The sequence below is a fragment of the Macaca fascicularis genome, chromosome 1, assembly GCF_037993035.2.
Source record: "Macaca fascicularis isolate 582-1 chromosome 1, T2T-MFA8v1.1".
In the NCBI taxonomy this organism is placed as follows: domain Eukaryota; kingdom Metazoa; phylum Chordata; class Mammalia; order Primates; family Cercopithecidae; genus Macaca; species Macaca fascicularis.
Window position 1 is genome coordinate 111,675,393 of NC_088375.1, and position 288,358 is coordinate 111,963,750.

The 288,358-nt window shown below is 44.9% G+C and overlaps 3 long non-coding RNA genes, 14 other non-coding genes and 5 pseudogenes across 17 annotated transcripts; 14 read left to right on the top strand and 8 right to left on the bottom strand.

The window, feature by feature from the left end:
- The first annotated feature begins 393 nt into the window (after positions 1-393).
- On the top strand, positions 394-465 carry TRNAE-CUC (transfer RNA glutamic acid (anticodon CUC)). Its single transcript has one exon. It is a non-coding gene; the product is annotated as a tRNA-Glu (tRNA).
- A 5,781-nt stretch (positions 466-6,246) lies between these two features.
- Positions 6,247-6,318, top strand: TRNAH-GUG (transfer RNA histidin (anticodon GUG)). Its single transcript has one exon. It is a non-coding gene; the product is annotated as a tRNA-His (tRNA).
- Positions 6,319-16,728: 10,410 nt separating this feature from the next.
- TRNAE-UUC (transfer RNA glutamic acid (anticodon UUC)) lies at positions 16,729-16,800 on the top strand. Its single transcript has one exon. It is a non-coding gene; the product is annotated as a tRNA-Glu (tRNA).
- A 23,208-nt stretch (positions 16,801-40,008) lies between these two features.
- Positions 40,009-42,554, bottom strand: LOC102117527 (protein FAM91A1-like; annotated as a pseudogene).
- Positions 42,555-51,986: 9,432 nt separating this feature from the next.
- Positions 51,987-190,147, bottom strand: LOC102146482 (NBPF family member NBPF6-like protein; annotated as a pseudogene).
- On the top strand, positions 76,094-76,167 carry TRNAN-GUU (transfer RNA asparagine (anticodon GUU)). The gene has a single exon. It is a non-coding gene; the product is annotated as a tRNA-Asn (tRNA).
- On the top strand, positions 82,031-82,194 carry LOC135969027 (U1 spliceosomal RNA). Its single transcript, XR_010584081.1, has one exon. It is a non-coding gene; the product is annotated as a U1 spliceosomal RNA (small nuclear RNA).
- On the top strand, positions 82,031-83,408 carry LOC135971423 (uncharacterized). The gene is made up of 2 exons (XR_010587606.1): positions 82,031-82,346; positions 82,975-83,408. It is a non-coding gene; the product is annotated as an uncharacterized lncRNA (long non-coding RNA).
- On the top strand, positions 95,378-95,541 carry LOC123570625 (U1 spliceosomal RNA). Its single transcript, XR_006694906.2, has one exon. It is a non-coding gene; the product is annotated as a U1 spliceosomal RNA (small nuclear RNA).
- Positions 101,326-103,532, bottom strand: LOC141407256 (uncharacterized). Its single transcript, XR_012415519.1, has 2 exons — positions 103,168-103,532; positions 101,326-103,001 (listed from the first exon to the last, which is right to left on the bottom strand). It is a non-coding gene; the product is annotated as an uncharacterized lncRNA (long non-coding RNA).
- TRNAQ-CUG (transfer RNA glutamine (anticodon CUG)) lies at positions 103,620-103,691 on the bottom strand. The gene has a single exon. It is a non-coding gene; the product is annotated as a tRNA-Gln (tRNA).
- On the top strand, positions 123,225-123,296 carry TRNAE-UUC (transfer RNA glutamic acid (anticodon UUC)). Its single transcript has one exon. It is a non-coding gene; the product is annotated as a tRNA-Glu (tRNA).
- On the top strand, positions 129,478-129,549 carry TRNAH-GUG (transfer RNA histidin (anticodon GUG)). Its single transcript has one exon. It is a non-coding gene; the product is annotated as a tRNA-His (tRNA).
- Positions 190,148-202,456: 12,309 nt separating the features above from the next.
- TRNAN-GUU (transfer RNA asparagine (anticodon GUU)) lies at positions 202,457-202,530 on the top strand. Its single transcript has one exon. It is a non-coding gene; the product is annotated as a tRNA-Asn (tRNA).
- A 7,375-nt stretch (positions 202,531-209,905) lies between these two features.
- On the bottom strand, positions 209,906-215,038 carry LOC141407255 (uncharacterized). The gene is made up of 2 exons (XR_012415516.1): positions 214,838-215,038; positions 209,906-210,250 (listed from the first exon to the last, which is right to left on the bottom strand). It is a non-coding gene; the product is annotated as an uncharacterized lncRNA (long non-coding RNA).
- On the bottom strand, positions 212,164-212,237 carry TRNAN-GUU (transfer RNA asparagine (anticodon GUU)). Its single transcript has one exon. It is a non-coding gene; the product is annotated as a tRNA-Asn (tRNA).
- Positions 214,631-214,794, bottom strand: LOC123570607 (U1 spliceosomal RNA). Its single transcript, XR_006694874.1, has one exon. It is a non-coding gene; the product is annotated as a U1 spliceosomal RNA (small nuclear RNA).
- A 2,071-nt stretch (positions 215,039-217,109) lies between the features above and the next one.
- On the bottom strand, positions 217,110-217,273 carry LOC123570622 (U1 spliceosomal RNA). The gene has a single exon (XR_006694904.2). It is a non-coding gene; the product is annotated as a U1 spliceosomal RNA (small nuclear RNA).
- A 12,692-nt stretch (positions 217,274-229,965) lies between these two features.
- On the top strand, positions 229,966-230,481 carry LOC102119522 (NADH dehydrogenase [ubiquinone] 1 alpha subcomplex subunit 11 pseudogene; annotated as a pseudogene).
- A 698-nt stretch (positions 230,482-231,179) lies between these two features.
- On the top strand, positions 231,180-231,304 carry LOC123570631 (U1 spliceosomal RNA; annotated as a pseudogene).
- Positions 231,305-251,779: 20,475 nt separating this feature from the next.
- LOC123570608 (U1 spliceosomal RNA) lies at positions 251,780-251,943 on the top strand. Its single transcript, XR_006694875.2, has one exon. It is a non-coding gene; the product is annotated as a U1 spliceosomal RNA (small nuclear RNA).
- A 28,302-nt stretch (positions 251,944-280,245) lies between these two features.
- On the top strand, positions 280,246-285,676 carry LOC102147220 (transcriptional coactivator YAP1 pseudogene; annotated as a pseudogene).
- Positions 285,677-288,358: the final 2,682 nt, after the last annotated feature.

Consider the following 288,358-nt stretch of genomic DNA (forward strand, 5'->3'; position numbering starts at 1 on the left):
GGTAGAGCCCCTTGAGCCAGTTCAGAGATCAGGAACCAGAAGGACTCCGCGCATCACCCGCTGAGAGCCAAGCCCGCACTTGGGTGGCAAGGAAACTGAGGCTCAGAAAGACAGCAAGTGCTTGGCTCTGCCTCACACCGTGCTACAGCTAGGCTAGAATGGAACACCGCTCAGTTTCCTTGTGGCCTGGCCTCAATACAGCCCAACGCAGCGGCCAGGCTGTCAGAGGTGGGAGGTATTGAGCAGCTGGGCAGTGACTGCTTGGGGACCTGCGGGCCTGCAGCCCCCTTGGGTCACAAAGAGCTGCTTTCAGTTGGGCTTTCCTCCTCTTAGAAAGTTAATCCTCACCTTCTCTTGTTTCCTCTGACAAGGAGAGTGTTGTGTCTGTTCTTTTCCCTGGTGGTCTAGTGGCTAGGATTTGGCGCTCTCACCGCTGGGGCCTGGGTTCAATTCCCAGTCAGGGAACATGTTTTGCAACATCCCCAAATTGTGTGTGAAGATTTGATAGAGAAACCCACAGGTGATGATTAAAATGCAGAAATATGTTCCCAGCAGCAATATTTGTAATAATAAATGTTCGTCACTTAGGAAATGTTATATGTTGTAATCCCTCCATACCATAAAAAGATATGCAATTATTTCAAAGATGGATGTAGATAATGATAATAGCCACCATGAGGCCACCGATGATAATGATAGTAATAATGGCTGATGCTCTTGGAGTATTTACTATGCATTTGGGCAGGGGTTCAATGTTTTACTGCCGTGTCTTATTTAAACTTGGAACAACCCATTCGGAAACACATTCCTATTGGGCCCATTTTACAATGTGGAAATGGAGGCATAGAAAACCTGAGTGACTTCAGAGTCACACCGCCATGGAATGAGGCTATCTGCTCGCGTCTACGGCTTCATGGAGAGAAGAGTCCAAGGTTCTCTTGTTCTTCTGCTAGGGATTGTCATCTTCTCAGAGATGTGCAGCCTGAAGAATCAGCTAAGGCAGGTGTGAGGAGGAGGGAGGGAGAGGAAGGAGGTGTGTATTGGGCTTGGTATAGGCAGTTTCTGGAGCTCCAGAACTGAGCTTTTGCCTAAGATGCACCTTTTGTAAATAGCATTTATTTTCCCAACAAACCCTTAAGCCTTCAGGTAGGATTTTCATCATCTAACTTGAAGCAGATGGGCAACAAAGACCCCATATATCTGGACGTGGAAGAATGAAGGTCCGAAAAGAACAATGACAAGGTTAACTACGTCTCTGTGTGGAACAGGATGAGTCTTTAGTTTATTTGCCGATGACTGCCCTGATTGCTCCACAAAGAGACATGTGGTGCCTGGAAATCTGAGGACATTTGCCTCAGACACCTGTCTATTATTAAATGCCCCCATCCCCAGGCTGCGTATCCTCACTTCTTTGTGCCATTGCACAGGTTTTAGATGCCTGAGGGCGTGGTGACAAAGAGGGCAGAAGTCGTGTGTTTGGGTACATTTCCGAGTTGACACCAGGTCGTGTGAGTGGAGGCAAGATGCAGGAATGCCGGATCCACGACATTCTCCCCGGCCCACACTGCCTCTTGCGCTTCCCCCTATCAGAAGCGACCCCACTGCACCTGACCACTGTAGCCTACTGGTCTGAAGTCAGCCACTTCCTCATCCTTCACTATGCTTTATTTGTCATGCTCACCGCTTGCATTCCCTGTGCCCAAAAGGAGAAATGCTTGTGGGGAGGACACCAGCCAGTTGTGTTCCCACTGCCCGGTCCCTTCTTGATGCCTCCAGATGTGGGCTCGGTGGGGCAGGACTTGCTCACCATGCAGCTACTCACCTAGAGCAAGGCTTCACACCTCGTGAGCACCCAATGCTCGGTGAATGAAGGCGTTCCAATGCAGGTTTCTGAGCGACATCAAGAATTCTACTGGACTTCCCACTTTTAGTCCTTTGAATAATTCGGGTAATGGGAAGATAGAAAAAGCTTTTCAAACCTGGGTGTTCTTTGTAAGGTTTATTCCAAGTCTAGAGGCACCTTCTGGAATAAGCTCCCCTCTCTGTAAGGGGACACTCCCCCAGCCTGTGGGACTCTGTAGGCAGAGAGGAAGGTAAACCCTGAACATTGAAGAGGAGGAGAAGGAAGTGGGTAATACTGGCGGCAGCCTGGAGTATGAGAGACAGACAGACAGACACAGGCGCACAGACACAGATGGAGAGGTTGGAAAGGCAGGACCGGGTCAAGGAGGAGTCAGGAAGCAAAAGGACCTATACGTCCAAGAGCCAGATTTAGGGTGTAAATGTCAGAGTTCAGTTTTGCTGAAGAGAGTCAACAAAAGAAACAAGGCAAAGGGAGCCAATAACTCTAAGGATCCAGGTCTGCATAAGAACCATGGTCAGGTGCAGGATCCTATGGCTCCAGAGATTTGTCTCCAGTGAGATGAGTTTTACAGAAAAACAAAACAAAACAAAACAAACACCACCAAGGAAGGAATAACACAGAGGTAGTTATTAATGTGCTAATTCACCTTTGTCTAGGAGGGAGAACAGTCTGTAGATCGTTTGCATTCAACAAAAGCAGAATGCAATTCATAAAGAAAAGAGAAGAGGAACAAATGTCTAGAAGGAGCCATTCTTTCCTCTCCTATTTGATAAGCCTCTTGACAGGAAGCAGTTCAGGGTCCCTCCAGCCAGTTTTCTCTGGACTCAGTTAGGTAGATCATCAGAGAAAACAATTACAATTATTGGAAGACTTTCTAAACATCTTGGAGGTTTAGCTGTGGAACATGTGCCAGAGATTATCTCTGGGCAGTCAGTGTCCACCATGTCTTTCTGCTGCGTCTACTGCTTAGGTAAGTCAGGTGGACACCACCCCCTCACTGGTACATCAGACTGATGTATAGAAACTTTGCTGTGCTGGCAAGAGCACGAAGGAAAAGGCTCTCTCACTGAGTTGGAAAAATATATTGGAAGATAAATTGGCACACCTCCTGTTGAAGTCAAACTAAGAACACGTAAAGAGATGCCTTCGGCTCCTGGCAATGTTGGAGTAACAGATGCCCAATTTACTCTCCTGCCTGAAATCTGCCCACTGCTCCTCTCTGCAAACAAACAGGTGCCTGTAATCCCAGCAGTTTGGGAGGCCGAGGTGGGCTGATCCCTTGAGTGCAGGAGTTTCAGACCAGACTGGGCAACATGACGAAACCTCATCTCTACCAAAAAAATTCAAATAATTATCCAGGCATGGTGGTGTGTGCCTGTAGTCCCAGCTACTCAGGAGGTTGCAGTGGGGGGATCGTTTGAGCCTGGGAGGCAGAGGTTGCAGTGAGCCAAGATTACACCACTTAAGTCCAGCTTGGGCTACAGGGTGAGACCCTGTCTCATGAAAGCAAGGAGGGAAGGAAGGAAGGAAGGAAGGGAGGAAGAGAGGGAGGGAGGGAGGGTGGGGGAGGGAGGGAGGGAGGGGCCGGATGCGGTGGCTCATGACTGTAATCCCAGCAATTTGGGAGTCTGAGTCAGGTGGATCACAAAGTCAGGAGATGAAGACGATCCTGGCTAACACCGTGAAACCCCCGTCTCTACTCAAAATACAAAAAATTAGCTGGGTGTGGTAGCACATGCCTGCAGGTCCAGCTACTTGTGAGGCTGAAGCAGGAGAATCACTTGAACCTGGGAGGCGGAGGTTGCAGTGAGCCGATATCACGCCACAACCACAATATTAGAGATGATAAATTTGCTGGATGGGATTAACAGCAGATCAGACGTTGCAGAAGAAATGATCAGGGAACATAGGACCATGAATAATTGGAAATATGCAAAATGAAACTCACAGACAAAAGAGAATTTTTTTAAATGAAATGATTATCAGTGAACTGTAGGGCAGACTTAACAGGTCTAAATTATGAGCCACCGCCCTCCCTCCCTCCCTCCCTCCTTCCTTCCTTCCTTCCTTTCTTCCTTCCTTCCATGAGAGACAGGGTCTCACCCTATAGCCCAAGTTGGACTTCAGTGGTGTAATCTTGGCTCACTGCAACCTGAGCCAGGAGTCCCTGAGAAGGAGCAGGGAGGAAAGGAAACATTTATTTTCTTTCTTTGTTATTTTTATTAGGGATGGGGTCTCAGTACATTGCCCAGGCTGGTCTTGAATTTCAGGCCTCACTCAACACTTCCTGACTTGGCCTCCAGAAGGTGTGAGCCACTGTGCCCGGCCAATGTCTGAAGAAACAATAGCTGAAAACTTCTCAATCATAACAAAAATTACAAATCCAGTGACCCAAGGAGCTGAGGAAACCGAAGCACAAGAAACATGAAGAAAACCACTCCCGGATCCATCAAAATAACATTGCTCAAATCCGGCCAGAAGAAAAAGACATTGTACATACACAGGAACAAAGATGAGGATTGTGTCAGTTTCCTTTCTGCTCCTGCCGGCCTCTACCAGGAGCAGCAATGCACGCGAGCAGAGAAGCAACATCTTTAAGGTACTGAGGGCAGGGGAAGTTAGCCTAGAATACTATGCCAGAAAAAATAAATTCTCAAAACTGGAAGTGAAATAAGGACATTTAGAGATGTACAAAAGCTGACCAAATTCACTACCAGCCCGCCCACACTACAAGAAACGTCAAAGGAGTCCTCCAGGCAGAAGGAATCCAATACCAAATGAAAATCCAGATCTACACGAGGAAATGAAGAACACCAGAAATGGGTAACTGTCCTAGGTATTTTTTTTCATTTTGTAAATTTCTTTTGTAAAAATTTGACCATTTAAACAAAAGCACTAACAATGGGCTGTGGGGTTTATAATATGCATAAAAGCAAAGTGCATGTCAGTAGTAGCGTCAAGGCCAGAATGTGCGGTTTAATATCACTTGAAGGTTGACTGTGATCAGTTAAAAAGGTTTGCTCTAAGCCCTAAGGCAATTACTAAAATAACAAAAGAAAGAGTTATAGCTAATAAGCCAACAGAGGAGAGAGAATGGAATGATATAAAAACCGTGTGAACACTATGATAGAGTAATTGCTCTTCCTATATCTTCACCTCTATCTATAGAAATACTTACACCAGTGGCTGAAAATGCCGGTACAAGAATGACTAGAGCATTATATGTAATAGTAAAATCACAGAACCAATTTAACCTCAAAAGCGTATGGAAAGGGCTAAATGGATGACAGTTATGGAAAGCATATGGAAAGGGCTAAATGGATGGGGGAGAGGGAGAGAGATAGAGAGAGAGAGAGAGAAGAGAGAAGAGAGCAAGCGAGAGAGAGAGAGAGAGAGAGAGAGAGAGAGAGAGAAGAGAGAAGAGAGCAAGCGAGAGAGAGAGATCCCAGAATCCTAGCGGACCTTGATTTACGTCCTCATGTACGCGAGACACGGAGGAGAGGAGGGTAAAGTTGGTCTCGCTCTGCCTTTCCATGAGAGCACGTGCTGGACAGAAGAAAGTTGCCAGCGGTTTAAGCATTTTTAAAATGCAAGAAATGTTCCATACAACGGGCTCGAACCACCCACCTCCAGACTTGGAAGCAAATACACTACCCGACTGCGACACAGGAACAGTCAACTGTCGCTCTCGTATCACCACGCAGAGCAAGCGCCCATCCAACGTTAGGTGGAGCCATCGCCTTTTGTAGTACAATTGTGCAGCTCCAAAGCCTCGCAAAACCGGAGAGGCGCATCTTGCCGGCTACGGTTGAAACCTGTGCATTGGGTGATTCTGAAGCTGGAAGGGCAGCGGAATGGCCTTCGCCCCGTCCTGCCCCTTGCAGGCGTCAGACCCGGCATCCCAGCAAACGCCCGGCTCGGCGACTCCCTGGGCCTGAGCGCGTCGGTCCCAAGGGAAGCAAGCAGAACGCCCCGTGGGCTCCAGTGATGGCTCTTCCCTTTCTTGGCTCCGCCTTCACCTCTCTACACTGCTTGCGCTCCCCTCTCTCACCTCGGCTTCCGTCGGTGGGGCGGGAGAGAGGAAGGGTGAAAAGTAGAAATACGGAGAAGCGGGAGAGAAGCAGAGGAGGTGCGGACGAGAACAGAGAGAGCCCCCGAAAGAGGCTGGTGCAGGGAGGCCCAGGCTGGAGTGAAGGAGATGAGAATTGTTCTCATCACGTATGAGAATTGGGAGGAAGGGAGGGAAAAGCAGAGCTGGCAAGAAAGAAAGAAAAGCGCGAGCCCCCTGTGGCTGTCTGGGAAGAAATCCGCCTAATAATCGAAATCTATTGACCTCAAAATTACTAAAGCAAGTTCAGACATCGCCGGTTGGCCTGTGGCTCGCCGTGATCGTATAGTGGTTAGTACTCTGCGTTGTGGCCGCAGCAACCTCGGTTCGAATCCGAGTCACGGCAGCGTCGTTTGTCCAGGCCGTCAGTTGTACCTTTTTGCTCCCCGGAGCAACCAGGTGCGTCAGGGGAAGGAAAAGAGATCTCACAGCTCACTAACCTGGCGAGGAATCCAAGGGAAGCCCTGGACGTGCTCTGTCCTGTTTCTGAGACTCACACAGCAAATAACCCAGTCAGTCCTGTTGGTGGCTTACACGGAGGCAATGGTGTGCTCAGAACCATTTTTCTGGTCACTAGGGGCAGGTCAGGGGAAGGAGAAGAGACCTCACAGCTCACTAACCTGGGGAGGAGTCCAAGGGAAACCCTGGACATGCACCCTCCTGTCTCTGAGCCTCACAGAGCAAATAACCCAGTCAGCCGTGTTGGTCATGGCTTACACGAAGGCAATGGTGTGATCAGAACCTGTTTTCCAGTCACAGGGGCTGTTACACATGAAACAACAACAAGCTTTTTAATGACTTTAAACTCGAAACTGTTTGTTGTGGCCTACAGTGGCTTGTCTCCGAGCCTGTGGCCAAGTTTGTATGCCAACAGGAAAGTGTGGGGAAAGACAATCTCTTGCAGGGGTCTTTCTACCTCCACTCTGCTGGGTAGAAATGGGCCTTGGGCCTGGAGCACTTCCTTCCCAAGAGACAAGGAGTCCTCACAGCCTGTGCTGGACTCACCTCCTTGTGTGGGAGTATATTTCCCCAGATCTGACTTAGTGTGTACCCCTTTGTTCCACTTAAACATGTGCATCAACTGGCACCTGGCCAGCTGCTGTATCTGCCCCCCTCTGAGGGCAGGGGGCGAGGCCCTTTCTGCTTCTCAAGAGGCTGTGTGTGCAGGCCAAACGGAGGAACCTGCTGGCCATGGGGGACCAACGCCCACAACTGAAGCGGAGCCCATACCTGCTCTGTCTCCTCTCTGTGTGAATAATGTGTTGTTTTTCCGTCAAGTGCTTGACTGCGTTGCGTTTTCCTTGGCGACTCTGATACAAGAGGCTGTGGCCAGAAGTGTTTAAATTCATTTAAACCTAATATCCACCCTTTGAGATGGGTTCTCTTATCATCCTCATTTAATAGGTAAGGACTAAGGCTCAGAAAGGTTAAGAAGATTGCATGGGTAGTAAGCATCAGAGCTAGGCAGTCTGATTCCGGTATTACTACTAAACTATACCTTATATACTATTACTTTACTAATATATCCCTGAGACCTGTTATCTGCCAGATACTGGGACATCATCCTATGCCCTCCTGGTTGCCTACCTGTCTTTTCCGCAGACCTATATCTGCCATTTAAATCAGTGTCCTTGTGAATACCCAGACATGTTCTTTCTTCCAACTTCCTCAGCTACCCTACACCAAGCACGAACTTACACATTTTCAATCCAGAAAGTGCCCAAACAGTGTCCTCCTTACCCAGGCCATGAGGCTGATCTCAGCTCCTCAGCCAGCTTCCCTTCTAGTCCATTTATTGGGAGCTGGGCCTCCAGCTAGGATACTCTCTGGATGAGACTCTCCAGGTCCTTTTTGGCTGGAGCCCTGGAAAGTAGAAAATCGCAGTGCCATCAGACAGCCACCCCTCATCCTCATCAGGAACACTGTGAGGTGAAGACCCCTCCAGGGTGCCAACAGCTCTCAGCTTCCGGGGTCTTTCCAGACTGACAAATAATCACTTGTAACCGAGAGGAGGGACCAGACCTGGCTCTTGAGGTTTTGAGTGACCTTGTTGGCATTCTGCAGCTGGGCCTTCAGATCTTTGATGTCCTTTCCTAGGAGTGAGATGTTTTCTGACTTTCCATATACCCAGAACTCCTCCTGCTTCCCTAGCTGGTTCTCCAAGGGCTTCCTCTTGGAGGAACCAGCCAGCGTTGAGCCCCGGCGCACCTGCTCAGAGCACAGCCCCTCCATCAGGACCATCTCCTTGAGGCTGTTGTGCTCCTCACACTCTGAAAAAGGACAAAGATGTCTTCCTGAATAACAGTTGGATGTGCTGTTGTGGTCACTGCCTTTGAGAGGAGGCAGGTTTGGTCATGAGTACAATAATTACTAGGGAAAAAGTTGAAGAAGTACTTTATTCAACCCCAACACTGTACTAGGCATTCAAATACAATATTTCTTATCCTCCTTATACCTGCAAGTTAGGTATCATCACTTTCTATTTTACTGACTGGGGAAACCAAAACTTAAAGAGAGGTGGTAAACTAGCTTGTTCCAGATCACTCAAACTAGCACATGGCAGAACCAGAATTCAAATCCTCCAATGTCCTGTGTTCGTTCCACAAACACTGATGTTTCTTAAGACATTAACATGGCCTTATCTATTTAGGATGGCCACAAGAATGTAGGACAAGCTATTCCTGCATGCTGAAAGTTAAATGCTCTCTAAATTTTCCTATAATTTAAAAGTTTATTGGGTTACAACTGTGTGAAAAATAGGTATAAGAAAATAAGACTTTGAATAAATATATCAGCATGTTAACGTCAGTGTATTAAGGCAGTGGTAGTCAGAATGAAAACTAAACCATGGCATTTTACCAGATGTCAGGCACTGTTCTAAAGCATTTTATAAGAATTTACTCATTTAATTGACATTGGTACCTGATGGGGTAGGCAGTTCCTTTGTTACTATTTTAACATATGAAGAAACTGGGACACAGGAAAGTTTACAAATTGGGATTTGAACCAACCAGTCTGGCCCCAGGATCTTTTCTCTTAACTGCCACACTACACTGCCTCAAGAATAAGAGAGATTGTGTTTTTCTTCTCTTCTGGTTTTCAATGTGGTGGGTGGGCCTATAGTTGTAGCCCTTTTATAATGCAAAACAAAATTATTTTTAACTTAGGGTTTGCATGTTTCCAAAACCTCATCTGGTGTCTAAGCAGGCCTTGGTATTTCTATAATAATCAGTTGTATAGAACTTTTTATTATTATTATTATTATTATTATTATTATTATTATTATCAGCATGCCAAAAACTAATTGTAGAAATTCAAACTTATACTCAGCCTCATTTTGGGTAAGAGTTCTCCTATTAACCTCCTGTCCTCCTCTTCCCCACTACTTGTCAGATGTGGAACTGGCCAACAGCACCCAAATGTGACAGCTGACTCCAAGGAGGGAAAGTGAGCCCCACACCCTGTGCTCTTACTGGGACTGGTGGTTTCCTCCTGTTCAGCCTCATTCTTGCTTCGGCCACAAGTCCCATAGCCCAGGTCCAGGAGGTCCACCTGGACCTGCTTGCTGAACTGCTTCACCAAGGACTCACCTGCTTGGGAAGAGACAGCAGGTGTTACAGAATGTCTGAATTTCCCACATATGCCCTCAGCCTCAATGGCACATACCCTAACCTTTTGGGGCAGGGAGGTCAGATCCACAGTGGGAGAGAAGCTTCTTTCAACTGGTGGGAGAAGAGACCACCAGCTCCAGGAAGCAGAATTTCTTTCCACAGGAGGAGCCTGCATTTGCCATTGATATACTCCCCTTCAGATAACCTAGGTGTTAGTTGGGACCAGATATCCTTAAGTCAGGGATTGTATACTATCATCTCTAGCAGCCCCATTGAAGCTGGCAAGTGCTTTATCCACAGGGGTTCAATAAATGTGGAATGGAGCTGAACTAATTTAGAGTCCCAAGACACCTAGACCTGTACTGTCCAATAAGAGAGTTAGTAGCCACATATGGCCACTTTATACTAAATTAACTAAAATTAAATAAAACCAAATGTTCAAGTTGCACTAGCCACACTTCATGTGCTCAATAACCACGTTATGTCGGTATAGAACACACAGAAGTTATAAGACATACAGGCTACTTACGTTACTAGTAAGTCACAGTTACTTACTAAGTATAACTCTGTATTTCTCCAGCTCATTAGCCTGAGCAAAGACAGTGGCTTCTGATAGCAGCAGCTTCTCCTGGAGATCTTGATAGCGTTGTTTGCATTGTGACAGCTGGGAGCGCAGGTGCTGGGTGGACCCTAGTAGGCTAAACGCTGACTGAGGCCCAGGGTCACGAGGCTGGGACTGGTTATCCAACTGTGAAAGGGTCCAATACAGGGATCAGGACAGTCTGAGGTCACCCCCATGCAGTGATGACCACCGCCCCTTCTGAACCCTTTGGACTTTACTCAAGTCTGTCACAGCACTTCTCATGCCATTTGGCAGTGACTTGCTTTCCAGATGGAGCTCCTGGAGCACTGTGATAACGTTTTCCTCATATCTATATCTATAGCACATAGCACAGCACCCATCAAGTCTCCAGAGGAGCTCTCAGGAAATATTTTCTCAGTGATCCAAAAGAGAAGGGGTGTAACCCTCCACTCATCTCCCCTCGCATTCTGTCCCATTGATTCTCTCAGAATCCCTGTATTCTCCATTTTACTGAATCTTTGGCATGCTTACTTCCCTAAAGAGGATCCCAATAACCCATCTGAGGCCCAGGAACAGACACCTGTGATGGGCTGTGACAAAAAAATGGCAGTGATAAGGAAGGGATGTCATTACATACTCCTTGTCTGGGCTGTCTCCTAACTGATGCATCCCTGTGTTACAGCAGTTACCACATCCTGTTAAAATTACCTGTTTGTGTGCCATCTTTCCTTACCACATTAAGTATCTCAAGGGCAGCCATTGGTTATATTGCCCCATGCCAATGCCTAGTGTGTTATCTGAAAAATTAAGTACTCAAGAAATATTTATATTGTAAAAACCTTTCTAAAGGCTGAATGTAGGCAGAATATTATTACTATTGCCTGTGGTACGCAGAGACCCTTCTCTTGGTACCTCCTGATTCACATGGGAGAATGTTTTAAGGTAAACACTGTCATCTCGAGCACTTCGCCAATTGTTTTTCATTCCATCTAAGCCCCACACTTACTTGGTGGGTATCCACTGTGAAGGTAGCCCCAAGGTCAAGTCTCTGGGGTCTGGGGCAAGTCCTCACATTCACATTCCCCTCCTCTTGGTGTTGGTGCTTCCCAGGAGAACCAACCAGTTCTGTGTTTATTCTGTCCATGGTGCTGGTCAGATGCACAAGGAGCTCTGGAGTAAGTTTACTATTCCCTTCCTAGCTACTCAGCACAAGTTGTTCTTTGAGGAGGTTGATGATATTGTGGGCATTCTTCAGCTTTCCTTGGAGCTTTCTGAACTCAGCCCGAAGGCTACTCTCACTCAGACCCTCCTTGGTTATCACAGTCTCAACCATCACCTCGCCCTTCTCCTTGTCTTCCTTGACCTCCCATCCATCAGACATTGCTTCTTCCTTCTGCTCTTTCAGCCCTGCATTCTCAAGGCAAAGGCTCAGCATGGTGTGAGGCTTTGGCAAAGGCTGCAGGAAACACACATAATTGAAGGCTAGGTCTGGACCTGACAGCAGTTCCTATTAGTACCTCTTACCCACATCTCAGCCCACAATAAACTCAGACATACCCCAGAGCATGAAGCAACCTGAGACCTATAACAGCTCCCTAATTTTATATACAAGAAAGTCAAGGCTCAGGAAGAGTAAGAGATTTGCCCAAACTTCCACAGCTTCTTGGTGGTAGCACCATCACTAGAAACCTTGGACTCAAGGCATGCAGGCTAGTTTTCTTTACTTGTGCCATGCAGCCGCATATGTTCTAATTTTTAGTAGCCTCTGGAATAAAAAAGAGTACTTACCACTGTTAAAAAAATAAGACCTTTTCTGTAACAAATTTATTGTTATAAATTCTGCAGTTCTATTATTTATCATCAGTCAGTTTCAAACCATTGGGACTTAGGAATACAGAATAAATAAATAACACTAATCAGAACTATTATTACAATGAAAATGTACTTAGATAATTGTTTGCTTTATATCTGGCTCACATGATAGAGATAACCTTCTTGAGAGCAGGACTGTGTCTGTCCTATTCATTCCATATCCCAAGTGCCTACAAAAGTGCCTGCCACATAAATCATTTGTATTTGTTGAAGAAATAAAGTGGACCAAACAGCTAATTTTCACCAAGACATTTCAGATAAATTCTTTCCACAACAACAGACTCATACCAGGATTGAGTGGAAGGAAACATGGCTGTAACAAGTTTATTCACTTAACTTCTTTGAGCTTCAGTTTCCTTTTACATAAAATAAGGATGATAACACTTATGTAGTGGAGTTAGCAGATGCTTAAATGAAATTGCATATACGGTATGGCTGGCTCAGGGTCTAACAGGGAAGTCATTCAATCCCTGCTGTACTAGCTGCAGACCTGAGAAATACCAACAGCAGAATCCCATAAGGTGCTTGTTAAAAAAGCTGTAGAGCTAAGGCCTATGAATCCACATTTCAAGTTCCACAGGTGATTTTTTTTTTTTTTTTTTTTTTGTAGTTTTAGTAGAGACGGGTTTCACCCATCTACTGAGTAAGGATGGTCTCAATCTTCTGACCTTGTGATCTGCTCGCCTCATCCTCCCAAAGTGCTGGGATTACAGGCGTGAGCCACTGCGCCTGGCTGGGAGTCCAGTTTTTGGTCTGCTTATGTTAATGGACACAAGATCTGATAGATGAAAAGTGTGATAATAAAGTGGCAGTAAGCTTGTGGAGTATCCAATAAACTGAAATACTATTTTTTGAATTGAACTGAAATTTTTGTGTTGTGAAAACGAGAGAGTTTATCCAAAGAAAGATCTGGCTTGGCAAATAGGATGGATGGTGGTCCTCACCGGTTAGATGAGGTCATGACCATGGGATCTCCATGATGAGATCAGTGTCATTATAGAAAATGGAATAAAGACCAAAGTGCTCTCTCTCTCTCTCTCTCCACCATGCGAGGACAGAAGGAGAAGGTAGTAGTCTGCAAGCCTAAGTGTGCTAGGCAGGAGTAGAAACAGGTTTTAGTGATCGTTGAAACACCCAGGACAGTGCACTACTCTTTGGGAGATGCTGTGCTTGGGTCTGATCATTGGGTTTTGAGATAGAGGGTGGTACATGATGCTGACAGGGAACTCACTGGTGTGTTGAGTTTTAGCATCTGTGACTCTGAGATGCATATGAGGTCTTTATAAATTTAGAAAGTGAGAGTAGAAAGTACAGGTTTGTATTTTAGAAGGAGATTTGGGAATACATGTAGCTCTGGTTGATACAGATAATATGTTAAGGTTTGTTGGCCAGAGCTGATGTGTGTCTTGGGTGTTGGGCAAAGAACAGAGAACAGCCAAAGCTCTTTGAGGTCAAGGTGAAGGGTGATTTCCTTGTTGGACTCAAGTTTATGACTCAGCCTGGACCTAGCTTGGCTTCTCAGCTAGAGAAGAAGCATGATTCCATGTCACACACAGCTCCTGTCTTTGAAAAAGTCATAATGACTCCCAGACCCAACATGTGGGACAAACCCTGGATTTTTCTCTTCAGTTTAATCTCTCCAGGGAAAATTGAGGAAAGAAATCTCTCTACTATTTGAACTTCATCAAAAGACTAATATGTTAATATTTTGACCGTCAATATTTCCTTAATCTAGTCTACTTCTTAAATAGCTAATACATCAAAGCATGTTAACTTAGGAAATTGGAATCTCCCTAACAATATTGACTGCAAGCATTATTAATCTTTTTATATCACATTTCCTTCAAGTGCTTTATACATCTTCAAGCAGACAAATAATAGTATTATAATGATTATACGACCGATCATTACTCTTTTGCCAAAAAAAAAAAAAACAGCAACAAAAGACTAACTCAGTATACCAACCTTTGTTTCTTCATTATCTCTACCTTGATTCTGTCCTTTCATTTCCTCTTTCTTCTAATTCTACTTCTGCTTCTTTTTTCCTCCCTGGATTTGAACTTTACTTACCTAAGCTATCAGTTAGGTTACCTTCTCAGACACTAAGGCAGCAGTTTGAGGTTGAGAATTGAAGATTTAGGATTAGAGAAAAGAAACATGAATGAATTTCTGATGTTTTATTATAGGGGTTTGTAATGCAGGTAGAAAGACCTTTTTCAGAGTTAAGAGTTTGATCCGACAAATGAGCTATTTTGATATTTATAACTTTGTCTAGTAAAAGTTTCCTATAAAAACATTTGGTTTGGATGTCTTTGTTAGCTTTTAGTCAACACTTGAAAAAGCCACTTGCAAGTTTCTAAGTCTTTCTGGATACTCTTTTCAGTTATCCTCCGGGCAGTTGGTAGGGAGAGGCATTGGTAGTTCAGTGGTAGACTTCCTGCCTCCCATGTGGGAGACCTGGGTTCATAATCCTGGACAATGCAATAGGTGTTTTTAACTTCACTGTGACTTTTTACCCATCTTCCCAGAAAAATTATACTGCATAACCTAATAGTGCATTTAGGGGCTTGGCCACCACAAGGTAAAATGACGACAACACTCACCAAAGTAGTGGCAAAGACATTCAGGAGACTAACCCAGGACCCATGCAGCTGAGCTGTTGGACTCAACAAACCACTTAGCAAAGTGGCAAGCACGGAGTGTTTCTTGTGAGTCACTGCAGTTTTCATATTGGTACCTGTTACTTTCATCTATTCTCTGGGCAGATCCCTGCAAACCCAAAGAACCATCAGGTTTCTGATTCGCGTGCTGGACCTTGGCCTTACCGCTGAGCCACTATGGAGAGGATCGAGAAATGAAACTCCAGGAAGGAGAGAAGCTGCGGGCGGGCAGTCACCTCAGAGGTCCAAGAGGCCTCAGTGGCCCAAAGAAAGGTGTGTGGGGAGCAGCGGAGACTGGTCCTTGCACAGAGGTAGCCAGTGGACCCTCGGGGCTCTACCCCAGACACCGTGAACTGAATTTGCTAACATCGTCAGCCACCTTGGCCTCCACGTGTTTTGTGGGCCCATTGATGTTCTGCGAGGGATTCCGTGTGTCTGGCAATGTGTGTCAACACGTGTTTGCCTGAAATTTGGCCGGGCACAGTGGCTCACGCCTGTAATCCCAGCAGTTTGTAAGGCCTAGGCGGAAGGATCACTTGAGTTCAAGAGTTCAAGACCAGCCTGGCTAATATGGTGAAATCCCGTCTCTACAAAAAATACAAAAATTAGCTGCATGTGTTGGCATGCACCTGCTATTCCAGCTACTTGGAAGGCTGAGGCAGGAGAATCGCTTGAACCGGGGAGGCAGAGGTTGCAGTGAGCCAAGATCGCGCTACTGCACTCCAGCCTGAGCGACAGAGCGAGACTCCGTCAAAACAAACAAACAAACAAACCAAAAAAACACGGAGCGGAAGAAGGCAGAGGTGCTGATGGGACAACCAGAGCTCCCAGGAGGCTTGCTGTAGAGGCAGTGGCCAGATCCTGAGAAATGAGATTTTTTAAAATTATGTAGCAGAATGGGGAGAGAGAAACGGAGAAGCACATGAAAGAGAGAAAAGCACGATAATTTGCAGACATCAAAGAATAAAGCATAGGAAATAGTATGAGTGTTTTTACATTTAAAAAATATAAGAAGTACAATGGTTGTCAGCAGGCCTTGTGGTCGTGTAGTGGTTAATACTTGTAGTTGTGGTTCCCACAACCTGGGTTCTAATCTGAGTCACAGCAGTGTTTTCTATCCTGTGATTGTGGCTAATAGACCTGTCCTTTCCTTCGCCTTTAATCCTAGCAGCCTCCAGAGAGCAGAGTAAACTGCTGGCCTGGAAGGGCGCCAGCTTCTGAAGTTTAGCCCACAGTGCATAAACTAGGGGGTGGCCTGGCCAAAAAGAAAGCTTGGACATGCCCTTTGTCTCACAATTGAGCAGAAAAAATTCTCATAGGTGAAGATGCCGCCTCTTAAGGGTCTTTTGTCTGTAGCTTTCACTGATGAAATAATGCGATTATAGTCTTTTCTGGTAGAGAAAACGGCTGTATCAGTGGAATTTTTTTAAAACACAAAATGAGAATGGGCATTTAATGAGTTTACAATAAAATCTAAACTATTTGTCATGGTCTACACCAGCTTGCCTCCATTCCCCATCAGCTGATTTTTATGAGAACAGTAAATTATTTCTATCATTATGATTTTTGAGATGTAGTCTTGTTCTATCACCCAGGTTTGAGTGCCATGGCTCAATCTCGGCTCTCTGCAACCTCCGTCTCCCAGGTTCAAGCAATGAGAACAGTAAATAAACTACAGTTCACATAAAGTGCACAAATCTTTAGTGCAATTCGTTTAATTTTGATAAATGTAATCACCACCCAGCTCAAGTTATAGAAAATTGCCATCATTTGAGAAAGGCCTGTTAGAGCCCCTTTTCAGGCAATTCCCACCCTGCGTCCTCTTAATCACTATTCTGATGTCTATTCCCATAGGTTACAATCGCCTGTTCTTAAAGTTCAAATGAGTGAATGTACATACCTTTTGTAGAAAGGTCTTGTGAGATGACTCCAGGAGCAAAGAGCGACCCTCACAAGGCCCAAGTCCTCCCAGAGCACAGGGAAATTCTATCCTCAGACCGAAGAAGGGAGAGAAAGCACATTTTCATGTCTCCCTGGTGGTCTAGTGGCTAGGATTCGGCGCTTTCACCGCCGCGGCCCGGGTTCGATTCCCGGTCAGGGAACTGTTTTGCACTGGCAGCCCTCCCGCAGGAATCTCTTTACTAGGCTGTCAGCCGGCCTGCTCCAAGGGCCAGATGCAGAATAGTCTCCGCAGCGAGGGGCAATCCCGGGCGAAGGGGGGCAGGTCCTGGTGTACCACCTCTCACGTTTATCTCCTTGTCTGTCATCCGCAGAAGCGGCTTTAGGAGAGCGACTGAGCGTCTCGCTCGGGTGTACACAGCCGTGCAGAGGTGCCAGCCCCCGTGGAGCTGCACCCAATAAGCCCATCCTCTTTGCCGTCGCTGTCCCGGAGGCGCCTATCGGGCTGAGCTGCAAATAACTAAGAGAGAGGCCAAACCAAGTCATGGCGTTTGTGCGTGCCCTGGACATGGGCACCGGCCAGTCAGCGCAGCCTCCTCACCTCCCTTAGCAGCTAAAGTGCTCGTTAGGCCGTCGGAAGAGGTGACTGGAGGCGATGCCCGCGAAGTTGGGAGTTGGGTGAGCGGCAGGTGAGGTCCTCGAGGGCGGTCCCGTTTGCTGTTTGAGCGGCAGAGGGAGGCCGCGTTCGCTGAGCCAACGAAGACAGCAGGTGGAGTAGGCACAAATGGAAAACTGTTGCCGGTGCCCTAAGCGGAATGCAGGTGTAAAAATCAGCACTAGGACGTCGAAGCGATGGTACCATAGTCAAATCCCACAGTGTCTACACTCTACCAAGCACTTACGCACGCTCCCCATTTTCCATTCAGTACTCCCAAGAGGGGTTCAGAAGAACCCCGCGTCCACCTTAAGCTCAGGGGAGAGCGGGAGCCAGGGAGGTGAAGTGCACAGACTGGGGCAGAGGCGTCGGGCAGAACCGCGGGGATGAGAGGGCGCGGTGGTTGCGGGGCGGGAGCCGCTGCTGAAAGGCGGCCTGGGTTGTGGTGTGGGGTGACTGTCGGTGGAATCTTTGGCGGAGAGTGGTTTGGAAGAATGGCGAGGGGCGGCAGTGGGGAGGGTGACCCTGAGCGTTCGGCCAGGGCGAGGAGGCTGTGCTGTCCCTGCAGGGCATGCGCTCAATCCCACTTACCTGGCAGGGTAGAGACCGCGGTCACCAAGGGGGTTCTCCCAGAATGAAGGTTCTTCATCGCACTCTGGAGTTGTTGATCCCTGTGATTTCCTCAATGTGGGAAACTGTTTGTACTAGAAGAGGGCTGCGCTCTTTACTTAACATAATGGAGTTCAAGACTGACATCGCCTCACGCCCACCCAAAAACATTTACATGGCTTCCTCACGCCCACCCGAAAACATTTACGTGGCTTCCTTGTCACTTTTTTTTCTGTCCTAAAGTCGCCTTATCCTCACACCCCCTCATTTTTTTCTTCCGTACTCAAGAGTGTCTCTCTCTCTCATTAAAAGCTCCACCAAATATTTGAAGTATCTCAACCAGAAAGACTCCAATAAATACATTATTTCATTCGTGGAAGCTACAGACCAGCTAGGTTGAGAGTTGCTTGATATTTTCTGCTAAACGGTGAGACATAGAGAACTTGGAAGATTTCTCTTTGGGCCGTTGTTTGTGTACTATTATTGGGTTTCCTTCTTTTCCCCAGACAGTATGGCGCTGTGGGGCCAGCGGTAAACCCTGCTTTCTGGCTTTCTGGCTGCAGATAAAGGCCGCAGCTGGTGCAGCAATTAAAGCAAACCAAAAGACACGTGGGTTCGCCCCAGTGGGTCCAAGATAGAGTCTGACTGTACCAGGATTCGGATTAGAACAGAGGTTGCTGCAGGCACAAGGCAGGGTAATAACCACTATAGAATCCCAATGCGCCCCACACCTCCTGCCCGTCGTTTTCCTTCCCCACCCCTCTTTTATTTATTTGTGTATTTTTTTGAGAGACAGAATTTTGCTTTGTCGCCCAGGCTGGAGGGCACTGGCGCGATCTCGGCTCACTGCTACCTCCGCCTCTCAGGTTCAAGCGATTCTCCCGCCTCAGCCTCCCGAGTAGCTGGGACTACAAGCGTGCGCACCACTCCCAGCTAACTTTTGTATTTTTAGTAGAGACGGACTTTCACCATGTTGGCCCGGCTGGTCTCAAACTCCTGACTTCAAGTGAGTGATCCGCCCACCTCGGCCTCCCAAAGTGTTGGGATTACAGGCTTGAGCCACCGCTCCCTGTCCCCCGATTTTTTTTTTTTTTTAATGTAAAAACATTTATGCGATTTTTACTTCTTTATTCCTGGGCAGCTACAGGTTCTTGTGATTTTCTCTCACGTCTTCTCCTCTCCATTCTGATACATCTCCCATCTTCTCTGCATCCAGCCGGCGCCCTCTGCACGGGCAGCCTGGGCTGTCCCATTGTCTCGTCCTGGTCTCCCCTGCTTCTCCCTCCTCCTTTTCACGTTTTCCTTTTTGACTCGCCTGCCTCTTTCCAGCTCCCGCCCCACGCACTCCGTCTACTGAAGCCGAGTTGAGTGAGGGGAGAAGCGGAGCAAAGGATTGCCTGAAGGCGGCGCAAAAAACCAGAAAGAGCTACCAGGAGAGCCGTCGGGTCGGTCAGCTTTCCTTGGGCCTTACTAGGCTCAGGTTGGGGTCGCAGATCCAGGCATTTCCAGAGGCCCTGGCTTCTGAAGCAGGAGAGGGTCAACGCAGGGTGAAGGCCATTCGACCGCCCTCTGGTTTCAGAGTCACGCAATGCACACGTTTCCAACGTGCAGCAACACGATTAGTCGACTGGGCCTCAGCCTCTCCGGTTTTCCGAAGCTTTGTAGTCTGCACACTTTTCCTGCAGAAAGCGAATGGCAACCCCTAGAGTTTAGTGATTGCTTAATTTATGTTGAGACGAAGACAACCAAGCGAGATTGTCTCTGTGGTGCAATCGGTTAGCGCATTCGACTGTTAACCGGGAAGTTGGTGGTTCGAGCTCACCCAGGGATGTGCTTTTAAATGTTGGTAGTTGTGGTTAGGCGCGGTGGCTTCCGCAGATTAATCCCAACACTTTCAGAAGCCTACGTAGGGGAAGCTTCACCTGAGGTCAGAAGTTCAAGACCAGTGAGAATCTCCTCTCATTTAAAAGATGAAAAAAGAAAAAAGTTGCAGGCCTATGACCGTATTTGAAAGTGAGAGACTGTTCCCTTGTGTCTTGTGCATCCCATGAGGACACAAAGCAGAAGGTCCCCCTCCAAGCCTCCTGGAAAAAAAGATCCCTCCAGAACAAACTAGGTTGTATGTATGGGAACCTGAAAGTATATGAAGAAAGAAACTTCAAAAATTCTGCCTTGCTTTCCACAAAAATTAACCCATCATAGTCTGCCTTCAAGTGGTGTCGTACCTCTTCACATTACTCCTCTCTGCATTTATGCTATTGTCATGCATTTTACTTTACACGTGTTATAAACCTTACAATCCATCTTTATTACTTTTGTTTAAAGAGTCTGATGTGTTTTCATTTGTTTGTTTTTGTTGTTTTTAAGACTAGTCTCGCTCTATCAGACAGGCTGGAGTGCAGTGGCACAATCTTGGCACACTGCAACCTCTGCTTCCTGGGTTCAAGCAATTCTTCCGACTCAGTCTCCTAAGTAGCAGAGATTACAGGCGTGAGCCACCACACCCGACTAATTTTTGTATTTTTAGTAGAGAGGGGGGTTCACCATATTGGCCAAGCTGGTCTCAAACTCCTGACCTCAAGTGATCCGCCTGCCTCCGCCTCCCGAAGTGCTGGGATTACAGGCATGAGCCACCATGCCTGGCTAAAAGTCAGATGTTAAAATTATGTTATTTGCCTACGTAGATGTCATTTCTAGTGGTGTTTCTTTTTTTTCTTTTCCATCCTGATTTTCATCCGATGTCAGTTTCATTCTGCCTGGAGGACTCATTTAACTTTTTGTTTTCTTTTATTTCTTTTTGTAGTGTAGGCTCATGGTAGTGAATTTTCAGCTTTTGTAGAATTTCACATTGACTTTTTCCCCTCAGTGCTTTTAAGATGTTGTTCCACTGCTTTCTCACTTGAATCCTAGCCACTAGGCCACCAGGGAAGTGCCAGCAAGCGTTTTTCATTCCTGTTGCCTTCCGAAGGTTTCTCCAAAACGTGAACCTGCCCGCAGTGCTCACGAAGGCTGCCAAATGCACAAGTCAAAACTGATCTAGACGCTCTGAAGTCCGCTGTGCTCCCTGAGGAGTGCGGAGCCACTAGAATCGCAAGCAGCTTCAGACAGGAGCCAATGAGGCCATTAAAACCCTCAACAGAGGCATCTGTGAGTTCACTGTGGTGGCTGCAGACACCACGTTGCTAGAGAACATTCTGCACCTCCCACTGCTGTGTGAAGACGAGAATGTGCTGGGTCTGCCTGGAATGTTTGTGCACTCCAGGCAGGCCCTGGGGCGGGCCTGTGGGGTCTCCAGTCCTGTCATCACCTGTTCTGTCACCATCAAAGAAGGCTGATTCAGTCCATTCAGCACTCCATTGAAAGGCTCCTAGTCTAAACCTGTGGCGTCTAAACCTGTGGCCTCTGCTGCACAATCTCTGCTGACTCCTCCCCCTGAGGTTATTTTCAGCTGCTTTCTATTGTTATAAAATATTATAGTACTAAGTCTGGTTTCTGGGGTTTTGTACAGTTTTTGTTCTGTTTTACAGGGTTGTTTTCCCACTTCTCCCTGCCCACCCTCTCTCTGCCATCCTTCTCCTCTTATCCTCTCCATTGAAAAATGAAGAAATGTTCAGAACAGAGAAGTACAGTGGTGGCACCATCAAAGGCAAGAAGGGCCAGGAGACCCTGATGGGAGCAGGGATACGGACCTGGTTCTAGCTTCCAGTCACTAACTTTCGACTGTGTGCAGGGTACAGTGGAAGTAAACACCACCCACTATATACCCCTGTGCCTGGCATACAGAATCATTCATACATGTTAAAATGATCGAGGGGTTTCCTTTGCTTCTAGGGGACTATGGATCATATTGGGAGGAAGCATGTCTTCTGTGAGGTTGTTTCATTTATGTCCAAGTGTCATTTACTAATGTCGCCCTGTTGTTTGCTTTTGTAAGATGTTGTATGTTCTTCCTCCACCTGACAATTGTGCCCCTGATGGCGGCCGGGCAGCAGCATACCAAACAGATGTGATGCAAGATTTCAGAGGCGGGTGAGTGAGACATGGGTCAGTGGACTCAGGTCTTGAAAGAGTCCGGAGTGGCAAGGGCAAAGAACATGAACTGGTGCTGGAATGAAGGATTTTGGGAAGATTGTGGAGACCTGGCTGGTAGCTACAGCAGAGATGATGGAATCCAAGGAAACATATTCTCTCTGGTGAATTGAGATTTCTTCAGTAGTCCCAGCTCTGATAGCCCTTACCCCTGTTTCCTGCCACAGTGTGGGTCATGTGTATTCTTTATCACATGAAGGGAGTGCTGATTCATGTGTCATTTATTTTGTGAGCATCCTAATAAATATATTCATATTCCAATTTAATGAAAAAAACTGATCTAGAGATGCCCCATTTCGAGGTGACAGCATGGCTGTGGAGAGATGGCCACAGGAGCCAGCACAGTGGACCAGGTTGCTGGGAGAAGGCAAAAGAGGAGGCACCCAAGCTGGGAAGGGGCTAAGCGCTCAGCCCCTGGGACCACCAACAGCAGGCCTGAGAGACATGCAGGAAACCAGACAGCCTGGATGAAATTTCTTTCAAGTATGGCCCGTGGTCCCTGACAGAACACCATAGGTTTCCCCTAAAACCTTTCGTATCTGCACTGTTTCCATCTTAGTTGGAACTCTTTGTTCTCATCCTTGCAATACACAGAGAAAAAAAAATCATAGACTTTGTTTGTTTTAAGATAGGGTCTTGCTCTGTCACCCAGGCTGGAGTACATAGCGTGATCATGGCTCACTGCTGCCTCAAACACCCGGGCTCAAGTAATTCTCCCACCTCAGCCTCTGGACTGGCTAGGACCACAGGGGCACCACCACAGAGACAGGGTTTTACCATTTTGCCCAGAATGGCCTCAAACTCCTGAGCTCAAGGGATCAGCCTGCCTAGGCTTCCCAAAGTGCTGGGACTACAGCATAAGCCACCTTGCCCAGCCAACCAGAGTTCTTTTTGATTCCGATATTTTGCTCAGACTCCACATCAAGGTAGGAATTCGTGTTTTCAAGTAGAGATGTTGCTCTACACAATCCTCTCCTTTCTGATCACTGAATTAGAGCAAATGACTGTCCTGAAGAAGGTACCCTTGGGAGAGTGGGTTGGCCTGTCTTTCCACCCTTTCTTGGCTCTGCCCTCACCTTCAAGCCTCTTTCTGGCCTCTGCTCAAGGTCCAGAGACATGCTAAGACCTCTCTGTGTGGCTCCTCTGGAAGAGTCAGGAACCCCACACTTCCTGTTCAGTCCGCAGAGAAGCTTCAAGCCGCACGCTTTTGGGTATGACAGGATCCCACAAGGCACAGATACTCAGTGGCCCACGAAGTGAGTTTGTGGGTCTCCAGATACCTGCAGCCCTTTCTGCTCCTGTAGGGTAAAGGGCAATTGCCCTTTTTTTTCTGTCCAGGAAGGACCCCAAAGTGTTCTGAGTCAGAAAGACGGTGAATCCTCTCTTCCGGGTCAGTGGAGAGGGAGAGAAAGAGATTTCAGAGGGAAGAAAGCAGAAAAAGATGCCACAAAATTGCCTAATCAAAAGTTCCCATGATGCCTGCCTCATCTGGAACTGGGCTCCCAGTCTCTAGAGAGGGAGACACAGTCCAGTCCAGTCCCAGTCTCCAGTCTGAACCAAAGCAGAACAAAGCTGGACACTGCAGCCTGGCATCCAGCGAACATTCAGTCACTTTCCCCAGCGTGGGAGCATCCGAACTTCGGATGTGATGTGAAGGAAACATGGTAACCGCTGCAGTAAGAAAAGCAACTGCTGGAGAAAGTGGCACTTTCTTCCCCAAATTTGTTTCTACACTCATGTCTAAAGAACACCTTAGAAACAACATTAACATCTTTCAGCAAAAGGAAATTCTGCCTGTTGACCTTTTGCTGTGAAACAAACTTGAAAACTTCACAGACACTGCCTTTCTCTGAAAACTGCCCTTACCTCTTTGTTACAATTCACTTCAAGACCTGTTGAGCAGGAACATTAAAAAGGCAAATAAAATGTTTCAAGTGTTATGAAAGAATGCAATAAAACTGCCCTTAAAAAAAAAAATCTCAGGATGGAGGTGGAGATCCTGTGATCATGAAATCTGAATAGGCTGCTCCTATGTCCTTCACTGGTGATGGCTCTGAAACCCTTGTGTTCTATAAAACTCGTGGCCTGCTCTTCAAACCAATTCAATGCAGGCCAAGAAGCACAGTTTGGCTTGGGCTGGATGTTCTATATTTTCAAACAGTCAAATGCCTTGAGACACAGGCTTTGCTACAGTACCTGCTAAAACTTAAACGTGTGAATAAATATAGCTTAAATGGAGTCATATAGACTAAGCGAGAGTGGCAGTGAAGGATGCCTTTTGGAAGATTCAAGGTGTTGAGGCCAAAGGGCTGGAAAGGAAAGAACGTGTGGGTCAGGCCCCTCGGCCTGGGGGAAGGGCAGGCAGGGAGGGTCCTATGGTTCCTGGCAGGACCTGAAGCATAATCTCCTGAGCCAAGAGCCCTGATGACCAGCACCAGGGAAAAGGCCCCCGAGGCGCAGTCAGCAGCCCTGCAGGGGCGGGTCCACACTCCTGTGTGGCACGGAGCATTCAGGGCTCCAACACTCAAAACCCACCAGCTCCTGAAGCTTCTGGGAGCCAGAGATTGTCAGCTGGGAAATTTCCCAAACACGGGCACTCAGTTCCTGGAAACCCTGCATGAGATGCGGCATGCCGAAGCCAGATTGGGGGTCCCTAGGGTCTTGGCTTCGGGGCTAGGCACGGAACTATAAATGAAGGTTCAGCCTGTCTGCCTGAGGGATTGTGTTTCCTGGTGTCTTTTTCATTCAAATTTTGAAAAGCAGTTGAATTTTTTATATTGGAAACTCTAGTAGTTGAAAACAGCAAATGGTAACATTTTCAGGAATGTGTCTTGTGCCAGGAGCTGGGAGGGGTTTGTGTAGTGGAGTGATGACATGTTCGCCTCACATGTGAAAGGTCCCCGGTTTGAAATCGGGGGGCAACACCCTTGCTTTCCTGAAGGTTGGAAATACGTAGGTGATTCTAAAGAAATATGAAAGGAATGTCATTGCTAATCAACAAACCTGCTCACAGCGAACCTCATTCCTTGTCCTGCTAGTCAGAGTGGTGAGGAGGGAAGAGCACATTTGCCACCCGGCAGTCATTTCAGCAAGGGAGGTTGAGGGCGACACAACAATGTGAAGTTTTAGATCAGGAAATCTCACAAAGTTCTCTTTATTCTCTTCCAATGCCGGAATTTCTCCATGGGCTGACAATGTGATTACATCTCTGAAAGCTCAGGAGTTATTTCCTGGGGGTCCTGCTTGGCTGCCCTCCATCTCGGAGCACAGATGTGGAACAGGTTGATTTGTCTGAGAAAACCAATCAGAAGCTGCATCTGGATCTCAAGCCAAGGATATGGAGTCAATATTCCATATTCACACCAAATAAGAACAGATAGATAGATAGATAGATAGATAGATAGATAGATAGATAGATAGATAATGTTTTTTCTTTTGTTCTTGTTGTTGTTTTTTGTTGTTGTTGGGTTTTTTTTTTTTTTTTTTTTTTGAGATGGAATCTCGCTGTTGCCCAAGCTACAGTGCAGTGGCGTCATCTCGACTCACTGCATCCTCCACCTCCCCGGTTGAAGTGATTCTCCTGCCTCAGCCTCCCAAGTAGCTGGGATTACAGGTGTGCACAATACACTCAGCTAATTTTTGTATTTTTACGAGAGACGGGGGTTTCACCATGTTGATCAGTTTGGTCTTGAACTCCATACCTCCGGTGATCCACCCACTTCAGCCTCACAAACACTGGGATTACAAACGTGAGCCACTGTGCCCCACAAAAGTAATATTTTTAGACTGGGCTCTGCAGCTCACACCTGTAATCACAGCATTTTGGGAGATGGAGGTGAGCGGATTGTCTGAGGTCAAGAGTTTGACACCACCCTGGACAACATAGTGAAACGCCATCTTTACTAAAACTACAAAAATTAGCCTGGCCTGGTGGCATGTGCCTGTAATCCCAGCTACTCCAGAGGCTGAGGCAGGAGAATCGCTTAAACCCAGGAGGGAGAGGTTGCAGTGAACAAACGTTCCAGGCAGACCCAGCACATTCTTGTCTTCACACAGCAGTGGGAGGTGCAGAATGTTCTCTAGCAGCGTGGTGTCTGCAGCCACCACAGTGAACTCACAGATGCCTCTGTTGAGGGTTTTGATGGCCTCATTGGCTCCTGTCTGAAGCTGCTTGCGGTTCCAGTGGCTCCGCACTCCTCAGGGAGCACAGCAGACTTCAGAGCCTCTAGATCAGTTTTGACTTGTGCATCTGCCAGGCTTCGTGAGCATTGCAGGCAGGTTCACCTTTTGGAGAAACTTTGGAAGGCAAGAGGAATGAAAAATGCTTGCTGGCACTTTCCTGGTGATCTAGTGGCTAGGATTCAGCTTAGCGCCGCAGCCCAGGTTCGATTCCCAGTCAGGGAATATGTGTTTTGTAAGGTCTCCAAAAGCAGGCGGTCTTCCCCCTTCTTACTGGAACTTGCAATGTGCCCCAAGGCCCAGATGCAGAAGAGTTTCTGTAGTCTTGGGTTACAGAAAACTCTGGTGAAGAAGGGGAGTTAATGGCGACCCTCTGCCTGTTTCTCATGCTCCCAACCGAAAACCTTGTTACCTACTCATTTCTCCCTTGGGCACCCTAGCACTCCTGTTCTTTTCATATCTCCATTGCTCACACATCAGTACTGACGTCAGAGGTCGACTAAGCAGCTTGCTGAAGGTTATACAGCCATGCATTGATCCATATCTGGGTGGGGCTCCTGCCTTATTTGCTGAGCTACCATTACTGACAGAATGAGTTCTGCGTCTGGCAATGGCTGCTTGCTGCTTTCAGAGTAACTCTCCCACAGATAACGACTATAAATTAGAAGTATATATTATATATATATATTTGAAAGTGCTGAAAGACTGAACAAAAGCAGGCAGACATGTGGAAGAACGGCATGTAGTGAGTTTCCCATTTTGCAAACTTTCGGCAGAGAGCTGTTAACCGAAAAACCACACAATTTGTGAGGTTACAGAGGAGAATTTATTTCTTATAAAGAGTTACAGCGTGTAAGGTGGTCCTCCTGACAGGCTGGGAAACGCAGGAAGCCCAGAAGCAGGCACTTTGAGGGAGGGAGGGGCAAGACAGGAATTTAAGTTGAATGGGTTGGCCTAACATACATATTCAACAAATTATATGAGGATTCATGAATATTTATGAAGGGGTTCCTAATGCATGCTTATTGAACAAACATTCAGGTGACATACAACCTTGTTCACCTTGTTATGGATACTTAGCATTTTAATGCATTACAGTTAGGCCCTATACACAAAGGTCTTTTCAGGACACAAAGGCACTCAAAGGCAGAGATACTGTAAAACTGACAGAACCAGTCCATGGTTGCTGATCTTCTCATCAGAAGAAAGTTACTGAAATCAGTTTCTTGTCAGTCAAGGCTGTAGTTATGGCTTGTGGAACAGCGGGGTTCAGTATCTGGTGAGGGGTGAGCAGCAAGTGCTTCAACACTCCCTATTTTCAAGGCCAGTGCTTGTTTAGCTGCTAGAAAAAAAACCTTGTGGCAGTTAGAACATAGTTTATTCTTTGCATGTAGGGGGTGTGTGAGTTAACCCTTGCCTGGCATGGTGTCTTATTTATCATTTGGTGTCTTATTGCCATAAAGAGTCTGTTCTGTCAGCGTTATGATCTCTGTGATAACATTAATATCGGTCAGTTTTGTCTAAACTGCAAAAGGCTGGGAATATAATGAGGCTTGTCTGGCCTCCTGTTCCTTCTTGGCCTGGGACTCAGTTTTTAAGGTTTTCCTAGGGTCCCGTTGGCCAACAGGGGGTCCATTTAGTCAGTTGGGGGACTTAGGGTTTTATTTTTAGTTTATAGAACAAACTTTGCTCCACCTTACTTGGGTTAGCTAAATTACAATACAAAACCTAGGTTAAAGGAACAGAGGAGAAAGTTTAGACAACCACAGCAGTTGGAACATCAAGGGGTTAGGTGGAGTCTCAGAAAAGAAACAGCACAGTAGGGTGACTACAGCTAACAACAGTATATTGTACATTTCAAAGGAGCTGAGAAGAGAGAATTTGAAATGTTTCCAACACAGAGAAATGATAAAATGTTTGAGATGATGGATATCCTGAACATCCTGATTTGATCATTACACATTTTAGGCATGTATCAAAATATTGTATGTACTCCCATAAATACGTATAAATTATTTTGTATTAATTAGAATATAAAAAATAGTAATAATAAGCAAAGAGGGCAGGAGAGAACTTTTGGAGGTGGCAAATCTTTTTTTTTTTTTTAGATGGAGTCCCCCTTTGTTGCCCAGCTTGGAGTGCAGTGGTGCAATCTCAGCTCACTGCAACCTCTGTCTCCCAGGTTCAAGTGATTCTCATGTCTCAGTCTCCAGAGTAGTTGAAATTACTGGTGCGTGCCACCGTGCTGACCAATTTTTGTATTTTTGGTAGAGATGGTGTTTCACCATGTTGGGCAGGCTGGTATCAAACTCCTGACCTCAAGTGATCCACCAGCCTTGGCCTCCCAAAGTGCTGGGATTATAGGTGTGAGCGACCGCACCCAGCTGAATAGTTTTATTGTATACATTGTGGTGGTGATTTAATGGGTCTTTAATTATTTTTCAAACTCAGCAAGTTGTGCTTATTACATATGTACAGCTTTTAGTATATCAAGCATACATCAATAAATTGTTTCAAGAAAAAAGTAAAGGGCCAGGCATGGTGGCTCACGCCTGTAATCCCAGCACTCTGGCAGGCCGAAGTGGGCAGATCACAAGGTCATGAGATCAAAACCATCCTGACTAACACAGTGAAACCCAGTCTCTACTAAAAATACAAAAAATTTGCCAGGCGTGGTGGCAGGTGCATGCAGTCCCAGCTACCGGGAAGCTGAGGCAGGAGAATTGCTTGATCCGGGAGGCAGAGGTTGCAGTGAGCCAAGATCGTGCCACTGCACTCCAGCCTGGGTGAGAGAGCAAGACTCCTGTAGAAAGAAAGAAAGAAGGAAGAAAGGAAGGAAGGCAACATTTTTTCCAAAAATGTTTAGTTTGATCAGAATGCAGGATATTGAGCAAGATAACTAGCATATCCACCTCAAAAACTTAGCAACAAGAACAAAGAAATGGAGGGACAGTTCTAGGTAACTAAAGTGCAATTGAGGAACTTTACTTGGAACCTGGGGAAGCAACATTAGTACCACAAGTCAATTCTCTCTCTCTCTCTTAAGTAAATTTATACACACATACATATATATATTACACATGTATATAATATATATAATACACACACACACACACACACACACACACACACACACACACACACAGTTTACGCAAAGAAGAATTCCTGAATCAGAAAGCTCCAGAACCAGAATAGGTTCAGAGAGGCTCCAGTGCTACCATGTGGTGGAAGATTTACGGATAGAAAAGGGAAAGTGACTTACAGAAAACAGAAGTGAGGTACAAAAATAATCGGATTGGTTACAGCTCTGAGTTTGTCTTATTTGAACCCACTTTGAACAGTTGGCCATCTTTAATTGACTAAAACTCAGTCATTGGCACAAGAGTAGGTTACAGGTTGTTTATACATCCAGTTAGGTTACAGTTCACTACATATGGAGAAACCTTTAAAATATGGATACAGGCATCTTCCTGCTAACGATATGTAACATATTTATGTATATACATATCATTAAATTAAGACACTTATGCATATGTAATGTGCATGTGTGTTATGTAAATACAACATACACACATGCACACACTATGCATAAATATCTATATACATGCACACATATGTGTATAGATATGACATTTTCTAAACAATTAGAAAATTTTTATCTGGACTATATATTAGAATACTATTGAATTAATGTTAATATCCTTAGGTTTGATAATTGAATTGTATTATAATTATATAGGATAACATCCTTAATCTCATGAAATAGATGCTGAACTATTTAGGGATGAAGTGGAGTTTTTTTGGTCTGCATTTACTATGAAATATGAATGTGTGTGTAGGTGTGTGTAGACAGAGCAAAAAGGTAAAGGAATGTTAATTGTTGAACTTGGGTGAACAGTGCACAGGTGTTCTTATTTTTTTCCAATTTTTCTGTAGGTTTGAAATCTTTCAAGGTAAATAATTGTGGAGGAAAATGTAAAACATGGGAGACTGTGAAGAGCTCGCTGAGTTCTAGGCTAAACTTTGGCTCTCTGTGAGTCTTTGCGTTGCAGGAGGGAGTGGCAGATCTCAGTACCTCTCACTGCTAGAAGAAAGTGTAGGTTACCAGTCTGGTGTACAAACCTATCTAAAGGATCCCCTCCTGTTACCCAGGATATGGGTGAAATGTCTTCTTAGTCTTTCTTATATGAATCAGCCTTCTAGCCTGGAAGTCTAGTAGTTAAGATTGAGGCTAATTTGTATGTTTCAAAGCTTCTGAAGAAGATGTCCCACTTTTACAATGGATTGCAAAAGACAAGTCAATGTGTATGAAGAGTTTATTTTCAGAAAAGGAAATCCAAAGGAGAGTAAGTTATATGAAACCTAACAGTCCCATTGGGGTATATTGTTTTTACCTGTTGGTCATTCAGAAATCTCAAGGGTGGGAATTTGGCATGTACAGGAAGATTTTTCCAGATCATGAGTAAACAGCAAACTTTCAAGATCATTCTTTGGCAGAGATTCTGCTGAGGTAGGAAAGTGGCAGGATTATTTTCCGGTTGTGGCCCAGTTGATCAGAGCAGGATCTCGTCCAAACAGGGTGCAGTGAAGAAGCTGACCAAAACCAGCAGATGGAGACAAAAGCTACCTCCAGTTGCCCTCACTGCTCATTAGCATAAAGACAATCCCACCAGTGCCATGACAGTTTATAAATGCCATGTCAACATGCCATGGCAATGGCCAGGAAGTTACCTTATATGGTTCTGGAAACTACTCATCCCTTTTCCAGAAAGTTCTGAATAACCCACGTCCTAATTAGCATCTAATTAAAAGTGGGTATAAATACAGCTAGCTAGCAACCCACATACTGCCCATGGGTTAGCCCTGCTCCACAAGAAGCAGTACCAGTTTAACAAAAGTTGCTTTCTTTCACCACTTGGTTGCCCTTGAATTCTCACCTGGGCAAAGCCAAGAATTCTCCTGGGCTAAGCCCCAATTTTGGGATTGTCCTGTCTTGCATCATCTGGTGACCACCAAGACAAGACAAGATGGGATGGGACATGACACGATACAGGACAGGACAGAGTCAATAACTGTTCAAAGCAGGACACTTGGTTGTGAAAAGCCCCTTAGTGTGTTGACCCTGAGATGCCAGAGTCATATTGTTCGGTGGCCCCCAATTTGGCCTTTGGGGTTCACCATTGGCTACCCCCTGGAGCTTCAGCATTTGGTGTGGGGACCCTCATTGGCTGATACTTGGGTACTCTGGGTTTTTGGCATTTTGTTGTGGGTGAGAGTTCCACTGTCACTGTTGGCCTCCCCCTGGATGCTCTGGGGTTTTCGGCATTGACATTCCCTATAGGATTGTGGATTAGAGCCCCTCCCCTGGGGAAGTGTTGATGTCATCTTCTCTGCCCTTAAATTAAAAGATTACAGTTTTCCATAACAGCCAGTTGTGAGCCCCTTCCTATGTGACGTTGCTCAAGCCCATATTGAACTCTTGGTCACAGGGACCAGGGGTTCCTGGACCCCTGACCCAAGTGACAACTACCCATAGTGGCAGACAAGCAGCAGCCACTCAAACATTTTGTCCAAATATTTTTCCTCAGTGTCTGTGACTGCTGGATAGATTCTCTGGCAGCTCAGCAGACAACATTGTTCATGCCTTCCCTTCCTCCCTTTCATGATCGCCTTGTTTCTTTTAATCCCTCTTTCCCCAACCTAAAACGTTTTCTTCATTCTCTGTGGAATTCAGACCCGTCATTTTACTGCCCATTCCTATTTCATAATCTACTTTCATAATGCTTTGCTACCTGTACTTACATCTTCTCTGCAGGAGGTGGGAATTTGAAAGGAAAAGTAACTGAGGTTTTGCTAGATTTAGAAAAACTTCTGGGTGTAGTAGAGATCCTTGTTAGACATGAGGACAACAGCGAGCATCCCAAAGGACTCCCCACTAGCGTGTCTTTAAGGCAATTGGAGCAAATTCAAATCAGATGACTCAAAGAAAAAGAAGCAGATTTTCCTGGGAGAACAAGAAATTTGGCCTGAAACTGGTTCTTTACATTATAATACTATTTTACAATTGGACTTATTCAGTAAAAAGGATGGAAAGTGGGGAGAAGTTCCTTATGTACAGGCTTTTATGGCCCCCTACCAGGATTCTGACTTCAGAGCCAACTTCAGGATGTGTCTGGCTCATGTTACTTCCATTCACCAAGAAACTGCAGGGATATCCTCGATGCTCCTTCCTAGCGGCTCCCCCTGGAAGGCCAGTTCTGAGAGGGATGCTGCCAGTTCTCCAGTGTGGGGTTCCACCCCAGTGTCCTCAGGAACCCCTCCCTTTTATTCAGCTAGCTCCATCCTATATCCCCCACTGCCCAAGGAAGTAAGCCCGACCAGTACCACCAGGAGTGGAGCTCTATATCAGTGCCTGAATAGAATCTGTGTCCATTGCGGGAGGTAGCTAGCAGAGCTAGGGGAACAATCAGAATATATGTGCCATTTCCTATGTCCGAATTGGCTTTATTCAAGGAGAAATTTGGCTGGTTTTTGAAGGATCCAAGGAAGTTTATAGAGGAGTTTGTTAGGTTGATCGTGTCCTTTGATTTAACTTGGCACAACTTGCAAATATTATTTTCCACTTGTTGTACTATAGAGGAGAAGCGAGGATTCTAGGTACTGGCCTGTGAATATGCAGATAGAGCAGCTGCTCATATCCAGGGCCATGTCATTTATGTAGGGGGAGATGCAGGTCCACGTAGAGACCCTCAGTGGGATTACCAGAAGGGTTCCCAAGAACTTGAATATAGAAATCACACGCTAACTTGTTTAATAGAAAGTATGAAAGGTGTATGATTGAGCCAGTTAATTATGACAAGGATAGAGAAGTAACTCAGTGGATGGATGAAAATCCCATTCTGTTTTAGGGCTGCTTGGTTGAGGCACTCAGGAAATATACTAATGTAGATCCAGACACCTCAGAAGGGCCGGCTGTTCTGGGCATGCATTTTAGTACTCAATCTACCCTTGACATTAGGAGGAAGTTACAAAAGGCAGGAATGGGACCCCAAACTCCATGAGCCAACTCTTAAACATGGCCTTTGGAGTTTACAACAATAGAGACAGGGCAAAGGAAGAGGAGAAAACCAAGAGAAATAGGCAAAAAGTGCAATTGTTAGCAGCTGCTTTCAGCCTCCTACTGCTTTTGAACTGCCCATCCTGAGAAAGTATTGTAAGAGTGGCTTTGGGATGCCCAGACAAAAGCCAGCTTGCCAGCCCCTGGGCCAGAATCAGTGTACCTTCTGGAAGCAAGAGGGCCACTGGAGGAAAGACTGCCTCAGGCTCTAAAGGGAGTCTGAGTTCCCACGACCCCTAATGGGTAAGAAAACAGAGGACTGACAGGGTCCAGGGTTCCCTGCAGCTTCCACCAGACACCTTACCATCTCTACAGAAGACCGTCAGGTAACTCTTGACATGGCGGGTAAAAATATTGAGTTATTGGATATGGGAGCCACCTTCTCAGTTCTGATCTAGTCCTTGGGGCTGCTGTCTTCACACTCCTGTACTGTAGTGAGGATCGATGTCTAGCTAAAAGCTAGGAGATTCACCCATTCCTTTAGTTCCACTGTGGGGAACCATATGTTTTCCCACAGATTTTTGCTTATTCTTGAGTGCCTTATTCCTTTACTAGGAAGAGACTTACTTTCCCAATAACAGGCTGCAGTTCAATTTGGAGCACCTGAAGAGAAGGCCACAGGCTGGGAAGGGACACTTCTCCTAGCTCTAAGTTCATGTCTCAACACAGATAAAGTAAAGACGTTCCTTGCACCACATATTACTCCGTAAGTAGACCCGTCTGCTTGTGACATGGGAGGTCCTGGAAGAACTGTAAGTGTACTCCCAGTCCAGGATATTTTGAAATCCAATGTTAATTATCTATGGGAAAAACAATATCCTTTTAGGTGTGGTGGCTCATGCCTGTAATCTCAGCACTTTGGGAGGCAAAGGTGGGCATATCACTTGAAGCCAGGAGTTTGAGACCAGCCTGGCCAAGAAGGCAAAACCCCACCTCTACTAAAAACACAAAAATTAGCTAGGTGTGGTGGCACACATCTGTAATCCCGACTACTCAGAAGGCTGTGGCAGGAGAATTGCTTGAACCAGGAAGGCAGAGGTTGCAGTGAGCCTCGCGTCACTGCACTCCAGCCTGGATGACAGAGCAAGTCTCTGTCTCAAAAAAAAAAAAAAAAAAAAAAAAAAAAAATCCTTTTAGACTTTAGGCTCTGAGGGACATCCATTCCCTGATAATGAAGTATGGATTATTATAATCCTGTTATTCCCAATGTTACACCCCCATTTTCCCTGTTAATAAGCCAAATGGGGAATATAGATTTGTTCAGGATCTTAGGGCAGTTAATGAGGCAGTAGTTCCAGTCACCCAATAGTTCCTAATCCTTACCCAATAATAACTCAAGTCCCTGAAGATGCTCATTGGTTCATAGTATTCAATTTAAAAGATGTTTTCTTTTACATACCTTTACACCTAGACACCAAATTCATTACTGCATTTAAATGGACTAATCCAGACACTCATGCTATATCTCAGCTTACCTGGACTGTCCTGTCCCCAAGGTTTTAGGACAGTCCCCATCTGTTTGCAAAGAGGTAAGGGAACTGCAGTTAATGAATGGATCCCTCTTACCATATGTGTATGACCTATTAATTTCCAGCCCTACTCGGGGAGGACTCTGATAAAACTAAAATTCAAGTCTTTAATTTTGAAACAAAACAAGGGTATCAGGTGTCCCCCAAAGACCCAAATTTCTGTCCAAAGGGTCACATATTTGGGACACATGCTCACTCCTGGGACCAGGATCTTGGCCCAGGGATGAAAAGAGATCATCCTGGCACTCCAGGTCCCTCAAATTAAGAATCCTTTTTGAGAACAGCTGGATTCTGCTGGGTTTGGATTCCCAGGTTTGGGCTCATAGCAAAACCACTCTATGAACCTCCAAAAGGGAGTGGTCACAAGCCTTTGAAGTGGAGTGGAACCTGTCAACAGGCATTCTTAGCCTTAAAAGGAAAGCCAGGGACAGCCCCTGCTTCAGGACTCTCAAACTTAGAAAAACCTTTCACCCTCTATGTGGATGAATAACAAGTTACAGCTTTGGATGCCCTAACTCAAAGGCTCAGGAATTACCTTGGACCAGTGGCTTATTTCTCTAAACAGCTAGACCAGGTGGCAGCTGGGCAACCAGGAAGCTGGAGATCTGTGGCTACCATCACTCTATTGGTAGAAGAAGCCAGTAAGTTTACCTTGGGACAACAATTAGATGCTATACCAACCCCCGCCTCACACCACCCCATGAAGTACAGTACAGAGGGTCCTAGAGGCCAAAGTACACCATGGCTACCAGGGGGCCAGTTACTTAAATATCAGGCCCTTCTGCTTGACACCCCTGATGTTACCCTTAAAGTATGCTGATTTTTAAACCCTGCTACTCTGTTGCTGGACCTCATGTCCCAAGAAACAGATCCTCAACTCATCGACACCTGTGTGGAAACCATGGAAGAGATCTACTCTAGAAGGCCCAACCTTGAAGACAAGCCCTTGTCTAACCCCAATGTTGAGAGGTTTAGAGATGGAAACAGCTTTATTCATGAAGAAGTAAGATAGGAAGATTAGCCAACAAGAAGTCATTGAGGCCAAGTGTTTACCTTCTCAGACTTCTGCTCAAAAAGCAGAATTAGCTGCTCTAATTAGGGCCTTCCAACTATGAAAAGACTTAAGGCTTGTCGCGGTGGCTCATGCCTGTAATCCCAGCACTTTGGCAGGCCGAGATGGGTGGATCACCTGAGGTTGGGAGTTCGAGAACAGCCTGGCCAACATGGCGAAACCCCATCTCTACTAAAAATACAAAAATTATCCAGGTGAGGTGGTGGGTGCCTGTGATCCCAGCTACATGGGAGGCTGGGGCATGAGAATCACTTGAACCTGAGAGGCAGAGTTTGCAGTGAGCCGAGATCATGCCACTGCACTCCAGCCTGGCGACAGAGCAAGACTCCATTTCAAAAAAAGGGGGGGGGGAAACAAAAACCTCAAGAATCAAAGTGTTTACTGACTCTAAATATGGGTTCCTGGTGCTTCATGCTCTTGCAGCCATAGGGAAGGAAAGGGGACTATCAAGAGCCAAGGGATCCCCCATACAACTTTACTCAGATCTTGGAACTTTTAGATGCCGTCCAACTCCCAAAGAACAAGTATTCACAGCAGGGGACACCAGAAGGGAGACACTTTTATGATTAGAGGAAAGTCCCTGGTGGAAAGAGCAGCTAAGGCCACAGCTAAGGAAACCCTGGTATTTCAGGCTGCTGCGCTACTACCAGGTACTCCATCCATGTCAGTGGCACCATACTATACCCCTAAGGACATTAAAGGAACTGAGTAAAAGGCTTCCAGTGAGACCTCTCTGGATGGCTGCTAGAAAATAACAAACTCTATTCCTGAGGCTGACAAATGGGACATAATTAAACATTTTCATGATTCCTCACATTTGGGACTGGATTTTCCATTCAAATTAGTTTCCTAAATATTCTTGGGGAAGGGACTGTTCCAAACTATAAAAAGGGTTACCACTCAGGAATCCACCCCATACCCTGATTCCTGCTTAAACCTGTACAACACCAAGGAACATACCATGGTGAAGACTGGCAGACAGATTTAACCCAGATGCCACCTTACAGGGGACGACAATATTTGCTAGTATTTATAGACACTTTCACCAGGTGGATAGAAGCTTTCCCCACAAGGACAGGAAAAGTACTGGAAGTGTCTAAATCCTTACTTAAAGAAATCATCCCAAGATTTGGATTACCAAAAGGTTTGCAAGGTGATAACTGACCTCCCTTCCCAGCTAAGGTGACCCAGTGAGGTAATGCCTCAGCCTTAGGCATTACCTATCTTCACTCCTCTTGGAGATCTCAATCTTCAGATAACATAGAAAGCCAATCATGACGTTAGCAAAACTCTTTCAGGGGACCTCAGAGGCCTGAGTTTTTCCCCTACTCATAGCCGTTTTGCATATGAGGATGGTTCCAAAGGGAACTTTAAAGCTTAGTCCACTTGAAATGACTTATGGAAGCCCCTGCTTTTTTTAACTTGATCAACACCACAGTTTATTTGTAAACATGTTGTATGTGTCAATAATCAAACTGACAACACTTTATAGATTTCATTGTATAATATTAACATCCTAACAGAAAATGATCCACTGTACTCATTTACAGTTTGGTATTTTAAAATCGTTAAATACAAATTGTATTGGAAACACTGAACACGAAAAAGAAACATGAATGGCAGAGACAACTGAAAACATCAAGTAAAATTAACCAATATTCCGCTTCCCCCCCAAAAATATAAAATCATCTGATTACATAATTTAAAAAAGTAGTAAGGGAAATCAGATGATCATACTTTGTAATGATATAAAGTTGCGTTTCTTCAAACCCATTTTAGACATGAAATTGTACCATATAAAATTCTATGTCTTTTTTGATATTTGTTCTTTTTTTCCTCTTGGTTTCTAAAAAATGTTTGCCAGTGTTTAAATTACACTAAGGAAGTGGGGAAAGAAAGGAAGGAATGTGGTAAAATGCCAAACGAAATTAACTATTTGGAAAATAATTGGATATAAATTTTTCATGAATTTTCTTTGGCAAATAACAAAAGCTGCATTTTAAATTTACCTTTTTGTTGAAATGGATCAATACTTGTAAGATTTAAGAGATTACATGACTTGATGTATAAGTAAAATGAAGCCAAATTCACAAAGCAAAGCACAAACATCAGCTTTTCACATTTTGCTAAAACCTTTAAAAATGCACTCTCCCTCCTTAAGAGTACAAGAGGTCTTCCGCTTGCAATCAGATGGTTACTCTCGCCTCATTCAACACAAGAAACCAGAGGGGACCCCATGCTTTTCAGTACTTTCCCTAAAATTCATGATCACTATTAGGTTCTGTTTCTTCATCCTCTATCTCTCAAAAGAAATATAGCAGCAAATCACTCCCATATTTTAAGCTTTAAATTCACCAACAACTGGGCTCACTGCCAACAACTACAAATGTTCAATTCTTTATTAGTGTACATGTCGTTACAGTTGGTTTAGATGGTTAATACAGGAATAAATAAAATAACTACAGTTCATTCAAACAAAGGAAATTAAAATGAGATTAAAGAGCCCTGATCAAAAAAAAATTACAACTTTCACTGAAAACTGTAAAAGTTACATACATACATACTTAATGGCACTAGGAATATACAATATCAATTATTAGAAAAATAAGTGAGTGACTCACAGTCATAAGAAATTATTTAATATTAGTATTTTTTCTTTTAGAGACAAACATAACATACACATGGTTTTTACCTTCTGTAAGACAAAGTGGAAAACTAACTGTTACTGCATTTACCTGAAACACGGCACTGACTGTGCCACAGATAACATGGTCCAAAATATTCAGCTGTACAGATGTACAATACAGCCATGGTATTGGATGTATGGTTAAGTTTTAGGAAAGGCATATATTTCCAGAAGTATGTTAAATACACTAATATCTATCAATAACAAAAGTTATCAGCAAAAACGCTTAGGTTATAACATTCCCAAACTTTCTACCATTTTAAGTGTTTTAGATATATGTTGTCTGACCAGTTCATTTGGTTACAGTTTTAAGCTAGTAAACCATTACCCTATAAGAGGAGCTAAACTAACCTACAGCACTGCACAAACTTCCCAAGGAAGGTAACTTGAAAAGTCTAAAAAGTGATTCCAATTATTCTAATTAACACTTGAGATGCTAAAAGAATCAATGACTCAAGAAACACTTTGAAGTAATTCCATTTTTCTTTATCATTTTCTAAAAAAGTGTTCACATAAATTTAAGATCCAGATTGCTTAAGAGTAGGTCTTCAAAGTAAGTTTATCACTAAAGCATTCTGATCCAAAGACATAGTCTTAATGCTTCTAATATGTAATTCTAACCTAAAATCACAATCCTTGGTTTGAAAACTTTAAAGCTAAGAAACAAGAAAATAAATCAGGGTGAAAATGTGCAGCAGCTATAGCTATAAGAGTGGAAAAGAAATTCTATTTTTTCCGTAAAGACTCTATGAAAATATAAAGCCCAAAGTCAGTGACAACAGAAGTCCACATATAAATGGTGTTTAAAAATAGAAAGTTTTCTAAAGCTTCTCATGAGATGTCAGTGAATAGTCATAATCTGAGTTAAGACCTTATACATCAAGGTTAAGTTATACATACCTATGCTGATTTACATACCTTCTACAATGTCCAACTGACATAGATAATTTAGACACCCATAGGAATTCATAATGTCCTATCATATCATCTCTCAATACTGGATGTTTATAGTTTTATAGTTTTACTAGTTTAAGTACCAAGAAGCCCTTTTAGAGGAAGAGTTCCATCTCTTCCCTTGATCCCCCAAAGTATAGGTAACAAAATATAAAATTAAACAAGATTTATGTTTGATGAACTAACGTATAAAATTATCATTGGAATTTTCATAGTGATTGCTTATAAACATAACAGTCACCATAGAGCCTATAAAGTACATACTTAGTTTTATAAAAGAAATGTGGATCGTCTCAAGGTAAAAAATACAGTGCTGGCTGCTAAAAAGACACTTTGTTGCAATAAGATGTGCAATAATGAGCAAAACTTCAGAAAACATGAATATGTTCCCCAAACTTTTAATATTAGTTAAGCAAGAATTGTTCTGCAGCAGCAGGATGCTTTTTAGTGGCTGACACTATAAAGCTAACGTTAAGAAAGAAAAAAGGCAGAAAGAGTGAGCAATAAATGGTGTAATCAAGTTATTGCAAATGGAGATTAGCAATAAGAAGTGAGGAAGGTGACTGTCCACTCCCTTCTGATAAGACACCATCTTTAAATATGAAGTTTTTTGCAGGAAGTGGAACACCCATGTCAGCATATGATGACTGTGAAAGCAAACTTGAAAATCTGGGCTCTGCGTGAATATCCAATGTTGAAGCACCTTCCTGGAAAGAGTGAACAAAGTTAAGGACTGCAGAGAGAGTTTTCTACTGGAATCTAAGAGGTTTTGAAGGCTCTGTTTTCTGCAAAGGCCATGTGTATCAATTTTCCTACAAATTTTCTGGTTTAATTCGGAACTGAACAGTAGAATTCCAAAGCACAGCTTAGGAGGAACCCAATCTGCTTCTGTTGTGGCACCAGAGGTTTGCTTTGTTGCTGAATCTATAGTTGCTTCCTCAGTGACCATTTCAAATGACTCTGTACTCCCATTTACATCTGAGCCAGAAGCCAAATCAGGTTCTCCTCTCTCATCAGAAGCATCACTGAGTTTTCCATTTGCAAGTTGGCTGGAAGCATTCAACATGGCGACATATCCATAGAGATGCTCTGTTCCTTAGTATCTGCAATGCTTTATGTACACCCATAATGACCTGAGTGAACTCTCCTTGTAGTTCTGTTTCATCAAATGGAAATGGAACATGGACTGTTTCCCCTATCCCATGCAGACCATGTCCCTGAATTAAAACTGCAGAATGTGTTAAAGCATCATTCAACATCTTGAGCACATTTGAGGTAGGAACTACTTCAGGATCATGATCCCAAGATGTTATTGGCAATTGATCGTACCTCTGAAATATATCTGGCAGTTTTCGAAGTCTTGTACCTTTGGACAATAAAACGGATGGTGGTCCTTGTCCAGCGATATGATAAATATACAGTTTAAACCAGACAGAGGTGACTTCTGGGATAGCTGGTCCAATATGCTGAGGGGTGCAGCTGCTGACAGGCCAGGTTTCATTGGTGAGGGGAGCCATGGAAACAAGCAGTGTGTAATTTTTGTTTACAACTCTGCTTCAAGTTGCAGGGTCCAGATCAAGAAGGCTTTCACAGCGTAAGAGATCCAGAGGAAAACCATAATTGGATTGGTCTGGCTGTGCAGTTTGCGCAACTAGATTTTTGTTATGATGCAGAAACAGTATTGTGTTTCTCAGAGTAAGTGCATGATCAAAATATCTCTGTGCTTCTCCTTCACCAGTGCTCTGAACTGGTGAAAGATTTCCCATCATTAAGAAGGCGGTAAGAGTGGAGTCAAACAAGAATGCGATGCGCTTCGTGTGTCCCGTAGACAGACTCAGGCTGTTTACACTGGTTGTGTCAGCTGGATCTTCTTGACTATTTGTATCAGTGTCAGTTGCTGATGAAGCTTCTTGTAATAGGACTCCTACCTTCCCCTCCATCCCATGACAAGAGCATCTTCTGTGGATCTAAGGTACCCTTTAATCTGTTTATGGATGGAACATTTTTCCATGATGAATGAAGTTGATCCAAATTTATTACTTGGCCCTTCTTATGGGCAAAGCCCAATCGGCAATACACTGAAACAGCATTCTTAACCAGGCATAAGTCAATCTCAAGGACATTTGCAAGCTCTGCAGCATTTGTGTGCTCATCTATTGAAACAAGTATCTTATAGAGTAGAGTTTCAAAATGATCACCTTGCACTTGATTCATTACAAAACCTTCAAGAGGTGGAACTGCTGTATAACTGTCATCAGATATTGGTACCTCGAGATAAATACTTTGTTATACAAACTATGTACTACATTGTAATCTAGTGATCCAGAGAGTTGAGGGCCTGAATCGGTGATGTTATCAATAGCACATTTCTCAGGCAAAGTGCGTATCTTGATGTCATCTTCTGTGATATATCCAGCCTGCACCACCCACCACACCTCTATGGTAATTTCCACTGGCTTTATTGGTAGAAGATCACGGGCTGTTTTCTTTCTGAAGAATTGTTTTGATGATCTACACTGATTCATATGATCAATATACAGGTTTCTTCCTATACCAAGAAACCTTAGACAGTCAGCAGCAGTAAAATTGGGCAATGAATCATAAGTTTTCTCACTGTTCATAACATCCTCCGTAATCCCAGTATAATATGAAAATGATGTTATCCTCAAGCCCTTCACCATAATATCCGATAGATGGTAAGGGTACAGCATGAGATGATCTCAGCTGTTCTTTAGCAGTTCCTCATAGTATCTGCGTTCATCTTTCTTGACATGTTTAACTAAGTTATTTCTGTATCGCAACTGATTGCAGTTACCGTACAGAACAACCTGCTTTTCATATTCTCTCTGTGAATTTCCAACGACGACTGGGATTTTCTTCCTCCTCTGCCACCCTGAACAGCAAGACCAATACTTCCTGTATTTCCTCCTCCTCAGCCTACTTGATGTGAAAACAAGGATGAAGACCTCCATGATGAGCCATGTCCACTTAATGACTGTCTCACGTTGGCCGGCAACTTGTTCCAGGAGTAGTTGTGCCAGATGTGGAACTCCACGTCTATGTTCATGATGCCGCGGCCAGGGCCAGCGGCGGGCGCCACGACCGCGACCCACACTAAGCCTCCCGCCTGCCCGCCCATAGTCTGTCGGCAGAGTGCCGCGGGAGGCCCGGCACCTTACACTGCAGAAGGCAGGGGCTGCCCTATGGCCTGGGCTCCCGACAGTTCAGCGCCCGGCCCGGCCAACCGAGCTCAAGAGCAGCAGCAATGGGAGGCTGGATCGCTTGAGCAGCTTGGAAGACCCTTTTGAATGTTAGACCTTCTGTTTGATGAAGAGACACATAGATTATCAACTTAGGCCAGGTTCAAAAGGCTCTTCAACCATATGGAAAGGAAACGCAACCTCCTCCCACAAGGAAAAGGTTTAACTCCCCCATTCAACTAGGAGACTTAATCTTACTAAAAACTTAGAAAGAAGGATTCCCCAAGAATCAATTACAACCAAAATGGAAAGAGCCCCTATCAGGCATTATTAAGCACCCCTACTGCTGTTAAACTTCAAAGTTAATTTATTTTCATTTTTATTTTGTAGATGAAGGCTTGCTCTGTCGCCCAGGCTGGAGTACAATGGCTCGATCTCGGCTCACTGCAACCTCCACTTTCTGGGTTCAAGCAGTGCTCCTGCCTCAGCCTCCTGAGTAGCTGGGATTACAGGCACGTGCCACCATGCTGGGCTAATGTGTTGGTTTTGTTTGTTTGTTTGTTTGTTTGTTTTTTGTATTTTTCGTAGAGATGAGGTTTCACCATGTTGGCCAGGCTGGTCTCGAACTCCTGACCTTGTGAAATGCCCGCCCCAGCCTCCCAAAGTGCTGGGACTACCGGCATGAGCCACCGTGCCCAGCCTCAGACATTCTTGAGTCCTCACAGATGAAAGATGAACGCAGACTCTATGAGGAACTGCTAAAGTACAGCCGAGATCATCTCATGCTGTACCCCATCATCTATCGGATATTACGGTGAAGGGCTTGAGGATAACACCATTTTCATATTATACTGGGATTATGGAGGACATTATGACCAGTGAGAAAAGTTATGATTCATTGCCCAGTTTTACTGCTGCTGACTGTCTAAGGCTTCTTGGCATAGGAAGAAACCAAGATTATTACTAATCTTTGGTCCTTGCTTGTTTAACCTCCTTGTAAAGTTTGTGTCTTCTAGATTACAATAATTCCATGTAAAGATGATGCTGGCACAAGGCTTTCAACCCATCCCCTCTTCTGACGCAGAAAATAAAGACATCCTGCCTTTGGGCCTTTTAGAACAGGTATCCAGAGAGTTTACTTCTCCACTGCTAGGCAGGGTTTATGCCCATAACATCAGCAGGAAGCAGTTACAGAAGATGAATCTCCACCCTTCTGCAAACCCCTTAAGATTAAGGAGGAGTATAGAATCTCTGATGGGGAAATGAGGTGGGAGACCAGTAGGACTTATTTTCCAGTCACAACCCCATTGAGCAGAGCAGGATCTGGTCAAAACAGGGCGCAGTGAAGAAGCCTCTGGAACCAGCAGATGATGATGAAAGTGACCTCTAGTTGCCCTCACTGCTTATGAGCATAAAGACACTACCACTGGGACATGGCCAGTTTACAAATGTCATGGCAACACACCTTGGCAATGACCTGAAAGTTACTTTATATGGTTCTGGAAACTCCCTGCCCCTTTTCCAGAAAGTTCTGAATAATCTACCTCTTAATTGGCATGTAATTAAAAGTGGGTCTAAATACAACTAACTAGCAGCCCACAGGCACCAACTCTGGGCACACCGCCTGTGGATTAGCCCTGCTCTGCAAGAAGCAGCACCAGTTCAATAAAAGTTGCTTTCTCTCACCAGCAGCTTGCCCTTGAATTCTTTCCTTGGCAAAGCCAAGGAAACTACAGTCTGGGAGAAATTTCCCAGGCTACAAACCAGTTTTGGGGCTCGCCTGCCCTGCGTCACTGTCATTGTTTCCTTGGGTTTCCCAGGAATGTACATGTGTGACACTGCTGCCCTGCTTATAGATCTGTTTTCTTGCAAGGAAACAGGAATATCTTGCCTGCGGCTTCCAGAGTTGGAGATACATGTAGTTTCATTACTGAGTGCTAACATTTACTTTTGGAATCAAGTGATGCATTCAGACTGGTTGCTATCATTTTGTGGTATACATGTAGTGAACACATTCATGATTGAGTTTCCTGCTTTTAGCTGGAGCAAGAAAGTTTTATAATTGTGATTTGTACAAAAAAATCATAGGCAAGAGAATGTGTGTAAAATAAACTTTGTTGTCAGAGGTTTCTAAACACTCATCCTTCAAGGAAAACGGACATACGCTGAAGAGCTGATAAACAGTCTACAGCAGTGTTATTCTAACTTAATCTTGATTCCAAGTCCTTGCCATTTTCCTCCAGCTGCTGTTGACTCCAGTTATATATAGGTTGGGGAAAAGGGGATTATCTATGAATCTAGGCATCACTGTCTCTTGGGCAGTTATCGCATTTGCAGGCTGAAGAGATGAGATTTCTACAATCAAACTATCCATTTGGAGTACAAATCTGGAGTGGCTGTAAAATTTGGTTCTCAGAGATGGAGCTTTCAGATTTGGACTTTCAGTTGTTCTGTTGTTTCAGTTTCTCTCATCAACTGGGGAACTGTTTGTGACTAAGCTTTGTTAAAAGTAGAGAAGAACTTTTCATAGTTCCAAAATTGGTTGTTACCTGAGACAAACAAAAATGCAAACACACACACAACGAAACAATAATCTTTGGTGAGGACTTGCTGATACCTAACTGAGGCTGGAGTGAGAGCTAAGTGGTGATACAGGCCAGGTGCAAACTGAGTGCAGCTAAGTGGATAATCTCTGGTAGTGATGATAATCTCTGGCCTAGAAGAAGATAGTAATAATAGATTGAAAAGGAAGTCTCCTGAGATGAACTAGCTGGTGTAGGACACAGGAACTCAGCCACTTTATGATTCTAAAAGCCTTGCTCAAAGCCACTGCAGATGAGTTAGCTAGGTCTCTGCCACCTCCTCAGCATCAATTGACTCTCCATAATACTCCAGTGGAGAGAAATAAAGCTCTTTCCCACCTCCAGGAAGGGATTTGCTTAGCCTCAAATGTGCACATTCAGAAATAGCTTGTCATAAGAAAGAGAGGACAGTTTGCAGAGAAATAACCCTCGTAAGTCCACATCCTATTCCTTTTAATTAAGAGAGTGGTGCCAAGGGAAGAGCCCTAGAACATCAAAGCCAACAGGGTGCTCAGATACCACCCAAGTACAGTTCCATCTTTGGCCATAAGGAGACAATGGTGTCAAGAGGCTCAGGCCATATGATCTGTAGGTGAAAAACCTGGGATGAGAATCGAGGCCTCAAACCTTTTCCACGACATCACAGAGTTCAGGAGCAGTTAGAGGGAAGGATTCAATCTGGAGAACACTAACAGGCTCTAGAGATTATTGGGTCATGGTGGCTGGGACAGAAATAAGGATTCACAGAAAGATGTTTATAGTAAATGTTCTTTTACAGTAAATGTTCTTTTGGGATTTTGCTTGATAAAAAGGCTGAAAAAAAGTGAACAATTTTTTCTTTTTTTCTTTCTTTTTCTTTTTTCATTTCTTTTCTTTCTTTCTTTTGTTTTTTGTTTGTTTGTTTGTTTTTCTTTTTTTAGACAGTTTCGCTCTTGTTGCCCAGGCTGGAGTGCAATGGTGCAATCTTGGCTCACCACAACCTCCACCCCTGGGGTTCAAGCAATTCTCCTGCCTCAGCCTCCCAAGTAGCTGTGATTACAGGCATGCACCACCACATCCAGCCAATTTTTTTTTTTTTTTTTGGATTTTTATTAGAGATGGGGTTCCTCCGTGTTGGTCAGGCTGGTCTCAAATTCCCGAACTCAGGTGATCCTCTCAAAGTGCTGGGATTACAGGCACGAGCCACCACACCTGGCCAAAAGTAAAAATTTTCTAATTGCAGTTCATAACCACTTATGGGTTGTGAAATCAATATAGTGGACTGCGTACTACTACAGGCTTTATTTAAATACTAGATAGGGTGGATTACACATAGCAAAAGATTTTTTTTTTAAATGATTACAAAGAATTGGATATTTCTCACTGCACCTTGTGGTCAGAAAAGTTTGAGAAACTGCTCTACATAGGTAAATTATAGGTTCAATCTATCCATCTACCTCTTTTTCTCTCCTCTTTTTTCCATGCTATGCAAACAAGACCACGGAGAGAGGAAGGCAAATTCTATCAACGGGTAGTGTTAAGCTTTTTCTATGAGGTAGCTGCACATTTGGGACACCTTTTTGCTGGTGACTTGAGATTCTAGTAGATAGATGGTCCTATTCATCTCTAGCCACATGTTAAAATTACTTGGGAGCTTTTTAAGACTACTAGTGGCTTCCATCCACCTGGAAGCATTTAAATCAGAATGTCTATGTGTAGAGTCCAGGCACTTGGGTTAGTTAAAAGCTCACCAGGCTTTATAATATGACAGAATGGTTTAAAGCTACTGAGTAGACCCACCTATTTCCCACCATTGTCTTTGTTTCTCTTTCACCATAGGCTTCTTTCCCACGAGAAAGTAAAGATTTCAGTCTCTCTTTTCACAGTCTCAAGTAAATCACTATCTTTCTCAACTGGACTGCCAAGGCTAAGATTTCTTTCCATTTATCTATCTGGATTTTTACAAAGCTGGCCTCTGGATTCCCTTTTCTCAAAGCTAATTCACCAGAAAGACACCGTTCAAGTCAAGGAACTGGGCTTTCATACACCTGCACCTGTCAATCATGGGTAAATACTTTGCAGGCGGGGTTGCTGGGTGCTGTGGGATTGACATAAACTCCCAGGTATTGCCAGCTCTGAGCCTCAAGCAAGTTTGTGACTAAGTGACCCCAGTAGTCTGAGGACAGTCCTAACTTAGAAGGGTCTTTGGAAGCAAAAGCAAACATAGGCATGAGAGGGTAAAAAAAATCTCATGTGATCTTGGCTTATACCTAATAGAACTTGTGCAAGAATGCATATTAAGGTGGGTATTGTACACAGCAGAGCTTAGTAAATACCAAGTGTGGAGTTTAAGGGATAGGCTGAAGAGATTTTGCAGGTTTGTAAACATGTTTGCAAGTTTGAACATACTTTTGTTTGCGTTTGTTTTTTCTCCTTAGTGGTAAAAGCTAGGCACAATAAGGTAGCTAGGATATTATGATTTGAATTAATAAATTTGTATTTTGTCAAGGACCAAAATGAATTATGATGATTTCAATTTTTTAGTACTTTATTTTCATCAGTTTGAAAATTAGAACTTTTGGTCCTTTTTTGGCTTATGGCACCTTTTTGGTTTTCACACTTTCTCAAAGACCAGTAACTTAGAATCTAAATTATGATTGCTTATTGTTTCAGTACTCTAGGGGAAAGTTGATTTAATCTTGACAAAATGTATTCAATTAAAATAATTGTTCTCTTAAATTTTTTTTCTTTCTTTCTTTCTTTCTTTTTTTTTTTTTTTTTTGAGATGGAAGCTTGCTCTGTCACCCAGGCTAGAGTGCAGTGATGCAATCTTGGCTCACTGCAACCTCCGCCTCCCGGGTTCAAATGATTCTCCTGCCTCAGCCTCCTGAGTAGTCGGGACTACAGGTGCGTGCCACCACACCCAGCTAATTTTTGTATTGTAGTAGAGATGGGGTTTCACCATGTTGTTCTCTTAAATCTTTTCACCTTTTATGTTTGTCCTTCTCTTCTCCGATTTGCAATAATGGAGTGTGGCTTGCACCGAAATACTATATTTCTTAGAGCTACTTATTCCTGGAGCCTGGCAGTCTGGGGGCCTGGAGGGGGTGCATCTAGAAAGCAGCCCTCTCTAACTTAAGAGTAACTGTGAGAATTGTGGGTTATAAGGCTTTGAGCAGCTCTGGCCGCACCGTCCTCTTTTGTTTCTACAGTGGGGTGTGACAAGAGAAGGGACCCATCTGAGAGTGACTTCATATTGTGACCTTTTACCACTTACCTCTGGAAATTTGATTCAGGCAAGCCGGGGGAGTCGCCAGTATTCTTCTCTGAGAACTCTGTTTTCATTATACAGCTGGACAACGGAATCTATGATCTGCCTGTAGAGGTTGGAGGTGCATCTTGTTCCAGGAAATAATTACAATTTAGGCAAGTCATACACGTTTGCTTAAGAGAATTCTTTCTGCACATTTCATGTTCTTCCTCTCTATCTTAGCCTAGGGAGAAAACCGTGGGGACTCAAGGCTGGAACTTTAGTGTGATGGGACAGAAGCTTAATCATGATTCTCAACCAATGCCAGCACGTCACATGTATTATCACGTCCAATGGCTGCAATATGAAGGAGGCTTTCCTGAAATAGTTGCTGCTTTGGTATGGGAAGGGACCTGGTTACTGTTCTTCTGGCCCAGCATGATGTTGTGAAATGATGGCCTCTGTGTGAGAGCAATCGAAGAGGAGGGGGTTGGAGAGAACCACCTTGGGGTGGTAGAATGAAGAGTAACCAAGACATAAGGGAAGCTGATGAGGATGGTAGCAGAGGAGACTCTCATTCTGCTACATGAGGTGCTCAGAAACCTGGGTTCTAGTGAATGCCAATCACATAAGAAGCAGAGAGACAGCAGGCGGTGTACAGAAGCAGAGAGAAGACAGCAGACAACCTGGGAATCACAAGAATGATTTTAGAGGTAGACACCTCTAAGATGGAGGCAATTCTTTAAGCCTATTTATTCACCTATAAATAGGAATGATAGTAGCTGCCCTACCTCTCTAGCTGGGACATTTGTAATGAATAAGTGAAGTAAAGTATGTCAAAGTGCTTGAAATCTACAAAACTCTGCCCCAGTCACATGCCTTTAGAACAATACATATTGCCAGAAGCAGATCACTTGGGCCTCTCCTACCATTTTCTTCATCAAAGCTGCTGAGATGACGTTCCAGCTTTTCTCGCAGGCAGTTGTTGATGAAAAAGGTTTCCTTCAGGTGCTGCCGCTGGCTCTAGATCTCATCTTCTGCAGCCGTTCCACCAGGACATGGAATGAGATGGGAAATGAAGAATGCCGATCACTGAAGGGGTAGTCAGGGGCCTCTCATCAAGATCCCTGCCCTTCACCATGCTTTTGCCAACTTCATCTTCTCATCAGGGAACATAAGGCAACTTTCTTTAATAGCTTTTAAGGTTTCAAACAAAGCATGGCCAAGTGCTAAGCAGACTCCACAGGGATGCCTCCCACATGGAGACACAGGAAGTATAAGGCAGGTTGACAGGAGGTGGGAAAACACTGAAGGTCTCTGAGTAGGGCTTTTCTAGCACTAGGAAAGGTGTGACCACCTCCTTGAGATGACTTATAGGTACTAGGGAACATCTTCCTCTCTACAAAATATCTCTCCTGAATGTCTTTTGTTGTTGTTGTTGTTGTTGTTTGACAGAGTCTCTTTCTGTCACCCAGGCTGGAGTGCAGAGGCACCATCTTGGCTCACTGCAACCTCTGTCTCCCAGTTTCAAAGGTTTCTCATGCCTCAGCCTCCCAAGTGGCTGAGACTACAGGCATGCACCACTATGCTTGGCTATTTTGCATTTTTAGTAGAGACGGGGTTTCAGCATGTTGGCCGGACTGGTCTCAAACTCCTGACCTCAAGTGATCCACCCACCTAGGCCTCCCAAAGTGCGGGGTTTATAGGTGTGAACCACCATGCCCGACCCTGAACATCTTTAACAGATGGCAAAGACCTTCCTCTGCACCTTATTGTGAAATTGTAAAGAGAAATAAGGATGCCTTTGTCAGAGGATGGTATGAGTAATAAAAGCCACATACTTATACCCATCCCTGACAAAATGACAAGCCTAATGTGGTTTACATTACTATGAAAGCTCAATGAGTGAATTATTATAATCTCTTTCTATTTGTGTAAAAGAGTATATAAAGCACATAGTCCCCTAACAATCCAAACTTTTGCCCCCAAAGTAAAGTCACACGGCCGGGCGCGGTGGCTCACGCCTGTAATCCCAGCACTTTGGGAGGCCGAGGCGGGCGGATCACAAGGTCAGGAGATCGAGACCATCCTGGCTAACACTGTGAAACCCCGTCTCTACTAAAAATGCAAAAAATTAGCCGGGCGAGGCGGCGGGCGCCTGTAGTCCCAGCTACTCGGGAGGCTGAGGCAGGAGAATGGCGTAAACCCGGGAGGCGGAGCTTGCAGTGAGCCGAGATCGCGCCACTGCACTCCAGCCTGGGCGACTAAGCGAGACTCTGTCTTAAAAAAATAAATAAATAAATAAATAAATAAATAAAGTCACACATTCAAGTAAGGGAGAGGAGACATAGGTCAAGGTTTTAATCTATACACACAGCAGTGAGGCTACCAACTCAAAGGGCTCTTACATACCTAGAGAAGCTCCAATGGCTAGCGTGGAGTTATTCTGGGAAGAGGGCATGCTGGTGGCATTGCCATTAGATTCAGCCTTTTCTCCAGCAGATAGCCTCGTTGTTTATTTAGATTGAATTACAACATTGAGACTAAACTAAAAGAGATCGTAAAAATACCTTGGTGCTGCACAAAGATTGAGAATCCGGGCTATTCACCAAAGGGTTGCCAAGATCAAAGTCTTGTCTTTATGGAAGTCCCCTGATATTCTAGTAGTCAGATGGAACCTTATGGGAAAGCAAGCACCTGAGGGGAGATGGAGACTGGAGCTTGAAATTATAATTGCACCTCCAAACTTTTGGACAAGCCTGCCAACATTCTTGGGATGGCTAGAACAGCTTGGGAAAACTCTTCAGGAACTATAATCATCAAGAATATTTCAGGAAGGCTGGGCGCGGTGGCTCACATCTGTAATCCCAGCACTTTGGGAGGCAGGGGTGGCTGAATTGCTTGCGCTCAGGAGTTTGAGGCCAGCCTGGGCCACAAGGCAAGACCCTGTCTCTACCAAAAAGGCAAAAATATAGCCGGGAGTAGTGGCATCAGCTGTGGTCTCAGCTACTCAGGAGGCTGAGGTGGGAGGGTCATTTGACCCCAGGTTGTAGGTTGTGGTGAGCAAGATCATGCCACTGCAATCCAGCGTGGGTGACAGAGCAAGAGACCCTGTCTCAAAATATATATATATATATATATTTCAGGAAAGATAAGATGTCCCACTTTAAAGAAGGAGATCTGTTAAACGGATTTGTACATGTGCTGCAGTAGTGGCAGAGAGTCTGCCATGATCTCTTCACTCTCTCCATTCTGGCCTGCTTTGAGTATACCAGCTTGCAGATGCCAGTCGGGGCCAGAGGGACTGAGGTGAGAATAGGAACACAGCAAATTACCTAACTCATCAGTGACCTGTAATTGAGACTTGACCCCAGAGCTGTGTTCAGCCTAATCACTTTTTTAGTGAATTAGTGGATCTTTAGGGCCTGCCTGCAGAGAATAACATCTCTCAGTTTAGACAGAGCTGTTGAGCATGTAGAATGTAGGAGCTACGGAGAGATTGATGGAGCTTTATTTTTCTTATCAAAGGAGCACTCACTGGCTAAATCCAGAGCAGAGGAGTCTTCTTGTACATCAGAGAGGAAGGCATTGCTGCTGGGAAGCTGGTGGGAGCCATGGTGGCTGGAATAAGTCAAATACTGTTCATCTAGTGAGTCCTCCAGGACTTCATCCACTGCTTCCTCGTAGACCTTCCTCCTGAGCCTGGTGGAGTAGGCAAGACAAGGGATTCAACCAAGGCAGCCTGGAACCACAGCTTCATAGCTAGTTCTGATCTGAAGCTCATGGAAGAGGCACCAAAACCAAAGGGACCATCATATCAAAGAGGAAGTATACAATCCACTTTTGACTGGGAGTATAGTGGGCCAAGAGTTAGTATAGAAGTGAAAACAGCAAGTGATCAGTGCATTGACCTCATAACACACAGATAAGGCAGCAGACTCAACAACCACTCTAAAATACACTCAGGGCACACAGGACACAGAGACCCACACTATTGGCGTCAAAATGCTGTGTTCAAATTTTATTTCATATGATGTGGAGTGGTCCATTGAATACCAGCTCTTGAGACAACATAACATCCCAGGGCTTTTGCAGATTTTAGACTCCTAGCTCTAAATACTTGCTATGGTTTCAGTTTATCTTTCAACGTAATTTTCTGGCTACAAAATATCTGCCAAGATAATTCAGGACAATCGTGCAGAAACCAGATAGGCATCTCCCTTTGGTTTGTAACCATATAGGTTTTAAAGATACAGAAACCAGGGATCTCTGGTTAGTTTACTTTTCGGTAAGACTGACTAGTTAACTAAGTGTGAGAAATTACTAGGAAATAGGAACCAATACAAGAACTGCAAAGAGAACAGAGAACCATTTTTAAAAGGACACATTGTATAATCAGTCAACAAAAAAGGAACAATCAGCAGTTTCTGCTTTTTCCAGATCTGGGACCTTTAACCTCTTGAGCCCTTGCTTCTGGAATCCTCTAGATTTGAGCCCTTGCTTCTGGAATCCTCTCTAGATTTGGTCAGTCCATTATCAGCCCCTTCATCATTCAGAGTTACCTGGGAGCCAGTAGCTTTTGCCTGTCTTCATTTTTCTTACCATTGTGATTTTCTGCAAAACAAAATAAGAAAGAGCTGGTCAGAAATTAAGCAGGTCCCATTTCACACATTGCACACATGGGGCCTATATGATCAGGGACATAACACTTTACATGTGTGTTCAGAATGCTCTGTGAGAATTATTGCAGGAGGCCTCAGGTTGTGTCTTTAGAGAAGTGGCCTGGCGGGCTTGCCTGAGCCCACTGGACAGGGTGTTCCTGATGTGGTGAATCATCACCATGACATCAGCTGCCTGAAGCAGAGCAAAATGTTTAAAATGTCTTTTGTTCCCCAGCTCAAAGAATACTTGCCTGGCTGCCCTTTGGACTTCTCCAGCTATAACCTTCCTTCCTACCACAGGCTGGTTGCCAGACCATGACTGTTCCCATTGCTACTCACACACAGAACCTGCTCCAGTCTCTGAGAGGACACATAGCCCTGTCCTACCCCTACTGCAAAACCAGAGGACTGCCCAGGTGCCTTCAAGTCTGTCCCTGTTGTGCTTCCTCAGATGCTCTTGGGAGTAATTCTCTCTTTTTTTTTTTTCTTCTCAGTTTGTTAGTGAGAATTGAGGGTGATTCTATGAAAAATATTCCAGTGTAAATCAACTTTTCTAACACCAGCTTCTGCTATATTCAGTGCCTAAACTTACCCCAAAAGATTTGGACAGTTTATTGGGACCTGAAAATAAATAAATAACTATATAACCCTGAAAGAGAAATACACTCGTGAACATTAAGACACTACTTCAACCGATCTGTACAGCAGCTGTGGAATTATGATTTGACCCACTTTACAAATGAGGAAACAGAAATTCAAGAAGGATCAATCACTTGCACAAAGTTAGTAAATACAGCGCTGAGGCTAGAGCCTAGGTAATTCTGATTCTTAGTCCACGGATCTTCCCATTCTAACAGGCTGCCTTCTGTCATGCTGTTCTTTCTGACCACAAAGATTGAACGGAGACTTCAGCTTCTGGCCAAGTTGGAGTAATAGGGACCAGATTTGTCCTCCACCTTAAACAACTAAGAAACTGGAAAAGGTATTTTAAACTCTAGCTTCAACATTGGATATAGTGCAGTACAGGACAGTGATCCCTGAGAGAGAGAAAATAAAAGAGGTGAGCCCTATGACTGCTCCAGTTTCCTGCCTGAGATTGTCAAGTGCAGAGCAGGGAGGGAGGACCCAGGCAGAGCCTGGTAGTAAGCTTGAAGAAGTCAGGGTGGGTAGACATCACAGGACAGACTAGAGAATAGATTGCTGCACAGACAGAATGCCTTGGATAGCTGTCTTCAGTCTTCAGCTAAGTACTCATTAGTACATGTATTTGAGGAAATTATGCAAAGCAGGGGAAAGAACTTCCCAAAAGGATTAATCTGTGTAGCTCACACAGAGCTTGCAACACTTGATGTTTCCATCAGCTACAGTGAAAATCCCTTTTAGTAGAGGGAGCATTGGTTAGAACAGGAGTTCCCAACCCCCAGCACTGGTTCATGGCCTGTTAGGAATGGGGCCGCACAGCAGGAGGTGAGCAGCCAGCCAGAAAGCATTGTGGCCTGAGTTCTACCTCCTGTCAGATCAGCGCTGGCATTAGATTAGCATTGGAGCACAAGCCCTATTGTGAACTGTACGTGCCAGGGATCTAGGCTGCACGCTCCTTATGAGACTCTAGTGCCTGATGATCTGAGGTGGAACAGTTTCCTACTGAAACCACCCAACTCCCAACCTCTACCATCCCACCCCCACCTTGTCTGTGGAAAAATTGTCTTTCATACAACCAGTCCCTGGTGCCAAATCTGTGGGAGATCACTGGCTTAGAACCTTCAAAAGAGTGTTGACCCCCAATGTGAACTGTGGAATTTGTTTGATAATGACATGTCAATGTAAGTTCATCAACTGTAACAAATGTACCATTCTGGAGAGAGATGTTGATAGTCTAGGAGGCTATGCATGTGTGCAGGCAGGGGGTATATGGGAACTTTTTGTACTTCCTGCTCAATTTTGCTGTGAATCTGAAACTATTCTAAAAAATAAGGTCTATTTTCTTAAAAGTCATATTGCCTCCATAGCGGGAAAAAGAATAGCCATTGACCAAAAGCTGCTCTTATCCTGCCTAAAAAAATTTAAAACGCAGCTTGAAAAGATGCAAATTGTTTTTTTTTGTTTTTGTTTTTGTTTTTTTTTGAGACGGAGTCTCGCTCTGTCGCCCAAGCTGGAGTGCAGTGGCGCGATCCTGGCTCACTGCAAGCTCCGCCTCCTGGGTTCACGCCATTCTCCTGCCTCAGCCTCCCGAGTAGCTGGAACTACAGGCGCCCGCCACCGCGCCCGGCTCATTTTTTGTATTTTTTTTAGTAGAGACGGGGTTTCACCATGGTCTCGATCTCCTGACCTTGTGATCCGCCCGCCTCGGCCTCCCAAAGTGCTGGGATTACAGGCGTGAGCCACCGCGCCCGGCCATGCAAATTGTTTTTAAGGAACTTTATTGTATACCAAAACAAAGCTAAAAGAACACAAAATGCAAGAAAATCCAGCACTCAATAAGTTACAATTCGCAATGTCTAACACCAAATCAAATAATGTTAGGAATGCAGAGAGACAGAAAACCATAACCCATGATAAGAAGGGGAAAAAAAAATCAGTCTACTTAAACTGACTTAGAAAGGACACATCAGGTGAGAATTAAAAGACAATAGAAAGGACACAGATGACAGAATCTGTAGACAAGGACATTGAAACAAATATAACTATATTCCTTGTATTAAAGAAGCTAGGCCAGTGTGGCAGCTCATACTTGTGGTACTTTGCAAGGCCAAGGTGGGTGGTTCACCTGAGGTCAGGAGTTCAAGACCAGCCTGGCCAATGTGGTGAAACCCCGTCTCCCTGAAAAATATGAAAATTAGCTGGGTGTGGAGACACATGCCTGTAATCCCTGCTACTCGGGAGGCTGAGGCACCAGAATCACTTGAACCCAGGAGGCGAAGGTTGCAGTGAGTTGAAATCTCACCACTGCACTTCAGCCTGGGCAACAGAGTGAGACTTTATCCCAAAAAATAGAATAAAATAAAATAAAAAAGCTGGGGGAAAATATGACATGATGAGGAGTTACATAGAAGACCTTAAAAAAGACATAAATTAAATTTACATGAAAAATACAGTCTGAGATGAAAATACACTGGATAGGATTAACAGCAGATTACATGCTGCTAAAGAAAGATTAATCAATTCCAAGACATGGGAATAGAAAGAAACAAAGAGAGGGAAAAAAAAAGATACAACAAAAATGAACAGACCATTAGTCAGCTGTGGTAAAATTTCAAAGCAGCTAATACAAATATAACTGGAGTCTTTGAAGGAGAGGCTAGAGAGAAAGAATAGAATATACATTATATATATTTGATATATGTATGCCAAATATAATATATTGTATATGCCATATATAAGATGTATATATGTCACTATTATTCAAATTTGATGAGAACTATAAACATGCAGATGCAAGAAACTAAATAAAGTAAAACAATATGTAAAAAATAAAACTATACAAGGTCTTATCTTAAACTGCTTCAAACCAATGATAAATAGAAAATCTCAAAAGCAGGGGGTGGAGCAAGATGGCCGAATAGGAACCGCTCCAGTCTCCAGCTCCCAGCGCGAGTGACACAGAAGACAGGTGATTTCTGCATTTTTAACTGAGGTACTGGGTTCATCTCACTAGGGAGTGCCAGACAATCGGTGCTGGTCAGCAGTTGCAGCCCGACCAGCCAGAGCTGAAGCAGGGCGAGGCATCGCCTCACCTGGGAAGTGCAAGGGGGAAGGGAATTCCTTTTTCTAGCCAGGGGAACTGAGACACACAACACATGGAAAATCAGGTAACTCCCACCCCAATACTGCACTTTAAGCAAATGGGCACACCAGGAAATCATATCCCACACCTGGCCGGGAGGGTCCCACGCCCACGGAGCCTTCCTCATTGCTAGCACAGCAGTCTGCGATCTAAGGGCAAGGCAGCAGTGAGGCTGGGGGAGGGGTGCCTGCCATTGCTGAGGCTTAAGTAGGTAAACAAAGCCCTGGGAAGATCGAACTGGGTGGAGCTCACAGCAGCTCAAGGAGGCCTGCCAGTCTCTGTAGACTCGACCTCTGGGGACAGGGCACAGCTAAACAACAACAACAACAACAACAAAAGCAGCAGAAACCTCTGCAGACGCAAACGACTCTGTCTGACAGCTTTGAAGAGCAATGGATCTCCCAACACGGAGGTTGAGATCTGAGAACGGACAGACTGCCTGCTCAAGTGGGTCCCTGACCCCTGAGTAGCCTAACTGGGAGACATCCTCCACTAGGGGCAGACCGACACCCCACACCTCACACGGTGGAGTACACCCCTGAGAGCAAGCTTCCAAAGCAAGAATCAGACAGGTACACTCGCTGTTCAGCAGTATTCTATCTTCTGCAGCCTCTGCTGCTGACACTCAGGCGAACAGGGTCTGGAGTGGACCTCAAGCAATCTCCAATAGACCTACAGCTGAGGGTCCTGACTGTTAGAAGGAAAACTAACAAACAGGAAGGACACCCACACCAAAACCCCATCAGTACGTCACCATCATCAACGACCAGAGGCAGATAAAACCACAAAGATGGGGAAAAAGCAGGGCAGAAAAGCTGGAAATTCAAAAAATAAGAGCACATCTCCCTCCTCCAAAGGAACACAGCTCATCGCCAGCAATGGATCAAAGCTGGATGGAGAATGACTTTGACGAGATGAGAGAAGAAGGCTTCAGACCATCAAACTTCTCAGAGCTAAAGCAGGAATTACGTACCCAGCGCAAAGAAACTAAAAATCTTGAAAAAAGAGTGGAAGAATTGATAACCAGAATAATTAATGCAGAGAAGGCCATAAACGAACGGACAGAGATGAAAACCATGACACGAGAAATACGTGACAAATGCACAAGCTTCAGTAACCGACTCGATCAACTGGAAGAAAGAGTATCAGTGATTGAGGATCAAATGAATGAAATGAAGTGAGAAGAGAAGTCTAAAGGAAAAAGAAGAAAAAGAAATGAACAAAGCCTGCAAGAAGTATGGGATTATGTAAAAAGACCAAATCTACATCTGATTGGGGTGCCGGAAAGTGAGGGGGAAAATGGAACCAAGTTGGAAAACATGCTTCAGGATATCATCCAGGAGAACTTCCCCAACCTAGTAGGGAGGGCCAACATTCAAATTCAGGAAATACAGAGAACGCCACAAAGATACTTCTCTAGAAGAGCAACTCCAAGACACATAATTGCCAGATTCACCAAAGTTGAAATGAAGGAAAAAATCTTAAGGGCAGCCAGAGAGAAAGGTCGGGTTACCCACAAAGGGAAGCCCACCACCAGACTAATAGCAGATCTCTCGGCAGAAACTCTAGAAGCCAGAAGAGAGTGGGGGCCAATATTCAACATTCTTAAAGAAAGAATTTTAAACCCAGAATTTCATATCCAGCCAAACTAAGTTTCATAAGTGAAGGAGAAATAAAATCCTTTACAGATAAGCAAATGCTTAGAGATTTTGTCACCACCAGGCTGCCTTACAAGAGACCCTGAAGGAAGCACTAAACATGGAAAGGAACAACCGGTACCAGCCACTGCAAAAACATGCCAAAATGTAAAGACCATCGAGGCTAGGAAGAAACTGCATCAACTAACGAGCAAAATAACCAGTTAATATCATAATGGCAGGATCAAGTTCACACATAACAATATTAACCTTAAATGTAAATGGACTAAATGCTCCAATTAAAAGACACAGACTGGCAAACTGGATAAAAAGTCAAGACCCATCAGTCTGCTGTATTCAGGAGAACCATCTCACATGCAGAGACATACACAAGCTCAAAATAAAGGGATGGAGGAAGATCTACCAAGCAAATGGAGAACAAAAAAAAGCAGGGGTTGCAATACTAGTCTCTGATAAAACAGACTTTAAACCATCAAAGATCAAAAGAGACAAAGAAGGCCATTACATAATGGTAAAGGGATCAATTCAACAGGAAGAGCTAACTATCCTAAATATATATGCACCCAATACAGGAGCACCCGATTCATAAAGCAAGTCCTTAGAGACTTACAAAGAGACTTAGACTCCCATACAATAATAATGGGAGACTTCAACACCCCACTGTCAACATTAGACAGATCAATGAGACAGAAAGTTAACAAGGATATCTAGGAATTGAACTCATCTCTGCAGCAAGCAGACCTAATAGACATCTACAGAACTCTCCACCCCAAATCAACAGAATATACATTCTTCTCAGCACCACATCACACTTATTCCAAAATTGACCACATAATTGGAAGTAAAGCACTCCTCAGCAAATGTACAAGAACAGAAATTATAACAAACTGTCTCTCAGACCACAGTGCAATCAAACTAGAACTCAGGACTAAGAAACTCAATCAAAACCACTCAACTACATGGAAACTGAATAACCTGCTCCTGAATGACTACTGGGTACATAACGAAATGAAGGCAGAAATAAAGATGTTCTTTGAAACCAATGAGAACAAAGATACAACATACCAGAATCTCTGGGACACATTTAAAGCAGTGTGTAGGGAGAAATTTATGGCACTAAATGCCCACAAGAGAAAGCTGGAAAGATCTAAAATTGACACTCTAACATCACAATTAAAAGAACTAGAGAAGCAAGAGCAAACACATTCAAAAGCTAGCAGAAGGCAAGAAATAACTAAGATCAGAGCAGAACTGAAGGAGATAGAGACACAAAAAACCCTCCAAAAAATCAATGAATCCAGGAGTTGGTTTTTTGAAAAGATCAACAAAATTGATAGACCGCTAGCAAGACTAATAAAGAAGAAAAGAGAGAAGAATCAAATAGACGCAATAAAAAATGATAAAGGGGATATCACCACCGACCCCACAGAAATACAAACTACCATCAGAGAATACTATAAACACCTCTATGCAAATAAACTAAAAAATCTAGAAGAAATGGATAATTTCCTGGACACTTACACTCTCCCAAGACTAAACCAGGAAGAAGTTGAATCCCTGAATAGACCAATAGCAGGCTCTGAAATTGAGGCAATAATTAACAGCCTACCAACCAAAAAAAGTCCAGGACCAGATGGATTCACAGCTGAATTCTACCAGAGGTACAAGGAGGAGCTGGTACCATTCCTTCTGAAACTATTCCAATCAATAGATAAAGAGGGAATCCTCCCTAACTCATTTTATGAGGCCAACATCATCCTGATACCAAAGCCTGGCAGAGACACAACAAAAAAAGAGAATTTTAGACCGATATCCCTGATGAACATCGACGCAAAAATCCTCAATAAAATACTGGCAAACCAGATCCAGCAGCACATCAAAAAGCTTATCCACCATGATCAAGTTGGCTTCATCCCTGGGATGCAAGGCTGGTTCAACATTCGCAAATCAATAAACGTAATCCAGAATATAAACAGAACCAAAGACAAAAACCACATGATTATCTCAATAGATGCAGAAAAGGCCTTTGACAAAATTCAACAGCCCTTCATGCTAAAAACTCTCAATAAATTCGGTATTGATGGAATGTATCTCAAAATAATAAGAGCTATTTATGACAAACCCACAGCCAATATCATACTGAATGGGCAAAAACTGGAAACATTCCCTTTGAAAACTGGCACAAGACAGGGATGCCCTCTCTCACCACTCCTATTCAACATAGTGTTGGAAGTTCTGGCTAGGGCAATCAAGCAAGAGAAAGAAATCAAGGGTATTCAGTTAGGAAAAGAAGAAGTCAAATTGTCCCTGTTTGCAGATGACATGATTATATATTTAGAAAACCCCATTGTCTCAGCCCAAAATCTCCTTAAGCTGATAAGCAACTTCAGCAAACTCTCAGGATACAAAATTAATGTGCAAAAATCACAAGCATTCTTATACACCAGTAACAGACAAACAGAGAGCCAAATCATGAATGAACTTCCATTCACAATTGCTTCAAAGAGAATAAAATACCTAGGAATCCAACTTACAAGGGATGTAAAGGACCTCTTCAAGGAGAACTACAAACCACTGCTCAGTGAAATAAAAGAGGACACAAATAAATGGAAGAACATACCATGCTCATGGATAGGAAGAATCAATATCGTGAAAATGGTCATACTGCCCAAGGTTATTTATAGATTCAATGCCATCCCCATCAAGCTACCAATGAGTTTCTTCACAGAATTGGAAAAAACTGCTTTAAAGTTCATATGGAACCAAAAAAGAGCCCGCATTGCCAAGACAATCCTAAGTCAAAAGAACAAAGCTGGAGGCATCACGATACCTGACTTCAAACTATACTACAAGGCTACAGTAACCAAAACAGCATGGCACTGGTACCAAAACAGAGATATAGACCAATGGAACAGAACAGAGTCCTCAGAAATAATACCACACATCTACAGCCATCTGATCTTTGATAAACCTGAGAAAAACAGGAAATGGGGAAAGGATTCCCTATTTAATAAATGGTACTGGGAAAATTGGCTAGCCATAAGTAGAAAGCTGAAACTGGATCCTTTCCTTACTCCTTATACGAAAATTAATTCAAGATGGATTAGAGACTTAAATGTTAGACCTAATACCATAAAAACCCTAGAAGAAAACCTAGGTAATACCATTCAGGACATAGGCATGGGCAAGGACTTCATGTCTAAAACACCAAAAGCAACAGCAACAAAGGCCAAAATTGACAAATGGGATCTAATTAAACTAAAAAGCTTCTGCACAGCAAAAGACACTACCATCAGAGTGAACAGGCAACCTACAGAATGGGAGAAAATTTTTGCAATCTACTTATCAGACAAAGGGCTAATATCCAGAACCTACAAAGAACTCAAACAAATTTACAAGAAAAAACAAACAACCCCATCAAAAAGTGGGCAAAGGACATGAACAGACATTTCTCAAAAGAAGACATTCATACAGCCAACAGACACATGAAAAAATGCTCATCATCACTGGCCATCAGAGAAATGCAAATCAAAACCACAATGAGATACCATCTCACACCAGTTAGAATGGCAATCATTAAAAAGTCAGGAAACAACAGGTGCTGGAGAGGATGTGGAGAAATAGGAACACTTTTACACTGTTGGTGGGATTGTAAACTAGTTCAACCATTATTGGTGGGATTGTAAACTAGTTCAACCATTATGGAAAACAGTATGGCGATTCCTCAAGGATCTAGAACTAGAAGTACCATATGACCCAGCCATCCCATTACTGGGTATATACCCAAAGGATTATAAATCATGCTGCTATAAAGATACATGCACACGTATGTTTATTGCGGCACTATTCACAATAGCAAAGACTTGGAATCAACCCAAATGTCCATCAGTGACAGACTGGATTAAGAAAATGTGGCACATATACACCATGGAATACTATGCAGCCATAAAAAAGGATGAGTTTGTGTCCTTTGTAGGGACATGGATGCAGCTGGAAACCATCATTCTCACCAAACTATCGCAAGAACAGAAAAGCAAACACCGCATGTTCTCACTCATAGGTGGGAACTGAACAATGAGATCACTTGGACTCGGGAAGGGGAACATCACACACCGGGGCCTATCATGGGGAGTGGGGAGTGGGGAGGGATTGCATTGGGAGTTATACCTGATGTAAATGACGAGTTGATGGGTGCTGACGAGTTGATGGGTGCAGCACAGCAACATGGCACAAGTATACATATGTAACAAACCTGCACGTTATGCACATGTACCCAGAACTTGAAGTATAATAATAATAATTAAAAAAAGATGAGTTAAAAAAAAAAAAAGAAAATCTCAAAAGCAGCCAGAGGAAAAATGACATATTATGTACAGAGGAAGAAAAATAAGAATTATGGCAGACTTCTTGTTGGAAACAAAGTAAGCCAGAAGACAGTGGAATATCACTTTTCAAACACTTTTTAAAAACAAAAACTGTCAACTAGAATCCTACAGCCGGTGAAAATATCTTCCAGAAATGAAGGTGAGTTCTTATACTTATCAAGATGAAATAATCCACTATACTCTATCTCTCTTACTCAGGCCAGGCACAGTGGCTCACATCTGTAATCCCAGCACTTTGGGAGGCTAAAGCAGGTGGATCACTTGAGCAGTTCATGACCAGCCTGGGCAGATAATAAATTCATTGCAATAATAAATTCATTATTATTGCAAATGCATAGAAAACATCAAGGAATCCATATTTCCCCAAGTTCTATCGTTGTCTTAAGGACTGTCATGAAGTCATTTTCTTCTTAATGAAAAATTTAACACTTTTTGATAGTCTTGACATTCTGCTTTGGTTCTCCAGTTTTCCACATCATTTATATTATAAGAAAAAAAATCCTGAATATTCTGCTCAGTGTGTGAATAATTGATTTATATGGATTTAGAGGCCAGGTGCAGTGGTTCACACCTGTAATCCCACCACTTTGGGAGACCGAGATGGTTGGATCCCTTGAGCTCAGGAGTTTGAGACCAACCTGGGCAGCAGGGCGAACCCTGTCTCTACAAAAAATTTTTAAAAATTAGCCACGCATAGGGATGGGTGTGGTGGCTCATGCCTGTACTCCCAGCACTTTGGGAGGCCGAGGCGGGCGGATTATGAGGTCAGGAGATCGAGACCATCCTGCATGACACGGTGAAACCTCGTCTTTACTAAAAATCAAAAAAAGTAGCCGAGTGTGGTGGTAGGTGCCTGTAGTCCCAGCTACTTGGGAGGCTGAGGCAGGAGAACGGCGTGAACCCGGGAGGCAGAGCTTGCAGTGAGCAGAGATAGTGCTACTGAACTCTATCCTGGGCAACAGAGCGAGACTCTGCGTCAAAGAAAAAAAAAAAGTTAGCCGGGCATATGTTGCATGTCTGTAGTCCCAGCTATTCAGGAGACTGGTATGGGAGGATCACTTGGGTCCAGGTGTTTTTTGCTGCAATGAACCAAGATCATGCCACTGCGCTCCATTCTGGATGACAAAGTGAGACCTTGTCTCAAAAAATAAAAGCAAAATAAATAATAAAAGGGTTTTGGTCAATGTCTTAATATACTTCTTGCTGCACACCAATGTTATACTGGCATCTTTTCCCTCACTGGGGAAGCATTTTTTTGTTTGTTTGTTTTTGATTTTAATGGACAGGGTCCAGCTCTGCTGCTCAACCTGGAGTGCAATGGCGTGATCACAGCTCACTGCAACCTCAAACTCCCAGGCTCAAGGGATCCTCCTGCCTCAGCCTCCTGAATAACTGGGACTACAGGCACATGTCACCACCCTCAGCTATTTTGTGTGTGTGTGTGTGTGTATGTGTGTGTATGGGGTCTCACTATGTTGCCCAGGCTGGTCTCAAACTCCTGGGCCCAAGTTATTCTCACACCTTGGCCTCCCAAAGTATTGGAATTACGGGCATAAGCCACCACACTTGGCCCATGTTGGCTTTTCACTTAACTTGAGGACAAGTTTGATATTCATAACTCCTTACCCCACTCTCCTCTTCTATGTGTGGGTTGCTTTGTGTTATAATCTCTATATACATATTTTGTGCTTGACACTTATGATTTTCATTCTAACTTCACAGGCTTCCTTTCCAATTTATCACAATCACTGAAATAATTTATGTATATCTCTTTAAATACATGTAGTGGCCACCTAATTTAGAATGACTTATAAACTGTAACTATATGTTTGAAGCAGTTTTTATGGAACACTAATGATTTGCATTGAGCCAAAGTCATTGGCCTGAGGATATAGTCTCAGACAGATCATGGTAAAAATCAAGGTCATGAGTCTGTGGTGGTTGGTGGTGATCAACAGCATTCCTGTGCAATGAGGTTTAGAGGGATAAAACTGAGGTTTTAAAGACAGGCATAGACAGAAGAGAAGTGATCCCCTGATGTACCTCTTCACTTCCTATGTATCAATTCCTCCCTGGTTTTGTGAGACTGAGATAGGGAGACTCTTATGGAATATCTGTCCTTTCCCTTCAGCTGCCTGAATTTCCTGGGCTATTGGCCTACACATGTGTAACTATGGTCACCTCCACATTCATGACAAACGGAAGGAAGCAGGACCAACAAACTGCATACCCTACATGCTAACCTGAAACTATAGTGTGTGATAGTATTAATTTATAAGATATATCAGAAGCTATATGATTTCAATCCTTTTAAATTTATTAAGATTTATGTCAAGGGCTAGCATATGGTCTATTCATTAGAATGTCCCATGTGTACTTGAGAGGAATTATATTCTGTTTTTGTTGAGTGGAGTATTCTATAGATGTCTGGTAGGTTACGTTGTTTAAATCTTTTATTTCTTTATTGGTCTTCTGCGTAGTTGCTCTATCCATTATTGAAAGTTGTGGTATTAAAGTCTCCATCTACTATTGTTAAATTGTCTATTTCTCTCTTCAATACTGTCAGTTTTTGCTTCCTGTGTTTTGAGGTTCTGTTAGATGCATGTGTATTTATAACTGTACTCTCTTCCTGATGGATTAACCCTTTTATCATCACACAATATTCCTCATTGTCTTTGGTAACATTTTTTGCCTTACAATCTCTTGTTTATTTTGTCTGGTATTAGGATACTTGTTACTGAAACACCAGAAGTTTGATTTAAGTCTTGCTGCTCGCTGCAGAGAAAGCCAATCACTGAGCCAACTAGTATTGCCAGGGAAGAAGGCTTTCATCAGGTATTGCAACTTAGGAGATGGGAGATCAGTCTCAAATCCATCTTCCTGATCAATGAAAATTCAGGGTTTAGATAGCAGGGAAGAAATGGAACTACATGTAGGAAAACAGGAATTACGGAGAGGTAAGAAAGAGGAATTGGTCAACAGGAAGCATGTGGTCACTTAGGCAATTATGATGGAATAAGGGGTCTGACATCTCATTGTCCAGATGTGGTACTCTGGTAAATTTCAGTTCTTTGATACTATCTGGAAGGCCAGATGGTTGGTTTCCTGAGAAAAGAACTCAGATAATACAAATGTAACTTTCTCAAATTTCAAGACTGAAAGGGTCAATTTCTATGTTTATTCAAAAGAAACCGTAAACATCAGTTCTATGGGACAATTGGGTTGGTTTAAAACTCATTTCAGCTTTCTTATAGTTGCTAATTACATAATTATGTTACACTGGCAAAGGGATTTTGCAGATACAATTAAATTAACCTTAAAATGGTGAGATTATAAAGGTTGACTAATGTAATGACATGGACCTTTAAAGTCTGGGTCTAGAGGTCAGAGGTCTGTGAACTAGGAAGTCAGAGAGATCCAAAACATGTTAGTGATTCAATGAGGAAGAGACCCTTCATTGCTGGCTTTGGAGATGGTGAGAGTCACAAATAAAGTCCTCAGTCCAACAACTTCATAATTAGTGCTAACTGCAAATATGAGCTAACAATATTTTTAAATGCATTTACAATATGTGGTGAACAGATTCACATTGTCTCTGACTACCCTTCTCTTTCGCTTTGTCCCTGCATGCTACTATGTCTGTCTAGATGGGGGGACACAAACACCAGGGCTTTGTGCAGCCTTCTGTCCTCTGCTGGAATGCTATTGCTCACTAGAGTCAGCTAGCACTGCTGAAGGTGGCTGAGTACAGGCAACTGATGGTGTTAGAAGCCATAGGTGCTTGATTAATCTAGGCTCTAACTTTCACCCATCTCAAAGTCCTAAAAGTTCTCCTTATAGCTTCCTATCAGATTTATACAGATTATTACCCACAAACCTTGCTCTTCCTTGGACCCCTAAGGCCAGGACTTCTAATATCTTCATCACTTTTGAGGTATCTAGTAACTCTTCTTTCTGGAGTTTCAGTTACTTCATCACCACTGCCAAGTGAAAAGTTACCAGATGACCAGCCCAAAGCCTCATATGCAAATCAGGGCTAAACACTGGCTGGATGATATTTTGTCTAGATCAGCCATGGGTGTTGTCAAATGTGACAAGAATATTATTTCTAAAAGTTCCACACTACAGAAACACACTAGAACTTACTTCCCAAGTTAAAAGACAACCTGGAGGAGTGGTTGTTACATCTCAGGCCAAGTATTATTCTTTCCAGGATTACAATTTGGCTCCCAAAGTTGCCAAGCTATTGCTTAGACAAATTATTTAACTTCTGTTATACCAAAATTATTCCCAGGTCCCTACAATTTTCACCTGGCTGCCATACCTCTATGAAGACTAGAATTACCTATGAGTAAGAGTCCAAAATAAGCTTTCTAAATCAATTCAGACCTGTCTTACATACTTTTTGGTTTACAATTGATAACCATGAAGGAATTATGAGTGGAAGTGCCCTGACCTTTGACAAATCTCCTATCGGTGCTTGGTACCAGCTTGAGCTATCTTTATTGCTCAAACCAATAGGACAATTTGCTGAGGCCTCAGAGATCCACCCCCTACAGAGAATCCCTGATTTCCCAAAATTTGGTTGATATCTAAGGTGTTTTTTTGTTGTTGTTGTTTGTTTTTTTGTTTTTGTTTTTTGTTTGTTTGTTTTTTGCCATACAACTCATTTTCTGGAGTTTTACTTGCTTCCAACAATGAAGACAAGTTGTTCTGCTTCCATGATGATGGAGAGCAGGCAATTACTTTCTGGAGTTTCAGTTCACTTCTAACAGGAAAGGAGAGTTTGATTTTTTCCTGCTTCTAGGATGGTACAGAGCAGCCTTCAGCCTGGGCCCCATTCCTAGGTAAGTAACTGAATCTGTGTTTTGTCTTGGGAATTCTCCTAAATGACTAAAGTTAAGATTAACAAGCAACTGGTCATAATTTCTTCTTACCATTACAGTGCTCAGCAATCATATAAGTTGTGTGATCATTACTTTTCTTAACTGTTTTTTTTTTGTTTGTCTCTGTTTTTGTTGTTGTTTACCTTTTCCCCATTGGGTTTGACCAGTTCTATCTGACTTGATCAAATCGAAAGGAAAGTTCCAAATTATGGGGAAAAGCCCTCTGAATTGGATAAATCCCTAGAGAAAAGAAATAAATAAATAAATAAACAGATAAATAAATTTAAAAAGAGGGAGAGTCGGGTGGGGAGGGGGAAAAGCAGCCATCAAGTAAATAAGTTTTGACTACCTGAGGGGCTTTATTTATATAACAAGGCCACCTTTGCTGGTCAGACCAAACTAAAAGAGCAATGGTTGTCACCTTACACCCAGGCTGCAGTTCAGTAGCTAAGGTTCTGCCCCCTTTTTCACCATGACAACCTGGATTCACTTCCTAAATCAATTTTTTCCAGTTTGATACTTGTGTTACTTTTGAACATTTTTTTCCAGGGAGCTTTCTTAGCAGGATCTTTGTTGGCTTCCTCCCCAACTGTTACAGAACAGCTTGACCGAATTCAAAATCCAGAAGGTCAGAGGGTATCCTGGGAAGATGGTGGAATGAGAAGCACCTGGAATCTAGACAACAACTGCACTGGCAAGATCTGTCTGATGTAAATATTTCAGAACTCTGGAGCCTACTGAAGGCTTGCAACTTCCAGAGGAAGGCCCAGATGGTAAACTGTAGGTAATTTCAGCCAATTTCAGCCCTTAGCACAATAGCAGCTACCCAACACTACCCCCAAAGCAGTCAGCTTGTGTTCCTACGGTAAGCTGCACACATCTTTCAGGATCAGAATTAGCAAAAAGGATGCTGTCTCCAAATATTGGGGGTCTGGGCTGGGTGCAATGGCTCATGCCTGTAATCCTAGCACTTTTGGAGACTGAGGTGGGTGGATTACCTGAGGTCAGGAGTTGAAGACCAGCCTGGCCAACATGGTAAAACTCTGTATCTACTAAAATTAGCCAGGTATGGTAGAAGGCACCTGTAACCCCAGTTACTCAGGAGGCTGGGGCAGAAGAATCACTTGACCCAGGAGGCGGAGGCTGCAGTGACCTGAGATCATGCCATTGTACTCCAGCCTGGGTGACAGAGCAAGACTTCATCTCAAAACACACACACACGCACACACGCACATATTGGGTCTCTGTTCTCTAATGGCTGATTGCAGCACAGGACAAAGCATCTGGCAGCTACTGTTGTACCTCCCCCCAGTGTAGCAAACTCCTTACCCTAAGCTGAAGCAACTTCCAGAAACTTTAAAGGGGTGGTACCCTTTTTTAACCCTCCCTCAATTTTTCTCTTTTTCCCCTTTTTGCAGTCAGACATTAAAGGATAAAATATTCAAGAGTAGCTGCATATAGCTGCATATACAGGTAAAATTAGGGAATGACCACACACCCAGGGAAAGGTTCAGGCTCAGAAAACATCTGTGAATACCATAATTTTTTCACCTCAGGCTGATCCTTGATACAGAGACAACCTACAATAAAAAAAAATAATAATAATAACAAAAAATAGCAAACCCTGAGGAAGGAGAAGAATCTAAGTTCTAGAGTTAATCACACTAGTAGATTCAAATGTCCAGTTTTCAACAACAATAACAACAATAAAAATAAATAAAAGCAAAAAAAAAAAAAAAAACAGAAACTCTTACTGAAAAATACCTCAGAGTCAAATTCAGCTTAGGCCATGGGGAAAAATGAAGAGAAAAATAATAAATAATTAAAGAGAAAAAATAAAAATTCAAAAAGAAACCTGCTGGAACTTCTACTTGACAGACTTTAAAACAGCTGTCTTAAAGGTGCCCAAAGAGCTACAGGAAGATGTAGCAAAAGACAAGAAAATGATGCATGAACAAAAGGAAAATATAAATAAAGGATAGAAAATCAAAAAAGAAAGAAAAAGGAAGTACTGGATCTGAAAAGTAAAATAAGTGAAATAAAAAGTTAACTAGAGGGATTCAAAGTCACATTTAAAGAAAGTTGAGCAGGCAGAAGAAACAGTGAACCCGAAGATAAGGCAACAGAAATCATCCAGTTTGAGGAACAGAAATAAAGAAACAACTGAAGAAAAGTGAACAGAGCCTAAGTGACCATCAGGTGGACCAACATATGCATTGTGGAATTTCTTTGTTGTTGTTGTTGTTGGGGGCTCAGGGGATGGGGTTTCGCTCTTGCTGCCCAGACTGGAATGCAATGGTGCGATCTCGGCTCACCGCAAACTCTGCCTCCTGGGTTCAATTGATTCTCCCGCCTCCGCCTCCCAAGAAGTTGGGATTGCAGGCATGCACCACCATGCCTGGCTAATTTTGTATTTTTAGTAGAGACAGAGTTTCTCCATGTTGGTCAGGCTGGTCTCAAACTCCTGAACTCAGGTGATGCTCCTGCCTTGGCCTCCCAAAGTGCTGGGATTACAGGCACGAGCCACTGTGCCCGGTCTTGCATTGTGGAATTTCTAAAGAAGGAGAGAAGGGCAAGAGAGAATATTTGAAGAAATAATGGCTGAAAACTTCCCAAATTTGATGAAAGACATGAACACAAACACAGTAGCCTAATAAACTCCAAAGAAGATAAACTTAAAGAGACCTATACCAAAAAACATTATAATCAAACTTTCAAAAGTCAGAGAAAGAGAATCTTTAAATCAGTAAGAGAAAAGGAACAGGTCATATGCAAGAAATGTTTAATAAGATTATCAACAGATTTCTCATCAGAAACTTTGGAAGCTGCAAGGACAGGAAATCAAAAGCTGCCAACGGCCAGGAGTGGTGGCTCACGTCTATAATCCCAATACTTTGGGAAGCCAAGGCAAGAGGATCATTTGAGGTCAGGAGGTCAAGACCAACCTGGACAACATGGTAAAACCTTGTCTCTACTAAAAATACAAAAATTAGCCAGGCATGGTAGTGGGTGACTGTAATCCCAGCTACTTGAGAGACTGAGGTGGGAGAATCACTTGAACCTGGGAGGCGCAGGTTGCAGTGAGCTGAGATCGCGCTAGTGCACTCCAGCCTGGGTGATAGAGTGAGACTCCGTCTTAATAAACAAAAAAACAAACAAAGTTACCCATGAAAGGGAAGACGATCAATAAATGGGTATTCCAAAAAGTCAAAAGCCACACAAATATCAAGCCAAAATAAACTGGTTCCCTGACTGCAAATTGAACCCAGGCTATGGCAGCAAAAGCACAAAACTTTAAGTACTGAACGGCAAAGTAGTGCACTTTATTGTGAATCCCGGAAGGGATCCAGAGCAGGCAGTTTGAGCTTATGAAGAATTTTACTTTGTTTTGGATCAAATTTTGCTCTTTAATTTAGTCAAGAGAATTTTTCCCCTACACAACACAGATAATATTGTCAAGAGAATTTTTAAGGGTAGCTCTATGACACTAGTATGTGCCTTTCTTTAAATTTGATCTTCCTATCAGCTGTTTAAAATCAGAGATCTCTAAATTTTTTTAAATTCAGGTGTCTAATTTAAGGGATCCATCTTCAGTCCAATGGCAACTAGAATATCCAATGGTGTAATTATTCCAATAGCAATTCAACCAAATAGCCTCTTTGTGGAAGGCCCAGGATGTCATTTTCCAGGTTAACTTCCTGGGAAGTTCATACAAGAGGCAATCGCAAAGATTCCCTTCCAAGAAAAAAGTTCAATGCAAGGAGTAGGCCACAGATGGTTAAGGATGATATTTGCCTCCAGATATCATCTGGACACATTTGTGGGGGCTTCCAGTCACAGACCTGTGAGTCTGTGATACCATGTAGGCCCTCTTGGGATTGAGCTTTCCTAGGACTAATCAGGCAACAAGAGTTGAGACGACAAAAGCCTCGAAGGGATGGGATTTCTTAAGGCAAACCCCAAGAGCTTGACATAGTCAGAACAAAAAGTGTGCTCGGGTTCCCAACCATTTTCAGACAGGCTACCTAGTATGACCTGAAAATTACCACCTCTTACCAGATAGGTGAAACCAAGAGAAAGTGCTCCCACTTGGTCACAAGTCAAGCTCTCAAAGGAGATAAAATAAGATGAGAAGGAACCTCAACGAATACTCCCCTTTATGACAGAATAACACAAAAAGACAAAGACAAAGGAACAGACAATTTCTGGGAAGAAAGGGATTAAACAATTTGAATTGGTACCGCAAAGTACCAAAAAGCACACCAGAGTCACTACACCCAAGACTAGTCACACAAATCCTTTTCTCCCATTAATCAAGATTTTGGAGAGGGAATAGAAACTGATTTTTACTATTCACTTGATCAGATTCCACAAAGAGAAGGAGGCCGGGAGCCTGGCTGGTAAAAAGTTCTTACCCTTATGACAGCTGATCAGATCCTGGGTTCTTCACTGCAGCTTCCAGAAGAGCAGAGCTTTGCTATCCTGCTTACAGCTCCAAAACTGTAAGGGCCAATGGAAACCCTCCCTCTAAACCCTCTGAAGTTTCACTCAAAAATCAAGTCACAAAAGGCAGATTAGTAGGTGAAAAGGCATGAAACGTACTGACATGTACATGGGGAGAGCCACAGAGTGATTACCCTACCCACAATGGGATGCAGAAGCTTATATACCATCTCGAGGTAACAGAATGAATGAGAGCACAAAGCATGGCCAAAACCAGGCACCATCAGAGTCAGAGGTATATCCATTTATTGTGGACAAGACAGGTTATCGGAGGGAGAGAAGAGGAGGCTTGGCTAGCAAAGTTGGTCTTAATATGTAAATGAAAGCTTACAAGTAGCAGCGCTCAGAGAGAATAAACCCTGAAAGTTTCTTTCAGACCTTTACAGGTGTCAAACTCTCAGTTCATCTTTCCTAGATCTGGGCAAGGAGTCTTGGCTGCATCAATGCAGACTCTCTACAGACGCAAATCTCTCCAACAAAAGGCAACTTTGCAGGGCTACTTCTGCAGCTGGCTTTCTGAACAGACATCTCAAAATATGTCAAAGAAATGTATTTTGGGGTAAAATACTTTTAATTCCTTGACGTCTACATCCTGATGCACCTGCCGTTTCAACGCACCATAGTTGGTGGCAACTCCATTCTTCCCTACACTCAAGCCAAAAAAACAGACTCTCCTTGAGGCTAGTCTTTTTCTCACAGCACACACACAATTTGTCAGAAAAATTATGTTTCCTATTTGAGTTAATTACAGCCTTTGATCTGCCCAATCTTTCTCTTTCTTGGTCTCTGAATTTTGGCGAAGGAGTCTCCTGATACAGGCGGGATCGAGTCTAATGAGGGGAATGAGGAGGCTCAAAACCGTCAGACTTATTTAAGAGCCTTAATCTCTGGGTCGGGGTTTGGGCCGCCCTTGAACCTTTTCTTTGGGCCTACTCGTCAAAATCAGCCAGGCCAGGCCTGTCTTCAAGGCCCAGGGGCAAGGCCAGGTCCTCCCGATGGTTCTTGAAGCTTCTCCCGCACCCTCCCCTTTCCTGTGACCTGCAGAGAAGCTTCAGGGGGCATTTATTCAATTTGCTAGGAGCCCAGGAGGCGCAGGTGCGCGTGACTCTGTGGTTCCCACCTCACCCGCCGCCCTCCTTTGTCCTCTCGCTGTCTGAGGCAGGTAGCAAAGTGCAGGGTGAACTTGGGCGCCAAAGACACCCCGCCAGAGAGGGACCGGTAGGAAAGGGCACCGGCCCTTAGTTCCTTCTCAGTAGGGATCCGAAAAAACTCTTGAAGAAATAGAACGGGAGAGTTGGAAGTAGATCAAAGGGAAAAAAGGAAATCCTAGGAGATTTCCTGTCTGAAGGCACCACGAAGAGAAAGTCCGCCTCCTCTGGGCCGGGTCCTCACTTCACTGGTGAACCGAGTTCCAGTCTCCGTTGGAGACCAAATCAGTTGACTTTGGCTTGACTCCTAGTGAAGAAGCCACTCTTTGTCCTCCCTTGTTTAGCTCTTGATCCTGAAGGACTTGATTGTCTCTCTCGGGCTTTCCATGGATCCCAGAGATGCAACTGAGAAGTTTGTATTTAATGCACTTACTTGAAGTAAGAATAGTTTAAAGTATTTTTGCAAATAAAAGGTTTCCTTTTGCACTGAAGACATTCAGATGTGAGGAAAATCACTCGGCTGGGGAAAGCAAATGCTGTTGAGAATGTCTCACAAACACAAATTACACGTCAGCAGGTAGGTTTGACTCTCAGGTTGGGCACATTTTAAGCGCACTGTTGGTGGAATTTAAGATGAATCTAGGACATTCGTGATTAATTTTTTTAGTTTAATAAAATTTAATATTTTAAATTTAAATACACAATCCGAAAATTATATAACCAGCACGAGAAACTGGCTTTATGCCATTTTTACAAACACAGGAAAGAAAGATGATATTATAATGAAAATGCTTCATAAATCGCTACAATTTTTAAGTACCTAGAGAAAATAAGGTAACCTAGAATTCTATGCAAAAATAAAATTTCAAAACTGTGAGTGAAATAAGGATACTGAAAAACATACAAAAGCTAAAAGAATGTTCCAACCCATGCTACAAGAAATCTTAAGAGTCCTCCAGGCAGAAGCAAAAGGATACCAGATAAAAATGTGGGCCTATGCAAAGAAACGAATATTGGAAATGGCATTTAGAAAGCATGTACTACACGTTTTCTTATAATTTAACTTTTAAAAAATATTTGATGCAGTAAATAAAAGTAATACTAACGAATCACAAAGCTTACAATACATAAAGTGGAATTACATAACACTAGGATAAAGGCCAGAAAGGGAGGTATAATGACAATTGAAAGCAGACTGTGAGAAATTAAAGATGTATCCCAGAAACCCTAAAGCAGCCACTGAAATAAGAAAAGGATTATAGCTAATAAAGCAACAAAGGAAAGAAAATGGAATGAAATAAAAGCTGTGTAAACACTATCCTGGAACAACTGCTCTCCAGGCCTCCACCCTATAGAAATATACCAGTGGGCAATGAGAAGTGTACAAGAATGATGACTGTAGCATTATTTGTAATCATAATAGAACCAATGTAATTTTAAAGATATATGAAAAAGGTTTTATTTATTTATTTAACAGACAATTGAACAAACGATGGAAGCAAGTCCTTTGCCAAAAGGAACACAGAGGGTCATGATGATGCTACTCCTCCAAGGATTTCAGGGTTCCCAGACTCCTAGTTTTCTGTCTAGTTCTGGATGATGTTATTCTTGGGGAGCAATAGGTCCTCGAGTTTGGGACTCTTTCGGATTCTCTCTCCATTTCCCCATTCTGCTACAATAAATAAACAAATAAAAACAATTCTCACTTCCAGAAGATCCCACCTGTGCCTCTGCACGAGCCTTTCAGGAGGTCTGGAGGTCTGGTCCGCCGCTCCCCGGCTTCTTTCCAGGCTTTTGCTTTTCCCTTCCCCTGCTCCTGCCCTAAGGCCCCAGGACACCCGACCACCGCCCAGCTGAGCCCCTGCGGCTCCACCGCGCAGAAGATGCACCGGAGGCCCTGCCAGTTGGCTGCCCCGCGGGGTGCCGAGAAATCAACGCTTTGTAAAAAGAAGTTCCCCATGGAAAATATCTCTTGATTTCCACTCTCAGGGTTCTTCAAAGGACTAAAAGCTAAAGGCGACGATGGATTCATTCGGCAAGTCCTAGTCCGGCGCCCTGGTGAGTGCCAGACCCTGCTCCCCGCAAGGGGACCCAGGAGCGACCCTCGCCACCATCCCTTCCCTGGTGGAGCCCCCGTGCGGGACACAGGATCCGAAGATGGCAGCGGCAGCTTCGCAGCGGCCCCGAAAGCGACTGGGCGGGGTGGGCACAGGCTCCCTCACTTGCTGAAGGCGGCACAAAGAACGGGAAGAACCATCCCGGGAGCCCGCCGGGCGTTCAGCTTCCCTTGGGACCCCTGGCGGCTCGGACTGGGTGGCCGACCGGGGAGCTTCTGGGGGCTTCTGAAGCAGGAGAGGGGCAGGGCAGGCGAAGGCCATTCGGCTCTCCGTCTGGCTCCAAAATCTCCTAACGCGCAGGTATCCAATGTGACCAGCGCAACTCATCGCTCTAATCTCTCTGGTTTTCCAAGGCCTTGCTCAGTCGTCCTGCCGGGCCCTGAGAATAAAAGGGACAGAGGAAGTTTAGTGAGTGCGCCCTTCCTATATAGCCTACTAGACTGGATAGTTCTTGTCTCTGTGGCGCAATCGGTTAGCGCGTTCGGCTGTTAACCGAAAGGTTGGTGGTTCGAGCCCACCCAGGGACGCTTATTGCAACTTTTAAAGCATGCACGCATTGTCAATCACTACATAAATGGGGAAGATTTTATCCTGAAACGGAGTGCTAGGAACCTACTTCTCACGTGATAAAATTCTAATTCAGTCCGTTATACACTTAAACGAGTAATTTACATGCCTCCAGTTTTTCATATTTTAGTAATAAGAGTCCAGTAGTATCTCCAGGATGTGCCTGGATTTACTGATTGTTCTGTCAATAATGTGACCAGTGGAATCAGTCATCATCATAGTGATCCTCTCCATCATTTTTGAAAACAGTATTTTTCCCCAGTTTGTGCATGATTTATTTAACCCTTTTCAAAATGTTTTTGTTAACCAGGTGTGGTGGCATGTGCCTGTAATCCCAGCTACTCGGGAGGCTGAGGCAGGAGAATCATTTGAACTTGGGAGGTGGAGGCTGCAGTGAGCTGGGATGGTTACACTCCAGCCTGGGCAACAGAGTGTGACTCCATCTCAAAAATAAATAAATAAATAAACAAATAAATAAATAAATAAATGTTTTTGGGATGAGGTTGGTTTCATGGTTTTAGGATTACAAAGAATGCTGCAGTCAACATTCTTGTACACATATCTTTGGTCATTGTGGAAATGTCTACACTGCAGATATTTCTATAGTGTAGAGAACTGGATGCGCCATTGCTACATTATAGTGTTTATATAACGCTTCTAATTTGAGTACATTCTGCAAATGTATCTTTCACTGGAGCAATACCTAATAATATTCCAATATGAATATTTATAAGAGGAAAAATGGGAAGATGTGCAATTGCGCTTTGTGCCTCTCCATGGGGCCCATGTTCATAAAATGGTGGCATTAGCTACCTGAGAGTGGAGTTTGTGGCCCTCTGACGTCAAAAGCTGAAGCAGAGGACAGAGGACATGAAAACCCTCACTGCACATCCTCTGTAGTCTGGCCAGAATCATTCCTAGGTCGGTGGTCTCTTACCAGGAGGGAATGCTGCTTGCTTGCTTTGTCAAAACCACAAAAGGCAGGGAAAGTGTCAGGCTGCTGGTTGATAACAGTAGTGATGCAAGTCTTTCCAAAGAGTTGGTTTGTTAACCCTTAAGAAAAAAAATTCTAATTCTTACCAGATGGTGCTGTGCAGTTCCAGGCTCTTGGTGTCCCAAACAAAGAACTGTGCATGACACACACAAAGCAGCAAAGCAAAGCAAAAGTTTATTAAGCACAGTAACACTCTCAGAGTGGGGAGAGTGGGCTGACCTCTGCGAGATGAGATCAGTATTAGTTTGGTGTACTTTGGGTCTGTTTCTGTATGGTTTTTTTTCTTCTCTTCACGAGGATGAGTAATCTTTAGCCAGTGTTTGCCTTTAGACTCATAGGTGGGTTGCTTAGTTACTTTGGCCCTTGTGTGCTTGCACATTGCCTCCATCTCATAATTTTAAGTAAATGCATGATATGCAGTCCATATACCTGAATTTTAATGAGCTGATTATCATATAGAGTTATGTTAAGGATACTTTTTTTCTCGAATGCACATTCTATCTCTGAGGGGCTGCCCCTTTACTGGTTTGGATCTTGACAGCAATGGGGTCCTTGCTTGCTTTTTTTTTTTTTTTTTTTTTTGAGACAGAGGCTCTCTCTGTTGCCCAGTCTGGAGTGTAGTGGCGCAATCTCAGCTCACTGCAACCTCCCCCTCCCGGGTTCAAGCGATGCTCCCATCTCAGCCTCCTGAGTAGCCTGGAGTACAGGAGTGCACCACCACGCCCAGCTAATTTTTTGTATTTTTAGTAGAGACAGGGTTTCGACAAGTTGGCAAGACTGATCTCAAACTCTTGACCTCAGGCGATCTGCCTGCCTTGGCCTCCCAAAATACTGGGATTACAGGAGTAAGCCACTGCACCCGGCCTTGCTTGCTTTTTTTAAATCTTACTTTTTGTTTTCGCTGCTCAACTTCTGCCTTTTTTCTTGCTTCTTGCTCTTCTGCCCCATCACCTTGCTTCTGTTTGTGCCTTTACTCATTGTGTCTTTTATCGAACTTCCAATTCCCTCTCCTGTTCTCCTGCCTCATAATGGCAGTTAGTGAGGGAGGGATTTTAAGGGGGCATGTCCGACCTCCTATTCTGTCACAGCCAGAAACAGCTTTCAAGGTTTCTCTGCGGTCCTCTCAGCCAAGAAGGGGTCGGTTCAGTTGGTTGTAGGGCCTAGGGCTTATTTTTATTTCTCAATCCTGACAAGGGAAGGCTGGATTAATGCAGATTTTCTGCAGGTATAAATTTCCCCTACAAAAGACAGTTTTGCAGAGTTACTTCTGTTTGCTGGCTCTCTGACAGCCATCTTAAAATATGCCAAAGAAATATATTCTGGGGTAAAATATTTTTATTTTCTCCATCTATCTACAGCTTCATCATGCTGACAGCGTCCAGTCCAAGCATACCTGAAGCCTTTCTTTTTAAAAAGCTTTCCCACCCTTCTGCCTTCAAGTCTCTGCCAAAACACAAGTAATAGTGGCTGATCCCCTGCTATAGCAAGCTCAGAATAAATAGCCTTTGCTTTTTTTCCCATTTGATTGGTCTTCGTTTATTTGCAGAAGCTTCAATGTAGAGTTGACAAGAACTCCATCTTTGACCAAACCTTAGTAGTTTCCTCTGAGCCCTTTTCTCTATTAGTTCTTTGCTTGCCAAGTCCAGTTTTAGAAAAGAGTACTGTTGAGTCTAGTTTAGCAAGAGTCCTCCCAACCACCTTTGATAGCTAATCAAGTTCCTCTTAGTAATTTTCCATCCACTGACTTTCTTACCTTGCCAACTGGCTATAATCTTCGACTCTTCCTGCTGTATTTGAGGTTGAGCTCAGTTCTCTGTTGGTCTCTCTTGCCTACTGTAGTACGTACAATAAGATCTGTCTGATGCTTTTAACAAGTGTCCAGTGTAGTCCCTCAGAAACTACCTTTGCAAAATTGTGACAATAAGAGAAAGCTGACATGGCTGACTCCATCTTGGTTCTAGCCTCACAGGCTGGCTGTCTTTGCTCATTCCTGTGCAATTTCTCCCAAGCACTCTTTGGGAAAACTTGTGTTTATAGTTTAAATCAGAGATCCCCAACCCCCAGGGTCACAAGACAGGTAGTGGTCCATGGCCTGTTAGGAACCCAACCAAACAGCAGGAGGTGAGCTGCAGGCTTTGGAGCATTACCGCCTGAGCTCTGCCTCCTGTCAGATAAACATCTGCATTAGATTCTCATCAGAGCTCGGACCCTATTGGGAACTGCGCATGTGAGGGATCCAGATTGCGCACTCCTTATGAGACTGTAACTAATGCCTGATGAACTGAGGTGGAACAGTTTCATCCAGAAACCATCCCCTTCTATGGAAAAATTGTCTTCCATGATACCAGTCCCTGGTGCCAAAAAGGTTGGGGACAGCCAAAAAGGTTGGTTTAAATGATAACCTTCCCCAAAACTAAATTACCCCTGTAAAACTAATGAAAGGCCACCAAGTTAGAAGGATGAAAGGGGCCTGAATTCTACTAAGATGTATGCCTTGTTAAATAATTATCAGCCGTTATTCCAGAGGTCGCAAGATTTGCAGCTTCCCCAATTACTGCTGTGAAGAACATCACTATTGTAGAACCTAAGATTGGCCTCTTGAGATGTCTTTTCAGGCTTTTGCATGTCTGACTACTGGATGGCACCATTTGGCCCGAAAATCAACCAGTCCCTTAGCCCCCACCCAGAAGCTGACTCAGTGCAGGAGGGCCATTTTTCACACTCCTGTGATTTCATCCCCAACAATCAGCACTGCCCAAACCCTAGCCCCCTTCCCACCAAACTATCTTTGAAAAACCCTTACCTCCAAGCCTTCAGTGAGATCAATTTGAGTAATAACTCTGTCTCCCACAGGTTGTGGCTGGCCTGTGTCAATGAAACTCTTTACTGCAATGCCATGGTCTCCACGAATTGATTTTGTGTGTACAGTGGGCAGGAAGAACCCATCAGTCAGTTACATCTGCAGGATGGTGCCAGTTCTTTCCACAAAGGCTGGTCAGATACCCAGAAAGTATTTCTCCACTATTACGTGGACCATGTGTCTCTCTGTCACTATCCAGGGAATGGGGCCTGGCTTTAGTATTTAGTATTCAGTAGTTACTATACTGTCACCTAATCCCTTGTTTTCAATATTTTTCCATAACTTCCAGTGGCCTGACTGGCCACCATGCCACAGAATCTTTACTTTATGAATCTTTACTTGATGGTCTCCAAGGAGAACTCCCCATTCGATATTTTGTGATTTGAGCAATGGAATAGAATGTGATACTGGTAGGCTGGGGGAGGTCCCCAGACAGGTGGGATCTCGACCCCAGCCGTGGTTGTCAGGCTCTTGATACCATCTCAAGAACGAAGTCAAGGATGAGTCCGCAAACAGTGAAAGAAGAGATTTATTGCAAAGCAAAAAGTACACACTCAAAAAAGGGGAGTTCATGCATACCCGAGAGAGAACAATGGGTTCTGGGGTTTCATCTTGATGGGTTACTTTAACAATGGAGTGGAATATTAATGAAAATTCCTGGGTAAAGGTGGAGATGTCTCGGAACTGTGGTGCCATCCATTTTTACATCAAACATTGGTCTCAGAACTGTCATGGCACTGGTGGGTGTGTGATTTAGTATGTTAATGAGCATATAGTGAGGGCCTAGGTAAAACCTACATTAAATCCAGCACCACATTGGGTCCAGTCAGTCTTACCCAGCTTGGTCCACACTGGTTTTTCAGCGTCTTATGAGCCCATAACCTTAAGTCAGGTAAATCTGCTGCCTAGAATTTGTTATCCTGTGACCACTCGGTATTATTTCTGTCTCAAATCTACTTGGAAATATTCAAATGGTCTTTGACTTGGGCATTCCAACTTTGCTTACTTCACAGTGTTTCTTGCACCATAATCCAATATAAGAAAAGATGATCCAGACATTTGTTAAACATCTCAAATAAGATGTATCCCAGGTATTTGTGTCAAATTTGGATTATTTTAGTTTTTGTCTTTGCAGAATATAAAATACTAACATGAAGTAAGCACTAAGGTCTGGAGATGGCTGTGCAAGAGATGACAAAGTCCAACACCACGTTTGAGAGTATCCAATAATCTCTTCTGGGGCAGCTTGTTTTTCTACAATACTGAATTTGGAAAAAAAAAAAAAAAAAAAACTACGAGATTCATGAAACTGGACAACTGTCTTTATAACATTACCAGTGATAAAATCAGTAAGGAAGGCTGGTTTGCAGTCATCTGAGCAGTCTCTTTACTTTCATAAATATGGTTTCTCTCTGATATTAAACTGCTTCCAATTTCAAGCGGAATGCTACAACCCAAGGATAAGGATGTGAAGAGAACGGTTTCTTTTGTAATTCTAAACGTTCCAGTCTGCGAATTAAAAGCCATTATTTGAAGAAGGGTTCCCGGGCTCCATCTGGCCACGGAAAGCTTGCTACTCAACACAGGCCAACAACCAGCTTTTTTGGGAGAGAACACATGCGGGGGCAGGAGGGAAAAAAGAGAGGCAGACGTCACTTCCCCCTTGTGGGCTCCGGAGCGGGTTGGTCTGCTGAGTGACAGAAAGGCAGGGACTGGGAAAGGCACTGTCGGTGACATCACAGGGCGACTTCTATGTAGATGAGGCAGCGCAGGGGCTGCTGCTTCCCTACCTGCTGCTTCCCACGAAGGAGTCCCCGTGCTGTGGGAGCGGGTTCGGGACCGCTGGTCGGACCTGAGAGTCCCAGCTGTGTGCCAGGACTAGAAGGGCTCGGGAGTGCACGGGGCAAGTGACCTTGTGTGTAAAGGGTGAGACGTATGAGGCTGTGGCGGGGCGGAGGTGCCTGCACTCATACTTACCTGGCAGGGGAGATACCATGATCACGAAGGTGGTTTTCCCAGGGCGAGGCTTATCCATTGCACTCCGGATGTGCTGACCCCTGCGATTTCCCCAAATGTGGGAAACTCGACTGCATAATTTGTGGTAGTGGGGGACTGCGTTCGCGCTTTCCCCTGAACTATTTAGTTAAAAGAATAGGTTGTGTACTAAAGCTTGTGTTGTGTGTGGCGTGTAAATGTCATTCTTACCGTGAAAGGTTGGAGAATGGTAAGTAACATATCCATTCTGTCAGAGGAGAAATAAGAAGCGTCAGCCCTTGCAACATAAGGTAACCACCGTGAATGCCGCACAGCTCTTCCCTTTCTATGCGGGGCTGCCTTCTGCAGAGATTGGTCCATAGTCTCCAGTGTCTTGGGTTCTCACGATCTGTAAAAATCTTCGTGTTTTTCCCTAGCCCCCAGTCACCTTTTATACAGCTTCTGCTTCTAACTCAGTAGGCTTTCTGTGCTGGGGGGAATGCGTTCTCACTTCATAGAACCAGGTACAAACTACGCAGACGGGCGCTGTTCTTTGGGAAGAAAACAGGGCCTTTGGAGCTCTTAGTGTCCCCGCTGGGTTGTATACATAATATGCGTACTTTGTGTAGGGGAACGGCTCTCCCAGCGCCCAGGTCTCACATGTCTTGGCGGAAATGCGCTGCGATCCTCCCTGAAATGTAAGGCAGGAAGTTTTACGAGGAGCCGGGTCCAGTTTCCCTACTATTTCCTGCCGTTTACATATCTAGTCTTTCTTCAGACTTTATTCAAGTGACAGCTGCCTGTTTGATGTCTCGCTTCCACATCCTACATCCATTGCCAGGCAGCTTTCTAGGTAGCACTCCCACCCATCCTTCCCGCCCCCAAGCAGCCCTTTCCCATTTCTGGCGCCAGTGTCCTCCCCCTTCCTTCTTTCTTCAGGCTCGCGCTTATCACCTTCATGGACAGAAAATACTTAGCTCTCTCTCAACCTGCGGTTTACACCTGACATGCGTTAGTACTGTCTGGGTGAAGGGGAAAAGGACAAGATGGAGAAAGGTGAACAGAAAAGACGCACCCCTTACTACTTCCGGGTTCTTCATCATCCAATTTACCCGCGGGCCTGAAAATGCAGCCCCCAGGGAAAAAAGCAGACCAACTGAGCAGGCGCCATGTGACGTCAATTTGAGGAAACGGAAACTTACTACGGAGACGCCCCTGGCACGCCCTTATCCCACCCACTGCCCTCCCATTTCCAAGCCCAGGACATAAAAGTCGCCGCAGGCAGGCGCCAGCGCGAACTTCCCCGGCCCCATTGCTTGTGGACCTCGCCCAAAAGCCCTGACCCGTTGGTCAATAAAGTTCTTTCTTTCCTACCACTTGCCTCCAGCGCCTAACTCTTTCCTGACTAAAAGAAATTAAATCAAGTGCCCTGGCAAATTCCTTAATACCCCTTCTCAAATGGCACTGTAAATTCATCTCTTTTTAACTCCCAGAAGTATCTAATTGGTTTGTCCCTGCACTACGTGAATACTAGTATCCACTACAGAAGAAAACACCAGGCCTAGCGATGGCGGTTCTAGGCATTGTGCCAGCCTCTCCCAGGGTATGTTTTCTGACCTCACCTACTTCTGATCAACTGAGGTCAGGAGTTCGAGACCAGACTGACCAACATGGCTAAAGTCCCTCTCTACTAAAAATACAAAAAAAAAAAAAAAAGCCCGGCGTTGTGGTGTGTGTGAACCCGGGAGGCGGAGGTTGCAGTGAGCCAAGATCGTGCCGTTGCACCCCAGCCTGGGCGACAGAGCGAGACTCTGTCTCAAAAAAAAAAAAAAAAGAAAAGAAAAAGAAAAAATTAATCCATCTGAGACATATTATTGGAGACAGTAGAATCCTGCATCCAACAGGCACTTGGTGCAGATCTGAACCCATTAAGCTATTGGCTCATGTTCCCTATGTTCTATTAAGTATCGTGAGCAGAAATTGAGCTCTTTAGCTTTTACCCACTAAGTATGGCTATACGGCAGGTCTCTCTCTCTCTCTCTCTCATTTTTGCATCATTATTTTTTTGCCATCAGTGTGGGTTTTTGGTTTTGATGTTATGAAGTGAATTTCTGGGGACAATCTCTGTTGGGTCGTGTTGATAAGGATTCAGTCCCTGTCTGGACAGCTAATCTGGTCTGTGAGTCTTTTTTTATTGTCTATTCATTGTCCTGAGAATAATGGTATTTCCTGGTATTTGAGCCTGCAGCAATGAGAAGTTGTTCATATCTTGTCTTTCCAATGTTTAGTAAAAATGTTATGGGCCCAATAGTAGTCAATATCGGCAAGAGTGGCATCACTGTTTCAAGAGTGATCTTACTACTCAATGTCCCCCCTCCCACCCAACTTCATTCCATAGGAGTTCTTGGCTTTAACAAATTTACTATATCTAAAAGACATCTTAGTCCAGGGAGAAAACTAAATCTGTAGCATGTAAGGAGAAGTTTTCTGTGATTGGTATATTCAGGTTTCTAACCAGCTGAAAAATTCAAATACATGTCCTTTAAAGGTTAAGTTTAAACCACACTACAGAAAGGAGAGAAAGGATTTATATGATCACATATAAGCAATGGAATCAGCAATATGAGCACTTTTCACATCTATACAAATCAAATGTAATAATCTCCAGAACATTAAGGAAGTTCATCCCTTAATGAAAATGAATGAAAAGAAATTATTCACCCACTGTTCTATGCCCTGGAAAGAGAATGTCCTGCCGGACTCAAAAGGGTATCACAATATCACTCAGATTTTCAGCGATGAAGGCCCTCCAAGGATCTAATGATGCTAATATTTTCAGTTTGTTTCCTTCACTGATAAACATTGTTAATAGATACCATTGCCTCTGTTTTCACCTTAAGTGATGATACTTAGCACAATTTGTTTCTTAAGAATGCCCCTTAGTTTGGTGGAAGGAATTTTCCTTCTTTATAAATATAGGATATTGTCTCATGAAACAAATTGGCATACTCTTTCAGTGAAGTGAATAGACAAATTAGGTCTCTAAAATTTTAAAGGAGTCACTGCCCCAATTATCTTAGGAACAATGATAATCACTAATATAAAATTAAAATAAGAAAATTAAGCCAGGTATGGTGGCTCATATCTGCAATCCCAGCACTTTAGGAGGCTGAGGAGGGAGGATCAGTTGAGGTTAGGAGTTGGAGACCAGCCTGGGCAACATAGTGAAACCCCTGTCTCTACAAATTTTTAAGTATTAGCTAATATTTTAAAGTTGGCCAGGCATGATAATGCATGACTGTAATCTCAGCTACTAGGGAGACTGAGGCAGGCTACAGTGAACTATGATTGCACCACTGCCCTCCAGCCTGGGTGACAGAGTAAGACTCCCAACTCAAAAAAAATAAATAAAGAAATAAAGAAAAAGAAAGAAAGAAAGAAAATTAAGAATCTGTTGAAAATTGTTTTACTACAATGCTAGACTGCATGTCTTGTGCCTGTACTCCCAGAAACTCAACAGGCTGGGGCGGAAGCATTGCTTTACGCCAGCAGTTGGAGACCAGCCTGGGCAACAGGGCAAGACCTCGTCTCTAAAATAATACAAGGCAAGCTGAGCCAGGAGGATTGCCTCAGCCCAGAAGTTCCAAGTTGGTCAGCTATGATAGCCCCGCTGCACTCTAGCATGGATAACAGAGCAAGACACTGTGCCTTATTTTTTATTTTATTTTATTTTATTTTTACTACTTAATGCCTATTTATTTATTTATTTATTTTTGAGAGAGAGTCTTGCTCTGTAGCCCAGGCTGGAGTGCAGTGGTGCGATCTCAGCTCACTGCAAGCTCCACCTCCCAGGTTGAAGCTATTTCCCTGCCTCAGCCTCCAGAGTAGCTGGGATTATGGGCGAACGCCAACACGCCCAGCTATTTTTTATAGTTTTAGTAGAGACAGGGTTTCACCATGTTTGCCAGGCTGGGCTCAAACTCCTGACCTCAAGTTATGCACCTGTCTCGGCCTCCTGAAGTGCTGGGATTACAGGTGTGAGCCACCTCGCCCAGCCTACTGATGCTTGAAATGTGAGGTTTCATTAGGGAAAAATTTTCTTGTTGAATTTCTAACATGAAAAAATAATAGATTTAGCTGTAGATTAAATTAATGGTCTTGATAGTTTGATACAATGAAATAAATGAAATGAAGTTGATAACTGAGAAGAATCTTTGATGCTTTTGAACAATTTAAATAATGCAAATATTTAATATATAAAGACATGAAAAAGTTCATTACGTTATTATTTATTTATTTATTTATTTATTTATTTGAGACACAGTCTCACTCTGTTACCTAGGCTGAAGTGCAGTGGTGCAATCTCAGCTCACTGCAACCTCTGCCTCCTGGGTTCAAGCAATTCTCCTGCCTCAGCCTTCTGAGTAGCTGGGATTACAGGCACACACCACTACACCCGGCTAATTTTTGTATTTTTAGTAGACACAGGGTTTTACACCATGTTGTCTCAAAAAAAAAAAAAAAAAAAAAAACTATAAAAAATTAAAATTATATGTTCAAGTAAATTAAATATATAATAATGAAAAAGGAGGCCTAGCATGACTAACTGCATTTTACTCCTAACCCTTCCTACCCTGTGGTGATATCTTTCAGGCTAACTGCTTTTTCTCATTTCTGCACATAGGCCAAGCTATCTATGGGAGGGATTTAGCTTACAGTTTAACTTTAAAGCACAGATGACAATAATTCCTTCCCCAAACTGTCTCCTGAGAAGATAAAGAGGTTGTATGCACAAGTAACAGTGTTATGTTGAAGATTTATAAGAGCATTGTGACCTGACAAAGAACAAAGAATTTTCACCATCCCCTTGGGCTCTCACTGCAGCTCGTAAGTCTGTCATTGTCAGACCTCTTCACCTCAACCACCTCCTTCTTCCTCCCTTCCCTAACATACAAGGAGCCTGAAAATTGTATTAATTTAAGATGGTTCTTTAGGATATTAGTTCACCATCTTCAGTTTGGTGGCTCCCTGGATTAAAGTCACCTTCCCTGCCCCTCCCTATACCTTGTCCCTGGACTTACTGGCTGTCATGCAGCAAGCGGTGAGTGCAGTGAGCCGAGATCACACCACTGCACTCCAGTCTGGGTGACATAGTGAGACTCTGTCTAAAAAAAAAAAAAAGAGAAGAGAGAGAGAGAGAAATTTCATTTTAGAACCAGACAAATTAAATGGGAGACTTACTTCCAATGAGACCTAGAAATTTCTAAATTTCTAAAATTTCTGTAAGAACAGAGAAAATTGCCTCCATTGAGGAAGTAAGCTGAGGGAGGTAAACTGACACGTTTTCTGAATTGAGAAATATTGAGGAGGCTTTGTCTCTTTCGCCTCTAACTGCTCCTTCTCCTCCTGCCCCTGTGCCTGCATAGTCTTTCTTACCTGAGCCTTCCTGTCCTGCCTTGCCTCTTCTTCCATCACCATCACCCGAGGAAAGTCCCCAGGGCTCTGGCCCCTTCCCTGAAACTTCTGTTCTGACAGCCCCTTTCCAGGTAAAACCCACAGGAAGAGGGGAGCCTACCATTGTGTATACCGCTTCACCAAAATGTGAATTAAGAATATTATAAAAGACTTCCATGGTCTAAATGTAAATACATTTCACTCTTCTGTTTCTAAAGCAGGCTCCAAGATTCTACAGGGTTTGACAGAAAATTTGACTTAACTGTTGAAACCTTTGAGCCCAAATATTCTGACCTTTATCAATTAATTCACATGCTGGTGAAGAAGGCAAGGTCAGTAACTGGTTGCAAAAGGCAAATTGGAAGGATTTTCAAAAGAGACTGAAGCAGAACATGAAAGGTTAACATTTTAGCCAAATATCTCCATGTTGCCATTCCCCAGGTCCTTCCTAAAAACATAGATTGGAGGATAATTCAGCAATGTGAAGCCAGACAAATCTGTCTTTGCTTACCTAAAATGGTTTGAGAGCCAGGTATGGTAGCTCATGCCTGTAATCCCAGCACTTTGGGAGGCCGAGGTAGGTGGATCACTTGAGGTCAGGAGTTCGAGACCAGCCTGCCAACATAGTGAAACCCTGTCTCTACTAAAATACAAAAATTAGCCAGGTGGCTACTCAGGAGGCTGAAGCAAAAGAATCGCTTGAACCCGGGAGGCGGAGGTTGCAGTGAGCTGAGATCCTGCCACTGCAATACAGCCTGGGTGACAGAGCAAGACTCCATCTCCAAAAGAAAAAAAAAAAAAAGAAAAAGAAAATTAGTAAGGTAGTAGAAATATAATGCACACGAGAATGATAATCATGAAGACAATCTCTATTCCAGCATAGTAAGGAAACCTATTCCATTAGGGAGCCAACTGAAAACATCAAATCCCAGTTCACACCCCAGGGTGTGGTGTCACCTGCCTGTAGTCCCAGCTACTTGGGAGGATTAGTAAGGAGGTTTGTTTGACTTCGTGAGGCCAAGGCAGAAGTAAACCCTGATCATGCCACCGCACTCCAGCCTGGGCGACAGTGAGACCTTGTCTCAAAAACAAACAAACAAACAACCCCACAAAACCAAACAACAACAACAACAAATTGTCACATCACTCTGAAATGACAGTGGCAAACATAACTTTGTTATTGGAAAATTAAAAGAAAAATACTCCCTCTTGCTATCAACCTGCCCTCTTGCTCTAACATGTCTGACCCATGGTTTAAAATGCCCAAAACTTGATGTACTCAAATTATAGTACACTTACCTGTTCTGCACCAGCATTTATCTTTCTCTGGAGGACATCACCATCCATGGTCCTATAATGTCTAACAGCATGGAATGATGAAGGGCAGTGTCTTTTAGGATATTTGGGGACACACACACACACACACACACACACACACCCCTCTCTGAAGAAATCCAGCATTGGGCGAGTTCCCTCAAACTTTTCACTAGGCATGACCACTGCTCTATTTTAGACAGAGATTCTACGGGGCAAAACCTGAGAATTATCTGCCTGGCTATCAAGAAGATAGCTCCTTGCATTTTTGGGGGAGAACACTTTTGCTTCAAGGGACTGTTTCCTCCCAGGATTACAAATCTTTCTGTAACCTCAGGAAACATTGCTGATGAAAACCAGGCATGGTGGCTCTGGCCTGTAATCCCAGTGACCCAGGAGCTGAGGTGGGAGGATCACCTAAGCCCAGGAGTTCCAGGTTGCAGTGAGCTATGATGGCACCACTGCTCTCCAGCCTGGGCCACAGAGCCAGACACTGTCTCTGAAAGAAAAAGAAAAAGAAAAAAAAACATTGCTGATGAAACTGTGGCCTCTTTTGCAGCTCAATAAAAAGCTATTTATTCACTGGCTAAGGTTGTAGTAGATAATCACATCACTTTAGATGATACATTTAGCCGAGCAGGGAGATGTATGTGTGGTGGCAAATACCTTTTGTTATATATACATAAATATTTCCCATGCCGTAGAACCTTCTCTAGAAGAAATCAGAAAAGAAGCCACTTGGCTACAAGAAATCATTAAAGAAGAAATGGGATTTGAAGTTTTCCCTGATGTTTTCAGTTGGCTGCCTAATGAAATAGGTTCCCCTACTGTTCCAGGATACAGATTCTCTTTGTGATTATCATTCTTGTGTGCATTATATTTCTACTACTCAAATCAATGTTATGTATTTCTCATTGTTTTACTTCTTTTGAGAAACTGAATTCATGGTACTCTAAAGACTAGAGATGATTCAACAAGTGACAGCAACTATCGAATTGGCCGAGATGGTTCTCTCTCTCTCTCTCTCTCTCTCTCTCTCTCTCTCCCTCCCTTCTGTGATGCCACACCAATTCAGCTTTTGGGCACCGTTAAAAATTCCTCAGTAAGAGGGCTCCTTTCCTCCCCTGCCCCCAGTGTGGGACAGGACTATCTGGGAATGAGCCTTTCTGGCAAGGAGGGACACAACTTTTGATCGACAATGCTTTCAAGAAAATCTTTTTATCTAAAGGGAGAATGAGAAAAGAAGACAATTTTTTTTTTTTTTTTTTTTTTTTTTTTTTTTTTTGAGACGGAGTCTGGCTCTGTTGCCTAGGCTGAAGCGCAGTGGCACAATCTCGGCTCACTGCAACCTCTGCCTCCCTGGTTCAAGTGATTCTCCTGCCTCAGCCTCCCAAGTAGCTGGGATTATTGGTGCCCACCCCTACACCCGGCTAATTTTTTATATTTTTCGTAGAGACGGGGTTTCACCATGTTAGTTAGGCCTTGAAATCCTGACCTCAGGGGATCCAACCGCCTCAGCCTCCCAAAGTGCTGGGATTACAGGCGTGAGCCACCGCGCCCAGCGAAGAAGAAAACTTTCATGAGAAGTGTGAGCCTTTTCAAATTCTCAGGCCCAGAGAGGCATTACATTGAGACAGCAACCACATTCCGCTTCCTTTTTGTACAATACTGTATTTGAAAAACAAAAAACCAAAACGGCAAGATTCATGAAATTGGACAACTTTCTTTAAAACACTACTACTGGTAAAACCAATAAGGATGGCTGGTTTCCAGTCATCTGAGCAGCCTCTCTAGTTTCATAGATATGATTTCTCCCTGATATTGAAGGGCTTCCAATTTTAAGTGGAATGCTACTTCACAAAGATAACCAGGTTTGAAAGGAACAGGTTTTCCTTGTAATCCTAAACGTTCCAGTCCGCGAATTAAAAGCCATTTTTTGAAGACGGGCGCACAGGCTTCCAGCTCTCCTCCAGAAGGGTCCACCGCAGGACACAGGTTAAGTAGTCCCTTCTCTGGGAGAGACTAGATGCGGGGTCTCGGCGCACCTCTGCAAAGGACAAGGCGGGAAGGAAAGGAGGGACAGGCAGACGTCACTTCCCTCGCCGGCTCCAGCAGCGGGTTGGTCGGCTGAGTGGCGGAGGGTGGGGCAGAAGAGCAGAAGGGGACTGGGAAAGGCACTGTTGGTGACATCACCGATAGGGCGTTCCTATGTAGATGAGGCAGTTCAGGGTTGCTGCTTCGCCACGGAGGAGTTCCCGTGCTGTAGGAGCAAGTCCAGGAGCTGGCTGGACGTGAGAGTCCCAGCTGTGTGTTAGGGCTAGGAGGGCTCGGAATGGTTGGGGATTGGCGGGGGTGGCTCTCGGGGCAAGTGACCGTGTAAAGGGTAAGGCGTATGGAGCTGTGGCGGGCGGAGGTACGTAAAAGCCCTTTGCCTGGCAGGGGAAATGCCATGGTCAGCCAAGTGGTTCATCTTTAAGAGTGAGGCTCATCCATTGCACCCCAGATATGCTGTTCTCTGTTATTTCTCCTAATGTGTAAGCTCAGCTGCGTAACTTGCAGTAATGAAGCAGAAGTTAAGGGGAAAAAATAGGTTTTACCATACTTGACTGACTCCAAGGCCAGCAATAGATAGAGCCCTAGCAGATCCTTGGTAACACCGTCTGAAAAGCCAGAGCCCCAAGGAATGAGTTCCAGAGACGGTCTCTACACAGTCCGCCCCTAGCAAGGATAAGAAGAAATAACAACAAATGCCTTTACTACCTTATCTTTCCCCCTTACCACTTCTCATTACTCAAGTTGTGTAAGTTCCTGATTTTCCTTCAGTGCAGCTGCAAGGTCACCAGCTATGCTTGCGTTGCAAGACCTGTCACAGTTGAATTAACTGCGTTCTTTCTGCTTCTGTAAGCCCTCTTGCCTGCCCCGCGAATTTCGCGCCATCCCGCGGCGCCATTCAAACTAGCCAACCCCATTGGGAAGAGTGTATAAAAGTCAAGCCCTGTCTTTGTTCCAGGCTCAAACTTTGGATGTTAATCTGCTGGGCCTGAGTGCACTCAAAATCCTCCTGTTCCACCCGTTGGCCTCTCGGGTCTCCTGATTTCCGCAACAATAGTGGGGGGGACTGCGTTCGCACTTTCCCCTGGTCTTTCATGGTATGAATGATAGACAACATTTTTATTCTCCTATAGTCGCAGACTCGGTCTCAGTGATTCTATGGTGTGGTCAGCTGTTTTTGTTTTTGTGAGACCTTGTTTTCTTGTTTACTGTCCTGGGACAGATGTCTGTAGTCACTTCCTTCCTCAGGAGGCAAATTTCAGTCTCTGTGGGGGAGGTCTCTCACCTTAGCTGCGGGGGTACTTGGCAGGTGGAGCTCAGGGATCTAGGCTTCCCTGCTTTGTAGACTCCTCAATGGTTCCCAGGGCCTACTGGCTTTCAACACCACTTGAAAACCTCAGGGTTTTTCTGCTATCCCCAGAATCACCTCTTACACAGCCTCAAGCAATCCACCCATCTTGGCCTCCTGAAATTCTGGGATTACAGGTGTGAGCCACCATGTCTGGTTATAATGCCCTTTCAACTGGACTTTTGAGTATTCTTAAAAATTCCTCAGTGAGGTGGCTCCTTTCCTCCCTGTCCCCTGCCTGAGATAGGACTATCTGGGAATGAGCCTTTCTGGCAAAGAGGGACACCTTGACTGAGCTTTTGATCATCAATGCTTTCAAGAAGAAAGATTTTTTAAAAAAATTTTATCTGAGGAATGTGAGCCCTTTCAAATGATCAGGCCCAGAGAGATGTTAAATCGAGACAGCAACCACTTTCTGTTCCTTCCTTTTGAGCTATGTATTCATCTGTTGAAACTGCTTGCTATCACCTCAAGTAGCTATAAATTATCCTAATAATCCCACACCAAACGCTGTACCCCATACCCTATAACTTAACAACGTATAGCCAATCACCAATCAATGTAATTTCTGTAAACCGATGAGAATTCCTGACAGGCACCTTTCTATCAGCCCACTGTCTGTCCCTGCTTTTGACCTTTAAAATCCTGTTTGTGACAAAGGCCAAAGGGAGCTCAGATCCAACGTTCTTTGGGTGTGAGTCTTCCAGGCAGCTGTCTTCATGTTGGCTCAAGTAAACTCTAAATTATATTTTGTGCCTCAGCCTCTTTCTTTTAGGTCAACATGTTCAACAACAGTCGAATGAATAAATAAGTTAATGTATATTCATACAAAGTAATACACACAGAAACAACCATATGAATCAGATGAAAACTTCATAGACATAAGACTGAGTGAAAGAAATCAAATCTATGCCTCTGCTTCTGAAACTGCCTTTGCAAAAATTATAACTGGGACAATTTTCATGGTGAAAGAGATCTGACCTGATTCCATCTTATTTCTAACGTCCAAGTTGTCCTTGCTCATTCCTGGGTTCAGACCGAAATAACTTTGGGAGGAACTTAGTTTACGGTTTATCTGTGAAACAAACATGATAATATCCCCCTTCCTGCCTGGGGACTAGACTGCCTTTGCAGGACTAACAAATTAGCCATGAGATTAGAAATTATGGTTTAGGAGTCATGTTAGCCTCTGGCTGCAAGATTCTAAACCTCCCCAAATTGTTCCTGGAGATCACGTCATTATTGGAAAACCTCAGATCAGTGCTTGAGGTATTTTGCTGACCCTGCACTCAGTGGATCAGCTGGCACCAGCTAGACTGATAACCTGGCTCATCTGATCTTGTGGCCCCCACGCGGGAAATAACCCAGCAGAAGACAACAACTTCAGCTCCCTCTGATTTCATCTCCAACCTGACCAATCACAACTCCCAATTCACTGGCCCCCATCCACCAAATTATCCTTAAAAACTGGTCCCAGAATTCTTGAGGAGACTGATTTGAGTAAAAATAAAAGTCTGGTCTCCCACACAGCCAGCTCTGTTTAAATAAATCTTTATTGCAATTCCCCTGTGTTGAAAAATTGGCTCTGTCTAGGCAGCAGGCAAAGTGAACCTGTTGGGCAGTAACACTCCTGCCGCCAAAACCCACTACACACTGTATGACTCAGTTTATATGAAAGTAAAGGGCAGGAAAAACTTGCCTGATAAATTTGCAGAGACAGGGGTGAAAACCATTAATAAGTCTGTGGAGTATTGTCAGAGTTTGGTATTGTAGTCTACATATTAAAAGTAATCAGTTAAACACTTGAAATAAAATTTCCCCCAAATATGTTTGCCAAATTTGGATGACTTTGTTTCTGTCTTTGCAGAATATAAAGTGTTGACATGAGGTAAGCGCTAAGGTCTAGAGAAGGCAGTGGAAGAGATGACAAAACGACTCCAGCACCATGCCTGAGTCCAGTGTGCTCTGCTGGGGCTGCACATTTTTGTACACTGCTGTATTGTTATGCCCAGACCCTCTGTTCCCCAAAGAAGACCACCAGAGTCCAGAGTCAAAGCCAAGCGTCAAGGATCTTTACGACAAGTTCGAACTTGGTCCCTCCATTACACAGCATACAAGAGGGCCCCGAACAATGCGAGTGTTTGCTTTTTATAGCCCGAAAGTTACAGGGGAACAAAGGAATTCTTTTGGTTCCCGTGCTTTCAGTAAAACTTTGAACGGCTGCCTCCTTATCGGAGACTTTTCCAGGTGGTGTTTGTACTGGGCTCAGGAAGTTTGAGAGATATATGGCGATATGTGGTGGGATGGGAGGATGGGATGTGTTTGTACTGTGCTCAGGAAGTTTGAGAGATATATGGCGATATGTGGTGGGATGGGAGGATGGGATGTGTTTGTATTGGGCTTGTTTGTTTTGAGCCCGGGGCTGAGGAATGTGCCCGGCTCCTCTCAGTATTTGAAAAACCCTACAAGATTCATGAAACTGGACAACCGTCTTTATAACACTCCTAGAGATAAAACAAGTAAGGATGGCTGGTTTGCAGTCATCTGAGCAGCCTCTCTAGTTTCATAGATACGGTTTCTCTCTGATATTGAACGACTTCTAATTTCAAGCAGAAAGCTACATCACAAAGATAACCGTATGTGAAAAGAACCGGCTTTCTGTGTAATCCTAAACTTTCTAGTTTGCGCATTAAAAGCCATTATTTGAAGAAGAGCGCACAGGCTCCAGTTGGCCACCAAAGGGGTCCTTGGCATCACAGGCTAAGAACCTACTTCTTTGGGAGAGACCAGGGGCGGGGAAGGGAGGGGAAGGAGACAGAGGCAGGCGTCATTTCCTCCGCGGGCTCCCGCAGCCGCTTGGTCGGCTGAGTGGCGGAGGGTGGGGCAGAAGAGCAGAGGGGGACCGGGAAAGGCGCTGTCGGTGACATCACGGAGAGGGCGATTCCTATGTAGATGAGGCAGCTCAGGGGCCGCTGCTTCGCCACGAAGGATTTCTCCTGCTTTGGGAACAAGTCCAGGACCTCCGGTTGGACATGAGAGTCCCAGCTGTGTGTCAGGGCTAGGAGAGCTGGGAGTGGCATGGGGGGTGTGAGGGTTGGGGTGCGCGGAGCAAGTGACCGTGTGTGTAAAGGTTGAGGCATATGGAGCTGTGGCAGGGCGGAGACGTATGAACTCATACTTACCTGGGAGGGGAGATACCATGATCACGAAGGTGGTTTTCCCAGGGCGAGGCTTATCCATTGCACTCCGGATGTGCTGACCCCTGCGATTTCCCCAAATGTGGGAAACTCGACTGCATAATTTGTGGTAGTGGGGGACTGCGTTCGCGCTTTCCCCTGAATTTTGTAGTGCTAAAAGCAGGTTGGTTGCAAAGAAGGATGTATTTCTTGTTTTCATTGGCACGTAGGTTCCGTGGTGTTGTGTTATTTTTGTATCCGGATGACAGGAAAACAGGAAGTAATATGTCGCCGCCGTTCCAGTCGACCGCACGGCTTCTTCCTTTCTACTTGAGGCTAATTGCTGCAGAGATTGGTCCATGGTCTCCAGTTTCTTGGGGTCTCACGCTCTGCAAAAATCTTAGTATTTCTCACTAGCTCCCAGTCACCTTTTACACAGCCTCTGCTTCTAATCGCCGTCCCTACAGAAGTTTGTAGGATTTCTGTGCTAGCGGGGAATGTGTTCTCATAACACTCTTACTTTGTGGAGGGGAACAGGTCTGCCGGCCCCCAGGTGTCCTAACTCAATTCATCCCGAGGCTCGCTGGTCGGAACCGCAGTCTCACCTGTCTTGGCAAAATGCGCTGCGATCCTCCCTGAAATATAAGGCGGAAAACTTTATGCGGAGCCGTGTCCGCTGTCTCCTGCCGTTTACGTATCTAGGCTTTTTTCAGACCTCATTTAAGCGACAGCTTCTTGTTTGATGTCTCGCTTCCACATCCAATATCCATTGCCAGGCAACTTTCTAGATAGCATCCGGACCCATCCTTCCCACCTCCAAGCAGCCCTTTCCTATCTCCGGCGCCAGTGTCCTTCCCCGTCCCTCTTTTCTTCAGGCCCTCGCTTATCTCCTTCATGGGCAGAGAATACTTAGCTGTCTCTCAACCTGCGTTTTGCGCTTGACATGCATCAGTACCCTGGCAAATTCGGACGTTTCCTTAATACTCCTTCTCAAATGGCATTGTAAATTCATCTTTTTAACTCCCAGTCCCTGCACTACTTGAGCACGAGAATTGCACTACAGAAGAAAACCGCAAGCCTAGTGAAAAAAACCCAGGCTGGCGGTTCTGGGCATTTTGCCAGCCTCTCCCAGGTTATGTTTTCTGACCCCACCCACTTCTGATCTGTAATGTCCTGGTCAATAGAAACTACCTGGCTCAAACGTAAAAGGCAAGGCGAACCACGGCAGGAAGGCCTATGGCGTCCCCTGGTGGCTACCCTGGGGACGGCACTCGTAGATCCGCGCGTCCCGAGAAGCCTCTGCCATCCCGACCCGGGTGAGGTGCAGAAACCCGCGGCTGCAAAGAAAACCGGCTAGAACGCACAGGACGCCCAGCGAGTGTTCAAGACACTGCGAGTGGAAGCCGTACGTCCTACGGACTGATCTAGTTTGAGGAAGACGAGCCATTTACTTCTAACCCCAGCAGCGGACATTGCCTTGCTCAAATATATATGAACAAAGACTGAAAACAACTTTCATTGCGTTACTGACGAGCAAACGGGTTCTTAGAATGTTTAAGAAATGTCCTTTGTTTCGGGACCGTCATCACTAAGGTATGCTTGGGATTCCTAATTGAGGAGTTTCTGAGCAAAAGCAGCCGACCAATCCAGTGGCTGAGAACTGCTTCGATATTGGCTTCCAGGCACATCAGAAATACCGAGGTTCTGACGAAGACGTGAGCTTCTGTCTGCCTTTGGAAAGGCCTTCTTCCAGTCCTGGCGCTGCCACTTGCCTTCTGTTTGACCTTCGGCCAGCCAGGTCCTTCAATTTGCTAGGCCTCCCGTTGGAAAGTGTTACATGAAAATAATAATAATGTGCTATTAGAGTTATTGCACAGATTACAGAAGACAATCTAATAGTACAGCTAGCATCGTGTGTGGCTTACATTAAAGGTTTGCTGATAGGAAACAATATCCCAGATAAGGTTTTTCCCCCTTAATTATGAAATATAGTAAAGAAAATTGTGTGGACTTCTGCTTCAGGCCTCAACATTTTTCAAAACACATTTGCATGAATTTTGTACTTGTGAAGGTGACATCCTTCTACAAAATAAGTTAAAACTAAAGAATGACAAATGGAATTTACAGAATATATATTCACAAAAAGAACTTGTTCCTAGCAGCTTTGTTTACAATAGTCCCCAAACTGGAAACGGTTCATATGTATCAAGAGGTGAATGGACCTATTGTGATATATTCATCCAATGGAAGATGGGACAAGTCATGGAAACATGAAATAGCATGGGTGAATCTCAAAAACCTCATGCTGAGTGATGAAAAGAGTGCATTCTGTGCGGTGCCATGAAGCTGAATTTCTAGAACAGGTGAAACTAACCTGTATAGTGACCGAAACTACATCATTGATTGCTGGGGACAGGGAGTCGAGGGGACTGACTGCAAAGGGCACAAGAGGACCTTTTGGAGTAATAGACATGTCATCAAATTTGAAATGAGCCGGGCGCGGTGGCTCAAGTCTGTAATCCCAGCACTTTGGGAGGCCGAGACGGGCGGATCACGAGGTCAGGAGATCGAGACCATCCTGGCGAACACGGTGAAACCCCGTCTCTACTAAAAAAATACAAAAAAACTAGCCGGGCGAGGCGGCGGGCGCCTGTAGTCCCAGCTACTCGGGAGGCTGAGGCAGGAGAATGGCGTAAACCCGGGGGGCGGAGCTTGCAGTGAGCTGAGATCCGGCCACTGCACTCCAGCCCGGGCGACAGAGCAAGACTCCGTCTCAAAAAAAAAAAAAAAAAAAAAAAAAAAAAAAAAAAAAAATTGAAATGAATGCATTGTATCATATTCAACCAATGCCTTAATCAATTTGATTGTAAAAAGTAATAAGAAAACCACTGCAGGTTGGGCGTGGTGGCTCACGCCTTTATCCTAGCACTCTGGGAGACTGAGGCAGGCAGATCACCTGAGGTCAGGAGTTTGAAGCCAGAGGGGTCAACATGGTGAAACCTCATCTCTACTAAAAATACAAAAAAAAAGAAAAAAAAATTAGCTGGGCGTGGTTGTGGGCGCCTGTAATCCCAGCTACTCGGGAGGCTGAGGCAGCAGAATCTCTTGAACCTGGGAGGTGGAAGTTGCAGTGAGCCTAGCTCACACCACTACACTCCAGTCTGGGTGACAGAGTGTGTGATGCCACGCAAAAAAAAAAAAAAAAAAAAAAAAAAAAAGATAAAAATAAAAGGCCAGATGCAGTGGCTCATGCCTGTAATCCCAGCACGTTGGGAGGCCTAGCTGGACAGATCACGAGGTCAAGAGATCGAAACCATCCTGGCCAGCATAAGGAAAGCCCATCTCTACTAAAAATACAAAAATTAGCTGGGTGTGGTGGCGAGAACCTGTAGTCGCAGCTACTTGGGAGGCTGAGGCAGGAGAATCGCTTGAACCTGGCAGGCGGAGGTCGCAGTAAGCCGAGATCATGCCACTGCACTTCAGCCTGGGTGACAGAGCAAGACTCCGTCTCAAAAAACAAACACACAACAACAAAAACAAAACCACTGCAAATCATAATGCATTCTACTTAATTTCATGTGCGTTTAGCTTTAGAAGATTCTTTTAGAAAAGTGTCTCTTGAAATGTGATTGGGAGTTCAGGAATTCCTTCATTTGTGTTTCTATCTCTTTGTCTTCAGTTAAATTCATGCACTATTAAATGGAATATTTATAAAATGAAAATACAGTCTAAGCTCAATTTTACAAAAACATATATATATATAAAATACATATAACTCCCATATATATATATAGTTTTCTTTATTCTATTTTTTCTTTTGTGGGTGTGTGGGCGGGGGACAGTCTAGCTAAAATACACATTCTTCTCTCTATAGATATACCAGAAGAACATGACTCGATCAGTGTTGCCCTAATGTTAACAAAAGTTATTTTGAACTTAAGGTAATCAGAAATTTTACATATCTGCACTTTTTCTGTATTGGTGGTATGGTCTATGCTAAGCATGTATAATTTTGTTTTAAAAAAATGAGAGTAACTTTAAAATTGTTTGGAAGACAAATATGTATATGTGAACAGTACTTAATTCCAGGTGATGGGAATATGGATGACTGGTTATCTTTTTCTTTCTGTATCTTCTGTATTTTTAAATGGAAAACTCAATGACCTGGAAGTGAAAGAACAGATTAGATTTGGAAGGGGTGTGGGGCAGGTGAGAGGAAAATGTAAAGGGAAGGACAAACCCAGTTCTGGCAGGACCGTGTTTAAATTGAAGGTTTCTGGGGATCAGTTGTTGCGATAAGAAGGAAATGGGGAGGCAGGAAAATCATGAAAATATTTAGGAGAGTGTATTGCCTGTCTCATCATTCCTCCTCCTTTTGTGTGTCTTCAAAAGAAATACACAGACTTACATTTCTTTTCAAGCTTGCTTACCATTTGTGTTTCTCTTTTATTAGTGTAACTGCCCGGTAGGTTTATCTTGCTGGTTGCCCAGAAAAGCCAATGGAGCTGAGAACAGCAGGCTTTCTACAATAGAGAAAGAATTTAATAAAAGCAGAGGCAGCTGAGGGACCAGGACAGGGGTTTATTATTACTCCAATCTGCCTCCCCCCAAATTCAGAGACTAGGGTTTTGTTGTTGTTTTGTTTTTCGGATAGTCTGGCAGGCAGGGGGCTAGGGAATGGGCAAAGCTGATCGGTTGGTTTGGGGGATGAAATCACAGTGTCAGAGCTTGTTTACTACACTCAGTCAGTCCCTGGGTGAGGGCCACAGGACCAGATGAGCCAGTTTACCGGTCTGGGTGTGCCAGCGAGTCCATCATAAGGCAGGGTCTGAAAAATACCTTGAACACCCTGTCAAATCTTAGGTTTGATACCAATAATGTTACATAAAGGCACAGTTGGGGAGCTTAGGAATCACGTGGCTTCTGGCAACATGGCTCCTGAGCCATAATTTCCAATCTCGTGCCTAATTTGTTAGCTTTGCTAAGGAGGTCTGATCCCCAAGAAAGGAAGGGGTTTGTCTCAGGAATAGGTAATCATCTCTGTTTCAGACTTAGACTTGGAACTAAACTCCTCTTATAGTTAGCCTGGTCTATGCCCCGGAATGGACAAGGGCAGCTCAGAGGTTAGAAGTAAGATGCGGTCAGTTAGGTCAGATTTCTTTCACAGTCGTAGTTTTCCTATGCCAGGTTTTTCTCACTGTCATAATTTTTGCAAGAGTGGTTTTGTTAGGAGCAGTATAAACGCAGTGGTTCTGAGACTGTCCTCTGGAGCCAGGCTGCCTTCACTTCAAATTCCTGCTTTCAAATCCTCCTTTGCTGGCTGAGTGACCCTGGGCAGGTCACTTAATGTCTTTGTGCATCTCAGTTTTCTCATACGGAATATGAAGGTGATGGTGTGACCTCTGCCTGAGGTAAGGACTAAATGAGTAAACATATGCACATCATCAACTGTGCGTGACATGTGGCACTCTGTGATTCAGGCACAGTTGATGATGTGCATATGTTACTCATGTGCATGTTAGCTCTTGTATTTTGCCTGCAACACTGCACAAAGAGCAGATGTGATGAAAACCGGTTGCACAGAAGTTATAGCCATGATACTTTCCAGTGACCCTGCACCCTCCCAGGGAGACTGCAGTAATCCTCTCACCAGCAGTAACCTCCTGGGCTGGGAGGTCCCAGGAAGGCCCCTCAATCTCCATCAGGTTTGATCCTCAAGGAGCTTCACGGAAGGAGCTAGAGAAGTATTTCTATCTGGGAGGAGCTGGGAGTTTATTAGCTCATCCAAAGGGGAATAATGATTCAAATTCTTGCTTCAAATCTGCCCCAATAAAATTTTTATAGTTTTACAGTGGAAGACATTTGTACATGTAGGGGAGGAAATATGACTCTTCCTCACCCAGCCTAGCTTCACTGCTGAGACCCTTACAGCAAAACACAGACCAACAAGAGAAGAGCATATGTATTTATTGAATGTAAGTTTTACATGACAGGAGTGCCTTCCAAAGGAAACGAAGGCCCATGGAAACAGCTAAACCTCAGGGGTTTTTTTTGTTGTTGTTTGTTTGTTTGTTTTTGGTTTGTTTTTTAACAGTAGGTTTATTGAAGAATGGATAGTCACGGAGAAGTATGGTAAGACAATAAAACTATGATCTAACAGTAACAAACTGGGGAAAACGTAGCCAGGCCTCTGTGTTCAGGCTCCTCTGTGTCCCTGGGTCTTCAGACTCCAGAATGCACCTTTCCTCTGGGTACAGAGAGGGCACCTCTCACATAAGGGTCTTACAATTGACTTCAGGGACGAAGGGCAGGGGGAGGGTGACAGTGACCTTCCTGCTTCTGTTGTTTACTCAAATTTCTTTAGCATAAAATATTCAATACCCTAAGATGTTATATTTTGGAGTAGCATGTCCTGAACCCCATCATGCTCATGCAACAAAACCCAGTCATTGAAGAGCGATGACTACAAAATATTTAAATTCAAAATACAAATGATGGCCAAGTGGGGTGGCTCATGCCTGTAATCCCAGCAGGGAGGTGCAGGGAGGCCCAGGCAGGAGGATCACTTGAGTTCTGGAGTTCCAGACCCGCCTGGCCAAAATGGTGAAACCCCTCTGTACTAAAAATACAAAAATTAGTCCAGCACGTGGTGCAAACCTGTTGTTCCAACTACTTTCAGGGGGTGGGGAACCAGTGGGCTGAGGATCAACGGGAATAATATCATATTTACAAGTTTTTTTTTTTTCCTATAAGGCTAGTCAATGAAGCAGTGGAAATGGAGAAAGAACAAAGAAACCTGTAACTGGTTTTGATCAATTCTTTGTAAACAGGAATGAATTTTTTATGCATTATACTCTGTTATCAAAGTTACATATGCTGCAAAGCTGGAGGTGAACAGCAGTGCCCAGGTCCCTTCCTACACTTATCTCTAGGGATAACAATTTTTAATGTGTGCAACCAACCTGTACATAAATATTGTTACTCTTCGACTGTCCAATTTTCCATCCCAGGCCCTGCAGTCCAGCCTGCAAGGGGAAACAGAGTTTGTGTTTCCTTACCTGCCAGTCCACTCTAAGGAGCCAAGAAGGCGTCATCTCATCCCCCACTCCCGGCTTGTCCTCCAAACTCGTCCTCAAAGACTGCGGTGTTTTTCAGTCCTTCCTAAGCGCTCTCAGCCGCAAAATATGAAAATCAGAGCTATGTTCTTGAGTGCCTGGAGTGACATCTTAGTTCCCAAGACCGACCCATCAGGAACCTCATCCCAAGTGCTCTGAAGAGCAGGAGAGAACATTTTAACTCTGGTAGCGTCCTAAGGCGTCTTCTCCTTGGGGCAGGGTTCTGACGGGACGAGGGGGAGCCCCACTGTCAGGGACTCGCCCCTCAGAGCTGCTCAGGCTCCTCTTCCCCGTGGTGCCGCGGGAGTTCGGCTGGGGCGGAGGAGGATCAGAACCCGCGCTCCCAGGCCGTGTGCTTGAAGAGGCCGCCGTGCGAATTTCTCTTTCCGGCTGAGATCTTGGGTCGAAAGAATGAAATTTCCCGGAGTCAGGTCCCAAAGCTTAGTGAAACAGCGACTTTTAGGGCCCGCAATGGAGACGTAGGAGCTAGAAATTCGGCATAAAAATCTGAATATGAAGAACAGAGTAAATTAACATTCAGAATCAGATGGACCATGTGAATAAAGCAGTGCTACTCCCAAGTTAGGTCTCCAACCATCGATCCTAAGCTGAGACACAATCTCCAATGACTGAGCTAACCCCATCAAAATTTCTCACTCCACCGTTTACTTACCAAAATGACAATGGGTGCCATTACGAGATTTCCTGGGTGAAAGGAATCTCCGGGTCTAGGATTGAGGGGCGACAGCCTTTTTAGTGAAGGAGACCTCTCACCCCGAGGCCCAGGGTCGCCCTGAGACGGGTGAGCACTTGCTGGGTCGTTGGATCCCTGGCGGGGGTGTCAGGGCCAACGGTTGCTGGGTGCCGGGAGGCTGGCCCTGGAAGGGGACCCTCCAGGCTCGGTGACCCCGACTGGATGATTGGGCGATTTCCCTGTGGTCCGGGTCACTGTGAGAACCCGGTTTCTGGGATCCCGAATGCGGAAGAGGGAGACGAAGAGAGGACAAGGCGCCGGGTACACAGCGAGGCTCAGACAGCGGGAGCAGAAGGGACACGGAAGCCCGCAGCTCGGAGTTTCTGAACGTCAGCAGTAAAACACGGCGTTACGGTCCTAATTAAACAGAAAGGTTCCACCGAGACTCGAACTCGGATCGCTGGATTCAGAGTCCAGAGTGCTCACCATTACACCATGGAACCTCGCGGTGCAGAGTGGCTGGAGGTGTCTGAATTCCTAATAAGTAGCAATAGTTCCCACCCACCCATGTCAAGGCATTTCTATTATGCCACAAGCAACACTCAAGGAGGAGCAGGAAGGAGCCATCCTTCTTGCTTTCTCTCTGCTCTCTCCTTTGATCGACTTCTATCATTTCATTTGCACCTCGGAAAATGAGGCAAAAATCTGCTCTGGGTTTAGGGCCAGAGAAGAGACCCTGAAGCCTTGTTCATAGAGTTTCCTGTGCCGAGGTGAAATTTCTTTCTTCCTTTCTTCGTTTCTCTTTCTTTCATTCTCTCTCACTTTTCTTCTTTCTTTCTTTTTCTTTCTTTCTTTCCTTCTTTCTTTCTTTCCTTCCTTCTTTCTTTTTTCTTTCTTTCTTTCTTTCTTTCTTTCTTTCTTTCTTTCTTTCTTTCTTTCTTTCTTTCTTTCTCTCTCTCTCTCCTTTCCCTCCCTCCTTTCCTTTCCTTCTTTCCTTCCTTCCTTGCTTCCTTCCTTCCGCTTTCCTTCTCCCTCCCTTCCTCCCTTCTTTCCTTTTTCTTTTTCTTTCTTTCTTTTTCTTTTCTGTTCTTTTCTTTTCTTTCTTTCCATTGAGACAGCATCTCCTTCTGTTGTTCAGGCTGGAGTGCAGTGCAGTGGCAGTGGGCCATCTCCCCTCACTGCAACCTCCATCTGCCGGGTTCAAGTGATTGTAATCCCCAGTAGCTGGGATTACAAGTGTGGGCCACCATGCCTGGTTAAAGGTTGTATATTTAGTAGAGATGAGGTTTTGCCATGTTGGCCAGGCTAGTCTTGAACTCTTGACCTCAAGTGATTTGCCCACCTTGGCCTCCCAAAGTGCTGGGATTACAGGTGTGAGCCACCACACCCAGACAGGAGATGAAATTTCTGCAAAATTTCTGTTATTTTCTTTTTGCTTTCCCTCTTTTCTGTTTGCCCAAGGAGGCCAGATGGTTGTCAAAACAGGACATGGGACGTCCTGGGCGCCTTGCCTCCTTCCTCCCTGTAGTATATAACAGAAGACAGCAATCAAATGAGATTGGGAAGCAGGGAATCCTTCACTGTCTTGTTCATATACTTCTATGTTTGTTTGTTTGGTTGGTTTTAATAAAATTTTCTCACCAGAAATGGAAATTTTTTGGATTTAAAATAAATGCAGTCAGCCACATTTTACATTTCTATAAAACACTCAAACCAGGCCATACTCACCTGCTATGACTCAAAATCAACCATATACTGTCAAGGTCAGGAGGCAGGGCCCTGACATTTAAGCACAGTGTGTTTTCTCAGAATTGGCCAAGTTGATGCCATTCCAATTTCTCAATATCTCATGACCCATTAATTGTGGTCTTTAAAAGTGTACATGTATTGTTACTGAAAAGCCAAGTGTTTGCTCTAGGCCCTGCTGCTCAGCTCACAGAAAGCCAATCATTCAGACGTTGAGTATTGCCAAGGAACAAGGCTTTAACTGGGTGCTGCAGCTGAGGAGATGGGAGATCAGTCTCAAATCAATCTTCCTGATCAACTAAAGTGAGGGGTTTATGTATCAGGGAAGAAACATAACTGTGTGTGGGAAAAGAGGAACTAGGGAAGGGTGAGGAAGCATTCATGATGAGTGAGGGGGCTGACATCTTATTGTCTGGAGGCTGTGATCTGCTGAGGTTCAGGTCTATGATGCTTTTTGAGAGGACTGAGGGTCCTTTCCTAAGGAAGGAACTCAGATAAAACAATGTAACTTTCAAGCTTCAAGACTTGCAGGGTGCATTTCTACGTCTATCCAAAAACACTGTCTGTGGGACTATTGAAAATAGTGGGACTATTGAAAACTGAATTCTATTCAGTACCCATTTTCTATTTGTCAATTCCTCAATCATGGGGAATCTGGTCGTCCATCTTTCAGGCTGCATCATGTGGAGAAAGGGCATCCTGAGCAACTCCACACCATGGGTGACTGCATGGCCACCAAGGAATCAAACGTTCATCTAATACTGTAGTTTCTCCTGAAACACAATAGTCCTCTCTCCAGTTCCCCATTTCCACTAAAGACAAAACACAGCAGGACCAACCTACCTACAAAAGAAGCTTCAGTCCCATATACTTGGCCTGATTACCCACACAAAGTGCAGCAAGAATGTTCATATAGGCGCTCCTAAAGAGGCTTTGCTGTAACATTTCACAATGCCATTTCAGGTAAAGCCCTGGGAAAATTACCAATTCCTCCACCTGTGTCAGCTTATAAAAGAAAACAGAATCATATTGAACTTACGCAAACAAACACATTGTCATGAGTTAAGAATATTCAGTTTACAAATTCTGGAGAAATTCAGCAGAGAGAGAAAAATATGCCTCAAATTCTGTTTAGAAGACTATTGTACTCAATTGTTGCAGGCTATAAATAGCTCAAAAGAAAAAAAGTTATCCAGACTCTGAAGAATAAACAACGTTTCAAACAAACAAACAAACAAAGGCCGTAAAAACTTACTTCAGTCCTCTATTAATTTAATCCATGCAATCAACTCCTGCTCTGCTTCATACTAGGCTAGCAATCTCTATGAACACATCAGCCTTTCTATTAGTGCCTTGGAAATTTTCTCTTTAGTTCAATGGCATGATCTCCAAAGTTATCAGAAGCCTGCATCCAAGAGTCTTTTTCATGGACTTCCCCCAAAAAACAAGGCCTGGACTGTAACTGATTATAAGTCACTTTTTGAGAAGAATCAAAGCAAAACAACAATTGTGGATGACAAAACCTTAAGACAGCCATAGTCATAGACACAGTTGACAAGGGAATTTGGTTGCTTCTGTGGCACACAATATGACATAATAATCATAATTATTACTGACAGCATATCAGAACTCTAGGAATCTCACACAATCCCGGAACACACATTAACACATCTGTGTCAACAGAACCCAAAGGAAGTGAAACACCACTTCAGATTTGACAATGCTTCTTGCATAATTCTAGCATAACAAATAAGCCTAAGAAGCCTAATATATCTATCTTGGACTTCAAGAACCTAATATCCAAAAAGTTAATTTGAGGTCCAAAAGGCTTAATATGGAAATTTTACTCTTAGAAAGTTTGCCAAATATCCAAGTTTTGAGAGACTTGATATCACAAAATAGGATCACAGGTCACCTTAAAATAGTCAATCATTTAGCCAAAAAGTAAGCAAAAATTTTATATCTATTATTAATATTACACAAACATTTTGACCAAAAGAGAAAACTAAATTTTACCTTTGTGTGGTATATTAAAATGTTAAAGATAATTTTAATAAAAACTTATACACAAATTTAATTATAATCAGTTTAACCATAAGGTAAGTGTTTCATAAACTTTTCATGACCTTTTATACTTTTCTATGAAAAAGCAGATGAATGCTCTAGAAAATCCTGTTATTCCAATACATGGGCCCAGTTGCTGGCCTTGCATCAGTGTGCTTCTGAGTGTAACATCTAATTTGTAGAAAATCTCTGAATTTGAGAGGCCAGGGTGGGTGGGTTGCTTGAACTCAGGAATTTGAGACTAGCCTGGGCAATATGGTGAAACATTGTGTCTACCAAAAATGTAAAAAAGAAAAAACAAAAGAAATAAAGAAAGAAAAAAGGAAGGAAGGAAGGAAGGAAGGAAGGAAGAGAAAAGAGAAAAGAAAAGAAAAGAGAAAAGAGAATGACAAGAAAGTCTCTAAACTAAACTAATCCCTTAAACTCTGGCCTTAAAATTCTCATGTGCCCACCTCTTCTGTCTAGAAGAAGAGGGGGCATGAGGTAGAAAAGGGGGCAGGTGGGATTGTTGGGCCTAGAGGGATTAAATGGTTTCAATTTCTGGTTCCGTTTCTCATGAAAGCAGTTCATTTTGATTGTCATCTTCCCCAGGGTCTGAAGATGAGGCATTGATTGGTGTCAATATTCAAGATTTAGCAGGAGTAGGTGTCTTTTTCAGACCCAGGAGTCAAAGCCCTGTAAGCCAATAGCACAAAGATTAGGTAATAGGACATTTGTACTGCAGAAAGTTCTATTTCTCTCTAACATGTCACCAATAAAAACACTGTGATTTGGTGTCCAGTAGTTACTGCCTGCAGAACTTCAAACCACTGTATTAAAGTGGTTAGGATACTCCTTGCATGTAACTAGTTGCCAGCATTCTAATGACAGAACTGTGATTGAAAGCATCAAAAATGTGACAGAACCTATGCCAAACTTTTCAAAGTAAGACAATTAAATTTTCTCTCCATCATTTAACAAAATGTTAAATACAAATATCACTTTTGGAAATTCCGTATGAGGATAAATAATCTTTTGTTTAAATACTATACAACAAAACAAGAACAAAGTGAGAATAAACAAACAGTCATTTCTTTTCAGCTATTTTATGTATTTATTTATTTTGAGACAGAATTTCCCTGTGTCACCCAGGTTGGGGTACAGTCGCAGGATCTCAGCTGACTGCAACCTTCACTTTCGAGTCCCATTTTCAAGGGATTCTCCTGCCTCAGCCTCCTGAGTAACTGGAATCGTTTAGCCAAAAGGTAAGCAAAAATTTTATATCTATTAACATTACACAAACATTTTGACCAAAAGAGAAAACTAAATTTTACCTTTGTGTGGTGCATTAAAATGTTAAAGATAATTTTAATAAAACCTTATCCTCAAATTTAATTATAATCAGTTTTGGAATTACAGTTTTGGAATCAGTTCTGGAATTACAGGTGTGCACCACCACGCCCAGTTGATTTTTGTGTTTTCAATAAAGACAGGGTTTCATCATGTTGGCCAGGCTTCTGGCCTTGAACTCCTGGCCTTCACTGATCTGCCCACCTCGGCCTCTCAAAGTGTTGGTATTATAGGAATGAGCCAGAACACCCAGCCTTCTTTTCAGCTATTTTAAAAGAGCATAATCACATATTTCCAAGACTGGTTTCTAGGTAGAGTACTGATTACTGATTAGGTTGCTTTCACCATTAAAATCTTCAAACCAGTGCAACAATTGTACGTGTTTTGTTTTCAAGTATACATACATGAAGTTCCAACAGTGATACAAGGTTTGGGATCAAAAATCACTAGAAATTCTCACAACCTGTTTTTATTACCACGTCATCCAAGTGAAAGTCACTTAATTTTAATAATGGTAAACATAACTAAAGGAGGTTGAGAGAAATCCAATCAATATAATATCCTTAAGGTCAAGGCCAATTTTTCCTGAACATGGGAAATTTGTACCCACGTCACAGTTTTTCCTCATTAAAGGAAAGGGTCTGCAATCAACTCAAATGACTGATTGAAACAAACTCATATTACTGATTGCACTGAAAGTGTACCAAGTCTCAGGCCATGGATGCCTGAGTCCTAGTGTTCCTGTGACATCCCCTTGGGGTAGTGGAACTCTACCTTTCAATGATGGGGAGTCTTGGGCAAGAGCAAGTCTCCTCCCCTTGTCTAATATAGACAGCTTTTGTGTCTAACTCTACCTCAGCAGTTGGCTTATCACTGGGGCCAATGGTTGGACAGGTTCCTAGCTCCAACATCAGTGGTAGATGCCTTTTGGTTTATGTGAGAGAAGCAACCAGGTTTTGTGCCTGTACTCTGGTGGTGGTCAATCATACGATCATGACTTATATGCCTACGCCACTGTGGCAAGCTCAAGAAATTCTCTTTCCCTGCTACGTATGTCTTATCAGCACTAAGGATGTGGGAGGAAAGACCTAGCAAATGGGCAAAAACATGCTATGTGTCTGGGACTCTCAGAGATTCTAAGCTGTCACAATAGTTCACACTTGGCCTTTAAGAAATGATGAAAACTTCAGTGATTTTTCTCCAACCAACATTTATGGCTGCTATCTTTTTCTTCTATTATCTGTCAAAGATGAACTGCTTCATGTATTTGTCCTTCTATAGGGGGGTATCTCATGCTTTGGACTTCAGCTGACTCAGGGGCCTTGCAACTTCAGCTCTCTGGTGGGATCAAAACACATATGACTTTGCAGACCATACAGCTTTTTCTTGTCATTAGAGTGGGAACAACTGTCTCTTGCAGCTTTCTACATCTTAAACAACTGTTGATTCACATGGCTGTTTTATAAAATTCTTATCTTTTCCTCTATTTCTGGACTAATTTTCCTTCAGGATACCACACAAATTCTTTTAGTCAATCACTTCTTTTGAGGCTATGAGGTAGACATAGTGAGCACCTTGACGATCCCTGCAAATGAGCCTTTCTTTAGGTGCTCGTGGGAAACCTGGGCCCAGACCAGTACTGAAACACGCAACTCTCACTCACAGCTCTAGCTGAATTTTTGTCATGAGGCTCTTTCTCCTCAATCAGTATACTAGTCTTAGAACAAATATGAAATTGGGACTATCTTAAAATACACTTCCTGAGTGGTTACTAAGATTTGCTGGAGTTTCTCAGAGTAGTAGGTCTTTTGTATGGAACTCTTATGAGGAAAACAGGGAATAAACAGCCTGAGGAGTGGAAAGGGAAGGCTGTACCAGGAATCCTAGGAAAGCTGAGCCTGGGCTCTCAATGCAGAGAACATTCACCATCCGAGAAGTTCTACTCAGTTGCTATTGTTAGTTTAGAATCTCATCAATGAAAATGGTATAGAAGTTTGTTTTCTTCCTGGTTATATGTGCACCTACATAATATCCTTAATTGTGCCTCTTGGCTCACAAGCCTACAATACTTCCTATCTCCCTGGCCCTTTACAGAAAATGTTTGCTGAACTCTATAGACAACAATGCCCCACGCTTTACAGCAAAAGACACCCAGGAGTCTCTTTTACTAATTTTCATTTGTTGGACATTTTTCCTGGTCACCATAAGTTTCCTTTCTTGACTTGTAATGACTAGTCTCTCGTTGACTGTCATTTGCAATGACACAATATATACCGGGACCTCAAAGCAGAAAAAACGTAGAAGAAAACCTAGGAAATATTCTCAACATCAGCCGTGGCAAAGAATTTATGGCCAAGTCCACAAAAACAATTGTAGTAAAAACAAAAATTCACAAGTAGGACCTAATTCAATGAAAGAACTTCTGCACAGCAAAAGAAACCATCAACGGAGTCAATAAACCAGCTACAGAATGGGAGAAAATATTCACAAACTGTGAATCTGACAAAGGTCTAATGTCCAAAATCTATAAGGAACTTAAAAGAAATCAACAAGAAAAAAAATCCCATTAAAGAGTGGGCAAAAAGACATGAACAGACACTTCTTAAAAGAAGACATACAAGCAGTCAGCAAACACAGGAATAAATGTTCGTCACCACTAATAATCAGAGAAATGCAAATCAAAGCTACAATGAGATACCATCTCACATCACTCAGATTAGTCATTATTAAAAAGTCAAAAACCAACAGATGCTGATAAGGCTGTGGAGAGAAAGCTTATAAACCCTTGGAGTGAGTGTACATTAGTTCAGTCACTGTGGAAAGCAGTTTAGAGATTTCTCAAAGAACCTACAACAGAGCTGCTATTCAACCAGTAATCTGATTACTGGTTATATACACAAAGGAATGTAAATCTTTAAAAGAAAAAGACACGTGCACTCCTATGATTATCACCAGGCTATTCACAATAGCGAAGACATGGAATCAAACTAGGTGCCCATCAGTGGTGGATTAAATAAAGAAAATGTGATACATACACAACATGGAATACTACACACCCATAAAAAAGAATGAAATTATGTCTTTTGCAATAACATGGATAGAGGAGGAGGCTATAATCTGGAGGAAACTAATACAGAATCAGAAAACGAAATACTGAATGTTCTCACTTAGGAGCAGGACCTAAATATTGAGCTCACAAGGACATAAACATGGGAACCTTAGACACTGTGGACTACCATGAGGTAAGGAAGGAGGGAGAGTGGGTTGAAAAACTGGCTATTGGGTACTATGCAAAGTACCTGGGTCCAATATACCCATGAAACAATCCTATATATGTACACTTGGTACATAATATAAAACTGAAATTTTAACAAGAACAAAATTATATTACACTAAAAAAATTACTGCACAGAAAGTAAAATAATAATGGATTCAATAAAATTAAATATTATAAATAAAGATCTAAAATCAATAATCCAAACTTACACTTTAGGAAACTCAAAGAAAACAAGAGCAAATCAAGTCCAAAGTGAGTGGAAGACAAGACAATAAACACTAGGGCAGAAATCAAGGAAATTGAAAACCAGAAATCAATAGAGAAAAAAGTCAACAAAACCTAAAGAGTGTTCTTTGAAAGGACCAATAAAATTGAAAAACCTTTAGCTGGTGAACCAAGAAACAATGAGAAAAGATACACATTACTAATATGAAAAAGAAAACAATGACCCTCACTACTGATTGCGTGGACATTAAAAGGATAGTAGAGGACCATTATGCACAATTCTCTGCTCACAAATTTGATAACTTCGATGAATTGGACCAAGTCCTTGAAAGATAGTTGACCAAAACTCATACAAGGAGAAATAGATAACCTAGATAGGTCTCTATCTATTAATGACGTTGAAGCAACAATTAACAGCTTTCCAGAACAAAGCACCAGGTCTAGATGGTTTCACTACCAAACATTTAAGGAAGAGACTATACGAATTCTCTTTAGAAAACAGAAGCCGAGGGAACACCTCTTAACTCCGGTCTAGGAGGCAAGCTTCACCCTAGTAGCAAAACCAGACAAATGGTTTTGAACCAGGATGTTGAACTCGTCTGGACTGCTGACCAGCTCCTGAAACTCAACCCTAGAAGAACTGTAGAAGCGAGAAGAAAACATGGCTTATGGGAACTGTAAAAATTGGTAAACCTCCTGTAGAGACCGAGGCAGCATTGAACTGGTGTGTGTGGAAGGTTGATGTTCACCGATAGCAGAGAGAGAACAAGAGGGAGGAAAGTATTTTTGGTTCTGCTCTTGCGTCTCTTTCCATGGTTCTGGGCCAACTGCGCTTTTACCCCTTCGCGAAAGAGATTTTCAGCGGCTCTTAATCCACCAATGCAGCAGCTGTGATGTGACATCGGGACCCATACAAGCTTCGCTGAGGAAAAGAGTAGATGAAAACAGGGTGAAACTGGATAATCGCGGGGCTTTCCTCTTCAGAGTGTCCTCCCCAGGCCTCCAGAGCTAACGACTGCCATGGCCTCCCCACCATGCTGCTTCAAGAGAAGCATTAAAAAGAAACCCTTGGACAGAAGACTTGCCTGGTGGAGTGTAAAACAAACAGGGGTGATAGAAATGAGTTTTGGGGACATGCTGTTCTCCACTCGGGGCCCATCCTTCATTTTGCCGAGACCACCAAAGACTGGGCCTTCCTCGACAGGAAGGTCCGAGACCCCTCTCCGCAGGTCCCCTCATCTGCACTCGGGTTCCTCCCTACACGCCTCCCCTTTCCCTGGGTTCCAGTTCCCCATCACTGCGTGTGTCCGCCCAACCCCACTGCTTCTCTCCTTTCGGGAATGTCATTTCTTGAGCCGCACTCCGTCGCGAGATGTGCTCCAATGGTCTATCGAAGGTACAGGCAGAGAATCAGTGACCAGCTGACTCTTTGTACTGCAGGGATCCAGCAGCAGAGACGATAAAAGTCGCGCCAGTTTTAGGGCCAAATATGTAGAAACGCAGAGACCAACCAGACTCACTTGCAGCTTCAAAGAGAGTCTCTGCAAAGTCTCTGCTTAGATAAATTCCGCTCTGGGGCCAGCTCACGCCTGTAATCCCAGCACTTTGGGAGGCCAAGACTGGTGGATCATGTGAGGTCAGTAGTTCAACATCAGCCTAGCCAACATGGTGAAACCCCGTTTCTACTGAAAATACGAAAATTAGTAGGAAATGATGGCACGTGCCTCTAATCCCAGCTACTTGGGAGGCTGAGGCGTGAGAATCACTTGAGCTGGGAAGGTGGAGGTTGCAGTGAGCCTGGATGGTGCACTACAATCTGGGTGACAGACTGAGACTGTCTCTAACAAACAAACAAAAATAAATAAATAAAAGAAAAATAAATTCTGCTACGGAAAGAACCGGAGGACTATACAGTGGTTCCCCCATCAACCCTCCCCTCCTTTTTTTTTTTCCTTTATTAGCGCGGCACAGTAAGTAAATGTAAAAACCACAGGGCACAAAGACAGGACACTGCATTTGCCGGAAATGGAATCTAGGACTCCCATGTGGGAGGCGAGAATCCTACCACTGAACTGCCAATGCCTCCTGACCCCGAACTCTGCAGCCTTGGAAACAGTTAAGATACAGACTTGGGGAAAGGAGTCAAGATTTTCACCATGTTCTCTTTGGAAGATGTGACTAACAAAAAAGACACCCAGAGCAAAGGCTCACAGTGGAGATTTGCATTGGGCAACACCACAAGGTTATGGCTTCACATTAAAAGAGTTGACTTGAAAAAGCCCTATTCTGAGTAGACTCTGTGCAACTTGGTAACAAACCTCTGTAGGAAAACATCAGAAATTCACCCAGCTTTTTGTCTCTGGTCCTGTATCCAGTGTGAGCCTGTGGAAAGTTCTTGCCTTGCTTATTGATGTGTTCTCTTTGCCTCCCCATTGCTTGGTGCCTCTCAAGCCTCCCAACCTCGACATAAACATCAGTACTTTCCTCCAAAAAGACAGTCAGAACCCAGGAACTCGAGTTTGAAAAGCTGAACTCTTGGGACTCTGCCTGGGATACTCCAGAAGACCAGGGTGATAATTGAACTTCCCTCCTCCTACACCTCTTTTTGAGTTCCTGGAAAACGCCATGGATCAGATCTTCCTTTTAACTTCTTATGCCTTACAGAGACCTAAACAAGAGGGAAGAAATGGACATTTCATGCCAAGATTTCTTCCCTTCACCTCGCCCTGGTCAGCCACCCAAGGAGGCCAGTTCAGGGAAAAACAGTTCCATTTGACTGTAGGTAGATGCTAGGATATTATTCCTCTAGCTAGCACAAAGTGTTTTTTTGCTGTTTTCTTTTGTCGGATATTCATGTTTTCACTCTCATTCCTTGGTTTATAATGAGCATGGTACAGATTTGCACCACTCTTTTTGTTGTTGTTGTTGTTTGTTTTCTTGTCTTTAAAATTTTTTTTATTTCCAACTTTTACTAAGTTCAGGGGTACATGGGCAGGATGTGCAGGTTTGTCTCATAGGTAAACCTGTGCCATGGTGGTTTGCTGCACAGATCATTCCATCACCCAGGTACTAAGCCCAGCATCCATTAGCTACTCTTCCTGATGCTCTCCCTCCTTTCAACCCCCACCCTCCAACAGGCTCCCGTGTGTGTTGTCCTTGCCTCCCAACCCCATGTATCCACGCGTGCTCATTTTCAGCCCACTTATAAGTGAGAACACACAGTGTTTGGTTTTCTGTTTCTGCGTTAGCTTGCTAAAGATAATGTGCACTGCTTTTGACCTGGTGTGGTGGTTCACATCTGTAATCTCAGCACTTTGGGAGGTCCAGGTGGGTGGATCGCGAGGTCAGGAGCTCAAGACCAACCTGGCTCATATGAAACCCCGTCTCTACTAAAAATACAAAAATTAACTGGGCATGGTGGCACGTAACCTATAGTCCCAGCTACTTGGGAGGCTGAGGCAGAAGAATCCCTTGAACCTGGGAGGTAGAGGTTGCAGTGAGCCGAGATCGAGCCACTGCACTCCAGCCTGGCAACAGAGCAAGACTCCATCTCAAGATAATAATAATAATAATAATAATAATAATAATAATATGCACTACTTTGAATATTTAACCCTTTTCTGCCATTAAACCATGAGAGCCGGCATTTCCTTTTCTATCCAATCTGAGATACTTGAATGCATTGTAATGAGCAGTAATTAGTGTTATGTTGGAGATGATGGGCATAGTTAGTCTCATTCCCACCACCTCATTGTATGATTTCTGTGTTTTTGCTTTATTTATAAAAGCTCTTCCTGCCTTTCTTAACTAGACTGTTCTGTTTGGGTAAGTTTTTTGTTTTCCTGTAGTGTTTTTGAAATTCCATATCCCGGATTAGTCAATATATTCTGCTAGATCTCAGGTGCACAGGAAGAAGGTAATCATGTGCCTTAGCTCAGGGCACATTATGGTGGCTGCTCTCAGCAAGGCCCTTACTGTCTTTCCTTCTTTTCTCTGTTTATCCCACTCCCATTCCCCTGTCCACTTTCAGACACACGTTCTGAGAAGTTTAGTATATGCTCTTTTATCCCACACTTTCTGTGCATATTTTAATAAAGGGATATCTTTGGAGAATATACATTTTTCTTTGGGGGTTAGGGGTGTTAAAATAACTTTAAAGTGTGAATTGGTTACTGAAAACCCATTCCATCCTCTTTACTCCATTCTGTGTACTATCTTTTCAACCTTTCTATTCTAATACAAAAGTTTGTGTATAGGCCAGGTGCGATGGCTCATGCCTGTAATCCCAGCACTTTGGTAGGCTGAGGTGGGCAGATCATGAGGTCAGGAGTTCAAGACCAGCCTAGACAACATGGGGAAACCCTGTCTGTACCAAAAATACAAAAATTAGCCAGGCATGGTGGTGCATTCCTGTAATCCCAAATACTAAGGAGGCTGAGGCAGGAGAATTGCTTGAACCCAGAAGGCGGAGGTTGTAGTGAGTGGAGATCCTGCAATTGCACTCCAGCCTGGGTGACAAAGCGAGACTCTGTCTGAAAAAAAAAAAAAAAAGAGAGAGAGAGACAGAGAGAGAGAATACAATAGTGCCACCATTCTAAAATACTGTCTGATAGTTTCTAATACAATTAAAAATACACCTACTTCATGACCCAGCCATTATATTACTATGTTTATACTTAACAGAAATGAAGGCACAGGTCCATAAAAAGGCCCATATTAGAATATTTGTAAACACCTTATTCACAATAGCCAAAACTAGAAATATCCCAATTGTCCATCAACTGTAGTATATTCACATGTTGAAATAACACTCATCAATAACACCAAAGAACTGAGATACATGCCATAAAATGGAAGCATCTCATACCATTGTTGCATTAAAAAAAAAAAAAAAAAAAACAGTTAAAATCAGTATGGTCCTTTATGTGATTTCTACAAGAAGCACAAGTAAGTCACGGAGACAGAAGTCAGAATGGTGGTTGCCTAAATGGAGATGGGGTGAGGATTGACTGGAAAGGGACTCTAATGACTTCTTGGTTTGTTGAAAATGTCCCATAACTTGACCTAGGTGATGGTTTCTTATGTCAAAATGCACTGGGCTGCACACTTAAGATTGGTGCACTTTGGCCTCTGTAGATTATACTTCAGTCATTTACTGATAGCAAAAATAAATAAATAAATAAAAACAAAATTAAAAATTGGGGTTGGAGAATGTCATTAACTTTAGATTTTATTGTACTCTTTAGGTTTTACTTAAAATACCCAGTTGGAGTGTGAACTTGTCTTCTCTTGTCCATTTCTGATTCGGCCTGAAAAGGCCCCACGGATTTTTGAAATATCTGAGCCAGAAAAATGGGTAAGGCCACATCATGTCAACAGTAGAAGAGTCCAGTAAGGCTGACTGAGGGGCGGCACCTCTCCTTTTGGGTGTTGTACTTGCTCAGAGAGGGGGCAAAAATCTTTCAAGATAACCGGACCCTTAGGTGTGCAGGGTAGGGGTTCCTTATATTTGCGACACGACACTACGGAGAGTTCCAAAGTCACCGGGAAGTTGTGACCTCTCTAGCCGCAGGTCAAGGCGCAGCCTAGGCTCAGGTTGGAGGCGAAAGGGAAAGAAGAGCGCTACACCCTAGAATGGACGTTGCCATGACTCACATTGGAGCCCGGGCTGCTGCGGCCACAGCATAGAGCACTAACCACAATATGATCACGGCAAGCCACAGGAGCTGCTTCCGTTTTGGAGACCTAAGGGTCCGCGTAGATTTCGTTCTTTCTTGGTGTCTCTCCGTTTTTCCTCCCTTTCTTCCCCATTCTGCTACAATAAAACAAACAAACAAACAAACAAACAAACAACAACAACAAAAACAGTTCTCATCTTTCCCCTGTGCAGTCCTTACCGCTGCACAAAGCTACTGGGAAGTTTCGTCTCCCTGGTCCAGGCCTCTACTGACTTCTTGCCCTCCTCCTCCCCATTCCCTGTTGGATTCACCCCTTGCTTGCCTCCGGCCTCCTGCCCCAGACACGCACCCAAAACAACACAACTGAGTCCGCGCAGCTCACTGGCTCAGAGTGGCAAGAGAGGCCACTGGAGGCCTAGCCCCTTGCGCGCCCCACAGAATGCCGAGAAACCAATCAGAATAAATGCTTTTTAAAAAGAACTTACTTCCCCTTCGTGACGAGCCTCGGTAACATGTCGAAATTTTGTCTCTACAAAAAATACAAAAATCAGCCGGGCGTGCTGGTGAGCCCCTGTCGTCTCAGCTACTTGGGGGCTCAGGCAAGATCATCAATTGGCCCCGGGAGGTCGAGGCTGCAGTGAGCCTTGTTTGCACCACGGCACTCCAGCCTGGGCGACCAAGTGAGACCCTGTCGCAAACAAACAAACAAACAAAAACTTCCCCATAGAAAAACAGTTCATGATTTACATTCTCAGGACTCTTCAAAGGACTAAAAGCTAAAGGCGACCATGCATTCACTAGACAAGTCCTAGTCGTAAGTCTTGGTGAGTGGCAGACCCTGCTCCCCGCGAGGGGACCACGAAAGACTCTCACCACCATCCCTGCCCTGGTGGAGCCCCGCTAGGGACACAGGATCCGAAGACGGCAGCGGAAGCTCGCAGCGGCCGCGAAAGTGACTGGGCAGGGTGGGCACGGGCTCCCTCACTGGGTGAAGGCGGCGCAAAGAACGGGAAGAGCCATCCTGGGAGCCCACCTGGCGTTCAGCTTCCCTTGGGCCCCCAGGCGGCTCGGGCCCTGGGAGTTTCCGGGGGCTTCTGAAACGGGGGAGGGGCAGGGCAGACGAAGGCCATTCAGCTGTCCTTCCCGCTCCAGAATCTCCAAACCCGCGGGTGTGCAACGTGATCAGCGCGACTCACCGCTCTAATCTCTCCGGTTTTCCGTCCTGCCGGGCAGGCCCTCAGGACAGAAGGGATGGGGAGAGTTTGGTGAGTGTGCCCTGCATATAGTGCCAGGCAGAATCAGTAGTAGCGGTCTCTGAGGCACAATCAATTAGCGCGTTTGGCTGTTAACAGAAAGGCTGGTGGTCTGAGCCCAACCAGGGACTCCTGGCTTTGTTGTTGTTGTTTCTGTTGATGCACAATCAACTCCAGCCTAATCCGGAGACACACATGTCCTCTTCCCCACCTTCTTAGGTCTGAGGCTTGGCAAGGGCCATGGTGCCTTGTACCTGTCAAACTCAGGAATCCCAGAGACTTCAGACAGGAACTCACTTCTAGTGTGATAAAAATGTTCTTTGCTCCCATGGAAGACTTGGGGGAGTAAAATGCCTCGAGATTTTCTTGTTTAATAATAGGAGACCTATTACAGTACTATCCTATCCCCAGGATGTGCCTGGGTTTACTGATTGCTCTATCGATAATGTGACCAGTAGAATCGGTAGAATCTGCCTCATGGTGATCCTCACCACTGTTTGTGAAAACAGCGTTTCTTCTGTTTGTGCATGATTTAACCCTTTTCGAGATGTTTTTGAAATGAGGCGGGTTTCATGACTTTCATGCTGCAGTCTCCACTATTCTTGTACAAATATTTTTGGTCACTCCTGCAGATATTTCTGTAGTGTAGAGAACAGGATGTGCCAGTTTTACATTACAGCATTTATGTAATGCTTCTAATTTGAGTACATTCTGCAAATTTATCTTCCATGGGAGCAGTAGCAAATCATATTCCAATGTGTTTCCCAATTCTATCAATGTCCCTTCTGTCATTACTTGCCGGCACAACAAACTTCCTACACATCGATGTATGATATTCCACTGAGGGGAGAGGTGTCCTCCTGGCTCAACTGAGGGGGTGAACAACTGAAGGACATGGTGGACATTACACACAGATATTCTGTGGCATAGGATGAGCTGCTAAACTTCTAGGATGTTTTAAAGTCCTCCAACATCTGTAATTGTTTTCTGTGACCAAGTAACGTGGGTCTGGAGAAGATGGGCCACAGTGACCTCTTTGACAGCTTTCTGTCAAGTCGTTTATCCAAGGGGAGCAAAATCACAAAGCTTTTTTTCTTCTCCCCTTTCCTCTTTTCTTCATAAATCTTGGTTTTGCTTTTATTTGACCAAACCAATCTAATGCCTGTTCTCCCTCCTATACAATGGTAAATGAACACGCAAATCGCTATCCCTTTATTTTTCTTTGATAGATTTCTGCAGCGGTTATGTCCATAAAAATTAGCCCATTTGAGATACATCATTGGAGTCAACAGAACCCTGCACCCAACAGGCACCTTGTGCAGACCTGGACCCTTAGGGCTATTGGCTCATGTTCCTTTGGTTCTTCTATCAAATATCATTAGTAGAAACTGAACTCTTTGGCTTTTACCCACTATTATGGCTATAGTACATTTTCTCTCTCTCATCTCTCTCATTTTTATATCATGATTTTTTGCCATCAGTGGCACCAGTGTGGGTTCCTGGTTTTGATGTTATCGAGTGAACTTCTGGGATCGTTTTATGACTATATAGCAGTCAGTATTATATTCTTCTATTGGTGAAGATTTGTGTTGTTCCCAGTTTTTCCTTAGTATAAATATGAGATTAATAAGAACATTTTTGGTAGAAGCCTTGGTGGATGCATTGTTCATTTAATGTGAGTAATCAATACAAGTAAGTGTGCTTCCTTTTCAGGTAGGCTTAACTTAGTGAGAAACTGCCAATTATTAGAAAACGTGTTGTGCCAAATTGCAGTCCAACTAACATCACACAGCAATATCACACACACTCTGTATGAGGAAGTGATAGAGGCCATATCTTTCAAAATCAGTTTTTCTATGTTTCCTTTAATTTTCTTGTGAACCCTTAATGGCATCTTTGAAGGTGGCTGTGGTCACACCAAATGTCACCACCAGCCTATTCAAGTCTTGCCGCAGAGCCATGGAGTGATACGCCAGGGCAGACCAGCCCAGTCTCAGGCTCATAAACACCAAGCAGGAATAGATGCCTATGAAATGAGAAGGGTCAGATGATTCCTCGCTCTCCTGCCATGTTTGTGCCTCTCTTTGCAGGTGCCATGTCGCTAAAATCAATTGCTTGCATTTATTTTGTCAAAGATAAAGTCAGACATTAGTCAAAGCTGTGAAAACAGATTTTATTCTGTAACTACTGACCAAAGCAGAAGGGGCTGAGCTCCATCGCATTTGACGTGTTGCTACAGTAAGGGAACAGGGAACGGAAGCCAATGTTATGCTGGAATATATTAATTGTCATGGGATAAACAGGCAGGACATGATGCTACATTTGTTAATCACTTCTATTGAGAGTATTTGTGAAGGTTAATTTTTGTGTCAATTTGACTGGGCCAGGGAGTGCCCAGATATTTGGTTAGATGTGATTTCTCACCGTGTCTCTGAGGGTGTTTCTGGAGGAGATTGACATTTGAATCAGTAAACTGAGTGAAGCAGATTGCCCTCCCAAGTGTGAGTGGGCCTCATCCAACCCATGGACAGCTTGAACAGTATTAAGGGTTAAGAAAGAAGTTTTTCGGCTCCACTGTCTTTGAGCTGGGACATCAGTCTTCTGCCTTTAGCCTTGGACTTGGTCTATTTTCATTCAGAATAAAATTTTCCTGGTTTTTGGTGTAATGAATGATTTTCAATTGAAACTTGGACTTTTGGATATTATGTTATCAGACTCTTGATTTTATTGAAACCTGTTTTAACTACCTTTTTCTGAGTCTGCTTCTGTAGGGGAAGGGGAGTGGCGCCATGTCATTGTAGCCAGGTGTGTGTAGAAATCCAGGTTTCTCACCTGACCTACCTCTGTTGACACCCTGAGTGGGGGGCCCGCGAGGACTGAGCGCGGGGATGAGGCCCCTTGGCTCGGTTGAACGGTTGGCAGGGAGGGTCCTACGGCTCCTGGGAGGACCAGAAAGGTCGGTACCCTGTCAAAGCCGAGAGCCCTGACGGCCGGCGCCAGGGATGAGGCCCCGAGGCGGGGTCCACACTCCTGCGCGCCCGGGACTCGGAAGATCAAAACCTGCCGGCTGCTGCAGCTTCTGGGACCTGGAGAGGGTCAGCCTGGCGAATCCCGCACACCGGCGCTTAGTTCTGGACTGGATATCCCGTGGAAAGAATCGGGATCCCTGAGCCTGGTTATAGGTCTCCAGGGTCTTCATTTCCGGAGCAGGCGGGGAACCCTCAGTCCGGCGCTATCGCAATCTGCAGTCTTCTTGCCTGAGGGATCGCAAGTGCTTCCCTTTTGCCAGTAATTTGCTGGAGGCGCGGAAATGTGGAGATGCAGTCGAATTTCATCTGTCATAGGCAGCAATATGCAGTTGCCCGAAGCGGCGCCCAAGATTTTCGTGGATGTATCCTCAAGGGGCGGTGCTCGGCTCGTTTAGCTAGAGTAGGGTCAGCAGGTTCGCCTCACACACGAAAGGTGGCTTTCATAATGATTCTTTTCTTTTCTTTTCTTTTCTTTTCTTTTCTTTTCTTTTCTTTTCTTTCTTTCTTTCTTTTCTTTCTTTCTTTTCCTTCTTTCCTTTCTTTCTTTCTCTTTTTCTTTTCTTTTCTTTTCTTTCGGAGGGGAGGGGAACAGAGGGGTGGGATGGGGGAACTTAGCTGCATCTTTGACCAGAAGCAGCACGGGAGGAGTTCCATTACTACTTGGAACCCTGCCGAGTACTAGGAAGCAGGCCCGGTTTGCCCGCCGTGAGCTGGATCGGAGAGGAGGGCGCCGAATCAGGTGGACGTCATGTTGGCTTTAGATCCAGAAAATTCCAGTCTTCTCATCTATCGCCGAAATCTTCTTTCTGAAGATTTCAAGGTGACAGCTACAATGTCTCTGAAACCAAGGAGGTCTTTCCTGTGAAGCCACTTGGCTTCCTCGCGCCCCGACCTGATGCGGAACCGGTTGAATTGCGTGGCGGAACAAAAGAAAACGAACCTAAATCTGCACCTGGAGCTCGAGCCAAAGACCGCTCAATTCAGTTTCATGCTCTACTAATAGAGCTAGTTGGAGGCAAAAGGGGACCCCTACACATGTCTTTATCGGTAGAGCCCCTTGAGCCAGCTCAGAGATCAGGAACCAGAAGGACTCGGCTCATCACTCACTGAGAGCCAAGTCTGCACTCTGGTGGCAAGGAAACTGAGGCTCAGAAAGAGAGCAAGTGCTTGGCTCTGCCTCACACCGTGCTACAGCTAGGCTAGAATGGAACACCGCTCAGTTTCCTTGTGGCCTGGCCTCAATACAGCCCAAGGCAGCGGCCAGGCTGGCAGAGGTGAAAGGTGTTGAGCAGCTGTGCAGTGGCTGCTTGGAGCCCTGCAGTCCTGCAGCCCGCTTGGGTCACAGACACTTTCAGTTGGGCTCTCCTCCTCTTAGAAAGTTAATCTTTACCTTCTCTTTTTTTCTCTGACATGGAGATCGGGGTGCCTGTCTTCTTCCCTGGTGGTCTAGTGGCTAGGATTCGGCGCTTTCACCGCCGCGGCCCGGGTTCAATTCCCGGTCAGGGAACACGTTTTGCAACATCCCCAAATTGTGTGGGAAGATTTGATAGAGGAATCACACAGGTGATGATTAAAATGCAGAAATATGTTCCTAGCAGCAATATTTGTAACAATAAATGTTCACCACTTAGGAAACGTTGTATGTTGCAATCCCTCCATACCCTAAAAGAATATGCAATTATTTCAAAGATGGATGTAGATAATGATAATAGCCACGATGAGGCCACCGGTGATGATGATAGTAATAATGGCTAATGCTCTTGGAGTGTTTACTATGCATCAGGGCAGGGGTTCAATGTTTTACTGCCGTGTCTTATTTAAACTTGGAACAACCCATTCAGAAACCCATTCCTATTGGGCCCATTTTACAATGCGGAAATGGAGGCACAGAAAACCTGAGTGACTTCAGAGTCACACCGCCACGGAATGAGGCTATCTGCTCGCGTCTACGGCTTCATGGAGAGAAGAGTCCAAGGTTCTCTTGTTCTTCTGCTAGGGATTGTCATCTTCTCAGAGATGTGCAGCCTGAAGAATGAGCTGAGGCAGGTGTGAGGAGGAGGGAGGGAGAGGAAGGAGGTGGGTATTGGGCTTGGGATAGGCAGGTTCTGGAGCTCCAGAACTGAGCTTTTGCCTAAAATGCACCTTTTGTAAACAGCATTTATTTTTCTAACAAATCCTTAAGCCTTCAGGCAGGATTTTCCTCATCTCACTTGAAGCAGATGGGCAACAAAGACCCCATATATCTGGACGTGGAAGAATGAAGGTCCGAAAAGAATAGTTACAAGGTTAACTAGGCCTCTGCATGGAACAGGATGAGTCTTTAGTTTTTTGCCGATGACTGCCCTGATTGCTCCACAAAGAGGTATGTAGCACCTGGAAATCTGAGGACATCTGCCTCAGACACCTATTATTAAATGCCCTCATCCCCAGGGTGCGCACCCTCACTTCTTCTTTTTTTTTTTTTTTTTGAGACGGAGTCTCACTCTGTCGCCCAGGCTGGAGTGCAGTGGTCGGATCTCAGCTCACTGCAAGCTCCACCTCCCAGGTTCACGCCATTCTCCTGCCTCAGCCTCACAAGTAGCTGGGACTACAGGCGCCCGCCACCACGCCCGGCTAGTTTTTTGTATTTTTTAGTAGAGACGGGGTTGCACCGTGTTAGCCAGGATGGTCTCGATCCCCTGACCTCGTGATCCACCCGTCTCGGCCTCCCAAAGTGCTGGGATTACAGGCTTGAGCCACCGCGCCCGGCTGCACCCTCACTTCTTTGTGCCATTGCACAGGTTCTAGATGCCTGAGGGCGTGATGACACGGAGGCCAGAAGTCGTGTGGTTGGGCACATTTCTGAGTTGACGTCAGGCTGCGAGAGTGGGGGCAAGATGCAGGAATGCCAGATTCTTGACATTCTCCCGGGCCCACACCTCCTTTTGCACTTCCCCTATCAGAAGCGGCCCCACTGCACGTGACCACCATAGCCTCCTGGTCTGAAGTCACCCACTTCCCCATTCTTCGCTACGCTTAATTTGTCATGCTCACCGCTTGCATTCCCTGTGTCCGAATGGGGAAACGCTCGTGAGGAGGACACGAGCCGGTTGTGTTCCCACTGCCCAGTCCCTTCTTGATGCCTCCAGATGTGGGCTCAGTGGGGCAGGACTTGCTCACCATGCAGCTACTCACCTAGAGCAAGGCTTCACACCTCGTGAGCACCCAATGCTCGGTGAATGAAGGCGTTCCAATGCAGGTTTCTGAGAGACATCAAGAATTCTACTGGACTTCCCACTTTTAGTCCTTTGAATAATTCGGGTAATGGGAAGATAGAAAAAGCTTTTCAAACCTGGGTGTTCTTTGTAAGGTTTATTCCAAGTCTAGAGGCACCTTCTGGAATGGGCTCCCCTCTCTGTAAGGGGACACCCCCTCAGCCTGTGGGACTCTGTAGGTAGAGAGGAAGGTAAACCCTGAACATTGAAGAGGAGGAGAAGAAAGTGGGTAATACTAGGGGCAGCCTGGAGTATGAGAGACAGACAGACAGACAGACACAGGCACACAGACACAGATGGACAGGTTGGAACAGCTGGACTGGGTCGAGGAGGAGTCAGGAAGCAAAAGCACCTATATGTCCAAGAGCCAGAATTAGGATGTAGAAGTCAGAGTTCAGTTTTGCTGAAGAGAGTCAACAAAAGAACCAAGGCAAAGGGAGCCAATAACTCCAAGGATCCAGGTCTGCATAAGAAGCATGGTCAGGTGCAGGATCCTATGGCTCCAGAGATTTGTCTCCAGTGAGATGAGTTTTACAGAAAAACAAAACAAAACAAACACCATCAAGGAAGGAATAACACAGAGGTAGTTATTAATGTGCTAATGCACCCTTGTCTAGGAGGGAGAACAGTCTGTAGATCGTTTGCATTTAACAAAAGCAGAATGCAATTCATAAAGAAAAGAGAAGAGGAACAAATGTCTAGAAGGAGCCATTCTTTCCTCTCCTATTTGATTAGCCTCTTGACAAGAAGCAGTTCAGGGTCCCTCCAGCCAGCTTTCTCTGGATTCAGTTAGGTAAATCACCAGAGAAAACAATTACAATTATTGGAAGACTTTCTAAACATCTTGGAGGTTTAGCTGTGGAACACGTGCCAGAGATTATCTCTGGGCAGTCAGTGTCCACCATGTCTTTCTGCTGCGTCTCCTGCTTAGGTAAGTCAGGCGGGCACCACCCCCTCACTGGTACATCAGACTGATGTATGGAAACTTTGCTGTGCTGGCAAGAGCACGAAGGAAAAGGCTCTCTCACTGAGTTGGAAAAATGTATTGGAAGATAAATTGGCACACCTGTTGGAGTCAAACTAAGAACGTGTAAAGTGATGCTTTTGGCTCCCGGCAAAATCGAGTAACAGATGCCCGAATTACTCTCCTGCATGAAGTCTGCCCACTACTCCTCTCTGCAAACAAACAGGTGCCTGTAATCCCAGCAGTTTGGGAGGTCTAGATGGGTTGATCTCTTGAGCTCAGGAGTTTCAGACAAGACTGGGCAACATGACGAAACCTCATCTTTACCAAAAAAATTCAAATTATTATCCAGGCATGGTGGTGTGTGCCTGTAGTCCCAGCTACTCAGGAGGTTGCAGTGGGAAGATCGTTTGAACCTGGGAGGCAGAGATTGCAGTGAGCCAAGATTACACCACTGAAGTCCAGCTTGGGCTACAGGATGAGACCCTGTCTCATGAAAGAAAGGAAGGAAGGAAGGAAGGAAGGAAGGACGGAAGGAAGGAAGGAAGGACGGACGGAAGGAAGGAAGGACGGACGGAAGGAAGGAAGGAAGGAGTCAGGTGCGGTGGCTCACGACTGTAATCCCAGCAATTTGGGACCCTGAGTCAGGTGGATCACAAAGTCAGGAGATGAAGACGATCCTGGGTAACACGGTGAAACCCCCGTCTCTACTCAAAATACAAAAAATTAGCCGGGTATCATGGCACATGCCTGTAGTCCTAGGTACTTGGGAGGCTGAAGCAGGAGAATCACTTAAACCTGGGAGGCGGAGGTTGCAGTGAGCTGATATCATGCCAAAACCACGATATCAGAGATGATAAATTCGCTGGATAGGATTAACAGCAGATTAGACATTGCAGAAGAAGTGATCAGGGCACATGGAACCATGAATAATTGAAAATATGCAAAATGAAACTCACAGACAAAAGAGATTTTTTTTTTTAAATGAAATGATTATCAGTGAACTGTAGGGCCGACTTTAGAGGTCTAAATTATGAGTAATGGAAGTCCCTGAGAAGGAGCAGAGAGGAAAGGAAACATTTATTTTCTTTCTTTGTTATTTTTATTAGGGATGGGGTCTCAATATGTTGACCAGGCTGGTCTTGAATTTCATTCCTCACTCAACACTTCCCGACTTGGTCTCCCAAAGGTGTGAGCCACTGTGCCCGGCCAATGTCTGAAGAAACAATAGCTGAAAACTTCTCAATCATAACAAAAATTACAAATCCAGTGACCCAAGGAGCTGAGGAAACCGAAGCACAAGAAACATGAAGAAAACCACTCCTAGATACATCAAAATAACATTGCTCAAATCCGGCCAGAAGAAAAAGACATTGTACATACACAGGAACAAAGATGAGGATTGTGTCAGTTTCCTTTCTGCTCTTGCCGGCCTCTACCAGAAGCAGCAATGCACGCGAGGAGACAGAGAAGCAACATCTTTAAGGTACTGAGGGCAGGGGAAGTTAGCCTAGAATACTATGCCAGAAAAAATAAATTCCCAAAAGTGGAAGTGAAATAAGGACATTTAGAGATGTACAAAAGCTGACCGAATTCACTACCAGCTGACCCACACTACAAGAAACGTCAAAGCAGTCCTCCAGGCAGAAGGAATCCAATACCAGATGAAAATCCAGATCTACACGAGGAAATGAAGAACACCAGAAATGGGTAACTGTCCTAGGTATTCTTTTATTTTGTAAATTTCTTTTGTAAAAATTTGACCATTTAAACAAAAGCAATAACAATGGATTGTGGGGTTTATAACATGCATAAAAGCAAAGTCCATGTCAGCAATAGCCTCAAGGCCAGCAGGTGAGGTTTAATATCACTTGAAGGTTGACTGTGATCAGTTAAAAAGGTTTGCTCTAAGCCCTAAGGCAATTACTAAAATACAAAAGAAAGAGTTATAGCTAATAAGCCAACAGACGAGAGAGAATGGAATGATATAAAAACCATGTGAACACTATGATAGATCAATTGCTCTTCCTATAGTAATTGCACCTCTATCTATAGAAATACTTACACCAGTGACTGAAAATGCCTGTACAAGAATGACTAGAGCATTATATGTAATAGTAAAATCACAGAACCAATTTAACTTCTAAAGTGTATGGAAAGGGCTAAATGACAGTAAGAGAGAGGGAGAGGAGAGAGAGAGAGAGAGAGCGCCAGGCGCAGTGGTTCACGCCTGTAATTCCAGCACTTTGGGAGGCAGAGGCGGGCGAATCACGAGGTCAGGAGATGGAGACCACCCTGGCCAACATGGTGAAACCCGTCTCTACTTAAAATAGAAAAATTAGCTGGGCGTGGTGGCGCGTGCCTATAAGCCCAGCTACTTCCGAGGCTGAGGCAGGAGAATTGCTTGAACAAGAGAGTCAGAGCCGACATCTGGCAACTGCACTCCAGCCTGGAAACAGAGCGAGACTCCGTCGAGAGAGAGAGAGGGGGAAAGAGAGAGAGAGAGAGAGAGAGAGAGAGAGAGAGAGATCCCAGAATCCTAGCGGACCTTGATTTACGTCCTCATGTCGTACTCGAGACACAGAGGAGAGGAGGGTAAAGTTGGTCTCGCTCTGCCTTTCCATGAGATCATGTGCTGGATAGAAGAAAGTTGCCAGCGGTTTAAGCATTTTTAAAATGCAGGAAACGTTCCACAGAACAGGCTCGAACCACCCACCTCCAGACTTGGAAGCAAGTGCACCACCCGACTGCAACACAGGAACAGTTGGCTGTCGCTCTGGTATCACCACGCAGAGCAAGCGCCCATCCAATGTCAGGTGGAGCCATCGCCTTTTGTAGAAAATTGTGCAGGCTCCAAAGCCTCGGAAAGCCGGAGAGGCGCATCTTGCCGGCTACGGTTGAAACCCGTACATTGGGTGATTCTGAAACTGGAAGGGCAGCGGAATGGCCTTCGCCCCGTCCTGCCCCTCGCAGGCGTCAGACCCGGCATCCCAGCAAACGCCCGGCTTGGCGACTCCCTGGGCCTGAGCGCGTCGGTCCCAAGGGAAGCAAGCAGAACGCCCCGTGGGCTCTAGTGATGGCTCTTCCCGTTCTTGGCTCCGCCTTCACCTGACTCTCTACACTGCTTGCGCTCCCCTCTCTCACCTCGGCTTCCCTCGGTGGGGCGGGAGAAAGGAAGGGTGAAAAGTAGAAATACGGAGAGGCGGGAGAGAAGCAGAGGAGGTGCGGACGAGGACAGAGAGACACCTCGAGAGAGGCTGGTGCAGGGAGGCCCAGGTTGGAGTGGAAGAGATGAGAATTGTTCTCATCACGTATGAGGATTGGGAGGAAGGGAGGGAAAAGCAGAGCGGCAAGAAAGAAAAGCGCGAGCCACCTGTGGCTGTCTGGGAAGAAATCTACCTAATAATCAAAATCTATTGAGGTCAAAGATACTAGAGCAAAATCAGACATCACCACTTGGCCTGTGGCTCGCCATGATCGTATAGTGGTTAGTACTCTGCGTTGTGGCCGCAGCAACCTCGGTTCGAATCCGAGTCATGGCAGCGTTGTTTGGCCAGGTAGTCAGCTGTACCCTTTTGCTGGAAGCCCTGGACGTGCTCTGTCTTGTTTCTGAGACTCACACAGCAAATAACACACTCAGCCCTGTTGGTGGCTTACAAGGAGGCAATGGTGTGCTCAGAACCGTTTTTCCGGTTACTGGGAGCAGGTCAGGGGAAGGAAAAGAGACCTCACCTGACAGCTTCATCAACCTGGGGAGGAGTCCAAGGGAAACCCTGGACTTGCACCGTCCTGTCTCTGAGCCTCACAGAGCAAATAACCCAATCAGCCTTGTTGGTGGTGGCTTACATGAAGGTAATGGTGTGATCAGAACCTGTTTTCCAGTCACTGGGGCTGTTACACACGAAATGACAAGCTTTTAATGACTTTAAACTCGAAACTGTTTGTTGTGGCCTACAGTGGCTTGTCTCCGAGCCCATGGCCAAGTTTGTATGCCAACAGGAAAGTGTGGGGAAAGACAATCTCGTGCCAGGAGTCTTTCCACCTCCACTCTGCCTGGTGGAAATGGGCCTTGGGCCTGGAGCACTTCCTTCCCAAGAGACAAGGAGTCTTCACAGCCTGTGCTGGACTCACCTCCTTGTGTGGGAGTATCTTCCCTGGATCAGACTTAGTGTGTACCCCTTTATTCCACTTAAACATGTGCATCAACTGGCACCTGGTCAGCTGTTGTATCTGCTCCCACCCCTCCGCCCCCCGCTGAGGGGAGGGGGCAGGACCCTTTCTTCTGCTTCTCAAGAGGCTGTGTGTGCAGGCCAAATGGAGGGACCTGCTGGCCATGGGGAACCAACGCCCACGACTGAAGCGGAGCCCATACCCCGCTCTGTCTCCTCTCTGTGTGAATAATGCGTTGTTCTTCCGTCAAGTGCTTGATTACATTGTATTTTCCTTGGTGACTCTGATACCAAAAGACTGTGACCAGAAGTGTTCCAACTTCTACTCCTGCTGATAAGAAACACATTCCACTTGCTGGACAAGATGAACGAAGATTCTTCTTGCATGAGTCTTTTTGTGGACACATGCGTTCATTTCCCTTGAGGAATACCAAGTACTGGAATTGTTGGGTCATAGGGTAGGTGTAATGTTTACTTTATTAGAAATGGCCAAATGGTTTCTTCCAGAATGGTTTCTCACCAGCAAGGAGAGTTCCACTGGCTGCACACCCTTGACAGCATGTGGTGTTTACTGTCTTTTAAATACACCCGTTCTGGTGGATGTAAAATGGTACCACGTCGTGGCTTCAGTTTGTGTTTCCTTTAATGAATAATGCTGTTGAGCAAATTTACTAATGCCTTTCACCATTTAGCAATCCTTCTTTGCAAAGAGAGGCTATCGAAGCAATTTCCCTAATTCAATTGGGTTGGCTTTTTATTACTGATTTCTAAAAAGTACTCTCTACATTCAAGATTTGAGGTTTTTTTGTTTTGTTTTGTTTTGTTTTTCAGGTAAACATAGTGCAATTATCTTCTCCCAGTCTCTGGCTCACCTTCTCACTTTCTCATGGTGATTCTTGATGAGCAGAGGTTGATAACTTTGGTGAAATTCTACTTTGCTTTATTTTTTCCTGTTGTCTCTTAAGGCAGAAATGTATTCTGCTACATTCTCTTCCAATAACTTTCTGGTTTTGTTTTAATTTCTAAATCTATGGCATATCAAATTCATCTCCTGACCACAGCAAGCTTAGCATCTGCTAATGTCCTGATCACCAGAAAACTTCTTAATATTGTAAATACACTATTTCCTTTGCCCCATTGAATGGCTTGTATTGAAAACCAGTGACCAGTCATGGTGGCTCATGTCTGTAATCCCAGCACTGTGAGAGACTGAGGCCAGTGGATCTCTTGAGTCCAGGAGTTGAAGACCAGTCTGGGCAACATGGCAAAACCTCATGAGTACTTAAATGCACCTGTAGTATGAGCTACTTAGGAGGCTGAGGCAGGAGGATCACTTTAGTGTGGGAAGCAGAGCTTGCAGTGAGCTGAGATCTGGCCACTGCACTCCAGCCTGGATGACAGAGTGAGATCCTTTCTCAGAAAACAAAAAGAAATTTAAAAACAAATGAAAAACCTATGAACCTTATAGCTGTGGGTCAGTTTCAGGTGTCCCAAGTCAGTCTGTTGAAGTATTTGTGTCTCCCAATGCCGCTTGCACACTGCCTTGTTTATAACAGCTTAGAGTGAGTCTGAATGTCAGGTTGTGCAAGTCCTCTGGTTTTGTTCTTTTTCACACAGCATAATAAGCTTTGAAATAGGTCATAACTCATGTAACCATCACATAGATCAAGATATGCTGTCACTTCATCCCTTTCATTTCAGTGTGGGATGCAAGTCTTCGCTCATCTATGCTGATTGCCCCCCTTGGGGCCAAGGATCCTTGTTACCAGAAGTCAGGGACCCGAAACAGAAGGACTGGCTGGAGCTGCAGCAGAGGAACATAAGTTGTGAAGATTTTATCCTAATATGGACATTTATCAGTTCTCAAATAATACTTTTATAATTTCTTGTGCCTGTCTTTACTTTAATCTCTTAATCCTGTTATCTTCATAAGCTTAGGATGTGCGTCACCTCAGGACCACTGTGATAACTGTGTTAATTGTACAAATTGATTGTAAGACGTGTGTGTTTGAACACTATGAAATCAATGCATCTTGAAAAAGAACAGAATAATAGTGATTTTTGTGGAACAAGGGAAGACAACCATAAGGTCTGACTGCCTGTGGGATTGGGCAAAAAGAGCCATATTTTCCTTCTTGCAGTGGGCCTATAAACGGACATGCAAGTAGGCAACTTATCGCTAAATTCTTTTCCTAACAAGGAGTATTAACATTAATACCCTGGGAAAAGGATGCGTCCCTCGGGGGTGGTCTTTGAATGGCCACTCTGGGAATGTCTGTCTTGTGCAGTTGAGATAAGGACTGAGATAAGCCCTGGTCTCCTGCAGAACCCTCAGGCTTACTAGGGTGGGGGAAAACTCAGCCCTGGTAAATTTGTGGTCAGACCGATTCTCTCCTCTGGAACCCTTTTTTCTGTTGTTTAAGATGTTTATCAAGACAATACATGCACCACTGAACATAGACCCCTATCAGTGGTTCTGCTTTTGCCCTTTGCCCTGTAATCTTTGTTGGACCCTTATCAGTGGTTCTGCTTTTGCCCTTTGCCCTGTTCCCTCAGAAGCATGTGAACTTTGTTACACCCTTATCAGTGGTTCTGCTCTTTGCCCTTTGAAGCATGTGATCTTTGTAGCTACTCTCCATTCTTATACCCCCTCCCCTTTTGAAACCCTTGATTAAAAACTTGCTGGTCTGAGACTCAGGCAGGGATCACGGTCCTACCAATATGTGATGTCACTCCTGGTGGCCCAGCTGTAAAATTCCTCTCTTCATACTGTCTCTCTTTATTTCTCAGTCAGCTGACACTTATGGAAAATAGAAAGAACCTACATTGAAATATTGGGGGTGGGTTCTCCCAATAGATCTTCTCTTCTACCCTCTGGAGAGAATAAATCTTCAGTTGCCTGCAGGGAGGATGAACACACAAAAAGTCCACAACACTCAGCACAGAGTCCAGATTTTAGTGATTGGGTGGGTTGGGAGGAAGCTCATGTTTCAGGCCTTTCAAAATCTTAGAAAAAGTTTTCTTTATTTTGAAGCTTTGGGTCAGTTTTAATTTCTTCTTCTTCTAGAAAGATCACAGGAGACCTAATGTTTGTGTCCCCCCAAAATGCCTTGGTTGAAACCCTGACCTTCCCCCACCCACTCCAGGAAATGTGTTAAAATTAGTACAAGGGGCCTTTGGGAGATAATTTGATACAGAGGGTGGAGTCCTCCTGAGTGGGATTAGTGCCCCTATAAAAGGGACACTAGAGAGCTCTCTCCCCCTCTTTCAGCCACCTGAAGATACAGTGGGAAGATGGCAGTCTACGACCAGGAAGAGGTTCCTCACCCTAATCCTACCATGCTGGCACCTTGATCTTAGACTTCCAAACTCCATAACTGTGAGAAATGTCTGTTGTGGATGAGCCACCTAATTTATGGTACATTGTTATAGAAGCTCCAACTAAGACAGAGGAGTCCCATGGATGGTGTCTAATTTTTGATGCTGGTCATTGCATTCTTTGAGTGGGATATTGCAAATTAGAAAGTGAGGGAGAGCTGACCTTTCCTGCATATGAAAGAAGAGAGTGGAGGGGCAGCGAGACAGAATGGGGAAGAACAAGCTGGAACCAGAAAACTGATTTCAGGGTCTGGCACTTGAATGTCTGATTTGGAGAAAGAGAAGACACGGGTAGGTGTATCCAGAGAAGAAGACCTTCAGTGGAAACAGCAGATGTTTAAAAGCCATTCGATTACGTCTTTCACTTGTTTGTATGTAGTCCTTCTTTTCCCATCTTTGTAAGTCTGGCACAGGTGAACTGGATGTGTTTGTCCAATGTGTTTTTGGAATGCAAGTGTGAATAAACATGACTGTGTTATACTTCAAATATTCATCCCAGAGAATCCTAGAATTCCCTTAGGTTCTGCCAACTGTGCATTGAAAGCACAACCGGCCCATCATGGGGATTAATTTTCATTGCACATTTCTAGGAAGAGGGAGGAGGAGGAGGGGGAATGTGACAGTCTCAGCAACAGTTGCTATACTCTTACTGAAATGGTTTTCCTATGTGCTTCTCAACAGATCGGCCCTTTCTTCAAATAAGAACAGATGGAACAACAAAAGCTGTTTAGTGGTACCCTAGAAATCCCTTGAAATCCTGGATAGGGAAGCTCCAGTACCACCAACTGGTAAGACTGGGGATGCCTAGTAGCTGGTACTGGCCATTGTCGTTGGCTTTGTCCACTTTGACAAACTGAAGATAGGGACTGGACTCACCACGCCAGCCTCCAGAGGAGGTTATGTCGACTTCATGTTAATTTTAGATCCTGAAACCTCACAGGATTTTTCTTCTCTTCCCTTTGATCTCTCTTCCGCTTACTCAACAGGACAGAACTCGCCGCCTTTCTTTCCCATCAGAAAGGGATCCCTTCTGGACAGGACCAAAGTGAGTAGCTGGTTTCCCCTACCTGTCCTGCCAGGCCTGGGTGTCTGGGGACACCGGAAGGCCCCTCCCTCACCCCGCAGTAGCCATTCCACGGTGGAGATCTCGCCTATAGATCAATGCCCACGCACTTGGCTGACGGGAAATCACGAATTGGCGCCCAATTGGATCTTGGATCTGAGGAAAAAACTCCAGCGTCAGAGGGAACTCTGACTGTTTCTCCACCCGCTGCCGCTTCGCAAAGGCACATCTCTAGGTCAGTGGTCAGGTGCAGCCGGGACGCTGCAACTCGCTCCAGGACTCGGGACTCGTGGCCTTGGCGGGCCTCGCCGAGTGCTGGGTGCGTCGCCTGCGGGCTTCTCTTTTGGAGAAAGGAAGGAGGGAAAAGCCTTGTGAGACGACTGCAGGAGCGACCAACGACCCCCACAAATCCCAAGTCCTCCCAGCGCACAGGGAAACAATCACTAATATGGCAAGAAGTTTGAAAAAGTCCCTTCCGTGCGCCCCTGCTTGTCTAGTGGTTAGGATTCAGCTCTTCCACCACCGCACCCGCGGTGCGATTACTGGTCAGGGAATTGTTTTGCACTGACCGCCCACCCGCAGGAATCTTTTTTTACTCCGCTGTCAGCCGGCTTGCTCCAAGGGCCAGAGGCAGAACAGTCTGGCTGCGAGGTGCAAACCCTGGTGAAGGAGGGCAAGTCCTGGTGGACGGCCTCTCATGACACACCGCTCTTATTTATCTCCGTGTCCGTCATCCGCAGAAGGGGCTTTAGAGAGCGTCTCCCTCGGGTGTACACCGCCGTGCAGGGATGCCTGCCCTGGTGGAGCTGCACCCAAGAAGCCCACCGTCTTTGCCGCCTCCGCCGTCCTGGAGGCGCCGATTGGGCTGAGCTGCAAATAACTAAGAGAGAGGCTAAGCCAAGCTGCGGCGTTTGTGCGTGCCACACATTGTCAGCTGACACAATCGGTCAGCTGAGCCTCCTCACCTCCGTTAGTAGTTGTGCTTCTTAGGCCTTAGGAAGAGGCGACCGGAGATGTCCGCGAGGTTGGGAGGGGCGTGAGCGGCGGGTGAGGTCCTCCAGGACCGCCAGTTTGTTGATTTAGCTGTAGAGGGGAGCGATGTTCCAACAAAGACAGCAGGTGGAGTCGACACAAATGGAAAAGTGTGGCTGGTGCCCTAAGCAGAAGGCAGGTGTAAAAATCACTACGACGTCAAAGCGATGGTACCACAGTCAAATCCCGCAGTGTCTGTCACACTCTACCAAGCAACTGCGCACGCTCCCCCTTTTCCATTCAGTACTCCCAAGAAGGGTTGGGACGAACCCCGTGTTCAATGTAAGCTCAGAGGAGAGCGGGAGCCAGGGAGGTGAAGTGCACAGACTCAGCAGAGGCCGCCCGCAGAACCGCTGGGGTGAGAGGGCCCGGTGGCTGCGAGTCCGAGTCGGGAGCCGCTGCTGAAAGGAGGCCTGGGTTGTCCTGTGGGTGACTGCCGGTGGAATCTTTGGCAGAGAGGGGTTTGGAAGAATGGTGACGGGCAAGCAGAGGGGAAGGTGGTGACTCTGAGCGTCCGGCTAGGGGAGAGGAGGCTGTGCTGTCTCTCTTCTCCCCTTACCTGGTGGGGGACCGACCATAATCAGGAAGGGGGTTCTCCCTGAACAAGGCTAGTCCACCGCACTCCGGCTGCGCTGACCCCTGCGATTTCCCCACACGCCGAGCCCTAGTCTGCGGTGGTGTTCATGCTACCCGGGGGCTGGGTTCACACTCTCTTCTGACATGTCGTGGCTCACCGCCAACGCGGATGTCACAGCCAGAGACCCTTCGCTGCCCTCCTAGGGATCTGGAGGGCCGTTCTTGTTGTTCTCACTGAAGCTCACGAACAGTCAGATGTGAGCTCTGTGTTTTACACCCTGAATTTGGCTATTGGCAAAAAAAAAAAAAAAAAAAAAAAAAAGCCCGACCCAGAGCTTGGGTCTCCTTCAGGCCTGCACACGACTTCCCGACTCCGGCCTCCCAGCGCGGCTCTTGGCTTGCGAGCAGGCAGCCTCCACCCAGTGTGGAACTGCTGCAACCCCAGGCCCCTCAGGCTGGCGGTCAGACACTTGCAGGAAAAGGGACACAAGGCGTCCGCGGTGGGAAAGCATGGGAGACGTGTCTTTCCCACCGGGTAAGAAGGTCTCCCTACAGTCTTTGGAGACAAGATGGAGGGAGACACCCCTTCCAGGAACAAGGCGGCTGCTCCTGAGGCCTGGCTCCGCATGGAGGCTCCTGGGTCCCGCGCTCCCTCTCCCTACCGCTGTGGCCAAGAGCTGCTTCACACATCTCAGCCGGCTTCCTCTTCCGCCTCTGCCTCCTCTTCCTCCCCGGTCTTCCTTGGGACAGCAAGGCCCCCAGCCCGTGGGAAAGACCTACCCTCCTCTCCAGCACTTGGAGAGGGAGTTGGATGCACGTCTCTTAACCCCAGGAGGACAGAGACCCTGAGGCAGGAAGGGACCCTTTCCCTTGCCAGGAGAGGGTAAGGAAGTGAGTCAAGAACATAATTTTCTTCAGCAAACAGTGTAAGGGGAAATCTGGGGACGCTAAGAGTTTTTAAAACCTTTGCGCCATCACAGAAATAATGTATGATTTTCCATTCCACAAATCAGCACTCCTACTCCTCCCTCCTTCCCCACCCCCAATCCTGATTCCTGTTTACAAAGAATGCTCAAAAACACAGAATTATGTATAACAGTTCCCAGTTTACTCGGGAAATTCTGAGATTACAAAGAGACTTTACAAATAAACAAGGGAAGAGAAGAACCTTGGTGGGTCCAACATAGTATGACCATGGATTTATACTCAAAATATAGAAAGACAACCTCAGAATAAGGAAACTTTTGGAATTGAATAAGTCAAGTTTATCTTTAGAATGCAGAGAAAAATAACTCTCCAAATGTCGATCTTCTGTTTTAAACTACTGTTGGACTGGGGAGCAGGAGAGCAAGGGAATCCGCCAAAGATTTTTGGATGAGAATTAACCCTCCCTTGTCTACCATAGTCACACCCCAATGCCCCTCAGATCAGAATCCTTTGGAAGGAGCATCCAAGCGGTATAAAGCAAAACCAGAAAAAAAGCAAAACTCACCAATTCTGTAGTTTGTTTTCTCTCATTAAAAATACAAATATTAGGCTAACACTTATTGACACACAATACCAGGAACACAGAATCCCTCCCGGAAGACCGATGGACCCACGGAAGGCACTGATGACAAGGTGGTTGACGAGCTTAAGTAACTAAGTGTTTGGGCACACCTCTGCGTGAGACTGTCTGCCCCGCGTCCTTCATCTCTACATGGATATCCCTCCACAGGCTTCCCTTTTCCTTAGTTTGCATAGGAAATTCACCCAGGCCTTTGTCTCTGGTCCCAGATCTGGGGAAAACTTCTGGAAATTTCATTTCCTCACTGATGAGGTAATCTTTTTGCCAACCCCTGACTTGGTGCTTTCCAAACCCTTTCCTCCCAACCTTGAGACAAACCGGCTTTCAAGGACCCAGGAACTGGAGATTTAGGGATGTGTCCAGGTTACTCCGGAAGATCTGTGGGATGATCGAGCTTCTCTTCATCTACACCTCTTTCGAGTCATTTGAAAAAGCCAAGTATCTTGTTTCTAAACTCATGCTTTTAAGAAAACTACAAAAGTGGAAGTGAGTGAAAATTCACTCCAATATTTCTTTTCTTAACCACACTCTCTTTGGCCACTCCAGGAGGCTGTGTCGAGTGGCACAGTCATCCCAGGGACCCAGAGCTTTTCTCCTCAGATGTGTCTTTGGAGTATCTAGTAAAGTCTAAGAATCAAAATGACTGTCATCCAAACTTTTGTGCCTTACAGAGATCTACACAAGAGAGAAACTCCAAAATGTCTTCCCTTGGCACACAGTGGAAGGTTTAGGGCAGGCCTTTGCTTCAAGTGCCTGTTGCTTTGTTAGCTCTGTTTTCCAAAGACATCTGTGTAAGCCTATTACAGAACTTTCCCACCTCCACCCTCCCTGTCCCCTCATGCCTGCCTGTAGCACTAGAGATTCTCCTTTAAAAAAAAAACAAAGCAAAACAAACAAACAAAAATGAGAGGTTATACCACATGGAGCATTGCTGGTTCAGTAATAGAATTGTCAACTCCCACGCTGGAGACCGGGGTTCACCTCATAGGGTGAATGCATCTCATGTCTGAATCTCCTCTTGCTCCCTTCTTTCTTTCCTCCCTCCCAAGCTTACATATCTTTGTTACCGGCTGGTGTTGTGAAGTCCCAGGTTCTTGGTGTCTGGAACAAAGAATTGGACGTGACACGCACACACATAGCAAAGCAGCAAGAGACTTATTGAGCACAGTAACAGTCTCAGAGAGGGGAGAATGGGATAACTTCTGCAAAATGAGATCAGCGTCAGTTTGGTGAACTTTGGGCTTTGGGTATTTTATATGGTTTTTTTTGTTTGTTTGTTTTGTTTTGTTTTTCTCCTGTTCCTGGAGCTGCCTAATCTCTACCCAGCATGTGCCTTCTGATTGATAGGTGGGTTGCTTAGTTATTTGGCCCCGGTGTGCTTCCGGGTCACCTCCATCCCATAATTTTAAGTACACCCGTGATATGTGGTCCATATGCATTAGCTTTAATGAGCTGATTATCATATGGGGTCATTTTAAGGCTACTTTTTCTCTCATACCCATGCCTGTCTCTGAGGAGCTGCCCCTTACTGGTTTGCTCTGGATCCTGCCAACCATAAGCTTTTACGCACTACTCCATCTCACTTTTGTTTTCGCTGCTCAACTTCTGCTTATCTTGCTTCTTGCTCAGCCATCTCTTTTTTATTTTATACTTTAGGTTCTAGGGTACATGTGCACAACGTGCAGGTTTGTTGCATATGTATACATGTGCCATGCTGATATGCTGCACCCATTAACTCGTCATTTACAGTAGGTATATCTCCTAATGCTATCCCTCCCCCCTCCCCCCACCCCACGACAGGCCCCAGTGTGTGATGTTCCCCTTCCTGTGTCCAAGTGTTCTCATTGTTCAATTCCCACCTATGAATGAGAACATGTGGTGTTTGGTTTTTTGTCCTTGCGATAGTTTGCTGAGAATGATGGTTTCCAGCTTCATCCATGTCCCTACAAAGGACATGAACTCATCCTTTTTTATGACTGCATAGTATTCCATGGTGTATATGCGCCACATTTTTCTTAATCCAGTCTATCACTGATGGACATTTGGGTTGGTTCCAAGTCTTTGCTATTGTGAATAGTGCCACAATAAACATATGTGTGCATGTGTCTTTATGGCAGCATGATTTATAATCCTTTGGGTATATACCCAGTAATGGGATGGCTGTGTCAAATGGTATTTCTAGTTCTAGATCCTTGAGGAATTGTCACACTGTATTCCACATGGTTGAACTAGTTTACAGTCCCACCAACAGTGTAAAAGTGTTCCTATTTCTCCACATCCTCTCCAGCACCTGTTGTTTCCTGACTTTTTAATGATCACCATTCTAACTGCTGTGAGATGGTATCTCATTGTGGTTTTGATTTGCATTTCTCTGATGGCCAGTCATAATGAGGATTTTTTCTTGTGTCTGTTGGCTGCATAAATGTCTTCTTTTGAGAAGTGTCTGTTTATATCCTTCGCCCACTTTTTGATAGGGTTGTTTGTTTTTTTCTTGTAAGTTTGTTTGAGTTCTTTGTAGTTTCTGGATATTAGCCCTTTGTCAGATGAGAAGATTGCAAAAATTTTCTCCCATTCTGTAGGTTGCCTGTTCACTCTGATGGTAGTTTCTTTTGCTGTGCAGAAGTCCTTTAGTTTAATTAGATCCCATTTGTCAGTTTCGGTTTTTGTTGCCATTGCTTTTGGTGTTTTAGATATGAAGTCCTTGCCCATGCCTATGTCCTGAATGGTATTGCCTAGGTTTTCTTCTAGGCTTACCCACCTCTTTATCCTGCTTCTGCTCCTACTCAGTTCACCCTTTATCCAACTTGCACTTCCCTCTGCTGTTCTCCTGCCTCACCTTGACTCCTCGTTGCTTTGCCTGTTGCACACTGAATTTACTGCAAATAAAACTCTCTCTGAGGAGGATGCCTCTGCGCACTGCACCCTGCATCCTCCATCTTGTACTCCACCTGTGGAGTTCCGCAGTATGAGCAGTAGAGTAGCAGGAGCTGGAGCACAGGTGGTGTTGGGTGAAACTCACACAGTGAAATTTCCCTTATGCAAATGTTCAAGCACTTGTGAGAGGTTAGAATTAGCTCTTTCTTTGGAATGAGCTATTTCAGTGAGATGTTAAAGTGTAAACTCTTTCGCCAAATAAATTGATGTGCTCAGGGTGAGTGAAAGAAAGGGGTAAATCAGGATTAGTGATGCAGGGTCAGCGCTAATAACACCAGCTTCTCTCCTCAGGCCTATTCATTTGAGATACATGGCAGGCACTTAAGCACAGCAATGCTAAGTTGGTGCCAATTATATACATACACACATATAAATATATAAAAAGCATATGATATAAATATTACATATGTAAATATAAATAGTAGCAATAAAATCAACACCAAGCTTGTTTTAAATCATTCACTCAAAATACATTGAACAGCTACTGTGCAGTGTTGGGACTGCTTAGAAACCTAAGACAAAATTAGGCCGGGCACGGTGGCTCAAGCCTATAATCCCAGCACTTTGGGAGGCCGAGGTGGGCGGATCACGAGGTCAGGAGATCGAGACCATCCTGGCTAACACGGTGAAACCCCGTCTCTACTAAAAAATACAAAAAACTAGCCGGGCGAGGTGGCGGCGCCTGTAGTCCCAGCTACTCGGGAGGCTGAGGCAGGAGAATGGCGTAAACCCGGGAGGCAGAGCTTGCAGTGAGCTGAGATCCGGCCACTGCACTCCAGCCCGGGTGACAGAGCGAGACTCCAGCTCAAAAAAAAACAAAAACAAAAACAGAAACCTAAGACAAAATTATTGGGCATGATAGTGTGTGCCTGTAGTCCCAGCTACTCAAAACGCTTAGGCAGGAGGATGGCTTGAATTCAAGAGTCCAAGTGCAGCCTGGGCAACATACTGAGATGCAGTCTTTTCTTTTCTTTTCTTTTCTTTTTTCTGAAATGGAGTCTGACTCTGTGGCCCAGGCTGGAGTGCAGTGGCACAATTTTGGCTTACTGCAACCTCCACCTCCCAGATTCAAGCGATTCTCTTGCCTTGACCTTCCAAGTAACTGGGATTACAGGTGCGTTCCACCATGCCTGGCTAATTTCATATTTTTAGGAGAGATGGGTTTCACCATGTTGGCCAGTCTGGTCTCGAACTCCTGACCTCAAGTGATCCACCCACCTTGGCCTCCAGAAGTGCTGGTATTACAGGCATGAGCCACCATACCTGGCCGAGTCTCAGTCTTTAAAATAATGAAATAAAATAAAAACATAAACCTCAAACAAACAAAAAGACAAACTATGATTTCAATCATTGTGAAGCTCTTGATCTAGTAGATGAGATATATATACACACACCAAAAATATCATAATTTCAGAGAAGTGCTGTGGGGTCTAATGTTTAACAACTTCTGGCATTTGACTGATGGTGTTTAAAGCTCTTCCACCATTTGCCAGGGGTATAAATCGAGGCAAGTTATGTGGTATTTACTACATTTTGGCTTCTTCATATGCAAAGGGGTTATGACAATAATACCTACCCCATGAGGACGGTATGAGGACTAAACGAAATCGTGTATGTATAGCCTGGGCCAATACCCATTGACATTTAGTACTCAATTAGGTGTTAGCTAGTAGATTTTAAATGTGTGTTTATTCTTATAGTTTTTAAGGTAAAATTTACATTCATTGAAATGTTAACTGTACTTTTTTGACAAATGAATACACTTACATAACTCATATCCCTATCAAGACTGAGACCATTTTTACCAACCAGAAATTTCTCTCATGTGCCTTCCCAGTCAATCCCCTGCCAGCTGGAACCAGTTATGATTTTTTCATCACAGATTAATTTTCCCCTTTCTAGAATTTCAAATAAATGGGAAGGCATGCACTCCTTTGTGTCATTTATCTTCACAGACTTTAAAATTAAAAAGTTACAATTTTAAACCTTTTGGGCATTTAGTAAAAATCTCCTTCCCACCAGTTGCCACCAGTCACCAGTCTTCATTTCTCTCTCTCTCTCTCTCTCTCTCTCTCTTTTTTCTTGAGACAGGATCTTACTCTATCGTCCAGGCTGGAGTGCAGTGACATAATCATGGCTGACTGCAGCCTCAGTCTTCTGGGCTCAAGCAATCCTCCCACCTCAGCCTCCCAAATAGCTGGGACTACAGGTGCCTGCCACCACGCCTGGCTAATTTTGCTTGTATTTTGTGTAGAGACAAGGTCTCACCAAGTTGCCCAGGCTAGTCTCAAACTCCTGAGCTCAAATGATCTGCAGGCCTTGGCCTCCCAAAGTGCTTGGATTACAGGCATGAGCCCCTGTGCCTGGCTCGGTCTTCCTCTCTTGAAGCAACCAATGTTATCAGTTTTATGTGGACCATCCCATGGCTTATCATTATTAATTCAGGTGTTTATACAAGGCTCTTTGAGAACTCAGTTTAAAAGGTTACCCAAAGCATCCTGTGACAACCCAGTCTAAAATGATATAAAATCAGTTTTAGTATAACTGAAGTTTCTACATTCTGACTCCAAATGTCAGATTGTGACATTTTACCTTTCTCTGACTTTATGCCAAATTTACTTCAACTTCTACCATCTGTCTTTCTCATTTATGAACAAATATATATTTAACAAATGTGGAAATACAAACCATGAGCCAAACAAAACCAAATCCTGGGCTTAGGTAGCTGATAGTAAAAAATTCCCCAGAATAACCACCCGATTGTAGTTTCATGCAGTGTGATGGGAGTAAGGGACCATTGTAGGGAGGTCAGAAGGTGCTTTTCAGAGGTGGAGACTACAGCTGTTCTCATAAGGATAGGGGTTAAAAGAACCTTCCAGGCACAGAGTAAAGCATGAGCAAAAGCCTGTGGAGGCCAGGAAGCTGGTAAATAGGGACTAAAATAGGCCAGTTTGACTGGAGCAGAGAGAACAGAATGGAACTGGTCTGAGTAGTGATAAGAGATGGAGAAGTGGGCAAGGTGCCTGGCCATTCAGGGCTTGGTTAGTTAGGAGGTTTTGTCTAAGAGAATGGGAAGGTGTTGAAGTGGTTTGGGCTGGGAAGTGACAGGGTCACATTATATTTTGAAAAAGCCGCTCTGCCTGTTGTGTTGAGATTAGAGAGGTGATAAAGGGGATATGGGTAAACCACAAGGAGACTAGGTCAGTAGTCCCTCCACCTCCACTCCCCAGGTGAAGGTAACCTAGACTAGGGTGGTGATGGAGGAGATAGAAGAGGACAGATTCAAGGAAAATTTGGAAGGTAAAAACCAGTAGGATTTGCTGATGGATGGAATATAGGAGGGGTGAGGTAGAGTATCAGGGATGTATCTTAGTTTTCTTATACAAGATGGATTCAGTTGCAATGAAATTGTTAATTGAAATTGACTTTAAATAATGGCATGCCCTAAAGTTATGCAAACATTTGCCTTAGATGAAATTTCAAGCTTTCAAAGTTTTTAGCTTCGTGGATAGCGTGGCTTTACTTCCTATTTCTTGGTATTTCCTAATCTTGCTGGAAAAAAAGGTTTCTATTTTTCTCAAAGGCTTTTTTCATGGGAATCCCATGTGCACAATCTGGTCTAAATTTAAATTAGAAAAATAACTACAAGTGCCATTGACACGTTTGTTATTGTTCACCTCTCAGCGGAGCTGGGGGCTGACTTCTGAAACCTGGGCGTCTGCACCGCGTGCCCGGGCCTGGAAGTCAGACTCGGGGGCGGTGAGGCAGCACCAGGCCTGCAGTCCTAGGCGCTGGGTCCCTCCGGGCCCTCCCGAGGGGTGTGTCTCCTGCCTCTTTAACCTGGCATGGGCGGTTCAAGTGGCCAGGGAAATCAGCGATTTGCAGGGTGGAGTGCTGGTGCTTTGAAAGAGAGGCGGAGGGGAGAGAGGGATTTCCTGGTCCCCGCTGCACTCAGTGCATCCCCTGGGTTACTCCTTTTCTTGGCCCGCGTGGCCCCTAACCTGCTCCAACCTTTGTGCGGTAGAGGTGACCGGGTCCTTTTAAGGCCCTGCGGTGCCTGCACCTTGGGTTCTCGACGCGGTCAAGCGGGACCCTGAGGAGCCAGTGGGCCGCGGGCGAGGGGTTAGGTGGCGGTTGAGGCAGCAGCGGTACTGGGAGGAGTAGGTGAGGGTGGCGAGGCTGCCTGAGCTTCTGAGTGAGCGCGGTGCTTTTGGGAACGCTGGACGGGCAACGTGCTGCGCCAGGAGCTGGGCCGAGGCGCGGCCGCTCGGCTGCCGGGTGCAGTCTTGATGGGAAGTTATGGCAAAGTCCACCCAGCATTTCCGAGGTTCAGGGCGCCGCGCCAGGCTGGGAGGGCGGTGATCCGAGACCCGCAGGTGCACAGCTGGGTCAAGGCAAGGCCGTGGCAAGTTTTGTTGCGTGAGAGGGGGTGGGGGGGCGTGCATTGCGGGGACCTAAGTTCCGTGCGCTCATTCTTCGCCTGCCGCTGCCACCCGCAGCCCACCTTTCGTGGGCGCTGGGGAAGAAACTCGCTGGCGGGTGTTCTGTGGCATCCCAGGGGGTGGAGGGACGAGCAGCTTTGGGGGCACGTCCTCGTAAATCCTGTGGAGGACACAGACCCCACACCCCACTCTCAAGGCGGTTCCTTCTGGGAACCTGAGTGGCAAGAGCGCTCACGCCCATGACTTGCAAAGTTGGGGTCTCTATTGGCCTCTGGCATTCTGCTCCTGGTGGTGTCTCTAGGCTGGTGATGGGCAAGCCAGGTGTGCCAGGTCCAGGATGCACGTGAGGAGCGTTTGTAGCCATCACTGAATCACCTCATGACTAGCGGGGCAAGCCTCAAATTAACCGCAGGATTTCCGGTAGGTTGGATTGTGGAGTTGGTGTTTGCACTCCAAAGAGTTGCTGTGATTTCCCTGTGTCTGTCTGTCTGTCTGTCTGTCTGTCTGGCTTCTTAGATCATCTCATTTGGCGTCCTTTCACCGAAGAGTTAACCAAGACGTTTGGCGTGGTTTCCTCGCTTTCCTCCTATCTTTTGCTGCTAGAGCTGCTTTGGAAAAGAAGTCTTTTCTTGCAGTGGTATCTTTTCTTTGGGTTCCAGTGTTGTTCATCCTTTCTTTGCCGAAAGAATGAATCCCAGTGCTGCAGGAAGTTAAAGAAAAGATCTGCTGGTAGTGTTTAATCTTTGTTCTGAGCCGATATGCTTTAGTAGCTTTCTTTTTGTTTTCAAATTTTATTAGTAAAATTTCACTAGTGAACCAGAAGCTCTTTTTCTCCTAGCTTTAAGATTTCTGAGAACTTTGTGTCAAAGAAATCTTTGAAGAGTTACTGAAGTATATAGAAGAAGGTCACAATTTTAAATGTGCAGGTGGTCCCGGCGCAGTAGATCACATCTGTAATCCCAGCACTTTGGGACACCAAGGTGGGCGGATCACTTGAGCCCAGATTTCTAGACCAGCCTGGGCAACGTGGCAAAACCCTATCTCTACTAAAAACACAGAAGTTAGCTGTATGTGGTGGTGTGTGCCTGTAGTCCCAGCTACCCAGTAGGCTGAGGTGGGAAGACCACCAGAGCCGGGGAGGTTGAGACTGCAGTGAGCCGTGATCATGGCAGTGCACTCCGGCCTGGATGGCAGAGTGAGACCCTGTCTCAAAAAAAAAAAAAAAAAAAAAGTACAGATAATGAATTTTTCCAAGTGAACCACCACAAATCAAGAAATAGAACATTACTAGACTGGGGTATATTTGTAGGAGTGGCATTGTTGGTTTTAGAGGTACATGAATGATAAAACTTTAGTATTACATATTGTTGAACATTTTCGCAAAGTGGTCGTACCATTTAGCAGGGATATTCTGGTTACCCCACATCCTTGCTGATGCCTGTCAGTTAAAAATTTTTTTATTCTAGTTGGGGTGCAGTAATGTATCAGTGTGGTTTCATTTTGCATTTTCCTGGTATTGAGATTGAGTATCTTCTATTTCCATTTATATGTCCTCTTTTATGAAGTGCCTGTTAAATCTTTTTATCCAGTTTTCATTGATATGCTTGTTTTTCTGTTGATTTGTAATACTTTTTTCTGGATATGTGTCCTTTCTAGGATATATATGTATTGTATTTCCCTTTTTTCAATCCGCAGCTTGCGTTTTCACTCTTTTAATGGTGTTTTTCCATGAATGGAGATTCTCTAACTTTTTTTTTCTTTTTGAGACAGGATCTCATTCTGTTGCCCAGGCTGGAGTGCAGTGGCACAATCATAGCTCACTGCAACCTTGACCTCCCAAGGCTCAGGTGATCCTCCTGCCTCAGCCTCCAAGTAGCTGGGACCTACAGGGGAGCATGACCACACTCAGCTCTTTTCTGTACTGTTAGTAGAGATGGGGTTTGGCCATATTGCATAGGCTGATCTCTCAGACATTATTAAGCACCCCCACTGCTGTTAAATTTCAAAGTTAAGTTTTTGTTTTGTTTTGTTTTGTTTTTTTGAGATGGAGTCTTGCTCTGTGCCCAGGCTGGAGTGCAATGGCTCCATCTAAGCTCTCTGCAGCCTCCACCTTCTGGGTTCAAGCAATCCTCCTGCCTCAGCCTCCTGAGTAACTGGGATTACAGGCATGTGCCACCATGCCTGTCTAATTTTTTTTTTGTATTTTTAGTAAAGACAAGGTTTCACCATGTTGGCCAGGCTGGTCTTGAACTCCTGACCTTGTGATCTGCCTGCCTCGGTCTCCCAAAGTGCTGGGATTACAGGCATGAGCCACCGTGCCCAGTCTCAAGGATTCTTACGAGTCTCACAGATGCCAGAGGAAGATGCCATGACCTACACTTGCAAACTCCCAGAAGACTTAAAGCTATTGTTTTGCAAATGCACAGATAAGTATTAATAACATGATGCTGTGGATGAGCATGAAAGTTTTTCTCTTACTCCTAATTATAATGTTTTCTATCTTACCGCTTTGCCCTGCTGATGGAATTCAATTAAGGAATCTCTACCAGCAGGCACTTGGTTTTTACCCTTCCTAGGACCTTTAACAGATATCTTGTTATTACTAATCTTTAGTCCTTGCTTGTTTAACCTCCTTGCAAAGTTTGTGTCTTCTAGATTACAATAATTCCATGTAAAGATGATGCTGGGACAAGGCTTCCAACCCATCCCCTCTTCTGACCCAGAAAATAAAGGCATCCTGCCTTTGGGCCTTTTAGAACAGGTATTCAGAGAGTTTACTTCTCCAGTGCTAAGCAGGATCTACACCCATAACATCAACAAGAAGCAGTTACAGAAGATGAATCTCTACCCTTTTGCAAGCCCTTTAAGATTAAGCAGGAGTATAGAATCTCTGATGGGGAAATGAGGTAGGAGACCAGTAGGACTTATTTTCCAGTCACAACCCCATTGAACAGAGCAGGATCTGGTCAAAACAGGACGCAGTGAAGAAGCCTCCTAGAACCAGCAGATGATGATGAAAGTGACCTCTAGTTGCCCTCACTGCTTATGAGCATAAAGACACTACCACTTGGACATGGCCAGTTTACAAATGTCATAGCAACACACCTTGGCAATGACCTGGAAGTTACTTTATATGGTTCTGGAAACTCCCTGCCCCTTTTCCAGAAAGTTCTGAATAGCCTACCTCTTAATTGGCATGTAATTAAAAGTGGGTCTAAATACAACTAGCTAGCAGCGCACAGGCACCAACTCTGGGCACACTGCCTATGGATTAGCCCTGCTCTGCAAGAAGCAGCACCAGTTCAATAAAAGTTGCTTTCTCTCACCAGCAGCTTGCCCTTGAATTCTTTCCTTGGCAAAGCCAAGGAAACTACAGTCTGGAAGAAATTTCCCAGGCTACGAACCAGTTTTGGGGCTCGCCTGCCCTGCCAATCAGGAATTATCCCTTATCAGCCTGCAGAGACCTGGCCCACAGGGCACTCTCCCAGTGGCCCCTCAGCCAGAACCATGGCCCAGAACCCCCAGCCCCACCCCAGGGACTGCCATCCAGTTTTCCTTCCACTGGTAGAATGGCTCCAACCCAGTCCCCATACACAGATGGATGGCCAGGAGCCCCTGGTGGGCTTGGAAGCAGCAAGGGTGAGTGCCTTAATTTGTCTTCTACTACTTATAACAGAATACCTAAAACTGCAAAATGTATAAAAGAAAGGAATTTATTTCTTACAGTTATGGAGGCTGAGAAGTCCAAGGTCTAGGGGCCACATCTGGTGAAAGTGTTCTTGCTGGTGGGGACTCCATGTAGAGTCCCGAGGTAGCACAGGGCATCACACGGCAAGGGAGCTGAGGTGCTAGTCCAGATCTCTCTTCCTTTTCTTATAAAGCCACTAGTTCCACTTCCATGATAATCCATTAACCCATTAATCCATGAATGGATTAATCCATTCATGAGAACAGAACCATCATGACCCAATCCCCTCTTAAAGGCCCCACCTCTCAATACTGCCACATTGGGAATTAAATGTCAACATGAGTATGGAGGGGACAACTATACAAACCACAGCAGAGGCTTCCTCTGGGCCCACCCCTTAGACTTCTTTTCCAGCACAGGAAGCCCTTGATCAAACTCCCCTACAGCCCACCTCCATCCTTCCCACATGCCAGATTTGCCTTCTCAGATCCCTACTGTGACCCTGTCCCCTGTCTGCTCAAGAGCCTGCAAGGACTCCCCAAAGAGTGGGGGGTAAAAGCCACATATTAAACCTGGTATTCAAGGTTCTTTAGACCCGCTCCCAAGCTGTCCACTAGCTTGGGGTCTTAGCCCATGTCACCAATGTAGTTGCTCTTGACACCTTTCTCTCTGCCTACAGTCACCTGTCACCTCCCTACTCACCTTAACCTAAGAAAGCCCTTAAGGACAAGCTCAAAATCTATTCACTCTATGGAGCTTCCCATAAACGATGAAGGCCTTCCCATAAGTGTCTGCAGCCCTTAGCCACCTGCCTCTGTGTTCCACTTGCCCGGGCACATCACTTAACTTCTCCACAGCCCACTGCCTGCAGTTGGCCTGTAAGTCCACAGGACAGGGACCTGGTGCCCTTTGCTCCAAGATCCCCAGGCTGGCAACAAGGAGAAGGTACAGAATCATCATCATTATTGTCATGTACTTCTGTGCGAAGAGACCACCAAACAGGCTTTGTGTGAGCAATAAAGCTTTTTAATCACGTGGGTGCAGGCGGGCTGAGTCCGAAAAGAGAGTCAGTGAAGGGAGATAATGGTGGGGCCGTTTTATAGGATTTGGGTAGGTAAAGGAAAATTCCAGTCAAAGGGAGGTTGTTCTCTGGTGGGCAGGAGTGGGAGTCACAAGGTGCTCAGTGGGGGAGCTTTTTGAGCCAGGATGAGCCAGGAAAAGGAATTTCACAAGGTAATGTCATCGCTTAAGGCAAGGACTGGCCATTTTCACTTCTTTTGTGGAGGAATGTCATCAGTTAAGGCGGGGCAGGGCATTTTCACTTCTTGTGTGATTCTTCAGTTACTTCAGGCCATCTGGGCGTATACGTGCAAGTCACAGGGGATGAGTGGCTTGGCTTGGGCTCAGAGGCCTGACATTCTTGCCTTCTTACATTAATAAGAAAAATAAAACAAAATAGTGTTGAAGTGTTGGGGCAGCGAAAATTTTGAGGGGGCAGTATGGAGAGAGAATGGGTGATGTTTCTCAGGACTGCTTCAAGTGGGATTAGGGGCATCGTGGGAACCTAGAGTGGGAGAGATTAAGCTGAAGGAAGATTTTGTGGTAAGGGGTGATATTGTGGGGTTGTTAGAAGAAACATTTGTCGTATAGAATGATTGGTGATGGCCTGGATACGGTTTTGGATGAATTGAGAAACTAAAGGGAAGATACAAGGTACAAATAAAAGAAGGAGAAAAAACAGGTATTAAAGGACTAAGAATTGGGAGGACCTAGGACATCTAATCAGACAGTGCCCAAGGTGGCTCAGCATAGTTCTGCCAGCAAAGATTATTTATTTACTTTAAGAGGGAATTTTGAGTGGCAGTTTGGGATAGCACCAGGAGATATGAGCTGTGATGGCTTGGAGAAACAGTGTAAACCAGCAGTGTAAATGTGAGCAGGACATTTATGAGTATTTGAGCATGGTGAATAGGAGTATGACTACACAGAAGACAGCAGGGATGACAAGTTTTTTGGGGTGCAGTCCAAGTTGGTCTGGTATCTGGAATGAGACTGGGACCTAATAAAAAGGAGTGTCCACCCAGGACTCAAATGGGCTGTAACCTGTAGCATTCCGAGGACAGGCCTGAATTCTGAGAAGGGAAAGTGGTAAAAGTATTGTCTAGTCCTTTTTAAGTTGGTGACTGAGCTTGGTGAGGTGTGTTTTTAAAAGACCATTAGTCTGTTCTACCTTTCCTGAAGATTGAGGATGGTAAAGAATATAAAGGTTTCGGCCGGGCGCGGTGGCTCAAGCCTGTAATCCCAGCACTTTGGGAGGCCGAGGCGGGCGGATCACAAGGTCAGGAGATCAAGACCACAGTGAAACCCCGTCTCTACTAAAAATACAAAAAATTAGCCGGGCGCGGTGGCGGGCGCCTGTAGTCCCAGCTACTCAGGAGGCTGAGGCAGGAGAATGGCGGGAACCCGGGAGGCGGAGCTTGCAGTGAGCCGAGATCGCGCCACTGCACTCCAGCCTGGGCAACAGCGTGAGACTCCGTCTCAAAAAAAAAAAAAAAAAAAAAAAAAAAGAATATAAAGGTTTCACTGAATACCAAGAGCCTGAGAAACTGCTTGGGTGATTTGACTAGTAAAGGCTGGTCTGTTATCAGACTGTATAGAGGTGTGAAGGCAAAACCGCCTTCTCAGACCTTGTGGGAAAGGCCTCTACCTATCCAGTGAAAGTGTCTACCCAGACCAAGAGATATTTTAGTTTTCTGACTCGGGGCATGTGAGTAAAGTCAATTTGCCAGTCCTGGGCAGGGGCAAATCCCTGAACTTGATGTGTAGGGAAGGGAGGGGGCCTGAGAAATTCCTGAGGAGTAGTAGAACAGCAGATGGAACACTGAGACGTGATTTTCTTGAGGATAGATTTCTAGGATGGAAAGGAAATGAGAGGTTCTAAGAGATAGGCTAATGGCTTATAACCTAGATGGAAGAGGTTATGAAATGATGACAGAATAGAATGGGCCTATGAGGTTGGAAGGAGATATTTTCCTTGGTCTAAGAACCATTTGCCTTGTGTGGGAAGAGACTGATAGGTGGAAGTTTCAGCGGGGGAGTAGGTGGGAGTGACCAATGTGAAGGAGGAAAACTGCCATGAGGGATAGAAGTCGGAAGGCTAGCTGCTTTTTTAGCCAACCTATATTAAGCATTGTCCTGAGCGATGGGATCTGATGCCTTTTGATGGATGCTTTTTTAGCTACCTTATCAGCATAAGCGTTATCTTGAGCGATGGTTGGGGGAAGAAAATAGATTTTGGAAGTTGTGAGAACTGTAAAGAGTTGAGCATAGTTTGTGATTTTTAGGGCCTCTAAAAGTATTAAAGCAGTGGCAGCTGTTGCACGCAGACATGAGGGCTAGGCTAAAACAGTAAGCTCAGGTTGTTTGAACAGAAAGGCTACAGGATGCGGTCCCAGCTCTTGTGTAAGAATTCTGACCGCACTAACCATTCCTAGGAAGGAAAGGAGTTGTTGTTTTGTAGAAGGGATTGGGGTTTGGGAGATTAGCCGGACACAATCAGCAGGGAGAGCACGTGTGTTTTTATGAGAATTATGCCGAGATAGGTAACAGACGAGGAAGAAATTTGGGCTTGACTGAAGTAATGGGGGCTGCCCGTGAAGTCTTGCGGCAGTAGAGCCTGGGTAATTTGCTGAGCCTGATGGGTGTCAGGGTCAGTCTAAGTGAAAGCGAAGAGAGGCTGGGATGAAAGGCGCAAAGGAATAGTAAAGAGAGTATGTTTGAGATCTAGAACAGAATAATGGGTTGTGGAGGGAGGTATTGAGGATAGGAGAGTATATGGCTTTGGCACCACGGGGTGGATAGGCAAGACAATATGGTTGATAAGGCGCAGATCCTGAACTAACTTGCAAGCCTTGTCTGGTTTCAGGACAGGTAAAATGGGGGAATTGCAAGGAGAGTTTTTAGGTTGTAGGAGCTCATGCTGAGCAGGCAAGTGATAACAGGCTTTAATCCTTTTAAAGCATGCTGTGGGCTGGGATATTGGTGTTGAGTGGAGTAAGGGTGATTATGTTTTAATGAAATGGTAAGGGGTCCATGATCAGTCGCCAAGGAGGGAGTAGAGGTATCTTATACTTGTGGGTTAAGGTGGGGGGATATGAGGGGACGTGAAGGAGACTTTGAACTGGGGGAAAAGGCAGCAATGAGGTGTGGCTGTAGCCTAGGAATAGTCAGAGAAGCAGATAGTTTAATTAAAATATCTTGGCCTAATAAGGGAACTGGACAAGTGGGGATAACTAAAAAGGAGTGCATAAAATAACATTGTCCAAGTTGGCACCAGAGTTGGGGAGTTTTAAGAGGTTTAGAAGCCTGGCCGTCAATACCCACAACAGTTGTGGAGGCAAGGGAAACAGGCCCTTGAAAAGAAGGTAATGTGGAGTGGGTAGCCTCCGTATTGATTAAGAAGGGGACGGACTCACCCTCCACTGTAAGAGTTACCCAAAGCATCTGTGATGGTCCAGGAGGCTTCCGAGGCGATGGGGCAGAGTCAGTCTTCAGCCGCTAAGCTGAGATCTGGGAAGGAGTCAGTCAGAGAGCCTTGGGCCAGAGCTCCAGGGCCTCTGGGAGTGGCTGCCGGGTGAGCTGAACAGTCCGATTTCCAGTGGGGTCCTGCACAGATGGGATACAGCTTAGGAGGTAATCCCAGGCTGTGGGCATTCCTTGGCCCAGTGGCCAGATTTCCAGCACTTGTAGCAAGCTCCTGGGGGAAGAGGTTCTGGAGAAACCCTGGCAGCTGCGGTTCGTTGTGTGCTGGAGATGTGGCTAGGGTTTGTCTCACAGTGGAGGCAAGGAATTGCAACTCAGAAATAAGTTACTACTTGGCTGCCTCTACTCTATTATTGTACACCTTGAAGGCGAGGTTCATTAAGTCCTGTTGTGGGGTTTGAGGGCCGGAATTTAATTTTTGGTGCTTTACTTAATGTCAGGAGCAGATTGGGTAATAAAATAAAATGCATATGAAGAATAAGATGGCCTTCTGACCTTTCAGGGTCTAGGGCTGAAAAGCGTCTCAGGGTTGCTGCTAAACAGGCCATGAACTGGGTTAAGCTTTATATATTTGATGAAAAAGAGCCTAAACGCTAACTGATTTGGGAGAGGTCGGATAAAGAAAAAGGAGCATTAACCTTGACTATGCCTTTAGCTCTAGCCACTTTTTAAAGAAGAAATTGCTGGGCAGGTGGGGGAGGGCTAGTCAAGGAACGAAACTGTAAGCCAGACCGGCTGTGAGGAGGGGAGGTGATAAAAGGATTATAGGGTGGGGAGCAGAAGCTAAGGAAAATTGGGACCTGGCTGGGCTTGGTGAGGAGGGGAGAGGTCAGATGGGTCTGCAGAAAAGGAAGACTGGAAAGACTCAGCGACACTTGGGGTTGAGACTGAGGGGACAGGCGGGAGGGAAAGAAGGAAGATTTGGGACAAGTTGCATTGGGAACAGAGACTAAGGAGGGACCGATGTGTAAAAGAATGCCTGGACATCAGGCACCTCAGTCCGTTTGCCTATTTTATGACAAGAATTATTTAGATATTTTAGGATGGAAAAATCGAAAGTGCCGTTTTCTGGCTATTTGGAACTACTGTCAAGTTTGTAGTGGGGTGAAGCGGCATTGTAGAAGAAAATAAGGCATTTAGGTTTTAGGTCAGGTGTGAGTTGAAGAGGTTTTAAGTTCCTGAGAACACAGGCTAAGGGAGAAGAAGGAGGGATGGAGGGTGGAAGGTTGCCCATAGTGAAGGAGGCAAGCCCAGAGAAAAGAGAGAGTAGAGACACGGAGGAAGGAGTTTGGGAGTTCTTGCCCTCCAGAAAAGCGGGAAAGGGGTTGGGGCATGGAAATAAGGGGTTGGGGCGCAAAGATAAGAGGTCAGGGCGTGGAAATACAGGGTTGGGACGCAAAAATAAGAGATCGGGGCATGGAAATAAGGGGTTGGAGTGCAAAAATGAGGTCGGGGCACGGAAATAAGGGGTGGGGGGTTCTTGCCCCCCAGAAAAGCAGGGAAGGGGTAGAGACAGGGAGAGAAGGGGTCAGGGTTCTCCCCCTCTTTTTAAAAGAATTTTAATAAAGCTGCAGTAAGAGCAAACCTGGGAAGGGTGAGGGAACTCTTGGTTCTGAACCTTCCTGTGCCCGCCCTGCTGTGCACTCAGCACTTTCTGGGCGTCATTGCCTCTTCCTGGGCTTTCCTGGACTGGAGACTGAGGCAGGGCAGGGGCGGGGAAGTCTGGGTGGCACCAGCCCAGGGACGAGGAATAGGGGAAGTAGGGGTTCTTCCCAGGACTCAGGGTGGGGTTGCTCCTGACCTCTTCAGAGGAGGTTGAGACTCTGCAGTTGTGTGCCACACCCCCACCCCCTGATGGGCCACCGCATCCTACAACTCAGGACTCTCCTCCCTCACTGCATCCCTGCATCCCTCCCTCTCCCAGCCAGGCCCCACCTTCAGTAGACTAATGAAGTTCCCAGCTGACATTTCTTATTTTCCTAATGATTAACTTCCAGCACATTAGAACTGAGACAGCTATTCAATTAACTTGCAGGTCTGAGATTACTTGGGACTCATTAAGACTCTGTGATTGACTTGTTAATGTGCGAGAATTCAATTACTTTCCTGGCACTGAACTCCTGGCCAGAGCCTGGGGAAGCAGCCATAGGGCAACAAATACCCCGCCCTGGGAGCCCTAGTCTGAGGGAAGAGACAGTCCAGCCCAGGGGCAAGGGGCTGGGGAGGTCTAGTCTGAGGGAGGAGACACGAGTTGATCCCAGGGGAACCCCAGTTCCTCTGAGGAGGAAGACACAACCCTTGTCTCTGGTGAGCCCCAGACTGCAGGGGAGAAGCTACAGCCTCTCTTTGAGCATCTCAACCGTGAGGGCAGAGATACATTTCTGACCCTCAAGGAGCTTCCTAAGGGGGAAGCCCCAACTCATGTCTTCGGGTGTCCAGGTCTGGGGAGGCACAGCCTCTCTTTGGGCATCCCCCATTCTGAGAGGAACAGCACATCCCTGCCCTGGGATAGCCCCTGTCAGAGGGCAGCCTTGCACGTGTTCTGGGAAGGCTCTGTTGTGGGGAGAGGCAGTCTTGTCATTGGAGGCCCTGGTCTGAATGGAGGTGAAGTCAAGGCTGGAGGAGTCTAGTCTGAGGCAGGACATGTGGTTCCTTCCAGGGGATGCCCTGGTCTGAGAAGGGGCCAGGCAAAGGACCAGTGTCTCCGTAGCACAGACCCAGAAGCCCAAAAAGACCACACAGTCACAGCGCCAGCAGGGGTGCGTCTGGGAACCATTCTTCTTTGGGAGGGGCCGAGGGACCCCCCTTCCTCAGAGGACAGAGCAGGCCAACCCAGATTTCTTCTCTCCAGGTCTCAGCTCCCCCATCTGTCACTGCCTGGGTCTCTGGTTGTCCCACCCCCAACCCATACCAGTAACCTCAAGGGTGGCCAGTAACCAAGCCCACCCACCACTGCAGACCCAGCAATGCCCTGCCAAGCCCAGAACCTGAATTGTGCCATTGGAGAGAAATTAATTGAGGAAATTGATAAGAGAGGAGGGTCCAGGCCACCGAAGTCTGACAAATGAGGCTGGGATGATGGTGCATTTACAGAGCACCTCCTTGACACTGGCCATTTCCCATACATCGTCTGTAATTCTCCCCACTGTAGAGATGTAGGGACTGGAGTTCAGAGAGGTTAAGTACTAGTCCAAGGACATACAGCAGGAAGGGATGGAACCCGGCTGGAATCCACGAGGCCTCACTCTGAGCTTGTACTCTTAATCATTACCCCTTACTACACCATCCCCAGTCCCCATAAGTCCTGTTGGCTGTGACCACCAGACTCACACCTGCTGCTGCAGTTCCTGTGAATTAAAACTCTTTCCACAAAACTGCCCTAAGAAGATTCACCAGGGAGAAGTGTGGGCCGCCCAGCGAGTGAAGCACCCTCTGGAGCCCAGTGAAGAGGAGACCCCATCAAGAGGCCTGGATCACCATGCCAAGCAGGTCCAACAAGATGGTGGTCGTGCCTGGGCAGAAACTTCGGGCCAATCCTTGGCAGAACTTTATAGCACATTATTCCGCTGATGTGATAACACCAGCAAAGCAGCATATGCCTCCTACAAGCTGTATGGCCTCGGGCAAGTTACTTCACCTCTCTGAGAGTGTTTCCTTACCTGTAAATTGGGAATGGCAATAGTACCTTCCTCATAAGGTTCTTTGCCGGGGTAAACAACATAACGTGTGTAAAGATTTGGAAACCATGCCTGGCAAGTGGAGAACACTCGCTATGTTCACCTTTGGGTGGTCATCGTCATTTGTTAACACCCCAGGGAGAAAAGAGAAATCACCAGGAATCAACAATGGTTCACTTTAAAAGGTTACATCCTGCTAACGTCCACTTGGAATAACGTTTCTGGGACAAGCACCAGAGATATTTCAGAAACACGTTTGGCGCTCTCCTGAGAGAGCAATGTTGATTTCTGTAAAATGCAGGCTGGGTAGAATATTATCATATGTTGGTTGAAGCTGTGCTGTGTGTTGATTAAATGTTTCAGAGGCGGTGTCATTGGAAAGGTTTGTTGCGGATTTGCATGACAAATACATCTGAAGATGAAAAGATGCCAAAAAGCTGGAAGGGCCAACAGAAGAATGTAAAATGACCCCCAAAGTCCAGAACAATGCATTTAGACCAAGAGCATGAAGGGAAACAGCCAAAAGGTAAACAGTCTGCCCTTTGAAAACTGATAGAGAGTTCCGGCCGGCAGCGGTGGGTCACGCCTGTAATCCCAGCACTTCGGGAGGCAGAGGCAGGCAGATCATGAGTTCAGGAGTCTGAGACCAGCCTGGCTAACATAGTGAAACCCCATCTCTACTAAAAATGCAAAAATTAGCCAGGTGTGGTGCATGCACCTGTAGTCCCAGCTACTCAGGAGGCTGAGACAGAGGAATCGCTTGAAACCGGGAGGCAGAGGTTGTGGTGAGCTGAGATCGCACCACTGTACTCTATCCTGGGCAAAAAGCAAGACTCCATCTCAAAAAAAGAAGAAAGGAGAGTTCAACTATATGCTCTTTAGCAAACAAGGGGCAACCACAAGTGAGCGCTGGGAAGGGGAGAGAGAGAGAGAAAGAAAGAGCCCATGTGTATGTTAAGATAGCCTTTAGGCCGGGCGCAGTGGCTCAAGTCTGTAATCCCAGCACTTTGGGAGGCCGAGGTGGGTGGATCACTCAAGGCCAGGTATTTGAGAACAGCCTGGCCAACAGAGCGAAACTCCATCTCTATTAAAAAATACAAAAAATTAGCTCGGGGTGGGGGTGCATACCTGTGATCCCAGCTATTCAGGAGGCCTCCTATGCAGAAGAATCGCTTGGACCCAGGAGGCAGAGGTTGCAGTGAGCCAAGATAATGCCATTGCAATTCCAGCCTGGGCAACGGAGTGAGACTCCATCTCAAAAAATATTGATAATAGTTTCTTTAAAATCTTTTAAAATAAACTTATAATATCTTAAAAGATCTTAAAATAGTCTTCCATATCTTAAAATATCTCTGGAAATATGCATAAGAAATTAATGACTTTTTAAATCTAAGGGGACGGAAACTAAGGCCAGAGAACAGAGATGTGGGAGGAAATTTTTTCACTGAATAATACCCTTTTACAATTTTTAATTTTGAGCTCTGCAAAGGTATTGCCTATTCAAAAATTTAAAGAATGTGGATCCTGGTTATCTCTGGTTGCTGCAGTGATGAGTGGTTTTGCTTTCTTCTTCTTCTTTTCCTATATTGTCTGAATTTTTTAAATGACCATGTATTACATTTTTAAATCAAGAAAAATAATAGAATTGTTACTATTTTTCTTTAAAAGTCTGCCTCGCTTGTATAGGCTGGGCTTCAACTCATGTGACAAAAGAAGTAGTGGAGGCCTGCTAGTAAAGGGAAACAGTTGTCCAGGCGTGGTGGCTCACACCTGTAATCCCAGCACTTTGGGAGGCCGAGGCGGGTGGAGCGTGAGGTCAGGAGTTCAAGACAGGCCTGCCCAACATGTTGAAACTCCGTCTCCATTAAAAATACAAAAAAAAAAAAAAAAAAAAATTAGCCGAGCAGGGTGGCGCATGCTGAGTCTCAGCTACTTGGGAGGCTGAGGCAGGAGAATTGCTTAAACCCAGGAGGTGGAGGTTGCAGTGAGCCAAGATCACACCACTGCACTCCAGCCTGGGCGACAGAGTGAGACTCTGTCTCAAAAAAAAAAAAAAAAGAAAAAAAAAAAGGAGGCGGGGGAAACAGTTTAGAAGTGGGAGCAGGTTTGCTGCTGTGTGGCAGCAGAGGGCAGAAGGAGAAACCGTGGGCAAACTGACTTGAGGCAGCTCAGGGCAGCAGCCAGAAAGGGCATCTTGTGAAGGTCACTCTGGGGAAAATGAGCTCCCCATCACTGGAAGTGTGCACACAAAACCTCGCAAGTGCTTGTTAGAGGGTTATGGAGAGAATTCCTGCTTAGCAAAGGGGTTGGAGAGCCTAGGAGTTCCCGGTTCAGGATCAGCTCCTTCAACACAGATGTGGGGGTACGTACTTTTTTCTTTTTCTTTTCTTTTTTTTTTTTTTAGACTGAATCTTACTCTCACCCAGGCAGGAGTGCAGTGGCACGATCTCAGCTGACTGCAACCTCCGCCTCCCAGGTTCAAGTGATTCTCCTGCCTCAGCCTCCTGAGTAACGGGGATTACAGGTGCCTGCCACCGTACCCTGATAACTTTTGTAAGTACTTTCTAATCTCATCAGTGCTGAGCAGAAAGCCCACCTCAGGGGCTTGCTGCTTGAGCCTCACTCACAGTCCCTGGCTGCCTGGGCCCACCATTCATGACAGGTGCAGCCTCAGAGCTGCAAGTGCCTGCACGTGTGCCGTGTGGGGACATGGGCATGAGCACGCACTGAGTTGGGTGCATGTGTGTGAGCACAGGTGTGACATGAAACCACAGGGGCAGCCATGTAGTGGGGAACATATGGATACCCAGGTGTGTGCAGTTGTCCATACACAGGCATGTGTTCATTCAACCTGGCCTTGAAACAGAGAAGGACGCTGTGCTGTGTGCACACACACACGCACACGTGTGCACATCCAGAGTGGCCTCCCCTGCTGTGTGTCAGGATGTCATGATGTGTAAAGCACTTCTGCACTACCCTGGCATCGAATACCAATCCTGTGGAGTAGCCAGAATGAGGTGTGTTATCCTGGCGCATCGTAAGTACTCGCTAAACACCGCTACAGTTGTCACTACCACTTTTATCACAGTTTGCAGATGAGAAAATAGGCAGCAGGGCCTGCTCAGTGCCACAGACATATTAAGTGTGCGGTAGAGATGGAAACCAGATGCAGAGGACCCAGTTCTCAGTCACGTGCTGTTGGCTTATGTTCTGCTCTTTCACATTATTCTACTATTTCAGTATGTAAATAGTATGTACTGTTTCACATTCATACCTCCACGTGCACAGACATCCTCCCGTGGAGGCACCTCACAGCTGTCCATCACATACACATCCACGCGTGGATGCCTGTCACATGTACACACACACGGAGGTGTCGTACACATCATAGACCCATACACACAGGTACTCATCACATACACACACATAAGTCCATCACAACACAGACATAGGCAGTGTTCTTGACATACACACACACGTGTCTGTCACACACACACACACAGAGTCATCCATCACATATACGCACATGTATCCATCATGTATACATGCATGTGTTCATCACATGCACAAATACAAATATTCCTCACAAACACACACACAAAAGCATTCATCTCACACACACACACACACGCATGCAGACACCTGAATGTAACAATATAATACCAGCTAATATTTTACCCCACAATGAACTGAACACTTTATTTGCATAATCTCATTTCATACTCAAAAACACTGGAAGTGCCATTCTTGTCTTACAGATGAGGACACTGAGGCACCGAATGGCTGAGTCCTGTTGCTGTTCAGCAGAAGAGCCAACGTCTGTGCTTTTGACCCCTCTGCTTCCCGCCTCCCTGTGACCACTTTCATTCTGTCTTCCCTTCACTCTGTTGAGGTATGTAATTATTCATCATATGATGGTGTAATATTAAAATGAAATTAGCAGTGACCCAGGCATGGGCAGACACTTTCAAATGTGGCTTCCTCCCCCATTCTCTTCCAAGGAAAGCCAGAGTGGTTTTAAACGATCCAACATTTGCATAATGGCTTCCCTTTGTTCGGACTAAATTGGCCAGAATACACATCTCTGTTCCACCTAGGGGCCTCCAGACCGAGGCTTAATGATGACACCCTTGCTGTAAGCAAGGCTATAGTTGGGGCAAGTGGTCCTGTGCATTTCCCTCTCTCTGTTACCCATAGTCTCAAATTCAGGAATATTCAAGGGCAAGGTCAGCTGCTGGCCTATTTGGAAGATTCAAGGTTGGGCCAAGAGCCTTCAGGACGAAGAGCAAAAGTTATAGCTCCAGACTGTCTCTCCCGCCCAGAAAGTCATATGGAGATGGAGATGAAATTGGTAGAAGGAACCCCATGGAAGTTTTTGTTTCTTTAGGGCTTAGAAATGTTGTGTGAAAACCTTTCTCTGCTAATCATTCTGGAGCCAGGACTTTGCTGACCCCTATCCTGTGGAATACGTTACCTGCCTATAAATGCTCCACAACACTCTCCAGCAGCCACGCAATCTCAGCCTTCAGTTTTGTCATGTCACACACAATGCCAGAAGCCACAGGTGCCAATGGGTCCTGTATCATAACACTCATGAAGCAAATATTTACTGAGCAGCTATTCAGTGCGAGGAAGCAGATATGTCGCTATGAAGAAGCCAAGGTCCGGGCCCTCATGGGGCATAAGGTCCTTGCAGGCTCTGTACAGTGGGCGCCCCACTGCCCGGGGACAGGTTGTGGCCTCCTTAGGAGACAAGATAGGCTTTGTCCCAGTCCACAGCCCCTCCTGGGGCTTGCTGCCTGAGAGGCAAGACAGATGGCAAGGGCTTCCCTCTGTGTGGGCAGTCTCTGCACACGAACTGAATCCCCGAGCACACACAGAGATGCAGGAAGAGTCCCAGAACGCGTGGCAGAAGGCCCATGATGTGTCTGGCAGAGAACTGAGAGGACTCAGCTTGAGGGAAGAGGAAAAGGGATAGTCTCTCTCTGTGCCTTCTCCATAGCCCTCCCCTGGAAGGCTGTTACTACCTCACTGAGGTCACAGCTAGTGAAGTCAGCAGCTGTGGGACTTGAACTCAGGTCTCCAAAGCTAAGGCTCATGGAAACTTCACTCTGCAACCTCCCTTGCCTGCACACAAGTGTGTGCGCACACACACACATACACACATTTCAGCCTCTGGCTCTAAGGACAAGTGGACACCCAAACAGATAAAGAGGTGAAACAAAGATACCGAAGTGTGCCCCACACAGCTGGCAGACCCAGAGAGGACCCTGGCACTCACTGCTAGCACCAGAAGACCTGGAAGAGGTGGTGTTTGGCTTCATGGGTGCTGGACATGGGCCAGGCACTGAGCAAGCACTTTCCATGGCATGCCTCACGTGTCTTCACCAAACCCTGGTGCAGGGCCATGATAGCCTGCCCCGCTATGTGGGGAGAATTTAACGAGCCACCCCTGGCCTAATGATTACAATGAGGTGCCACCTGGAAGGGCACACAGCTTAATGAGCAGAAGGCACCTTTGTGATTTTTTTTAAAAAGTGTCCTGACAGCCCCTAACCAGAGCCGTAAGCAGTGCCCTGACTTTGTGGAACCTGTTACTACCTCACTGAGATCACAGCTAGTGAAGTTAGCAGGTGTGAGATTTGAACCCAGGTCTCCAGAGCTAAGGCTCATGCAGACAGCTCTGCAGCCTCCAAATCTGCAACCAGATATGCATTCATGAGCATGCAACACACGCATAAACCAAGCGGAGGGTGCTCAGGGGCTCAGTCCTCATAGGGAGACTCGGCCCTCTCTTGAGGGGTCTCCCAACCTTAGGGGAAACATCCCTGCTGGAGAGAGCCCGGAGAGGAAGGCAGAACTCTGCCCTCTGGAGATCCAGTCTGAGAAGGGAGAATGGCCCTGTCCCGAGAGAGTGCAGTCTAAAGGAGGAGGCATGGCCCTGTCCTGAGAGAGTGCAGTCTAAAGGAGGAGGCATGGCCCTGTCCTGAGAGAGCCCAGTCTGAGGGGGAAGACAGGATCCTGTCCTGAGAGAGACCAGCCTGAGGAAGGAGACATGGCCCTGTCCTCAGAGAGCCCAGTATGAGAGGGGAGACCGGACCCTGTCCTGAGAGAGCCCAGTCTGAGGGGGGAGACAGGGCCCTGTCCTGAGAGAGCACAGTCTGAGGGGGGAGACATGGCCCTGTCCTGAGAGAGCACAGTCTGAGGGGGGAGACAGGGCCCTGTCCTGAGAGAGTGCAGTCTAAGGGAGGAGGCATGGCCCTGTCCTGAGAGAGCCCAGTCTGAGGGGGGAGACAGGGCCCTGTCCTCAGAGAGCCCAGTCTGAGGGGGGAGACAGGGCCCTGTCCTGAGAGAGACCAGTCTGAGTGCATATGATGGGGATGGGACAAAGCCCTACTCTGGGCACTCCACCTGAAGACAGCAATGAGACAACGGTGAAGGTATGGAGCCCTGCCAGGTCCCCTCTGTCCTTCACTCCTTACAGGCTGTGGAAACGGGTTCTCCCGAGTCTCCCAGGCTGTGGTCATGATGAGTGTCTTTGGCCCCAGGGTCTCACCAGGGAGAGCCAGGCAGAGAGGCGGGAGCCAGCAGGGTGCTGTCACTCAGCTGCACAGCTCCCCAGGGAACACTTTACAACTTCACCTATTCTGCATCGCCTGCTTGACGGAGCATCCAAAGCAACTCCAGGACTATATTTCATTGTCACATTTATTTGCCAGGGATGTCAGTCAGGCCCCAGAAGCCAGTGGCCCTGCTGCTCCTTGCATTTTGTCACACGTAAACACACATAGGCGCACACTCACTGGCACCCACCTTCAGGTACACTCGAAACACACAGAGGACACCCAGAAACCCAGAGTCATGCACACATCAAGGGCATGCAAAGTTGGGGTCTGTGAATCAGGGCCACCACGTCACACAACTCCAGGGGGCACCATTCATATATCACTATTATATATAAGGCCATTTATATGCACATAGCGTGGTTCGGAGTGTCCCTTGTACATGCACACAGACACACACACACACACAGAGTAGCACACTCTCAGTCACACACAGATTCCTAGAAAGCCACAGTCCTCAAGCTAAGGGCACCACAACCAGTTCTTCCCAGGCAGGCTGGCGGGAGACCCACCACATTCCCAGCCTCCTGGAGCCTGTAAGATCAGGAGACAGGAGCAGGAGAATATTGGGGAGCTCTCAGAAACCCCTCTCCACACCCCATAAGTTTCTAGAACTGAGAAGGCCCTGCTACCCACCCCCTAACACACACACACACACACACACACACACACACACACACACACACACACACACACACACACACGGCAGGAACCTCTCCAGCCTCTGAGGGGAAGTGGAACCATTAGCACTAATTACCACACTTGTTGGGAAAGGGATTTAATTAACTCTCTGCTGGGGCTCGGAGGGGAGCCAGGGACCAAGGCACGCCTGCTGAGGTTGGGCCTCTTCCTCCATCCCTTGGCTTTTCAGGTGTGGGGGAAGAGCCTTGGGAGAGGGGGTGGGAGGGGGTCACAGGTCTGTACATCTGAATATGTCCTGACACCCATCACACACGTTCCGATTATGCACGCATGTGCACAGACACACCCGGAAGTAGCCACATACCTGTGACCCCACACTTAAAAACAGATGATGGACTAGGGCGCAGTGGCTCACACCTATAATCCCAGCACTTCAGGAGGCCGAGGCAGGCGAATCACATGAGGTCAGGAGTTCATAAGCAGCCTGGCCAATATGGTGAAATGCCATCTCTACTAAAAATACAAAAATTATCCGGGTGTGGAGATGCACGCCTATAGTCCCAGCTACTCGGGAGGTTGAGGCAGGAGAATCGCTTAAACCCGGGAGGCGGAGGTTGCAGTAAGCCAAGATTGCACCACTGTACTTCAGTCTGGGCAACAGAGTGAGACTCCATTTCAAAAAAAACAGATGATGGATGGATGGATAGATGGACGGACGGATGGATGGATGAACATGAGTGGGCAGGTGGGTGATGAAGGCGTGGATACATGAACCTACAGCCAAGTACATGCAGGACACATGCAGTTGTGTACCACACACAGTCCGGCCCAGGGACATGTGTAAGATGTGCTCACATCCTTCCTATGTGCATATTCTCCCCCTCTCCCTGCCTTCTTCCCTTTCTCTTTCCAGTGAAGGAAAGCTTTAAAGAGTCCCGATTGAGAAGTGAACTCTGGAATTCAACTACTTGGATTTGAATGGTTGAAATTTGAATGGTGAACTTAGACATGTTTCTGAAGCTTTCTGTACGTAAGTTTCTTCAGCTACAAGAAGAAGACGGTACCTAAATACAGGGTTTGTGTGAGGAATAAAAGAGATGAAAAGTCCTTAGAAGACATGAGAAGTACTTGGAAGAGTATCTGGTACATAGTAAAGCCTCGGTACACCCCGGCTATTATTGCTGAAGTCGGTATTTCTCCTACAGGGAACAATCTGGAGATCCCCAAAGTACCCAGAAAATGCTCATATCCCCAGGGAAGGAGGTTGAGACCTCTCTTCTCCTCTCCAGCATCCCCTGCACATGAGCGCGTACACACACACACACACACACACACACACACACACACACACACACGAGACCAGATCCCAGACCAAGCCCCAAAGGCAGGGAGGGAGTTCCCCTGCAGATGCCCTGGAGCCTTCAATCAGGCTGTGTGCAAAGATAGGCTGAGTCAGGCCCAGGAATAAGCCAGGGAGAGCCAGCCTCCAGGGCCTCTGCACCCCCAACCCCAAACAATGATACATATTTTCAGTTTTCTCAAAGATTATATATATATGTTTTTCCTCCAGACGTTCATCTTGTGTTTTTTGACCAGGATAAACTGAAAAATAATAGAATCCAGATAGGAAAGAGATACTCACTCGTCCTGTACGAATTGTGGCCCTGGCACCAGCCCTCCCCCGACTAGCTTCACCCCGAGGTAGGGGGAGCTAAGGAGCAATTGGTCACACTGGAATGAGAGGCAGATTAGGGTGCGGGGCAGCTTGCAGCCCCCACTGGCCTTACAGCCTGGTGATATGGGAAGGTCCAGGGTCTGAGCCACAGCTCCAGGGCCTTGTCTCTGTGTGACCTTGGCTGACTCACTCCTCTCTTGGAGACTCACTCTCTCACCTGCAAAATGGGAATAGCAATTTCTCAGTTGTCTGCCCCAACAGGTGGAGATGTAAATGGGCTGCACATGGGAGGGCTTTGTGAGCTGTGACTCCCCGCCCACACGAAGCAGTGTCTATAACTGTGCTGACTCAGGAAACCAACCCCAGCCTGAAGGGCCCTGGCTTCCCCTACCCACACTGGGCTTCCAGGCTGGGTCTAACATATGAGCAGGGCTCTGGGCTTCTGGGTAGGGTCTAACATATGAGCAGGGCTCTGGGCTTTAGGGCTGGGTCTAACACATGGGCTTCCTTATATCTTCTGCAGTTTACGTTGTCAAGCCTCCCTGACTCCAGCATGTTTCATCCTCAAATTCCACTGGCTGGATTCCATAGCACCAGCACCTTGTCTATCTTAGAAAGACTGCCAAGATGGCCCCTTTTGTTGCGAAAGACCATCCAAGGAAGAAACTACAGACTCTCAATCATCTATTTTAGAGCCCACTCCTTTGGGAAGTCCTTCCTAATGTCTAACTAAAATTCACTTTGCTTCAATGTATTTTCGCTGCAACCTCTGCCTCCTGGGTTCAAGTGATTCTCAAGCCTCAGCCTCCCAAGTAGCTGGGATTACAGGCGCCCACCACCACACCTGGCTAATTTTTATATTTTTAGTAGAGATGGGGTTTCACCATGTTGGCCAGGCTGATCTCGAACTCCTGGCCTCACATGATACGCCAGCCTCAGCCTCCCAAAGTGCTGGGATTACAGGTGTGAGCCACCACACCCAGCCTTGTTTACTCATTTTGTGGCCCAGTAGGATCCAAGCCTAGTTGACCAAGGACTATCATTTTCTGGCAAACAAAATTTCTCATGCCCCTTTCTCACACCCCGTTCACAGAGGGGAGGCTGCCTAATGAATTTTTAAAGCACTGGAGTCTGCAGTTCAAGTACCCACTCTGCCACTTACTGGCTGTGTGATGTGACCTTGGGCAAGTTACTTTGGGGGCTCCATGGCAGCTCCAGCTCCTTCCCCTCACCCCAGCTCCAGTCTCCCCCACAGGGGTGAGACTTTGTCTCCCAGGAGCAGGAGGGAGGTGATTTGAAGAAGAACTGCTCACTCTGCCCAGAGTTACTGGTGGTAATCCCGCAGCCGGGCCTATCTCCTCACTCCCAGCTGCGCAGACACTGTGGCCTCATCATCCGTCATTAGCTGGGCTCTCCTGGTGGCTCAATTGTACAACATGATTTTAGTAACTCTGGCAGGAGGGGATTATTTTTCTTTTGTCACTTAACTCCGATTCTGTTGGAGAAAGACGAGACACGAAAAGAGAGAAAGACAGGCTGACAGAGTAAAATGGGGTACTAGGGACAGAGTCAGGGAGGGAGACGCATCTAGATAGCTGAGGAGGAGGAAGAGGGCAGAGCTAGGGAGAAGCAGGGTGAGGAAGAGGCCCGGTGTGAAAAGAGTGGACAGAGAGAGGAGCTGGGCACTCCTTTCCACCCTGTGGTTCCCAGGGTTGCTCTCTCATCCTGGTCCCTGTCCCTGGCACCAACAGCAGAATGGAGCGGTCAGGTTGTGACATCCCCTCCCTCATCACACAGGCACACTCCTCCCTTGGGTTCAGCTTAGGGCCTTGAGTGGCTGGACAAAGAATCCCAGTGTTGGGGTGAGGGAGGCTAGGAGAGTTCCTAATTTGGGACTTTTAGTCTAAGAGCTATAATTCCTCTGGGATGCAGCTATAGCCCAGTGCAGGGGTTGATAACACACAGGGGCATCCGACAGGCGTGGGCGGCACTCCCAGCCCTGCTACATGCTAGCTGAGTGGCTTTGCTGGCCTTTCCTGACCTTGGTGTTCTCATCTGTACAACGGGCACCTACTTCACACAGTTGCTGGTGAATATAGGATCTGATGGGTGTGCCGCGCCTAACACAGTGCAGGTTACAGAGAACAGACACTCTGGGCAGCTGAGAGGCCTCTCAGGACAGCATGAGCCGGGGGAAGGAGCACGCAGGGAACCTGTATTCAGACTTCTTGAGGCCTGGTTCCGCTAACCCTGAGAGGCATCCTGCCCCACCAGATACCACCAGCAGAGGCAGTAAGGGGGCCACAGAGGGACTTTGGCAAGATTCAGGGGGCCCTCCAGGGCTGCACCCGAGCCTCCCGCCTGGGCAAAGCAAACTTGCAGAGCCGAGGCCCGAGGCCTGCAAAGCTGGGGGCACAGCTTTGGGGGCCTCCTGCTGGCCATTAGGAGGAAACTACAAGAGACCTTTGTCTCCCAGTGGCCAGCTAGGATGGGGAGACTGGACCTTCAGGAAGGAACTAGATTGGATCCCTGGGTCCTTCTCCCTGCCTCAGACCCCACCAAAATCTCCTGGACAGGCCCAGGGGAAGGTGGTGTCCAGGCTCATGGGGCAGGTCACAGCTCTCCCAGTCTGCATATTTCCTTCCAAGTCCCTGGATCTGGGCCCAGCCCCGGAAAAGAAACATCTTGCATTCAAGTCTGAAAGACTTTTCTGTGGACAGGGCGCCACCCAATTTCTAACATGGGGGAGCCACAGTCTGGTTTGGGAGAAGAGACTGAAGGCAGCACCTGGGGGTCAGGGGGTTCTGAGGCGTGCAAGCCGGGGAGCACACAAGCAAAGGCCTGCCCGGAGGAAGAGCCTGGACCTGGGGCAGTCGGGGTGCAGCTGGGGACGTTGCAAGGAAGAGGGACCCCATCGCGAGCCACTAACTCAGGAAGACTCATTTCCTCCGAGGGCCAGGCCTGTGGATGGGTTAGCCCCTGCACTATCTGGTGACCTGAAATGACATCCCCTCTCTAGGTCTGTGGCATGGGTGTGATGGGACAAGGTGGAGGCCGAGGTCTGTGTCCTGGGCCCAGGGCTCATAGCCCAATGGTGCCATCTCTGATTTCTGCTTTCTCACATCCAGGAGGAAGCTGTGCTGCTCTCAGACCTGCAGGTAATTCCTCTTTCCCAGGAAAGGCAGGCAAGCCCTGCAGTGGGCTGAGAACCCTGGGCAGGGAAAGACGTAGGTCTCGAGGGGAGTGGCTCTGATGTCCATCAGGGCCGAGGTCTGAGCAGGGGTGGGGAGGGACTGACCAGCGTAGCCACAGGTCAGGCAGCAAAGGCTGGAGGCCTGCAGACCAGTGGAGTGGGGTCCCTGTGCCTGAGGAGCATGGGTCAGGGTATCCTAAGATGCTGGAGAACTTCAGGGACCAGATCGGAGCACACGCATCTGGCCAGCTGAAGCCTTCATCCCCAGGCTCAGGCCAGTGGCAGGCCTTGCCCTTGTCAGACTGGGACCAGAGCTCCAAGGGCTCACCCATACCTTTCCATCTGTGTGGGGCTCCCCTGGGCACCTCCACCTGCCCCTTGACTTCAGGGATCTGGCAGCCCAGAATAGGGCGGGAGGCAGCCTCCATAGCTCCACTTGCCCCTCCCCCAGAGCCTGCTCTCCCTGGAAGCTTCTCTGAACCAGGCATGATGTGTGACATAGGGACTTGCCCTTAGAAGCTCCCAGGGGGTGTGGCTGCCTACATCACACACGGGTACCTGGGACCATCGTTATTCCCTCCTTCTATTTGACGGAAAATGTATCCCATGTCATGTTCCCCTGGTCGCATCCAATCAGTGTCTGAGTCCTACTGATTCTCCCTCCTTGAAATCTCTCAGATCCATGATTTTCTCTCATCCTATGGCCTGGGCCACCTATAATCACCTCTGTGTCTTGTCCAGTGTCTCCCTCCACACCACTACAGAGGTACCTTCTAACTGCTGTGCCCCTCTCCAGCCACAAAGGACAGCTCCAGGAGCTCCTCTGCCACCTCTCCCAGGCCCACCAGGTCCCTGTGGTCCCCCGAGGGTTTAGGGCATCCTGGAGGATCGCACACTCACGATGGGTAAGGACTGCGTGCCCCGGAGGATCACACACTTGCGGTGTGTAAGGACTGTGTGTCCCAGAGGATCACACGCTCGTGCTGTGTAAGGACTGTGAGCCCAGCAGGGACCTCATCCCCTACCAGGGAGCAGGGCACCCCCAAGACACGGCGGACATGGGGCTGGGTCAGTCCTCTGGTCCTAGGCCTTGGCAGGACACTCTAGCAGCCCACAGGCAATGCCCTGGTATGCACCACAGTCGGGAGATAGCCTGCACTGCCAGTATCCCCAACAGCTTCTCCTCCTGTGTCTCCCCATATCAGTGCCAGACCTGTGTGCCCACAGAACCCCTCTTTGGCCTTTCTGTACTCTAGCGGGAAGCTGACCCCTGCAGGCTGTGTGTCCCAGGCTCCTGGTCTACGGGCTTCTGACTGGATTTGGCCAATCAGAAAGGCCTTGGTGGGAGATTGGAGGATGGGAAGAAGGGCTGGGGCATTTCCCAGCCTCCCTCCCGCCTCGGGTAGCACCTCTGACAGCCACTGTTTTCCTCCTCACTGCCAGGCCCACCACGAGGCTAACTCAGCCTTTGCGTTCCAGGAACCTGGCCTCCCTTTGTCTCTCCTGCCTGAGAGTGGCCGTGGCTTCCAGCTGTTCATGGCCTCTGGGTTTGCCTCTCTGTCGCCTGGTTGGTCATTCCCTCTGTAGGGCTGCCCCCCACACAACCCTAGTTCTGCTTCTTTCCTCTCACAAAAATGCTTGAAAGAGAATTTAAAGGATCATTAGAAACCCCCATGACCCCCACTCCTCCCAATATGAGTGTGCACACGCACACACTCGCTCCCTGAGTGCTGAGGGACAGCTGACCCTTAGAAACAGGAAGGGTCCTGGCTCCTCCGTGGAGGTAAAGGAATATCTTTCCATTTCTTCCTGCTGATTCTCCACCGCTGCTGCTGCCACCACCACCTGACCAGGACAGGTGAAAGGGCTCCAGAAGAGAAGAAAAATGCTCCCGCCGTGTTAGACTGTCTGCAAGATATCATCTCAGCACCCTGCAGAGAACGTCCACTGCCTCTCCCATAGGCCCTGGGAAGAAAGAGCGAAAAAGGGTGGTCGTCCAGGCTGGACACCAGAGTCCCTGTTCTCAGCTGAGTCCCCCAAGACAATCACTGCCATGCAAAACAGAGGACGTCATCGTGTGGCCACTCTGCCCCGAGGCCACGGGGAGGAGAAGGATCCTTATTGGCTTTTTTGGCTCCCTGATCTGGAGGCCTTTCTTCATTCTCACTGTGAGGACAGACTCCCCTGTCAGCCGTGAGTTCTGCTATTTTCCCATCCACCTAGGTGGGCACTTCCGTTCAAAAGGGTTAAGCTGGCTGGGCGTGGTGGCTCACACCTATAATCCCAGCACTTTGGGAGGCCGTGGCAGGCAGACTACTTGCAGTCAGGAGTTCGAGAACAGCCTGGCCAACATGGTGAAACCCCATCTCTACTAAAAATACAAAAAAAAATTGACAAAGCATGGTGGTGTGTGCCTGCTGTGATCCCAGCTACTTGGAAGGCTGAGGGAGGAGAATCGCTTGAACCTGAGAGGCAGAGGCTGTGAGTCAAGATAGTGCCACTGCACTCCAGCCTGCGAGACAGAGCAAGACTGTCTCAAAACAAAAGCAAAAACAAAAAGGAGAAGTGGGATTAAGCCACTGCGTGGAGAGTAGGAGGTGCCCAGCCTAACAGGTCACTGCCCCCATATCACAACCCTGACTCTCACTGGCCTGTCCTCACCTTTCGCCTTCCACTCCCTACAGGGTTGGGGTAACACTTCTCGGGTTCTATCTAGGGGTACCCCCATTGTCCACCATAACGGACCTCATCTACCCTGAGTTACTTAGAGGTACTTTCTCATCCTCTGGGCAGTTGGTCACGTTTCCTGTGGCTCGCCCCAATCTGCCGTGTCCCCCTCCACCAGCCCTTGAACACGAGCAACGTCCCAAGTCTCCCTACCAGGTAAGGGGCAGCTGCTAGTGCTGAGTGGCTTTGTGCTTCCTGGGCAGCCCCAGGTTCTGTAGCAACACTCATAGCCCTTCCAGCAGTGACTGGCATCACCTGGGCTTGTCTTGTTTAGGCTGCAACAAGGGACACTCAAAGCCCAATAGCTCGGTTTCTTAGCTGATCCCACAGGTTGGTGGCCTGGGTAACCCACCTTCCAGCCAAGTGAAGGGCAGCAGCGGAGTCCTATGGCAGCAGCCCCATGTGGGTGACAGAATAGTGCAGGAGATGACAGCACACACCTTAAAGCGACTGCCTAGGTTCCAGTCCTGGCTCAGCCACTTACTTGCTGTGTAACTCCAAGTATTTCACTTAAACTTACTTGTCATCTATAAAACAGGAGCCAGCCAGGCACACCTGTAATCCCAGCAGTTTGGGAGGCCAAGGCAGGCAGATCACCTGAGGTCAAGAGTTCCAGACCAGCCTGGCCAACATGGTGAAACTCTGTCTCTGCTAAAAATACAAAGAAAATTAACCCGGCTGTGGTGGCAGGCACCTGTAATCCCAGCTACTTAGGAGGCTGAGACAGGAGAATCACTTGAACCTGGGAGTCGGAGTTTGCTATGAACTGAGATTGTGCCATTGAACTCCAGCCTGGGCAACAAGAACGAAACTCCAACTCAAAAAATAAAATAAAATAAAAATAAAAATAAAAACAAACCCAGGAGCCACTGCTAGTTGTTCCACAGACTCTTGAAAAGGTTAAACAAGTTAATACATGGAAAGTGCTTAGTTGGAATGACTTAACACATAGCAAGCAATATACGAACATCATATGAATTTTAAAAACTGTGGCAATGGGTCCCATTGTTTTATTTGTTGAATATGTCTTCTACATGTTTATCAAAATTCCATTAAGCTCCCCCAGTTGACACATGTGCTCTCCTCCCACATAAAACCCACATGTCCTAGCCTCTCTTGCAGCCAAGTCTGGTCATATCACCATGACCCTGGATCTGAGTGTTTTGTTCTTTGGGGTTTTTTTTCGGGGGGTGGGGGACTGGGGGAAAGGGTCTTGCTCTGTCACCTAGGCTGGAGTGCATTGGGGGTGATCATGGCTCACTGCGGCCTCTAATTCCTGGACTCAAGTGATCCTCCTGACTCAGCCTCCCAAATGGCTGGGATTACAGGTGCACCACCCTGCCTGGCTAATTTGGGGGGGAGTTATATTTTATTTTTGTAGATATGGGGTCTCACTATGTTGCCCAGGCTGGTCTTGAACTCCTGGCTTCCAGTGATCCTCCTGCCTCAGCCTCTCAAAGTGCTGGAATTACAGGTATGAACCACTAAGCCCAACCTGGATCTGAGTGTTGTGTGGCAACTTCTGGAACCTAACTACAAAGAAGGCTGGGGCTGGCCTTTTGCACCTCTTCTGCACACTATCCTCCAAGCTGTTTCTGGAGCGGCCATCTGCGACCACAGGAAAGAGTCCGCACCTTGGGGATGAGAACAATAAGCTGGAAGGAGCCTGTGCCAGGGACACCGCAGAGCCCCTCTCCAGCCCTGGGCTGCTCCGAATGGGCGTCTACATGACATAGACAGAAGCTTTCCTTTTGTTTAAGCCCCCAAGCAAATACACTTTCCCAGTAGCCACGAAGATGAAAACAGTGGCCCCAGACTTGGGCGTTCCGGCTGGGAACGCCAGTCGGGAACCCACACGCCATAGGACAACTCTCTCACACCACAGGAGCCACTGCGCGTGGCTTCCAAATCCCAGAAAGACAAACCTGGGCATTGTAGGCAAGCCATCCGCCTCAACCCATGGGCTTTGACTCTCACAGACGAGAAATGTAAGGACTTATCCTCTGTGGCTCACTGCCTCAGTGAGTTTCTCAGGTGGGCCTCTGCCTTTAGAAGTCAGGTTTTGGCTGGGTGTAGTGACTCGTGCCTGTAATCTCAGCACTTTGGGAGGCTGAGGGCAGAAGGATCGCTTCAGCCCAGGAGTTCAAGACCAGCCTGGGCCACATAAGGAGACCCCTATCTCTACCAAAAAAATTTAAAAACAGAAAAGAAAAAAAAATTCCCCATAAGTGTTTGGGGTCCAGGTGGTGTCTGGTTACATAAGCTCTTTAGTGGTGATTTGCGAGACGTTGGTGCACCCATCACCCGAGCAGTATACACTGCATCCTATTTGTAGTCTTTTATCCCTTGCCCCCTCCCACTCTTCCCCCCAGTCCCTAAAGTCCACTGTTATCCGTCTTATGCCTTTGGGTCCTCATCGCTTAGCTCCCACATATCAGTGAGGACATACGATGTTTAGTTTTCCATTCCTTTTTAAAAATTATCCAGGTGTGGTGGCATGTGCCTATGATCCCAGCTAGGGAGGCTGAGGCAGGAGGATCATTTGAGCCCAGGAGGTCAAGGTTGCAGTGAGCCATGATTGTGCCACTGCACTCCAGCCTGGGCAACAGAGCAAGACCTTGTCATAAATAAATAAATAAATAAATAAAAGAGGAAGTCAGGCTTCTTCCCATTTGTGTTTGACATTCTCTGTCACCTGGGAACAGAAAAACTGAGGCTGAACTTGCTGGAGTTCTGTCCCTCTTTAGATGGTCAAAGTCATCTTGTGGGGCTCATAAGGTCAAAGGATGGTATTTGGGGGCACCTCCATTGTTCCCCCCACCCTTCACACAGTTTCTCATTGTGTGACTTTGTCTGCCCCAGTGCCCACAATGACATGGCAGTGCACCTAGGGAGGGTCCTGAGCCTTCTGGCAGGCCCCTGCCCCTCCCTTTGATCCACACACTCAGAACAGAAGGGAGCGTGAGGGGTCTGGCAGCTCTGAGCAGCTGCTGTCTGACCACTCCTGAAACTCTTGCTTTTTTTTTTTTTTTTTTTTTTCCAACAGTTTCTCTCTTATTGCCCAGGTTGGAGTGCAAATGGCATGATCTCGGCTCATGGCAATCTCCGCCTCCTGGGTCCAAGCAATTCTCCTGCCTCAGCCTCCTAAGTAGCTGGGATTACAGGTATGCTCTATCACATCCAGCTAATTTTTATATTTTTAGTAGAGACAGGGTTTTACCATGGTGGCCAGGCAGGTCTCGAACTCCTGACCACAGATGATCCACCCACATTGGTCTCCCAAAGTGCAGGGATTACAGGCATCAGCCACCATGCCCAGCCAACTCTCACTCTTTCAAGAGCCCCATTTACCCTGGGGATTCCATGAGTGGCCTGTGAGCTAGTCAAACAGAACAGAGCGGCAGCACCCCCATTTCCAAGCCTACACTGACATGTTTGACAGCCCAGGAGCTTGCTGTACCTAAGAACCCTCGGGTCCAGGATGCCCCTGAAGTGAGTGGAATCATCACTCTTCTGTGTCATGAGACCTCACCCACCATCCTTCTAGTCTTGAGTGGAATCCACACTCTCTGCGTGTGTCAAGTCCCTGCTGCTTAAGCTCTTTGGCCTCCCTAGAGGACAGCCTGGCAGGACTCGCCAGGCACTCATACCCTAAGGGTATCAGCAGCCACTTGGCGGGATGGCTGGAGGAGTGGATCCCTGTATCCATCACAGGTGCCACAGTTAGGCTGTTAGGGCACCTGAGGATCTCGGGGGCCATCCAAATGACCATGAATGTGCACATCTTGCCACCACCCCTTATCCTGCCCATCAGGGTCCCCTGCATGGAACTATCCTCCTTGCTTCCTTCAAGCTGGGTCTTTGATCACTAGAAGATGGGCAGGGAATGGGGATGGCATTATTCATTCTGTATGATTGCGGGGAATCAACTAACTAGAATCATGTCTGGGCGAGAGCAGAGATGTGGAAACTCTCCACAGGAACTAGCTTGTGGCAGGAGGTACTAGCCACTTTGTGACTTGCAGGGCTTTATGTGAGGTGCGTCAGGCTATTGGCCCCATAAACCTACCCAGGAATCTGTTAAATGGGAAGCCATGAAAAGTGAACTATAAACTCTTACCTGTTGAGGTGGTGATACGGTCTGGCTGTGTCCCCACCAAAATCTCATCTTGAATTGTAGCTCCCATAATTCCCACGTGTTGTGGGAGGGACCCAGTGGGAGATAACTGAATCATGGAGGCGGTTTCTCCCACACTGTTCTCACGGTAGTAAGTCTCACGAGATCTGATAATTTTATAAGGGGAATCCCCTTTCGCTTGGTTCTCATTCTCTCTCTGCCTGCTGCCATGTAAGACGTGTCTTTTGCCTTCCACCATGATTGTGAAGCCTCCCCAGCCAAGTGGAACTGTGAGTCCATTAAATCTCTTTTTCTTTATAAATTACCCAGTCTTGGGTATGTCTTTATCAGCAGTGTGAAAACCAACCAATGCAGGTGGTCTGACTAAAAAGGGTGATCTCATTTCTGGCTGATAGAGGGATAGAGGAAGTTTTGTTATATTAATTCATAGTTGGTCCAGTGGAGACATCACTGCACCAAGACCTCCCTCAGATAAATTATTCCTCTTGACTTCTCTCCTCATACAGAGAGCTGTTTGTGGGAAACGTTGAGGCTATTTTCTTTTTTCCCCTTCAACTCCTAGTCTGTTGCTTGTCTTTTGACTTTGTTTATGGTGTTGTCTTATTGAAGATTTTTATTTTTATGAGGTCAAACCTGAAAGTACCTTCCTTTATGACTTCTGAGTTTGTGCCTTGCTTAGAAAGGCCTTCTCCATCCCAAGAAGACATTTTTCAGGAAGCATCACTCCAGGTCCAGGGGAGGTACCTGAACCCTGTCGAGGGCATACAGGCTACCAAGACGCTGCAGGGGGCTCCCCCGGGACATTCTGGAGGCTGATGGAACATCTCAGGGGCCTAGAAATAATGACAGTGATTGTAGCAAAATGTGCGTTCTTCTTTTCAAAAATCTTTTTATTATGGAAAATTCCAGACAGCAGGGTAGCAGAGGACTCTGAGCTCCTATGTTATCCCTGCTCTCACAGTTCTCTGGGCAGGTGAAGTCCTCCTTATGTTACACACCCTGCCTCACACTTCCCCTCACAGTCTTTCTGCAATTCTGTGGCTCACACTGGCCTTCCTGCTCAGATCCACTCTGACACCCAGCTCTTTTGCTTCTCCCTTGTGTCCTGCCTTGGAGCACCCAATCTCTGCCCCAGCAAGGACCTCTCTGATGGTTTTGTTCCCCACATGCCACCTGTTGGAAAAATTCTGCCTTTTCAGCACCAGGCTTGGGCCCAAAGGGACTCCTGATCCCATTCTCGATTTCTCAGAGTTGCTCCACCAGCCCCCACCACTCCCACCCCACCAGGCTGCCAGTCAGAGGAGTGTCCCATGCTGGTCTTCCTGGTTTCCCTGGATCCCCATCCACCATCAGACCATGAAGAGCTTGCAGCCTTGGGGAGCCATTGGAAGGTCTGGGGCACGGGAATAGGCCCCTCCACTGGGGCACTGGCGATAGGGTCGGGACTGTTGAAACAGGAGCAGAATGACATAGGCCTGGCCCTCTCTGTCAGCCCTCAACTCGCCCTCCCCAATACCAGCAATCTTTCTAAATTAACCCCTCCCAAATGGGGTTCACAGTCCTCCATCTCAGTGCTCAGCAGGTTCGATGGGCACCTACTCTGGGCCACACACTCAGGGGGCAGGGGCCACACTCCAAACTGCCCCTGAAACAAATCACCTGCCCCATCACCCACAGCTTTGCTGTTCCCTCTGAGCCTGGTGTGGACCACTCCCCTCTGTTCTACTGCCCCACATCCTCTCCCACCTGTACCAGAAGACTTCCTTCAAAAAGCCAGCTTTGCTCAGCTGCCCCTCTCCTCCAAATCCCGAGGGCACCCTGGGATTCAGCCTATGGTGTCTGCTGCTCAGTTCCTCTAGAGACTGCCTGGGTCGCCCAGTGAGACGGCAGATTGCCCTCAAGGGCAGTGGCAGCCTTCTACCTTTTCATGTACCTGTCCCCCGAAGTCTATCCCCTCCACCATTATCCCCACATATCTTGGCCACACCACTGAAAGAGCCGTTGGTGCAGCCATAGCAAAACCAAAAACCAAACCCAAGGCCAGATGAGGAATGACTCTGACTCTCCATTATCCACCCTTCACGAGAAAGAGTGGCCCAGCTAGGAGTTCCAGGAGGGCTGAAGGGCACAGACTGGGAGGGGCAACTCACTCCAAATGCCCACTCCCCACACCCTGTCTAGCAGGAGCCCTGGACTTTCTCTCCACCTCTCCTCCTGCTCCTTCCCCTGCCCCATGAGGTCAGCACCTGTGACCCCTGATTCTTCCCCTTCTGTGCCCAGAAATAGCTCTTGCGTAAGTCACCTGCTCCTCACTAAAGGCGTTCTCTTTGTCTTTAACATCCTTTGCTTCTCTTCGGAATTCTAAGAGCTTATTTTACAGATGTGCTGAGGCCCAGAGGGGGCTGCAACTAGTTACTGGCTCCCTGGTACATTAGCTGAAGGGCTGGAGCTCCACCAGACACTTGCACACAAGCCCTGAGTGAGAGGCAGAGCTAGGATTTGCACACAGGCAGTCTGGCTTCAGCTCTCAATAGTATCCCACATGGCTTCCATTGACAATGCTATTGTCATAATTTTGAAACGTATGTATTCTTTAACTTTTTCCCAAAACGACACGAAATGGCATTACAATAGAAAAGATTAGTTCATTCAATGGATTCTTACTGCTCAAGAGGAAAAATAGCAATCTTAAGGGTTGCCACAGATGCTGTGATTAATCTGGAAATTTGGATTTGAGCTTCCTGGCAGCAACGGCAAAAACTGAAACACTCTTACTATCAGAAAACAGGAAGCAGATCAGTTCCTCCACAGGGACAAATATTTCCAGGAACAAATTCTGAAAGAGGCTTCTCACATGGGGCCTCATGTTGGGACATGGTGTGACATCATAAAATCTTCTAAATCTTCTAAACAATTTGACAACAAGAACAGATGGAGGATTTTCAGTATAAGCAGAGAATAGGCACTGGGCACTGTGTAGGGCAAGATTGGAGATAACAGGCTCAGGGATCCCAGCATATGGACTGCCTGTTGCCTAGAGCTCAGAAAAGCTAGAATTTTCTCTACATGTTTCAGCTCTTGGCTAGATTTTATCTTTTGAGAATAGACAACTGTAGTTGGTCTTCTAACAGCTTTCAAAGTACTGTCAGGGGTGGGGTGGGGGCTGCAGAGCCCCAGGCTATGGAAACTAGAAATGCTCCAAGAAGGGTAGTTCTGTTTGGAAAGGTGAGATGCCATGCACACATTCACTTATCAGATCTCTGTTAAAGGTCCCTTTGTGCCCGATGTTACACTAGGTGGAGTGGAGACCAGTGAAATAAATAACAAAGGATTCCAGCCAGGCACGGTGGCTCATGGCTGTAATCCCAGCACTTTGGGAGGCCAAGGTGGGTGGATCACCTGAGGTCAGGAGTTCGAGACCAGCCATGGTCAACATGGTGAAACCCTGTCTCTACTAAAAATACAAAAATTAGCAAGGCGTGGTGGCGCATGCCTATATTCCTGGCTACTCGGGAGGATGAGGTAGAAGAATCACTTGAACCCGGGAGGCGGAGGTTGTAGTGAGTTGAGACTGTGCCATTGCACTTCAGCCTAGGTGACAAAAGAGAAACTTCACCTTAAAAAATAAAAATAAAAATATTTTTAAAATAACAGGGTTCCTAACCTCAAATAATTTAATTCTTAACAGGAAAAAACAAAACAAAACATATGTTTTGAGCAGCTACTACGTGTCAGGCATTGAGCTGAGTGCTTTGCATCTAGTATCTCATTTATTATTTATTTATTTATTTATTTATTTATTTTAGACAGAGTGTCACTCTGTTGCCCAGACTGCCGTGCAGTGGTACAATCTCGGCTCACTGCAACCTCCACCTCCTGGGCTCAAGCAATTCTCATGCCTCAGCCTCTTGAGTAGCCGGGATTACAGGTGTGCACCTGTAATTAGCACACCCAGCTAATTTTTGTATTTTTAGTAAGACATGGGGTTTTGCCATGTTGGCCAGGCTGGTCTCGAGCTCCTGAACTCAAGTGATCTGCCCTCCTCAGCGTCTCCAAGTACTGGGATTACAGAAGTCAGCCACCATGCCCAGCCCCATTTAATATTTCTAACAATTCTATATAATAAGCACTATTATTGCTACCCACAATATAGCACCAGGCAGCAAACAAAGCCTCTCTGAAGGATAGCATCCCCAACTTAGGCACTCAAGATTGCCAAAGAATATACAGTTATCTCTTGGTATCCATGGGGAATTGGTTCCAGGACCTCCACAGATACCAAAATCTGTGGATATGCAGTCTCTTATCTTAAGTGACATACTGGGCTGGGCATGGTGGCTCATGCCTGTAATCCTAGCATTTGGGGAGGCCAACATGAAAGGATGATTGAGTTCAGGGGCTTAAGACTAGACTGGACAACATCGTGAGACCCCTGTCTTTAAAAAGTAATTAAAAGTTAGCTGGATGTGGTGGTGTGCACCTGTGCCCCTGTAGTCCTAGCTACTTGGGAGGCTGAGGTGGGAGGATCACTTGAGCCTGGGAAGTAGAGGTTGCAGTGAGCAACCGGATTGTGCCACTGCACTCCAGCATGGGCGACAGAGTGAGAGTCTGTCTCAAAACAAAACAAAACAAAAAGCCATAGTATTTGCATATAACCTACACACACCCTCTCACATACTTTAAATTATCTCTAGGTTACTTACAATACCTAATACAATGCGTATACATTACTCTGTTCTGATGGATTCAAAATAGTACTTGGCACACAGCAAATTCAAGTTTTGCTTTTTGGGACTTAGTGGAATTTTTTTTCCAAGTATTTTCCATCCTCATTAGGTTAAATCCAAGATGCAGAACCCACAGATACAGAGGACCAACTATATATATAAATCCACAATTTAAAAAAAATCACCAAACACACAAGAGGCAATTGTTAGCAGAAACAACATACAATAGATATAGATCCCTAAGGATAACAGAAATTGTAATTATTAGAATTACAGTAAATGAAATAACTATAACTGAAGCTTTTAAATAAATAAAAAATGAAATCACAAAAGTGATCAAATCACAAGAGATAATTTTTTAAAATAGATCTGGAAAAGAACAACATAGAACTTTTATAAATGAAATAACTTGTTGAAACATAAAATTCAACAAATGAGTTAAACAGCATATTAGACACAGTTGATGAGACAGAGTGAGCTGGAAGATTAATCTGAAGACATTACACAATTTTCAGCACAGAGACAAGCAAATGGAAAATATGAAAGAGAGGTTAAAAGCAATAGCAGGTAGAATAAAAGTCCCAGAAAGAGGATAGAGGGAGAAAGAGGGAGAGGTAATATTTGAAGAGATAATGGCTGAGAACTTTCCAGAGCTGGTGAAATGCATGACTTCACAGACACTGGAAATGTAATATACATCTAATAATGTAAATAAAAGGAAATTCACAGCTAATCACAGTGTGGTGAAACTGCATAACACCAAAGACAGAGATCTTAAAAGCAGCCACATAGAAAAGATATGCCACTCACAAAGGAAGGATAATTAGATGACAGGACACTTCTCAAAAGCAACAGTGAAAGCTAGAAGACAGGGACGAGCTTCAAAGTTCTGGGAGAAAATAACTGTCAACCTAGAATTGTGAACTTAGCAAAACCATCTTCCAAAGCTGATGGTGAAATGGAAACATCTGGATTTTTTTTCAGAGAAAGAAAAGCAAAAAGCATTTACCAACAGCAAATCTTTACTGAAGATTGTGCTACAAGAAAAGAGGGAAATTGGCCGGGCGCGGTGGCTCAAGCCTGTAATCCCAGCACTTTGGGAGGCCGAGACGGGCGGATCACGAGGTCAGGAGATCGAGACCATCCTGGCTAACATGGTGAAACCCCGTCTCTACTAAAAAATAACAAAAAACTAGCCGGGCGATGTGGCGGACGCCTGTAGTCCCAGCTACTCGGGAGGCTGAGGCAGGAGAATGGCGTGAACCCGGGAGGCGGAGCTTGCAGTGAGCTGAGATCCGGCCACTGCACTCCAGCCTGGGCGACAGAGCAAGACTCCGTCTCAAAAAAAAAAAAAAAGAAAAGAGGGAAATTATGCCAGAAGGAAGGACTGGCATGCACAAAAGAATAGTAAACAAATCAATTGATAAACAGATAAATCTACACAAATATTATATAAAATAATGACAACAGGCGGGAACAGTAGGAAATAATTCAAAAACTGCACCAAAAAGAGAGTATGTAAACCTGTAGGGGAAGATCACAGCCAAAGGGTTCAAAAGTCCTCCTATTATTTAGGAGGGTGGTTGAGATACTAATAACCTGAGACTTCTTTAGGTATGCAGGATAGAATTTCAAAAGCAATCAAAAGAATCTATCTATTTCAATAGAAATATAGAAGCAATCTATCTATTTCAAATAGAAATATACAAGTAGGATATATAAATTCCAAATCAATAAAGGAGGTAGAAAAGGATAGAGTAAGAAAATAAACAAACTCAATAAATCCAAAGGAAGGAAGAATAAGTAGCAAGAGAAAGAATAGGGGGAGTGGGAATAGGATAAGAAAGATAACAAAAATAACTCAAGATGTGTCTGTAATCACAATAAACTAAAACTCTACGTGTGCTATTTAAAATACATTGTTAGATTGGATTTTTAAAAATCCAGCTCTGTGCTGCATATGGTATCATATCTAAAACACTAAAACATAGGTAGATTGAAAGACCACACACACACTAATCAGAAGAAAGCTGGAGGCCAAATGCGGTGGCAGAAGCTTGTAATCCAAGCACTTTGGGAGGACGAGGTGGGAGAACTGCTTTAAGCCAAGAGTTTGAGGCCAGCCTGGGCAACATAGCGAGACTCCCATCTCTACAATAAAAAATAATTAGCAGGCATGGTGGTGCGTGTCTATAGTTCCACCTACTCGGAGGCTGAGGTGGAAGGGTTACTTGAGTCAAGGAGTTTGAGGCTGCAGTAAGCCATGATCACACCACTGCACTCCAGCCTGGGTGACAGAATGAGCGAGATCCTGTCTCTAAAAAAAAAAAAAAAAAAAAAAAAAAATTAAGAAAATTTTAAAAAAAGAAAGCTGGGAGAGCTACACTAAAATCAGAATAAAAACAGACTTTAAGATGTAAAGCATCTTAAAAGGGATAGAAAAGTTAGCTTTTTCTGGAAGGCACAGCAATTCTTAATCTACATGTAAAGTAGCCTCAAAAATTAGAAATTAGCAGTGTGGATCCTGACAAGCTAATTCTAAAATAACTTAGGCAAGCAAAGGCACAAGAATAGGCAAAACTGAGGAGAAAAACAAGGTGGGATAGCATGCCCTATCAGATATCAAGACTTATAAATATAATGTAATTGAGACAGAATGAGATTGACACAGTAGACCAATGGAATAGAATGAAGAGCCTCAAAATGAGTCACAAATATATGGCAACGTAATATATGTCTCAGAGGTAGTATTGCAGATACATAATGCATTTTAAAATCTATATCTAGGACAATCTGAATAAGATCTGAAATCTGAATAAAATCTGTAGACTAGCTAATAATATTGTAGCAATAGTGACTTCCATACTGTGGTCATATGTAAGACAATGTCCTTGTTTTTTAGGAAACACGCAATGGAAGAACTTAGAGTGAAGGAAGATCACATACACAACTTACTGTCAAACAGTTCAGAAAAAAACTTTGTGTGTGAACACATGTATACACACACAGAAAGAGATAAAGCAAATTTGATACAATGTTGGTAACATTTCAAGGATTTGGGTGAGGGGTATACAGGAGTTTTCTCCCACTACTTTCTCCCACTAAATTCTTGCAAATTTTATATAAACCTCAGTTATGTCAAAATTAAGCACTTAAAATCATATGTGTATATAGTTATATACACTTATAGGTAAGGTTAAAAATTGCAATTAGAATTTTACAACGGTGTATATACATTATTCATCAATAAAAGTTTACCTTAAGAATTCAATCCAGACCCCGGCCACTGCACTCCAGCCTGGGCGACAGAGCGAGACTCCGTCTCAAAAAAAAAAAAAAAAAAGAATTATGGTAGACTTCTTGTTGTTAACAATGTAAGCCAGAAGACAGTGGAATATCACTTTTCAAACACTTTTTAAAAACAAAAACTGTCAACTAGAATCCTACACCCAGTGAAAATATCTTCCAGAAATGAAGGTGAGTTCTTATGCTCATTAAGATGAAGTAATCCACTATACTCTATCCCTCTTACTGATTGAAACTGAGAACTCTCAGGCCAGGCACAGTGGCTCACACCTGTAATCCCAGCACTTCGGGAGGCCAAAGCAGGTGGATCACTTGAGCTCAGTAGTTCAAGACCAGCCTGGGCAACATGGTAAAACACTGCCTCTACAACAATTACAAAAATTAGCCAGGCGTGGTGGCACACACCTGTAGTCCCAGCTGCTTGGGAGGCTGAGGTGGGAGCTTGAGCCCAGGAGGCACAGATTGCAGTCAGCCAAGATCGTGTCACTGAACTCCAGCTTGGGTAAGAGAGCAAGACTCTGTCTCAAAATTAAAAAAAAAAAACTCAGAACTGTTGAAAGAATATGAAAAGCAATTACCTGAGTGCTCTAAAGAGAAAACAATAGAATGCAGATTAAGGACCATAGTCAAAACTAAAATAAAATCTACAATAAAGATAACTTTGCATTTTTTCTCCCCTCTTTGGGGCACTTGGGAGGAGCTAAGGGTCTTCAGAGCCTGTAGCCAACTTACCTGTAGCCAGTTTTCTGACAAGGACCTCTGTCAGCTGGCTTCCTTGTACCATTTGCTCACAGAATCTCTGTCTCTGGTAGTAGGCAATGCCGGTGTTCCTGAGAAGGCCCTCAAAAGACTTGACTGTGTTCTTCACATGCTGGGTGAAAAGGTAGCAGACACCTCTCCCTTCCTGTATCTTCTGTTGTAAGTGGGTCAGTTCTTTAGCCTGAGCCTGAATTAAGGGATCATGTATCCTAAGGTGGGAAAGAGGAGTAAGAGGGAATGTAGTGAATAATAGGTTATAGAAGTTTCAGAGGAGAGATCTCTTAGAATCCCTGTAAAGAACTCCCAAGTTGAATTCTTTTTTTTCTTCTTCTTATTTTTTTTTTGAGACAGAGTCTCACTCTGTTGCCCAGGCTGGAGTGCTGTGACATGATCTCAGCTCACTGCAACCTCCACCTCTGCCTCCACCTCCCAGGTTCAAACAATTCTCTTGCCTCAACCTTCCAAGTAGCTGGGACTACAGGTGCCCACCACCATGCCAGCATAATTTATATATTTTTTGTAGAGATGGAGTTTTGTTATGTTGGCCAAGCTCATCTCGAACTCCTGACCTCAAGTGATCCATGCACCTTGGTCTCCCAAAGTGCTGGGATTACAGGCATGAGCCACCGCACCTGGCCCAAGATGAATTCTTGTACAAGTTGTGTGACTTGCCTTTGGCAGAAGGAATGAAGAAACAGCCTTTGGTTTGTCTGTTATTTTACTAACTTTGCTTTAAAAAGATGTCCCTTTGGTTCCCCACTTTAGCCCAAGTACATTTTCATATGATATATATCAAGCATTGCACAGTACTTGGCAAAAAAAAAAAAAAAAGCCAGGTTCAAAAGTATTGGGCAGGGATCTCTGGTATTAATTGAAAATTAAAAAGAAAAATCAGTGGAAAGGTCAAGAAGGACAGTATTATTTTGCATGACATGAAGATAGGCCATAATCAGTAAGTAGGCTGTTAAACCTAAAGTTCTGGCTGGGCACAGTGGCTCACGCCTGTAATCCCAGCACTTTGGGAGGCCAACGTGGGAGGATCACCTGAGGTCAGTTTTGAGACCAGCCTGGGCAATATGGCGAAACCCCATCTCTACTGAAAATGCAAAAATTAGCTGGCGTGTGCACCTGTACTCTCAGCTCCTTGGGAGGCTGACGTAGGAGGATTGCTTGAACCTGGGAGGTGGAGGTTGCAGTGAGCCAAGATCATGCCACTGTACTCTAGCCTGAACAACAGGGTAAGACTCCATCTCAAAAATAAAATAAAATAAAATAAAGTTCTGAGTAGTAATTTCATTACTCTGTGCGGGATTTCATTGTTTTATAATTATTGTATAAATATATCTCATGGTGATATGGTTTGGCTCTCTGTCCCCACCCAAATCTCATGTTGGATTGTAATTCCCAGTGGTGGGGGAGGGACCTGTTGGATGGTGACTGGATCTTGGGGACGAATTTCCCCCTTGCTGTTCTCGTGATAGTGACTGAGTTCTCATGAGGTCTGGTTTTTGAAAGTATAGCACCTCCCTCTTTGCTCTCTCTCTTTCTCCTGTTCTGGCCATGTGAAGACCATGCCTGCTTCCACTTCGACTTCTGCAATGATTGTAAGTTTCCTGAGGCCTGCCCAGAAGCAGAAGCCTGTACAGCCCACAGAACCATGAGCCAATTAAACCTCTTTTCTTTATAAATCACCCAGTCTCAGATGCGTGTTTATAGCAGTGTGAGAATGGACTAATACACGTGGGTTCCAACGTGGAGTGTGAGCTCTGTGAGTCTAAGGACAGTGCCACCTATGACCCAACTTACAGCACCCGGTAGTATGTACACATACAAGTAGTTATTCAGTTAATGTTTAGAACCATGTAGTCCCAGAGCTGGACTGAACATTTACAGTCATCTACCCCATCTCATGCTCGAGTTTTCTCCCTGATATTCTTCTAAGTAGTTATCCTCAGGTCCTCTTTCAAACTCTATTCCTTAGAGTTACTAGAAAGTGTCAGGGGAAGTAAAGACACATACTGGTCCCCCCTTCAATCAACTATCTCTGCTTTGGTGAGTTTTACACATTTGAGCTTCTATGATTTCATTTCAACAAAGCATTAAAAGAAGTTTCAAATGCTACAATCTACCTTATGTCTGAAACCCTCTAAGGATAGTCAATGCTGGTCCTGAGCAAATAATTCATTTTCTAAACAACAGCTGCTCAATCATCTATCTATCCCATAGCCCTAGCAGTTAATACTCCACCTAGTATAACACTTTTTTAAAAGGTTTGGAGGAGAAACATTCTTATCATGAAAGGCACTTTGTAAAGTTTGAAAATAGCTCTTATAGAAAATGCTGACAATCACCACATCTATAAATGGGAACAAATATAATAGTAACAGAAAACAGTTGTTCAGAGTTTTTTATGTGTTAGAGATGGTTCTAACTACTCGCAATTGTGCATTTAATCTTCATAACCCTCTAAGGTATATACTGTCAGTATTTCCATTTTATAAATGAGGTAGCCTAGGTTGATGACATGCAGAAAAGTGAAGTAAATTTGACCAAGGACACACAGATAGAAGCCACATTGCTAGTATTCGAACACAGGCAGTTGTCTCCCTTTTACTAATATGCTATTTAATGGAAAACCCTAGACACCTAACTGGACCATAGCCTCATTGTGTCTTAGTCTAGTTCTGTGCCTGCCTCGTACATTTCTGCCCTTCTCCATGCACAAATTTTCTCTTTGTTCTACCAGCCTGGGCTGCCCCACTTCAAACAGTATTTATACACTTCCCACAGAGGTACCTCCTTACCGGAGCCTTGCAGAAACTGAAACTGCAGCTCCTCCTCCAGCACAGATTTTATAAGGTCTTCGCACTATTCACACTCTGAGAAAAGACGGACATGCCTGCATCACGGAAGGCCAGACGTGCTACTGTGGTCACTGCCTGCAACACAGGAGGCAGGGTCTATCTCAAGGATAAAAGCGTCCCCAGTACGAGGCTTTACACTGGGATTTCCATATCTTTATTCCTCAGTCTCTCAACTACTCCCCATTTTAGAGATGAGGAAAGAAAAGCCCACAGGCCGATAAAATAACTTGACAAGATGATTCAACTGGAATGAGGCAGTCAGAATTCACATCCCCTGAGGTTTGACTTCAAATCTTTTTTTTTCTTTTGAGATGGAATCTCACTTTGTCCAGGCTGGATTGCAATGGCACGATCTTGGCTCACTGCAACCTCTGATTCCCGGGTTATTCTCCTGCCTCAGCCTCCCAGGGAGCTGAGATTACAAGTGTGTTCCACCATTTCCAGCTAGTTTTCGCGTTTTCAGTAGAGGCAGAGCTTCACCATGTTGGCCAGGCTGCTCTCAAACTCCTGACCTCAAATGATCCACCCACCTTGGTTTCCCAAATTGCTGGGATTACAGTAAGTGTGCCAATGCGCCCGGCCATGACTTCAAATCTTAAGGCCAATTTACCAAGCCTTACAGCCTCTTAAGTAAAACATGAACATGAGGGCATGAAATAATGGCTTCCTGTGTGTTTGGGAGGATACTAAGAACTATAGGACTGATATTTCTCCTGTTTCAAGAGTTTCAATAATCCCAAAATATTTCAAAGATTTAAACATTTATCTGTATACAACTGTGTAAAATTGCATATGGAGGAGAACAATCCAAATGATATATGCCCAAATGCTAATAGGTGGTGCTTTAAAGGGAGAACCAACACGTAGTGTTTGTCATGGTACTGTTGCAGTAGATTTTTAAGAATTATCATCATGTGATCATCACCACTATCCAAAGAGGTAGTTACTACTCTATTACCATTACAGATGAGGAAACTGAGGCACAGTGACAATAAGTTAGATTTGAACCCAGGAAATTTGGCCCTAGGGCATATGCTCTTTAATTACTACACAATAATACCTTTATACTAAGGTCTTAGGTAATATTTTTCTTCTTCTCTAGCTTGAGAAATTTTTTTCCTACAATTATAATGAATGAAGTTTATTTTTTTTAATTAGTTTTTCCACACACCAAAGCTCATCTTATCCCTTCTTTAATAAGTGGGCTTTTGGCTTTACTTTTCTATGACAGTAAGTTAGACAGCAACTTTTAGCCACCTCCCACGCAATGATTTATTTTAAAATAATTGTGGAAATTGGAAAGCATACTCAATTTCAATGTTAACCAGAATCCTCTTCTAATATCCCTGTTCCTCTCATGCCCTTGTTCCCATGTTTCCTTGTCATTACAGCTTCCCCCTTCCCTGACTATTAGTAACAGGTTTGGGGTTTTACAGTGGATTTCCAAATGTGAGAGCTGACTGTGGAGAGGAAAGGGTCAGCCCCTAACCTGGCCTTCTACTGAGAACAGCGGTCTGCTCCACTTGGCCTTGTTCTCATTTTGGCCATATGTCTCATAGCTCTGATCCTGGACGTCCACCTGCAGTTGTTTGCTGTCTGTAAAGCTGATACTCAGAGAGAGACAGAAAGGGTGTTACAAAGTCTCTGATTTTCTGGAAATACCCTCAATCTAACCAGAGCATGAGGAATGGCTTATTTGAACTTATTTGAACTTCTGTGGGAAGAGAATCTTGATCCAGGTATCATAAAGACTTTTCTCCGTGTCTGCTATTGAAGTTCGCACCTCCACATATCTGTGACTCAGTTGAGAATAGGTAGTTTTAAGTTCCTTCAAGGCAGATAAGGTATATACTATTACCTCTTTCACCCCTGGCGCAGTGCTTTGCAAATGGGTGTTCTTTAAAAAGTTTAAATTGAATCCTGAGCTGTTTTAGCCAACAGTGATGTTACATGTTTGTAGAAGCTGATACTCATTGCTGAGAAGGGAAAGACAGTTTCATGCCTAAACCAAGGTTTTAGTCTCTATTCCTCACTACACTTGCTCTGTAAACTTTACACCTTTGTGCCTCAGTTGTTCTGTTCTTGGCAAATTGAGAGTAAAATGCCCACTTCTACCTTTTTGGGAGGGTAGTCAGGATAAAATTAATTGTGATAGAGAATAAAGTCTGCAGTGTTTCATTTCACAGAGGAAAATGGACAATCATTTATCACTTTGGTGACCTTGCCCCTGTGGGACCTACTGTATTTCTGCAGGTGATTGGCCAGGGAGTAGGCAGTAGCTTTGGATGTCAGGAATTTCTCTGTGAGGTCTCGGAAGTTCTGTTTGCATTTTTCCAGTTCAGAGCGCAAGTACTGATTGGTTTCTAGGATGCTCATTTCTGCGTTTGGACCAAAACAAGTGGTGGGAGATACGGCCATGCTGAAGCTTGTGGAGGAAGTGGAATCAGAGCCTAGGGAGAATAAACCCAAACAAATAATACATTAAAAACAAATGCATGGATTATAGTAATGGTTGCACTACTTGGGTAAATTACTAAAAATTATTGAACTGTACAATTATAATGGGTAAATTTTATAGTATGTAAATTACACCCCAATAAAGTTTCTTTACATTAAACAAAGGATTTAAATGAGTTAAAAGAAAGCAGATCTGATTCATAACTTACTTTTGGGATAAACTTTGTCAGCATCCCACAACTCTGAGAATCCTCAGCCACAAAAACAAGGCACAAGGTGCCTGAGCTTAGAGTCTAAGGTACTGTCTGTGGTTCAGGCTCTGATAGGAATGCCAGAGGTAAGACCCAGTGCCAGGTAACAGTCTGGAGTCACAATAACAGAATTAGAAGGTGGGAGTGTCATGGAATGTTAGGATCTCTGCCTTCCAGATGTCTAGGCCATGTGGAAACACAAGGTATCTTCTGAGGGTCACCACCAATGGAGACAACTCTCCCTCAGCAGTCATTCTCAGTACTTGTATACTCTTGTGACAATACCACAGGCCTATCTCTTTCTAAAATTTAACCATATTTTCATTGTTTATTATTGCAAATGCATAGACAACATCAAGGAATACATATTTCCCCAAATTCTATCGTTGTCTTAAGGACTGTCATGAAGTCATTTTCTTCCTAATGAAAAACTTAACACTTTTAGATAGTCTTGTCGTCCTTCTTTAGTTCTCCAGTTTTCCACATCATTTATATTATAAGAAAAACAATCTGAATATTCGGCTCAGAGTGTGAATAATTGATTTATATGGATTTAGAGGCCAGGTGCAGTGGTTCACACCTGTAATCCCACCACTTTGGGAGACCAAGGTGGTTGGATCACTTGAGCTCAGGAGTTTGAGACCAAACTGCGCAGCATGGTAAAACCCTGCCTCTACAAAAAATCGTTAAAAATTAGCCAGGCATAGTGGCACATGCCTGTAGTCCCAGCTATTCAGGAGACTGAGGTGGGAGGATCACTAGGGTCCAGGAATTTGCTGCTGCAGTGAACAAAGATCACGCCACTGTATTCCATTCTGGATTACAAAGTGAGACCCTGTATCAAAGAATAAAAACAAAATAAGTAATAAAAGGATTCTGGTCAATGTCTTAATATACTTCTTGCTGCAAACCAATTTTATACTGTCATCTTTTCTCCCACTGGGGAAGCATGTTTGTTTCTTTTTTCTGTTTGTTTGTCTGTTTGTTTGTTTGTTTTGAGATGGAGTCCCGCTCTGTCACCCAGGCTGGAGTGCAGGGGCACGATCTCGGCTCATTGCAAGCTCCGCCTCCCAGGTTCACGCCGTTCTCCTGCCTCAGCCTCCCAGGTAGCTGGGACTACAGGCGCCCGCCACCACGCTCAGTTAATTTTTTGTATTTTTAGTAGAAACGGGGTTTCACCATGTTAGCCAGGATGGTCTCGATCTCCTGACCTTGTGATCTGCCCACCTCGGCCTCCCAAAGTGCTGGGATTACAGGCGTGAGCCACCATGCCCGGCCCCCATTTGTTTGTTTTTTATAGACAGGGTCTAGCTCTACTGCTCAACCTGGAGTGTGATGGTGTGATCGCAGCTCACTGCAGCCTCAAACTCCTAGGCTCAAAGGATCCTCCTGCCTTAGCCTCCTGAATAGCTGGGACTACAGGCACATGTCACCACCCTCAGCTATTGTGTGTGTGTGTGTGTGTGTGTGTGTGTGTGTGTGTGTAGACAGGATCTCACTATGTTGCCCAGGCTGGTCTCAAACTCCTGGGCCTAAGTTATTCTCACACCTTGGCCTCCAAAAGTATTGGAATTACAGGTTTAAGCCACCACACCTGGCCCATGTTGGCTTTTCACTTAACTTGAGGACGTTTGATATTCATAACTCCTAACCCCGCTCTCCTCTTCTATGTGTGGGGTGCTTTGTGTTATCATCTCTATATACATATTTTGTGCTTGTCACTTATGATTTTCATTCTAACTCCACAGGTTTTTTTTTTCCAATTTGTCGTAATCACTGAAATAATTTATGTATATCTCTTTGAATACATGTAGTGGCCGCCTAATTTGGAATGACTTACAAACTGTTACAATATGTTTGAAGCAGTTTTTATGGAACACTAATGATTTGCATTGAGCCAAAGCCATTGGCCTGAGGATATATTCTCAGACAGAGCATGGTAAAAATCAAGGTCATGAGTCTGTGGTGGTTGGTGGTGATCAACAGCATTCCTGTGCAATGGGGTTTAGTGGGAGAGAAACTGAGGTTTTAAAGACAGGCATAGATAGACAGAAGAGAAGTGATCCCTGATGTACCTCTTCATTTCCTATGTATCAATTCCTCCCTGGTTTTGTGAGACTGAGATAGGGAGACTCTTATGGAATATCTGTCCTTTCCCTTCAGCTGCCTGACTTTCCTGGGCTACTGGCCTACACATGTGTAACCATGGTCTCCTCCACATTCATGACAAACAGAAGGAAGCAGGACCAACAAACTGCCTACCCTACATGCTAACCTGAAACTATAGTGTGTGATAGTATTAGTTTTGAGATATATCAGAAACTATATGATTTTAGTCCTTTTAAATTTATTAAGATTTATTTTAAGGGCTAGCATATGGTCTATTCTATAGAATGTCCCATGTGTACTTGAGAGGAAGTGTATTCTGTTTTGTTGAGTGGATTATTCTATAGATATCTGGTAGGTTATATTGTTTAAATCTTTTATTTCTTTATTGATCTTCTGCCTAGTTGCTCTATCCATTATTGAAAGTTGTGGTATTAAAGTCTCCATCTACTGTTGTTAAATTGTTTATTTCTCCCTTCTGTTTAGTCAGCTTTTGCTTCCTGTGTTTCCAGCCTCTGTTAGATGCATGTGTATTTATAATTGTACTCTCTTCCTGATAGATTAACCCTTGTATCATTACAAAATATCCCTCATTGTCTTTGGTAACTTTTTTGTCTTAAAGTCTCTTGTTTATTTTGTCTGGTATAAGGATAGTTGTTACTGAAGCACCAGAGGTTTAAGTCTTGCTGCTCACTGCACAGAAAGCCAATCACTCAGTCTACTAGTATTGCCAGGGCAGAAGGCTTTCATCAGGTACTGCAACTTAGGAAATGGGAGCTCAGTCTCAAATCCATCTTCCCGAACAATGAAAAGTCGGGGTTTAGATAGCAGGGAAGAAATGTAACTACATGCAGAAAAACAGGAATTAGGGAGAGGTAAGAAAGAGGAATTGGTAAACAGGAAGCAGGTGGCCACTTAGGCATTTATGATGGGGTGAGGGGTCTGACATCTTATTGTGCAGATGTGGTACTCTGGTAAATTTCAGTTCTTCGCTGCTATCTGGAAGGCTCATGGTTGGTTTCCTGAGAAAGGAACTCACATAATACAAATGTAACTTTCTCAAATTTCAAGACTTGAGAGGGTCAATTTCTATGTTTATTCAAAAGAAACTGTAAACATCAGTTCCATGGGACAACTGGGTTGGTTTAAAAGTCACTTCAGCTTTCTCATGGTTGCTAATTACATAATTATGTTACATTGTATGTCAAAGGGATTTTGCAGACACAATTAAATTAACCTTAAAATAGGGAGATAAGGCAGATTGACTTATCTAATCACATGTGCCTTTAAAGTCTGGGTCTAGAAGTCAGAGGTCAGCGATCTAGCAAGTCAGAGAGATCCAAAACATGTTAGTGATTCAATGAGGAAGAAACTCTTCATTGCTGACTTTGAAGATGGTGAGTGTCACAAATAAATAAAGTCCTCAGTCCAACAACTTCATAATTAGTGCTACTTGCAAATATGAGCTAACAATACTTTTAAATGCATTTACAATATGTGGTGAACAGATTCACATTGTCTCTGCCTGCTCTTCTCTTTCGCTTTGTCCCTGCATGCTACTATGTCTGTCTAGATGGGGGGACACAAACACCAGGGCTTTGTGCAGCCTTCTCTCTTCTCTTGGAATGCTATGGCTCTCTAGAACCAGATAGCACTGCTGAAGGTGGTTGAGTACAGGCAACTGATGGTGTTAGAAGCCATAGGCCCTTGATTAATCCAGGCTCTAACCTTCACTCACCTTAAAGTCCTAAGAGTCCTCCTTATAGCTTCCTATCAGATTTATACAGATTATTACCCACAAACCTTGCTCTTTCTTGGACCCCTAAGGCCAGGACTTCTAATATCTTCATCACTTTTGAGGTATCTAGTAACTCTTCTTTCTGGAGTTTCAGTTACTTCATCACCACTGCCGAGTGAAAAGTTACCAGATGACCAGCCCAAAGCCTCATATGCAAGTCAGGACTAAACAGTAGCTGGATGGTATTTTGTCTAGATCAGCCATAGGTGTTGTCAAATGTGACAAGAATATTATTTCTAAAAGTTCTACACTACAGAAACACACTAGAACTTACTTCCCATATTAAAAGACAACCTGGAGGAGTGGCTTTTCTATCTCAGGCCAAGCATTAATCTTTCCAGGATTACAACTTGGCTCCCAAAGTTGCCAAGCTATTGCTTAGACAAATTATTTAATCTCCGTTATACCAAAATTATTGCCAGGTCCCCACAATTTGTACCTGGCTGCTACACCTCTATGAAGACTAGAATTACCTATGAGTAAGAGTCTAAAATAAGCTTTCTAAATCAATTCAGAGCTGTCTCACATAATTTTTGGTTTACAATTGATAACCATGAAGGAATTCTGAGTGGAGGTGCCCTGACCTTTGACAAATCTCCTATCGGTGCTTGGTACCAACTTGAGCTATCTTTATTGCTCAAACCAATAGGACAATTTGCTGAGGCCTCAGAGATCCACCCCCTCCAGAGAATCCCTGATTTCCCAAAATTTGGTTGAGATCTAAGGTTTATTTTGCTGTACAACTCATTTTCTGGAGTTTTACTTGCTTCCAACAATGAAGGCAAGTTTTCCTGCTTCCATGATGATGGACAGCAGGCAATTCCTTTCTGGAGTTTCAGTTCACTTCTAACAGGGAAGGAGAGTTTGATTTTTTCCTGCTTCTAGGATGGTACAGAGCAGTCTTCAGCCTGGGCCCCATTCCTAGGTAAGTAACTGAATCTGTGTTTTGTCTTGGAAATTCTCCTAAATGACTAAAGTTAAGATTAACAACCAACTGGTCATAATTTCTTCTTACCATTACAGTGCTCAGCAATCATACAAATTGTGTGATCTTTAATTTTCTTAACTTTTTTTTATTATTTGTTTGTTTCAGTTTTTGTTGTTGTTTACTTCTTTTCCCCATTGGGTTTGACCAGTTCTATCGGACTTGATCAAATCCAAAGGAAAGTTCCAAATGATGGGGACAAGGCCTCTGAATTGGATACATCCCTGTAGAAAAATAAATAAATAAATAAATAAAAATTTAAAAAGAGGGAGAGCAGGGGGAAACAAACAAAAAACAGAAAAAAGAGAAAAAAAAAGAAAAGAAAGGTTTTGACTACCTGAGTGGCCTAATTTATATAACAAGGCCACCTTTGCTAGCCAAACCAAACTAAAAGAACAATGGTTGTCACCTCACACCCAGGCTGCAGTTCAGTAGCTAAGGTTCTGCCCATTTTTTCACCATGACAACCTGCGCTCCGTTCCTAAATCAGTTTCTTTCCAGTTTGATACTTGTGTTACTTTTGAACATTTTTTCCAGGGAGCTTTCTTAGCAGGAACTTTGTTGGCTTCCTCCCCAACTGTTACAGAACAGCTTGACCGAATTCAAAATCCAGAAGGTCAGAGGGTATCCTGGGAAGATGGTGGAATGAGAAGCACCTGGAATCTAGACAACAACTGCACTGGCAGGATCTGTCTGATGTAAATATTTCAGAACTCTGGAGCCTACTGAAGGCTTGCAACTTCCAGAGGAAGGCCCAGATGGTAAACTGTAGATAATTTCAGCCTATTTCAGCCCTTAGCACAATAGCAGCTACCCAACACTACCTCCAAGGCAGTCAGCTTGTGTTCCTACGGTAAGCTGCACACATCTTTCAGGATCCAGAATGGGCAAAAAGGATGCTGTCTCCAAATATTGGGGGTCTGGGCCGAGTGCAATGGCTCATGCCTGTAATCCTAGCACTTTGGGAGACCGAGGTGGGTGGATTACCTGAGGTCAGGAGTTGAAGACCAGCCTGGCCAACATGGTAAAATTCCGTCTCTACTAAAATTAGCTAGGTGTGGTGGCAGGCACCTGTAATTCCAGCTACTCAGGAAGCTGCAGCACAAGAATCACTTGACCCAGGAGGCAGAGGCTGCAGTGACCTGAGATCATGCCACTGCCCTCCAGCCTGGGCAACAGAGCAAGACTCCATCTCAACACACACACACACACACACGCACACACACACACACACACACACACACACACACATACATTGGGGCTCTGTTCTCTAACGGCTGACTGCAGCACAGAGACAAAGAGGCTGGAAGCTACTGTTGTACCTCCCCCCATTGTAGCAAGCTCCTCAACCCAAGCTGAAGCAACTTTCAGAAAGTTTAAAGGGATGGTTCCCTTTTTTCACCCTCCCTCAATTTTCCTCTTTTTCCCCTTTTGGGAGTCAGACGTTAAAGGATAAAATAATCAAGAATAACTGCATATATAGGTAAAATTAGGGAGTGACCACACACCAGGGAAAGGTTCAGGCTCAGAAAACATCTGTGAAGACCACAACTTTATACCTCAGGCTGATCCTTGGCATAGAGACAACCTACAATAATCAAAAAACAAAACAATAACAACAACAAAAAAAGCAAACCCTGAGGAAGGGGGAGAATCTAATTTCTAGAGTTACACTAGTAGATTCAAATGTCCAGTTTTCAACAACGACAATAAAAATAAATAAAAATTAAAAATGAACCAACAGAAACTTTTACTGAAAAATGCCTGATAGTCAATTTAAGATTAGGTCATGGGGGGAAAAAATGGAAAGAAAACTAATAGATAATTAAAGGAAAAAAAAAAATCCTGCCGGAAGTTCTACTTGGCAGACTTTAAAAGAGCTGTCTTAAAGGTGCCCGAAGAACTAAAGGAAGATGTAGTAGAAGACAAGAAAATGATACATGAACAAAATGAAATATAAATAAAGGATAAAAAATCAAAAAAGAAAGAAAAAGAAGTACTGGATCTGAAAAGTAAAATAAGTGAAATAAAAAATTAACTAGAGGGATTCAAAGTCAAATTTGAAGAAATCTGAGCAGGCAGAAGAAACAATCAGTGAACCCGAAGATAAGGCAATGGAAATCATCCAGTTTGAGGAACAGAAATAAAAAAAGATTGAAGAAAAATGAACAAAGGCTAAGTGACCATCAAGTGGACCAACATATGCATTGTGGAATTTCTTTGTTGTTGTTGTCGTTTTTTTGGGGGGGTTAGGGAATGGAGTTTCGCTCTTGCTGCCAGACTGGAATGCAATAGTGCGATCTCGGCTCACGGCAACCTCTGCCTCCTGGGTTCAAGTGATTCTCCCACCTCAGCCTCCCAAGTAGCTGGGATTGCAGGCATGCACCATCATACCTGCTTAATTTTGTAATTTTAGTAGAGGCAGGGTTTCTCCATGTTGGTCAGGCTGGTCTCAAACTCCTGACCTCAGGTCATCCTCCCGCTTCGACCTCCCAAAATACTGGGATTACAGGCGTGAGCCACCGCACCCAGGCTTGCATTGTGGAATTTCTAAGGAAGAGGGAGAGAAGGGCAAGAGAGAATATTTGAAGAAACAATGGCTGAAAACTTCCCAAATTTGATGAAAGACATGAATACAAACACAGTAGCCTAACAAACCCCAAGTAAGAAAAACTTAAAGAGATCCACACCAAAACACATTATAATCAAACTTTCAAAAGTCAAAAACAGAGAATCTTTACATTGGTAAGAGAAAAGCAACTGGTCACATGCAAGAAATCTTTAATAAGATTATCAACAGGTTTCTCATCAGAAACTTTAGAAGCTGGAAGGACAGGAAATCAAAAGCTGCTAACAGCCAGGAGTGGTTCTCTAAAATCTCTAAAATCTTTTTTTCTTTTTTAATTCAGGTGTCTAATTTAAGGGATCCATCTTCAGTCCACTGGCAACTAGAATATCCAATGGTGTAATTATTCCAATAGCAATTCAACCAAATAGCCTCTTTGTGGAAAGCCCAGGATGTCATTTTCCAGGTTAACTTCCTGGGAAGGTTATAGAAGAGGCAATCCCAAAGATTCCCCTCCAAGAAAAAAGTTCAATATAAGGAGTAGGCCACAGATGCTTAAGAGTGATGTTTGCCTCCAGTAACCCACAAATTTTGGGGGGCTTCCAGTCACAGACCTGTGAATCTGTGATACCATGTAGGCCCTCTTGAGATTGAGCTTTCCTAGGACTAATCAGGCAACAAGAGTTGAGACTACAAAAGCCTCAAAGGGATGGGATTTCTTAAGACAAACCCCAAGAACTTGACATAGTCAGAACAAAAAGTGTGCTCAGGTTCTCAGCCATTTTCAGACAGGCCACCTACTATGACTTGAAAATTACCACCTCTTACCACATACCGAAAACCAAGAGAAAGTGCTCCCACTTGGTCACAAGTCAAGCTCTCAAGGACATCAAATAAGATGAGAAAGAACCTCAACCAGTACCCTCTTTTATGACAGAATAACACATAGAGACAAAGACAAAGGAACAGGCAATTTCTGGGAAGAAAGGGATTAAACAATATGAATTGGTACCACAAAGTACCAAAAAGCACACCAGAGTCACTACACCCAAGACTAGTCACACAAATCCTTTTCTCCCATTAATCAAGATTTTGGAGAGGGAAAAGAAACAGTGATTTTTCCTGTCCACTTGATCAGATTCCACATAGAGAAGGAGGCTGGGAGCCTGGCTGGTAAAAATTTATTACCCTATGACAACTGATCAGATCCTGGGTTCTTCACTGCAGCTTCCAGAAGAGCAGAGCTTTGCTATCCTGCTTACAGCTCCAAAACTGTAGGGGTCAGTGGAAACCCCCTCTTAACCCTCTGAAGTTTCACTCAAAAATCAAGTCACAAAAGGCAGATTAACTGGAGAAAAGGCATAAAATGTACTGACATGTACATGGGGAGGGCCACAGGGAGATTACCCTACCCTATCCACAATGGGATGCATAAGCTTATATAACATGTCGAGGTAACAGAATGAATGAGGGCTCAAAGCATGGCCAAAACCAGGTACCATCAGAGTTAGAGGTATATCCATTTATTGTGGGCAAGACAGGTTATGGGAGGGAGAGAAGAGGAGGCTTGGCTAGCAAAGTTGGTCTGAATATGTAAATGAAACCTTACAGTTAGCAGCGCTCAGAGAGAATAAACCCTAAAAGTTTCTTTCAGATCTTTACAGGTGTCAGACTTTCAGTTCATCTTTCCTAGATCTGGGCAAGGAAAGACTTGGCTGCATCAGTGCAGACTCCCTACATATGCAAATCTCCCCAACAAAAGGCAACTTTGCAGGGCTACTTCTGCAGCTGGCTCTCTGAACAGACATCTCAAAATATGTCAAAGAAATGTACTTGGGGGTAAAATATTTTTAATTCCTTCACATCTACAGCCTGATGCACCTGCCGTTTCAAAGCACCATTGTTGGTGACAACTCCATTCTTCCCTACACTCAAGCCCAAAAAAACAGATTCTCCTTGAGGCTAGTCTTTTTCTCACAGCACACATACAATTTGTCAGAAAAATTCTGTTTCCTGTTTGGTTAATTACAGACTTTGATCTGCCCAATCTTTCTCTTTCTTGGTCTCTGAATTTTGGCAAAGGAGTCTCCTGATACAGGCGAGATTGATTCTAATGACAAGGCTCAAAACCGTCAGACATTTAAAAGCCTTAATCTCGGGGTCAGGTTTGGGCCACCCTTGAACCTTTTCTTTGGCCCACCCGTCAAAATCAGCCTGGTCAGGCCTGTCTTCAGGGCCCAGGGTCAGGGCCAGGTCTTCCCGATGCTTCTTGAAGCTTCTCCAGCGGGTTGGCAGCCACCCTCCCCTTCCCTGTGACCTGCAGAGAAGCTTCAGGGGGCATTTATTCAATTTGCTAGGAGCCCATGGGGCGTAGGTGCGAGGTGACTCTGTGGTTCCCACCGCACCCGCCGCCCTCCTTGGTCCTCTCGCTGTCTCCGGCGGGCGGTAACGTTCCGGGTGAGCCTGGGCTTCGAAGACACCCAGCCAGGGAGGGACCGGTAGGGAAGGGCACTGGCCCCTTAGGTCCTTCACAGTAGGGATCCGAAAAAGGTTTGAAGAAATAGAAAAGGAGAGTTGGGAGTAGATAAAAGGGAGAGTTGGGAGTAGATCAAAGGGAAAGAAAGAAATCCTAGGAGATTTCCTATCTGAAGGCACCACGAAGAGAAAGTCCGCTTCGTCTGGGTCAGGTCTTCACGTCGCTGGTGAACCGAGTTCTGGTCTCTATTGGAGACCAAATCAGTTGACTTTGGCTTGACTCCTAGTGAAGAAGCCACGCTTTGTCCTCCCCTGTTTAGCTCTTGATCCTGAAGCACTTGATTTTCTCTCCTGGGAGACAATCAATCTTCGATGGATTCCAGGGGTGCAAGTGAGAAGTTTGTTTTTAATGCACCTACTTGAATTAAGAATATTTTAAAGTATTTTTGCAAAGAAAAACGTTTCCTTTTGCACTGAAGACATTCAGATGTGAGGAAAATCACTCGGCTGGGGAAAGCAAATGCTGTTGAGAATGTCTCACAAACATAAATTACACATCAGCAGGTAGGTTTGACCCTCAGGTTGGGCACATTTTAAGTGCACTGTTGGCGGAACTTAAGATGAATTAACGACATTCATGATTATTATTTTTAGTTTTTTAGTAAAATTTAATATTTTAAATTTAAATACACATTCTGAAAATTATATAACCAGCACAAGAAACCGGCTTTATGCCATATTTACAAACACAGGAAAGAAAGATGATATTTTAAATGACAATGCTTCACAAATGGCAACATTTTAAAAGTACCTAGACAAAAAAAGTTAACCCAGAATTCTATGCAAAAATAAAATTTCAAAACTGTGAGTGAAATAAAGACATTGAAAAACATACAAAAGCTAAAAGAATTCACCAAACCACGCTACAAGAAATCTTAAGAGTCCTCCAGGCAGAAGCAAAAGGATCCTTGATAAAATTGTGGACCTATACAAAGAAACCAATATTGGAAATGGCATTTAGAAAGCATGTACTACACGTTTTCTTATAATTTAAATCTTTTAAAAAATATTTGACGTAATAAATAAAAGTAATAATAATGAATCCCAAAGCTTATAATGCATAAAAATACATAATACTAGGATAAAGGCCAGAAGGGGAGGTATAATGACAATTGAAAGCAGACTGTGAGAAATTAAAGATGTATCCCAGAAACCCTAAAGCAGCCACTGAAATAAGAAAAGGGTTATAGCTAATAAAGCAAGAAGGAAAGAAAATGGAATGAAATAAAAGCTGTGTAAACACTATGCTGGAACAACTGCTCTCTAGGCCTCCACCCTATAGAAATATACCAGTGGGCAATGAGAAGTGTACAAGAATGATGACTGCAGCATTATTTGTAATCATAAAATAATAGAACCAATGTAATTTTAAAGATATATGAAAAAGGGTTTGTTTATTTATTTATTTAACAGACAATTGAACAAACAAACAATGGAAGCAAGTCCTTTGCCAAAAGGAACACAGAGGGTCATGATGATGCTACTCCTCCAAGGATTTCAGGGTTCCCAGACGCCTAGTGCCAGACCCTGCTCCCCGCAAGGGGACCCACGAGCGACCCTCGCCACCATCCCTGCCCTGGTGGAGCCCCCGTGCGGAACACAGGATCCGAAGATGGCAGCGGAAGCGCCACAGCGGCCTCGAAAGCGACTGGGCAGGGTGGGCACAGGCTCCCTCACCGGATGAAGGCGGCGAAAAGAACGGGAAGAACCATCCCGGGAGCCCACCGGACGTTCAGTTTCATTTGGTACCCGAGGAGGCTCGGGCTGGGTCGCCGACTGGGGAGTTTCTGGGAGCTTCTGAAGAAGGAGAGGGGCAGGGCCGGCGAAGGCCATTCGGCTCTCCGTCTGGCTCCAGAATCTCCTAACACGCAGGTGTCCGACGTGACCACGGCGACTCACCGCTCTAATCTCTCTGGTTTTCCAAGGCCTTGCTCAGTAGTCCTGCCGGGCGGGCCCTGAGAATAGAAGGGAGGGAGGAAATTTAGTGAGTGCGCCCTTCCTCTATTGCCCAGTAGAGTGAGTAGTGCTTGTCTCTGTAGCGCAATCGGTTAGCGCGTTCGGCTGTTAACCGAAAGGTTGGTGGTTCGAGCCCACCCAGGGACGCTTAGTTGGAACTTTTAAAGCATGCACGCATTGTCAATCACTACATAAGTGGGGAAGATTTTATCTTCCCGGAGTACCAAGCCACTAATTTATGACTGACCCATGTCAAGGGCCGGCCCACCTCCCCGACCAGATTTTTTTTTTTTTTTTTTTTGAGACGGAGTCTCGCTCTGTCGCCCAACCGCGCCCTGCTAATTTTTTGTGTTTTTAGTAGAGACGGGGTTTCACCGTGGTCTCGATCTCCTGACCTAGCGATCCGCCCGCCTCGGCCTCCCAAAGTGCTGGAATTACAGGCGTGAGCCACCACGCCCGGCTACCCGACCAGATTCTTAACCGGGTATCTCCCGAAATGCCGGGTTTCCACCAGTGTAACTCAGGAATCCTGAAACAGAGAACTAGGAACCCACTTCTGGTGTGATAAAATTCTAATTCAGTCCGTTCTACGCTTAAACGAGTAATTTATGTGCCTCAATTTTTTTCATATTTTAGTAATAGGAGTCCAGTAGTATCTCCAGGATATGCCTGGATTTACTGATTGCTCTATCAATAATGTGACCAGTGGAATCACTCATCATGTTAGTGATCCTCTCCATCATTTTTTGAAAACAGTATTTTTTCCTCCGTTTGTGCATGATTTATTTAACCCTTTTCAAAATGTTTTTGTTAGCCAGGCATGGTGGCATGTGCCTGTAATCCCAGCTACTGGGGAGGCTGAGGCAGGAGAATCATTTGAACCTGGGAGGTGGATCACTACACTCCAGCCTGGGCAACAGAGTGTGACTCCATCTCAAAAAAAAAAAGTATTTGAGATGAGGTTGGTTTCATGGTTTTAAGATTACAAAGAATGCTGCAGTCACTATTCTTGTACACATATCTTTGGTCATTGTGGAAATGTCTACACTGCAGATATTTCTATAGTGTAGAGAACTGGATGCATCATTGATACATTATAGTGTTTAATGCTTCTAATTTGAGTACATTCTGCAAATGTCTCTTTCACGGGAGCAATACCTAATAACATTCCAATATGAATATTTATAAGAGGAAACATGTGCAGATGTGCAATTCAGCTTCGTGCCTCTCCATGGTTCGTAAAATGGTGGCATTAGCTATCTGACAGTGGAGTCTGCGGCCCTCTGACTTCAAAAGCTGAAGCAGAGGACATGAAAACCCTCACTGCACATCCTCTGTAGTCTGGCCAGAATCATTCCTAGGTCGGTGGTCTCTTATCAGGAGGGAATGCTGCTTGCTTGCTTTGTCAAAACCACAAAAGGTAGGGAAAGTATTAGGCTGTTGGTTGATAACAGTAGTGAAGCAAGTCTTTCCAAAGGTAACCCTTAGGAAAAAAAATCCTAATTCTTAACCAGATGGTGCCGTGCAGTTCCAGGCTCTTGGTGTCCCAAACAAAGAACTGCACATGGCACACACAAAGCAGCAAAGCAAAGCAAAAGTTTATTAAGCACAGTAACACTCTCGGAGTGGGGAGAGTGGGCTGACCTCTGGGACATGAGATCAGTATTAGTTTGGTGTACTTTGGGTCTTTTTATGTGTGTTTATTTTTCTTCTCTTCACAAGGATGCCTCATCTTTAGCCAGTGTTTGCCTTTAGATTGATAGGGGGGTGGCTTACTTTGGCCCTTGTGTGCTTGCTTGTTGCCTCCATCCCATAATTTTTAGTACACACATGAGTTTTAATGAGCTGATTATCATATGAATTCATGTTAAGGATACTTTTTTTCTCGAATGCACATGCCTATCTCTAAGGAGCTGCCCCTTTACTGGTTTGGATCTTGCCAGCCATGAGGTCCTTGCTTGCTGGTTTTTGGGGTTTTTTTCTTTTTTCTTGACAGAATCTCTCTCTGTTGCCCAGTCTGCAGTGCAGTAGCACAATCTTGGCTTCCTACAACCTTCTCCTTCTGGGTTAAGTGATTCTCCCACCTCAGTCTCCCAAGTAGTTGGGAGCACATGCTCACACCACCACCCCCGGCTAATTTTTTGTATTTTTAGTAGAGATGGGGTTTTACCATATTGGCCAGGCTGGTCTCACACTCCTGACCTCAGGTGATTCACCCACTTTGGCCTCCCAAAGTCCTGGGATTACAGGCGTGAGCCACCACACCTGACCAAAAAAAGAATTTTTAAAATTATTCTTTTAGGCCAAGTGAGGTGGCTCACGCCTGTAATCCCAGCACTTTGGGTGACCCGGGTGGGTCAATCACGAGGTCAGGAGTTCGAGACCAGCCTGGCCAACATGGTGAAATCCCATCTCTAGTAAAAATACAAAAATTACCCAGGTGTGGTGGCTGGTGCCTGTAAACCCAGCTACTCGGGATGCTGAGGCAGAAGAATTGCTTGAAACCAGAAGGCAGAGGTTACAGTGAGCAGAGATCGCACCACTGCACTGCAACCTGGGCAAAAGAGCAAAACTCCGTCTCAAAAAATAAAATAATAAAATAAAATAAAATAAAATAAAATATTCTTTTAGCCGGGCAAGGTGGCTCATGCCTGTAATCTCAGCTCTTTGGGAGGCTGAGGCAGGCGAATCATGAGGTCAAGAGATCGAGACCATCCTGGCCAACTTGGTGAAACCCCTTCTCTACTAAAAATACACAAATTAGTCGGCTGTGGTGGCAGGCACCTGTAATCCCAGTTACTCAGAAGGCTGAGGTAGGAGAATCGCTGGAATCCGGGAGGCGGAGGTTGCAGTGAGCCGAGATCACACCACTGCACTCCAGCCTGGAGAAAGAAAGAGACTCTGTCTCAAAAAAAAAAAAAAAAAAAAAAGAAAGAAAGAAAAGAAAAAGAAAAATTATTCTTTTAAACTTGTGTCATGGCCAGCACAGTGGCGCACGCCTGTAATCCCAGCACTTTGGGAGGCTGAGGCGGGCGGATCATGAAGTCAGGAGATTGAGATCATCCTGGCTAACATGGTGAAACCCCGTTTCTACTAAAAATACAAAAAATTAGCCAGGCGTGGTGGTGGACACCTGTAGTCCCAGCTACTCAGGAGGCTGAGGCAGGAGAATGGTGTGAACCCAGGAGGCGGAGGTTGCAATGAGCCGAGATGGCGCCATTGCACTCCAGCCTGGGCAACAGAGCGAGACTCTGTCTCAAAAAAAAAGAAACAAAAAGAAAAAGAAAGAGAGAAAGAGAGAAAGAAAGAGAAAGGAAGGAAGGGAGGGAAGGAGGGAGGGAGGGAAGGAGGAAGGAGAGAGAGAGAGAGAGAGAGAGAGAAAGAGAGAAATAGAAAGAGAGAAAGAAAGAGGAGGAAGCTACTGATAGTCCAGTATGGTACACTGTGACAGACTGAAGAAAATGGTGGTTATAATTTGCAGCTTCTCTCATCAAGAGAGTCTATTTCTCCCCTGTTGAATCTGGGATTGGCTATGTGATTTGCTTTGGGTAAATGTTGGTGCCTTCGCAAACCTGGCAGAAGAGAGGCTTGCACATGGGGGGATTGCCTGCTTTTTGCTTCATTTGAAATCCTGAGACCATGATCTGAAGATCCCCCCAAGCAAGCCTGCTGGAAAGATCACATGAAGAAAAAGATCCATGCATCCCACTTGTTCCAACCTATCCAGCGATACCCCAGATGTGTGAGTGAGGCCATCCTAGACCATCCAGCCCCAAATGAATCAGCTTGGACCAGAAGAATGTCCAAGCCAACTCACAGAATCACTAAAAATAATAAATTATTGTTATTCTAAGTCAATAAGCTTGGAAGGGTTTATTATGCAACAAAAGTCTATCAAAAGGGTGATGGTAGCTGCAGGAAATAAATATATACCTTTAATTTTATATGCATAAACATCTTTGGGATGATACCTCCAAAATATAAATTCCTACATTGAAAGAGCACACTGAGTACCCAGCATGGCGGATGAAAATAGATCATGAAATTTCAAAATAGTAGGAACAGGTAGAAGATTCTATAAGCTTTTGGGAGGGGAGATGGGAGACCAGTTTAAGGCAAACAACAAAGAATCAGAATGGCATTACACTACAGTGTTGATGTGCTCCAGTCTATAATCATCAGGAACAAACTTGTAGTCAAACCTGAGTATACTGGCTCATTGCAACAGAGGAGACAGCAAACACTATGGGGAAATTGTGGGACAATTCTTCCTTTGGGAATCTTGATATTTTTATCTAGAAAGTGGGAGGAATGATTGCAGGACTAAACACATAATTGGTAAAGAATCAACAGTCTGGACAGGCACAGTGGCTCACGCCTGTAATCCCAGCACTTTGGGAGGTCGAGGTGGGCAGATCACGAGGTCAGGAGATCGAGACCATCCTGTGAATGGTGAAACCCTGTCTCTACTAAAAATACAAAAAATTAGCCGGGCATGGTGGCAGGCGTCTGCAGTCCCAGCTACTCGGGAGGCTGAGGCAGGAGAATGGCGTGAACCCGGGAGGCGGAGCTTGCAGTGAGCCGAGATCGTGCCACTGCACTCTAGCCTGGGCAACAGAGCGAGACTCCGTCTCAAAAAAAAAAAAAAGAATCAACAGTCAATACAAAAGTTAGCCGAGCATGGTTGGGCATGCCTGTAATCCCAGCTACTTGGGAGGCTGAGGGAGGAGAATCGCTTGAACCCAGGAGGCAGAGGTTGCAGTGAGCTGAGATGATGCCCCTGCACTCCAGCCTGGGTGATAGAGACTCTGTCTAAAAAAAAAAAAAAAAAAAAAGACCAGCCGCAGTGGCTCATGCCTGTAATCCCAACACTTTGGGAGGCTGAGGCGGGCGGATCACAAGGTCAGGAGTTCAAGACCAGCCTGACCAATATGGTGAAACTCCTTCTCTACTAAAAATACAAAAATTAGCTGGGTGTGGTGGCATGTGCCTGTAGTCCCAGCTACTCAGGAGGTTGAGGCAGGAGAATTGCTTGAATCCAGGAGGCAGAGGTTGCAGTGAGCCGAGATTGCGCCACTGCACTCCAGCCTGGCCACAGAGCAAGACTCTGTCTCAAAAAAATAAAAAATAAAAAATAAAATAATTAACAGTGACTATTAGTAGCTGGGAAAAGGGGATATTTGATCATATTATGATATTATGGTTTGGACAGTGTTCTGTTTGTGATCAAATATGATTGTGAAATAGTCTTTCTTTTATCTTGGTGAGAGGGTAACTTTGTCTGATATTGGTGTTGTGAAATTTTTAGTTTTAACCAGAGAACATCATGGCCTAGGTGTTTGTCAGACCAGCTCTAGCTGACAACAGAAGAGAGTTACTTTTTTCTTTCTCAGAAACAACTATGGAAAACAGTAAACAGCAAGGGTCCGGTGCGGTGGCTCATGCCTGTAATCCCAGCACTTTGCAAAGCCAAGGGAGGAGGATCACTTGAGGTCAGGAGTTTGAAACTGTAGCAGGAGGAGTCCTAGACAAAATCCCTCAGACACCTGATCGTGGAAGGTAAGAGCTTTGTTCAGGTGAGAGCATCGGCAGACTCACCTCCTAGAAACGGAGCTCCCCGAATAAGTAATTCCTGTCCCTCTTAAGGGGCCGTGTGAGGGGGGTCATGATTGATTGAGCAAGCGAGGGGTACGTGACTGGGGGCTGCATGCACCGGTAATCAGAATGAAACAGAGCAGAAAAGGGAGTTTCATAATGCTTTTTTATACAATGTCTGGAATTTATAGATAGCACAAGTGGTGAGATCAGGGGTTGAATTTTAACAACCAGGCCCGAAATGTGGCGCCCGGTTATCTGACCGTGATTTTCACTTCTGCCCATTCTTTCAACCTCCACTTTTTCAGCAAACAAGAAATTAAGAATAAGACAATATGAGGAGTGGTCTCCTCTCTCAAAACCAGCTTGGCCAACATGGTGAAACCTCGTCTCTACTAAAAACAAAAAAATTAGCGGGGCGTGGTGGCGGGTGCCTGTAATCCCAGCTACTCAAGGCCAAGGCAGGAGAATCGCTTGAACCCAGGAGGTGGAGGTTGCAGTGAGCCGAGATCCCGCCGCCCCACTCCAGCCTGGGGGACAAAGAGAGGCGAGACTCTGTCCAAAAAAAAAAAAAAAAAAGCAATGCCTTTAAAAATCTGAGAGAAATTATTTCAGCCTATCTCTTTATATCTCTATCTAGTAAAATATCAGTTAAGTATATGGGTAAAATAGATGTTTTCAAACACGCAGTGTCTCAAGAAGTTTATTTCTAAGGTAACCACTTTATAGGAGGTTTTGGAGGATATGCATCATCAAGAGGAAGGAGTGAGTGAGGAATGAACCACCTTGAGATCCATGAAGCAGGGGATCTAACAAAAGAGAGAGGCAATGGAAATCCCAAGATGGTGTAGTAAAGAGAGATATTATAACAGCTCTGAGATAAGCCTGAAGAGCAAGTCATCCAGAATGGAGCAGGTAGAAACATGCTAGGAAAAATTTCTTTCTTTCTTTACTTTTGTTTGTTTGTTTGAGAAGGAGTCTTACTCTTTTGCCCAGGCTGGAGTGCAATGGCGCAATCTTGGCTCACTGCAACCTCTGCCTCCCGGGTTCAAGCGATTATCCTGCCTCAGCTTCCCGAGTAGCTGGGATTACAGGTGCCTGCCAGCCTCAGTTTCCCTAGGAGCTGGGAGTACAGGTGCCCGCCACCATGCCCAACTAATTTTTGTACTTTTAGTAAAGATGGAGTTTCACCACGCTGACCAGGCTGATCTCGAGTTCCTGATCTCAGGTGATCCACCTGCCTGGGCCTCTCAAAGTGCTGGGATTACAGGCATGAGCCACCACGCCCAGCCAGGAAAAATTTCTTGAACAAACATACAAGCAAGCAAACCAACAAAAATGATTGTGTGTTTCTATGTGTTGACGGGAGATTTACAGAAATGGGGAGAAATTGGCTAATATTAAGTAATAAATACATGGAAAACTAACCAAATGGAAAAATAAGATTATTATTGCCAAGGTAAATACTGTAAAAAACAAAAATCACTATCTAGAAGCTAGGAAGAGGACTCTCACCAAGAGCCAAACTTGCTGGCATCTTGGACATCTCAGCCTCCAGAACTGTGAGAAATAAATGTTTAAGTCATCCAGTACATGGTATTTTGTTACAGCAGCCTGACATAACTAAGACATCCAAACCTCTGAAAGAATCAAAATAAGACTTTACCTAACTCTAGGTATATCTATTTGAGAATCCATCCTCTATTTCTGTTTTCTTAGCTTTAAAGAAAACTTGAGGGGTGCTATGGCAATAGATGTAGGGACCACTGCAACAGAATCTTGCAGTGCAGGAGAGAGATTGGACTCAACTCGTATTTCTGTTTCTTATGACGTTTTCTTTAGCTACTTGCCTATCCAGTTCACCAGACAGTGTTTCATAGCAAGTACCATGTACCAGCATAGACCAAACAATTCCACAAAAGCAGTAGAATAGCCAATATTATTAAGTTCCAACAATAAAAACCTAAGAATGCAATCTCTCCTCTTGTTGCCACAATAAAATAAAAAGATCTATTATATAAAGTCTCAATTAGATGAACATTTAAAATCTCCCCTTTTCAATTTTTATTTAGCTAAGGACCAACTCTGTGCCAAAGTAAAGGTCCCGCTCTGGAGAGTTAGGTCCGAGTTCTTCTTCAGCAGCTGAAGTCCGGGCTCTCTGTCACAGGAACGGTGGAAACACCCATTGTCAGCACTTTTACAGTGAACCACTTTCCCAGAATTCCCAGGGGTCAGGAGAACAGAGGAGAACAGCGTAGCACCAGCTCCTTATCTGTAAGATTCAGGGCTATGTGTGAGACCAGCAAGCAATAACATTCCCCAAACAAAAGTGAAGAGTTTGTGCTGCTATTAAATGTCAGATATTGTGGCCAAGGAAGGAGCATTCTCTTAGGGTGTGGGACTATGACTAGGCCCAACTTCATTAGAGGTCAATTAACCATCAATTAGAAAAATTGGAAAGGCACAAATACTCTGACCAGGCAAGTCCATTTCTAGAAGCCTGTTTTAAGAAATCCTTGCACAAATGATGAAAGGTATTTGTAAAAGGATGTTCTCTGAGTTATTTTTTATAAGAATAAGCATTAGACACAATTTTGTGTCCATTAACCAAGGGCCATTTAAATATATACTGATTCATCCATACCATAAAAAGATAAGCAGTTGTTTAAAAGGCTGAGGTAAAATATGAAAGTTGTGATGATGATGCCACTGAAAATAATTACAGCAGCTAACGTTTAATGAACATTTATTAGGTGCTTAAATGCTTTATGTGTATTTCTCATCAAATGTGTAAACCAAAAGTAAAATTCTAAGGTCCCCCAATGATCTGAATGGACCTCTCCTCTAGGTCAAGGGTATTCCAAAGTTAACCTGAAAAACTAGTTCAGGTCATGATGGGAAGGAGAGGTTGGACATGCCTCTGTATACCCTCCTTCCTTTTGGAACTCAGGAAAAGCCAACCAGCATTAACATCAACACAGACCCTAAGTCTGATAAGAAACATTTACAATCTATTTTCTCTGAAGCCTGCTACCTGGAGGCTTCATCTGCATGATAAATCCTTGGTCTCCACAACCTCCCTATCTAACCCAGAAATTCCCTTCTGGAATAATAACTCTTTCAACCAATGACTAATCAGAAAAATTTTAAATCTGCCTATGACCTGGAAGCCCCCCACCCTTTGAGTTGTCCCACCCTTCCAGATTGAAGCAGTATAAATCTTACATGTATTAATCAATGTATTCTGTCTCCCTAAAATGAATAAAAGCAAGCTGTACCCAACCACCTTGGGCACATGTTGCCAGGACTTCCTGAAGCTGTCACTGGTGTCTCCTTAACCTTGCAAAGTAAACTTTCTAAATTTATTGAGACCTGTCTCACATACTTTTGGATTCACAAATGTTAGATTAATCCATGAGGGAAGCATTATTTATTTATTTATTTATTTATTATTTGAGATGGAGTCTGCTCTGTCTCCAGGCTGGAGTGCAGTGGTGCAATCTTGGCTCACTGCAACCTCTGCCTCCCGGGTTCAAGCGATTCTCCTGCCTCAGCCTCTCGAATAGCTGGGATTACAGGCACCCACCACCACACCCCACTCATTTCTGTATTTTTAATAGAGTTGGGGTTTCACCATGTTGGCCAAGCTGGTCTCAAACTCCTAACCTCAGGTGATCTGCCTGCCTTATCCTCCCAAAGTGCTGCGATTACAGGCATGAGTCACCACGCCCAGCCAGGGGAAGCACTGCATTTTTTTTTCTCTTTTATAAACGAATAAGTTGAGGTACAGAAAATTCAGTAATGTTTTAAAAGTCACGTCGTGAACGAATCAAGATTTCAACCCAGAAATTGAGGCTTCACCACCAGTGAAGATTGGGGTTTTCTTGAAAGTTTTCAATTATTGGGAGTTTTGGATTTCCAGGAATGTGCAATTGTAAAAAACCCAGCTTCAGGAAGTGATGAAATAGGTGCAGTGGATATGGGGTAAGCTCTGAAGCCCCAGGCTCAGGCTCTATTGAAAAATTACTTTTGCTGAAATATTCCAGTTTTTAGGACCTTCCATGGAACTTAAGCCTTTGCACAGCATATTTTGGCATCTGATTTAAAGCTAGTAGAGGTCCGGAGGATTCCCAGGATTAAAGTCTTTAAACAGAAAGCGTGAATCTTACCTAAGTAAAAGCTGCCTGTTCCTGGGTGGGCTTGAACCATCAACCTTTCAATTAACAGCCAAATGTGCTAACCGATTGCACCACAGAAACTCTAATGGGTTGTGTCTTAAACTCATTTGCTGATACCAGAAATGGCTTTTTAACCTCTGGCTGCAGATAATCTCATATGTTTGTGGCCTGTCCAATCCCGCGCACTCCAGAAACCCAGAACGCGGGAGACAATGAAGCCAAGAGTCGAGTCTTTGGGCACGTTTGGACATTCTACCCGGCCAGAGTCAGCTGGGGGACTCCAGCGGCCAAACGGCCGCCTGCTCCTCACCGTCTGCTCGTCACTGCTTCCCCCGCCTGCTCTTCACCGTCTCAAAAGTCGCCGGCCCCTCCACAGGCGACAACTGCAGCCTCTCCGGCGGAAGTCACTCGCTTTCCCATTCTTAGCCCCGCTTCACACCTTGCGCTCACAGTCATTTCCTCCCGGCCTGGGCCAGTGGACGCGCGCGTGGGAAGAACCAGAACCCGTGATGTCCTCACCACGCCGCCATTGGGCCTTCCTAGGTGGAATCCACCACCCAGGGACCTGGAGTTTGCACAGGCTGCAGCCCACAGCCCAGAGCCCGCCTAGCACCTAGTAGGCGCCCAGTAAATGCTCGGTGAAGGAAGGCATTCCACAGCAGGGGTTTAGGAGAACCATGAATTCCTGTGTGAACATTAAGCGTTTAGTCCTACTAGGAAGTCTGGAATATGGAGACCTGAACTGTTTCTCAAAGGCAGCTGTTGTTGTATTCCCAGAGCTGGTTTAGAATTCAGCAAAGGTCCCTGCTCTGTGGATCCCACCTCTGGAGACCAGAGGATGGTGCGGTGCGGGGCACTGCGGGTTATTATCCTTCCCACGCTCACGTCCACCGGCCCAGGCCCAAAGGAAATGGCTGTGAGGGCAAGATGTGAAGATAGTTACAAATACCAGCTAGGGCCAGCGACAGTTGCAGAAATGAGGACTTGTAATAGTTATGAGTATTTCTTCATTATTTTGAGATGAATACAATACTTTTTTTGAGAATTCTCCTCTTCCATCATCCTAGCTAGGGTATTCATTAATAGTTAACTTTTAGAAATCTCAATATTTAGATTACAGGATAGCACATATGGAATGTGATCTATCTAAAAAAGGAGTGAACATCATTCAAAGACAAATAAAGGACTTCATCCTGTTGGGGAAAGGGTTGGCATATTTTCACTGAATGAGAAAAAGTATGATTTTCCTATTGTCTTTATATGAACCTTAAGTATGGTTTTACAAGGAGGAAAAAAGAGGAGGAAGAAGAGAAAGAAGAGGAAGAGGAGGAAAAAAGGAGGAGGAAGGTGTACATTGATGCCACCTTGAGAAGAAGTGAACTGTGGTGGAATTGTAATGTATCAATTTTGCTAACCTTAATGCACGTTTCCCAGATTTGCCATCTTTAGATAGCTCTGGGTTAGCCTGGGCCACAGGAGACATTTGGAAGATAGAATTCAAGTGGCTGTTATATGCTTTTGTATACTGGGAAGGGCGTTGTTACAGCTCAGGCATGATCTTCAGCTTCCCTGACTCTTGGACTGGTGGGTGTTTTGCTTCTTGATCTAACATTAAGGTTAGAAATTGCAGGATTCCAGCTGGGTTTTGTTACATCCAATCTGGTTTAAGTTCCCATATTATTAGGAAAGCCTTAGGGAGCTTCAGGAAAACAGTTTTTAAAAAATCAAATTTGGAAAATATCAAATGGAATTATAGGCAATAAGCATAACCCAGTGGAACCATGAATCAAACTCTCTAAAGCAGGGTTGTCTAAATTTTGGCTTCCTTGGGCCACACTAGGAAAAACAAAAACAAAAAACAAAAGAACACTAACTGCAATTGAACTGTGCCTGTAAAGCTTGTAAACAAAATGTGTCTGTAAAGCCTGCAAACAGGCCGGGCGCGGTGGCTCAGGCCTGTAATCCCAACATTTGGGAGGCCCAGGCAGGTGGATAACTTGAGGTCAGGAGTTCAAGACCAGCCTGGCCAATATGGTAAAACCCTGTCTCTACTAAAAATTCAAAATATAAGCCGGGCCTAATTTTTTGGTGGCCTGCGCCTGTAATCTCAGTTACTCGGAAGGATAAGTATTCTCTGACTGAGGCAGGAGAATAGCTTGAACGCAGGAGGAAGAGATTGCCAGTAAGCCGGGTCCCACCACGCATTCCGGTGGACTGTTTGCTGTTAAATATTTACAATTGGCTCCCATAGGGAAAAGCAAAGCTTAGTTTTATTTCTATAGAACAAAAAGCTCAGTTCAGACGGATCCACCATATTTGCCCGCGCTGACAGACTGTTGGGATTACAAGCGTGAGAAACACTACCGGGTAATATCTTTAGTTTTCGTGTTACAGACGGGAACAAAAATCTGTTTGCTAGCTCATTACCTACGCTTCTACAACAAAGAAAAAAATCTACCCTTAAAACAACAATTCAGGGGAAAGCGCGAACGCAGTCCCCCACTACCACAAATTATGCAGTCGAGTTTCCCACATTTGGGGAAATCGCAGGGGTCAGCACATCCGGAGTGCAATGGATAAGCCTCGCCCTGGGAAAACCACCTTCGTGATCATGGTATCTCCCCTGCCAGGTAAGTATGAGCTCAGACACCTCCGCCCCGCCACAGCCTCATACGCCTCACCCTTTACACACACGGTCACTTGCCCCGCGCACTCCCGAGTCCTTCTTGCCCTGACAGACAACTGGGACTCTCAGGTCCGACCAGCGCTCCTGAACCTGCCTCCATGGCACGGGAACACTCCTTCGTGGCGAAGCAGCAGGTGGGGAAGCAGGAGCCCCTGCGCTCCCTTATCTACATAGAAGTCGCCCTCTCCGTGATGTCACCGACAGTGCCTTTCCCAGTCCCCGTCTGCCTTTCTGCCACTCAGCGGACCAACCCGCTGCCGGAGCCCACAAGGGGAAGTGACGTCTGCCTCTCCCTTTTTCCCTCCCGCCCCCGCATCTGTTCTCTTCCAAAGAAGCTGGTCGTTAGCCTGTGTTGAGTAGCAAGCTTTCGGCGGCCAGATGGAGCCTGGGAACCCTACTTCAAATACTGGCTTTTAATTCGCAGACTAGAACGTTTAGGATTACAAAAGAAACCGGTTCTCTTCACATCCTTATCTTTGGGATGTAGCATTCTGCTTGAAATTGGAAGCCGCTTAATATCAGAGAGAAACCATATTTATGAAAGTAAAGAGGCTGCTCAGATGACTGCAAACCAGCCTTCCTTACTGATTTTATCACTGGTAATGTTATAAAGACAGTTGTCCAGTTTCATGAATCTTGTAGTTTTTTTTTTTTTCAGTATTGTAGCAAAATATGAAATTCACTTCATAACATCAAAACCAAAAACCCACACTGATGGCAAAAAAAAAAAAAAAAAAAAAAATGCAAAAATGAGAGAGAGACCTGTCCTATAGCCATACTTAGTGGGTAAAAGCTAAAGAGTTCAATTTCTGCTCATGATACTTAATAGAACATAGGGAACATGAGCCAATAGCTCAGTGGGTTCAGATCTGCACCAAGTACCTGTTGGATGCAGGATTCTACTGTCTCCAATAATATGTCTCAGATGGACTAATTTTTTATTTTATTTATTTATTTATTTTGAGACAGAGTCTCGCTCTGTCTCCCAGGCTGGGATGTAATGGCGCGATCTCGGCTCATTGCAACCTCCGCCTCGCGGGTTCACACACACCACCACGCCCGGCTTTTTTTTGTTTGTTTTTTTAGTAGAGACGGAGTTTCGCCATGTTGGTCAGGCTGGTCTCGAACTCCTGACCTCAGTTGATCAGAAGTAGGTGAGGTCAGAAAACACCCTGGGAGAGGCTGGCACAATGCCCAGAACCACCATCGCTAGGCCTGGGGTTTTCTTCTGTAGTGGATACTAGTATTCATGTGGTGCAGGGACAAAACCAATTAGATACTTCTGGGAGTTAAAAAGAGATGAATTTACAGTGCCATTTGAGAAGGGGTATTAAGGAATTTGCCAGGGTACTGACGCGTGTCAGGTGCAAACCGCAGGTTGAGAGAGAGCTAAGTATTTTCTGTCCATGAAGGTGATCAGCCGGGGCCTGAAGAAAGAGGGAAGGGGGAGGACGCTGGCGCCAGAAATGGGAAAGGGCTGCTTGGGGGCGGGAAGGATGGGTGGGATGCTATCTAGAAAGTTGCCTGGCAATGGATGTAGGATGTGGAAGCGAGACATCAAACAAGAAGCTGTCACTTGAATAAAGTCTGAAGAAAGATCAGATATGTAAACGGCAGGAAATAGTAGGGAAACTGGACCCGGCTCCTCGTAAAACTTCCTGCCTTACATTTCAGGGAGGATCGCAGCGCATTTCGGCCAAGACATGTGAGACTGCGGTTCTGACCTGCGGGCCTCAATGAATATGCACTAGGGACCTGGGCGCTGGGAGAGCCGTTCCCCTACACAAAGTAAGCGTGTTATATATACAACCTAGCGGGGACACTAAGAGCTCCAAAGGCCCTGTTTTCTTCCCAGAGAACAGCGCCCGTGTGCGTAGTTTGTACCTGGCTCTATGAAGTGAGAACGCATTCCCCCCTAGCACAGAAAGCCTACAAACTACTGTGGGGGCTGCAGTTAGAAGCAGAAGCTGTACAAAAGGTGACTGGGGGCTAGGGAACCACACGAAGATTTTTACAGACCGTGAGAACCCAAGACACTGGAGACCATGGACCAATCTCTGCAGAAGGCAGCCCCGCATAGAAAGGGAAAAGCTGTGCGGCCTTCACGGTAGTTACCTTACGTTGCAAGGGCTGACGCTTCTTATTTCTCTTCTGACAGAGAATCGATGTTACTTACCATACTCCAGCCTTCCACGGTAAGAACAACATTTACACGCCACACAACACACAAACCTCAGTACACAACCTATTCTTTTGACAACAAATTTCAGGGGAAAGCGCGAACGCAGTCCCCCACTATCACAAATTATGCAGTCGAGTTTCCCACATTTGGGGAAATCGCAGGGGTCAGCACATCCGGAGTGCAATAGATAAGCCTCGCCCTGGGAAAACCACCTTCGTGATCATGGTATCTCCCCTGCCAGGTAAGTATGAGCTCTGGCATCTCCGTCCCGCCACAGCCTCATAGTCTCCTCTTTTAGACGCACGGTCACTTGCCCCGCGCACTCCCGAGTCCTTCTGGCCTTGACAGACAACTAGGACTCTCAGGTCAGACCAGCGGTCCTGAACCCGCTCCCACAGCACGGGAACTCCTTCGTGGCGAAGCAGCAGGTGGGGAAGCAGCAGCCCCTGCGCTGCCTCATCTACATAGAAATTGCCCTCTCGGTGATGTCACCGACAGCGCCTTCCCGTCCCCGTCTGCTCTTCCGCTTCACCCTCCGCCACTCAGCGGACCAACCCGCTGCCGGAGCCGGGGGAGGTGACTTATGCCTCTTCCTTCTTTTTCTCCTGTCCCCGCCCCTCGTCTCCCCAAAGAAGCGGGTGCTTAATCTGTGTCCTGTGGAGGTCCCCTTTGGCGGCCAGCTGGAAGCCCGTGCACCCTTCTTCAAATAATAGCTTTCAATGAGCAGACTAGAACGTTTAGGATTACAAAGGAAACGAATTCCTTTCAAACCTGGTTATCTTTGCGATGTGGCACTGTGTGCATATCTTCGTTAAAACGCATCAAAGGCCACTGCGCTCCACCCTGGGCGACAAGAGGTGACTGAGTATCAAAAAAACAAAAACATTTCCCCCTCGCCCCCAAAGCATTAGACGTCAAGGCTGGCAGCGATGTCTGTTCTCTTGAAAGTTCAACATTAAAATACTTGGAAATTAAACTAAAATAGTAGAAGCAAGAACAAAAATTAAGTTGAAGATAATGTCAAGAATATTTCCCAAGAACCAAAATAAGAATGTAAAAACAGGAGAGAAAAGTTCGGGAAGGTAAATGTCCAAGGTCCAAACGCGATTAGCATGCATTTCAGAAAGAGGATAGAAAAAATCAGTACAATTCAAAACACTTTCCATACCAATAGGTTGAAACTACAGTGAATTTAAACTATTGAATAACGATATTGAACTTTCAAGAGAACAGACATTCCCGCCAGCCTTGACGTCTAATGCTTTTGGGAGGAGGGAAGACTGTTTTTGTTTTTTTGAGACACAGTCACCTCTTGTCTCCAGAGTGGAGTGCAGTGGCCTTTAACGCGTTTTAAACAAGATGTGCACACGGTGCCACACCGCAAAGATAACCAGGTTTGAAAGGAATCTGTTTCCTTTGTAATCCTAAACATTCTAGTCTGCTCATTGAAAGCCATTATTTGAAGAAGGGTGCACGGGCTTCCAGTTGGCTGCCAAAGGGGACCTCCACAGGACACAGTATCCGCTTCTTTGCAGGAGACAGGGGGCGGGGACAGGAGGGAAAGAAGTACCCGCTTTGTAGGAGTACACAGAAGTACCCGCTTCTTTGCAGGAGACAAGGGGCGGGGACAAGGGGCGGGGACAGGAGGGAAAGAAGGGAGAGGCATAAGTCACTTCCCCCGACTCCTACAGCGGGTTGGTCCGCTGAGTGCTCCTGTCTTGTAAGCAGTTCCTGTTTCGTATTTTCACTGTCTCTGACACTATTAACTGTACAATTTTTTTCTTCTGTACACAAAAAAAGTTTGTTTCAATAGTGTTATGGGTCAGGCGTGGTGGCTCACGCCTGTAATCCCAGCACTTTGGGAGGCCAAGGTGGGTGGATAACCTGAAGTTAAGAGTTCAAGACCAGCCTGGCCAACATGGTGAAACCCTGTCTCTACTAAAAATACAAAAATTGGGCGGGCATGGTGGTGGGCGCCTGTAATCCCAGCTACTTAGGAGGCTGAGGCAAGAGAATTGCTTGAACGCAGGAGGCGGTGGTTGCAGTGAGCCAAGATGGCGCCACTGCACTACAATCTAGGCTACAGAGTCAGACTCCATCTAAAAAAAAAAAAAAAAAAGTGAAGTATGTATCTTCTACAGTATACTCTTCCAACTTATCAGATTCTATCATTGACATAAGATGCTGCATCGTTACTTGTGTAAGGGGTTTAACACTACTACTATATATAATATATATGTAATATATATTATATATATATAACACTACGGTTTATTAAAACAGCTATCAGTAAACAGATGCCCCTGATGTTCCAACAAAATAACCTACTATTATTAGAAACCAAATAAGCTCCTCCTCCTATGAGGAAGAAAGTAAACAACTTCTGGCTTGGCACGGTGGTTCACGCCTATATTCCCGGCACTTTGGGAGGCTGAAGCGGGTGGATCATTGAGGTTAGGAGTTCAAGACCAGTCTGGCCAACATGATGAAACCTCATCTCTATTAAAAATACAAAAATTACAGCGCGCCTGTAATCCCAGCTACGGGAGGCTGAGGCAGGAGAATCGCTTCAACCTGGGGGCACAGAGGTTGCAGTGAGCCGGTATCACTCCACTGCACTCCAGCCTGGGCAACAGAGTGAAACTCTGTCTAAACAAAAAAAAAAAACAAACAAAAAAAACGTAAACAACTTCTGGAACAGTTTGAAAAAGCAATTTAAGTGAAAATGAAACCAAAAAGGGTAAAAAGAAAAAAGAGCGAATTGTAGGCCGGGCACAGTGACTCACTAATCCCACCACTTTGGGAAGCCGACGCGGAGGAATCACGAGGTCAGGAGATCGAAACTATCCTGGCTAGCACGGAGAAACCCTGTCTCTAGTAGAAATGAAAAAAAAAAAAAAAAATTAGCCGGGCGTGGTGGTGGCGCCTGTAGTCCCAGCTACTCGGGAGGCTGAGGCAGGAGAATGGCTTGAACCTGGGAGGTGGAGCTTGCAGTGAGCCGAGATTGCGCCACTGCACTCCAGCCTGGGCTACAGAGCAAGACTCCATCTCAAAAAAACCAAAGAAAAAGAAAAAGGAGGGAATTGTAGGAAATAACCTATATGTGATGATCTATTTTCTTTTTTTTTTTTTTTTTTTTTTGAGACGGAGTCTCGCTTTGTCGCCCAGGCTGGAGTGCAGTGGCCAGATCTCAGCTCATTGCAAGCTCCGCCTCCCGGGTTTACGCCATTCTCCTGCCTCAGCCTCCCGAGTAGCTGGGACTACAGGCGCCCACCACCTCGCCCGGCTAGTTTTTTGTATTTTTAGTAGAGACGGGGTTTCACCATATTAGCCAGGATGGTCTCGATCTCCTGACCTCATGATCCGCCCGTCTCGGCCTCCCAAAGTGCTGGGATTACAGGCTTGAGCCACCGCGCCCGGTCAACTATTTTCAATTCTAAGTGGCTTGGTATAGGTTTAGGCAGGCTACCTGGAAATAAAGAGATAAAGAAGCAGAATGTACTGAGCCACACCTTCACCTTCCTTCTCTCCTTTTCACCCAGCGGCCAGGTGTCTATCGGAGGGGCCCCCCTCATGTACCCCCTCCCCACTCCACCAAGAAATTTAGTTTAAGCTAGCTTGCAACATAGATAATTGTACCCCTTCTTGTCAGCTAAGTGCAGCCACCAGGGCCATAAGTCAAATGTTTGAAAAGTCCTGAGACATTCATAATGCATTGTGGGCTGCAATAAAATGCAGCAGAAAGACCCTAAAGAATATACTTGAAGAACAATCAGTAGGTGATGTCTGGGAAGATTGTGACCCGCTACTACTCAGGCTATGAGGAACTGGGGAGGGACCTGTGCACTAGGGCATAAATTGCTTGTTGAAACTGTGCTGGATGTGCCTGCATGCCAGACACCCGATCTTGCAAGACCCCCATTAAAAGTCTCACTTTCACTGTTCTCCTGGTCTCTGAGTTCATTGTTTGGGTTTAAGCGGGTGAATTTGTTTCCCACAAACTGGATTGGATTGAAGGATGAAAGTATTGATCCTGGGCGTGTCTGTGAGGGTGTTGCCAAAGGAGATGAACATTTGAGTCAATGGGCTGGGGAAGGCAGACCCACCCTCAATCTGGTGGGCACAATATAATCTGCTGCCGATGAATATAAAGCAGGCAGAAAAACACGAACATGCAAGACTGGCCTATCTTGCCAGCCTACATCTTTCTCCTGCACTGGATGCTTCCTGCCCTGGAACATCAGACTCCAAGTTCTTCAGTTTTGAGATTTGAACTGACTCTCCTGCTCCGTAAGCTTGCAGACAGCATATTGGTCCATATTGTGGGACCTTGTGATTGTGTAAGTTAATACTTGATAAACTCCTTTATATATCTATCCTATTAGTTCTGTCTCTCTAGAGAACCCTGACTAATACAGAGTCACATAAAAATATGAGCCTCAGGCCAGGCACAGTAGGTCATGCCTATAATCCCAGCACTTTGGGAGGCTGAAGCGGGTGGATCATGATCACCTGAGGTTAGACGTTCGAGACAAGCCTGACCAACATGGAGAAACCCCGTCTGTACTAAAAATACAAAAGTAGCCGGATGTGGTGGCACATGCCTGTAATTCCAGCTACTCGGGAGACTGAGGCAGGAGAATCGCTTGAACCTGGGAGGCAGATGTTGAGGTGAGCTGAGATCGTGCCACTGCACTCCAGCCTGGGCGACAAAAGCAAAACTCTGTCTAAAAAAAAAAGCAAAAAGAAAAGCCTCAAAGAAGGCCATATGGTTGAAGTTTATATGCAGCACATAAAGGACTAGTGGCTTGGAGTTCTCAGGGGGTGGTGGCCACAGGTTTTGGGAGGTTGAGGGGAGGAAAGACATGGTGAGCAATGACTGTGTTGTGATGCAAATGAAGTCTCTCAAGAAGCAGCCCTCCACCGGATGTGGTGGCTCATGCCTGTAATCCCAGCACTTTGGGAGGCAGAGGTGGGCAGATCATTTGAGGTCAGGAGCTCAAGACCAGCCTGGCCAACATGGCAAAACCCCATCTCTATTAAAAATACAAAAATTAGCCAGGTGTGGTGGTGGGCACCCGTAATTCCAGCTACTCGGGAGGCTGAGTCATGAGAATCGCTTGAACCTGGGAGGCAGAGGTTGCAGTGAGCCAAGATTGCACTACTGCACACTCCAGCCTGGGTGACAGAGTAAGACTCTATTTCACCAAAAAAAAAAAAAAGTTTCTCTGTCAGACCTTTAGAAGTATGGGACCTTTTGTTCCCTTTTCCTGTGAGTTAATCTTATCTGGATCCAGATAAAGTAGATAAGAAGGTCTCAAAGAAAGCCTATTTGCAGTTGAAGTTTACTTCCTCTACACATGCTAATCTCCCTGACAAAAGGACAGCTTTTCACAGGTATTTCTGTGACTGTTATCTATTGCACTGCCTACATGACTTACCTGGACCCCTATCCAGATATTGTTGCCCATTGCAGTGCCTACGTGACATGGCTGAATTCCTACTCACCTTTAACTCTGCTTATTTTTAGGAAACAGGATGTCTGTGGTCAGAAGTTTCTTCTTGGGACTAAACCAGCTGAAGCTGGTGAAATCCATGATGGAAGCTTACGCAACCTCTGAAAAACATCTAGCTTTATTATAATCCAATTTCCATGCTAAATTGGATTATTATAATCCACTTTCCATCAGCACATGACAGTTGACAATCACTGTGACAATGAACAGAAGAGACCAAGAAAGGACGGAAAAGAGGTGGTTCCATGATTCTAGGAAAAACTCCATCCCTTCCTAAGAAAACCATGAATATTCCTCACCTTGCTCATTCCCTTCATTAAAGATCCTATATATTTGTAACTTCCTGGTTCTCAGTAGCTGAGAAGGTGATTTGCAAACTATACTACTTCTCCAATTCCATGCTATGCTCCTAATCCTCCAGTGCCATTGAATAGAGCCTGCGCTGCTTGACGCTCACTCTTGCTTTCATACATTGGCTTTGCAATACTAAACAGGAAAGAGTCCCTTTTTGGGGTGAGACCCCTTAGTAACCTCTGCAGCCCCTCTAAATAGCCATCTCAAAATACACCAAAGAAGTGTATTTTGGGGTGGCATATTTTGGGTTTCCTGCATGGCTAAGCCAACACAATAGGATTCTTGCTGAACACAGGGTGATCAGACATCAATCACCTAGCGGATGGTGAAGGATGAGGAGCCCTATTATGAGTGATCAGCTATTGAGGATGGGGAGTTCTGGCTAAATTGACTGAGAAGGATTCTTGCTGAGATTGAACAATGCAGAGAGGAACACAGAAGCTCAATAGTTGAGGCCTAGTGAGAAGAGGACTCAGAAGGGCCTGATTAGAGTTTGACCAAGGAGATGTCAACCTGAAATAATTGAAAGGTTCAGAATTCAGTGTTAAAGATTTTATTCATTCTGCTTATGGGAACTAATGGTAAATATTAAAAGAGTTTATTCAAATGAAAATTGGGGAATAGCCAATCAGGGCACATGGACTCCAGAGAAATGGGGTCAGTGCTGCAAAGTCAAAAGTCAAGTTCTTGCTGACACAGAAAGAAAAAAAAAATTTAATAGGATCACAACATTTTCTATACAAGGCTGCTTTAAGAGTTCAACAGATTAGTTGCAGAATTTTTTGTTTGTTTGTTTTTTGTTTGTTTGTTTTTTGTTCTGAGATGGAGTCTCATTCTGTTGCTAAGGCTGGAGTGCAGTGGTGTGATCTTGGCTCACTGCAACCTCTGCCTCCTGGTTTCAAGTGATTCTCCTGTCTCAGCCTCCTGAATAGCTGGGATTACAGGTGCCCACCACCATGCCCAGATAATTTTTTGTATTTTTAGTAGAGATGGGATTTCACCATATGAGCCAGGCTGGTCTCAAACTCCTGACCTCTAGTGATCTGCCCGCCTCGGCCTCCCAAAGTGCTAGGATTACAGATGTGAGCCCCACTGTGCCTGACCCTTTTTTCTTTCCATACTGCTTGTTTTCTTCTTTATAGCTGGCTCACATTTCCTTTCCAATTTAAAGGAGTGTGTTTAACATTCCATCTTAAGACAATGCAATAGCCATGAAGTCTTTATGTCAGCAAGGTAAGAAGAAAGTCCATCTATAATGAAAATCAGCAGTGAAGAGGGAAGCAATCTTCCCTGGCACCCTTCAGCAATTTATATAGCATGTTAGAAAACAATGCATGTAAGGAAGAAGGCCAATCTATAATCGGAGAAACAAAGGTTACAACTCCCTAGTTTACAGGTAACTCTCATGTGACTTAGGCTTCATACTCACTTTTTTTTATTTTTTTTATTTATTTTTTGAGATGGAGTTTCGCTCTTGTTGTCCGGGCTGGAGTGCAATGGCATGATCTCAGCTCACTGCAACCTCTGCCTCCCTGGTTCAAGTGATTCTCCTCCCTCAGCCTCCTGTGTAGCTGGGATTACAGACATGTGCCACCACACCTGGCTAATTTTGTATTTTTAGTAGAGATGGGGTTTCTCCATGTTGGTCAGGCTGGTCTCAAACTCCTGATCTCAGGTGCTCCACCCGCCTTAGCCTCCCAAAGTGCTGGGATTAGAGGTATGAGCCATGGTGCCTGGCCAATACTCACATTTTTTAAAGGCTCAAAATAATTTGGAGTTCCAACAACTTACATTTTTAATTACTTATTTTCACAGAAAGAATCTTTGTCAGCTGTCACTCACTGATTCCTCCAAAGACCATAGCCCTGTCCAGTGATCCTCCTCAAGGCAATAGGTCTCTCTAGTAACTACTGGTTTCCTTTCCCATTTCAATTTCCACTCCAGTTGACTGAATTGTGAACACCAACTCCCACACTTAAATGTTGAAGCCCTAACCCCCAATGTGATGGTTTATGCAGCCGGGGCCTTTGAGAAATAATCAGGATTAAATGAGGTTATGAGAGTGGGGTCCTCATGATGAATTTAATTTCAGTATAAGAAGAGACGCTAGAAAGCTTGCTCCTCTGCCTTCCCCCTGGTGCACAAAGAAATGGTCGCATGGGCACACAGTGAAACTACAGCCACTTACCTGCCATAGGAAGAGACCTCAGAAAGAAATCCGCTTTGCTAGCACCTTTATCTCGGACTTCCCAACTTCCAGAAGTGTGAGAAATACATTTCCATAGTTTAAGCCACTTGGTGTATGGTATTTTGTTACGGCAACCTGAACAGACTTATACAACAATCCAGTCCTACAGGCAATACAACTTCTCCACTGATTCTAGATTCTGAGCACCTCTCAGTCCTTTGTTGGGTTATTTTGATCCTGTCCATATGTTTATAAATATTCTCTTCATAAAATTCTCTTTAAATCACACATCCGAGTGTGCTCCTTGTTTCCCATCAGAGCCAAGACTGATTTGAGATTATTTTTCAAGGTCAGGTTGATGTCTTAATCCAGTTGTGCTGCTGTAACGAAATGCCACAGAGTAACTTATAAACAACAAAAATTTATTGTTCACAGTTATGGAGGATGGGCAGCCCAAGATCAAGTTGCCAGCAGGTTCAGTGTCTAGTGAAGGCCCATTCCTCTGTCACCCAGGCTGAAGTGCAGTGTTGCAAGCTTGGGTCACTGCAACCTTCATTTCCCAGGCTCAAGTAGTCCTCTCACCTCAGCCTCCTGAGTAGCTGGGACCACAGGTGCTCACCACCATGCCTGGCTAATTTTTTTTTTTTTTTGGTAGAGATAGGGTCTCACCATGTTTCTCAGGCTGGCCTCAAACTCTTGGCCTCAGGCAATCTGCCAGCCTTGTGAGGGAGTGCTGGGATTACAGGCATGAGCCACTGTGCCCACCTCCAAAATTCTACTAATATGTATGCATAATTAAATAGTTACCAGCCATTATTTTCTGATACTTTGGTTAGCAATTGGTTGAAAGAGTTTATCTAAAGACCTGGAATCCACAGAAGGGAGTCTCCTGTTAAGGGGTTGTTCGTATTATGCAGATGAAGCCTCCAGGTAGCAGGCTTCAGAGAGAATTGATTGTAAATGTTTCTTATCAGACTTTAAAAGGTGCCTGGATTAGGGAAAAGACCTGGAAAGGGATTCCCTATAGCATGTAGACTTTCCCACAAGAGACAACTTTGTAGGGACATTTCAAAATATGATACAAAATATATTTTAGGGTAAAATATTTGTATTTCTTTCAGGGCCTGCTATCTGTCATGTAATGCTACACTAGAGTCAGGCTGGAATTTGGTGTCTTATTGCTACAAAAAGTGTTAAGATTTCTGTTGTAATGCCTGTTGGGCCTGGTCAGATGTGCTGGTCAGTTGTGCCTAAATTCCAAAGGAAGGAGGGTATAACGAGGCATATCTCACCCCTACTTCCCATCATGGTCTGAACTAGTTTTTCAGGTTAACTTTGGAATGACCTTGGCTGAGAGGAGGCATGCATTCAAATAGTTGAGGGGCTTAGAATTTTATTTGTGGTTTACCCTATAGAAAGTATTTTTCCAATATTACCTGGACAATGGGTCTCCCTGTCAGTATCCAGGGAATGGCATCTGGATCAAGCATTTAGTATTCAGTTGCTACCCTCTCACCTAATCCCTCATTTTCAATATTTTGCCATGTTTTCCAGTGACCTAACTGGCCACCAGGTCACAGACTTTATGGTCTCCAAAGGAGACCCCTCCATTTCATGTTTTGTGATTTGAGCAACAGAATAGAATCTACTTGTAAATGTTCAATGGTGTTTGACTTGAGCTTTCCAATTTTGCTGTACTTCACAGTGTTTTCTGGGTTACATACAAGGAAGATGATCCAGTCATTTGTTAAGTGTCTCAAATAAGACATACCCTAGATTTTTTTTTTTTTTTTTTTTTTTGGTCTAATTAGGATTATTTGGTCTTTGGAGCATATAAAACACTAATATGAGGTAAGCACTAAGGTTCTGAGATGGCCATGGAAGAGATGACAAAGTCCATCACCATGCTTGAGGGTGCCCAATCATCTCTGCAGGGGCCACATATTTTTGTATTACACCGCATTTGAAACAACAACAACAACAAACACCCTTCAAGATTCGTGAAATTGGACAACTGTCTTTGTAACACTTCTAGTGGTAAAACCAGTAAGGATGGCTCGTTTGTACCCATCTGAACAGCCTCTCTGGTTTCATAGATATGGTTTCTCTCTGACATTGAACGGCTTTCAACTTTAAGTGGAATGCTACATTACAAAGACAAATAGGTTTGAAAGCAACCGGTTTTCTTTGTAATCCTAAATGTTCTAGTCTGGCAGGGCCAGCTTCTCTCGACGCGGCTTCTCCCGCCAGGTGGGCAGCCACCTTCCCTTTCCCTGTGACTTGAAGAGAAGCTTCAGGGGGCTTTTATTCAATTTGCGAGGAACCAGCAAAGCGCAGGCAGCTGCGCCGTGACTCTGTGGTTCCCACCGCACCCTCCGCCAGGTTGTGGCTGGCCTGTGTCAATTAAACTCTTTACTGGGAGATAAGATCAGTATTAGTTTGGTGTACTTTGGTTTTTTTTTTTTTTTTTTTTTTTTTTTTTTTTTTTTTTTGAGACGGAGCGTTGCTCTGACACCCAGGCTGGAGTGCAGTGGCGCGATCTTGGCTCACTGCATGCTCCGCCTCCCAGGTTCTTGCCATTCTCCTGCCTCAGCCTCCCCAGCAACTGAGACTACAGGCACACGCTGCCACGCCTGGCTAATTTTTTTGTATTTTTAGTACAGACGGGGTTTCACCATGTTAGCCAGGATGGTCTTGATCTCCTGATCTCATGATCCACCCACCTCAGCCTCCCAAAGTCCTGGAATTACAGGTGTGAGTCACTGCGCCCAGGCAAGGATGCCTAATCTCTAGCCAGTGTTTGCCTTTTGATTGATAGGCGAGTTGCTTAGTTACTTTGGCCCTTGTGTGCTTGCATGTTGCCTCCATCCCATAATTTTAAGTACATGCATGATATGCAGTCCATATGCATCAGCTTTAATGAGCTGATTACCATATGAAGTCATGTTAAGGATACTTTTTCTCTCTAATCCACATGCCTATCTCTGAGGAGCTGCCCCTTTACTGGTTTGGATCTTGCTGGCCATGGGGTCCTTGCTTGACTTTTTTTTTTTTTTTTTTTTTAAAGACAGGGTCTCGCTCTGTTGGCCAGTCTGGAGTGCAGTGGCAGGATCTTGGCTCACTGCAACCTCTGCCTCCCGGGTTCCAGCAATTCTCCTGTCTCAGCCTCCTGAGTAGCTGGGAGTACAGGAATGCACAACCATGCCCAGCTAATTTTTTGTATTTTTAGTAGAGAAGGGGTTTCATCATGTTGGTCAGGCTGGTCTCCAATTCTTGAACTCAGACCATCCACCCACCTTGGCCTCCCAAACTGCTGGGATTACAGGTGTGAGCGGCTGCACCTGCACTTGCTTGTTTTTTTAATCTTACTTTTTGTTTTGGCTGCTCAACTTCTGCTTTTTATCTTGCTTCTTGCTCTCCCGCCCCATCACCTTGCTTCTGTTTCTGCTTTTACTAATTCTGCCTTTTATCCAACTTCCAGTTCCCTCTGCTGTTCTCCTGCCTCATAATGGTGGTTAGTGAGGGAGGAGTTTTAAGTGGGTATGTCTGACCTCCTATCCTGTCACAGCCAGAAACAGCTTTCAAGGGAGTCCGTTCAGTTGGTTGTAGGGCCTAGGGCTTATTTTTATCTCTCAATCCTGACAAGGGAAGGCTGGATTAATGCAGATTCTCTGCAGGTATAAATTTCCCCTACAAAAGACAGTTTTGCAGAGTTACTTGTTTGCTAGCTCTCTGACAGCCATCTTAAAATATGCCAAAGACACATATTCTGGGGTAAAATATTTTGATTTTCTTTATCTACATCTTCACCATGCTGACAGCCTCCAATAAGCATACCTGAAGCCTTTGTTTTTAAAAAGCTTTCCCACCCTTCTGCCTGCCTTCAAGTTTCTGCCAAAACACAAGTAACAGTGGCTGACTCTGTGCTATAGCAAGCTCAGAATAAATAGCCTTTGCGTTTTTCCATTCCATTGGTCTTCGTTTATTTGCAGAAGCTTCAATGTAGAGTTGACAAGGACTCCATCTTTTACCAAACGTTAGACCGTTTCCTCTGAGCCCTTTTCTCTATTAGTTCTTGGCCTGCCAAGTCCAGTTTTAGAAAAGAATACCGTTGAACCTAGTTTAGCAAGAGTCCTCCCAACCACCTTTGGTAGCTAATCAAGTTCCTCTTAGTAATTTTCCATCCACTGACTTTCATCTTGATGGGTTTCTTTAACCAAGGAGTGGAATATTCATGACAATTCCTGGGTAAAGGTGGAGATGTCTCGGAACTGTGGTGCCATCCATTTTTACATCAAATACTGGTCTCAGAACTGTCATGGCACTGGTGGGTGTGTGATTTAGTATGTTAGTGAGCATATAATGAGGGCCTAGGTAAAACCTCCATCAAATCAAGCACCACATTAGGTCCAGTCAGTCTTAGACAACTTGGTCCACACCCTGGTTTTTCAGCGTCTTATCAGCCCATAGCCTCAAGTCAGGTAAATCTGCTGCCTAGAATTTGTTATCCTGTGACCACCCTGTATTATTCCTGTCTCAAATCTACTTGGAAATATTCAAATGGTCTTTGACTTGGGCATTCCAACTTTGCTTACTTCACAGTGTTTCTTGCGTTATAATCCAATATAAGAAAAGATGATCCAGACAAATGGATCCCAGGTATTTGTGTCAGATTTGGATTATTTTGGTTTTGTCTTTGCAGAATATAAAAAACTAACATGAGGTAAGCACTAAGGTCTGGAGATGGCTGTGCAAGAGATGACAAAGTCCAACACCAGGCTTGAGAGTGTCCAATCATCTCTTCAGGGGCAGAATATTTTTCTACAGTACTGAATTTGGAAAAACAGTAACAACAACATTAAAAAAAAAAAAAAAAAAGGGATCAGGGTTGCAGGCTATGGCTCCGAAGGTTCTTCGTCAGTACTGGGATATCCCCGATGGCACCGATTGCCACCGCAAAGCCTACACCACCACCAGCATTGCCAGCGTCGCTGGCCTGACCGCCGCTGCCTACAGAGTCAGGCTCAATCCTCCGGGCACCTTCCTTGAAGGAGTGGCTAAGGTCGGACAATACACGTTCACTGCAGCTGCTGTCGGGACAGTGTTTGGCCTCACCTCCTGCATCAGCGCCCAGGTCCGCGAGAAGCCCGACGACCCCCTGAACTACTTCCTAGGTGGCTGTGCCAGAGGCCTGACTCTGGGGGCACGCACGCACAATTACGGGATCGGCGCTGTCGCCCGAGTGTACTTGGGCATAGCGGCCTCCCTGGTCAAGATGGGCCGGCCGGAGGGCTGGGAGATGTTTGCAAAACCCAAGGTGTGAGCCCTGTGCCAGCCGGGACCTCCAGCCTGCAGAATGCGTCCAGAAATAAATTCTGTGTCTAAAACAAATTAAAAAACTACAAGATTCATGAAACTGGACAACTGTCTTTATGTCTTTATAACATTATCAGTGATAAAACCAGTAAGGAAGGCTGGTTTACAGTCATCTGAGCAGCCTCTTTACTTTCATAAGTATGGCTTCTCTCTGACATTGAACGACTTCCAGTTTCAAGCGGAATGCTACATCACAAGGTTAAGGACGTGAAGAGAACCGGTTTCTTTTGTAATCCTAAACGTTCTAGTCTGCGAATTAAAAGCCACTATTTGAAGAAGGGTTCCAGGCTCCATCTGGCCGCCCAAAGGTTGCCCCGCAACACAGGCTAAGTATCAGCTTCTTTGGGAAGAGAACAGATGCGGGGGTGGAAGAAAAAAAAAGGAGATGGTAGACGTCACTTCCCCTTGTGGGCTCTGCAGCGGGTTGGTCTGCTGAATGGCAGAAAAGCAGAGGGTGGACTGGGAAGGGCACTGTCAGTGACATTACGGAGAGGGCGACTTCTATGTAGATGAGGCAGCGCAGGGGCTGCTGCTTCCCCACCTGCTGCTTCGCCACGAAGGAGTTCCCGTGCTGTAGTAGCGGGTTCAGGACCGCTGGTCGGACCTGAGAGTCCCAGTTGTCTGTCAGGGCTAGAAGGACTCGGGAGTGCGCGGGGCAAGTGACCGTGTGTGTAAAGGGTGAGGCGTATGAGGCTGTGGCGGGGCGAAGGTGCGGAAATTCATATTTACCTGGCAGGGGAAATACCATGATCACGAAGGTGGTTTTCCCAGGGCGAGACTTATCCATTGCACTACGGATGTGCTGATTGTGCGATTTCCCCAATTATGGGAAACTCGACTGCGTTCGCGCTTTCTCCTGACTTTTTCCAGTTTAAATAACAGACTGTCAGCCGAGGGTTACGTTTTTTTTCTACTGATTTTTGTGTTGGTCGTTGGTGTTATTATACTACTAAAGCTGGGGAATAGAAAGAAACGTGTTGCCTCTCTGGCGAAGGAACAGTGGGAAGCGTTAGGCTTACCACAATCTAGCTACCGCGAACACCAGTGCTGCACAGCTCCACGTGGGGCTGCGTTGGTCCATGGTTTCCAGTCTCTTGCGTTCTCACGCTGTGTAAAAATCTTCGTGTTTTTCCCTAGCCTCTAGTCTCCTTTTACACAGCCTCCGCTTCTAACCGCAGCCCCCTCAGGAGTTTGTAGGATTTCTGTGCTAGCGGAGAATGTGTTCTCACCTCATAGAGCCAGGTACAAACTACGCAGACCGGCGCTGTTCTTTGGGAAGAAAGCACGGTCTTTGGGACTCTTAGTGTCCCCGTTTGGTTGTAGACATAACCCGCTTACTTTGTGTAAGCGAACGGCTCTCTCGGCGCCCAGGAGCCCTAGCGCATATTCATCGAGGCCCGCAGGTCAGAACCGCAGTCTCACCTTTCTTGACCGAAATGCGCTGCGATCCTCCCTGAAATATAAGGCGGGAAGTTTTATGAGGAGCCGGGTCCAGTTTCCTTACTATTTCTTGCCGTTTACATATCTAATTTTTCTTCAGTCTTTATTTAAACGACAGCTTCTTGTTTGATGTCTCGCTTGCATATTCTACATCCAATATCAGGGAACTTTCAAAGTAGCACCCCTACCCATCCTTCCCACCCCCAAGCAGCCCTTTCCTATTTCTGGCGCCAGCGTCCTTCCCCGTCCCTCTTTCTTCAGGCCCCCGCTGATCACCTTCATGGACAGAAAATACTTAGCTCTCTCTCAACCTGAGGTTTGCACCTGACACGAGTCAGTACCCTGGCAAATTTCTTAATACCCTTTCTCAAATGGCACTGTAAATTCATCTCTTTTTAACTCCCAGAAGTATCTAATTGGTTTTGTCCCTGCACTACATGAATACTAGTATCCACTACAGAAGAAAACCCCAGGCCTAGCGATGGCGGTTCTGGGCATTGTGCCAGCCTCTCCCAGGGTATGTTTTCTGACCTCACCTACTTCTGATCAACTGAGGTCAGGAGTTCGAGACCAGCTTGACCAACATGGTGAAACTCTGTCTCTACTAAAATTACAAAAAAAAAAAAAAAAAAAAAAAAAAAAAGCCAGGTTTAGTGATGTGTGTTTGTAATCCCAACTACTCAGGAGGCTGAGGCAGGAGAATCTCTTGAACACAGGAGGCGGAGGTTGCAGTGAGCCAAGATCGTGCCATTGCACCCCAGGCTGGGTGACAGAGTGAGATTCTGTCTCAAAACAAAACAAAACAAAAAAATCTAGCCCATCTGAGACATATTATTGGAGACAGTAGAATCCTGCATCCAACAGGCACTTAGTGCAGATCTGGACCCACTGAGCGATTGGCTCATGTTCCCTCTGTTCTATTAAGTATCAGGAGCAGAAATTGAGCTCTTTGGCTTTTACCCACTAAGTATGGCTATAGGACAGGTCTCCCTCTCTCTCTCTCTCATTATTGCATCATTATTTTTTGCCATCAGTGTGGGTTTTTGGTTTTGATGTTATGAAGTGAATTTCTGGGGACAATCTCTGATGGGTGTTGTTGACAAGGATCCAGTGCCTGTTTGGTGATACATGACAGCTAATCTGCTCTGTGAGTCTCTTTTATTGTCTAATTATTGTCCTGAGAATAATGGTATTTCCTGATATTTGAGACTACAGCAATGATAAGTTGTTCATATCTTGTCTTTCCAAAGTTTGGTAAAAATTTTATGGGCCCAGTAGTTGTCAATATCTACAAGAGTGGCATCTCTATTACAAGAGTGATCTTACTACTCAATGTCCCCCCTCCCACCCAACTTCGTTCCATAGGAGCTCTTGGCTTTAACAAATTTGCTATATCTAAAAGACATCTTAGTCCAGGAGGAAAACTAAATCTGTAGCATGTAAGGAGAAGTTTTCTTTGATTGGTATATTCAGGTTTCTAACCAGCTGAAAAATTCAAATACATGTCCTTTAAGGATCAAGTTTGAACTACACTACAGAAAGGAGAGAAAAGATTTATATAATCACATATAAGCAATGGAATCAGCAATATGAGCACTTTTCACAACTATACAAATCAAACGTAGTAATCTCCAGAACATTAAGGAAATTCAGCGATTAATGAAAATGAATGAAAAGAAGTTATTCACCCACTGTTCTATGCCCTGGAAAGAGAATGTCCTGCCAGACTCAAAAGGGTATCACAATATCACTCAGATTTTCAGCGATGAAGGCCCTCCAAGGATCTAATGATGCTAATATTTTCAGTTTATTTCCTTCACTGATAAACATTGTTAATAGATACCATTGCCTCTGTTTTCACCTTAAGTGATGTTACTTAGTACAATTCGTTTCTTTAGAATGCCCCCTAGTTTGGTGGAAGGAATTTTCCTGCTTTATAAATATAGGATATTTTCTCATGAAACAAATTGGCATACTCTTTCAGTGAAGTGAATAGACAAATTAGGTCTCTGAAATTTTAAAGGAGTCACTTAGGAACAATAATAATCACTTAGCCTGGATAACAGAGCAAGACCCTGTGCCTTATTTTTTATTTCATTTTATTTTTTTTTACTACTTATGCTTATTTATTTATTTACTTTGAGACAGAGTCTTGCTCTGTAGCCCAGGCTGGAGTGCAGTGGTGGGATCTCAGCTCACTGCAAGCTCCGCCTCCCAGGTTGAAGCTATTTCCCTGCCTCAGCCTCCAGAGTAGCTGGGATTATGGGCGAACGCCACCACGCCCAGCTAATTTTTATAGTTTTAGTAGAGACAGGGTTTCACCAAGTTTGCCAGGCTGGTCTCAAACTCCTGACCTCAAGTGATGCACCTGTCTTGGCCTCCCAAAGTGCTGGGATTACAGGTGTGAGCCACCTCGCCCAGCCTACTTATGCTTGAAATGTGAGGTTTCATTAGGGAAAAATTTTTTGTTGAATTTCTAACATGAAAAAATAATAGATTTAGCTGTAGATTAAATGAATGGTCTTGATAGTTTGGTACAACAAAATAAATGAAATGAAGTTCATAGCAGAGAGGAATCTTTGATGCTTTTGAACAATTTAAATAATGTAAATATTTAATATATAAAGAGATGAAAAGGTTCATTACATTATTTATTTATTTATTTATTTATTTATTATTTTTTATTTTTTGAGATGGAGCCTCACTCTTTCGCCTAGGCTGGAGTGCAGTGGTGCAATCTTGGCTCATTGCAACCTCTGCCTCCTGGGTCCAAGTGATTCTCCTGCCTCAGCCTCCTGAGTAGCTGGGATTACAGGCACACACCACCACGCCCTGGCTAAGTTTTGTATTTTTAGTAGACACGGGGTTTCACCATGTTGGTCAGGCTGGTCTCGAACTTCTGACCTCGTGATCCACCGGCTATGGCTTCCCAAAGTGCTGGGATTACAGGCGGGAGCCACCACACCCAGCCCATTACATTATTTTTAAAACATCAGTGTGACTCTTTTGACAAATTAGAATGGTTTAATAATCTTGGTTAGGCTGGGCGCGGTGGCTCACGCCTGTAATCCCAGCATTTTGGGAGCCCGAGGTCAGGAGTTCGAGACCAGCCTGGCCAACATAGTGAAGCCCTGTCCCTACTAAAAATACAAAAATTAGCTGGGCATGGTGGCAGGCTCCTGTAATCCCAGCTGCTCAGAAGGCTGAGGCAGAAGAATTGCTTGAACCCGGGAGGCAGAGGTTGCAGTGAGCCAAGATCGCACCACTGCACTCCAGTCTGAGCGACAGAATGAGACTATGTCTCAAAAACAAAAACAAAACAAAACAAACCCAGAAATTTGGTTTTAAAACCAGACAAATTAAATGGCAGACTTCCAATGAGACCTAAAAGTTTCTAAATTTCTAACATTTCTGAAAGAACTGAGAAAATTGCCTCCACTGAGGAAGTAAGCTGAAGGAGGTAAACTGACACGTTTTCTGATTCGAGAAATATTGAGGAGGCTTTGTCTCTTTCGCCTCCAACTGTTCCTTCTCCTCCTGCCCCTGCACCTGCATAGTCTTTCTTACCTGAGCCTTCCTGTCCTGCCTTGCCTCTTCTTCCATCACCATCACCTGAGGAAAGTCCCCAGGGCTCTGGTCCCTTCCCTGAAACTTCTGTTCTCACAGCCCCTTTCAAGGTAAAACCCAAACCCACAGGAAGAGGGGAGCCTACCATTGTGTATACCGCTTCACCAAAATGTGAATTAAGAGTATTATAAAGGACTTCCCTGATCTAAATTTAAATACATTTCACTGTTTTTAAAGCAGACTCCAAGATCCTATAGGGTTTGGCAGAAAATTTGACTTAACTGTTGAGTTGGGAGCAAGCCTCCCAAAATCTGGTGATAAACTGGCCCCAAAACTGTCCATAAGCAAAATCTCTGCAGCACTATAATATGTTCTTAATGGCCCTAACGCCCAAGTTGGAGGCTTGTGAGTTTATGGGAATGAGGGCAAGGAACACCTGGCCCACCCAGGGTGGAAAACCACTTAAAGGCAATCTTAAGCCACAAACAATTAGCATGAGTGAACTGTGTCTTAAGGGCATGTTCCTGCTGCAGTTAACTAGCCAAATTATTCATTTAATTCCAGCCATCCCTTCGATTCGCATAAGGGATACTTTTAGTTAATTTAATATCTATAGAAACAATGCTAATGACTGGTGTGCTGTTAATAAATATGTGAGTAAATCTCTGTTCGGGGCTCTCAGCTCTAAAGGCTGTGAGACCCCGATTCCCCACTTCACACTTCTATATTTCTGCGTGTGTGTCTTTAATTCCTCTAGCGCTGCTGGGTTAGGGTCTCCCCGACCGAGCTGATCTCGGCACTGTTGAAACCTTTGAACCCAAATATTCTGACCTTTGTCAATTAATTCACATGCTGGTGAAGAAGGCAAGGCCACTAACTGGTTGCAAAAGGCAAACTGGAAGGATTTTCAAAAAGCGACTGAAACAGAACATGAAAGTTTTACATTTTAGCTAAATATCTCCATGTTGCCATTCCCCAGGCCATTCCTAAAAATATAGATTGGAGAATAATTCAGCAATGTACTAAAAAGCCAGACAAATCTGTCTTTGCTTACTTAGAATGGTTTGAGAGCCAGGCATAGTATCTCGTGCCTGTAATCACAGCACTTTGGGAGGCCGAGGCTGGTGGATCATTTGAGGTCAGGAGTTCAACACCAGCCTGCCAACATGGTGAAACCCTGTCTCTACTAAACATACAAAAATTAGCCAGGTGGCTACTTAGGAGGCTGAAGCAAAAGAATCGCTTGAACCCGGGAGGCGGAGGTTGCAGTGAGCTGAGATCTTGCCAGTGCAATACAGCCTGGGCGACAGAGCAAGACTCCATCTCAAAAAGAAAAAAAAAAAAATTTAGCAAGGTAGTAGAAATATAATGCACATGAGAATGATACTCATGAAGATAATCTGTATTCCAGAATAGTAAAGAAAGCTATTCCATTAGGGAGCCAACTGAAAACATAAAATCCCAGTTCACACCCCAGGGTATAGTGTCATGCACCTGTAGTCCCAGCTACTCATGAGGATTAGTAAGGAGGTTTGCTTGAATTCGTGAGGTCAAGGCAGAAGTAAACCCTGATTATGTAACCGCATTCCAGCCTGGGCGACAGTGAGACCTTGTCTCAAAAACAAACAAACAAAAAAACCCCACAAAACCAAACAACAACAACAAATTGTCACCTCACTCTGAAATGACAGTGGCAAACATCACTTTGCTTTGGAAAATTAAAAGAAAAATATTCCCTCTTGCTATCAACCTGCCCTCTTGCTCTAACATGTCTGACTCATGGTTTAAAATGCCAAAAGCTATACTCAAATTATAGTACACTTACCTGCACCAGCATTTATTTTTGTCTGGAGGAGATCACCATCCATGGTCCTATAAATGTCTAACAACATGGAATGATGGAGGGATGTGTCTTTTAGGATATTTGGATATATATATATATATCTGAAGAAACCCAACATTGGGCGAGTTCCCTCAAACTTTTCACTAGGCATGACCACTTCTCTATTTTAGATAGAGATTCTGTGGGGCAAAACCTGAGAATTATCTGCCTGGCTACCAAGAAGATAGCTCCTTGCATTTTTTGGGGGAGAACACTTTTGCTTCAAGGGAGCATTTCCTCCCAGGATTACAAATCTTTCTGTAGCCACAGGAAACACTGCTGATGAAAACCAGGCATGCTGGCTCTGGCCTGTAATCTCAGTGACTTGGCGGCTGAGGCGGGAGGATCTCTTAAGCCCAGGAATTCGAGGCTGCAGTGAGCTATGATGGCACCACTGCACTGTAGCCTGGGCCACAAAGCCAGACACTGTCTCTGAAAGAAAAAGAAAAAGAAAGAAAAACATTGCTGATGAAACTGCGGCCTCTTTTGCAGCTCAACAAAAGCTATTTATTCACTGGCTAAGGTTGTAGTAGATAATCACATCACTTTAGATGATATATTTAGCTGAGCAGGGAGGATGTATGTGTGGTGGCAAATACCTTTTGTTGCGTATACATAAATATTTCCCATGCCGTAGAACCTTCTCTAGAAGAAATCAGAAAAGAAACCACTTGGCTACAAGAAATCACTAAAGAAGAAATGGGATTTGATGTTTTCCCTGATATTTTCAGTTGGTTGCCTAATGAAATAGGTTCCCCTACTGTTCCAGGATACAGATTCTCTTTGTGACTATCATTCCTCTGTGCATTGTATTTCTACTACTCAAATTATTAATGTTTTGTATTTCTCATTGTTTTACTTCTTTTGAGAAAGTAAATTCATTGTACTTTGAAGACTAGAGATGATTCAGCAAGTGACAGCAACTATAGGATTGGCCGAGATCACCCCTTCTCTCTCTCTGTCTCTCTTCCCCCCGCCCCCATTCTGTGATGCCACACCAATTCAGCTTTTGGGCACCGTTAAAAATTCCTTAGTGAGAGGGCTCCTTTCCTCCCCTGCCCCAATGTGGGACAGGACTATCTGGGAATGAGCCTTTCTGGCAAGGAGGGACACAACTTTTGATCGACAAGGCTTTCAAGGAAGACTTTTTATCTAAAGGGAGAATGCGGAAAGAAGAGAACTTTTATGAGGAGTGTGAGCCTTTTCAAATTCTCAGGCCCAGAGAGGCATTACATTGAGACAGCAACCACATTCTGCTTCCTTTTTGTACAATACTGTAACTGAAAAACAACAAAGCAAACCTACAAGACTCATAAAACTGAACAACTTTCTTTATAACACTACTATTGGTAAAACCAATAAGGATGACTGGTTTGCAGTCATCTGAGCAGCCTCTCTAGTTTCATAGATACGATTTCTCTCTGTTACTGAAGGGCTTCCAATTTTAAGTGGAATGCTACTTCACAAAGATAACTAGGTTGGAAAGGAACTGATTTTCTTTGTAATCCTAAACGTTCTAGTCTGCAAATTAAAAGCCATTATTTGAAGACGGGCGCACAGGCTTCCAGCTGACCACCAGGGGTGTCCTCTGCAGGACATAGGTTAAGTAGTCGCTTCTTTGGGGGAGACTAGATGCGGGGTCTAGGCACACCTCCCCAAAGGACAAGAGCGGGAGAGAAAGGAGGGACAGGCAGACGTCACTTCCCCTGCCGGTTTCGGCAGTGTGTTGGTGGGCTGAGTGGAGGAGGGTGGGGCGGAAGAGCAGAAGGGGACTGGGAAAGGCACTGTCGGTGACATAACCGGTAGGGTGTTTCTATGTAGATGAGGCAGTGCAGGGGCTGCTGCTCCCCCAGGAAGGATTTCCCATGCTGTAGGAGCAAGTCCAGGACCACTGGTTGGACGTGAGGGTCCTTGCTGTGTGTTAGGGCTAGGAGGGTTGGGGATTGGATGGTGCAGTGCTTGGGGCAAGTGACTGTGTGTGTAAAGGGTGAGGCATATGGAGCTGTGGCAGGGCAGAGGTTCAGGCACTCACACTTACTTGGCAGGGCAAATGCTTTATGGTCACCAAAGTGGTTCATCCTAAAGCTGAGGCTCATCCGTTGCACTCCTGATACGCTGTTTTCTGTTATTTCCCCTAATGTGGGAAGCTCCGCTGCATAACTTATAGTAATGACTCAGAAGTTAAAAGGAAGAGACAGGTGTTCTTGCACTTAACAGACTCCAAGGCCAGCAATAGATAGAGCCCTAGCAGATCCTTGATGACACTCTCAAGTCATCAGAGCCCTGAGGAATGAGTTCCAGATACTCTCTCAACACAGTCCGCCCCAGCAAGGATAAGAGAAAAAAACAACAAATACCTTTACTACCTTCTCTTTCCCCCTTACCATTTCTCATTATTCCAGTTTCGTTAAGTTCCTGATTTCCCTTCAGTGCAGCTGCAAGGTCGCCAGCTATGCTTAAGTTGCAAGACCTGTCACAGTTTGATTAGCTGCCTTCGTTCTGCTTTTGTAAGCCCTCTTGCCTGCCCTACGAGTTTTGCGCCATCAAATTCCCGCTGTGCCATTCAAACTAGCCAACCCCCTTTCAGAAGAGTGTATAAAAGTCAAGCCTTGTCTTTGATCAGGGCTCAGCCTTTGGATTTTAATCTGCTGGGCCTGAGTGCACGCAATAAAATCCTCGTGTTCCACCCATTGGTCTCTTCGTTCTCCTGATTCCTGCAACAGTAGTAGGGGACTGTATTCGCAATTTCCTCTGGTCCTTCATGGTATGAATAATAGCATTTTTTTTGTTCCTTTGTTTGTTTGTTTGTTTCGCCTATAGTCGCAGGCTCGGTCTCAGTGATTGTATGGTGTGGTCAGCTGTTTTTGTTTTTGTGAGACCTTGTTTTCTTGTCTACTGTCCTGGGACAGATGTCTGCAGTCACTTGTTTCCTTGGAAGGCAAATTTCAGTCTCTGTGGGGGAGGTCTCTCATATTAGCTGCAGTGGTACTTGTCAGGCAGAGCTCAGGGATCTAGGCTTCCCTGCTTTGTAGATTGCTGAATGGTCCCCAAGGCCTATTGGCTTTTAACACCATTTGAAAACCTTAGTGTTTTTCCCCTGTCCCTAGAGTCGCCTCTTACACAGCCTCTTCTTTATGTTTGTCTTTTTCCCTGAGACCGAGTCTTATTGTATCTGGTGGCATCTTTGTTCAAGCAATCCTCCCGTCTGAGCCTCTGGAGTAGCACAGGCGTGAGTCACCACAGCCGGCTAATTTCTGTTCTTGTTTTTGTTGTTGTTGTGGTTGTTTTGTTTTTTTTAAGAGTTGAAGTTTTGCCATGTTGCCCAGGTTGGTCTCCAACTCCTGGACTCAAGTGATCCACCCTGCCTTGGCCTTCTAAACTGCTGGGATTACAGGTGTGATCCATCACACCTGGCCAGCCCTGCTTTTCACTATAGCATTCATGGGAGTTTGTAGGATTTCTGTGCTGGGGGGAACGTGTACTCAGCTCATAGAGCCAAGTAGAAATTGTACTTGGAACTGGTGCCATTGGGTTGTAGACATAACATGCTTGCTCTTTGTATGGGAAGGGCTTTGCTGGTGTCCTGGTGCCCTTGTGCAAGGCATCGAGGCCTGCAGGTCAGAACAGCAGTCTCACCTATGTGTTTATGTAATACGAAACAATTCTCCCTGGAATATAAGATGAGAGGTCTTGTGAGGTTCCTACAAGTAAGACGACAAATTTCCCTGCAGTTGGTATTGACAAAATTCAAAATTAATAATAACAGCCCAACCTCTTGGATGACAAATCCAATGAGGCAAGCTGCCCTGCTTGCCTCAGCTCCTCCATGCAGGTGCAGCCCTCAATTCCCTCCACACAGGTCATTTCCTCCCTGCTTTCTCCAAAAGAGGGAGACAGTGGTTCTGCAGGACCACAGGGCTCAAGGCCTTCCAGGGCCAAAAATCTCAGAACAAGTTGCCCCGTCCTGCCTGTACCTCACCACTGACCTAGAAATGGCCTTTGCTAGGAGCAAAGTAGGGGGAAATGGTCACTGGAGCTGGGGCCAGGTTGCCCTGCAGGAGGGGAAGTACTCAGGGTTAGAGGGGGCCAAGCACCAAGACCTTAAAAGGTCCAAAAGGACTCAGAGAGATGCAGAAACTGAGACAGGGGTCCTCTTTCAAGGAAAGAGACTTTCGAGGAAGACCCCAGGGCTCTGAACCAAAATCCAGATTTTTCCCCATCTGCAACTTAATTCCACCTTAGTTGGTGCAACTTCATCCTTCCCCTATGCTCAGGACAAAAAAACAGTTTTTCTATAGGCTGTTCGTTCTCTGGCCCCATACATCCTAGTGGTCAGAAAATTATGTTTCTCCTTTGGTTAACTGCAGACTTCGGTCTGCACAATCTTTTTCTTTCTTGGTCTGAAAACCACCCTATAGTCCCATATGTAGCATTTTTGGATAAACCTAGAAATGGACCCTTCTGGTCTTAAAGCATGAAACTTAATATTTGTTTTATCTGAGTTCTGTCATCAGGAAATGACCTTCGGGCCTCTCAAAAAAGCTATCAAGGAACTGAAATTCATCCAGACAATGAGATACTGGGACCCCTCATTCGTCATGGTTGCTTCCTTGCTCCTCCCTAGTTCCTGTTTTCTTACACATTGTTACATTTCTTCCCTGCAATCTAAACCTCTGGTTTTGGTTGGTCAGGGAGATAGATTTGAGACTGAGTTCTCATCTCCCCCACTGCAGCACCCTATTAAAGCTCCTTCCTTGGCAATAATCATCTTGGTGATTGGCTTTCTGTGCGGCAAGCAGCAGGAATCCCAGATCTCTGAATTTTGGCAAAGGAGTCTCCTGAAAAGGGGGGTGGATTCTACTGACCAACATCAAAACGATCAGACATCTGAAAGCCTTAATCTCAGGGTCAGACTTTGGGTCACCCTTGAGCCTTTTCCTTGGGTCTACCCATTAAAATCAGCCTAGCCAGGCTTGTCTTCAAGGTCCAGGGGTAGGGTCAGGTCCTCCTGATGCTTCTTGATGCTTCTCTCACTGGGTCGGCAGCCACCCTGTCCTTCGCTGTGACCTGCAGAGAAGCTTCAGGGGATGTTTATTCAATTGGCTAGGAGCCCACGAGGCACAGGTACATGGTGACTCTGTGGTTCCCACTGCACCCGCCACCCTCCTTGGTCCTCTCACTGTCTCTGGCAGGCAATAATGTTCTGGGTGAGCTTGGGCGCTGAAGACACACAGACAGGGAGGGTAAGGAAGGGCACCAGTCCCTTAGGTCCTGCACATTAGGGATCCAAAAAAGGTCTTGAAGAAACAGAAAGGGAGTGTTGGGAGTAGATCAAAGGGAAAGAAAGAAATCCTAGGAGATTTCCCATCTGAAGGCACCATGAAGAGAAAGGCCGCCTCCTCTGGGCCGTGTCCTCCCGTTGCAGGTGAACCGAGTTCCGGTCTCCATTGGAGACCAAAGCAGATAACTTTGCCTGACTCCTAGTGAGGAAGCCACGCGTTGTCCTCCCCTGTTTAGCACTTGATCCTGTAGCACTTGATTGTCTCTCCTGGACTTTCTATGGATTCCAGGGATGCAACTGAGAAGTTTGTTTTTAATGCACTTTTACTTGAAGTAAGAGTATTTTAGGCCCGGTGCGGTGGCTCACGCCTGTAATCCCAACACTTTGGGAGGCCAAGGTGGGACAGATTACTTAAGGTCAGAAGTTTGAGACCAGCCTGGCCAACATGGTGAAACTCCGTCTCTACCAAAAGTACAAAAATCAGCTGGGTGTGTTGGCGCAGGCCCGTAGTCTGAGCTAATTGCGAGGCTGAGGCAGGAGAATCCTGTGAACATGGGAGGTGGAAGTTGCAGTGAGCTGATCTCGAAAAAAAAAAAAGTATTATAGAATCTTTTGGCAAAGGAAATGAATTCTGACAGGTTTTGCACTTAAGACATTCAGGCTTGAGGAAAACAAGAGAACCACTATGCTAGGGATGCTAGGGAAAGCAAATGCTGTTGAGAATGTCTCACAAACACAAATTACATGTCAGCAGATAGGTTTTACCCTCAGGTTGGGCACATTTTATTTTAAATGCACTGTTGGTGGAACTTAAGATGAATCTAGGACATTCACGATGTATGTGTGTATGTGTATGTGTGTATATATATATATATATATACACACACACACATATGACAGACAGACAGATAGGGTCTTGCTACCTTGCCCACACTAGTCTCCAACTCAGGGCCTAAAGCCATCCTCCTGTCTCCCCCTCCCAAAAGTGCTGGGACTTCCAAAGCCTCCCAAAGTGCTAGGACTACAGGCGTGCATCATTTTGTCCAGCCCATTTTAATGTTTTTAATTTAAGTACACATTCCAAAAATTATATAACAAGTACAGGAAGCCCACTTTATGCCAGTTTTACAAAAACAAAGTGGCAACATCCTAAAGTACTGAAAAAACTAAAAGTTTTCCTAGAATTCTATGACAAAATGAACTCTTTCAAGAATGTGACTGAAATAAGGACATATAAAGACATATAAAAAATGAGAGAATTCGAGCCGGGCGCGGAGGCTCATGCCTGTAATCCCAGCACTTTGGGAGGCTGAGGCAGGCGGATCACGAGGTCAGGAGTTCGAGACCAGCCTGGCCAACCCAGCCAGGCCAATGTGGTGAAACCCTGTCTCTACTAAAGATACAAAAAATTAGCCACGCTTGGTGGGGTGCACCTGTAATCCCAGCTACTCAGGAGGCTGAGGCAGGAGAATCACTTGAACTCGGGAGGTAGAGGTTGCAGTGAGCCGAGATTGAGCTATTGTACTCCAACCTGGGCAACAGGGCGAGACTCCCTCTCAAAAAAAACAAAACAAAACAAAACAAAACGGAAAGAAATAATTCAGCAACCCACACTGCAATAAATGCAAAAGGAGTCCTCCAGGCCTAAGGATAAGGATACCAGACAGAAATCTGGATCTACACAAAGAAATGGAGACTACTGGAAATTAGTATGTACATAGTTAAATATATATGTTATTATTATTTAAATGTTTTAAAATAATTTGACTGATTAAACAAAAGCAATAATAATGGATTCTGGGGTTTATAACATGTGTAAAATCAAATTACATGACAACACTAGCATAATGGCCAGAAGGGGAGGTAGAATGTCACTTGATGGCACCGATGAAGATGTATTCTGGAAACCCTAAAGCCATCACTGAAAAGCAAAAGCAGCGAAAGAAGTCGAGAGCGGTGGACCAGAAGACAGAAAGAATTACAGCTAATAAACCAACAAAGGAAAGAAAATAGAATGATATAAAAACCATGTAATCACTATGCTGGAACAACTGCTCTCCAGGCCTCTACCCTATAAAATACACCAGTGGCCAATGATAAGTGTACAAGAATGACGACTGCAGCATTATTTGTAATCATAAAATAACAGAGCCAATGTCCTTTCAAAGATATAGGAAAAGGGTTTTATTTATTTAACAAACACACACAATTGTACAAACAAGGGAAGCAAGTCTTTTTGCCAAGAGGAACACAGAGGGTCATGATAATGCTACTCCTCCAGGGATTTCAGGGTTCTCAGAAGCCTAGTTTTCTGTCTAGTTCTTCTGGAAGATGTTATTCTTGGGGAGTTATAGGTCCTCGCGTTTGGAGCTCTTTCATGTTCTCTCTGAATTTTCCCCAGTTCCTTCCCATTCTGCTTCAACAACAACAACAACAACAACAACAACAACAACAAAACAATTCTCACCTCCAGAAGATCCAGCCTGTGCCTCTGCACGAGCCTTTCAGGAGGTCTGGAGGTCTGTTCCACGGCTCCCCGGCTTCTTTCCCTGCTTTTGCTTTTCCCCTCCCCCGCTCCTACCCTCCTGCCCCACAGCCCGGCCACCGCCCATCTGAGTCCCTGCGGCTTCACCGCAGAAGGTGCACTGGAGGCCCTGCCCGTTGCCCTCCCCGGGGGATGCCTAGAAATCAACGTGAATAAAAGCTTTGAAAAAAGAACTTCCCTATGGAAAAAAATCTCATGATTTCTATTCTTGGGGTTCTTCAAGGGACTAAAAGGTAAAGGCGACGATGGCCCCGGGAGGTCGAGGCTGCAATGAACCGTGTTTGCACCACTGCACTCCAGACCAAGCGAGACGCTGTCTCAAAAAAAAAATAATAAAAATAAATAAAATAAAAAATTAAAAAATTAAAAAAAATCAAAACTTCCCCATGGTAAAATATTTCATGATTTCCATTTTCAGGGCTCTTCAAAGGACTAAAAGCTAAAGGTGACGATGGATTCATTCAAGTCCTAGTCGTGCGCCGTGGTGAGGGCCAGACCCTGCTCCCCGCGAGGGGCCCCACGAGCCACGCTCACCACCATCCCTGCCCCGGTGGAGCCCCCGCGCGGGACACAAGATCCGAAGATAGCAGCGGAAGTTCCGCAGCGGCCTCCAAAGTGACTGGGCAGGGTGGGCACAGGCTTGCTGACTAGGTGAAGGCGGCACAAAGAATGGGAAGAGCCATCCCGAGAGCCCACAGGGCGTTCAGCGTCTCTTGGGCCCCCAGGCGGCTCAGGTCCGGGTAGCGGAGCTCAGGTCCGGGTCGCGGGCCAGGGCTTTTCCAGGGGCTTCTGAAGCAGGCGAGGGGCAAGGTCGTCCTGGTTCCAGAATTTCCCAACCTGCGGGTCTCCGACGAGACCAACACGATTCACCGCTCTAATCTCTCCAGTTTTCCAAGGCCTTGCACAGTTGTACGTCTGGTGGGCTCTGAGGATGGGAGGGTTGGGGAGTGTATGGGAGGGTTGGGGAGTATTTGGTGAGTGCACCCTTCCTATAGCGCCCTGAAGGAGGTAAAACTACGTGTCTCTGTGGCACAATCGGTTAGCGCGTTCTGCTGTTAATCTAAAGGTTGGTGGTTAGAGCCCACTGAGGGACGCCTGCTTCAGGTTGTTTGTTTGTTTGTTTCCTGAGACAGAGTCTTGCTCTGTCACGAGGCTGGAGTGCAGGGGTGTAATCATGGTTCACTGCAGCCTCAACCTTCCCAGGCTCAGGTGATCCTCCCACCTCAGCCTCCTGAGTAGCTGGGACTACTAGCATACACCTCCATGCCTGGCTAAATTTTGTATTTTTTGTACCGACCGAGTTTCGTCATGTTGCCTAGGGTGCTGTCCAACTCGTGAGCTCAAGTGATCCTCTGGCCTCCGCCTCCCAAAGTGTTGATATTACAGGCATGAGCCACTGTGCCCAGCCTGTAATTGTTTCCTGTGGTGACCAAGTCACATTGGTCTGGAGAAGACAGGTCACAGTGACCTCTTTGATAGCTTTCTATCAAGTTGCTTATCCAAAGGTAGCAAAATCACAATAGTCCCAGTCATTTTTTTCTCTTCCCCTTTCCTCTTTTCTTTATAAATCTTGATTTTACTTTTATTTGATGAAAACAATCTAATGCTAGTTTCCCTTCTATATTAATAGAGAATGAGCATGTAGATAAGTGTCTCTATATTATTCCTCGACTGATTTCTTTCAGGGGCTATGTCCATAAAAATTAATCCATCTGAGACCCATCATTGGAGCCAACAGAATCCTGCACCTAACAGGCCCCTGGTGCAGACCTGGATCGTTAGAGATATTGGCTCTTGTTCCCTCGGTTCTTGCTTTCATGAGCAGAAGTTGAGCTCTTTTGCTTTTATATACTAAGTATGGTCACTGGGCAAGTCCTTCCTCTCTCTATCTCCCTCTCTCTCTTTCTCGCATCATTGTTTTCTGCCATCAGTGGCATCAGTGTGCATTTCTGGTTTTGATGTTATTAAGTGAATTTCTGAGGACAATCTCTATTGGGTGTTGTTTGACAAGGATCCATTCCCTGTTTGGTGATACATGACAGCGGATCTAGTCTGTGAGTCTCTTTTGATTGTCTATTCATTGTCCTGAGGATAATGGTATTTCTTGATATTTGAGACTGCAGCAATGAGAAGTTGCTCATATCTTGTCTTTCCAATGTTTGGTAACAATTTTTTGGGCCCAATAGCTGTCAATTCCTGCAAGAGTGGCATCTCTATTACAAGGATGATCTTACTACTCAATGTTCCCCTCCCACCTAACTTCATTCCATAGGAGCTCTTGGCTTTAACAAATTACTATACTAAAATAAATCTTAGTACAGAAAGAAAACTACGTCTGTGGCATGTAAGGAGCACTTTTCTTTGATTCGTATACTCAGGTTTCTACCAGCTAAAAAACTCTAACCAGCTGAAATACATGTCCTTTAAGGATTAAGTTTAAGTCACACTGCAGAAAGGAGAAAAGAGATTTTCTCTTTATACACTTATAATCACAAATAAGCAATGGAGTCAGCAATATAAGCACTTCTTACAAGTATACAAATCAAATTTTTTTTTGCTTAAGACAGAGTTGCGCTCTGTCACCAAGGCTGGAGTGCAGTGACATGATTTTGGCTCACTGCAGCCTTGGTCTCCCAGGTTCAAGTGATTTGTGTGCATCAGCCTCCTGAGTAGCTGGGATTACAGGCATGTGACACCATGCCTGGCTAATTTTTGTATTTTTAGTAGAGATGGGGTTTCACCATGTTGGCCAGGCTGGTCTCGGACTCCTGAACTCAAAAGATCTGCCCACGTTGGCCTCCCAAAGTGCTAGGATTACATGCTTAAGCCACTGCATGTGGCCACAAATCAAATTTAATAATCTCCAGAACATCAAAGAAGCTGAGTTCTTAATGAAAACGGATGAAAAGAAATGATTTACTCACTTTTATATGCTCTGGAAAGAGAACGCCCTGCCAGACTCAAAAGGGTATCACAGAATCACTCAGATTTTCAACAGTGAGTGTTTTCCAAGGATCTAATGATGTTCATTTCTTCAGTTTGTTTCTCTCACTGATAAGCATTGTTAATAGATACCACTGCATCTGTTTTCACCCTAAATGATGTTACTTAACACAGTTATTTGCTTTTGAATGCCCCCTAGATTGGTGGAAAGAAATTTTCTGATTTATAAATATATTTTCTTATGAAACCAATTGGCATACTCTTCCAGTGGAGTGAATAGATAAATTAAGTCTCTAAAACTTTAAAGAGATTACTGCCCCAATTATCTTAAGTAATATATGTAATAATTACGTATATAAAATTAAAATGTGAAAATTAAGCAGGGTGTGGTGGTTCACACTTGTAATCTTAGCACTTCAGGCAGCTGAGGAGAGAAGGATTGAAGCCAGGAGTTCGATACCAGCCTGGGCAACATGGTGAGACCCCTGTCTCTACAAATTTTAAAAAATGAGCTAACTTTATAAAACTAGCCAGCACAGTGGCTCACGTCTGTAGTCCCAGCTGCTTGGGAGGCTGAGGCAGGAGGATTGCTTGAGCCCAGGAGATCCAGGCTGCAGTGAACTATCATTGCACTCCAGCCTGGGTGACAGAGTAAGACTTCAACTCAAAATAAAATAAAATAAAATAAAGAATAATTTCTTGACTTTTTTTTTCTTTTTCTTGCACTGCCAGGCTGGTTGATTCACACCTGTAATCCCAGAAAATCAGGAAGCTGAGGTGGGAGGATTGCTTTAGGCAAGGAGTTGGAGACCAGCCTCAGCAACAGGGCAAGATGCCATCTCTAAAAAATTGCTTGAACCTGGGAGGCGGAGGTTGCAGTGAGCCGAGATTGTGCCACTGCACTCCAGCCTGGGCAACAGAGCGAGACTCTGGCAAAAAAAAAAAAAAAAGCATAAGTGGGAGCTCCCAAGCAGGAGAGGGGTCTCTGGAAGGATAAAGGGAACAAGTTTCTTCCAGAAACACGCTTATGATATGGGCCCAATGATACAGTGATCCACCCCTTTGGCTTCTATACCCTTTTTTACACTACTTCATAAGCTGACTTACTAGAATTCAGATAAAATGTTAGCAGGGGGAAAGCAACGGTATTGAAAATCATTGCCTATGATTGCAGAAAAGAAAAGGTTTATTCTTGCGATACTGTTTGTCCAATCACCAATCAATGATATTTCTGTAAACCAATGAGAATTCCTGACAGGCAGCTTTCTATCAGCCCACTGTCTGTCCCCGCTTTTGACTTTTAAAAACCTGCTTGTGGGCCGGGCATGGTGGCTCACGCCTGTAATCTCAGCACTTTGGGAGGCCGAGGCGGGCGGATCATGAGGTCAGGAGATCGAGACCATCGTGGCTAACACGGTGAAACCCAGTTTATACGAAAAAATACAAAAAAAAATTAGCCGGGCGTGGTGGCGGGCGCCTGTAGTCCCAGATACTCGAGAGGCTGAGGCAGGAGAATGGCGAGAACCTGGGAGGCGGAGCTTGCAGTGAGCAGAGTTCTCTCCATTGCACTCCAGCCTGAGCGACAGAGCGAGACTCCGTCTCAAAATAATGATAATAATAATAATAATAATACAAATAAAAAATAAAAACCTGCTTGTGACAAAGGCCATAGGGAGCTCAGATCTAAAGTTCCTTGGGTGTGAGTCGTCCAGGCAGCTGTCTTCATGTTGGCTCAAGTACACTCTAAATTATATTTTGTGCTTCAGCCTCCTTCTTTTAGGTCAACATGTTCAACAACAGCAGAATAAATAAATTAATGTGTATTCATACAAAGAAATACACATAGAAACAACCATGTGAATAACATGAAAAATTCATAGACATAAGACTGAGTGACAGAAGTCAAACCTATGCCCCTGCTTCTGAAACCGCCTTTGCAAAATTTACAACTGGGACAATTATCACAGCGAAAGAGATCTGACCTGACGCCATCTTGTTTCTAACGTCCAAGCTGTCCTTGTTCATTCCTGGCCACAGGCCGAAATAACTTTAGGAGGAAATTAGTTTATGGTTTAGCTGTGAAAGAAAGATGACAATATCCGTTTCCCAAAGCAAACCCCCTTCCTGCCTGGGGACTAGACTGCCTTTGCAGGACTAACAAATTAGCCATGAGATTAGAAATTATGGTTTAGGAGTTACATTAGCCTCTGGCTGCAAGATTCTAAACCTCCCCAAATTGTTCCTGGAGATCACGTCATTATTGGAAAACCTAAGATGAGTGCTTGAGATATTTTGCCGAGCCTGCACTCAGTGGATCAGGTGACATCAGCTAGACTGATAACCTGGCTCATCTGGTCTTGTGGCCCCCACGCGGGAACTGACCCAGCACAAGAGGACAGCTTCAGCTCCCTGGGATTTCATCTCTGACCTGACCAATCAGAACTCCCAACTCACCAGCCCCCATCCACCAAATAAAGAGTGCAGCTCTTTATTGCAATTCCCCTGTGTCAAAAAATTGGCTCTGTCTAAGCAGCAGGCAAGGTGTACCTGTTGGGCAGTAACACTACCCCCAAAACCCACTACACACGGAATGACTCAGTTTATAGGAAAGCAAAGGGCAGGAAAAACTTGCCTGATAGATTTGCAGAAATGGGGGTGGAAACCATTAATAAGTCTGTGGAGTATTGTCAGAGTTTGGTGTTGTAGTCTACATATTAAAAGTAATCAGTTAAACACCTGAAATAAAATTTCCCCCAAATATTTTTGCCGAATTTGGATGACTTTGTTTCTGCATTTGCAGAATATAAAGTGTTAACATGAGGTAAGCGCTAAGGTCTAGAGAAGGCAGTGGAAGAGATGACAAAACGACTCCAGCACCATGCCTGAGTCCAGTGTGCTCTGCTGGGGCAGCACATTTTTGTACATTGCTGTATTTGAAAAAACCCTACAAGATTCATGAAACTGGACAACAGTCTTTATAACACTCCTAGTGATAAAACAAGTAAGGATGGCTGGTTTGCAGTCATCTGAGCAGCCTCTCTAGTTTCATAGATACGGTTTCTCTCTGATATTGAACGACTTCCAATGTCAAGCGGAATGCTGTATCACAAGGATAAACGTTTGTCAAAAGAACCGGTTTTCTTTGTAATCCTAAACTTTCTAGTTTGCGCATTAAAAGTCATTATTTGAAGAAGAGAGCACAGACTCCAGCTGGCGGCCAAAGGGGTCCTTGGCATCACAGGCTAAGAACCTACTTCTTTGGGAGAGAGCAGGGGCGGGGAAGGGAGGGGAAAGAGATAGAGGCAGGCGTCATTTCCTCAGCCGGCTCCGGCAGCGGGTTGGTCGGCTGAGTGGCAGAGGGTGGGACAGAAGAGCAGACAGGGACCGGGAAAGGCGCTGTCGGTGACATCACAGATAGGGCGATTCCTATGTAGATGAGGCAGCGCAGGGGCTGCTGCTTCGCCACGAAGGATTTCTTGTGCTGTGGGAGCAAGTCCAGGACCGCCGGCTGGACGTCATCGTCCCAGCTGTGTGTCAGGGCTAGGAGGACTCGGGATGGCATGGTGGGGGCGGTGGGGGGGGGGTGGCATGCGCGTGGCAAGTGACCGTGCTTGTAAAGGGTGAGGCGTATGGGGCTGTGGCAGGGTGGAGGCCTGTAAATTCATACTTACCTGGCAGGGGAGACACCATGATCACGAAGGTGGTTTTCCCAGGGCGAGGCTTATCCATTGCACTCCGGATGTGCTGACCCCTGCGATTTCCCCAAATGTGGGAAACTCGACTGCATAATTTGTGGTAGTGGGGGACTGCGTTCGCGCTTTCCCCTGATTTTTTTGTATTGCAAAAAGCAGAATATAAGTGAAGGAATGGTTTTGGCTTTTATTGCTTCATTATGAAGTAACATGTTGCCGTCTTTCTCGCTGGAGAGTTATGAAGCCCTTGTGATCACGTTTACTACAAACTAACTAGCGCGAGAGTTGTATAGCTCTTCCTTTAGTACATAAGGCTGCTAGGCTGAGGGAGGCGAATCACCTGAGGTCAGGAGTTTGAAACCAGCTGGCGCCTGTAATCCCAGCTACTCAGGAGGCTGAGGCAGGAGAATCTGTTGAACCCGGGAGGTGGAGGTTGCAGTGAGCTGAGATCGTGCCACTACACTCCAGCCTGGTGACAGAGCAAGTGATGCTGCTCTTAAAAAAAAAAAAAAAGAAAAGAAAGAAAAAGGCTGGGCACTGTGACTGAAGTCTGTAATCCCAGCACTTTGGGAGGGCAAGGCAGGCGGATCACAAGGTCAAGGGATGGAGACCATCCTGGCCAACATAGTGAAACCCCATCTCTAGTAAAAATACAAAAATTAGCCCATCTGTAGTCCCAGCCACTTGGGAGGCTGAGGCAGGAGAATCACTTGAACTCAGGAGGTGGAGGTTGCAGTGAGCCGAGATCGAGCCACTGCACTCCAGCCTGGGCAACAGAGTAAAAAAAAAAAAACTCCGTCTCAAAAACAACAAAACAAAACAAAAAAACCCACTGCAAAGCATAATGCATTCTACTTGATTTAATCTATGTTTAGCTTTAGAGGATTCGTTTAGAAAAGTGTCTCTCTAAATGTGATTGAGAGTTCAGGAATTCCTTCATTTCTGTTTCTGTCTCTTTGTCTTCAGTTAAATTCATGCACTATTAAATGGAATATTTGTAAAATAAAAATAGAGCCTAAGCTCAATTTTACAAAAGCATATACATATATACATGTATATATATAAAATATATAGCTCCCATATATATGTATATATAACATGTAGTTCATATATATCTTTATTGTTCTTTTTTTTCTTTTGTGGGGGCGTGGGGGGGACAGTCTAGTTAAAATATGTATTCTTCTCTCTGTAGATATACCAGAAGAACATGACTCGATCAGTGTTGCCCTGATGTTAACAAAAGTTATTTTGAATTTAGGATGATCAGAAATTTTACATATCTGTACTTTTTATGTATTGCTGGTATGGTCTATGCTAAGCATGTATTTTTTTTAAAAAAATGAGAGTAACTTTAAAATGATTTGGAAGAAAAAATATGTATATGTGAACAGTACTTAATTCCAAGTGGTGGGAATATGGATGACTCATTATCTTCTTCTTTCTGTATCTTTTATATTTTTAAATGGAAAAACTCAATGACCTGGAATTGAAAGAAACAATTTGGAAGGGGTGTAGGGCAGGTGAGAGGAAAATGCAAGGAAAGGACAAACCCAGTTCTTGCAGGACCGTGTTTAAGTTGAAGGTTTCTGGGGATCAGTTGTTGGGATAAGAAGGATATGGGGGAGGCAGGAGAATCATGAAAATATTTGGGACAGTGTATTGCCTGTCATATCATTCCTCCTCCTTTTGTGTTTCTTCAAAAGAAATATACAGACTTATGTTTCTTTTCAAGCATATGTACCATTTGTGTTTCTCTTTTATTAATGTAACTGGTGAGTTTATCTTGCTGGTTGCCCAGAAAAGCCAATGGAGCTGAGAACAGCAAGCTTTCTGCAATAGAGAAAGAATCTAATAAATACAGAGACAGCTAAGTGACCAGGACAGAGGTTTATTGTTACTCAAATCTGTCTCCCCCCAAAATCAGAGGGTACTTTTTTTTTTTTTTTTTTTTTTTGGATAGTTTGGTGGGCAGGGGGCTAGGGAATGGGGAAAGCTGATTGGTTGGGTCGGGGATGAAAATCACAGGGAGTCATAGCTTATCTTCCTGCACTGAGTCAGTCCCTGAGTGGGGGCCACAGGACCAGATGAGCCAGTTTACCAGTCTGGGTGTGCCAGCTAGTCCATCATAAGGCATAAGGCAGGGTCTGAAAAATACCTTGAACACCAATCTTAGGTTTGACAGTAATGATGTTATCTATAGGCACAACTCCCCGGGGAGCTTAGGAATCTTGTGGCTTCTGGCTTCATGGCTCCTGAGCCATAATTTCCAATCTCCTGTCTAATTCGTTAACTTTGCTAAGGAGGTCTGATCCCCAAGAAACGAAGAAAGGAAGAGGTTTGTCTTGGGAAGGTGTATCATCTTTGTTTCAGACTCAGACTTGGGACTAAACTCTGGTATTTAGCCTGGCCTATGTCCAGGAATGGACGACGGAAGCTTGGAGGTTAGAAGCAAGATGCAGTGCTCAGGGTCACTTAGCCAGGGAACAAGGATTTGAAAGCAGGAATTTGAAGTGAAAGCAGCCTGGCTCCAGAAGATGTTCTCAGAACCACTGTGTATGTATTTCTCCTAACAAAAGTGCCCTTGCAAAAATTATGACAGTGAGAAAAACCTGACATAGGAATAGTATGATAGTGAAAGAAATCTGCCCAGAGTGACCCTGGGCAGGTAACTTAAAATCTCTGCATCTTAGTTTTTTCATACTGAAGATGAATATGATGGTGTGACCTTGGCCTGTGGTTAAGGACTAAATAAGTAATCATGTGCACTCATTGACTGTGCCTGACATGTGGCCCTTGGCATATCAGGCAGAGTTGATGATGTGCATATGTTACTTATTTGCATGTTAGCTCTTGTATTTTGCCTGCAACACTGCACAAAGAGCAGATGTGGCCAGGTGCGGGGGCTCATGCCTATAATCCCAGCACTTTGGGAGGTCGAGGTGGGCAGAGCACCTGAGGACAGGAATTCAAGACTAGCTTGGTCATCATGGAGAAACTCTGTGTCTACTAAAAATACAAAAAGTAGCCAGGCATGGCAGTGCACCTGTAATCCCCGTTACTCGGTAGGCTGAGGCAGAAGAATCACTTGAACCCGGGAGGCAGAGGTTGCAGTGAGCTGCACTTGTGCCACTGCACTCCAGCCTGGGTGATAGAGTGAGACTCCATCTCCAAAAAACAAACAAAAAGAGCTGATGTGATGAAAATTTGTTGTATTGAAGTTGTAGCAGTGATACTTTCCAGTGGCGGTGCACCCTCCCAGGGAGACTGCAGCAATCCTCTCACCAGCAGTAACCTCCTGGGCTGGGCGGTCCCAGGAAGGCCCCTCAATCTCCAGCAGGTTTGACCCTCTAGGAGCTTCAGGAAATGAGCTAGAGAAGTATTTCTATCTGGGAGGAACTGGGAGTTCATTAGCTCGTCTATTCAGCTCATCCAAAGGGGAACTATGATTCAATTTCTTGCTTCAAACCTGCCCCAATAAAATTTTTATCATTTTACAGTAGAAGACATTTGCACATGTAAGGGAGGAAATATGGCTTTTCCTAACCCAGCCTAGGTTCACTGCTGAGAACCTTACAGCAAAAGACAAACAAGAGAAGAGAGCATATCTAGTTATTTAATGTAAGTTTTACATGACAGAAGAGCCTTGCTAAGGAAATGAAGGCCTGAAGAAATAGCTAAACTTCAAGTTTTTTTTTTTATTATTTTATTTTTTTAATGGTAGGTTTGATGAATACTGGATAGCTATAGAGAAGTGTGATATGATGAAAGGAGTATGATCTAATGGTAATAAACTGGGGGAAACGTAGCCAGGCCTGTATGTTCAGACTCTGTGTTGCTGTGTTTTCAGACACAACAATGCACATTTCCTCTGGGTACAGAGTGGGCACCTCTCACGTGAGAGCCTTATGATCAGCTTCAGGAAAGAAGGGCATGGGGAGAGTGACAGTGACCTTCCTGATTCTGTTGTTTTCTCAAATTCCTTTAGCATAAAATATTCAATACCCCGAATTGTTATATTTTGGAGTAGTGTGTCCTGAACCCCACCATGTACATGCTATAAAACCCAGAATCTTTGAAGAGTAATACTTATGACTATAAAATACTTAAATTCAAAATACAAATTATGGCTGGGCATGGAGGCCAGCACAAAATCCCAGCACTTTGGGAGGCCCAGGCAGGCAGATCACTTGAGTCCAGGAGTTCAAGACCAGCCTGGCCAACATGGCAAAACCATTGTCTCTACAAAACATACAAAATTAGCTGGACACTGTGTTGTACACCTGTGGTCCCAGTTACTTGAGGAGGGCGGGCTGAGGATCAACTTGAACAATATCATATGTAAAAATAAATTTTTTTTCCTTTAAGTTCCTTTAAGTTTAGTCAAGTGAAGCAGTGGGAGTGCTCCCGTCCCCTCCCCTCCCCCTCCCCCTCCCCTCCCCCTCCCCTCCCCCTCCCCTCCCCTCCTCTTCCCCTCCCCTCCTCTTCCCCTCCCCTCCCCCCTCCTCTCCCCCTCCCCTCCCCTCCCCCTCCCCCTCCCCTCCCCCCTCCCCTCCCCCTCCCCCCTCCCCCTTCTCTCTCTCTCTCTCTTTCTTTCTTTTAGACAGAGTCTTGCTCCGTCGCCAGGCTGGAGTGCAGTGGTGCAATTTCAGCTTAAGCTCACTGCAACCTCTGCCTCCCGGGTTCAAGCGATTCCCCTGTCTCAGCCTCCTGAGTAGCTGGGGTTACAGGCATGAGCCAAGATGCCTGGCTAATTTTTGTATTTTAGTAGAAACCGGGTTTCACCATATTGGCCAAGATGATCTCCATCTCCCGACCTCGTGATCCGCCCGCCTCGGCCTCCCAAAATGCTGGGATTATAGGCATGAGGGATAACAATTTTCAATGCATGCAGCCAACCTCTACATATTGGTACTCTTTGACTGTTCAATTTTCCATCCCAGGCCCTGCAGTCCAGCTTGGAAGGGGAAATGGAATTTGTGTGTTTTCCTTCCTGCCAGTTCACTCCAAGGAGCCAACAAGGCACCTCTCTCCCATCCCCCACCCCCACACCTCCGCACGCCCTCCAAACTGAGCCCTTCAAAGACTGCGGGGTTTTTCAGTCCTTCGTAACCGCTGAAAATTTTCATATTTGCACAATATGAAAATCAGGGCAATGGTCCTGAGCGCCTGGAGGGACATCTTAGCTTGCTCTCAAGACCCACCATGAGCCACATCCACAGTGTTCTGCCAAGCAGAAGAAAAGATTTTTGCATCTGTCACGTCCTAAAGCATCTCTCCTTGGGGCAAGGTCCTGGTTGGGCGAGGGGGAGCCCCTACCGTCCCGCACTTATCCCTTGGAGCTGCTCAGGCACCTCTTACCCGTGGCCCTGCGGGAGTCTGGCCCGGCGACCGAGGATCAGAACCCGCGCTCCCAGCCCCGGCGCTTGAAGAGGCTTCCTCGCCGATTTCTCTTTTCGGCTGAAATCTTTGGGAGGAAATAATGAGATTTCCCGGAGTCAGGTTCCAAAGCTTAGTGAAACAGCGACTTTTAGGGCCCGCAATAGAGACGTAGGATCTAGAATTTCGGCTTGGAAATCTGAATATGAAGAACAGTATAAATTAACATTAGGAATAGGATGGGCCATCTGAATAAAATAGTGTTATTCCTAAGTTAAGTCTCGAACCATCGACCCTAAACTGAGATACAATCTCCAATGACTGAGCTAACCCCATCAGAATTTCTCATGCCACCGTTTACTTACCAAAAAGACAATAGGTGCCATTACGAGATTTCCTGGGTGAAAGGAATCTTGGGGTGGCAGCCTTTTTAGTGGAGGAGACCTCTCACCCCGAGGCCCAGGGTCTCCCTGAGAGGGGGTGGGGACTTGTTCGGTTGCTAGGGTGCTGGCTGCGGGGTCCGGGCCTCCGATTGCAGGCGGCCAGGAGGCTCGCCCAGGACTGGGACCAGGATTGGTGACTCCGATTGGATGTTTCTCTGTGGTCCAGGCCACTGCGAGAAACCAGTTTCTGAGACCCGGACCCCTGAGGAGGGGACGGGAGAGGAGGAGGGACATCGCAGGGGACGCATTGCGAGGCTGGAGCCGGAGGGACGAGGGGACTATCAACAGCAGAACTTGCTTTGCTGTGACCCAAACCTTCCTGTCTCTTCTCTAACCCAGGACTTGGTACAAGGGCAAACGTAAACCACATCCCTTTCACTTTGTCTTTGAGGCGGGAGTTTGCTTCCCAGAGTGGCTTCTGGCCAGAGTAGAAGTCCAGTAAACAACAAGGTCCCACGGAGATTTGAACTCGGATTTACTTAATTCAGAGTCCAGAGTGCTCACCATTACCCCATGGAACCAGCTGTTGAAAATATTGTGTTATTGACATTTGGCGAGTGAATTCTCAGCTTCCATAGTCACCAGAATTTCCTTTGCAGGTGGTTTTTTTCTCTTTGTCACACGGGACTTGAGTATCTTTAATCTACAGTAGGAGGAGTCGCCCCAGATTTACCTCTCTCTGCCCTTCTCTTTAGGTTTCTATCTCAGAGAATGAGATTAAGCACCTTTGGGGATTAGGGTCAGGGAAGAACTATATTTAGGTCTCCACTAAAGCCACCAGTTCTGCCTGGGTTGCCAGAGTTTCCTGCCCTGAAATAAACATTCTGCCCAGACCTCCTTCCCGCTGGGGTTTCTTTCTTTTTCTTTGCAACTCTCCTTTTCCCTTTATCCATGGAGCACTGATGACCATTTCCGGAACAAGATTTGGGATATGCTGAAATTTCCGCTCTTCTTATTCTGCCTTCTTCTCCTCCTCTTTCTCCTCCTCCTCTCATTCTGTTTCCAATCCCCTCTCTCCTGGTCCCTGTCTTCCTCACACTACCCCCACACCCATTTTCCCCAGCTCCCTCCAGCTCTCCACACTTCCTGCCTCCCTCTCCTCTGTTCCTTCTTGGCTACCATTCCTCTTCCTTCTGTAGGCTCCCACCCTACCCACCACCAGCCTCCCACACGCAGCCTACACTAACAGAAGAATGGACTACCACGATCTGAGAGGAAGTTGAGGAATATGTTCCTAGTCAGGACACTTTGGGGGATCTTTGCTGGGAGTGTAAGTGTGGTGACACCAACCGAGACGATGAAAGTCAGCCAGTACTTGAGGCCTGGGGAGAACCCACAGATCCAAGAGTCACATTCCCCGCCTGGCGCTGTGGCTTATGCCTGTAATCCAAGCATTTTGGGAGGGCGAGGCAGGCGGATCACGAGGTCAGGAGATCTAGACCATCCTGGCTAACACGGTGAAACCCCGTCTCTACTAAAAAAATACAAAAATAATTAGCTGGGCGTGGTGGCAGGTGCCTGTAGTCCCAGCTACTGGGGAGGCTGAGGCAGGAGAATGGCTTGAACCCAGGAGGCAGAACTTGCAGTGAACGGAGTTGAGATCCGGTCACTGCGCTCCAGCCTGGGTGACAGAGCGAGATTGCGTCTCAAAAAAAAAAAAAAAAAAAAAAAAAAAAAAGTCATCTTCCCATTCCAAAAGGCTACATCTGATTGCCAAAGTCCAAGGAAATTGAAAACAGCAGGAGCCATTGTTTTTGCAAGTCCAGTTCCAAGTGGAAAGATCATGGGGCTTCCTTCCAGCCGCCGCAAGGTCAGCACACAGGAATTTGCATTGCCCAGGACTCAGCCGGTACCCTGGATGCCTGACTGGGGCCTGTCCAGAGAAAAGCTAGGCGTGGGGCCCATTTCCACCTAGGCGGAGGTTCCTGGGGAAGTAGGCACTCACCAAGAGATTACCCCTTGCTGTCCTCCTGAGGGTGTGTGGAGCCTCAGCGCTGCTACTTCTTGGACTCCACCCTCCGGATGCCACCAGCTCTCGCTGTCCAGGGCTTCCAGTGAAGTCTCCAAGGTTCTGATTTTTGAATCGTCCTGATTTGGTGTGCCAAGAGCTGCCTCCCACAAAGTGAGCAGGTGTGGAGAGCTGCCAGATCCAAAAGATAAAATCACAAGGGATTGCCAGCTAGATAGGGACAGAGTCCCCTCTCGATTATGATTCGGATTCAAAGGGTAGATGTCATGGCCCCTAAACATCACAGCATGACCAGGGCATGCCACCCACGACCTGCAGTGCCCTTGCACCTGGTTGGGTGTAAGTGATTTTACTTAAGCAGACAAGTGTTCTCTTCTGGACTTTTTCCTTCCTTTGTGGCTAGATCTCTCTCTCTCTCTCTCTCACTCTCTCTCTCTATTTCCCCATAAGTCCCCGCATTCTCTACCCCACCTTTATTTTCTCTCTCTGTTTCCACCCTGCTGCCCCACTTCCACCTGCTTTCTCCTGTTCAGCTTTCATGGTTCACCCCTTCCCTGCCCATTGGCATCCCCCAAACTAATGCTGCTGCACTGTCCTGGGTGGGGAGATGGATATGGCTGTAGACGGTGCCCTCCAGAGTGTCCAGGATGGGGAAACATGGTGCAGCTGCCAGTATAATGGTTTAAAAGAATGGCCACTTTCAAAAGCCTTTCACATCTCCTGACCTGGGATCTTTTGGGACTAAAACATTATGGACCACAGTGGAATTCTTCATCCTCCAGGACCTTGTGGTGGATGCCTTCTGTCACTGAGCTTTCATGGTGTGGCTATTAAGTGCCAGGTCCTGCTCTTGGACAGTGTCATCATTGTGAGGAAGTCTCAAGTCACCACTCATAGAGTGGGTCTGGAGCTCACCTCTGCAGGCATCAAGAGGTGTCAGAGAGAAAGGGGCATGACCAGTTTGTGTCTTTCCCACGTGGCCACTCACTGGGCTGTGGGGGAGTGGAAGTCAGTGCAAGGAAGAAGCCCAGTGAGAAAGCAAATGCACAACATCAGACCTGGGGCTGAGGCCCCCACCTGCAGTGGGGCAGCCTCTGAAGTAGGCAAGGCGGAGCAGGGAAGGTCGTGGCCTGGTGTAATCTGGAGTCGGGTGCCCCAACTCATTAATGTGACTCTTACCCAAAGGCAAGATTAAATATCTGCGTTCTTCAGAGGAGAATGTGTCTTCAGAGGAGAATGGAGAGGCTGGGGAGCACCTTCTCACCCCATGCTGACTGTATTTGATGTTACAGTATGCTATCTCTGTGCTATAATTCGTTAGCATGTGGCCATTAATGGAAATGATTGATGGTTTAAGCCCATTCCCAGGTATTCTAGTTTTCATCTAAGTTCCCTCCCTTCCTTCCTCCCTCCCTCCTTTCCCTCCTTCACTCTTGGCAATCATTGATCATTTTACTATCTCTGTCTTTTTTACTTTCTCAGAATGTCCTACAGTTGGAATTATATAGTATGTAGGTTTTCAGACTGGCTTCCTTCAAGCGTTATGAATTGAATGTTCCTTTATGTCTTTTCATGTCTTGATAGCTCGTTTCTTTTCATCACTGACTAATATTCCATTGTGTGGATACACCACAATTTGTTTATCCATTCACTTGTTGAGAAGAACATCTTGGTTACTTCCAGTTTTTGACAATAATAAATAAAACTGCTGTAAATACTTGTGTGCAGGTTTTCGGGTGAACACAAGCTTTCCTCTCATTTGGCTAAATAAGTCAAATTGCCATTGCAAGATTATATAGTAAGACTATATGAAAAAATAAAAAATAAAAAAAACCTCCCAAACTATTTTCCAAAGTGGTTGTACCATTTTGCATTTCCACCAACAATGAATGAGAGTTCCTGTAGCTCTGTTTGTTTGACAGCTTTCAGAATTATCACTTTTTACAGATTTTAGCCACTCTAACAGGTGGGTTCTGTCATCTCATTGTTTTCATATGCGATTTTCTAATGATAAATGACTTTGAGTATCTCTTTCATATACTTATTTGCTATCTGTATATCTTTTTGGTGAGGTGTTCAGATCTTTTTGTCTATTTTTAAATTGGGTTGTTCACTTTCATATTATTGAGTTTGAAGAGTTCTTCATTTATTTTGGACACCAGCCCTTCATCAGATCTGTATTTTGCAAATATTTTCTCTCAGTCTGTGACTTGTTTTTTCATTCTCTTAATAGTGTCTTTCACAGAGCAGAAGGTTTTAACTGTAATGAAGCTCAACTTTTCAATTTTGTTTCTTTCATGGATTGTGCTTTTAAGGCTGTTTCTAAGAAACCATCACCAAACCCAAGGTCACCTGGCTTTTCTCCCGTGTTATCCCCTAGGAGTCTGTGGTTTTGAACCTTGCATATAGTTATAAGATCCATTTGTGAAAGTTATAAGATCTGTGTGTATATTTATTTATTTTTTCATGTGGGTGTCCAGGTGTTCTAGCAGCATTTGTTGGAAAGGCCATCCTCGCTCTGTTAAATTGCCTTTGTGCCTTTATCAAAGATCAGTTTATTATATTTATGTAGGTCTATTTCTGGGCTTTGTTTTCTTTTCCATTGATCTATGAGTTTATTTTACCTTTTTTCACCAACTCCACACTGTTTTGGTTACTGTAGCTTTACAATATGTCTTGAAGTTGGCAGAGCCAATCCTCGGGGATTTTTTCTGATCTTCACCATGGGAACCTTGTTGGGTTGTAGTGGTCAGACTTATGAAAGTGTGATATCCCCACATGGCTGGTTCTCAGAGAGTTTTTAGTGCTCAAGCCAGGCCACCCTCAGCTTCTAGTAATCTGTCAATACCATTTAAGTGCTCCTCCCAGGTGCTGGCTCCAGCAGCTTCTGTTCCTGGCAAGCTGTGACTCCCTGTGTTTGCCTGTCTTTCTAGTTTTCAGAATGGCAGTGACCTCAATTCTCTGGCCATCTGAGAAGAGTTGTTGGTTTTCAGTTTGTTCAGCTTTTTTCTTGTTGTGAGGACAAATGGTGACTTTCTACCTCTTTATATGTCAGAGTTGAAAACGGAAATTTCATTTAAAAAGTTACTTGTGGCCAGGCGTGGTGGCTCACGCCTGTAATCCCAGCATTTTGGGAGGTTGAGGTGGGTGGATCACAGGGTCAGGAGTTCGAGACCAGCCTGACCAGCATGGTGAAACTCCGTCTCTACTAAAAATACAAAAATTAGCCAAGCTTGGTAGCACGTGCCTGTAATCCCAGCTACTCAGGAGGCTGAGGCAGGAGAATCACTTCAACCCAGGAGGCAGAGGTTGCAGTGAGCCTAGGTCATGGCATTGCACTCCAGCTTGGGTGACAGAGTGAAACTGTCAAAAATAAAAAATAAATAAAAGTTACTTGTAATAAAACTTACTAATTTAAAATCTACGATGAAATCATTTAACGAGGTTTGTTGAATTGTGCAGCTATCAGCAGAGTCACATTTTAGAATATTTTTGTCATTTCCCCAAATTCCCTCAAGCCTCTAAACAGTCATTTCGTAATCTCTGGTGCCCATGACTGGGCCCCAACAAAATAAAATTTGGAAAACCGACATCATTAAATTTCAACTTTTCTTAGATTGGGATTTTTTATAGTGACTAATTGTCTTACTTTTAGCATTTTAGGGACTGTTTTGAGGAACTTAATAATAGTCCTTTTCATTGCTCTTCGTGAATTGTTTCATTTTTACTGATAACTGATAGTTGCTACCAAACCTGGTCTGGCAAGCCTAAATGAAGGAACCAAAAAAAAAAAAAAAAAAAAATCTGCTATAAGAAATAGAGATAGATGGTAAATTTGCACATAAGATTATGTGGAGTTAGTATTGTACCATCTTTATTCTTTCAGAAATTTGGTTGGTAACATTAGAGATACTCCTCACGTGCTTAGAATGCCTCTCATTGTCTTCTTCAGGTTACAAGGGCTCCAGAATAGTGACATAAAGGTGAATGCAAGATTTTTGCTGTAGTTCTTTGCTTTTTTTTTTTTTTTTCCCTCTTACAGTGGTTAGCATCCATGTATCTGAAATAATAAATCAAGAGTAGAGATAGGCATCTGTACTAGTTTTCTATTGCTGCCTATTAGCACATGCAACAAACTAATGGATCGAAACCACAGAAGTCTGGAACAGAGGCTGGGTTCCATGATGAGGGTTTTAGGAAGCTGAATCCAGGCTATGTAATTATGTGGAGCTCAGGATACTTCTCCAAGTTCACTTCAGATATAGGAGGAATACATTTTTGGGGGGTTGAAAGACTGGGTTTTCTTTTTCTGTGCTGGCTGTCGGGCACGAAACACTCTGACTCCAGAGGCCACCTGCGTTCCTTCTCACCTGTCCTCTTCAATTTTCCAACCAATAACAGCTCATGGAGTCCTTCTGAAGCTCCCATTCTTCCTGACGTCACCTTCTCCTGACAGCTAGAGAAACCACTGGCATGTATGCAATGATGTGATTAGATCCAGTTTACACAGGTAACCTCATCATCTTAAAGTCATATAGCTGGCATGTAACAACATAATCACAGGAATGATGTCTCCTCACCTTAACAGGCTTCAGAGACAAGGGTGTGGCGTGTTTGGGGACCATTTTAGAAATTTCATCTACCACAATCAGACACTCACATTCCCCCATCTGCAAAATACATTCACCCTCTCCCCTAAGGTTTCCAAATTTCATGTCATTAAAGCATTAGTTCAAAGTGAAAAATGTTATGTAGACCGCACCAAATCAAAAGTTTAAAATCTTAATCATCTACACCAAGTGTGAATGAGGCTTCTGAGGGTGTCCATTAAGTACAGATCCCTGACATAATTCCCTTCCCTCGATCAACCTGTGAAACTGAACTGAACAAACAGCTTATCTGCCCTCAATGTGCAATGGTGGGACGGACATAGAAAAACAATTCTAATGATTCTTGTTCACAAACAGGGAAAGTGGAAGTAACAAAGAAGTTACTGATCCAAAACCTTTTTGAAATGCGACTGAGCAAAGTCCAGCAGGAATTTCTTGGTTAGGATCCACAACCTGGAACTAACCTCTGTTATATGGGCTTTGCCTCTGGGCTCTGCATTTCTTTCTATCTTTATAGAAATCATTTTATTTTCCTTCTTCTCCTACTCCTTTGGTTCTTCCCCTTTCTTCCTATGGCAGCATCCTCCCCTTAATCCTTGGCACATCATCCCCAGCAGAATTAGTCAAATGTTGCCCGTGGCACGATCCTGACCATCTCCATGAGGGCCTGTCCTTGGAACCCCTGCTCCCCTGGGACCCTCTTCACTGACCTGACCTCTCTGTCATGATTGTTTTCAGCTGACCTGGCTGGTTTAAGAGAAAACCTAGAATTGTGGAGATGCAGAACCAATCTCTGCCCTCTCTTATCTCCAAGAGAGGAAGAAAATAACAGGTATCGTCATGGAGAAATGACCCACGTGAGGGCTGAGACTCTCCAGCAGTTACAGCAGAGGAAACTCCCTCAAGAATGGTGGAGCTGAGATCCCAGGCCCGGAAAGCAGACTTGTGTTAAGTGCTATTTAGTCTTTATGTCCTCCCTGCCCCAATCTACCAGCCAGCGAATGACAACTGACTGAGTATAAATACTAGGACTACAGAACGGTGATAAAGTGTTTGTCAAAGGAAACACCCTTTTACTTTCCCTGTTTTCACAGTGGAAATTGCTATTTTTGATCCAAAGTTTTTGGAAACGCAGCAGTGAGTTCCTGGAGGATGAGTTAGGTGCTTTGGACAGGGAGGCTGAGGCCAAGGCTTGTGTGGTCGATCTGCTGCCACCATGTGGTGACGGAGCCTGGGAGAGTCTTAGTCTTTCTAGAGGTCCCTTCCTGCTGTGTTTTCTCTGAGGAACTGAGATGGTTTTTAACGCTGCCCAGGACCTGCAACTGAGACCTGACTCTGTGTGTCTTCTGCAGGGGCCTGAGCTGAGTCCACACCCTGGAAACCCAGAACTGAGGGAACAGATGAAAGAAAGAAAGTCAGCAGGTTTAGGGGATGAGAACAACCCACAAAGGACAAGCCATTGGTAAATGAAAACCAAAGAAGGGGGGAATAGGACAAATTGGGACAGAAGCCTCAGGGGAAATTGTCAAGCCTGTCATCATCCAAACCCTCAAGGAGCAGCACGAGCTGAGCAGTGGGACTGAGAGAAACTTACTCCACAGGAGTCTCCTGCCCCTGGCCAGGGAAAGCCACAGGGAGGATCAGAGCTGGTTTATAGTGAGGGGCAGCAGCAACTCCAAGAGGGGGAAGATGCGACCATGAGCCCCCGCCCCAGACCCAGGAGCCTCGACCTTGGGGCTGCCGTAGCAGTGGATGCTCTTCAGGTCGGTGTGGGTTAGAGGGAGTAACCATGCTGGGAGAAGGGTTGGAGACATCCATTCTTACATTAAAAAGCTCTGCCCTAAGTTAGGTGCCAGAGTAAGTGTCCGTTGCTAGTATACAAAGCAGTGATACTTATAATATTCTTCTGTACTTACAGTTGAAGAAGGTTTCCAAATGGTATCTCATAAATATTTATTGGGTGTTTACTTTTCTTTACACTGTGTTAAACACTTGGGATTCAGATATTAATGTCCCCCTAAAGGAACTCAAGCCCATGAAAGAAAGAACACAAACAACATTTTAAGAAAATATGGAGGCCGGGCGTGGTGGCTCACACCTGTAATCCCAGCATTTTGGGAGGCCGAGGTGGGCAGATCACATGGTCAGGAGATCGAGACCATCCTGGCTAACACGGTGAAACCCCATCTCTACGAAAAAATACAAAAAATTAGCCTGGCGTGGTGGCGGGCGCCTGTAGTCCCAGCTACTTGGAAGGATGAGGCAGGAGAGTGGCATGAACCCAGGAGGCGGAGCTTGCAGTGAGCCGAAATTGTGCCACTGCACTCCATCATGGGCTACAGAGCAAGACTCCATTTAAAAAAAAAAAAGAAAGAAAGAAAAGAAAAGAAAAAAGAAAAAGAAAAAAGAAAACATGGAAGTTCCCCCACATTGGGGAGTTGTGGCAACCCAGAGAATGGGAGTTTAGGTGCAGACATTGCTCCTAATGACAGGGGGAGCCACAGGAGGACTTCTTCAGAACAGACTCATTTTCCTCCAATGTCCCACAGAGAGGGATCCTGGGGCATGAATGGTGTAAGGCAAGGGCCAGTCTAAGGAAAGGGATTTGCCACATCCTGGGAGAAATCTCAGCACCCCTGACAGGACATTTGGGACAGGAATGCAGGTGAGAGGAGGTTTGCAATCGGTTTTATTCAATAACTGATGAACACTCTCCTGAGAACTCCCTCAGTGCCAGACCCTGAGCTGGGCACCACGAACACAGAGATCAGTAAGACACGATCTCAGCTGTCACAGAACTCTCAGTCTAGTGACCAGCGATTCCTGAGAAGTATAGTGATGGTGGGTTCATTGGAACCAGTGGCCCATGCTGCATGGAGATGACCGCAGTGGATGACCTGGTCTCTCTTCTGTTTTTTTCAAACAGCTGAATGACCTGTGACCCTGGACTTCAGCCAGATGTCAGCATCTCAAGGTACAACCAACACCTTGGCTCCATGTTGGCTCAAAACAGTTAACACAGCCAAGGTATTCAAGGTATCAGTAGATATTGACTATGTCCTGGCCAGCTGTGAAAAGAAAGTGGTGAGTTTAACAAGTATTCTAAAATTGTCCTTCACGTAGTAATCACAGATGATCTATCTTCTGTCTGCAGAGGTTGCAGTGAGCCGAGATCGTGCCATTGCACTCCAGCCTGGGCAAAAAGAGCGAAACTCTGTCTCAAAAAAAAAAAAAAAAAAAAAATATATATATATATATAAAATATATCCATAATAATATATATAATATAACATATATTTATAATATAATAATATATATTATATATAATATATAATAATATATTTCCATATATAATATATAAAAATATATATAATATATATTTAATATATAATATATTATATATTATGTTATATATAATATATAACATATATGTTATATATTATATATAATATATATTATATATTATGTAATATATGCATATATTATATAGAAATATATTTTGGGGAGACATTAATATCTGAATATTTCTATATAATAGATTATATATACATATTTTATATATATATCTATTTTTGAGACAGAGTTTCGCTCTTTTTGCCCAGGCTGGAGGGCAATGGCATGATCTCGGCTCACTGCAACCTCTGCCTCTGGGTTAAAGTGATTCTCTTGTCTCAGCCTCCTGAGTAGCTGGGATTACAGGTGTATGCCACCACGCCTGGCTAATTTTCTGTATTTTCAGTAGAGACGGAGTTTCACCGGTTGGCCAGGCTGGTTTTGAACTCCTGACCTCAGGTGATCCACCCACCTCAGCCTCCCAAACTACTGGGATTACAGGCATGAGCCACTGTGCCAGGCCTCTGTCTGGTAATTTAAATGCTTTGCAGACTCCAAGATTCACCTGTGTCCAAAATAAACTGTGTATCAGTCATAGTACTAGCATTTAGAAATTGTGTATTTTATCCTCTAGTTATAGATTAAATAACTAAGGTGGAAAGGAGTAAAGCAGCTTCCATGAATGTAGTGAGAAACTAGGTGGGGTCAGGGACTAGAGTCCTGCCTTAGGATTCCCCAGTAGTTGCCAGTCACAATTTTTGTACTCTTAGAAACAACAACAGCAACAACAAAATGACAACCTGTTTTGTTCCTCTGCTTACCCTATCCAGTTCTCTACACTATAACATCTCTGCTTATCAAGACAACTTGGATTCTCAATTTGTTAAGCTCAACAAATGCATCTGCTAAGCCCCTGTGGGTAAAGCGTTATGCTAGTTACGGTGGGTGATACAGAGGAAGCCCAGAAGAGTCCTTAGTGACAAGAGCTTGAGATTTCTGCTCCCAGCTCAGCATGAGTTGCCTGGAGATGAGAAAATCAGTAGCCAACACCCACAGGTGTATTCTGGTGAAAGGGTCGATAATAATGAATAGTGGTTCTGATAGGCTGGGCTCTTAACCTCCCAGAGATGCTGGTCAAACAGGATCTGGAGGATCCCTGCACATAGTGTCTGACTGCCGACTGTCATAATTGAATGTTACCAAGTCTTGGCCTGGATCCCCTCCCTTCGTTTCATTTCACAGATTACATGTTGACAGTAGGAAAATCAACAGAAAGGCCATGAGGCCAGACACCAAAAGACTTAGTAATGCTGCTGGGTGGGCCATGAATTTTTACAAACACATGAAGGGCCTTCTCAGAAGTGAAGTTTTAGGAAATATAAAATGCATAGCTGGGATATATTATAGTGTACTGATAGAAAAAATATTGTATATAACAGCATCTAATAACTTCCGGAGGAAAAAATATTTTTCACATTCCTCCAATTATGGACTTATATGTCAAAAAACCCAAAAAACAAAAAAACCCTAAGAGAACCATTAACATCCATTGGTTTTGCAGAAACAGGATACCCTTAGTGCACTTAAAGTTGGAAACATGGCTCTGCCTTTAGGGCCATGCAATGAAACAGACTGTGGTAGTTGACATAGGAGGAGCAGAGTGGAGTTTATAACAATGGCTACAAGACAGTGAAGAAAATGCTTTTGGGTTTTTAAGCAGCAGACGAGGTGACTCAGAGGAATGTTAGACAATCGCAGAAAAGCAATTTTAGCAACATTTTCGATTCAGTGGGCACTACATAGTTAGTCCACGCTCCGCATCCATTCTTTCACAGTCCGTCCCTTCATCGACTTGGGCCTACAATGAGTTTTCTGAGAGACGAGAGGGATCAACACAACAGCACGCACACACCTGAAATAAAGAATGAATTTCTAATTTTCAGATTTTGGTCCCTGACCTAACCAAAGAAGTGACTACCACAGAGGTTAACTATTAATCACATAAATGATGCTCACAAATATGCAGATCTTATAATAACAAGGTAAAACAGTTTAAAAAATAGATGGTAGAACTGTAGTTCAAGGATAGGATGCCAATGGAAATGACCCATAACATTACATCATCTCCACTTCCAACAAAAATCAGGTAAAATAAGGAAGGAGACTGGCAACCCAATGCACAGAACTATATATAAGATGCATACTATTTATTGGTTGGTTATAAACCAGTGGAAATAAATCTTTTTATATATCGACTCTTGGTTTATGTCACAGAGGCACAGCATGGAACAATAGACAACCAGACTGTAAGGTAAATTCATTTGAATAACTGGACTTTTGTAAACCATTAGACAGACATTGGAGAAACCAAATTTAAAGCTGTTTGTGAGCCATGTTAGCCTATCAAGGTTGAAATTCAGGAGAGATACATAATGACAAATAAATGCTTTTGTGTGTGTGTGTGTGACTCAGTGATCTGATGCATTGGGAATGTGATCTTGTGAATCTCTCAGGTGAGCAAGCCTGACATGATTGGGCATAAAGGTCAGTAACTGAAGAGGTACCAATGTGCTCCATGTGTCAGTTGTGACCTAAGGAACTGAAGGCTTTCACCCTCCCTTGAAGTAATGAAGCTGACACAGCAGGGGGCTGCAAATTCCACTGCAGATCAGGGTCTTGATGGTGACATACTGAAGAGGGGACTCCCACCTGAGTTACAGAGTAGGAACTACTGTTTCCTATGGTTACTGAATATCCCACAAACTAACCTCATCAGCTTGCCACTATTAATTATTGTAAAGCTCTTAGAGGTCTCATTTTCTAACAGATCACATCAGAAATAAGACTAATAAGGATCAGGTACAAACTCATACTTGCTGGACATACCATTGCATATCATCCCAAAGTTTCTGGCACTACATAGTGGTGGAGTAGATTCTTCAATATTACATTTAAAACTAAGGGAGAACGTTGGCTTCTAAATTTTACAACTATGGTATTGCAGCTAAACACAAGTGCAAATGGGCAGCCTTATCAACTGCATGAGTAATCTTAAGGAAAACTTATTGGTGAACATACAGAACATTTCACATGCATTTGTCCACAAAGTACAAACTCTTCCCAACCTCAGAACTTGATATGGGTTAGGACTTTCCTCTCGCTTGGGCTGGTGATAAAGTTCCAACTGAAATGAGAAAGATTCTTTGTACCTGGTAAATACGCAAGTTTCCAAAGATATTGCCACTGGCAGAGCAAACCTGAATCTGAAAAGCATTTGTTTCTAGCAGGATATAAGATCAATATGCAAAAATAAATTGTATTTTATGCAATTGCACAGCAGAATTTAAATGTAAAAGGAATACCATTTACAATAATGTCAAGTGTATAAAATCCATAAATATAAATATGACTGAAAATTAGAGCATATTTCACAGGGAACACAGTGCAGGCCTAATAACTGGAAAGATATTGTTTGTTCATGTGTTGAACAAACAATATTGTTGAGATGTTCATTTCCCCTAATTTGATCTATGAATTCAATGCAATCTGACTCAAAATTTCAGCATGCATCATTGGTAGAAAATGGTCAGCTGATTCTAAAATTAACATGAACTGGCATAACCAAAATGCCTGTATAATGAAGAGCAAAATTGGAGGGCTAGCTCCACCTGATTTAAAGAACAATCATAGAGTTGTAATGGCCACAACAGAATGCTTTGGCATGTGATCAATTAAATGAATCAAAAGAAAATAGAGTCAAATATAAATGAATACATGTATTGAGAACAGATTTTTGAAAATCTTGAAAAAGCAATGTATTTAAAAATGCATAATATTTCAACAAATGATTGAGGATTTTCTTTTTAAGCAATGGATGTGACATATTTGTAACTATATAAAAATAAACAAGTGGAAAAAATTGCATTCATGTGTCATATCATATATAAAAATTAGCTTTTATAAGAGACTGTGAAGGAGATAGGGGAGAAGGAAGAAAATATATTGGTTAATGCATATAAAGTATAGTTAAATAGAAAGAATAAGTTCTAGTATTTGATAGTATATTGGGGAGAATATAATTCAAAATAACTTATTGTATATTTTAAAATAACTAGAAGAGAAGAACTGGAATATTCCCAACATAAAGAAAAGATAAAGTTTTGAGGTGACAGATATCCTACTTACACTGATTTGATCATTACAAATTGTATACATTTATAAAAATATCACGTGTATCCTCAAAATATGTACAACTATAATACATCAATTAAAATAATGAAAAGTACATCTTAGACAAATTAACAATGATTCCAATCTGATCAGTTATCTTTTCTGACCACAATAGTATGAAACTAAAAGTTTACCACACAAGGAAAACTGGAAAATTCAAAAATACATGGAAATTAAACAACATGCCTCTGAACAACTGATTGATCAAAGAACAAATCAAAAGGAAAAGTTGAAAATATTTTGAGGCAAACAAAAGTGAAAACAAACATAACAAAATCTTTGGAAACAGAAAAAAACAGCTCTAAGAGTCAAGTTTATAACCATAAATGCATACATTAAAAAAAAAGAAAGACTTCAAATAAACATTACACCTCAAGAAACCAGGAAAAAACCAATAAAATAAATCCAAAGTTCACTGAAGAAAGGAAACAAAATTCAATGCAGAAGTCAATCAACTGAAGAACAGAAATACTACAGAAAAATAAAACTGAGTTGTTGGGTTTTTTATTTTTATTTTTCCTTTTCCTTTTCCTTTTCCTTTTGCTTTTGCTTTCTCTTTCTTTTTCTCTTTTTAGGAGAGATAAGGTCTTACTAGTCCTCCCAGGCTGATTGGGAACTACTGGCCTCCAGTGGTGATCCAATGTAGGCCTCTCACATCCAAGCTGTTTTTCTGGAAAATGTAAAATTAACAAACACTTGGCTAAACTAACTGAGAAAAAAATAGAGAAGACTGAAATAAACAACATCTGAAATGAAAGTGGAGGCATTAAAACAGAAACCTCGCAAGTAAAAAGATCATAAGAAACTATTATTAACAGTTCTATGCCGTCAAACTGGATAACCTAGAGTAAATGGATAAATTCTTAGAAACATACAACCTACCAGGATTGAATCAAGAAGAAACCGAGAGCCTGAATGACCAATAACAAATAAAAGGACTGAAAAACCTCCCAACAAAGAGAAGCCCAGGACCAATGGCCTCACAGCTGAACTCTTCCAAACATTTAAAAAAGAACCGGGCGTGGTGACTCACGCTTGTAATCCCAGCACGTCCAAGGCCAAGGCGGGCAGATGACCTGAGGTCAGAAGTTTGAGACCACCCTGGCCAACATGGTGAAACCCCATCTCTACTAAAAAATACAAAAATTAACTGGAGGTGGTGGTGCGTCCGTGTAATCCCAGCTACTTGGGAGGCTGAGGCAGGAGAATCGCGTTGCAGTGAGCCGAGATGGCGCCACTGCACTCCAGCCTGGGCGACAGAGCGAGACTCTGTCTCGGGGGGAAAAAAAAAAAAAGGAAAGAAAATGAAAACCACTGGAAATCATAATGCATTTAGTCCACTTTCTGAGAGTGTGATTTCCTCTTCCTGTGGAAATGGCGATAATTTTTATGAGGGGTGCTGCCCGGACCCCACTGGAGGAGCGGGTAAGATGAGGACTGTGCTCGGTGTTATCTCCCTACAGAACCACACACGCTGATCGGTGATACCTGTGGCCCCTAAGTGTCCGTGAGGGGACTGGTCCTTCTACAACACTGCTTACGGCTGCGGACACCCACTATATGGCAACAAGATGTATATGTGTGGGTAGGTGGTAAAACCATTATAGGCCACGGAAATTCAAAATGTTCCAGAACCCTAAAAAGTTCACCTCATGTAGTATTTGGTCTATTGCAGGGGGCCCCAAGCCCCTGGGGCTGTGGTCAGCTACCTGTCCTGGGCCTGTTAGGCACCAGGCGGCACAGCAGGATATGAGTGTCCGGCAAGCGAGCATTCCCGCCTGAGCCCCGCCTCCTGTCAGATCAGCGGTGGCATTAGATTCTCATAGAAACACAAACCCTATTGTGAACTGTGCATGCAAGAGATCTAGGTTGTGCTGTCCTTATGAGAATCTAATTAATGCCTGATGAGCTGAGGTGGAACAGTTTCATTCTGAAATGATCCTTCCCTCTTCTCACATCCCCCACCCCGGTCCAACGAAACATTGTCTTCCATGAAACCAGTCCCTGGGACAAAAAATTTGGAGACTGCTGGTCTACAGTGTCCCAAAAGCCTTTTCTATGATGCCTTCCCAAAGCCTGGAGGCTCTAAGTCCTCCCCTGTTCTTATACTCCTGTGTGTTGAGAAAAACAGCATTTCCTATGCTCTGAAGGCTCTCCAGAACATTCTTTCTAGGCTGCAGGATGGAGATGAATAATAACAATAGAATAATTGGCTTGGCCTTGTTAGCCAATCCAAAGCCCTCTGGGCTGAAGTGGGGGTTTTTCACTTCGGGGACATCCAGCCTGGGTACCTTCATCTCAGCATCCCCAGGCACAGACAGGAAGTGACATCACCTGTTTACATGATGTCTGTCTTTGTGGCCTGGGCCACTGGGTGGCTTACCTCAGAGGCGGAGATGGCTGCAAGTTCTCTGAGAAGAGAGAACCAGAAAGAAGTCACATGGAGTGGGGATTCAAGGTTAGAAACTCCCCTTAACACCAGCCAGGTTGCCAGTTTTGATGCTCTGGTAGAAAAGGGGCAGTAATACTAAGTCCCCAAATAGTAACAAATGAGCTCAGTACCTGTCCTGGTATGTGAAGAATAAGAAGAGAAAACCTAACCTGAGCCTAGGTTTCCCCCTTGTTATTAAGGATTGGGGGGAGAAAGAGAGCAGAGAATTTGCCTTTTTTACACAATTATTTCATTCCAATTTTCTGATGTCACTCCAAGTAATGCTAAGGGAGAAGTTTATTAGGCAAGTCCTTCAAAAGGCTATTTTCTTCCCATTTTCACTCCTTTCATGTATCATGCTGGGCCAGGAAATGGACAAGTTAGTTGGCCAATGAAATACCATTTTAATATTACAGCATAGATATCTGAAGTATGTGACACCACGCCATAAATTCAGTAATCCTAGCGCTACACTATCTGAGAGGTTACCAACACCTTCCCATTATCTTTAATTTACCTTTTGAAATCACATATGGTTATATACATATATCCACACACACGTATACGTATACACATGTATACGTGTGTGTATGTATAGTAATATGTATTACTACATAGTTGAATGTAACTCTTCAGGAGTGTTATACAGTGGGCAACACATTGACAGCATAAGCCAACTAAATCAAATGTGAATAATGTAAGATGTGAAACATTATTTTATTATACTTTATTATTAAATTATTAAATTTTTCTGAGACAAAGTTCTATAGGGAAATTGATGATCCAATAAAGAGACTTTCCTCCACTAGTGTCTTTGTCAAAATAGATAAAGTGGCCATCAAAAATGAAAATTAAATTATGAAAATTTAAATCAATTTGTTTAATCAAAATAAAAATTAAATTATTAAATTATGAACACAAGCCCTCTCTGGTTTTGAAAAATCTGCTTTGGTTCCAACCAGCCTTAGGTCTTCAGGCGCCTTTGCCTTTATTACTGGTGCTCATTTACTCTGCCCACACTTCCAAAGATGAGTTTTGGGACCCTTCTGTGCACCAGGTGTCCCAAGGGCCTAAAGTCTCAAGCATACCCATGAGACTATCCAAGGAACAGCACCACATTCACAAAATTTAGACCCAGTGAGAACACTGTGAGCAAAAAGTCCAGGCTTACATTTTTATTCAATTTATTAAATTATTTTTCTATTGTGTCCAATCTTACCTGGAAGAAAAGAGTAGATGCCAAAACAGGAGAGAACAGAGAGACTATTGAATTCAAGTTTACTGAAATTCTGGGAAGTTCTTCCAGCTTTGCCATCTCTTGTGGATTTATAGTCTAAGGGAAAATTGACTATAAAGAAATCCTTTGATGATAAATATAGCTTAAAATTATCTCTAAAAGATTGATCATTTCTAGAGTTGGTTTTAAATGCTGCAGAGAAGATGCAGTCTCACACTTTGGGGCATGTAATTGGTGCTTATACGTTGGTGGGCTGTAGACATCGGAATCTTAAATTCACACTACATTTCACCTAGCAGTTCCACTATTTGGAGTTTATCCTAGATAAATAGCTTAAATTTTAGGATCGACATTAACTCCCATTTCTCCAGCAGTCTTGGAATAATTGAGCCACAGCGGTGGTAGATGGCAAACACAGGAAAGAACAATACCACACAATGAGGCCAAGACCCCGTACCCTGATCTGGAATCAACCTTTTCCCGGCGGTGAAAGCGCCAAACTTTAGCCACTAGACTACCAGGGAACCACAAACCACATGGTTTGTTTTTGTTTGTATTTTTCCCCTCAATTGTTCCAGCAGAAATTACGCTGACATTGACCTCTAGAAAGCTCCATCTACCCTTCCTGGTGCCACCTGCCAATCCAAGGAAGAGTCCCAAATTACCATCCTCTCTCTGCTTTCTCCAAGTTGCGAGCCCACACGCGACGTGCAGAGCTCTCTCCGTTCAGTCCAGCCAGTGCCGCTCTCGGAAGACCTGGCAAGTCTGCAAGTCCTGGAGCGAGTTGCAGCGTCCCAGCCGCACCTCGCCACCCGCCTGGAGATGCGCCTTTGCTAGGCGGCAGCGCGTGGAGAGATAGTCGCGGGTCGCCGGGCCGGAGCGCACCAGGTTCCCGGGAGGAGGCGGGAGCTGGGGGGCGCCCGGGGTGAGACCGCGACACCGTCAACATCATAAAGGACTCAGACCCCTACATTCCCGACATCATAAACAACTCAGATAGATGCGGAAACCGAGACGGCCTGGATGGAAAACTCTTTCAAGGAAGATCCCAGGGCCCTGAACGGAATTCCGGATATTTTCTCTACAACATACTACACCTGCCTTTTCCCACGTTAGTTAATGGCGACTCCACCCTCCACACGTTCAGGCCAAAAACACGACGCAGCTCTTTCTCTTAAGACCCATATCTGAAACCACGTTTCTTTTTTTTGTTTGATTTTTTCATCTTCCTTTCCTCCCTCCCTTCCTTCTTTCTTTCCTTCCTTTTTTTCCTAAGCAAGCTAACAAAGGATCATGTTTCTTTTTTGGTTAATTGCAGACTTTGATCCACACAATTATTCTCTTTCTTGGTCTTTGAATTTGGGCAAACGACAAGCGAGGCATAGAGATCGCTTCAACTCGCTCCCCGCGGCTCGCCCAGACGTTAGGGTTTGGGGCCGCCGTTTGACTTTGGCCCTGCAGGTCAAAATCATCCTTTCTGGGCCTGTCTTCTCGGGGGCCAGGGGCAGGGCCTGGTCCTCTCTGCGCGCCCGCAACCCTGCACCCCTTTCCTGTGACCTGCGGCGAAGCTCGGCGGGGGACCGGGTATTCAATTGACCAGGAGTCCGCGAGGCGCAGATGCAGGAGTGCTGGGACGCTCGCGATGAGTTTGCAGTTCCTGCCGGCTCCAGCAAGGCCCCGGGTCAGTCCGGGGCGTTGCTCTGTTGCAACTCCGAAGGCGCCAAGGCAGGGAGGGACCGGTAGGCGAAGGGCAGCCGCGCTCTTGCACTCTGTTTCAGTCCTCCAGTCGCTGTTGAATGGAGTTTCCATCTCCAGTCTCAGCCAAAGCAGGCAAGGCGGACAACCTCGCCCTGGCAACTAGTGAGTATGCAGTCCCTTCTCCGCCCCGTTGGGCACTTGAACTTGTGCCTTTGGATTGTTTCTCCCCAAGCTTTCTATGAATTCCAAGAATGCAACTGATAACTCAGTAAAAACTGCCCTTACTTGAAGAAAGAATACTTTAAAATCTTAGCAGAGGAAATGTTCTAGATGGGTTGTAAGTCGAGGACTTTCAAGGGTGGGAGGAACACGAAAATTACTACACCAGGGAACACAAATGCTGTTGAGAATGCCTCTCACACATCAACTACACACCTCTAGCAGGTAGGTTCTACGATTAGGTTGGGCCCATCCTATTTTAAGTGTACTGTTGGTGGAACTTAATCTGAGTCTAGGATGAATATTTTAATTTTAAGTTTTTAATTTAAATACACATCCCAAAAAAGATACAGAAAGCATATAAAGCACACTTTATACCATTTTAACAAAAACAGCAAAAGAGAGAATATGTGAATGACAGCCTCATAAAATGGTCTTTAAGTACTGGTTGTTTCCACTAAAGTTTTTCTTCCTACAAAGAACAGAAATTGCAAACCAAACATTGTACTTCATGCTACTAAGTAACAGAAAAAAAAAATGCTATGGCAAAAACAAAACAAAACAAAAAAAACGAAACAAACAAACAAACAAAACCCTTGAAAATGAACTTTTTTTTTCAAGGAAAATCTAAATTCTTTGCTGAATGTTGCAGACATTTTACCTCTAGATCAACTCTTAAGGTAACTGGAGATTTATTTTCTCCAGAGAGTACAATAGAGGATCTTTGGCCAAGGGGTCAACCATTATTTGTGAGAGCATGTGTCCTCTAGTGAAATGAGAGAGATTAAATGACAGCATGTCTTGATTTTCTTGGTGGCACCACAGGATGTACACATTTCAGGTTTATTGAGCTGTGTGAAAAAGTCAAACCTGGAAGACTTACTATTAAGCTGTTTATTACTATAAACAAAACAGTGTGAACGTGACTAAAAGGACATGCAGAGCTCTCTCTTTTCCCACACTGATATGTGTTATGATATACATATCAATAAATGAAACTGAAGTGAGACACCTAAAACAGATCCTTGTTATATGGCCAATTTATTTTTTTCAAAAAAGGCACTAAAGCAATATAATGGGGAAGAAGTGTCATTTCAACAAATAGTGCTGGACCAACTAGATATCTACTACCGAGGACAAAAATCTCAATCCCCACCTCAAGACATACACAAATGCTAATTTGAGTTGGATCACAGAACAAACCATATAAACTATAAAGTTTTAGAAGAAAACGCATGAAAATGTCTTTATGACTTGGCAGAAAGCAATATTTTCTAAATATTAGACCGAGAAATAAGTAAAAGAAAAATGATAAATTAGGCTTATCAATATGAAATATGTCTTTTCATCCAAAGACACCATTAAGTAAGTGAAAAGGCAAGCCATGGACTAGGAGAAAATATTCACAAAACATATTTGACCAAGAACGTGTATCCAGAGTATATAATTAGCTCCTACAATTCAGTATTAGAATGGAAACACCCGTTTCTTTAAAATGGGCAAAAGCTTAAACAGACACGTCGGAGAGGAAAATACACTAGTGGCCAGTCAGTTCATAAAAGAGTGCTCAATATCATTAGTTGTGAGAGAAATAAAACTAAAGATTGAGATACCACTCCACCATTTTAGCATGGCAAAATTATAAAGTCAGAAAACACCAAATCTTGGTGAAGACGTGGAACACCCAGAACTCATACATTTTTAGTGGGAATGTAAAGTGTTATAATCACTTTGGTTTAACAGTCTCCTATAAATTTATACATAAACATCTTTCTTTTCCCTAGCAATTATTCACCTAGATATTTCTTCAAGAGACTTTGAAACATATGTACACACACAGACACACACACACACACTCACACATACACAAATTATTACAAGAACGTTCATAGCAGCTTAATTCACAATAGCCAAAACTACAAACAACCCAAGTGTCTATTATCAGGACACTGGTAAATAAATTGTGGTATATTCATTCAATGGAATACTATTCAGCAATAAAAAGGAATGAACATCTGATATACTCAACAATGTGAATAAAACTCAGAGACATTATGCAGAAAGAAAGAACTGAACACAACAGTGGTCATACTCCATGAGTCCATTTATAGGAATTCTTAGAAGAAGCAAAACTAATTTAAGATGCAAAACATCAGCACGGTTGCTTTCAAAAATAATGCAGAGGAAAATGACAATGAGGAGGATCATTCTGATTCTTTATTAATTAATCATCAATCATATCCAGACACAACTAACACTGGCAAAATGAAGTAGACTTTTTTTTTTTTTTTTTTTAGGTGAAGTCTTGCTCTTTCACTCAGGCTGGAGTGCAGTGGTGCAATTTTAGCTCACTGCAACCTCCGCCTCCCCGGTTCAAGCAGTTCTCCTGCTCAGCTTCCCGAGTAGCTGGGACTACAGGTGGACACAACCACACTCAGCTCTTTTTTTATTTTTATTTTTTTAAAGAGAGTTTCTCGCTATGTTTCTCAGTTTGATCTTGAATTCCTGGGCTCAAGCAATTCTGCTTTGGCCTCCTAGATTGCTGGGATTACAGGCATGCACCACCATGCCCATACCTGGAGTTGAACTCTTATGGGTCTCTGGGTGTCTTGTGAAGGATGCATGAGTGTTATTTAAAGGGCCCGTTAAGGCTTCTCTTTTCCTTAGGATGTTTGTAGCCAATGCACCGGACAACTGCTGCTCTCCCTGCCCCCTGCCTTCCCTCCATAATCTATCCCTAAACAGAGATGAATTGTTTGGCTTCTCCTCTGAAGGAATGATCCTGTTGACCTCCCATTTACTTTTCCTTGTGAGCCTCCAATTAGTACATCTGTGGCATTAGGTGGCCTTTATTTTTTCTTCTTTCTTACCCCACTAGTATCTTGAGGAAGATGCATAATATGAGTAAAGTGACGGAAGACCTAGAGACCAAGCGGGTTGCCCAGTCCCAGACTAAGCCTCAGATCTGGTGCAGCAGCCACACCTGGTCTGCCTCACATCACTCGCTGAACAGCATATCTCTGCGACTTGACAGGCAGGAAGTGCGTCCTTCAGTGACTGTAGTCAGTGAGTACCCACATGGCTCCAGTTTTTCGGTGCTCACACATTGTCTAGGCCAAGAGGTGGCATCTTTGCAGCCGGGCCCTGTAGATCCACCATGATGTACCTGATTGGACACAGCTCCAGTACTTGGTGCTGAGCATAAGCCCCAAGGGTTTCGGGTAGCTTGTCTCCATTCTGTCTCACATGTCATCAGTCATGCTATCCTCTCTGGCACATACATGGTGTTGGACTTGGGGGGCATTGGGCATGAGTTGGGAAGGGGAGAAAGGGGGCAAGTAGTTCCTCTTCAGGGCACACAATTATGTCATCTTTCAAACTAGGGACATGAGTGTTGCTAACATTGTGCACCTGATCCTGGAATCCCTGGGGTAAACAGCCACAGTTCCTATTTTTAGTTCACTACTAAATCATCTTTTATCATTTGTGAATTTACAGACCCCATCCATCATCCTAATAAGTTTGCTATAACACCCTCTAAACCATCAGTAAATGGGGACATACTGTGAGATTCAAGCTGATTCTGTTACTAACACCGCCAACATGTCCCTCCTGAGAATTCCCTGGGAGGGTCCTTGGTGTAGCCTTGGTAGAGATGGGAAGAGGAGATTAAGTTTTAAACCAGACTTTCATTTTCCCCTGCTCAGTTTTCTCTTTAATTTTCCTCCTGAAAAAAGTGTTTGAAGTTTTAGGCCAGTATGAATCAAATCCTAATGTGGACAATACCAATAAATTATGTTTAGTCCCTGGCTGTATCTGATGTTTTTTCTAAATTGGTTATTTTAGACAATGAATGACCCATAATGGTTTTTTGTTGTTGTTTTTGAGATGGAGTTTTGCTGTTGTCTGCCAGGTTAGAGTACAGTGGCATGATCTCACTGCAACCTCTGCCTCCCGGGTTCAAGTGGCTCTCCTGCCTCAGCATCCCAAGTAGCTGGGATTACAGGTGCTTGCCACCATGCCCGTCTAATTTTTATATGTTTAGTAGAGACAGGATTTCACCACGTTGGTCAGGCTGGTCTCGAACTCCTGACCTCAGGTGATCCAACTGCCTCAGCCTCCCAAAGTGCTGGGCTTACAGGCATGAGCCACCATGCCCGGCCCATAATGGGTTTTGATCTGGTACTATTTTCATTTCTCATTTCACAATGAGGAGCAAAGCAGCAAAATGTTTCCTTTAAGATTATAGCAGCCAATGAAAGACAGGAACTTCTCATTGATTGAGCACCTATTATGCTCATATTATTGACCACTATACATATGTTGCCTCATTTAATTGACACAGTGATCCCCTCAAGTAGATAGTGGTGTTCTGCTTTTCTTGTGGAGGACACTGAGACTCAGCAAAGTTGAGGAACTTACTGAAGACAAAGCAACTTGCCAGTGCACTACAGGTTGACTGTTCTAGAAATTTTGGTTCAAAAAGCAAAGACGAAGTGGTGATAAACAGTTGCCCCTCTGAAAGGACAGTGACTTCAAATGGAAAAGAGAAGGGCTTCAATCTCCCTCAGGAAACATAGTCGTGGCAAAAGGTAAGGCTGGTGGTCTCCAGATGCATCACTCCAGGAGTTCACTGTTACTGATAAAACTTAGAACCTCCTACGGCCATGGTTGAGAGTAAACTGATTTTCTGAGATAAACGAGATTTGAAAGAGGGTGGGAATCACATTTTGATTGAGTTCCTACTTTAAGTACTAGATCAAAGCAGCTTGGGGTAACATATACTTTGAGTCTACCTGACTCAAAGCTCAGGTTCTGAGTATTTCACTCTGAAGTCTGAAAAGTCAGGGGCTGCATACAGAGGGTGCTCACTCCTTCTCAGCACCTCTTTTGCTAGGCTTATGGAGCCAGTGTTTTTCTCATTCCACTTTTTCTGCTCTGTGCACCCAGCACAGAGTTCTGGCCTCTGAAGATGGGACAAGACCTTATACATATTACACTTCTATCTAAGAATCTGTAAATAGGTGAGCTGCCCTTGATATGTACATCACCTATTTCAAGGGGCCAATGGGACTTTCATGTGCATCCTTGATTCAGTTGCCCAGAGGCACATGTTTCAACTTGAGCACTGCCTCGAGAGATGGCAGAAGGGCAAGCCCATGTTTCCCTTACCTGCAATCCCTGCCACTGCCTGCAGTGAGGTGTGGCCTCTGGAGTGATGCATCTAGAGAGCACCAGCCTTACTTTTTGCCATGACTATCTTTCCTGAAGGAGATCGAAGCCCTTCTCTTTCCCGTTTGAAGTCTGTCTTTTCAGAGGGGCTACTGTGGGTGGGAATCACATTTTGATTGAGTTCCTACTTTAAGTCAGGCATTGTACCAACGACTTATCATAGTTTTCCTTACTCTCTTTCAGAGTGATTCTAATTAGTATCTGATATTTTATAAATTGGAGAAGGAGAGACCTACTGGATACTGATTTAAATATGCAGTTCCTAAAAGAACGTGATGTTGTTGCGGGCAAACAGAAACCTCACTCCCACCTTCTCAGAGGAGAAACTTGTCTGTTCTTTAGCCCTTGATAATAATACTTGAAAGGGGAAAGATTCTTAAACTTTTCTCTGAATTATGGCCCTGCCACTCCAGCTGGGTTTTTCTCTCAAAGGGAGACAGTAATGAAGGGCCCAGAGGATCTGGCTATGTTGTCATGGTATCACTGAGCTGTAAGATGCCATGTGTTTTCTGATTCTACAATCGCCTATTCAAGAGTACACTAGCTATTCTTTGTACAGGAGCCAGACAATGTGAGCTGTACATAAGAATTATTTTTGCAGTGTCAAAAGCCATTCTAGGTGGAATCCAAATGACCACTTGCCTTAGGCAGACACCCCCTCAGCTTCACTGCAGGTCCAGAGTCAGCCCAGGCCACAGTGAGAACCACCAGGAGTGGAAGCAACACTGTCTAGAACCTGCACATTGTCTAGAAGTGGAGGCCACTTTCCCCTCCTCCTCCAGCAACTTCAATGTAGAACAATCCCAGGAAGGAGTAGCTGGTGTGTTTCTGGCAAGGGCATATACTGTTGAATGAATAATCACCTGTTCACAGACCAACAAAATGCTTCACTCCTCACTGTCTGAACTCCTAGGATTGGCTATAAGTCCTGCTATGAGAAGAAACATTTCTGAAGTACCTCTCTGGGATCATTCCCACATGGTGAATCATAAAGGGAGCTAGGAGAGGGGCCCCATACTTTTCCTGTGTGTGTATTGTGATGCTCAGATATTACATCTAACCACTACTGCATATGTCATAGGCTGGGAAATGCCAGTGACTTTAGGGTGAAATGGTGAGTCCTAGGGAAATGAGTCTGATGACATCTGCCTTAGTCTTCATTCCTTGGATTGCTTTGTTAGTTTTCCAGGGCTTCCAAAACAAAGTTCCACAAACTGGGCGTCTTAAAACAGAAATGTATTCTCTTCCAGTTCTAGAGGTGAGACATCTGAAATCAGGGTGTCAGCAGGGCCATGCTCCCTCTGAAGGCTCCAGGGAAGGATCCTTCCTTGCCTCTTCCTAGCTTCTGGTGATTTCTCGGGGTGTTCCCCTGGCTTGTAGACACATCACTGCAATCTCTGCCTCTGTTGTTACATGGTCTTCTTCTCTGTGTGTCTCTTTATCTCTGTGTCTCCTCTCCTCTCATAAGGACATCAGTCATGTTGTATTTAAGACATACCCCCAATTCAGTATCATCTTATCTTAATGAGAGGTGACAGTGTCCTGGCAACCCTCGCCCCTAGCTCTCGGCGCTTCCTCGGCCTGGCGCCCACTCTGGCAACGCTTGAAGAACCCTTCAGCCCGCTGCTGCACTGTGGGAGCCCCTCTCTGGGCTGGCTGAGGCCGGAGCCGGCTCCCTCTGCTTGCAGGGAGGAGTGGAGGGAGAGGTGCCAGCGGGAACCTTGGCTGCACGCGGCGCTTGCGGGTCAGCTCGAACTCTGGGTGGGTGCGGGCTCGGCTGACCCTGCACTCGGAGCGGCCTGCCAGCGCCGCGGGCCCTGGGCAGTGAGGGGCTTAGCACCCGGGCCAGCAGCTGCGGAGGGTGCACCGGGTCCCCCAGCACTGCCGGCCTGCCCGCGCCGCGCTCGAATTTCGCCGAGCCTCAGCCGCCTCCCCGCGGGTCAGGGCTCGGGACCTGCAGCCTGCCATGCCCGAGCTCCCCGCGCACCGTGGGCTCCCGCGCGGCCCAAGCCTCCCCGACGGGCGCCGTCCCTTGCTCCGCGACCGCTCAAGGGCTGAGGAGGGCGGGCGCGTGGCACTGGACTGGCAGGCAGCTCCGCTCGCTGCCCTGGTGCGGGATCCACTAGGCGAAGCCAGCTGGACAGGCCAGTACTGATGCAGGCACTGCAGGAGCCCTGACTCCACAGCATGTTCGAGTTCATTCCTCTCCAGCTTCTCTGCAGTTGGGAGCTGTTTCTCCTGGGACACTGAACCTGAACCCCACTGGAGTAGTCTCTGGCCCAGCAGCTACACCCACAGCTCAGTCTCTTCGACAGTCTTCTTTTGAGATACCTGATGATGTACCTCTGCCAGCAGATTGGGAGATGGCAAAGACTTCTTCTGGTCAGAGATACTTCTTAAACCACGTCGATCAGACAACAACATGACAGGACCCCAGGAAGTCCTTGCTGTCTCAGATGAATGTTACAGCCCCTACCAGTCCACCAGTGCAGTAGAATATGATGAACTTGGCCTCAGGTCCTCTTCCTGATGGATGGGAACAAGCCATGACTCGGGATGGAGAAATGTGCTATATAAACCATAAGAACAAGACCACCTCTTGGCTAGACCCAAGGTTTGACCCTAATTTTGGTAAAGCCATGAACCTGAGAATCAATCAAAGTGATCCAGTGACACAGCCACCACCCCTGGCTCCCCAGAGCCCACAGGGAGGCGTCATGGGTGTCAACAACTCCAAACCAGGGGCAACAGATGGGACTGCAGCAACTACAGATGGAGAAGGAGAGGCTGCCGCTGAAACAGCAAGAACTGCTTCGGCAGGAGATAGCACTGCATAGCCAGTTACCAACACTGGAGCAGGATGGTGGGACTCAAAATCCAGTGTCTTCTCCCGGGATGTCTCAGAAATTGAGAACAATGATGACCAATAGCTCAGATCCTTTCCTTAACAGTGGCACCTATCACTCTCGAGATGACAGTACAGACAGTGGACTAAGCATGAGCAACTACAGTGTCCCTTGCACCCCAGATGACTTCCTGAACATGGATGCCATTTCTTTTGCCCAGTTAAATGTTCACCAATCATTTTAACTTAATATGCAGACTTAGAAGTCAGATGCTTCATGTCACAGCATTTAGTTTGTTCAACAATTGTTTCTTCAGCTGCCTTTGGCCAGTGGAAAAACGTGATTTACTGGTCTCACAAGCCAAAAACGTTATATCTGATATTAAATACTTAATGCTGATTTGAAGAGATAGCTGAAACCAAGCTGAAGACTGATTTACTTTCAGTATTTTCTTTTCCTCCTAGTGCTATCATTAGTCACATAGTGACCTTGATTTTATTTTAGGAGCTTATAAGGCACGAGACAATTTCCATAGAAATATATTAATTATTGCCACATACTCTAGTATAGATTTCGGTGGATAATTTTGTGGGTGTGCATTTTGTTTTGTTTTGCTGGTTTTTTTTTTTTTTTTGGTGGGGGTGGGAGGTAGTTTGTTGGTTGGTTGGTTTTGCCAGAACCTAGGCAAATGACCATAATAGTGAATCTGTTCATAGTTGTAGCTTGGGATGGTTATTGTAGTTGTTTTGGTAAAATCTTCATTTCCTATTTTTTTTTTTTTTACCACCGTATTTAAATCTTGATTATCTGCTCTCTCTTTTATATACATACACACACCCAAACATAACATTTACAATAGTGTGGTAGTGGAATGTATCCTTTTTTAGGTCTCTCTACTTTCCAGTTAATTTTTAAAAAGGTAGCACTTTGTATGCATTTAGAATACATGACTTTAAGTAAAGTTGCCTGGTGTTTCCTGAATGCCCAAGAGAGAGGAAGAAGCTGACAGAAGGATAGAGATAGGTAGGGATCTTGCAGAGAGATGCCGAGCAGGCCCCACAGCTGCCCAGGGATGATCACGCTTCCCCACCTCCTACCTCTTCTATGTCTTAGTGGTTTGCAGTAGCGGCCGACCTGCTGGAAAAGAGATCCAGAACCTGCGCCAGCATCTGGAGAAGTCCATCAGCCTCAGTGTCTGCCTGAGGGAGAGGCTGGAGCGTGTGCTCAGCAATGGTGACCAAGGAAAAGGTAGAAAGGCAGAAATTTAATGTTTCTGTCCACATTTAGGAAGTTTCAAAAGGGCATATAGCTTCTTGGGGCAGAGTGTTACAGGTGTAAAGCACATTGGTGTGCATGATTTCACTTGTTCCTTACAATCAGCCCAGATAGGGAAGCAGGAAGGGTACTATTGCTCCCAGCGAGTGGTTTGCCCCAAACAGGGCTAGGTCTCATTCTCAGGACTATCTGAAGTGATGTCATTCTTATATGTCCTTATACTGCCTGGTGCTGTTCTTGGGCTTGTGGCTCGACTGGTGACTGGTAGCACCAAGGTTTCCATGGTGCCCACTTCAGCAGAATGAGAGCAACATTCCACCTTTATGCCATTACTACATGCCTTGGATATCACCTACCTCTTCTCTTGTGCTAATGACCCTTATTCCCACACTCTTCACTCTGGATGCTCTCACTTGGAGACAAATTCTTCCACACCCCTTCTTCTCTCATATTAAGGCCAGAAGAATGATGACCTACAACATCATAACCAAAGCCAGTTAGGGGGAAAGACCCTGGTCCATACCTGAAGCCATTGCATGTGAGAGTGTGTGACCTACTGTGGTGTGCCCAGAAAAACCTGAGCCTGAGCCATACTGCACTGTTATCCCAGTGCATGAGGACACCAGGTTTTCTGACTGGCTGAGACTAAAATTTTAATGGGTGCAGGAAAGTACATCTTTGAAAGTATCTGTTACCTAAAAGTGTGACTTGTCTGGGTTGTTTGTATTCCCTGTGAAGTATCTACCTCCATCTTCCATAGGTAGGACCTGTAGTCCACACCCTAGTTCTGCAACAGGAAAAGGGCTCAGGGAAGCAAACTGGAGTTTTCAGGCTTCCAGAAGGAAAAAAATCAAAGCTGAAGTCACTTCCATATTTCTTCCTTTCTGCAGCAATGCCCGGTCATAGAAGCAAAGAGAAGTAGGCAGCACAAAAATTGACCAGACCCACGCAGCTTAAAACCGTAATAGATGATTCCCAATCTAGACAAGGCTGCTTCTTACAAGATCCCACCTAACATTCACAGACTCCTAGCTCTAGGAGTAAATAGTTCTGGAAAATCTACATGTCTTGTATAAGTTCCTTTTCCAATCTTTGCAGATAATCAGAGTCACTAGCTGTCAACCAGAAAGCAGCTTGGTGTCTCTCTTCCTGTCTTCTCACTTTCAGCTGAGTATGGAATAGGAGGGAAGAAATATCAGTTTTTGTTTGGTACAATCAGTGAATTCCCTAAATCCCTCAAGACTTCATGCAGCCCTGTCTCTTCCTGCCTAGGTACTGCATAGTCTGCTCTAGCCCCTCATTCATATACTCAGAGTCACTCTTCTGGCTCTGGTGAGGACATCCTGTGACATGATGCCTAGAAGGTCTGGAATAATGTTCTCCAGAACTTTTCCAGCCCTATCCAATGGAATTCTTGGGTGGGAAATTGGAGGCATTGGATATTACCTTTAAATGAAGAGATCAAATTAATACATTATTTTTAAAATTAGTGTTTATATTTATTTATTTATTTATTGAACACCTTTCTATCTTTATAGAGTAAAATTTGTGTAGAAAAGAATAAACCCAGAATGGTCTGAAATTCATAGAAAAGGTTAAAGGAGAAATGAGTTTTCTTTATTAGCTATTTCTGTTTTAGAAGACTAGAATG